This window comes from Phyllobates terribilis, unplaced genomic scaffold, assembly GCF_046119375.1.
Source record: "Phyllobates terribilis strain yellow unplaced genomic scaffold, ASM4611937v1 Scaffold_4__5_contigs__length_816908805, whole genome shotgun sequence".
In the NCBI taxonomy this organism is placed as follows: domain Eukaryota; kingdom Metazoa; phylum Chordata; class Amphibia; order Anura; family Dendrobatidae; genus Phyllobates; species Phyllobates terribilis.
The window spans coordinates 13,430,277-13,718,634 of NW_027362764.1; the positions used below are offsets into that span (position 1 = coordinate 13,430,277).

Below are 288,358 nucleotides of genomic sequence, written 5' to 3' on the forward strand. Positions count from 1 at the left end.
TGGCCATATAGGTAGGTATAGAGTTACATTTCTATCACCTGTATGTCCATAGTAGAGGTCAGATATCTCCCAGGGGGGACAGATTCCCATCAGACCTCTACTATGGCCATATAGGTAGGTATAGAGTTACATTCCTATCACCTGTATACCCATAGTAGAGGTCAGATATCTCCCAGGGGGGACAGACCCCCCATCAGACCTCTACTATGGCCATACAGGTAGGTATAGAGTTACATTTCTATCACCTGTATGTCCATAGTAGAGGTCAAATATCTCCCAGGGGGGACAGACTCCCATCAGACCTCTACTATGGCCATACAGGTAGGTATAGAGTTACATTCCTATCACCTGTATGCCCATAGTAGAGGTCAGATATCTCCAAGGGGGGACAGATTCCCATCAGACCTCTACTATGGCCATACAGGTAGGTATAGAGTTACATTCCTATCACCTGTATGTCCATAGTAGAGGTCAGATATCTCCCAGGGGGACAGAATCCCATCAGACCTCTACTATGGCCATACAGGTAGGTATAGAGTTACATTCCTATCACCTGTATGCCCATAGTAGAGGTCAGATATCTCCCAGGAGGGACAGATTCCAATCAGACCTCTACTATGGCCATACAGGTAGGTATAGAGTTACATTTCTATCACCTGTATGTCCATAGTAGAGGTCAGATATCACCCAGGGGGGACAGATTCCCATCAGACCTCTACTATGGCCATACAGGTAGGTATAGAGTTACATTTCTATCACCTGTATGTCCATAGTAGAGGTCAGATATCTCCCAGGGGGAACAGACTCCCATCAGACCTCTACTATGGCCATACAGGTAGGTACAGAGTTACATTTCTATCACCTGTATGCCCATAGTAGAGGTCAGATATCTCCCAGGAGGGACAGATTCCCATCAGACCTCTACTATGGCCATACAGGTAGGTATAGAGTTACATTTCTATCACCTGTATGGCCATAGTAGAGGTCAGATATCTCCCAGGGGGGACAGACTCCCATCAGACCTCTACTATGGGCCATACAGGTAGGTATAGAGTTACATTTCTATCACCTGTATGTCCATAGTAGAGGTCAGATATCTCCCAGGGGGGACAGATTCCCATCAGACCTCTACTATGGCCATACAGGTAGGTATAGAGTTACATTTCTATAACCTGTATGCACATAGTAGAGGTCAGATATCTCCCAGGGGGGACAGATTCCCATCAGACCTCTACTATGGCCATACAGGTAGGTATAGAGTTACATTTCTATTACCTGTATGCCCATAGTAGAGGTCAGATATCTCCCAGGAGGGACAGATTCCCATCAGACCTCTACTATGGCCATACAGGTAGGTATAGAGTTACATTTCTATCACCTGTATGCCCATAGTAGAGGTCAGATATCTCCCAGGGGGGACAGACTCCCATCAGACCTCTACTATGGCCATACAGGTAGGTATAGAGTTACATTTCTATCACCTGTATGCCCATAGTAGAGGTCAGATATCTCCCAGGGGGGACAGATTCCCATCAGACCTCTACTATGGCCATACAGGTAGTTATAGAGTTACATTTCTATCACCTGTATGCCCATAGTAGAGGTCAGATATCTCCCAGGAGGGACAGACTTCCATCAGACCTCTACTATGGCCATACAGGTAGGTATAGAGTTACATTTCTATCACCTGTATGTCCATAGTAGAGGTCAGATATCTCCCAGGGGGACAGACTCCCATCAGACCTCTACTATGGCCATACAGGTAGGTATAGAGTTACATTTCTATCACCTGTATGCCCATAGTAGAGGTCAGATATCTCCCAGGGGGACAGACTCCCATCAGACCTCTACTATGGACATACAGGTAGGTATAGAGTTACATTTCTATCACCTGTATGTCCATAGTAGAGGTCAGATATCTCCCAGGGGGACAGACTCCCATCAGATCTCTACTATGACCATACAGGTAGGTATAGAGTTACATTTCTATCACCTGTATGTCCATAGTAGAGGTCAGATATCTCCCAGGGGGGACAGATTCCCATCAGACCTCTACTATGGCCATACAGGTAGGTATAGAGTTACATTTCTATCACCTGTATGTCCATAGTAGAGGTCAGATATCTCCCAGGGGGGACAGATTCCCATCAGACCTCTACTATGGTCATACAGGTAGGTATAGAGTTACATTTCTATCACCTGTATGGCCATAGTAGAGGTCAGATATCTCCCAGGGGGGACAGATTCCCATCAGACCTCTACTATGGCCATACAGGTAGGTATAGAGTTACATTTCTATCACCTGTATGCCCATAGTAGAGGTCAGATATCTCCCAGGGGGGACAGATTCCCATCAGACCTCTACTATGGCCATACAGGTACGTATAGAGTTACATTTCTATCACCTGTATGTCCATAGTAGAGGTCAGTTATTACCCAGGGGGGACAGACTCCCATCAGACTTCTACTATGGCCATACAGGTAGGTATAGAGTTACATTTCTATCACCTGTATGCCCATAGTAGAGGTCAGATATCTCCAGGGGGGACAGATTCCCATCAGACCTCTACTATGGCCATACAGGTAGGTATAGAGTTACATTTCTATCACCTGTATGGCCATAGTAGAGGTCAGATATCTCCAGGGGGGACAGATTCCCATCAGACCTCTACTATGGCCATACAGGTAGGTATAGAGTTACATTTCTATCACCTGTATGCCCATAGTAGAGGTCAGATATCTCCCAGGGGGGACAGATTCCCATCAGACCTCTACTATGGCCATATAGGTAGGTATAGAGTTACATTTCTATCACCTGTATGCCCATAGTAGAGGTCAGATATCTCCCAGGGGGGACAGACTCCCATCAGACCTCTACTATGGACCATACAGGTAGGTATAGAGTTACATTTCTATCACCTGTATGCCCATAGTAGAGGTCAGATATCTCCCAGGGGGGACAGACTCCCATCAGACCTCTACTATGGACCATACAGGTAGGTATAGAGTTACATTTCTATCACCTGTATGCCCATAGTAGAGGTCAGATATCTCCCAGGGGGGACAGACTCCCATCAGACCTCTACTATGGCCATACAGGTAGGTATAGAGTTACTTTTCTATCACCTGTATGCCCATAGTAGAGGTCAGATATCTCCCAGGGGGGACAGACTCCCATCAGACCTCTACTATGGCCATACAGGTAGGTATAGAGTTACATTTCTATCACCTGTATGCCCATAGTAGAGGTCAGATATCTCCCAGGGGGGACAGATTCCCATCAGACCTCTACTATGGCCATACAGGTACGTATAGAGTTACATTTCTATCACCTGTATGTCCATAGTAGAGGTCAGATATTACCCAGGGGGGACAGACTCCCATCAGACCTCTACTATGGCCATACAGGTAGGTATAGAGTTACATTTCTATCACCTGTATGCCCATAGTAGAGGTCAGATATCTCCAGGGGGGACAGATTCCCATCAGACCTCTACTATGGCCATACAGGTAGGTATAGAGTTACATTTCTATCACCTGTATGGCCATAGTAGAGGTCAGATATCTCCAGGGGGGACAGATTCCCATCAGACCTCTACTATGGCCATACAGGTAGGTATAGAGTTACATTTCTATCACCTGTATGCCCATAGTAGAGGTCAGATATCTCCAGGGGGGACAGATTCCCATCAGACCTCTACTATGGCCATACAGGTAGGTATAGAGTTACTTTTCTATCACCTGTATGCCCATAGTAGAGGTCAGATATCTCCCAGGGGGGACAGATTCCCATCAGACCTCTACTATGGCCATACAGGTAGGTATAGAGTTACATTTCTATCACCTGTATGCCCATAGTAGAGGTCAGATATCTCCCAGGGGGGACAGACTCCCATCAGACCTCTACTATGGCCATACAGGTAGGTATAGAGTTACATTTCTATCACCTGTATGCCCATAGTAGAGGTCAGATATCTCCAGGGGGGACAGACTCCCATCAGACCTCTACTATGGCCATACAGGTAGGTATAGAGTTACATTTCTATCACCTGTATGTCCATAGTAGAGGTCAGATATCTCCCAGGAGGGACAGACCCCCCATCAGACCTCTACTATGGCCATACAGGTAGGTATAGAGTTACATTTCTATCACCTGTATGCCCATAGTAGAGGTCAGATATCTCCAGGGGGGACAGATTCCCATCAGACCTCTACTATGGCCATACAGGTAGGTATAGAGTTACATTTCTATCACCTGTATGTCCATAGTAGAGGTCAGATATCTCCCAGGGGGACAGACTCCCATCAGATCTCTACTATGACCATACAGGTAGGTATAGAGTTACATTTCTATCACCTGTATGTCCATAGTAGAGGTCAGATATCTCCCAGGGGGGACAGATTCCCATCAGACCTCTACTATGGCCATACAGGTAGGTATAGAGTTACATTTCTATCACCTGTATGTCCATAGTAGAGGTCAGATATCTCCCAGGGGGGACAGATTCCCATCAGACCTCTACTATGGTCATACAGGTAGGTATAGAGTTACATTTCTATCACCTGTATGGCCATAGTAGAGGTCAGATATCTCCCAGGGGGGACAGATTCCCATCAGACCTCTACTATGGCCATACAGGTAGGTATAGAGTTACATTTCTATCACCTGTATGCCCATAGTAGAGGTCAGATATCTCCCAGGGGGGACAGATTCCCATCAGACCTCTACTATGGCCATACAGGTACGTATAGAGTTACATTTCTATCACCTGTATGTCCATAGTAGAGGTCAGTTATTACCCAGGGGGGACAGACTCCCATCAGACTTCTACTATGGCCATACAGGTAGGTATAGAGTTACATTTCTATCACCTGTATGCCCATAGTAGAGGTCAGATATCTCCAGGGGGGACAGATTCCCATCAGACCTCTACTATGGCCATACAGGTAGGTATAGAGTTACATTTCTATCACCTGTATGGCCATAGTAGAGGTCAGATATCTCCAGGGGGGACAGATTCCCATCAGACCTCTACTATGGCCATACAGGTAGGTATAGAGTTACATTTCTATCACCTGTATGCCCATAGTAGAGGTCAGATATCTCCCAGGGGGGACAGATTCCCATCAGACCTCTACTATGGCCATATAGGTAGGTATAGAGTTACATTTCTATCACCTGTATGCCCATAGTAGAGGTCAGATATCTCCCAGGGGGGACAGACTCCCATCAGACCTCTACTATGGACCATACAGGTAGGTATAGAGTTACATTTCTATCACCTGTATGCCCATAGTAGAGGTCAGATATCTCCCAGGGGGGACAGACTCCCATCAGACCTCTACTATGGACCATACAGGTAGGTATAGAGTTACATTTCTATCACCTGTATGCCCATAGTAGAGGTCAGATATCTCCCAGGGGGGACAGACTCCCATCAGACCTCTACTATGGCCATACAGGTAGGTATAGAGTTACTTTTCTATCACCTGTATGCCCATAGTAGAGGTCAGATATCTCCCAGGGGGGACAGACTCCCATCAGACCTCTACTATGGCCATACAGGTAGGTATAGAGTTACATTTCTATCACCTGTATGCCCATAGTAGAGGTCAGATATCTCCCAGGGGGGACAGATTCCCATCAGACCTCTACTATGGCCATACAGGTACGTATAGAGTTACATTTCTATCACCTGTATGTCCATAGTAGAGGTCAGATATTACCCAGGGGGGACAGACTCCCATCAGACCTCTACTATGGCCATACAGGTAGGTATAGAGTTACATTTCTATCACCTGTATGCCCATAGTAGAGGTCAGATATCTCCAGGGGGGACAGATTCCCATCAGACCTCTACTATGGCCATACAGGTAGGTATAGAGTTACATTTCTATCACCTGTATGGCCATAGTAGAGGTCAGATATCTCCAGGGGGGACAGATTCCCATCAGACCTCTACTATGGCCATACAGGTAGGTATAGAGTTACATTTCTATCACCTGTATGCCCATAGTAGAGGTCAGATATCTCCAGGGGGGACAGATTCCCATCAGACCTCTACTATGGCCATACAGGTAGGTATAGAGTTACTTTTCTATCACCTGTATGCCCATAGTAGAGGTCAGATATCTCCCAGGGGGGACAGATTCCCATCAGACCTCTACTATGGCCATACAGGTAGGTATAGAGTTACATTTCTATCACCTGTATGCCCATAGTAGAGGTCAGATATCTCCCAGGGGGGACAGACTCCCATCAGACCTCTACTATGGCCATACAGGTAGGTATAGAGTTACATTTCTATCACCTGTATGCCCATAGTAGAGGTCAGATATCTCCAGGGGGGACAGACTCCCATCAGACCTCTACTATGGCCATACAGGTAGGTATAGAGTTACATTTCTATCACCTGTATGTCCATAGTAGAGGTCAGATATCTCCCAGGAGGGACAGACCCCCCATCAGACCTCTACTATGGCCATACAGGTAGGTATAGAGTTACATTTCTATCACCTGTATGCCCATAGTAGAGGTCAGATATCTCCAGGGGGGACAGATTCCCATCAGACCTCTACTATGGCCATACAGGTAGGTATAGAGTTACATTTCTATCACCTGTATGCCCATAGTAGAGGTCAGATATCTCCCAGGGGGGACAGATTCCCATCAGACCTCTACTATGGCCATACAGTTAGGTATAGAGTTACATTTCTATCACCTGTATGCCCATAGTAGAGGTCAGATATCTCCAGGGGGGACAGATTCCCATCAGACCTCTACTATGGCCATACAGGTAGGTATAGAGTTACATTTCTATCACCTGTATGGCCATAGTAGAGGTCAGATATCTCCAGGGGGGACAGATTCCCATCAGACCTCTACTATGGCCATACAGGTAGGTATAGAGTTACATTTCTATCACCTGTATGCCCATAGTAGAGGTCAGATATCTCCCAGGGGGGACAGATTCCCATCAGACCTCTACTATGGCCATACAGGTAGGTATAGAGTTACTTTTCTATCACCTGTATGCCCATAGTAGAGGTCAGATATCTCCAGGGGGGACAGACTCCCATCAGACCTCTACTATGGCCATACAGGTAGGTATAGAGTTACATTTCTATCACCTGTATGCCCATAGTAGAGGTCAGATATCTCCCAGGGGGGACAGATTCCCATCAGACCTCTACTATGGCCATACAGGTAGGTATAGAGTTACATTTCTATCACCTGTATGCCCATAGTAGAGGTCAGATATCTCCAGGGGGGACAGACTCCCATCAGACCTCTACTATGGCCATACAGGTAGGTATAGAGTTACATTTCTATCACCTGTATGCCCATAGTAGAGGTCAGATATCTCCAGGGGGGACAGATTCCCATCAGACCTCTACTATGGCCATACAGGTAGGTATAGAGTTACATTTCTATCACCTGTATGCCCATAGTAGAGGTCAGATATCTCCAGGGGGGACAGACTCCCATCAGACCTCTACTATGGCCATACAGGTAGGTATAGAGTTACATTTCTATCACCTGTATGCCCATAGTAGAGGTCAGATATCTCCCAGGGGGGACAGATTCCCATCAGACCTCTACTATGGCCATACAGGTAGGTATAGAGTTACATTTCTATCACCTGTATGCCCATAGTAGAGGTCAGATATCTCCAGGGGGGACAGATTCCCATCAGACCTCTACTATGGCCATACAGGTAGGTATAGAGTTACTTTTCTATCACCTGTATGCCCATAGTAGAGGTCAGATATCTCCAGGGGGGACAGACTCCCATCAGACCTCTACTATGGCCATACAGGTAGGTATAGAGTTACATTTCTATCACCTGTATGTCCATAGTAGAGGTCAGATATCTCCCAGGGGGGACAGACTCCCATCAGACCTCTACTATGGCCATACAGGTAGGTATAGAGTTACATTTCTATCACCTGTATGCCCATAGTAGAGGTCAGATATCTCCAGGGGGGATAGACTCCCATCAGACCTCTACTATGGCCATACAGGTAGGTATAGAGTTACTTTTCTATCACCTGTATGCCCATAGTAGAGGTCAGATATCTCCAGGGGGGACAGACTCCCATCAGACCTCTACTATGGCCATACAGGTAGGTATAGAGTTACATTTCTATCACCTGTATGCCCATAGTAGAGGTCAGATATCTCCCAGGGGGGACAGATTCCCATCAGACCTCTACTATGGGCCATACAGGTAGGTATAGAGTTACATTTCTATCACCTGTATGCCCATAGTAGAGGTCAGATATCTCCAGGGGGGACAGATTCCCATCAGACCTCTACTATGGCCATACAGGTAGGTATAGAGTTACATTTCTATCACCTGTATGCCCATAGTAGAGGTCAGATATCTCCCAGGAGGGACAGACTCCCATCAGACCTCTACTATGGGCCATACAGGTAGGTATAGAGTTACATTTCTATCACCTGTATGTCCATAGTAGAGGTCAGATATCTCCCAGGGGGGACAGACTCCCATCAGACTTCTACTATGGCCGTACAGGTAGGTATAGAGTTACATTTCTATCACCTGTATGCCCATAGTAGAGGTCAGATATCTCCCAGGGGGGACAGACTCCCATCAGACCTCTACTATGGCCATACAGGTAGGTATAGAGTTACATTTCTATCACCTGTATGTCCATAGTAGAGGTCAGATATCTCCCAGGGGGGACAGATTCCCATCAGACCTCTACTATGGCCATACAGGTAGGTATAGAGTTACATTTCTATCACCTGTATGTCCATAGTAGAGGTCAGATATCTCCCAGGGGGACAGACTCCCATCAGACCTCTACTATGGCCATACAGGTCGGTATAGAGTTACATTTCTATCACATGTATGCCCATAGTAGAGGTCAGATATCTCCCAGGGGGGACAGACTCCCATCAGACCTCTACTATGGCCATACAGGTAGGTATAGAGTTACTTTTCTATCACCTGTATGCCCATAGTAGAGGTCAGATATCTCCCAGGGGGGACAGACTCCCATCAGACCTCTACTATGGCCATACAGGTAGGTATAGAGTTACATTTCTATCACCTGTATGTCCATAGTAGAGGTCAGATATCTCCCAGGGGGACAGACTCCCATCAGACCTCTACTATGGCCATACAGGTAGGTATAGAGTTACATTTCTATCACCTGTATGTCCATAGTAGAGGTCAGATATCTCCCAGGGGGGACAGATTCCCATCATACCTCTACTATGGCCATACAGGTCGGTATAGAGTTACATTTCTATCACCTGTATGTCCATAGTAGAGGTCAGATATCTCCCAGGGGGGACAGATTCCCATCAGACCTCTACTATGGCCATACAGGTAGGTATAGAGTTACATTCCTATCACCTGTATACCCATAGTAGAGGTCAGATATCTCCCAGGGGGGACAGACCCCCCATCAGACCTCTACTATGGCCATACAGGTAGGTATAGAGTTACATTTCTATCACCTGTGTGTCCATAGTAGAGGTCAAATATCTCCCAGGGGGGACAGACTCCCATCAGACCTCTACTATGGCCATACAGGTAGGTATAGAGTTACATTCCTATCACCTGTATGCCCATAGTAGAGGTCAGATATCTCCAAGGGGGGACAGACTCCCATCAGACCTCTACTATGGCCATACAGGTAGGTATAGAGTTACATTCCTATCACCTGTATGCCCATAGTAGAGGTCAGATATCTCCAAGGGGGGCACAGACTCCCATCAGACCTCTACTATGGCCATACAGGTAGGTATAGAGTTACATTCCTATCACCTGTATGTCCATAGTAGAGGTCAGATATCTCCCAGGGGGACAGAATCCCATCAGACCTCTACTATGGCCATACAGGTAGGTACAGAGTTACATTTCTATCACCTGTATGCCCATAGTAGAGGTCAGATATCTCCCAGGAGGGACAGATTCCAATCAGACCTCTACTATGGCCATACAGGTAGGTATAGAGTTACATTTCTATCACCTGTATGTCCATAGTAGAGGTCAGATATCTCCCAGGGGGAACAGACTCCCATCAGACCTCTACTATGGCCATACAGGTAGGTACAGAGTTACATTTCTATCACCTGTATGCCCATAGTAGAGGTCAGATATCTCCCAGGAGGGACAGATTCCAATCATACCTCTACTATGGCCATACAGGTAGGTATAGAGTTACATTTCTATCACCTGTATGTCCATAGTAGAGGTCAGATATCTCCAGGGGGGACAGATTCCCATCAGACCTCTACTATGGCCATACAGGTAGGTATAGAGTTACATTTCTATCACCTGTATGCCCATAGTAGAGGTCAGATATCTCCCAGGGGGAACAGACTCCCATCAGACCTCTACTATGGCCATACAGGTAGGTATAGAGTTACATTTCTATCACCTGTATGCCCATAGTAGAGGTCAGATATCTCCCAGGGGGGTGACACATTCCCTTTAACCCCTTAAGGACCGAGCCACTTTGTAGGTTAATGACCGGGCCAATTTTTTCAATTCTGTCCACTGTCACTTTATGAGGTAATTACTCTGGAGCTTCAACGGATCCCCCTGATTCTGAGATTGTTTTTTCGTGACATATTGTACTTCATGATAGTGGTAAAATTTCTTCGATATCACTTGCGTTTATTTGGGAGAAAGAAAATGGAAATTTGGCGAAAATTTTGCAATTTTCAAAATTTGAATTGTTATGCCCTGAAATCAGAGAGATGTCACACAAAATAGTTAATAAATAACATTTCCCACATGTCTACTTTACATCAGCACAATTTTGGAACCAACATTTTTTTTTTTGTTAGGGAGCTATAAGGGTTAAAAGTTGACCAGCGATTTCTCATTTTTCCAACAAAATTTACAAAACCATTTTTTTAGGGACCACATCACATTTGAAGTCACTTTGAGGGGTCTATATGACAGAAAATACCCCAAAGTGACACCATTCTAAAAACTGCACCCCTCAAGGTGCTCAAAACAACATTCAAGAAGTTTATTAACCCTTCAGGTGCTTCACAGGAACTGAAGCAATGAGGAAGAAAAAAATTAACATTTAACTGTTTTTCACAAAATATTACATTTTGACCAAATTTTTTTTATTTTCACAAGCGTAACAGATAAAAATGGACCCCAAAATGTGTTGTGCAATTTCTCCTGAGCCCGCAGATACCCCATATGTGGCGGAGAAACCACTGTTTTGGCGCACGGCAGGGTTCGGAAGGGAAGGAGCGCCATTAGACTTTTTGAATTCAAAATTTGCTGGAATAATCAGCGGACGCCATGTTGCGTTTGGGGAGCCCCTGATGTGCCTAAACAGTGGAAACCCCCAACAAGTGACCACATTTTGGAAACTAGACCCCTCAATGAACTTATCTAGATGTGTGGTGAGCACTTTGAACCCCCAGGTGCTTCACAGAAGTTTATAACATACAGACGTGAAAGAAAAAAATCACAAAAATTTTCTTTTAGCCCCCAATTTTTTATTTTCACAAGGGTAACAGGACCTCTGATTTTGTTGTGCAATTTCTCCTATATGTAATTGGCAACTACTTTTGAGGCACAGTGCAAAGGTCAGAAAGGATAGAGTACCATATTATAGCGCAGATTTTACTGTTATGGTTTGAGGGTGCCATGATCTACTAGGAGATCCCCTGAGGTGCCAGAACAGCAGATTCCCCCATAAATGACCCCATTTTACAAACGACACCTCTCAATGAACTCATCTAGGAGTGCAGTGATCATACTGACACCAAGGCTATGTCACAGAATTTTATACCATTGGGCAGTGTGGAAAAAATAATTATATTTTTACCGCAAAAATTTTGTTTTAGCCCCAGATTTTACATTTTCACACTGGGATAATGGATAAAAATGGCACCAAAATTTGTCCCATAATTTCTGCTGAATGTGGCAATACCCGATACGTGGCTGTACAGTACTGCTTAGCCACACGGCGACACTCGAGAGGGACGGAGCGCTATTTGTCTGCTGGAGCGCAGATTTTCCTAGAGTAGTTTGCAGACTCCATATACAGAGCTCCTAAATGCTAGGAGAGCAGAATCCCCCCACAAGTGACCTCATTTTGGAAATAATACCCCTGCCAAACATGTGGACACTAGATGTGGTTTAGACACACAGAAGGGAGGGGGGATTTGAATTTGGGAGCGCAGAATTTGCTGAATTTCTTTTGGGGAGGGCGAGGAGCCATTTAGCTTTTCCAGAGCCTTTGTACTACCAGTAACGTGGAAGCCCCCTATATATCCATTAACACATGACAGACCTGAGTGGGGGCTTCTATGTGAAGCTTTTATTGGGAACATTTTACATAACATTTTAGATCACATTTATCCTGCGCTCTACACTGAGCACTTACTTTGGGGTTTCCATCTAAATCTCTGAATGACGTGATTCAGATGAAACCCCTGAGGGATCCATTCACTATAATGAGATGAGGCAGCAGAGTTACTCTGGACTCCGTCTGGCCTCTGTTCAGAGTTATCCTTCTTTTCAGAGGTGCAGAAAACTGTGGCTGACCGCGCTTTTATTTACGCCTAAAAAGATGGAATCATAGGTCAGACGGCATCCACAGTGCCTCCATCTGCCTCATTACAGGGAATCTTCCGTCAGCAGTTTCCGTCTGAATCACTTATTTAAGAGATTTACACGGAAACCCCAGTGTAAGCGCTCAGCGCAGAGCGCAGGATAAATGTGCGCCGAGCCTTACTGCGATCTTTGGGAGGCAGAATAAACAAATCTGCAGCAGGTGAAGAATTGGTTTTATATATTTTTTACGTCGTTCTCCATGCAGTATAAAAGTGATTAGACGACTTTATTCTTCGGCTCGGTGCGATTACAGCGATACCAGATTTATATCAGGCTTTTATGACTGACAGCTGTCACTTTTTTTGCAAAAACTAATGTTTGCATCTCCATATTTAGAGAGCTATAATTTTTCCATATTTCGGCCGACAGAGTCATGTGACAGCTTGTTTTTTGTGGGACGAGTTGACGTTTTTCTTGGTACCATTTTATGGCAAATCACATTTTTTAATCGCTTTCTATTCTGATTTTTGGGAGGCAGAATGAACAAAAAACAACAATTCAGGATTTTTTTTTTGTTGTTGTTGTTACTTGTGTGGTAAAATTGATAAGGCAGCTTTATTCTTCGGTTCAGTGCGTTTACAGCGGTACCACATTTATGTAATTTTTTTATGATTTTGCGCTTTTACATAATAAAACTTTTATAGAAAAAAGAATTATCTTTGCATCGCTTTATTCTGAGCGCTGTAACTTTTTAATTTTTCGGATGATGGAGCGGTATGGCGGCTTGATTTTTGCGGGACAAGATGACGTTTTCAGTGGTACCATTTTTATTTACATCCGTCTCAGGAGGCTAAGGATATGTGCACACGGTGCATTTTTGGTCCTTTTTTTCCATGCAGAAATGGATCAAAAAACACATTGTAATCTTTATTCCAGCATTTCCTATGGGAATTTGGAAGATCTGTGCACATGATCAGAATTTTCCTTACAGGATTTCATGTGCGTTTAAATAAGCATCAATTCTTTGTGCGGATTTGTCAGCATTTTTCCTATACAATGCATAGCAAATACGCAGGCAAAAACACACAAAAAACACATAAACACACAAAAAACACATGAAAAACGCACAGAATTTCTGCAGCGTTTTTGATGTTAAGAGGTGCAGAACCTTGCAGATATGCTGCAGAAATTTCTGCAAGCAAATACTGGCTGTGCACACATAGTCTAAGACCTCCAGAAGATGCCGATGCAAGGGAACCCCCTGATGTGAACAGGTAATTAAAGTGGATTATCTGATGGATCACAGACCAGGCGCTGCTGATAGAGGAATTTGGGACATGACAGATATATTACCAGTGGAGATAATGTATCACTTTTAGCCTCACTGTGACCAGAAAGGCAAACAGACAGCTTAAAGGGGTTGTGACTGCAGACTTCCGAATCCCCCCAGACACTGTGCACTCCGGGGATTCTCTGGTTTCAGATCCAGGACCGAAGGGTATGTATGCGTTACACATACTCCCAGCCAATGGCTGCAGCCTCTCTTCCATACACTTGTATGGAGTGAGGCCGCGCCCCGTCTAGTGAAGTGACGGCCAGTGGGCGTGGCCGACTAGAGGGTGCAGCCTCACGCCATACAAGTGTGTGGAAGAGAGGCTGCAGCTACTGGCTGGGAGTATGTGTAACGCATACATACCCTCCGGTTCTGGATCTGAAACCGGAGAATCCCCGGAGTGCACAGTGTCTGCGCTGGGGCGATTCATAAGTCTGCAGTCACACAGAGTGACACACAGAGTGACTGCAGACATATTTTTGACGTTGCGAAGAAGTAGCGAGCATAATGAATTGCCTTATGTTACTGGACAGTTGCCACAACACCTCCAAATTAATACCAGTCAGATGGACTATGCTATCCATGTCATGTTTCCGCTCTATGGATAAATACAATTGTGATAGAAAACATGACAGTAATATCTCCTGCCTGGGACCTCCAGGGGTGAAGATATTGTGTAAGTTGGAATCCCATCATTTTCTAAAGACCTAGCCACATCCAATGACCAGCCCTACTATAAGTTACTGGAGAGGAGGTATGTGAGCGTAACTTGTGTTAATAAAAGAAAATGTCAAACAATAATCATCGTCAGTCCTGGAAAACAAAGTGCGCTGTGTTTCTGTACCGTTATCCCCCAAAATGAAGAGTTCCCCTTCATAAGAGTCAGAGCCAATCCTGTGACATCAGATTTAGTACATTTCTTCTGTTTATCCCTTTTATTTTATGCAATTGTATATACTGTATTGTTTTGTCCATTTTGTATCATCTTTGTATATATTTTTTATAAACACTACCTACTTTTCGGATTAAATATATCAAATTTAATAATTCTTTTCTCTTCCTCTGTAAAAACGCACCCCTGAAGCCTGTAACGGGCGTCCAATTGGCCTGTATAAATCATTGGTGGTGGCAGCGAATAGTTCTTTTTGTTATTGTGGAGCTGGCAGTGACAGTACCGGGGTGTATACACAGTGGGGAAATATGTATTTGATTCTCTGCTGATTTTGCAAGTTTTCCCACCTGTAAAGAATGGAGAGGTCTGTAATTTTTATCACTGGTACACTTAAATTGTGAGAGACAGAATCTAAAAAAATCTAGAAAATCACATTGTATGATTTTTACATAATTAATTAATTTGCATTTTATTGTATAAAATAAGTATTTGATACAATAGAAAAACAGAACTTATTATTTGGTACAGAAACCTGTGTTACAATTACAGAGGTCAGAGGTTTCCGGTAGTTCTTGACCAGGTTTGCACACACTGCAGCAGGGATTTTGGCCCCCTCCTCCATACAGATCTTCTCCAGATCTTTCAGGTTTCGGGGCTGTCGCTTGGCAACATTGAGTTTCTGCTCCCTCCAAAGATTTTCTATTGGGTTCAGGTCTGGAGACTGGCTAGGACACTCCAGGACCTTGAAATGCTTCTTACGAAGCCACTCCTTAGCTGCGCTGGCTGTATGTTTCTGCTCATTGTCATGACCCAGCCACGATCCATCTTCAATGTTCTTACTGAGGGAAGGAGGCTGTTGGCCAAAATCTCACGATACATGACCCCATCCATCCTCCCTTCAATACGGTGCAGTCGTTCTGTCCACTTTTGCAAAAAGCACCCCCAAAATATGATGTTTCCCCCACCATGCTTCACGGTTGGGACTGTGTTCTTGGGGTTGTACTTATTCTTCTACTTCCTCCAAACACGGAGAGTAGAGTTGATAACAAAAAGTTCTATTTTAGTCTCATCTGACCACATGACCTTCTCCCATGCCTCCTCTGGATCATCCAGATGGTCATTGGTGAAGTTCAAATTGGCCTGGACATGTGCTGGCGTGAGCAGGGGGACCTTTCGTGCCCTGCAGGAGTTTAATCCATGACAGTGTAGTGTGTTACTAACGGTAATGTTTGAGACTGTGGTCCCAGCTCTCTTCAGGTCATTGACCAGATCCTCTCATGTAGTTGTGAGCAGATTCCTGACCTTTCTCAGAATCATCTTTACCCCACGAGGAGAGATCTTACCTGGAGCCCCTGACCGAGGAAGATTGGCAGTCATCTTGTGTTTCTTCCATTCTCTAATAATTGTGCCAACAGTTGTTGCCTTCTCACCAAGCTGCTTGCCTATTGTCCTGTAGTCCATCCCAGCCTTGTGCAATTTGGTCCCTGGTGTCCTTAGACAGCTCTTTGGTTTTGGCCATGGTGGAGAGGGTGGAGTGTGATTGTGTGGACAGGTGTCTTTTTATACAGGTAACAAGTTCAAACAGGTGCAATTAATACCGATAATGAGTGCAGAGTAGGAGGCTTCATGAAGAAAAACTAACAGGTCTGTGAGAGACAGAATTCTTGCTCGTTGGTCGGTGATCAAATACTTATTTCACACAATAAAATGCAAATTAATTATGTAAAAATAATACAATGTGATTTTCTGCTTTTTCTTTTTAGATTCTGTCTCTCACAGTAGTAGTGTACCTACGATAAAAATTGTACCTGTATATGTACCTAGCTGGTGGGTATATACTACTGTGTAAGCACCTGTGTATATACCTGTGTATGCTCGTACCTGGCGATGTATGTGTAGTTTGTATGCTCCGTCTGTATGTACTGATGTATATGCACCTGTATATCTAGGTTTTCCGGAGATGGGAAAATTGTTTGACAGAGATGAGAGAATCAATCTGAGGTAAACTGCATTTTTCTATCATTTTTTCAAAATTTGGATTTGCCCAAATCTAAATTTTTTTTCAATTCGCTTTACGGGAATCCAGCAAAATGGGGGTCAGCCACAATATTTATGTATTGTAGAGCAGCTGAAGAAGGGCTAAAGAATGAAACAATTCTCTATTCACTCCCCACCCACCGGTCTTTCCTCTGCAGCTCCCCAACTCGTCCTCGCTGACTTCTTACGGTTTATGTATTGGGGTTTGTAGAGACCCCAGAACACAATCAGGCAGATTCTATTAGAATCACATTCTCTAGCCAAATTCAAGTAAATCGGTGAAATTAAAATTCAGTCTCATCATTACTAAATACGAGTGTATGAGTGTGTGTATGTAGATTAGCTGTGTATGTATGAGTGTGTATGTAGAGTACTTGTGTATGTAGAATACTTGTGTATGTAGAGTACTTGTATATGTATTAGTGTGTGTATGTAGAGTACTTGTATATGTATGAGTGTGTGTATGTAGAGTATTTGTGTATGTATGAGTGTGTGTATGTAGAGTACTTGTGTATGTATGAGTGTGTGTATGTAGAGTACTTGTGTATGTATGAGTCTGTGTATGTAGAGTACTTGTTTATGTATGAGTGTGTGTATGTAGAGTACTTGTGAATGTATGAGTGTGTGCATGTAGAGTACTTGTGTATGTATGAGTGTGTGTATGTAGAGTACTTGTGCATGTATGTGTGTGTGTGTAGAGTACTTGTGTATGTATGTGTATGTAGAGTACTTGTGTATGTATGTATGTATGTGTATGTAGAGTACTTGTGTATGTATGTATGAGTGTGTGTATGTGGAGTACTTGTGTATATATGTATGAGTGTGTGTATGTAGAGTACTTGTATATGTATGAGTGTGCGCATGTAGAGTACTTGTGTATGTATGAGTGTGTGTATGTAGAGTACTTGTGTATGTATGTGTGTGTATGTAGAGCACTTGTGTATGTATGTATGTGTGTGTGTATGTAGAGTACTTGTGTATGTATGTATGAGTGTGTGTATGTGGAGTACTTGTGTATATATGTATTAGTGTGTGTATGTACAGTACTTGTGTCTATGTATGTATGAGTGTGTGTATGTAGAGTACTTGTGTATGTATGTGTGAGTGTGTGTACAGTACTTGTGTATGTTTGTATGTACAACACTTGTGTATGTATGAGTGTGTGTATGTACAGTAATTGTGTGTGTATGTATTGTACTTGTGTATGTAAGAGTGTGAGTATGTACAGTACTTGTGTATGTAGAGTACTTGTGTGTGTATGTAGAGTACTTGTGTATGTATGAGTGTGTGTATGTAGAGTACTTGTGTATGTATGTGTGTATGCACAGTACTTGTGTATGTATGTATGTGTGTGTATGTAGAGTACTTGTGTATGTGTGTGTCAGTATGGGTAGATGTATGTTATGTAAGGTTGTGTGTAAGGGCTTATATATAGTACGTGTGCATGTACCAGGATGTATGTACTTGTATAGATGCTGGTTTCTGTACGGCAGAATGTGTGTATATAAGTGTCCCGTATATCCGCCGGCGCCAGGAATGGTCACATCTCTGGGTCGCATATATTAGGACATGCTTTGCGAGCGTCTTTCTGCATGATAAATCCTTCCATTACTCGTCCATATCTCCCAGATACAGATTAGTACTTATGTTAATTCCTCGCATCGTCGTTAATTGGCCGCGTCCAGATCATCGCAGTCATCCACATGAAAGCGTCTCCTTCGGCCTCCTGTAAATGAGTTTTCTCTGAAGCCTCAAATATCAACTCTGACGACTTCCCCTCCAATTACTGATAGAATCTGGATATAGAAGTAATAGTAGAAATATTCAGGAATGGTGAGAACTGCGGAAAGTTCCCAAATTAATTACCAAAGACGGGACGAGGTGCAAACAATGGAGCTCGGGTCTAATGCCAACCAGGGGCCCCATGCCACCCTCCTCCTGGGAACATTTACACTTCTGCTGCTTTCCTCTTATCTCTCAGGATGATCGCGGGACCCCCGGTTATATTACCGTGGTGCATTATGGGAGGTGGACTCTTCACACTGAAACTTTAGTGCTCCAGTGCAGAATGGGCTGTGAACAAGCAGGGGCGCCATGACTATCCTAATATGCAACAGCTTTTTATTATATAAATACATAATTTTTTTTATATACTTTTTTTTTGCAATAATTTCATAAAACTTGTGGTTTGTGTAATATCACATTCTACCACAAGGTAGCGCAACATGAATACATGAAAGACTCGTACTGGTAATCTGAGATCTGACTCCATCACTGATTGTGCTGAATGTTCCCCTATAAGAGGCAAATAATACAGCACAAGGTATAGAAGAAATGAGGACATCCCATAATACGTAGGAGGTGGGTAACAGCGAGTGAATGTGCTCAGACGAGCAGGTGACACCTTCTGTGATCGGCAGCGATCAGCTTCCCACTGACTCTCAGAATATCAGACGATCAGAAGATGATCCACATCCAGAAAACAATTAGCAACTTTAGTGAGTATCTCCATTATAAAGCGTTCACCCCATCAGGATTGTAATATTTGTGACTTTTACCAATGAAGCATGAAAACGTCTCCAGCCCCCCTGCATCTTGCCTCCAGTGATTGTCTGCAGTGGTCACGTTCTGTCTGGGCAGCAGTATAGCAGACCGGATGGGGTCCAGTAAGAGAGTATGTATCTTTCTATGCGCTTGGCATTGCAGATGCCTTCTTGATCCTCTCACCTCTGTAGAATAGTTATATCCTTCTTCATTTAGGACCCAGCAGCAACCTCCACCTTCTGCTGCTGATTGACACACCCTTGCTTGGTAGTTAAAAACTCTCAGTTTCTCCAGAGAGGCGCCGGTGATAGTTCTATGTACCTCTGTGCAGTCTTGGAGTACTGGCAGCCGGTTAGTCCAGATTGTTGCAGTACACGCAGTGTCACCTGAGTGTCATGGGTGTGTCAGGTGTGACAGACAGTCGCTCTGGATCCGGCTGTAGAAGGTCACTACGCTTGGCATTGCAGATGCCTTCTTGATCCTCTCATCTCTGTAGTATAGTTATATCCTTCTTCCTTTAGGACTCAGCAGCAACCTCCACCTTCTGCTGCTGATTGACACACCCTTGCTTGGTAGTTAAAAACTCTCAGTTTCTCCAGAGAGGTGCTGGTGATAGTTCTATGTACCTCTGTGCAGTCTTGGAGTACTGGCAGCCGGTTAGTCCAGATTGTTGCAGTACACGCAGTGTCACCTGAGTGTCATGGGTGTGTCAGGTGTGACAGACAGTCGCTCTGGATCCGGCTGTAGAAGGTCACTACGCTTGGCATTGCAGATGCCTTCTTGATCCTCTCATCTCTGTAGTATAGTTATATCCTTCTTCCTTTAGGACTCAGCAGCAACCTCCACCTTCTGCTGCTGATTGACACACCCTTGCTTGGTAGTTAAAAACTCTCAGTTTCTCCAGAGAGGTGCTGGTGATAGTTCTATGTACCTCTGTGCAGTCTTGGAGTACTGGCAGCCAGTTAGTCTCATCTTTGGTGCCCTTGGAGGACAGGTGGCATTATCTCGTTGGTGTCTGCTTAGGCTAAGTTCACCCACTTTGTTTGTTTACCTTGTTATCTGTATTTTGTAGTGGGGCCTGACTAGTGCTCACCCCTCTCCCTCCCTCTCCCTATCTAGGGCCAAGCTCTAAAGATATACAGGTATTTGGTTCCTGCTCGGCGATAGGTGCAGAACCTATATAGGGATGATAGGGTAGGCAGGGTGATATTAGATCTGCCTAGGGGTCTGCCCAGTACCAATCCTCTAGTCCTAACCTAGGAGCTCGCTGCCAGTCCGGCCTCCTTTATACTGGTGCCCAGTACCAATCCTCTAGTCCTAACCTAGGAGCTCGCTGCCAGTCCGGCCTCCTATATACTGGTGCCCAGTACCAATCCTCTAGTCCTGAACTAGGAGCTCGCTGCCAGTCCGGCCTCCTATATACTGGTACCCAGTACCAATCCTCTAGTCCTAACCTAGGAGCTCGCTGCCAGTCCGGCCTCCGATATCCTGGTACCCAGTACCAATCCTCTAGTCCTAACCTAGGAGCTCGCTGCCAGTCCGGCCTCCTTTATACTGGTGCCAAGTACCAATCCTCTAGTCCTAACCTAGGAGCTCACTGCCAGTCCGGCCTTCTATATACTGGTGCCCAGTACCAATCCTCTAGCCCTAACCTAGGAGCTTGCTGCCAGTCCGGCCTCTTTTATACTGGTGCCCAGTACCAATCCTCTAGTCCTGAACTAGGAGCTCGCTGCCAGTCCGGCCTCCTTTATACTGGCGCCCAGTACCAATCCTCTAGTCCTGAAATAGGAGCTCGCTGCCAGTTTGGCCTCCTTTATACTGGTGTCCAGTATCAATCCTCTTGTCCTAACCTAGGAGCTCGCTGCCAGTTCGGCCTCCTATATACTGGTGTCCAGTACCAATCCTCTAGTCCTAACCTAGGAGCTCGCTGCCAGTCCGGCCTCCTATATACTGGTGCCCAGTACCAATCCTCTAGTCCTAACCTAGGAGCTTGCTGCCAGTCCGGCCTCTTTTATACTGGTGCCCAGTACCAATCCTCTAGTCCTGAACTAGGAGCTCGCTGCCAGTCCGGCCTCCTTTATACTGGCGCCCAGTACCAATCCTCTAGTCCTGAAATAGGAGCTCGCTGCCAGTTTGGCCTCCTTTATACTGGTGTCCAGTATCAATCCTCTTGTCCTAACCTAGGAGCTCGCTGCCAGTTCGGCCTCCTATATACTGGTGTCCAGTACCAATCCTCTAGTCCTAACCTAAGAGCTCGCTGCCAGTCCGGCCTCCTATATACTGGTGCCCAGTACCAATCCTCTAGTCCTAACCTAGGAGCTTGCTGCCAGTCCGGCCTCCTATATACTGGTGCCCAGTACCAATCCTCTAGTCCTAACCTAGGAGCTCGCTGCCAGTTCGGCCTCCTATATACTGGTGCCCAGAACCAATCCTCTAGTCCTAACCTAGGAGCTCGCTGCCAGTCCGACCTTCTATATACTGGTGCCCAGTACCAATCCTCTAGTCCTAACCTAGGAGCTCGCTGCCAGTCCGGCCTTCTATATACTGGTGTCCAGTACCAATCCTCTAGTCCTAACCTAGGAGCTCGCTGCCAGTCCGGCCTTCTATATACTGGTGCCCAGTACCAATCCTCTAGTCCTAACCTAGGAGCTCACTGCCAGTCCGGCCTCCTATATACTGGTGCCCAGTACCAATCCTCTAGTCCTAACCTAGGAGCTCGCTGCCAGTCCGGCCTTCTATATACTGGTGCCCAGTACCAATCCTCTAGTCCTAACCTAGGAGCTCGCTGCCAGTCCGGCCTTCTATATACTGGTGCCCAGTACCAGTCCTCTAGTCCTAACCTAGGAGCTCGCTGCCAGTCCGGCCTCCTATATACTGGTGCCCAGTACCAATCCTCTAGTCCTAACCTAGGAGCTCGCTGCCAGTTCGGCCTCCTATATACTGGTGCCCAGTACCAATCCTCTAGTCCTAACCTAGGAGCTCGCTGCCAGTCCGACCTTCTATATACTGGTGCCCAGTACCAATCCTCTAGTCCTAACCTAGGAGCTCGCTGCCAGTCCGGCCTTCTATATACTGGTGTCCAGTACCAATCCTCTAGTCCTAACCTAGGAGCTCGCTGCCAGTCCGGCCTTCTATATACTGGTGCCCAGTACCAATCCTCTAGTCCTGAACTAGGAGCTCACTGCCAGTCCGGCCTCCTATATACTGGTGCCCAGTACCAATCCTCTAGTCCTAACCTAGGAGCTCGCTGCCAGTCCGGCCTTCTATATACTGGTGCCCAGTACCAATCGTCTAGTCCTAACCTAGGAGCTCGCTGCCAGTCCGGCCTTCTATATACTGGTGCCCAGTACCAATCGTCTAGTCCTAACCTAGGAGCTCGCTGCCAGTCCGGCCTCCTATATCCTGGTACCAAGTACCAATCCTCTAGTCCTAACCTAGGAGCTCGCTGCCAGTCCGGCCTTCTATATACTGGTGCCCAGTACCAATCCTCTAGTCCTAACCTAGGAGCTCACTGCCAGTCCAGCCTTCTATATACTGGTGCCCAGTACCAATCCTCTAGTCCTAACCTAGGAGCTCGCTGCCAGTCCGGCCTTCTATATACTGGTGCCCAGTACCAATCGTCTAGTCCTAACCTAGGAGCTCGCTGCCAGTCCGGCCTCCTATATCCTGGTACCAAGTACCAATCCTCTAGTCCTAACCTAGGAGCTCGCTGCCAGTCCGGCCTTCTATATACTGGTGCCCAGTACCAATCCTCTAGTCCTAACCTAGGAGCTCACTGCCAGTCCAGCCTTCTATATACTGGTGCCCAGTACCAATCCTCTAGTCCTAACCTAGGAGCTCGCTGTCAGTCCGGCCTTTTATATACTGGTGCTCACAGGCTGTGATTTTGGATATCTTGACTGTACATTGAATGAGTCCAGTAGCAGAGTATACAGCTCCATAGAAGCACATTATATATATACAGTACAGACCAAAAGTTTGGACACACCTTCTCATTTAAAGATTTTTCTGTAATTTCATGACTTTGAAAATTGTACATTCACACTGAAGGCATCAAAACTATGAATTACCACATGTGGAATTATATACTTAACAAAAAAGTGTGAAACAACTGAAAATATGTCTTATATTCTAGGTTCTTCACAGTAGCCACCTTTTGCTTTGATGACTGCTCTGCACACTCTTGGCATTCTCTTGATGAGCTTCAAGACGTAGTCACCGGAAATGGTCTTCCAACAATCTTGAAGGAGTTCCCAGAGATGCTTAGCACTTGTTGGCCATTTTGCCTTCACTCTGCGGTCCAGCTCACCCCAAACCATCTCGATTGGGTTCAGGTCTGGTGACTGTGGAGGCCAGGTCATCTGGGGTAGCACCCCATCACTCTCCTTCTTGGTCAAATAGCCCTTACCCAGCCTGGAGGTGTGTTTGGGGTCATTGTCCTGTTGAAAAATAAATGATGGTCCAACTAAACGCAAACCGGATGGAATAGCATGCCACTGCAAGATGCTGTGGTAGCCATGCTGGTTCAGTATGCCTTCAATTTTGAATAAATCCCCAACAGTGTCACCAGCAAAGCCCCCCCACACCATCACACCTCCTCCTCCATGCTTCACGGTGGGAACCAGGCATGTAGAGTCCATCCGTTCACCTTTTCTGCGTCGCACAAAGACACGGTGGTTGGAACCTAAGATCTCAAATTTGGACTCATCAGACCAAAGCACAGATTTCCGCTGGTCTAATGTCCATTCCTTGTGTTCTTTAGCCCAAGCAAGTCTCTTCTGCTTGTTGCCTGTCCTTAGCAGTGGTTTCCTAGCAGCTATTTTACCATGAAGGCCTGCTGCACAAAGTCTCCTCTTAACAGTTGTTGTAGAGATGTGTCTGCTGCTAGAACTCTGTGCGGCATTGACCTGGTCTCTAATCTGAGCTGCTGTTAACCTGCGATTTCTGAGGCTGGTGATTCGGATAAACTTATCCTCAGAAGCAGAGGTGACTCTTGGTCTTCCTTTCCTGGGGCGGTCCTCATGTCAGCCAGTTTCTTTGTAGCTCTTGATGGTTTTTGCAACTGCACTTGGGGACACTTTCAAAGTTTGCCCAATTTTTCACACTGACTGACCTTCATTTCTTAAAGTAATGATGGCCACTCGTTTTTCTTTACTTAGCTGCTTTTTTCTTGCCATAATACAAATTCTAACAGTCTATTCAGTAGGACTATCAGCTGTGTATCCACCTGACTTCTGCACAACACAACTGATGGTTCCAACCCCATTTACAAGGCAAAAAATCCCACTTATTAAACCTGACAGGGCACACCTGTGAAGTGAAAACCATTTCCGGTGACTACCTCTTGAAGCTCATCAAGAGAATGCCAAGAGTGTGCAAAGCAGTCATCAAAGCAAAAGGTGGCTACTTTGAAGAACCTAGAATATAAGACATATTTTCAGTTGTTTCACACTTTTTTGTTAAGTATATAATTCCACATGTGTTAATTCATAGTTTTGATGCCTTCAGTGTGAATGTACAATTTTCAAAGTCATGAAAATACAGAAAAATCTTTAAATGAGAAGGTGTGTCCAAACTTTTGGTCTGTACTGTATAACAATGTATTTTTATGGTGCCTGTATATTGAGCTGAAGACAAATCTTTATCTTGTTCCTATCAATCAGGAGGAGCAGCTCACCTGTGCTGCGTCCAAAACGCTGCGTTCTACAATACAAGCACAGTGGAGGGGTTTATAGAAATCTCCCGCACACTCTGCTTCTGTTTGACGCTGCGTAATCTCACCGGCGGCGCGGGTTTACAAGCTGAAGCATGTCAGTTTCTGTTGAAGTGAAGCTGGTCTCCACATAGCTCAGGGAACACATGCAGATTTACCTGCGTGATTAGAAAGCAGCGCTTTGGACGCAGCAACAATACGCTGCGTCCAAACGCTGCTGTTCCTGATCGTGGGGACGTAGCCTAAAAGTAGTAAAAATAATAATAAGCAATTAAAAAACATGGCGATGGTCCTCCGCCCCCTGCTGCCACCGCTGCGCCCCCAATATGGCACCTGCCGGAGGGCTGTGGCCACCTTCCCTGAGCTCCGGTGCCACAGATCTGCACAGCTCGGCCATTATGCTCCTGTACTAATAGTAACAGGTAGATATCAGAGGTAGCATGTGACGCGCCCCCTGGGCCAGTGTTGTTGGGGATACCCGGAGCCGGATCAGATGGGGGTTGTAGTCTCCGAGTGGCTGTGACCCGGTCCGTGCCCAGGGTGTCAAGCTCAGTGTGTGGCAGTCCTTATGATGTTACTAGATGTTCTTTTGTGTCGACTACGCCACCCGTTGAATTGCGGTCAATACGGCCGCCGCTGCAGCAGGGTCCGCTGAGGCTGGTGATGTATGTGCAGCTCAGGTAGTATAACCCCCAACGGGAGGGGTATAGCCTCAGGGGGTCAGTTGCAGAGGATGGGGGTTGTGATGGTGCAGCGAGGATTGAAATGAGACTCAGAGTCGGGCTGTGCAGTTCAGGGTTTGTTTACTTACTGCAGTTGTTCTGGTCACTCCGGCCTTAAGTGACCACCCGAGCCGTGCTGCGTCCACCAGGTCCTGGACTCAGCCAACCCCCAGGTGATTCTGGAGCGTGGTCCTGAGCTCCCTTTCTGTCCTGTCCTCTTCTCTGGCCTTCCCCACCAGGGATCCACCTATGTCCGGCTCCCTCGGGCCTCTTGGTGGTAAACCCTTGTCTCTGGGTTCCCTGACCCTATTCCTGGTCTGCCTTCCGGGTGGATTTAGTGGGTGATCGTGGCAGATCGGTCCTGCCCACGACCTCCGGTTCCTGGCTAAGGTGTGCTGTAGCCTCTGCCAGCTTGGGATCCGGTACCCTGTTGCCAACTCTTCACCCTCTGGTCTAATTTGGGCTCTTGGAGTTCCTTCTTTCTCCCCCTCTGGGTCCTTCTTTCTCCTCTCTCTCCCTGGGCCTTGGAGCTGCTCTTCTCCTCTGCTCTGCTTCTCTGACTCAACTCTGACAGACTGACCTCACTCTGCAAAAGACCCTGTCCTAAGATGGTGCCCACCTTATATACTCCCTCTATGTGTGAGCTCAGGTGACCAGCACCCAATGAGCTCCTAGCACTACCCAGACTGCTCCCCCTATCTGCCCCTACACTACTGGGATGTTCCACCCCCCTCCCACTCCAGCCAGGAACAGACACTGTCGTACCTGCACATTTCTCTAGTGGGAGTACCATCGGTCTGTTCCTCGGAAATGGGATGTGTGTAGTGCATGCAGCCTACTGAGCTCAGTTCCACACTCCATCCTTACCCGGGAGTGGAATACCACACCTCTGGCTTGAGGTGTAATACCCCTGTAGCAGCCGAATCCTCAGGGTGCTACATTCCCCCCTGGTAAATCACAGCACGTCCTCGGGCTGTAAGATATAAACATCCACAAACATACAATTTTTTTCATAAACATAAACATAGAAAACATCATATATTATCAGCATAAACTTTTCATATAAAACTTATCATAAATAACACTCTTGTTCCTCCGGCCACGGTGCAACTTGTGACCGGGTAAAGTGCGACAGTCTCTTGAAGAAACACGGTTTCCTATAAAACCGGTAGGGGGCGCTTCAGGAAGCGCAACTATATACAAGGGAATTATGGCCGCTCTCAGTCCTCGGCCAGGTATTAGGAACTAGGGACACACGGGGTTAACAGTTCACTCTTGGCTGGTCCCAACGGGGACTATATTTTAACTAGAACAGTTCTTATACCCTGACGGGTAACTTTATACAGTCTCTCTCTACCGTACTTCAACGACGGCGTCCTCCTGCTCCTTCTTTAGATTCTTCAGACCCGTCCGGGTCCTCTTGCTCCTCCTCACACCGCAGCTCCTCCTCCGTCAGGCGATGCACATGGAGGGCGTAGGGTCCTTTGGCACACTTGTGCCGGGTGAAGGTGACCTCGTCCCCTACATACAGGTCACGACCTCTGTGTCCCTCCGGCAGATGGCTTTCTACGTCTCTGCGGGTTACAAAGACGTCGCCGGGGGTATGATGGTCTCTGATAAAGCCCCATCCGTGCTGCATGTTGAATTTTATCACAGTCCCGGTGGAAGGGGGACCATGAGCTGCACGGGGATTCCTCCTGGTCCGGCTCTTCTGCTCCGCGCTCCTTATCTGCGCTTGTTGTTCCCGGACCCGCCTCTCTCTCCGCTCCCTCTCGAAGACCTCGAGCTGCTGCCGGCAGCACTCTGCACGTTCTGCTGCGGCCGCCCGAGTCTCCTGAGTGAACCCCATGAGGTCTTCTCCGGTGGGGTCCCACTCGAACTGTGCCTCCTCCAGCGGGGGCGAGGTCCTCTTTACAGGCTTCGGAGCCGGAATCAGGGGCTCGTCTAGGGGTCTCTCTTTCCGGAGTCGGGGATGGTGAAACTCCGGTGGCCATATAAAGGGCTGCCCATCCGGGCACGTATGCTGGGCAAATAGATTTTCACCCAGGTGCGGCACTCTAGATGTTGAGGGCGCGTTGATGGTAGTGGCGCCCGGGTCGACCAGGCCTTGCGGCCAGGCTTGGGGCACCCTAAAGGCAAAGGGCACCGTAAGAACGGCGGCGCCCGTGGTTACTCGGCCCTGCGGCCAGGCCGGTGGCTCCGCGGAGGTAGGGGGCGCTGTTGGAATAGCGGCGCCCGGAGGTACTAGGCCTTGCGACCAGGCCGGTGGTATTTCCTGCTTGGCCACGCTCGAGGTCGAGGCGTGTGACGTCACAGGGGTCGCGGCCGCGGTTTCCGGTTGAGGCCTAGTCGGCGGCGGTGACGATGCAGCGACGGGCACGGCAGGGGGAATTTCGGGCTCTGCGACGGGGAGCTGGGGCAGGCACGCGGTTCCCCGGCTCGGGGTAGAGACGTCCCCTTTACCTGCCTCCGTCCGTTCAGCTCCCTTCTCGGCGCCGTCTCCTGCCTTCATTCCTCCTGCGCCATCCTCAGAGGCGGTCTGTCTCCTCGTCTCGGGTGGCGTGCTCCGCTGACGGGTTTCGGTCTGCTGGGCCATCTCTCGGCTCCACTCCGCCAACCTCTCTCGCTGCACCCGGGCCATCCTCCGTGCGAGGCCCTCCAGCGCGGTCTGTGCACACTCCCGGTCTCGGGGGAGCTGTGCTAGGATCTCCAGCAGGCCTTCTGGAGTGGCGACCTGCAACAGGCTCCTGACCACTGGGTCGGTGCTGCCTGACTCTCCCTCCATCTCCGGGTAGGCTCTCTCTGGACTCTCTTCCAGACGTCTTGTCTCCGGGTGCGCTCTCTCCAGACTGCTCCAGACGACACCCATCTTTGTTCTCTTCTTCTGTCTCCGCCCACATCGAGGGTGGTCCCGGGGCAACTTAGTGATTGTCAGTTCCAGGGGCAGTTCTCTTACGCTGATGGACACTTCCAGCATCACAGTCTCTGTTGGTGGGCGCGGTTTCCGCTTTTGGCGCCATTCTTCGACCTGGCCCACGATGGGAGGTGGCCTCTTGCCACCCTCTGGCACGCCCATAATGGCGTCCGCTCTTCCAAGGCGGGAAATCTTTGGAAATGGCGGGAATCGTCTCCCAGTGGCGGGAAACTCCATGGATGGCGGGAAAAAGCTGCAAATGGCGGACAACCGGCGGGAAACGACCTGTGATGGGGTCCGTTGGCGGGGACCCTCCGGAACCGGCAGGAGACTTCTTTTTGAGGTAACGGTGTACTTCTCTTCAGGCACGCAGTACCCGGTTGTTGCGGGCACGTAATCCTGCCGACTACGCCAAAGTTGACGCGCCCCCTGGGCCAGTGTTGTTGGGGATACCCGGAGCCGGATCAGATGGGGGTTGTAGTCTCCGAGTGGCTGTGACCCGGTCCGTGCCCAGGGTGTCAAGCTCAGTGTGTGGCAGTCCTTATGATGTTACTAGATGTTCTTTTGTGTCGACTACGCCACCCGTTGAATTGCGGTCAATACGGCCGCCGCTGCAGCAGGGTCCGCTGAGGCTGGTGATGTATGTGCAGCTCAGGTAGTATAACCCCCAACGGGAGGGGTATAGCCTCAGGGGGTCAGTTGCAGAGGATGGGGGTTGTGATGGTGCAGCGAGGATTGAAATGAGACTCAGAGTCGGGCTGTGCAGTTCAGGGTTTGTTTACTTACTGCAGTTGTTCTGGTCACTCCGGCCTTAAGTGACCACCCGAGCCGTGCTGCGTCCACCAGGTCCTGGACTCAGCCAACCCCCAGGTGATTCTGGAGCGTGGTCCTGAGCTCCCTTTCTGTCCTGTCCTCTTCTCTGGCCTTCCCCACCAGGGATCCACCTATGTCCGGCTCCCTCGGGCCTCTTGGTGGTAAACCCTTGTCTCTGGGTTCCCTGACCCTATTCCTGGTCTGCCTTCCGGGTGGATTTAGTGGGTGATCGTGGCAGATCGGTCCTGCCCACGACCTCCGGTTCCTGGCTAAGGTGTGCTGTAGCCTCTGCCAGCTTGGGATCCGGTACCCTGTTGCCAACTCTTCACCCTCTGGTCTAATTTGGGCTCTTGGAGTTCCTTCTTTCTCCCCCTCTGGGTCCTTCTTTCTCCTCTCTCTCCCTGGGCCTTGGAGCTGCTCTTCTCCTCTGCTCTGCTTCTCTGACTCAACTCTGACAGACTGACCTCACTCTGCAAAAGACCCTGTCCTAAGATGGTGCCCACCTTATATACTCCCTCTATGTGTGAGCTCAGGTGACCAGCACCCAATGAGCTCCTAGCACTACCCAGACTGCTCCCCCTATCTGCCCCTACACTACTGGGATGTTCCACCCCCCTCCCACTCCAGCCAGGAACAGACACTGTCGTACCTGCACATTTCTCTAGTGGGAGTACCATCGGTCTGTTCCTCGGAAATGGGATGTGTGTAGTGCATGCAGCCTACTGAGCTCAGTTCCACACTCCATCCTTACCCGGGAGTGGAATACCACACCTCTGGCTTGAGGTGTAATACCCCTGTAGCAGCCGAATCCTCAGGGTGCTACACATGTGCGAGACAATCGCTCGGCCGGTGCGGCCCGTCCATCATCACTCCTGATTTTCACCCAGATTTCCCAGAAACAGATGAAGCTAAGAATCGCTGTCTGAGCTGCGGCCTCCCGGCCTCCGCAGGTCACAGTCATTAGAGGCCACGTCTGATCTAATCTGTCAGGATGATGGGGGTTACACTGACAGATTTCATTATAAACGTCTTAGTGACAGGCTGCCAAGTCACCTGGCTCCCCGCCCGCCCGCCGCTCCGGGAGGAATGTGAGCGGTGCACCCTGGGACGCCACAACTTCCTTGTTTATGCTCTTAGATAATAAATTGTTTCAACTTGAAGCATTTAAGTAAAAGTCCTGCAGAAGAAGAACACCTGACCAGAGGGGAGGTGAGTCCAGTGTGTACAGTGCCGTATATATATGGCTCCTCCATAAACAGTATAGTATGTATAGTAGTCCTGTCAGTACTGTATATATAGGTCCTTTATATACAGTATAGTATATAGTAGTCCTGTGTATACAGTACACTACACATGGCTCCTCTATATACAGTATAGTATATAGTAGTCCTGTGTATACAGTACACTATATATGGCTCCTCTAGATACAGTATAGTATATAGTAGTCCTGTGTATACAGTACACTATATATTTGTTCTCTATATACAGTATAGTATATAGTAGTCCTGTGTATACAGTACACTATATATTTGTCCTCTATATACAGTATAGTATATAGTAGTCCTGTGTATACAGTACACTATATATTTGTCCTCTATGTACAGTATAGTATATATAGCAGTCCTGTGTATACACTATAGTATATAGCAATCCTGTGTGTATAGTATATAGAGTATATATGCGTCCTGTGTGTACAGTATAGTATATAGTAGTCCTGTGTATACAGTATATAGAGTATATATGGGTCCTGTGTATACAGTATAGTATATAGTAGTCCTGTGTATACAGTATATAGAGTATATATGGGTCCTGTGTATACAGTATAGTATATAGTAGTCCTGTGTATACAGTATAGTATATATGAGTCCCGTGTGTACAGTATATAGAGTATATATGCGTCCTGTGTGTACAGTATATAGAGTATATATGCGTCCTCTGTGTACAGTATATAGAGTATATATGGGTCCTCTATATACAGTATAGTATATATGAGTCCCGTGTATACAGTATATAGAGTATATATGCGTCCTCTGTGTACAGTATATAGAGTATATATGGGTCCTGTGTATACAGTATAGTATATATGGGTCCTGTGTATACAGTATATAGAGTATATATGCGTCCTCTGTGTACAGTATATAGAGTATATATGGGTCCTCTATATACAGTATAGTATATATGGGTCCTGTATATACAGTATAGTATATATGGGTCCTGTGTATACAGTATAGTATATATGAGTCCCGTGTATACAGTATATAGAGTATATATGCGTCTTCTGTGTACAGTATATAGAATATATATGGGTCCTGTGTATACAGTATAGTATATATGAGTCCCGTGTGTACAGTATATAGAGTATATATGTGTCCTCTGTGTACAGTATATAGAGTATATATGGGTCCTCTATATACAGTATAGTATATATGGGTCCTGTGTATGCAGTATAGTATATATGAGTCCCGTGTATACAGTATATAGAGTATATATGCGTCCTCTGTGTACAGTATATAGAGTATATATGGGTCCTCTATATACAGTATAGTATATATGAGTCCCGTGTGTACAGTATATAGAGTATATATGTGTCCTCTGTGTACAGTATATAGAGTATATATGGGTCCTGTGTATGCAGTATAGTATATATGAGTCCCGTGTATACAGTATATAGAGTATATATGCATCCTCTGTGTACAGTATATAGAGTATATATGGGTCCTGTGTATACAGTATAGTATATATGAGTCCCGTGTGTACAGTATATAGAGTATATATGGGTCCTCTATATACAGTATAGTATATAGTAGTCCTGTGTATACAGTATAGTATATATGAGTCCCGTGTGTACAGTATATAGAGTATATATGCGTCCTCTGTGTACAGTATAGTATATATGGGTCCTGTGTATACAGTATAGTATATATGAGTCCCGTGTGTACAGTATATAGAGTATATATGCGTCCTCTGTGTACAGTATAGTATATATGGGTCCTGTGTATACAGTATAGTATATATGAGTCCCGTGTGTACAGTATATAGAGTATATATGCGTCCTCTGTGTACAGTATAGTATATATGGGTCCTGTGTATACAGTATAGTATATATGAGTCCCGTGTGTACAGTATATAGAGTATATATGCGTCCTGTGTGTACAGTATATAGAGTATATATGGGTCCTGTGTGTACAGTATATAGAGTATATATGGGTCCCCTATATACAGTATAGTATATAGTAGTCCTGTGTATACAGTATAGTATATATGAGTTCCGTGTGTACAGTATATAGAGTATATATGCGTCCTGTGTGTACAGTATATAGAATATATATGCGTCCTCTGTGTACAGTATAGTATATATGGGTCCTGTGTATACAGTATAGTATATATGAGTCCCGTGTGTACAGTATATAGAGTATATATGCGTCCTCTGTGTACAGTATAGTATATATGGGTCCTGTGTATACAGTATAGTATATATGAGTCCCGTGTATAAAGTATATAGAGTATATATGCGTAATCTGTGTACAGTATATAGAGTATATATGGGTCTTCTGTATATAGTATAGTGTCAGGAACGGCACCGGCAGGATCACACAGTATCCCACCGCTGCCACCAATTTGTCAGGGAATACCCAACACACACAGTCAGGAACGGCACCTGGGAGATCTCGCAATATCTGACCGTGCCATCACGCTGTCCGTATTTCGTCCGGAGACGCGAGCACACGATCCAGACTACTCTTTACGGAGATAATGGTAAGCGACCAGTGAGAGTATGGCGCAACACCCTGGGTTCCACAGCCTGGAATCCGTGTTTAACGCCCTCCGTACGGTCACTGTCAGCTTCACGATAGCCCAATTATTAATACTCTCTGCCACCACCGGCCGAGTTTGAAATATAATACAGGCCTGGCCGGACGCCTGCGTTTTGGTAGCGTATATGGCTTCGGGGAAGGGAACGATTACAGAACAAAAGAAACAGAACTATTAAATTTTATATTTAATCCAAAAGGGAGGCAGTGTTTAGGAAAAATATATACATAAGGATGTTACAAAGGAAACATTAAAATACATATGCAGTTACATAAAATAAACAGGGTAAAAAGAAGACAACTTACTCTATACGATAGTGGAGACAATTCAATATAGATGGAGGAGGGGCTCCCCGGTTGGAATATGCTGTTATTGAACAGGACCCGTTGCTTATAATTCTTATTCCCCCCGGCAATGAGTGCTCCTGTCTACTCCATAGATTCTTTTATACCTAAGGTGAGATCTGGCCACACGCCCCTTGTGGTGACCTCATGTGGGCCAGTCTCCAGCCTGTACATTTTTATTAGAAACGCTAACTTCTGCGATAACTCATCGCCCGTTGATCGCAGAAGCTCGCAAACTACACCATTTTTTCCCTTATGATTTTATCTTTATTTTGATATCACACTTCGCATAGCTGCAGTCTACCATTCTCTTGTTTTTGCGCTGCAGCTCCCTGATTTTGGTTACAGCCCTGGAAAACTACCTACACATTCCTGGGCTGATTTGGTCACTACACATATGGGTCCCGTCACTGTCGGACCTATGGAACTCATAATATCTCATAATTCATATCAGAGTCATCATGTCTGCAAATTCCCCTTTGAAGCTCGGGAAGCAGGTTCAACAGTTATACGCAAATTAATGCAAGCCTGCATTTTAATTACCACCTGCGTCTTTCAGGGACAAGATGCTCGCTTCTTAACGAAGTTATAACACTCCTTGCCTGGCCTTGTTTGCATAAACTATTTACCAGGCGTGGACTAATTGGGGCTTTTGTGCTGAGCAGAAGGGGAATAAGGGAGGGGGGTGAACATCTATCTCAGGCAGATATGGACGAACATTTCCCTGATATTAATATTTTATAATATTCCTGACAGCTTCCCCTCTTTGAGGTGGCATAAGGGGTGATTTACAGATCGCCCCTTGAGCCCACCTCCTGGCCCACCCTTCCTGCTGATCCGACAAGCCGCAGATCCACTTGCCCACCAATCTGAGGATCCAGCTTTCCGATCAGCCTTACCGGTTTGGGATACATTTTCTCCACACGTCTGACAGGCTATGGGTACCTTCCTGCTATACTCCTGACAGACAGGGGGACACACCTTCCTCCTACCCTGCCTGGTTATGCGGCCTACCTTTTTACCTGCCATCTCTTTTACCTTGGGAGCTGTGCTCTCCAGGGGGGAGCTATGACCGGCCATGTCACAGTCCGTCGTGACACTGGTCGTCGGCACGGGACCACTTTCCCTATGATCCCCGTGTTTCTCCCCATCCTTCCACATCACCTCTGGAGCCGTGCTAGTCATGGGGCAGCTACCACTGACCATGTCACTATCTGGCATGACATTGGTCACCGGCACGGGACGACCTGCTTCATGGTGTCCGAGCCTGCTCCCCTTGCCCCTAGCACTTATACTGGCTCTCTTTAGGGGATCCTCAGCATCATCACCCTGCAGGGTGAGGCGGCTGAGTTCCCCTTTACCACAACACACACTTTTATTATATATGACATTGACATCTTTGACCGTGGCATTACATGACAGATGAGATCTGGGAGGGTTGTCAGGGATGTATCAAGCAACCAACCGTTCCAGATCAGTTCCCAATAGCACATTAGTGGGGAGATTCTCCGACACCCCCACTTCCCTTAATCCCCTCCCCGCACCCCAGTCCAGGAAAACTCGGGCCATCGGTATTGGACGGCGAACACCCCCAAACCCGGTGACAGTCAAGGTCTTCCCAGGATTGAGTTCCTCTGGTAACACAAACTCAGGGCGGATCAGGGTGCGTTCGGCACCAGTGTCCTTAAGGCCGACAGTGACAGTGTTGCCCACGGTAATGGGTTGTAAGTTCTCCCGGGCCCGGCCAACCGCCCCACCCACAAAAAGAATGGCTGCAGTAGGCCCTGGGGCCTTAGGTGAGGGGTTCATCTTCTGCCTCTCCAGGCAGACAAGGCTGATGTGACCCGTTTGGTCACAAGTATAGCACTTACGGGAGTCAAATGCAGGCTGGGTGCTGGAAGATGGGGCAGGACCCGCAGAGGGCCGGCTGGCTGGAACACTGGGGGTGGTCGTCGGCTTACCCCCTTTCCAGCTAGCGGCGGCTGACTTCCGCACCTCTGGGGTGCACGTTGGCCTCATAGGTATCCGCAATCTGGGCTGCTTTGGCGGCTTACTTTGGCTCCCGGTCAAGCACAAACTGTCTCACTTCCACTGGGCAAAGATGAAAAAACTGGTCCTTCACCATCAGATCCTTCAGGTCCTCGAAGGTGGTGACTGACAGTCCTCGGATCCACTGCTCAAAGTTAGTTCTGAGCCCGTCTACCACATCACTGTAGGTGTCATGTGGTCCACGTTGGAGGGCTCTGAACTTTTTCCGGTAAACCTCCGGAGTCAGCTGGTACTTTCTTATCAGGGTCTGCTTGACGGCCTCATAGTCTCCATCTTGCTCTCGAGGGAGGGAAGCGAACACCTCCAAGGCTTTTCCTCGGAGCCCTGGAGTTAAATATCTTGCCCACTGGTCCGTGGACAGCTGGTACTGCCTGCAGGCCTTTTCAAAGCCTCGCAGAAATGAGTCCAAGTCCCCATCCTTTTCCATCACAGGGAAGTGCTCAGGACGGGGTTTAAAGCAGCTGGCACTGTTGGACTCACGGGTCTGCATAGAGGATGACTCCTTCGGAATCCGGGCTAGCTCCAGCTGGTGTTGTTGGTCAGCTTGGCGCTCCTCATGGTCATCTTGGGCCTGGCACTCCGCTCGGTCAGCTTGTCGCTCAGCAGCCTCTCGGTCAGCTTGGGCCCGTTGCTCTGCTCGCTCCTGGAATTTCAGGATCAGCTGCAGTCGTCCATCACGATCATCTGTGGCGAGCTGCTCCAAGGCTATCTGCAGGTGGGGGTCCACACTACCCTGGTTGCGGGTATGGCTGGCAATCACAGGTGGGGCCCCTGCAGCAGCGCCATCCGGGCCTTGGCTGGCCGCCCCATCATCAGGGCTCTGCTGTCGGACAGGCTCTGCATCACCTTGCAACAGTTCAGCAATCATTTGGACCTTGGTTTTGCCCGTGGGTCAATCTGCCTCAGCTCACAGAGGGCAGTGATAGTGGTCTTCGTCTGCTGGTGATACTAGGGCTCTCCACGTGTAGCCATTATTGCCAAATAAAAGATAGGATAGAAAAACAAGAGAAGGGAGGGGATGCAACTGTTACACATACAGTAATGTCCCAGATAAAAAAATATTAAAACACTGAGTCTGATTTCTTAAAACTCTGCACAGAATTCTCGCAAGAACCGTGCAAGTTTTCAGTGACAGGAATGATTGCTCAATCCAGCCATTGATGTTCTGTAATATCCCACCACTGCCACCAATTTGTCAGGAACGGCACCGGCAGGATCACACAGTATCCCACCGCTGCCACCAATTTGTCAGGGAATACCCAACACACACAGTCAGGAAAGGCACCGGGGAGATCTCGCAATATCTCACCGTGCCGTCACGCTGTCCGTATTTCGTCCGGAGTCTCGAGCACACGATCCAGACTACTCTCTACGGAGGTATCGGTAAGCGACCAGTGAAAGTATGGCGCAACACCCTGGGTTCCACAGCCTGGAATCCGTGTTTAACGCCCTCCGTACGGTCACTGTCAGCTTCACGATAGCCCAATTATTAATACTCTCTGCCACCACCGGCCGAGTTTGAAATATAATACAGGCCTGGCCGGACGCCTGCGTTTTGGTAGCGTATATGGCTTCGGGGAAGGGAACGATTACAGAACAAAAGAAACAGAACTATTAAATTTTATATTTAATCCAAAACGGAGGCAGTGTTTAGGAAAAATATATACATAAGGATGTTACAAAGGAGACATTAAAATACATATGCAGTTACATAAAATAAACAGGGTAAAAAGAAGACAACTTACTCTATACGATCGTGGAGACGATTCAATATAGGTGGAGGAGGGGCTCTCCAGATGAAATATGCTGTTATTGAACAGGACCCGTTGCTTATAATTCTTATTCCCCCCTGGCAATGAGTGTTCCTGTCTTCTCCATAGATTCTTTTATACCTAAGGTGAGATCTGGCCACACGCCCCTTGTGGTGACATCATGTGGGCCAGTCTCCAGCCTGTACATTTTTATTAGAAAAGCTAACTTCTGCGATAACTCATCGCTCGTTGATCGCAGAAGCTCGCAAACTGCACCATTTTTTCCCTTATGATTTTATCTTTATTTTGATATCACACTTCGCATAGCTGCAGTCTGCCATTCTGGTGTTTTTGCGCTGTAACTCCCTGATTTTGGTTACAGCGCTGGAAAACTACCTACACATTCCTGGGCTGATTTGGTCACTACACATATGGGTCCCATCACTGTCGGACCTATGGAACTCATAATATCTCATAATTCATATCGGAGTCATCATGTCTGCAAATTCCCCTTTGAAGTTCGGGAAGCACCTTCAACAGTTATACGCAAATTAGTGCAAGCCTGCATTTTAATTACCTCCTGCGTCTTTCAGGGACAAGATGCTCGCTTCTTAACAAAGTTATAACACTCCTTGCCTGGCCTTGTTTGCATAAACTATCTACCAGGCGTGGACTAATTGGGGCTTTTGTGCTGAGCAGAAGGGGAATAAGGGAGGGGGGTGAACATCTATCTCAGGCAGATATGGACGAACATTTCCCTGATATTAATATTTTATAATATTCCTGACATATAGTATACAGTCCTGCTCATCGCTATTTGCCTCCATGAAGCTTCAGTACATAATGTGGAATCTCCTGAAAAAAATGAATCCAGTGAAACAATTTCTTTGTATCGTCTCGTGTTAAATACAAAAGAGAAAATGATAAACAGGAATTTATAACAAAAAACAATGGGAGGAAAAAATAGAAAAACCTAAAGCTGCAGTCACTGGTATCGGCACCTTTACATTAATGTAGTATGGAAACACATTTTGACTCGCCTGTGGTAAATCACAAGAGATTCACCTGTGATTGTTGGTGCCCATGGGACATGATTTAGCCAATGAATGATGACTTCAGTGTTTTAAAAAGGAATATGGCAGGCCCTGTTCCTTTGTCACAATGGTGAAGACAAAGGAGCTGTCTAAGGACATCAGAACTGCTATTATTAGCAAACACAAGACTGCCAAAGGGTATAAGGCCATCTCCAAAGACCTTGGTATCCCAGTTTCAACAGTGTGCAATGTTATTAAGAAGTTTTTCAAGCATGGAACCATCAAGAACCTCCCTGGAGGTGGGGGAAAGAGGAAAATTGACAAGAGATGTCTTCGAAGGTTGGTGTGAATGGTGGAGAAAACACCACGTCAAAGATCCAAAGACCTGAAGGCCAACGTGGAACAGTCTGGGGTCATGGTTTCAACAAGTACCTGTCACGGGTGTGTCGCCACGAAGATCGTCACGATTACACAGCCTGACTTCTCGCAGCTGACTTTTTGGTGCTTTGTGTTTTTCGGCAGTGAGGGAGTTAATTCTCTCTCTCTCTGTGCTAGACGAGGTCCAGCCTCGCCCAGCTGCAATCAATGCTGCTGTAGTGAGACTCCTTCAAATGCCTGCTGGTCTGTTAGGGAAGTGTCGGTGAAAGCATTTCATGCAGACTAACAGAGCGGATCGTGGTATTTGGAGTTTCAGAGATAAGTGTATTTGGAGTGTTTTTTCCCTTCCTCGCTTTATCATTTATCTCCTTTCCCGTTGGTGTTCCCTCTGTTGTAGTTGTGTAGTTTTTGTATGCAAGGTGGTTTTGGTTTTTCCCTTGTACTGTCTCGTTCGTCTAAGTACTGTGTGTGGGCATATTATTACTTGTCCCCTTTTGTTGTGATCGGGGTCCTTCTCAGGACTAGATTACTTAGGTGCAGGGATCCTCAGGAGGTAGGGGTTACGCTGGCGGCCTGGACCTCTGTACCTTTAACAGTACCTCCAGGTTGAGGGATTAGTCAGGGCCCCAGCTTAGGGTCAGCTTAGGCCCCCTACCTCCAGTATACAGAGACAGCGTGACATTTTCACCGACCACTTAGTTTTTCTCCAGCTACCATGGATCCAGTAGCCGGTCTAGCTCGGCAGTTGCAGAGTTTGTCCATGGAGCTGGCGGACGTTAGGTCCAAGGTTTTGTATCCTCAGGAGCAAGCCGGACCAGAACCTAAAGTAGCTCTCCCTGACAGGTTCACTGGGGGGCGGGACAAGTTTTTTGTTTTCCGGGAGGCATGCAAGTTGTACTTTCGGCTGCGGCCTCGGTCATCGGGGAGTGAAGAACAAAGGGTGGGAATTGTCATCTCGCTCCTGCAAGGGGACCCACAATCTTGGGCATTCTCTCTTCCCCCGGGCTCCCCGGCTCTCCAGTCAGTGGATAGGTTTTTCGCTGCTCTGGGACTCGTATATGATGACCCAGATCGGATCTCCCTTGCTGAGTCTAAGTTACGTAGGATCCAGCAGGGAGATCGTCCGGCGGAGGAATTCTGTTCGGAGTTCCGTAGGTGGGCCACGGACACCCAGTGGAATGACCCGGCTCTTAGGAGCCAGTTTTGTCAAGGTTTATCCGACAAATTACAGGATGTGTTGGCACAGTATGACTCTCCCGCGTCACTGGAAGCCGCTATGGCCCTTGCTATTCGTTGACAGACGGCTTCGGGAGAGGTGCGGGATAACTCTACCCCCTGTGATGACTCCACCTCCTACAAGGTCCCCTCATATGGTGGTTCCCCTGGTCAGTCCAGAGGAGCCTATGCAATTAGGAGGGACATCATTTCGGGGGAGGGGACCGGTGGTGCGCCATAAGACAGGAAGGTGTTTCTTCTGCGGGAGAAAGGGACATTTTATTGGGGGGTGTCCATCCCGTCCCTTGCAGAGTGAAGAGTCGTCGGAAAACTGTTGATCCCAGGTTGTGTGGTGGACGGCAATCTGGGAGTAGGTATTTCGTCCCTAGGTTCGTCTCAGTTTCTCGTACCGGCGGAGGTGGTGGTGGGTACGAGAACTGAGAGGATATCTGTTCTTCTGGATAGTGGGGCCGGGGCTAATCTGGTTGATGCTCGGTTTGCCCGGGTTCAAGGTATGCGATTGAGTGAGTTGGCTAAACCCATCCCCATATTCTCGATCGATGCCAGGCCTCTCGGTCAGGGAAGTTTTTTGCAAGCTGTGCATGACGTAAAACTTCAAGTGGGGGCGATACATAAAGAACTGTTGTCTTGCTACGTGTTGGAGGGTCTTCCCACTCCTATAGTGTTGGGCCTTCCTTGGTTAACTAAGCATAACCCGGTTATTAATTGGCAAACCAGAGAGATAAGCCAATGGAGTAAATTCTGTAATAAAAACTGCATGAACACGGTCATCGGTGCGGTTACTCCTTGGGTCTTACCTCCATTTCTGGCGGACTTTGAGGATGTATTCTCGGAGAAAGGGTGTCAGGAACTACCTCCTCATCGCGAGTATGACTGTTCTGTAAAACTGCTCCCTGAGGCCAAGTTACCTAAAGCTAGGTTGTATAACCTTTCTGGTCCTGAGAGGCAGGCCATGAAGGATTATATTTCAGAAAGTCTGGCTAAGGGGCATATTAGACCTTCATCTTCACCGGTGGCTGCGGGGTTCTTCTTTGTTAAGAAGAAAGATGGAGGCCTACGCCCTTGCCTGGATTTCCGTGAACTTAATCGGATTACGGTCCGAGATCCGTATCCGCTCCCACTTATTCCCGATCTCTTTAATCAGATCGTGGGCGCCAAATGGTTCTCTAAGTTGGATCTCAGGGGGGCGTACAATCTGATTAGGATGAAGGAGGGGGATGAGTGGAAGACGGCGTTTAACACTCCGGAGGGGCATTATGAGAACCTTGTCATGCCATTCGGTCTGACTAATGCCCCGGCGGTGTTCCAACACTTTGTTAATGACATTTTTCGCCTCCTGGTGGGACAGTTTGTTGTCATATATCTGGATGATATCTTAATTTACTCGCCGGATCTGGTGTCTCATCAGGAGCACGTTAGGCAGGTGTTACAGATCTTGCGGGATAATAAACTGTATGCCAAATGGGAAAAGTGTGTGTTCGCCGTACAGGAACTCCAGTTTTTAGGCTTCCTGGTTTCAGCGTCCGGTTTTCATATGGACCCTGGGAAAGTGCGGGCAGTTCTTGAGTGGGATCGGCCAGAGAATCTTAAGGCACTACAACGTTTCCTGGGGTTTGCTAATTATTACCGGAAGTTCATTCGTAATTTCTCGTCCATGGTTAAGCCTCTCACAGACATGACTAAAAAGGGGACGGATTTTTCTAGGTGGTCTGACAAGGCTTGTCAAGCATTCTCCTCCTTGAAAAAATGTTTTGCCTCGGCACCCATACTCATTCAACCTGATGCGTCACAGTCATTCATTGTAGAGGTAGACGCTTCCGAGGTAGGGGTGGGAGCAGTATTGTCACAAGGTTCGTCCCCTGGTAAGTGGCATCCGTGCGCCTTTTTCTCTAAAAAATTGTCGTCCGCTGAGAGGAATTACGATGTCGGCAATAGGGAACTCTTGGCCATTAAGTTAGCTTTGAGGAGTGGCGCCATTTTTTGGAGGGGGCAGTCCATCCGGTCACCGTCATCACCGATCACAAGAACCTGCTATATCTGGAGTCCGCGAAACGTCTGAATCCCAGACAAGCTAGGTGGTCATTGTTTTTTACCAGGTTTAATTTTGTCGTTACATATCGTCCTGGGTCAAAAAATGTAAAGGCGGATGCCTTATCTCGTAGTTTCCCTGGCGCCAGGAATACGGACGACCCGATTCCTATCCTTCAGGAGGGGGTGGTGGTTTCGGCAGTATGCTCTGAGCTGGAGGAGGAGGTATTGGAGGCTCAGGGGGACGCCCCTGTTGGACCTCCGGGGAGACTGTTTGTTCCAGATCAGTTGCGACAAAAGGTGATCGAGGCACACCATAACTCAGTTTTTGCAGGACACCCAGGGAGTAGAGCAACTGTGGATCTCCTCTCGCGTCGGTTTTGGTGGCCTAACTTACATAAGGAGGTGGTAACTTTTGTCGCGTCCTGTGGGGTTTGTGCGCGCTCTAAGACCTCACATACCCGTCCGTCTGGGGCCCTCTTACCTTTGAAGATCCCGGAGCGTCCTTGGACTCATCTGTCTATGGACTTTATTACGGACCTCCCTCCGTCTTCGGGTAAAACGGTCATACTCGTTGTAGTGGACAGGTTCAGCAAGATGGCACATTTTATCGCTCTTCCGGCTCTCCCTAATGCTAAAACTCTTGCGCAGGTGTTCATTGGGGAGATTGTGAGGCTTCACGGGGTACCCTCCGAGGTGGTGTCTGATCGGGGGTCTCAGTTTGTGTCCAAGTTCTGGAAGGCGTTTTGTGCACGGCGGGGGATGCATTTGTCGTTCTCATCGGCTTTTCATCCTCAGACCAATGGTCAGATGGAACGTATGAACCAGAGCTTGGAGACATATCTCCGGTGTTTTGTGTCAGAGAACCAGGAGGACTGGGCTTCTTTCTTACCTCTGGCAGAGTTTGCTCTTAATAATAGGCAGAGCGAGTCCACTGGTAAGTCCCCGTTTTTTGGGGCATATGGTTTTCACCCCCAGTTTTGTACTTTCAGTAGGGGGGGCTCTTCGGGGGTTCCTGAGGAGGAACGATTTTCCTCATCACTCGCTTCAGTATGGAGAGGGGTGCTGAAGAATCTGAATACTATGGGGAACCGATACAAACGTATGGCTGATAGGAGGAGAGTGTCTGGTCCGGACCTTAGTGTGAACGATCGGGTATGGTTGTCTACCAGGAATATAAAACTTAAGGTTCCCTCCTGGAAACTGGGTCCCAGGTTCATCGGGCCGTACAGAATCAGTTCTATTATTAATCCGGTGGCATTCCGTCTTGACCTCCCCCCTACGTTTAAAATTCACAACGTGTTCCACAGATCGTTGCTTAAGAGGTATGTGGCGCCAGTGGTACCGTCACCTTTACCTCCCCCTCCAGTGGTGGTCAAGGGTAACTTGGAGTTCCAGGTATCGAGGGTCATCGACTCACGCTTTAATCGCCGGTCCCTTCAGTACCTGGTTCATTGGAAAGGGTATGGTCCTGAGGAGAGGATGTGGGTTCCTGCGTCGGATATTAACGCAGACCGATTAGTTCGGGCCTTCCACACGACTCACCCGGATAAACCTGGCCCTGAGGGTCCGGAGGCCCCTCGTAGAAGGGGGGGTACTGTCACGGGTGTGTCGCCACGAAGATCGTCACGATTACACAGCCTGACTTCTCGCAGCTGACTTTTTGGTGCTTTGTGTTTTTCGGCAGTGAGGGAGTTAATTCTCTCTCTCTCTGTGCTAGACGAGGTCCAGCCTCGCCCAGCTGCAATCAATGCTGCTGTAGTGAGACTCCTTCAAATGCCTGCTGGTCTGTTAGGGAAGTGTCGGTGAAAGCATTTCATGCAGACTAACAGAGCGGATCCTGGTATTTGGAGTTTCAGAGATAAGTGTATTTGGAGTGTTTTTTCCCTTCCTCGCTTTATCATTTATCTCCTTTCCCGTTGGTGTTCCCTCTGTTGTAGTTGTGTAGTTTTTGTATGCAAGGTGGTTTTGGTTTTTCCCTTGTACTGTCTCGTTCGTCTAAGTACTGTGTGTGGGCATATTATTACTTGTCCCCTTTTGTTGTGATCGGGGTCCTTCTCAGGACTAGATTACTTAGGTGCAGGGATCCTCAGGAGGTAGGGGTTACGCTGGCGGCCTGGACCTCTGTACCTTTAACAGTACCTCCAGGTTGAGGGATTAGTCAGGGCCCCAGCTTAGGGTCAGCTTAGGCCCCCTACCTCCAGTATACAGAGACAGCGTGACAGTACCACATGCCGCACACTAAACCAAGCAGAGCTTTATGGGCGAAGGCCAAGGAAGAAACCATTGCTGAAGAAAAGACATAAAAAGGAACGACCGATCTTTGCCACAGAGTACCTTGACAAACCACAATTCTTCGGGGAAAATGTTCTGTGGACAGATGAAACAAAAATAGAGCTTTTGGGCAATGCAAAGCAAGAGTTTGTTTACAGACGGCGCAATGAAGTTTATAAGGAAAAGAACACCTTACCAACAGTTAAGCATGGTGGAGAATCCATAATGCCGTGGGGTTGCTTTGCTGCACATGATACTGGAGGCCTTGACCGTATCACAGGAATCATGAAATCAGAAAATTATCAAGAGATTTTAGAGTGAAATGTCCTACCCAGTGTAAGAAAACTTGGTTTGAGTCGAAGATCATGGGTCCTCCAGCGAGACAATGACCCAAAGCACACATCCAAAAGTACACAGGAATGGCTGAAAAAGAAACAATAGACTGTTTTAAAAAGGCCAATAATGAGTCCTGACCTCAATCCCATTGAAAATCTTTGGGGTGAGATGAAATCTGCCATTGGGAAAAAGAACCCCGAGAGCTCGAACAAACTGCAAAGGATGATGGGAGAAAACTCCAGCTGAGAAGTGTAAGAAGCTTATAGATGGCTACAAGAAACGTCTGGAGGCTGTCAGCAATGCCAAAGGGTGGGCAACCAAGTATTAATCAGGGGGGCAACCAAGTATTAATTAGGGGAGCAACAAAGTATTAATTAGGGGGGCAACTAAGTATTAATTAGGGGAGCAACTAAGTATTAATTAGGGGAGCAACAAAGTATTAATTAGGGGAGCAACAAAGTATTAATTAGGGGAGCAACAAAGTATTAATTAGCGGGGCCTTTATTGCTGCACATGCTGGTTATTCTGTTTCTTCTTGAAATTGCAACATGGAAGTTGAAAAACAATGTTTTATTGTTGTATTACTTTGGACCACTAATTAAAAAATCCTGAGGATATAACTTTGGTACATTTCCATTCATTTCTGAAGATATTGTCTATGAAAAAAATGAAGGGGTGCCAATAATGGTGAGCAGCGCTGTATATAGTGTATAGCAATCATGTGTATAGAGTATATATGAGTCTTGTGTGTACAGTACAGTATATATGGGTCCTCTGCATATAGTATATATGTCTTGTCTACACAGAATAGTATACATAGTATTGTATATATGAGTCAGATTATTCTTCAGTCCCAGCTTACTTGCTCTTGCTTCAGAGTCTTAGTAGTTAAAGATTAAGAAAATTCCTGCGCTCCACAAAGTGAATATGAGCGACATCCTCCCCCATGTCAGGGCAATCCAGGGCTGGGCAGATTATTTTACTATTTTAATTTATTTATTTATTTATACATCACATTTACTTATATTCTTTGCTTACTTTATTGCGATTTCTTTTTACTTTTTTTTTTTTTGTCAATGTGTAAAATTGATTGTATCCTACAGCTAAATTCTATGTGGACACCGTGTAGATCACCGCAGGCTTAGGCTAGGTTTTCCATAATTATGGGGCAGTATATCGGGGTAAGAAGCACATTAGGGTATATTTACCGCCAGGTCTGGGTATATACTGTGCCCCAAAACAATGAGGTATGGCTATAAATCCCGCACAAAGACTCCTCAGCATTTAGAACAGGGTAAACGTTGTTACTTTGTTGCGGTTTTGTTATCTTGTTGCCCTTTGCCTGTATAATGCTTCTCATGTAGACAATCTGCAGAAATAAACAGGAAGAATTATTCTCGTGGAAAGGACAATTTTTTTAATTCAGTTTTCTGCAGATATTTGGTGTATTGTGACACCTTTTAATGATCAGTCATTCTGATAAAGAACATAAAACACTGAAATGAGAGTCAGAGATTGTAACAGGCACCAGGATAATACCAATCACACAAGTAAGAAAAGGGTTATAATAAAAAGGAAATGTCTGAGAATGTTTGTAGACACTTGTACAGCTGCCATTGTTCTCCATGATCCTTCAAAGACGCCACAATCCTTGATATAGGGATATTTCCCATCCGTAAAGGTCACATTGAGGCTCGGATTAGTTAGAAAGTTGTTATCTGTGATCAGTGAAGTCTGCCGGGAAAACGCCGTGACCGACGCAGGCGATAATGTCACCAACTCACTGCCGAAAAACTACAAATCAAAATGCAAATAGCTGATAATGGAGAAAATCAGGGGTAACACCCAACCTGGGAAAAGACTGGGAACAGAAAGCTGTCAAAAATGACATCCAGAGCAACCTAAATGAATCCAACCCCTAAGACTCCACATTCTGCCCTGACATCAAAATAACAGGGACGGAAATCATCACCATAGACCTGTCATTCAGCAACAAACATATACACAGCGGCGACCAAAAGGGTGATGACTTCTGTCCGGTTGTGGTGACGCCATTTCCCTGGTGATGAATTGAACGTGCATGAAGCTGTCATCATACAAGACCTTCATTTTACCCACAATGCTTTTGAATACAGGTTTGGTTATTAAAATTAAAGAAAACTGACGGCCAGAAGTTTTGCATCTACTGTTTATTGATCACGACATGGGGAGTAATTCATTGCACAATGCCATAACTTAGATTTTGTAGCAGAACCTCTTGCTGTAATTCCTGCACCGCACGACGGGGCATTGAAGCCACTCGGGTATTCAAGACGTCTGGAGGGATCTTGCTCCATTTGGAAATCTGCAAACAATTCATCTTTATTGCTCTGGGTCCGGGGCCCCAACTCCTCGCCCTAACTCATCCCAGAGGTGCTCTATAGGGTGTAAATCAGGTGATTGGCTCGGCCATTGCAACAGGCAGACATTTTTCATTTCTAACCAATTCTTGACTACATCGGATGTCGCTTAGGATCATTGTCTTGCTGGAATCTCCATCCCCTGCCTACTTTGGTTTTACCATGTGGCAGCATTATATTCTCCAGTATATCCTTGTACATGGCAGCATTCATATTTCCATCAATCCTATGCAGAGGGTCAATGGCAGATACAGAAAAGCAACCCCAAACCATGACATTGCCTCCACCATGCTTCACTGTAGGTGTGTGGTACGTTTTCAAATTGGGCGGTATATATAGTGCTGCCATCACTACCAAACAGACTGACCTTGGATTCATCCGTCCACAACACCTTACACCAATCTGTCTCTTTCCATTGTTCTTTGGCAAACTCAAGTCGGACCTTCCGGTTCTTTGCAGAGATGAAAGGCTTCTTGACTGGACCTCGTGCATTCAGCCCTCCTGCTCTTAGCCGTCACCACAGTTTGGCGACTCACTTTGACCCCATATTCTTCCTTCATTTCGTGTGGAATCTGTGCAGCACTTCTATGGACGTCGGATACTGACTTTTCCTTGATAATGTGATCAGCTCTGGAGGACGTTCTCCGTTGTCGTCCACTTCTAGGTTTTTCAGCTGTTCCAGAACCTTCTTTTTCTTTCTTTAATGTATGAGACACTTGGCTCTGAGAAGAGGTGAATCCCATAGCTCCTCTTTATGGCTTCATGACATCTGGTGATACATTTGCCTTTGTCTTTGCCATGCTTTAACCTAATATACAATTGTGTCACAAATCATTATCCCCAAAAGTTTATTTCCCAATTGACTTTTCTTATTGACCGCCCTGGGCCACGAACCGGGTCACTGCCACCGTGACTACCCCAAAAAGGACGGGCCCGGCTACCGAGTACCCCACGGCCCCAGGGGGCACGTTAATACTGCTCCTATGTACAAGAATATAATGACTATTATACTAATTGCATTCATTTCGTCTTCCTCCTTGTGTTCTCGCACTTTCTTTTGCTAATATAAGACATGAAGATTACTTTTTATATATTTTTATATTCTCGCTTTCGGTAAATCATGGCCGGTGTTTCCCGTCACTGTGTTCTCAGCTATAACTTGTTCTTCCAGTGTTACCTGCAGTGAATATAATGATAGATTGTCTGCAGTTACCGGCATTGCTCTCATCCTGATTGTTGGTTTGCTGCCTCGTTGTTACAATGACACAGATGATCCTTTATTACATCTGTATTTTTTTTTTTTAAATAATTCATCAATCGCACACAATCTGATCTGAACGTGCACAGAAGCTAAGCGTCATTAATAGGAAATTTGGCAGTAAGTTCCTACATTACTTCATAGACAACACTGTGCAAAAGTTTTAGGAAGCAGCGTAAAAAATGATAAAGTCCAAATGCTTTCAAAAATAGAAAGATGAATAGTTTATTTTTATGAATTAACAAATTGTAAATTGAATGCCCGTCACCTCCATCATCAGTATCTGGTGACCGCCCGTCACCTCCATCATCAGTATCTGGTGACCGCCCGTCACCTCCATCATCAGTATCTGGTCACCGCCCGTCACCTCCATCATCAGTATCTGGTGACCGCCCGTCACCTCCATCATCAGTATCTGGTGACCACCCGTCACCTCCATCATCAGTATCTGGTGACCGCCCGTCACCTCCATCATCAGTATCTGGTGACCGCCCGTCGCCTCCATCATCAGTATCTGGTGACTGCCCATCGCCTCCATCATCAGTATCTTGTGACCGCCCGTCACCTCCATCATCAGTATCTGGTGACCGCCCGTCACCTCCATCATCAGTATCTGGTGACTGCCCATCGCCTCCATCATCAGTATCTTGTGACCGCCCGTCACCTCCATCATCAGTATCTGGTGACCGCCCGTCGCCTCCATCATCAGTATCTGGTGACTGCCCATCGCCTCCATCATCAGTATAATTTATATTCAATACTTATACACTTATCATGGAGTATCGTGGCAGGAGATTGGTCCAAACATCTTGGAGAACTGACCCCAGATCTTTTCTGTATGATTCTTGTGTGGATCCTTCTGTCAGTTCATGTGATCCCAGACAGACGGGATGATGGGAGATCAGGGACCTGTGGGGCCGGATCATCATCACCCCCAGTACTTCTCGTTCTTAATGACATTGGCTGGATGTTGGGGGTTGTCGTCTGACAGATTTTGGAGCCAATCAGATGCCTCTCTGTTAATACTGCATGATAGGAAAGTACATTACATTACTGATCCTGAGTTACCTCCTGTATTATACTCCAGAGCTGCACTCACTATGCTGCTGGTGCAGTCACTGTGTACATACATTACATTACTGATCCTGAGTTACCTCCTGTATTATACTCCAGAGCTGCGCTCACTATTCTGCTGGTGCAGTCACTGTGTACATACATTACATTACTGATCCTGAGCTCCATCCTGTATTATACTCCAAAGCTGCACTCACTATTCTGCTGGTGCAGTCACTGTGTACATACATTACATTACTGATCCTGAGTTACATCCTGTATTATACTCCAGAGCTGCACTCACTATTCTGCTGGTGCAGTCACTGTGTACATACATTACATTACTGATCCTGAGTTACCTTGTGTATTACACTCCAGAGCTGCACTCACTATTCTGCTGGTGCAGTCACTGTGTACATACATTACATTACTGATCCTGAGTTACCTCCTGTATTATACTCCAGAGCTGCACTCACTATTCTGCTGGTGCAGTCACTGTGTACATACATTACATTACTGATCCTGAGTTACATCCTGTATTATACTCCAGAGCTGCACTCACTATTCTGCTGGTGCAGTCACTGTGTACATACATTACATTACTGATCCGGAGTTACCTTGTGTATTACACTCCAGAGCTGCACTCACTATTCTGCTGGTGCAGTCACTGTGTACATACATTACATTACTGATCCTGAGTTACCTCCTGTATTATACCCCAGAGCTGCACTCACTATTCTGCTGGTGCAGTCACTGTGTACATACATTACATTACTGATCCTGAGTTACATCCTGTATTATACTCCAGAGCTGCACTCACTATTCTGCTGGTGCAGTCACTGTGTACATACATTACATTACTGATCCTGAGTTACCTTGTGTATTACACTCCAGAGCTGCACTCACTATTCTGCTGGTGCAGTCACTGTGTACATACATTACATTACTGATCCTGAGTTACCTCCTGTATTATACCCCAGAGCTGCACTCACTATTCTGCTGGTGCAGTCACTGTGTACATACATTACATTACTGATCCTGAGTTACATCCTGTATTATACTCCAGAGCTGCACTCACTATTCTGCTGCTGGTGCAGTCACTGTGTACATACATTACATTACTGATCCTGAGTAACCTCCTGTATTATACTCCAGAGCTGCACTCACTATGCTGCTGGTGCAGTCACTGTGTACATACATTACATTACTGATCCTGAGTTACATCCTGTATTATACTCCAGAGCTGCACTCACTATGCTGCTGGTGCAGTCACTGTGTACATACATTACATTACTGATCCTGAGTTACATCCTGTATTATACTCCAGAGCTGCACTCACTATTCTGCTGGTGCAGTCACTGTGTACATACGTTACATTACTGATCCTGAGTTACATCCTGTATTATACTCCAGAGCTGCACTCACTATTCTGCTGATGCATTCACTGTGTACATACATTACATTACTGATCCTGAGTTACATCCTGTATTATACTCCAGAGCTGCACTCACTATGCTGCTGGTGCAGTCACTGTGTACATACATTACATTACTGATCCTGAGTTACATCCTGTATTATACTCCAGAGCTGCACTCACTATTCTGCTGGTGCAGTCACTGTGTACATACATTACATTACTGATCCTGAGTTACATCCTGTATTATACTCCAGAGCTGCACTCACTATTCTGCTGGTGCAGTCACTGTGTACATACATTACATTACTGATCCTGAGTTACATCCTGTATTATACTCCAGAGCTGTACTCACTATTCTGCTGGTGAAGTCACTGTGTACATACATTACATTACTGATCCTGAGTTACCTCCTGTATTATACTCCAGAGCTGCACTCACTATTCTGCTGGTGCAGTCACTGTGCACATACATTACATCACTGATCCTGTACTGATCCTGAGTTACCTCCTGTATTATACCCCAGAGCTTCACTCACTATTCTGCTGGTGCAGTCACTGTGTACATACATTACATTACTGATCCTGAGTTACATCCTGTATTACACCCCAGAGCTGAACTCACTATTCTGCTGGTGCAGTCACTGTGTACATACATTACATTACTGATCCTGAGTTACATCCTGTATTATACTCCAGAGCTGCACTCACTATTCTGCTGGTGCAGTCACTGTGTACATACATTACATTACTGATCCTGAGTTACATCCTGTATTATACTCCAGAGCTGTACTCACTATTCTGCTGGTGAAGTCACTGTGTACATACATTACATTACTGATCCTGAGTTACCTCCTGTATTATACTCCAGAGCTGCACTCACTATTCTGCTGGTGCAGTCACTGTGCACATACATTGCATCACTGATCCTGTACTGATCCTGAGTTACCTCCTGTATTATACCCCAGAGCTTCACTCACTATTCTGCTGGTGCAGTCACTGTGTACATACATTACATTACTGATCCTGAGTTACATCCTGTATTACACCCAAGAGCTGAACTCACTATTCTGCTGGTGCAGTCACTGTGTACATACATTACATTACTGATCCTGAGTTACATCCTGTATTATACTCCAGAGCTGCACTCACTATTCTGCTGGTGCAGTCACTGTGTACATACATTACATTACTGATCCTGAGTTACATCCTGTATTATACTCCAGAGCTGTACTCACTATTCTGCTGGTGAAGTCACTGTGTACATACATTACATTACTGATCCTGAGTTACCTCCTGTATTATACTCCAGAGCTGCACTCACTATTCTGCTGGTGCAGTCACTGTGCACATACATTACATCACTGATCCTGTACTGATCCTGAGTTACCTCCTGTATTATACCCCAGAGCTTCACTCACTATTCTGCTGGTGCAGTCACTGTGTACATACATTACATTACTGATCCTGAGTTACATCCTGTATTACACCCCAGAGCTGAACTCACTATTCTGCTGGTGCAGTCACTGTGTACATACATTACATTACTGATCCTGAGTTACATCCTGTATTATACTCCAGAGCTGCACTCACTATTCTGCTGGTGCAGTCACTGTGTACATACATTACATTACTGATCCTGAGTTACATCCTGTATTATACTCCAGAGCTGTACTCACTATTCTGCTGGTGAAATCACTGTGTACATACATTACATTACTGATCCTGAGTTACCTCCTGTATTATACTCCAGAGCTGCACTCACTATTCTGCTGGTGCAGTCACTGTGCACATACATTGCATCACTGATCCTGTACTGATCCTGAGTTACCTCCTGTATTATACCCCAGAGCTTCACTCACTATTCTGCTGGTGCAGTCACTGTGTACATACATTACATTACTGATCCTGAGTTACATCCTGTATTACACCCAAGAGCTGAACTCACTATTCTGCTGGTGCAGTCACTGTGTACATACATTACATTACTGATCCTGAGTTACATCCTGTATTATACTCCAGAGCTGCACTCACTATTCTGCTGGTGCAGTCACTGTGTACATACATTACATTACTGATCCTGAGTTACATCCTGTATTATACTCCAGAGCTGCACTCACTATTCTGCTGGTGCAGTCACTGTGTACATACATTACATTACTGATCCTGAGTTACCTCCTGTATTATACCCCAGAGCTTCACTCACTATTCTGCTGGTGCAGTCACTGTGCACATACATTACATCACTGATCCTGAGTTACCTCCTGTATTATACCCCAGAGCTTCACTCACTATTCTGCTGGTGCAGTCACTGTGTACATACATTACATTACTGATCCTGAGTTACATCCTGTATTACACCCCAGAGCTGAACTCACTATTCTGCTGGTGCAGTCACTGTGTACATACATTACATTACTGATCCTGAGTTACATCCTGTATTATACTCCAGAGCTGCACTCACTATTCTGCTGGTGCAGTCACTGTGTACATACATTACATTACTGATCCTGAGTTACATCCTGTATTATACTCCAGAGCTGCACTCACTATTCTGCTGGTGCAGTCACTGTGTACATACATTACATTACTGATCCTGAGTTACCTCCTGTATTATACCCCAGAGCTTCACTCACTATTCTGCTGGTGCAGTCACTGTGTACATACATTACATTACTGATCCTGAGTTACATCCTGTATTACACCCCAGAGCTGAACTCACTATTCTGCTGGTGCAGTCACTGTGTACATACATTACATTACTGATCCTGAGTTACATCCTGTATTATACTCCAGAGCTGCACTCACTATTCTGCTGGTGCAGTCACTGTGTACATACATTACATTACTGATCCTGAGTTACATCCTGTATTATACTCCAGAGCTGCACTCACTATTCTGCTGGTGCAGTCACTGTGTACATACATTACATTACTGATCCTGAGTTACATCCTGTATTATACTCCAGAGCTGCACTCACTATTCTGCTGGTGCAGTCACTGTGTACATACATTACATTACTGATCCTGAGTTACCTCCTGTATTATACTCCAGAGCTGCACTCACTATTCTGCTGGTGCAGTCACTGTGTACATACATTACATTACTGATCCTGAGTTACATCCTGTATTATCCTCCAGAGCTGCACTCACTATTCTGCTGGTGCAGACACTGTGTACATACATTACATTACTGATCCTGAGTTACATCCTGTATTATACTCCAGAGCTGCACTCACTATTCTGCTGGTGCAGTCACTGTGTACATACATTACATTACTGATCCTGAGTTACCCCCTGTATTATACTCCGGAGCAGCACTCACTATAATGCTTGTGCAGTCACTGTGTACATGCATTACATTACTGATCCTGAGTTACCCCCTGTATTATACTCCGGAGCTGCACTCACTATTCTGCTTGTGCAGTCACTGTGTACATACATTACATTACTGATCCTGAGTTACCTCCTGTATTATACCCCAGAGCTTCACTCACTATTCTGCTGGTGCAGTCACTGTGTACATACATTACATTACTGATCCTGAGTTACATCCTGTATTATACCCCAGAGCTGCACTCACTATTCTGCTGGTGCAGTCACTGTGTACATACATTACATTACTGATCCTGAGTTACCCCCTGTATTATACTCCAGAGCAGCACTCACTATAATGCTTGTGCAGTCACTGTGTACATGCATTACATTACTGATCCTGAGTTACCCCCTGTATTATACTCCGGAGCTGCACTCACTATTCTGCTTGTGCAGTCACTGTGTACATACATTACATTACTGATCCTGAGTTACATCCTGTATTATACCCCAGAGCTGCACTCACTATTCTGCTGGTGCAGTCACTGTGTACATACATTACATTACTGATCCTGAGTTACATCCTATATTATACCCCAGAGCTGTACTCACTATTCTGCTGGTGCAGTCACTGTGTACATACATTACAGTTACATTACTGATCCTGAGATAAATCCTGTATTATACTCCAGAGCTGCACTCACTATTCTGCTGGTGCAGTCACTGTGTACTTACATTACATTACTGATCCTGAGTTACATCATGTATTATACTCCAGAGCTGCACTCACTATTCTGCTGGTGCAGTCACTGTGTACATACATTACATTACTAATCCGGAGTTACATCCTGTATTATACTCCAGAGCTGCACTCACTATTCTGCTGGTGCAGTCACTGTGTACATACATTACATTACTGATCCTGAGTTACATCCTGTATTATACTCCAGTGCTGCACTCACTATTCTGCTGGTGCAGTTACTGTGTACATACATTACATTACTGATCCTGAGTTACCTCCTGTATTATACTCCAGAGCTGCACTCACTATGCTGCTGGTGCAGTCACTGTGTACATACATTACATTACTGATCCTGAGTTACATCCTGTATTATACTCCAGAGCTGCACTCACTATTCTGCTGGTGCAGTCACTGTGTACATACATTACATTACTGATCCTGAGTTACCTCCTGTATTATACCCCAGAGCAGCACTCACTATTCTGCTGGTGCAGTCACTGTGCACATACATTACATCACTGATCCTGTACTGATCCTGAGTTACCTCCTGTATTATACCCCAGAGCTTCACTCACTATTCTGCTGGTGCAGTCACTGTGTACATACATTACATTACTGATCCTGAGTTACATCCTGTATTACACCCCAGAGCTGCACTCACTATTCTGCTGGTGCAGTCACTGTGTACATACATTACATTACTGATCCTGAGTTACATCCTGTATTATACTCCAGAGCTGCACTCACTATTCTGCTGGTGCAGTCACTGTGTACATACATTACATTACTGATCCTGAGTTACATCCTGTATTATCCTCCAGAGCTGCACTCACTATTCTGCTGGTGCAGAGACTGTGTACATACATTACATTACTGATCCTGAGTTACATCCTGTATTATACTCCAGAGCTGCACTCACTATTCTGCTGGTGCAGTCACTGTGTACATACATTATATTACTGATCCTGAGTTACCCCCTGTATTATACTCCGGAGCTGCACTCACTATTCTGCTGGTGCAGTCACTGTGCACATACATTACATCACTGATCCTGTACTGATCCTGAGTTACCTCCTGTATTATACCCCAGAGCTTCACTCACTATTCTGCTGGTGCAGTCACTGTGTACATACATTACATTACTGATCCTGAGTTACATCCTGTATTATACCCCAGAGCTGCACTCACTATTCTGCTGGTGCAGTCACTGTGTACATACATTACATTACTGATCCTGAGTTACATCCTGTATTATACCCCAGAGCTGCACTCACTATTCTGCTGGTGCAGTCACTGTGTACATACATTACAGTTACATTACTGATCCTGAGATAAATCCTGTATTATACTCCAGAGCTGCACTCACTATTCTGCTGGTGCAGTCACTGTGTACATACATTACATTACTGATCCTGAGTTACCTCCTGTATTATACCCCAGAGCAGCACTCACTATTCTGCTGGTGCAGTCACTGTGCACATACATTACATCACTGATCCTGTACTGATCCTGAGTTACCTCCTGTATTATACCCCAGAGCTTCACTCACTATTCTGCTGGTGCAGTCACTGTGTACATACATTATATTACTGATCCTGAGTTACATCCTGTATTACACCCCAGAGCTGCACTCACTATTCTGCTGGTGCAGTCACTGTGTACATACATTACATTACTGATCCTGAGTTACATCCTGTATTATACTCCAGAGCTGCACTCACTATTCTGCTGGTGCAGTCACTGTGTACATACATTACATTACTGATCCTGAGTTACATCCTGTATTATACTCCAGAGCTGCACTCACTATTCTGCTGGTGCAGTCACTGTGTACATACATTACATTATTGATCCTGAGTTACCTCCTGTATTATACCCCAGAGCTGCACTCACTATTCTGCTGGTGCAGTCACTGTGTACATACATTATATTACTGATCCTGAGTTACATCCTGTATTATACTCCAGAGCTGCACTCACTATTCTGCTGGTGCAGTCACTGTGTACATACATTACATTACTGATCCTGAGTTACCTCCTGTATTATACTCCAGAGCTGCACTCACTATTCTGCTGGTGCAGTCACTGTGTACATACATTACATTACTGATCCTGAGTTACATCCTGTATTATACTCCAGAGCTGCACTCACTATTCTGCTGGTGCAGTCACTGTGTACATACATTACATTATTGATCCTGAGTTACCTCCTGTATTATACCCCAGAGCAGCACTCACTATTCTGCTGGTGCAGTCACTGTGCACATACATTACATCACTGATCCTGTACTGATCCTGAGTTACCTCCTGTATTATACCCCAGAGCTTCACTCACTATTCTGCTGGTGCAGTCACTGTGTACATACATTACATTACTGATCCTGAGTTACATCCTGTATTATCCTCCAGAGCTGCACTCACTATTCTGCTGGTGCAGACACTGTGTACATACATTACATTACTGATCCTGAGTTACATCCTGTATTATACTCCAGAGCTGCACTCACTATTCTGCTGGTGCAGTCACTGTGTACATACATTATATTACTGATCCTGAGTTACATCCTGTATTATACTCCAGAGCTGCACTCACTATTCTGCTGGTGCAGTCACTGTGTACATACATTACATTACTGATCCTGAGTTACCCCCTGTATTATACTCCGGAGCTGCACTCACTATTCTGCTGGTGCAGTCACTGTGCACATACATTACATCACTGATCCTGTACTGATCCTGAGTTACCTCCTGTATTATACCCCAGAGCTTCACTCACTATTCTGCTGGTGCAGTCACTGTGTACATACATTACATTACTGATCCTGAGTTACATCCTGTATTATACCCCAGAGCTGCACTCACTATTCTGCTGGTGCAGTCACTGTGTACATACATTACATTACTGATCCTGAGTTACATCCTGTATTATACCCCAGAGCTGCACTCACTATTCTGCTGGTGCAGTCACTGTGTACATACATTACAGTTACATTACTGATCCTGAGATAAATCCTGTATTATACTCCAGAGCTGCACTCACTATTCTGCTGGTGCAGTCACTGTGTACTTACATTACATTACTGATCCTGAGTTACATCATGTATTATACTCCAGAGCTGCACTCACTATTCTGCTGGTGCAGTCACTGTGTACATACATTACATTACTGATCCTGAGTTACATCCTGTATTATACTCCAGAGCTGTACTCACTATTCTGCTGGTGCAGTCACTGTGTACATACATTACATTACTGATCCTGAGTTACCTCCTGTATTATACTCCAGAGCTGCACTCACTATGCTGCTGGTGCAGTCACTGTGTACATACATTACATTACTGATCCTGAGTTACATCCTGTATTATACTCCAGAGCTGCGCTCACTATTCTGCTGGTGCAGTCACTGTGTACATACATTACATTACTGATCCTGAGTTACATCCTGTATTATACTCCAGAGCTGCGCTCACTATGCTGCTGGTGCAGTCACTGTGTACATGCATTACATTACTGATCCTGAGTTACATCCTGTATTATACTCCAGAGCTGCACTCACTATTCTGCTGGTGCAGTCACTGTGTACATACATTACATTACTGATCCTGAGTTACATCCTGTATTATACTCCAGAGCTGCACTCACTATTCTGCTGGTGCAGACACTGTGCACATACATTACATTACTGATCCTGAGTTACCCCCTGTATTATACTCCAGAGCTGCACTCACTATTCTGCTGGTGCAGTCACTGTGTACATACATTACAATTACATTACTGATCCTGAGTTACATCCTGTATTATACTCCAGAGCTGTACTCACTATTCTGCTGGTGCAGTCACTGTGTACATACATTACATTACTGATCCTGAGTTACATCCTGTATTATACTCCAGAGCTGCACTCACTATTCTGCTGGTGCAGTCACTGTGTACATACATTACATTACTGATCCTGAGTTACATCCTGTATTATACTCCAGAGCTGCACTCACTATTCTGCTGGTGCAGTCACTGTGTACATACATTACATTATTGATCCTGAGTTACCTCCTGTATTATACCCCAGAGCTGCACTCACTATTCTGCTGGTGCAGTCACTGTGTACATACATTACATTACTGATCCTGAGTTACATCCTGTATTATACTCCAGAGCTGCACTCACTATTCTGCTGGTGCAGTCACTGTGTACATATATTACATTACTGATCCTGAGTTACATCCTGTATTATACCCCAGAGCTGCACTCACTATTCTGCTGGTGCAGTCACTGTGTACATATATTACATTACTGATCCTGAGTTACATCCTGTATTATACTCCAGAGCTGCACTCACTATTCTGCTGGTGCAGTCACTGTGTACATATATTACATTACTGATCCTGAGTTACATCCTGTATTATACCCCAGAGCTGCACTCACTATTCTGCTGGTGCAGTCACTGTGTACATATATTACATTACTGATCCTGAGTTACATCCTGTATTATACTCCAGAGCTGCACTCACTATTCTGCTGGTGCAGGCACTGTGTACATACATTAGATTACTGATCCTGAGTTACATCCTGTATTATACTCCAGAGCTGCACTCACTATTCTGCTGGTGCAGTCATTGTGTACATACATTACATTACTGATCCTGAGTTACCCCCTGTATTATACTCCAGAGCAGCACTCACTATAATGCTTGTGCAGTCACTGTGTACATACATTACATTACTGATGCTGAGTTACCCCCTGTATTATACTCCGGAGCTGCACTCACTATTCTGCTGGTGCAGTCACTGTGTACTTACATTACATTACTGATCCTGAGTTACATCATGTATTATACTCCAGAGCTGCACTCACTATTCTGCTGGTGCAGTCACTGTGTACTTACATTACATTACTGATCCTGAGTTACATCATGTATTATACTCCAGAGCTGCACTCACTATTCTGCTGGTGCAGTCACTGTGTACATACATTACAGTTACATTACTGATCCTGAGATAAATCCTGTATTATACTCCAGAGCTGCACTCACTATTCTGCTGGTGCAGTCACTGTGTTTATACATTACATTACTGATCCTGAGTTACATCCTGTATTATACTCCAGAGCTGCACTCACTATTCTGCTGGTGCAGTCACTGTGTACTTACATTACATTACTGATCCTGAGTTACATCCTGTATTATACTCCAGAGCTGCACTCACTATTCTGCTGGTGCAGTCACTGTGTACTTACATTACATTACTGATCCTGAGTTACATCATGTATTATACTCCAGAGCTGCACTCACTATTCTGCTGGTGCTGTCACTGTGTACATACATTACATTACTGATCCTGAGTTACATCCTGTATTATACTCCAGAGTTGCACTCACTATTCTGCTGGTGCAGTCACTGTGTACATACATTACATTACTGATCCTGAGTTACCTCCTGTATTATACTCCAGAGTTGCACTCACTATTCTGCTGGTGCAGTCACTGTGTACATACATTACATTACTGATCCTGAGTTACATCCTGTATTATCCTCCAGAGCTGCACTCACTATTCTGCTGGTGCAGTCACTGTGTACATACATTACATTACTGATCCTGAGTTACCTCCTGTATTATACTCCAGAGCTGCACTCACTATTCTGCTGGTGCAGTCACTGTGTACATACATTACATTACTGATCCTGAGTTACATCCTGTATTATACTCCAGAGCTGCACTCACTATTCTGCTGGTGCAGTCACTGTGTACATACATTACATTATTGATCCTGAGTTACCTCCTGTATTATACCCCAGAGCAGCACTCACTATTCTGCTGGTGCAGTCACTGTGCACATACATTACATCACTGATCCTGTACTGATCCTGAGTTACCTCCTGTATTATACCCCAGAGCTTCACTCACTATTCTGCTGGTGCAGTCACTGTGTACATACATTACATTACTGATCCTGAGTTACATCCTGTATTATACTCCAGAGCTGCACTCACTATTCTGCTGGTGCAGTCACTGTGTACATACATTATATTACTGATCCTGAGTTACATCCTGTATTATACTCCAGAGCTGCACTCACTATTCTGCTGGTGCAGTCACTGTGTACATACATTACATTACTGATCCTGAGTTACCCCCTGTATTATACTCCGGAGCTGCACTCACTATTCTGCTGGTGCAGTCACTGTGCACATACATTACATCACTGATCCTGTACTGATCCTGAGTTACCTCCTGTATTATACCCCAGAGCTTCACTCACTATTCTGCTGGTGCAGTCACTGTGTACATACATTACATTACTGATCCTGAGTTACATCCTGTATTATACCCCAGAGCTGCACTCACTATTCTGCTGGTGCAGTCACTGTGTACATACATTACATTACTGATCCTGAGTTACATCCTGTATTATACCCCAGAGCTGCACTCACTATTCTGCTGGTGCAGTCACTGTGTACATACATTACAGTTACATTACTGATCCTGAGATAAATCCTGTATTATACTCCAGAGCTGCACTCACTATTCTGCTGGTGCAGTCACTGTGTACTTACATTACATTACTGATCCTGAGTTACATCATGTATTATACTCCAGAGCTGCACTCACTATTCTGCTGGTGCAGTCACTGTGTACATACATTACATTACTGATCCTGAGTTACATCCTGTATTATACTCCAGAGCTGTACTCACTATTCTGCTGGTGCAGTCACTGTGTACATACATTACATTACTGATCCTGAGTTACCTCCTGTATTATACTCCAGAGCTGCACTCACTATGCTGCTGGTGCAGTCACTGTGTACATACATTACATTACTGATCCTGAGTTACATCCTGTATTATACTCCAGAGCTGCGCTCACTATTCTGCTGGTGCAGTCACTGTGTACATACATTACATTACTGATCCTGAGTTACCTCCTGTATTATACTCCAGAGCTGCACTCACTATGCTGCTGGTGCAGTCACTGTGTACATACATTACATTACTGATCCTGAGTTACATCCTGTATTATACTCCAGAGCTGCGCTCACTATGCTGCTGGTGCAGTCACTGTGTACATGCATTACATTACTGATCCTGAGTTACATCCTGTATTATACTCCAGAGCTGCACTCACTATTCTGCTGGTGCAGTCACTGTGTACATACATTACATTACTGATCCTGAGTTACATCCTGTATTATACTCCAGAGCTGCACTCACTATTCTGCTGGTGCAGACACTGTGCACATACATTACATTACTGATCCTGAGTTACCCCCTGTATTATACTCCAGAGCTGCACTCACTATTCTGCTGGTGCAGTCACTGTGTACATACATTACAATTACATTACTGATCCTGAGTTACATCCTGTATTATACTCCAGAGCTGCACTCACTATTCTGCTGGTGCAGTCACTGTGTACATACATTACATTACTGATCCTGAGTTACATCCTATATTATACTCCAGAGCTGCACTCACTATTCTGCTGGTGCAGTCACTGTGTACATACATTACATTACTGATCCTGAGTTACATCCTGTATTATACTCCAGAGCTGCACTCACTATTCTGCTGGTGCAGTCACTGTGTACATACATTACATTATTGATCCTGAGTTACCTCCTGTATTATACCCCAGAGCTGCACTCACTATTCTGCTGGTGCAGTCACTGTGTACATACATTACATTACTGATCCTGAGTTACATCCTGTATTATACTCCAGAGCTGCACTCACTATTCTGCTGGTGCAGTCACTGTGTACATATATTACATTACTGATCCTGAGTTACATCCTGTATTATACCCCAGAGCTGCACTCACTATTCTGCTGGTGCAGTCACTGTGTACATATATTACATTACTGATCCTGAGTTACATCCTGTATTATACTCCAGAGCTGCACTCACTATTCTGCTGGTGCAGTCACTGTGTACATATATTACATTACTGATCCTGAGTTACATCCTGTATTATACCCCAGAGCTGCACTCACTATTCTGCTGGTGCAGTCACTGTGTACATATATTACATTACTGATCCTGAGTTACATCCTGTATTATACTCCAGAGCTGCACTCACTATTCTGCTGGTGCAGGCACTGTGTACATACATTAGATTACTGATCCTGAGTTACATCCTGTATTATACTCCAGAGCTGCACTCACTATTCTGCTGGTGCAGTCATTGTGTACATACATTACATTACTGATCCTGAGTTACCCCCTGTATTATACTCCAGAGCAGCACTCACTATAATGCTTGTGCAGTCACTGTGTACATACATTACATTACTGATCCTGAGTTACCCCCTGTATTATACTCCGGAGCTGCACTCACTATTCTGCTGGTGCAGTCACTGTGTACTTACATTACATTACTGATCCTGAGTTACATCATGTATTATACTCCAGAGCTGCACTCACTATTCTGCTGGTGCAGTCACTGTGTGCATACATTACATTACTGATCCTGAGTTACATCCTGTATTATACCCCAGAGTTGCACTCACTATTCTGCTGGTGCAGTCACTGTGTACATACATTACAGTTACATTACTGATCCTGAGATAAATCCTGTATTATACTCCAGAGCTGCACTCACTATTCTGCTGGTGCAGTCACTGTGTTTATACATTACATTACTGATCCTGAGTTACATCCTGTATTATACTCCAGAGCTGCACTCACTATTCTGCTGGTGCAGTCACTGTGTACTTACATTACATTACTGATCCTGAGTTACATCCTGTATTATACTCCAGAGCTGCACTCACTATTTTGCTGGTGCAGTCACTGTGTACTTACATTACATTACTGATCCTGAGTTACATCATGTATTATACTCCAGAGCTGCACTCACTATTCTGCTGGTGCTGTCACTGTGTACATACATTACATTACTGATCCTGAGTTACATCCTGTATTATACTCCAGAGTTGCACTCACTATTCTGCTGGTGCAGTCACTCTGTACATATATTACATTACTGATCCTGAGTTACCTCCTGTATTATACTCCAGAGCTGCACTCACTATTCTGCTGGTGCAGTCACTGTGTATATACATTACATTACTGATCCTGAGTTACATCCTGTATTATACTCCAGAGTTGCACTCACTATTCTGCTGGTGCAGTCACTGTGTACATATATTACATTACTGATCCTGAGTTACATCCTGTATTATACTCCAGAGCTGCACTCACTATTCTGCTGGTGCAGTCACTGTGTACATACATTACATTACTGATCCTGAGTTACCTCCTGTATTATACTCCAGAGCTGCACTCACTATTCTGCTGGTGCAGTCACTGTGTACATACATTACATTACTGATCCTGAGTTACATCCTGTATTATACTCCAGAGTTGCACTCACTATTCTGCTGGTGCAGTCACTGTGTACATATATTACATTACTGATCCTGAGTTACATCCTGTATTATACTCCAGAGCTGCACTCACTATTCTGCTGGTGCAGTCACTGTGTACATACATTACATTACTGATCCTGAGTTTCATCCTGTATTATACTCCAGAGCTGCACTCACTATTCTGCTGGTGCAGTCACTGTGTACATACATTACATTACTGATCCTGAGTTACCTCCTGTATTATACTCCAGAGCTGCACTCACTATGCTGCTGGTGCAGTCACTGTGTACATACATTACATTACTGATCCTGAGTTACATCCTGTATTATACTCCAGAGCTGCACTCACTATTCTGCTGGTGCAGTCACTGTGTACATACATTACATTACTGATCCTGAGTTACATCCTGTATTATACTCCAGAGCTGCACTCACTATTCTGCTGGTGCAGTCATTGTGTACATACATTACTTTACTGATCCTGAGTTACATCCTGTATTATACTCCAGAGCTGCACTCACTATTCTGCTGGTGCAGACACTGTGTACATACATTACATTACTGATCCTGAGTTACCCCCTGTATTATACTCCAGAGCTGCACTCACTATTCTGCTGGTGCAGTCACTGTGTACATACATTACATTACTGATCCTGAGTTACCCCCTGTATTATACTCCGGAGCTGCACTCACTATTCTGCTGGTGCAGTCACTGTGTACATACATTACATTACTGATCCTGAGTTACATCCTGTATTATACTCCAGAGCTGCACTCACTATTCTGCTGGTGCAGTCGCTGTGTACATACATTACATTACTGATCCTGAGTTACATCCTGTATTATACTCCAGAGCTTCACTCACTATTCTGCTGGTGCAGTCACTGTGTACATACATTACATTACTGATCCTGAGTTACATCCTGTATTATACTCCAGAGCTGCGCTCATTATTCTGCTGGTGCAGTCACTGTGTACATATATTACATTACTGATCCTGAGTTACATCCTGTATTATACTCCAGAGCTGCACTCACTATTCTGCTGGTGCAGTCACTGTGTACATATATTACATTACTGATCCTGAGTTACATCCTGTATTATACCCCAGAGCTGCACTCACTATTCTGCTGGTGCAGTCAATGTGTACATATATTACATTACTGATCCTGAGTTACATCCTGTATTATACTCCAGAGCTGCACTCACTATTCTGCTGGTGCAGTCACTGTGTACATACATTACATTACTGATCCTGAGTTACATCCTGTATTATACTCCAGAGCTGCACTCACTATTCTGCTGGTGCAGTCACTGTGTACATACATTACATTACTGATCCTGAGTTACATCCTGTATTATACTCCAGAGCTGCACTCACTATTCTGCTGGTGCAGTCATTGTGTACATACATTACATTACTGATCCTGAGTTACCTCCTGTATTATACCCCAGAGCTTCACTCACTATTCTGCTTGTGCAGTCACTGTGTACATACATTACATTACTGATCCTGAGTTACATCCTGTATTATACTCCAGAGCTGCACTCACTATTCTGCTGGTGCAGTCACTGTGTACATATATTACATTACTGATCCTGAGTTACATCCTGTATTATACCCCAGAGCTGCACTCACTATTCTGCTGGTGCAGTCACTGTGTACATATATTACATTACTGATCCTGAGTTACATCCTGTATTATACTCCAGAGCTGCACTCACTATTCTGCTGGTGCAGTCACTGTGTACATATATTACATTACTGATCCTGAGTTACATCCTGTATTATACCCCAGAGCTGCACTCACTATTCTGCTGGTGCAGTCACTGTGTACATATATTACATTACTGATCCTGAGTTACATCCTGTATTATACTCCAGAGCTGCACTCACTATTCTGCTGGTGCAGGCACTGTGTACATACATTAGATTACTGATCCTGAGTTACATCCTGTATTATACTCCAGAGCTGCACTCACTATTCTGCTGGTGCAGTCATTGTGTACATACATTACATTACTGATCCTGAGTTACCCCCTGTATTATACTCCAGAGCAGCACTCACTATAATGCTTGTGCAGTCACTGTGTACATACATTACATTACTGATCCTGAGTTACCCCCTGTATTATACTCCGGAGCTGCACTCACTATTCTGCTGGTGCAGTCACTGTGTACTTACATTACATTACTGATCCTGAGTTACATCATGTATTATACTCCAGAGCTGCACTCACTATTCTGCTGGTGCAGTCACTGTGTACTTACATTACATTACTGATCCTGAGTTACATCATGTATTATACTCCAGAGCTGCACTCACTATTCTGCTGGTGCAGTCACTGTGTACATACATTACATTACTGATCCTGAGTTACATCCTGTATTATACCCCAGAGTTGCACTCACTATTCTGCTGGTGCAGTCACTGTGTACATACATTACAGTTACATTACTGATCCTGAGATAAATCCTGTATTATACTCCAGAGCTGCACTCACTATTCTGCTGGTGCAGTCACTGTGTTTATACATTACATTACTGATCCTGAGTTACATCCTGTATTATACTCCAGAGCTGCACTCACTATTCTGCTGGTGCAGTCACTGTGTACTTACATTACATTACTGATCCTGAGTTACATCCTGTATTATACTCCAGAGCTGCACTCACTATTTTGCTGGTGCAGTCACTGTGTACTTACATTACATTACTGATCCTGAGTTACATCATGTATTATACTCCAGAGCTGCACTCACTATTCTGCTGGTGCTGTCACTGTGTACTTACATTACATTACTGATCCTGAGTTACATCATGTATTATACTCCAGAGCTGCACTCACTATTCTGCTGGTGCTGTCACTGTGTACATACATTACATTACTGATCCTGAGTTACATCCTGTATTATACTCCAGAGTTGCACTCACTATTCTGCTGGTGCAGTCACTGTGTACATACATTACATTACTGATCCTGAGTTACCTCCTGTATTATACTCCAGAGTTGCACTCACTATTCTGCTGGTGCAGTCACTCTGTACATATATTACATTACTGATCCTGAGTTACCTCCTGTATTATACTCCAGAGCTGCACTCACTATTCTGCTGGTGCAGTCACTGTGTGCATACATTACATTACTGATCCTGAGTTACATCCTGTATTATACTCCAGAGTTGCACTCACTATTCTGCTGGTGCAGTCACTGTGTACATATATTACATTACTGATCCTGAGTTACATCCTGTATTATACTCCAGAGCTGCACTCACTATTCTGCTGGTGCAGTCACTGTGTACATACATTACATTACTGATCCTGAGTTACCTCCTGTATTATACTCCAGAGCTGCACTCACTATTCTGCTGGTGCAGTCACTGTGTACATATATTACATTACTGATCCTGAGTTACATCCTGTATTATACTCCAGAGCTGCACTCACTATTCTGCTGGTGCAGTCACTGTGTACATACATTACATTACTGATCCTGAGTTACCTCCTGTATTATACTCCAGAGCTGCACTCACTATTCTGCTGGTGCAGTCACTGTGTACATACATTACATTACTGATCCGGAGTTACATCCTGTATTATCCTCCAGAGCTGCACTCACTATTCTGCTGGTGCAGTCACTGTGTACATACATTACATTACTGATCCTGAGTTACATCCTGTATTATACTCCAGAGCTGCACTCACTATTCTGCTGGTGCAGTCACTGTGTACATACATTACATTACTGATCCTGAGTTACATCCTGTATTATCCTCCAGAGCTGCACTCACTATTCTGCTGGTGCAGTCACTGTGTACATATATTACATTACTGATCCTGAGTTACATCCTGTATTATACTCCAGAGCTGCACTCACTATTCTGCTGGTGCAGTCACTGTGTACATACATTACATTACTGATCCTGAGTTTCATCCTGTATTATACTCCAGAGCTGCACTCACTATTCTGCTGGTGCAGTCACTGTGTACATACATTACATTACTGATCCTGAGTTACCTCCTGTATTATACTCCAGAGCTGCACTCACTATGCTGCTGGTGCAGTCACTGTGTACATACATTACATTACTGATCCTGAGTTACATCCTGTATTATACTCCAGAGCTGCACTCACTATTCTGCTGGTGCAGTCACTGTGTACATACATTACATTACTGATCCTGAGTTACATCCTGTATTATACTCCAGAGCTGCACTCACTATTCTGCTGGTGCAGTCATTGTGTACATACATTACTTTACTGATCCTGAGTTACATCCTGTATTATACTCCAGAGCTGCACTCACTATTCTGCTGGTGCAGACACTGTGTACATACATTACATTACTGATCCTGAGTTACCCCCTGTATTATACTCCAGAGCTGCACTCACTATTCTGCTGGTGCAGTCACTGTGTACATACATTACATTACTGATCCTGAGTTACCCCCTGTATTATACTCCGGAGCTGCACTCACTATTCTGCTGGTGCAGTCACTGTGTACATACATTACATTACTGATCCTGAGTTACATCCTGTATTATACTCCAGAGCTGCACTCACTATTCTGCTGGTGCAGTCGCTGTGTACATACATTACATTACTGATCCTGAGTTACATCCTGTATTATACTCCAGAGCTTCACTCACTATTCTGCTGGTGCAGTCACTGTGTACATACATTACATTACTGATCCTGAGTTACATCCTGTATTATACTCCAGAGCTGCGCTCATTATTCTGCTGGTGCAGTCACTGTGTACATATATTACATTACTGATCCTGAGTTACATCCTGTATTATACTCCAGAGCTGCACTCACTATTCTGCTGGTGCAGTCACTGTGTACATATATTACATTACTGATCCTGAGTTACATCCTGTATTATACCCCAGAGCTGCACTCACTATTCTGCTGGTGCAGTCAATGTGTACATATATTACATTACTGATCCTGAGTTACATCCTGTATTATACTCCAGAGCTGCACTCACTATTCTGCTGGTGCAGTCACTGTGTACATACATTACATTACTGATCCTGAGTTACATCCTGTATTATACTCCAGAGCTGCACTCACTATTCTGCTGGTGCAGTCACTGTGTACATACATTACATTACTGATCCTGAGTTACATCCTGTATTATACTCCAGAGCTGCACTCACTATTCTGCTGGTGCAGTCATTGTGTACATACATTACATTACTGATCCTGAGTTACCTCCTGTATTATACCCCAGAGCTTCACTCACTATTCTGCTGGTGCAGTCACTGTGTACATACATTACATTACTGATCCTGAGTTACATCCTGTATTATACCCCAGAGCTGCACTCACTATTCTGCTTGTGCAGTCACTGTGTACATACATTACATTACTGATCCTGAGTTACATCCTGTATTATACTCCAGAGCTGCACTCACTATTCTGCTGGTGCAGTCACTGTGTACATACATTACATTACTGATCCTGAGTTACATCCTATATTATACTCCAGAGCTGTACTCACTATTCTGCTGGTGCAGTCACTGTGTACATACATTACATTACTGATCCTGAGTTACCTCCTGTATTATATCCCAGAGCTGCACTCACTATTCTGCTGGTGCAGTCACTGTGTACATACATTACATTACTGATGCTGAGGTACATCCTGTATTATACCCCAGAGCTGCACTCACTATTCTGCTGGTGCAGTCACTGTGTACGTACATTACATTACTGATCCTGAGTTTCATCCTGTATTATACTCCAGAGCTGCACTCACTATTCTGCTGGTGCAGTCACTGTGTACATACATTACATTACTGATCCTGAGTTACATCCTGTATTATACTCCAGAGCTGCACTCACTATTCTGCTGGTGTAGTCACTGTGTATATACATTACATTACTGATCCTGAGTTACATCTTGTATTATACTCCAGAGCTGCACTCACTATTCTGCTGGTGAAGTCACTGTGTACAAACATTACATTACTGATCCTGAGTTACATCCTGTATTATACTCCAGAGCAGCACTCACTATTCTGCTGGTGCAGTCACTGTGTACATACATTACATTACTGATCCTGAGTTACATCCTGTATTATATTCCAGAGCTGCACTCACTATTCTGATGGTGCAGTCACTGTGTACATACATTACATTACTGATCCTGAGTTACATACTGTATTATACTCCAGAGCTGCACTCACTATTCTGCTGGTGCAGTCACTGTGAACATACATCACATTACTGATCCTGAGTTACATCCTGTATTATGCTCCAGAGCTGCACTCACTATTCTGCTGGTGCAGTCACTGTGTACATACATTACATTACTGATCCTGAGTTACATCCTGTATTATACTCCAGAGCTGCACTCACTATTCTGCTGGTGCAGTCACTGTGCACATACATTACATTACTGATCCTGAGTTGCATCCTGTATTATACTCCAGAGCTGCACTCACTATTCTGCTGGTGCACTCACTGTGTACATACATTACATTACTGATCCTGAGTTACATCCTGTATTATACTCCAGAGCTGCACTCACTATTCTGCTGGTGCAGTCACTGTGTACATACATTACATTACTGATCCTGAGTTACATCCTGTATTATACTCCACAGCTGCACTCACTATTCTGCTGGTGCAGTCACTGTGTACATACATTACATTACTGATCCTGAGTTATATCCTGTATTATACTCCAGAGCTGCACTCACTATTCTGCTGGTGTAGTCACTGTGTACATACATTACAATACTGATCCTGAGTTACATCCTGTATTATACTCCAGAGCTGCACTCACTATTCTGCTGGTGCAGTCACTGTGTACATACATTACATTACTGATCCTGAGTTACATCCTGTATTATACCCCAGAGCTGCACTCACTATTCTGCTGGTGCAGTCACTGTGCACATACATTACATTACTGATCCTGAGTTACATCCTGTATTATACTCCAGAGCTGCACTCACTATTCTGCTGGTGCAGTCACTGTGTACATACATTACATTACTGATCCTGAGTTGTATCCTGTATTATACTCCAGAGCTGCACTCACTATTCTGCTGGTGCACTCACTGTGTACATACATTACATTACTGATCCTGAGTTACATTCTGTATTATACTCCACAGCTGCACTCACTATTCTGCTGGTGCAGTCACTGTGTACATACATTACATTACTGTTCCTGAGTTATATCCTGTATTATACTCCAGAGCTGCACTCACTATTCTGCTGGTGTAGTCACTGTGTACATACATTACATTACTGTTCCTGAGTTACATCCTGTATTATACTCCAGAGCTGCACTCACTATTCTGCTGGTGCAGTCACTGTGTACATACATTACATTACTGATCCTGGGTTACATCCTGTATTATCCTCCAGAGCTGCACTCACTATTCTGCTGGTGCAGTCACTGTGTACATACATTACATTACTGATCCTGAGTTACATCCTGTATTATACTCCAGAGCTGCACTCACTATTCTGCTGGTGCAGTCACTGTGTACATACATTACATTACTGATCCTGAGTTACATCCTGTATTATACTCCAGAGCTGCACTCACTATTCTGCTGGTGCAGTCACTGTGTACATACATTACATTACAGATCCTGAGTTACATCCTGTATTATACTCTAGAGCTGCACTCACGATTCTGCTGGTGCAGTCACTGTGTACATACACAACATTACTGATCCTGAGTTACATCCTGTATTATACTCCAGAGCTGCACTCACTATTCTGCTGGTACAGTCACTGTGTACATACATTACATTACTGATCCTGAGTTACATCCTGTATTATACTCCAGAGCTGCACTCACTATTCTGCTGGTGCAGTCACTGTGTACATACATTACATTACTGATCCTGTGTTACCTCCTGTATTATACTCCAGAGCTGCACTCACTATTCTGCTGGTGCAGTCACTGTGCACATACATTACATTACTGATCCTGAGTTGCATCCTGTATTATACTCCAGAGCTGCACTCACTATTCTGCTGGTGCACTCACTGTGTACATACATTATATTACTGATCCTGAGTTACATTCTGTATTATACTCCACAGCTGCACTCACTATTCTGCTGGTGCAGTCACTGTGTACATACATTACATTACTGATCCTGAGTTATATCCTGTATTATACTCCAGAGCTGCACTCACTATTCTGCTGGTGCAGTCACTGTGTACATACATTACATTACTGATCCTGAGTTACATCCTGTATTATACCCCAGAGCTGCACTCACTATTCTGCTGGTGCAGTCACTGTGTATATACATTACATTACTGATCCTGAGTTACATCCTGTATTATACTCCAGAGCTGCACTCACTATTCTGCTGGTGCAGTCACTGTGTACATACATTACATTACTGATCCTGAGTTACATCCTGTATTATACTCCAGAGCTGCACTCACTATTCTGCTGGTGTAGTCACTGTGTACATACATTACATTACTGATCCTGAGTTACATCCTGTATTATACCCCAGAGCTGCACTCACTATTCTGCTGGTGCAGTCACTGTGTATATACATTACATTACTGATCCTGAGTTACATCCTGTATTATACTCCAAAGCTGCGCTCACTATTCTGCTGGTGCAGTCACTGTGTACATACATTACATTACTGATCCTGAGTTACATCCTGTATTATACTCCAGAGCTGCACTCACTATTCTGCTGGTGCAGTCACTGTGTACATACATTACATTACTGATCCTGAGTTACATCCTGTATTATATTCCAGAGCTGCACTCACTATTCTGCTGGTGCAGTCACTGTGTACATACATTACATTACTGATCCTGAGTTACATCCAGTATTATACTCCAGAGCTGCACTCACTATTCTGCTGGTGCAGTCACTGTGTGCATACATTACATTACTGATCCTGAGTTACATCCTGTATTATATTCCAGAGCTGCACTCACTATTCTGCTGGTGCAGTCACTGTGTACATACATTACATTACTGATCCTGAGTTACCTCCTGTATTATACTCCAGAGCTGCACTCACTATTCTGCTGGTGCAGTCACTGTGTGCATACATTACATTACTGATCCTGAGTTACATCCTGTATTATACTCCAGAGCTGCACTCACTATTCTGCTGGTGCAGTCACTGTGTACATACATTACATTACTGATCCGGAGTTACATCCTGTATTATATTCCAAAGCTGCACTCACTATTCTGCTGGTGCAGTCACTGTGTACATACATTACATTACTGATCCTGAGTTACATCCTGTATTATACTCCAGAGCTGCACTCACTATTCTGCTGGTGCAGTCACTGTGTACATACATTACATTACTGATCCGGAGTTACATCCTGTATTATATTCCAGAGCTGCACTCACTATTCTGCTGGTGCAGTCACTGTGTACATACATTACATTACTGATCCGGAGTTACATCCTGTATTATATTCCAAAGCTGCACTCACTATTCTGCTGGTGCAGTCACTGTGTACATACATTACATTACTGATCCTGAGTTACATCCTGTATTATATTCCAGAGCTGCACTCACTATTCTGCTGGTGCACTCACTGTATACATACGTTACATTACTGATCCTGAGTTACATCCTGTATTATACCCCAGAGCTGCACTCACTATTCTGCTGGTGCAGTCACTGTGTACATACATTACATTACTGATCCGGAGTTACATCCTGTATTATATTCCAAAGCTGCACTCACTATTCTGCTGGTGCAGTCACTGTGTACATACATTACATTACTGATCCTGAGTTACATCCTGTATTATACCCCAGAGCTGCACTCACTATTCTGCTGGTGCAGTCACTGTGTACATACATTACATTACTGATCCTGAGTTACATCCTGTATTATATTCCAGAGCTGCACTCACTATTCTGCTGGTGCAGTCACTGTGTACATACATTACATTACTGATCCTGAGTTACATCCTGTATTATATTCCAGAGCTGCACTCCCTATTCTGCTGGTGCAGTCACTGTGTACATACATAACATTACTGATCCTGAGTTACATCCTGTATTATACTCCAGAGCTGCACTCACTATTCTGCTGGTGCAGTCACTGTGTAAATACATTACATTACTGATCCTGAGTTACCTCCTGTATTATCCTCCAGAGCTGCACTCACTATTCTGCTGGAGCAGTCAATGTGTACATACATTACATTACTGATCCTGAGTTACATCCTGTATTATACTCCAGATCTGCACTCACTATTCTGCTGGTGCAGTCACTGTGTACATACATTACTGATCCTGAGTTACATCCTGTATTATACTCCAGAGCTGCACTCACTATTCTGCTGGTGCAGTCACTGTGTACATACATTACATTACTGATCCTGAGTTACATCCTGTATTATACTCCAGAGCTGCACTCACTATTCTGCTGGTGCAGTCACTGTGCACATACATTACATTACTGATCCTGAGTTGCATCCTGTATTATACTCCAGAGCTGCACTCACTATTCTGTTGGTGCAGTCACTGTGTACATACATTACATTACTGATCCTGAGTTACATCCTGTATTATACTCCAGAGCTGCACTCACTATTCTGCTGGTGCAGTCACTGTGTACTTACATTACATTACTGATCCTGAGTTACATCCTGTATTATATCCCAGAGCTGCACTCACTATTCTGCTGGTGCAGTCACTGTGTACATACATTACTGATCCTGAGTTACATCCTGTATTATACCCCAGAGCTGCACTCAGTATTCTGCTGGTGCAGTCACTGTGTACATACATTACTGATCCCGAGTTACATCCTGTATTATACCCCAGAGCTGCACTCACTATTCTGCTGGTGCAGTCACTGTGTACATACATTACATTACTGATCCTGAGTTACATCCTGTATTATACTCCAGAGCTGCACTCACTATTCTGCTGGTGCAGTCACTGTGTACATACATTACATTACTGATCCTGAGTTACCTCCTGTATTATACCCCAGAGCTGCACTCACTATTCTGCTGGTGCAGTCACTGTGTACATACATTACATTACTGATCCTGAGTTACATCCTGTATTATACTCCAGAGCTGCACTCACTATTCTGCTGGTGCAGTCACTGTGTACATATATTACATTACTGATCCTGAGTTACATCCTGTATTATACTCCAGAGCTGCACTCACTATTCTGCTGGTGCAGTCACTGTGTACATACATTACATTACTGTTTCTGGACATTATCAGGAGATACTTTTTTCACACTGTCACAGATTTTGTAACCCAGCGTCCGGTCCCTGGAGACGGTTTCTTCATCGTCCGGTCCCTGGAGACGGTTTCTTCATCGCGCTGACGGTCAGTTGTTGTCACAATCGCTTCCTTTTTCCCATTTTGCGAAGACAAAAATTCTCATGTAAATATTTCTGAGAAGAGCAAAAAATTGAAGTCATCGATAAATCTCACCAGAATCTTCAAGACGTCTTCACCAGGGAAAAGGGTAAATTCTCTAATAACATTATCCTCTACATGCTAATATGGCGCATGCTGGTATAACCTGGGCATCTCCTGTATATAATTATATATGTACAGCTGGTATAACCTGTGCATCTCCTGCATATAATTATATATGTACAGCTGGTATAACCTGGGCATCTCCTGTATATAATTATATATGTACAGCTGGTATAACCTGTGCATCTCCTGCATATAATTATATATGTACAGCTGGTATAACCTGGGCATCGCCTGTATATAATTATATATGTACAGCTGGTATAACCTGGGCATCTCCTGTATATAATTATATATGTACAGCTGGTATAACCTGTGCATCTCCTGCATATAATTATATATGTACAGCTGGTATAACCTGGGCATCGCCTGTATATAATTTTATATGTACAGCTCGTATAACCTGGGCATCGCCTGTATATAATTTTATATGTACAGCTGGTATAACCTGGGCATCTCCTGTATACAATTATATATGTACAGCTGGTATAACCTGGGCATCGCCTGTATATAATTATATATGTACAGCTGGTATAACCTGGGCATCTCCTGTATATAATTATATATGTACAGCTGGTATAACCTGGGCATCGCCTGTATATAATTATATATGTACAGATGGAATAACCTGGGCATCTCCTGTATATAATTATATATGTACAGCTGGTATAACCTGGGCATCGCCTGTATATAATTATATATGTACAGCTCGTATAACCTGGGCATCGCCTGTATATAATTTTATATGTACAGCTGGTATAACCTGGGCATCTCCTGTATACAATTATATATGTACAGCTGGTATAACCTGGGCATCGCCTGTATATAATTATATATGTACAGCTGGTATAACCTGGGCATCTCCTGTATATAATTATATATGTACAGCTGGTATAACCTGGGCATCTCCTGTATATAATTATATATGTACAGCTGGTATAACCTGGGCATCGCCTGTATATAATTATATATGTACAGATGGAATAACCTGGGCATCTCCTGTATATAATTATATATGTACAGCTGGTATAACCTGGGCATCGCCTGTATATAATTATATATGTACAGCTCGTATAACCTGGGCATCGCCTGTATATAATTTTATATGTACAGCTGGTATAACCTGGGCATCGCCTGTATACAATTATATATGTACAGCTGGTATAACCTGGGCATCGCCTGTATATAATTATATATGTACAGCTGGTATAACCTGGGCATCTCCTGTATATAATTATATATGTACAGCTGGTATAACCTGGGCATCGCCTGTATATAATTATATATGTACAGATGGAATAACCTGGGCATCTCCTGTATATAATTATATATGTACAGCTGGTATAACCTGGGCATCGCCTGTATATAATTATATATGTACAGCTCGTATAACCTGGGCATCGCCTGTATATAATTTTATATGTACAGCTGGTATAACCTGGGCATCTCCTGTATACAATTATATATGTACAGCTGGTATAACCTGGGCATCGCCTGTATATAATTATATATGTACAGATGGAATAACCTGGGCATCTCCTGTATATAATTATATATGTACAGCCGGTATAACCTGGGCATCTCCTGTATATAATTATATATGTACAGCAGGTATAACCTGGGCATCTCCTGTATACAATTATATATGTACAGCTGGTATAACCTGGGCATCGCCTGTATATAATTATATATGTACAGCTGGTATAACCTGGGCATCTCCTGTATATAATTATATATGTACAGCAGGTATAACCTGGGCATCTCCTGTATACAATTATATATGTACAGCTGGTATAACCTGGGCATCTCCTGTATATAATTATATATGTACAGCTGGTATAACCTGGGCATCTCCTGTATATAATTATATATGTACAGCCGGTATAACATGGGCATCTCCTGTATATAATTATATATGTACAGCTGGTATAACCTGGGCATCTCCTGTATACAATTATATATGTACAGCTGGTATAACCTGGGCATCGGCTGTATATAATTATATATGTACAGCTCGTATAACCTGGGCATCGCCTGTATATAATTATATATGTACAGCTGGTATAACCTGGGCATCTCCTGTATATAATTATATATGTACAGCAGGTATAACCTGGGCATCTCCTGTATACAATTATATATGTACAGCTGGTATAACCTGGGCATCGCCTGTATATAATTATATATGTACAGCTGGTATAACCTGGGCATCTCCTGTATATAATTATATATGTACAGCAGGTATAACCTGGGCATCTCCTGTATACAATTATATATGTACAGCTGGTATAACCTGGGCATCGCCTGTATATAATTATAAATGTACAGCTGGTATAACCTGGGCATCGCCTGTATATAATTATAAATGTACAGCTGGTATAACCTGGGCATCTCCTGTATATAATTATATATGTACAGCTGGTATAACATGGGCATCTCCTGTATATAATTATATATGTACAGCTGGTATAACCTGGGCATCTCCTGTATATAATTATATATGTACAGCAGGTATAACCTGGGCATCTCCTGTATACAATTATATATGTACAGCTGGTATAACCTGGGCATCGCCTGTATATAATTATATATGTACAGCTGGTATAACCTGGGCATCTCCTGTATATAATTATATATGTACAGCTAGTATATCCTGGGCATCTCCTGTATATAATATATGTACAGCTGGTATAACCTGTGCATTTCCTGTATATAATTATATATGTACAGCTGGTATAACCTGGGCATCTCCTGTATATAATTATATATGTACAGCTGGTATAACCTGGACATTTCCAGTATATAATTATATATGTACAGATGGAATAACCTGGGCATCTCCTGTATATAATTATATATGTACAGCTGGTATAACCTGGGCATCTCCTGTATATAATTATATATGTACAGCTGGTATAACCTGGACATCTCCAGTATATAATTATATATGTACAGCTGGTATAACCTGGGCATCTCCTGTATATAATTATATATGTACAGCCGGTGTAACCTGGGTATCTCCTGTATATAATTATATATGTACAGCTGGTATAACCTGGGCATCTCCTGTATATAATATATGTACAGTCGGTATAACCTGGGAATCTCCTGTATATAATTATATATGTACAGCAGGTATAACCTGGGCATCTCCTGTATATAATTATATATGTACAGCTGGTATAACCTGGACATCTCCAGTATATAATTATATATGTACAGCTGGAATAACCTGGGCATCTCCTGTATATAATTATATATGTACAGCCGGTGTAACCTGGGTATCTCCTGTATATAATTAGATATGTACAGCTGGTATAACCTGGGCATCTCCTGTATATAATTATATATGTACAGCCGGTGTAACCTGGGCATCTCCTGTATATAATTATATATGTACAGCTGGTATAACCTGGACATCTCCTGTATATAATTATATATGTAAAGCTGGTATAACCTGGGCATCTCCTGTATATAATTAGATATGTACAGCTGGTATAACCTGGGCATCTCCTGTATATAATCATATATGTAGAGCCGGTATAATCTGGGCATCTCCTGTATATAATTATATATGTACAGCTGGTATAACCTGGGCATCTCCTGTATATAATTAGATATGTACAGCTGGTATAACCTGGGCATCTCCTGTATATAATCATATATGTAGAGCCAGTATAACATGGGCATCTCCTGTATATAATTATATATGTACAGCTGGTATAACCTGGGCATCTCCTGTATATAATTATATATGTACAGCTGGTATAACCTGGGTATCTCCTGTATACAATTATATATGTACAGCCGGTATAACCTGGACATCTCCTGTATACTATTATATATGTACAGCTGGTATAACCTGGGCATCGCCTGTATATAATTATATATGTACAGCTGGTATAACCTGATAACCTGGGCATCTCCTGTATATAATTAGATATGTACAGCCGGTATAACCTGGGCATCGCCTGTATATAATTATATATGTACAGCCGGTATAACCTGGGAATCTCCTGTACATAATTATATATGTACAGCTGGTATAACCTGTGCATCTCCTGCATATAATTATATATGTACAGCTGGTATAACCTGGGTATCTCCTGTATATAATTATATATGTACAGCTGGTATAACCTGGGCATCTCCTGTATATAATATATGTACAGTCGGTATAACCTGGGAATCTCCTGTATATAATTATATATGTACAGCAGGTATAACCTGGGCATCTCCTGTATATAATTAGATATGTACAGCTGGTATAACCTGGACATCTCCAGTATATAATTATATATGTACAGCTGGAATAACCTGGGAATCTCCTGTATATAATTATATATGTACAGCCGGTGTAACCTGGGTATCTCCTGTATATAATTAGATATGTACAGCTGGTATAACCTGGGCATCTCCTGTATATAATTATATATGTACAGCCGGTGTAACCTGGGCATCTCCTGTATATAATTATATATGTACAGCTGGTATAACCTGGACATCTCCTGTATATAATTATATATGTAAAGCTGGTATAACCTGGGCATCTCCTGTATATAATTAGATATGTACAGCTGGTATAACCTGGGCATCTCCTGTATATAATCATATATGTAGAGCCGGTATAATCTGGGCATCTCCTGTATATAATTATATATGTACAGCTGGTATAACCTGGGCATCTCCTGTATATAATTAGATATGTACAGCTGGTATAACCTGGGCATCTCCTGTATATAATCATATATGTAGAGCCAGTATAACATGGGCATCTCCTGTATATAATTATATATGTACAGCTGGTATAACCTGGGCATCTCCTGTATATAATTATATATGTACAGCTGGTATAACCTGGGTATCTCCTGTATACAATTATATATGTACAGCCGGTATAACCTGGACATCTCCTGTATACTATTATATATGTACAGCTGGTATAACCTGGGCATCGCCTGTATATAATTATATATGTACAGCTGGTATAACCTGGGCATCTCCAGTATATAATTAGATATGTACAGCCGGTATAACCTGGGCATCGCCTGTATATAATTATATATGTACAGCCGGTATAACCTGGGAATCTCCTGTACATAATTATATATGTACAGCTGGTATAACCTGTGCATCTCCTGCATATAATTATATATGTACAGCTGGTATAACCTGGGTATCTCCTGTATATAATTAGATATGTACAGCTGGTATAACCTGGGCATCTCCTTAATATAATTATATATGTACAGCTGGTATAACCTGGGCACCTCCTGTATATAATTATATATGTACATCTGCTATAACCTGGGCATCTCCTGTATACAATTATATATGTGCATCTGCTATAACCTGGGCATCTCCTGTATATAATTATATATGTACATCTGCTATAACCTGGGCATCTCCTGTATATAATTATATATGTACAGCTGGTATAACCTGGGCATCTCCTGTATATAATTATGTATGTGCAGCTGGTATAACCTGGGCATCTCCTGAATATAATTATATATATACAGCTGGTATAACCTGGGCATCTCCTGAATATAATTATATATATACAGCTGGTATAACCTGGTATCTCATGGATACACTTATATATGTACATCTGGTATAACATGGATTTATAATATATAATTATATATCTACAGCTGATATAACATAGGCATGTTCTGTATATAATTATATATATATAGCTTTTATATCCTGGGTATCTCCTATATATAATTATAAATGTACAGCTGGTATAACCTAGGCATCTCCTATATATAATTATTTATGTACCGCTGGTATAACCTGGGCATCTTTTGTATATAATTATATAACTACAGCTGGTATAACATAGGCATCTTTTGTATATAATTATATAAGTACAGCTGGTATAACATGGGCATCTCCTGGATATAATTAAATATGTACAGCTGGTATAACATAGGCATCTTTTGTATATAATTATATATGTACAGCTGGTATAACCTGGGTGTCTACTGTATATATTTCAATACAGTACACTTTACCTTTTCTGAAAGACCACAAAGGCGGCAACACAAGAGGCACCATTAACCAAACAACACCATGTAGACCAAGGAGATTTCCAAACAACACCTTGAAGACCAAGGAGATCTCCAAACAACACCTTGAAGACCAAGAAGATCTCCAAACAACACCATGAAGACCAAGGAGATCTCCAAACAACACCTTGAAGACCAAGGAGATCTCCAAACAACACCATGAAGGCCAAGGAGATCTCCAAACAACACCATGAAGACCAAGGAGATCTCCAAACAACACCATGAAGGCCAAGGAGATCTCCAAACAACACCATGAAGACCAAGGAGATCTCCAAACAACACCTCGAAGACCAAGGAGATCTCCAAACAACACCTTGAAGACCAAGGAGATCTCCAAACAACACCATGAAGACCAATGAGATCTCCAAACAAATCAGGTACAAGTTGTTGAGAAGTACAAGTCAGGGTTGGGTTATAAAAAAATCTCCCAATCTCTGATGATCCCAGGAGCTCCATCAAATCCCTTATCATCAAATGGAAAGAACATGGTACCACAACAAACCTGCCATGAGAGGGCGCCCACCAAAACTCTCAGCCCTGGCAAGGAAGGCATTAATCAGAGAGGCAGCACAGAGACCAAAGGTAACCCTAAAAGAGCTGCAGAGTTCCCAAGCAGCAGAGACTGAAGTACCTGTCCATATGACTACAGTAAGCTGTACACTCCATAGAGATGGCCTTTATGGATGAGTGGGCAAAAAAAAAGCCTTTACTTACACACAAAAATTGTAACGCTCGTTTCAAGTTTACCAAAAGACATGTGGGAGACTCCCCAAATGTATGGAGGAAGATGCTGTAATCAGATGAGACCAAAATTTAACCTTTTGGCCACAAAGGGAAACACTATGTCTGGTGCCAAATCAACTCAGCTCATCACCCCAAGAACACCATCCCCACAGTGAAACATGGTGGAGGCAGCATCATGCTGTGGGGATGTTTATCGGCAGCAGGGACAGGGAAAATGGTCCGAGTCGAGGGGAAGATGGATGGTGCGAAATACAGCGATATTCTTGAGCAAAATCTGTTTCCGTCTGTCAGTGATATGAGACTGGGACGAAGACAATGACCCAAAGCATACTGCTAAAGCAACACTCGAGTGGTGTAAGGGGAAACGTGGAAATGTTCTGGAGCGGCCGAGTCACAGCCCAGACCTGAATCCAATGGAGAATCTGTGACCAGACGTGAAGATCGCTGTTCACCAGAGGAAACCATCTCCTGTGAAGGAGCTGGAGAAGTTTTGCCTTGTGGATTGGGCAAAAATCCCAATGGCCAGATGTGGAAAGCTCACTTATCTTAAGTGAATTACAGCTGTAATTGTTGCAAAAGGAGGCTCCACAAAGTACTGACTTTAGGGGGGTGAATAGTTATGCACACTGGAGTTTTCAGTTATTTTGTCATATTTGTTGTTTGCTTCACAACAGAAAGAAAAACAAATGTTCCCAGTTGTCGGCACGTTCTTTACATGAACTGATACAAACCCTCAAAAAAACAGAAATTCCAGGTTGTGAGGCAGCAAAACACGAAAAATGCCAAGGGGGGGGGGGAGGGGGGTTAAATAACACTGTAATTATAAATGTGCACCTTGTACATCTTGGGAATCTCCTGTATATAATTATATGTGTATTAGTGACACGACGTCTTGTATTATATGATATTCAGCAAATGGTAAAGTACTGTATTAATATCATGAGCAGGAAATGAGGAATATAACAATACGCCGCCCCAATGGTCAATACTGGGGTTTTCCCAGACAGGTATATAATGCTTCATCACTGTTACTGATGGATCAGCATTGCTCTGGCACCTGGGTCGTTGGCTGACAACGAGATCTCAGCTGCGCAGTCCTTTTTTTTCAGGAACTTTTGGACGACCAGTGCTCTGGAGGAAAAATATTTGGACTGAATCACAGCATTACTAATAATCCAGAAGCCAGAGCACTAATGAGCAGTGGCAGCACAACATAGGAAGACACATTATCATGTATCTCTGTATACAGGGAGCTCCCCCTAGTGGTGACTGCAGACAGGATGTTATCATGTATCTCTGTATACAGGGAGCTCCCCCTAGTGGTGGCTGCAGACAGGATCTTATTGTGGCACCCCAGGGGTCTGGTTTCCACAGTAACAAGAAATGTTATGTCTGAGAGCAGGTGGGAGGTCTCTTGGTCAGGAATCTTATGCATGCCACACCTCCTGCCCAGTCCTGGGAGGGGAAGGACTTCCCCTATATAAACCTGGGGCTGAGGCAGGGTTAGAGAGTTCAGAGGGAGAGTGCAGCCAGGAGGGCTGACAGGGAGCTGTGGCTCCGGCTGGGCCCAGCTCCTGGGCCATGCCAGAAGTAGAGAAGAGAAGCAGCATAGGAAGAAACAACAGGAGCTCTGTGGGAGCAGTGCTACAAGGAGTCAGGGGCTGGCAGCTGCAGAGCTCGCCCTGACTGAGAAGATTTCTTACCGGACCCGGAGTCCGAGGCTGTGGGGACTAACTCCTACCCAGCAGCAGAATCCGTCAGGCAGGGGATTTCAGGTCCTCTGGCCAAGAAACCCGAAGGCACGGTCACACGCATGGGACCAGCACCGCCGTCATGGAGCGGAAGCTACTAGAAGGCCCCGAGTCACCGGCCATACGGGTGAGCACCACACGGTACACTCAGGGACGTGGGCTACTTATACCCGCCTCTAGCAAGGTAGCCGGAAGAGTACAGTCAGTTTGGGAGGCCTACAACTCCGCCTGGCCAGGGGAGATCCCATCTGCTCAAGGACTGACCAGGCCCCGATCGCTAGCCAGTACTCCGGGAGGGTCTATCTTTGTCACCAGTAAAGACCCTGAATCACACCGCAGCGTCTCTGAGTGATTCCTGCTACCCCCATCATCCACGTCGGCTGCCCTGAGGCCATACCCCTCCCGTTGGGGGTTATACCATCTACGCTGCACTATCCTACCACCGGCCTCAGCGGTCTGCCCTGCAGCGGCAGCTCCATAGCTGCATTCAACGGGTGGCGTAGTCGTCCTACATCTACCGCTGATACAGCGCCACTTAGTCTGACTCCCTGGGCACGGACCGGGTCACCGCCACGAGACTACAACCCTCAACAGATCCGGCTCCGGGTAAGCTCCCGCCTGCGCAACGCAGCGCGACACAGGCCCAGGGGCGCGTCAACTTTTGGCGTAGTCGGCAGGATTCCGTGCCCGCAACCACCGGGTACTGCGTGCCTGAAAAAAGAGACTTTTAAACTTACCATCGGTGAAGATTCCCGCCATCCGGCGCCATCTTCAGCCTTCTTCCCGCCATCGGTGAAGATTCCCGCCATCCGGCGCCATTTTCAGCCTTCTTCCCGCCTTCCGTGGAGTTTTCCCGCCGTTGGACGCCATCTTGAAGACGCCGCGCGGGAAGAAGAGGGGCGTGGACTCCGAAAGCGCGCGAGAACTGAAGCCCCGCCTCACGTCCGGACGTTGCGTAAGGTCCTGGAAGGAGCCCAGCAGACGCCGACGTCACAGGAGCGCGACGGAAGGTCCTCAACCCTGACGATCCACTGCGGAGCCGCGGCCCACGGAAGAGGATCATCGCAAGGTAGGCCACGGTCCACTAGGGGGGAGGAGGATGTTGGATACGGAGAGCTTCACTGCCACAGCCAGCGCCACCGCTGCTGCGGTCATGCCTTTCACCATGCCCTATATCCCGGGGGCAGCCTGGCTACCCCAGTACTCAGGGGAGTCACATACCCTGCATGACTTTAGAGAAAAGCTGGATAGCCTCTTCCAGGTGTATCCCCTCAAAGAGGAGCAAAAAGTGAGCATCCTGGTGGCCCAATTAACCGGGGCAGCCCAAAGGGGGGTAAAGTCCTGGCCACCTGGGAGGAGGACTGTCGCAGAGATACTAACCCAGCTAACCGAGGAGGAGCTGCAGTACTACCAATACGAGGAAAGCCAAGAGGACCCGGACGGGTCTGAGGACTACCCTCAGGAGGGAGCACAAAGAGGACATAGCTACTGAAGGGAAGTAGCGTGAATAAAGAGCTGTAAATAGTTACCCGTAAGGGTACAAGAACTGCTGGTAATTAAAATATGGTCCCCGTTGGGACTAGTGAATTGTTCCCGTGTGTCCCTATCCCTTACCAGGCTGAGGACTGTGAGCAGCCATTCCTTATCCCCACTGGCCGAGGACTGAGAGCGGCCATATCCTGTAAATAATTATGTGTTTCTAGTTATTTTTAGGAGTCCTTGGTGGATTTACCGGGAATCCTTGTACCATTGGTTGGAGCGTAACCCAGGAATGGACTAAAAGACTGTTAAGGACTCGGGGCAGGACAGACCCCTACCTGGTTACGTCTCCCTGTTTTGGTGAAATGGACACCTTTGTTTTCTTCAAAGACTGCACCCGGTTGCGGACACGCCGTAACCATCTTTATGTGTTTTTCTTATTGTATTATTATTGTTTATACCTTGTTATGTTTTTCTAAAAATATGTTTAGTCCCGGAGTACTAAATTTCACTAGGGGGGAATGTGGCACCCCAGGGGTCTGGTTTGCACAGTAACAAGCAATGTTATGTCTGAGAGCAGGTGGAAGGTCTCTTGGTCAGGAATCTTATGCATGCCACACCTCCTGCCCAGTCCTGGGAGGGGAAGAACTTCCCCTGTATAAACCTGGGGCTGAGGCAGGGTTAGAGAGTTCAGAGGGAGAGTGCAGCCAGGAGGGCTGACAGGGAGCTGTGGCTCCGGCTGGGCCCAGCTCCTGGGCCATGCCAGAAGTAGAGAAGAGAAGCAGCATAGGAAGAAACAACAGGAGCTCTGTGGGAGCAGTGCTACAAGGAGTCAGGGGCTGGCAGCTGCAGAGCTCGCCCTGACTAAGAAGATTTCTTACCGGACCCGGAGTCCGAGGCTGTGGGGACTAACTCCTACCCAGCAGCAGAATCCGTCAGGCAGGGGATTTCAGGTCCTCTGGCCAAGAAACCCGAAGGCACGGTCACACGCATGGGACCAGCACCGCCGTCATGGAGTGGAAGCTACTAGAAGGCCCCGAGTCACCGGCCATACGGGTGAGCACCACACGGTACACTCAGGGACGTGGGCTACTTATACCCGCCTCTAGCAAGGTAGCCAGAAGAGTACAGTCAGTTTGGGAGGCCTACAACTCCGCCTGGCCAGGGGAGATCCCATCTGCTCAAGGACTGACCAGGCCCCGATCGCTAGCCAGTACTCCGGGAGGGTCTATCTTTGTCACCAGTAAAGACCCTGAATCACACCGCAGCGTCTCTGAGTGATTCCTGCTACCCCCATCATCCACGTCGGGTGCCCTGAGGCCATACCCCTCCCGTTGGGGGTTATACCATCTACGCTGCACTATCCTACCACCGGCCTCAGCGGTCTGCCCTGCAGCGGCAGCTCCATAGCTGCATTCAACGGGTGGCGTAGTCGTCCTACATCTACCGCTGATACAGCGCCACTTAGTCTGACTCCCTGGGCACGGACCGGGTCACCGCCACGAGACTACAACCCTCAACAGATCCGGCTCCGGGTAAGCTCCCGCCTGCGCAACGCAGCGCGACACAGGCCCAGGGGCGCGTCATTATCATGTATCTCTGTATACAGGGAGCTCCCCCTAGTGGTGACTGCAGACAGAATCTTATCATGTATCTCTGTACACAGGGAGCTCCCCCTAGTGGAGGCTGCAGACAGAATCTTATCATGTATCTCTGTATACAGGGAGCTCCCCCTAGTGGTGACTGCAGACAGGATCTTATCATGTATCTCTGTATACAGGGAGCTCCCCCTAGTGGTGGCTGCAGACAGAATCTTATCATGTATCTCTGCATACAGGGAGCTCCCCCTAGTGGTGGCTACAGACAGGATCTTATCATGTATCTCTATATACAGGGAGCTCCCCCTAGTGGTGGCTGCAGACAGGATCTTATCATGTATCTCTGTATACAGGGAGCTCCCCCTAGTGGTGGCTGCAGACAGGATCTTATCCTGTATCTCTGTATACAGGGAGCTCCCCCTAGTGGTGGCTGCAGACAGAATCTTATGTATATCTGTATACAGGGAGCTCCCCCTAGTGGTGACTGCAGACAGAATCTTATCATGTATCTCTGTATACAGGGAGCTCCCCCTAGTGGTGGCTGCAGACAGAATCTTATGTATGTCTGTATGTATAAAGTCTTGCTAGTGCTTACTTTGTTACCGTTTTTTCTCTGTTCAACAGTGGATTCAAAGTTTTGCATCTTAGTGATGAATCTACGTTTCCCAGAAACCTATGTAATGAAATTAATCAGCCCAAATTATTTCACCTAAAAAAAAAACCTCTACACTTGGATCTTTATTTTCAACTTCTTTTCTTTGAAAAATCTTGGTGCAGGTTTCCCCCGCAGGTTAATAAATGATACATTGCAGCAACATACTTTTGCATTGCAGGAAGTGCTCGGATGCTCCCGGGATCTGTTGTAGGTCTGACAGAATGTCTGTTATTTGTAGAAGAATGGTCGATGTTTGCACCAGGGTCTCTTGTCACTTTTTGCATATGCTCCATTGTAGTTAAAGGATTTGTCCTGGCCCAGGTATCGATGACATATCCTTTGGGATAGGTTATAAATATCTTGTGGGGATCAGACACCCAGTACCACGATGAGCTGTGATTTACTCCGTGTAAGGGTTAATATCAGTCCATACAGTTTATCGTGCACATTGGTTGTTTTATTGTTTAATAAACAATGTTCAGATGATGATTTCGGGAGGAGTTTATAATGGGTCAGGAGGACAGAGGGGCTTTGTCTGGGATAGGCGTCCTTTGTGTCTTTGTCGCTGTGTGAGCCTCGGGGGATCTAATTTTGGGCGACAGTTATGAGCGCTCACTGCTATTTGTGTGAGCGGCTCAATATAGTCCTGGGGGGAGGGAGAAACTCTGAAGCTGCGAATACATAGCACCCAGTACAGCCGCATAACTCACATCAGTACATTATATATTACGGCTTTAATCGAAAGTCAAAAAAAATAGCATTCTAGAACTACAGTACAGAAATAGTGAGGCGTATAGATCTATAGTGACACTTATAGGTCTACAGTAGATTATATATGTATACATATATAGCTTTCTCGATTGTGAATGGAATTCTACAGCCACAGTGTAGACTGACACAGGGAAGTAAGGAGAATGGGCCGGCAGATGGGATAATATGGGTTGTATGATAATAGTGGTTATTGCACACTAACTTGAAGCTCCCGGGGCCCCATATGAAATGTGCAAAAGGGCCCCTCACACAGAACAGGTAACTGATAATGCTGCTGTCTCTGCACCCCTATAATAGTCCTATGATCATCCCTATAATGTTATGATCAAAGGGTCATATCCCTGACCCCAAACAAAGTTAGTTTAGGGGGGTAACTTGTTGATCTATGGGGGTCCGACTGCTGGAACCATCAATGATACCGAGAAAGGGGCTCTGGGACCAAGAAAATGGGTCACAAGGGTAGTGACGGTGGCATGCCCCCCTGCACCATTCAATGGAGAAAAATGAATACATCACAGAGCAACGACCTCAAGGTTGGTGGAGGTCCCAGGGGTCGGACCCCCAGCAATTAGCAATTATCCCCTATCCTGTGGCCATGGGACAAAAAAACCCCATTATTATATGTACAGTGATGGAAGGTTAGGGGATGTGGGGGTCTTTGGGATCTTCTTGCCCCTCTGTCTCCCTCCACAAGAACTGGGCAGGTGAGGAAACAAAGGGTCTTCAGTGACAGGCTGTGGCTCGGGGGGTCCCTCCAGTGGTGATAATTATGGGGTCCTTCTTCCACTTTTAGAGATGTGCCTGCCCCCTATAATTGTAGAAATGGTCTGATCTCTGTCTCTGGAGTCCACTCTGATCCTAAATACCTGAGATGAGACATTGTGTCAAGAGCTGAAACAGAGCCTAATTCACACTGGCCCTCAGGGGCCCCTCGCTGGCCATGGACGGCGGAAAGCCTCTGGCACACACAGGGTAAATGGCTGCCTGCCTGGGAGGAGGGAGTGACGTGGGGTGTGGGGTGTGCTGGGTGTGGGGTGTGCTGGGTGTGTGCAGCAGTGTGAACACTTTCTCCCTGTGTCACCGGCAGGAGCGGAGGGCGGTGAGGAGTCTGAGGACTGTTACCTTCTGTTACATTCTGTTACTTTGTATCAATATTTACAGCGCGAGGAGTAAACAGCGGAGACTGCGGGGAGCGGGGCAGCTCCGGGGGAGCGCGGGGAGGAGTGACGTCACAGGGGTGTAATACACAGGAGTCCACACGGTGTGATGTCATCAGCCGCTGGGCGGAGTCCAGATTATAGTGTATCCCCCAGGAGCAGTAGGACTCCCAACTGGCCAAGCAGACTACAACCCCCAACATTATGCTACACAATGAAAAGCTCCTCCCCCTCAGACGACTTGGCTCCTCCTCTCTGACCTACGAGGGTCGGGGTTCAATTCCTGCAGCTGTAAACTAACCAGAGTGCAAAACAGCATGGATGAGAGTTATAGTTATACAGGCTAGTGCTCTCTGTTATCAGACCTTACGGGAGAGAGGCGACTGCAGGACAGAAGACTACAATCTATTACTCCCTGTTATCAGCCATTCCTGGGGGAGTACAGTTTATTACTCCCTGTTATCAGCCATTCCTGGGGGAGTACAGTCTATTACTCCCTGTTATCAGACCTTGCTGTAGAGAGGTGACTGTAGGACAGAAGACTACAATCTATTACTCCCTGTTATCAGCCATTCCTGGGGGAGTACAGTCTATTACTCCCTGTTATCAGCCATTACTGGGGAGGCGGCTGTAGGACAGGGGAATATCATGTATTGCTCCCGGAGCCCTTGTTTTGCCGAGCGCTCCTGTGTTCTCTATGAGACGGCCGCTGGTTACCGTGTCGGCCGGTGTCTTGTCTCTGGGAGAATAATGGGATTTGCTGTCCTTATATTGGACATGCTTGATTGACATCTCTCCCGACCATCGGTCGCCCCCATACACATTAGACCATTAGCTGAACACATCGATATCGGCGGGTTCACCTGACATTAGTCTAATGTGTGCGGGGCTTTAAGGCTCAGTTCACATAAGCGTATACTTGGCCCAAGTTCTGTGTGTAAAGATACCTGACATCACACAGGCAGCACCTGGACCAACGTTATTCTATTGGGTTAAGATTTGCCTATTCATGTCTATGGGGCGCAAAAATAGTCAGATCCTCTACGGATCGACCATATAGCATCTGATGTTAGAGACACATTGCCATTATTAACATCAGTAAATGCTCGGTCTTGTAAATGTTATTCACTGCTGATATATGAGAGAAATCGTCCTTTTTTTTTTCTGGCGGAAAATGAGACAATTTTTTACATGTTTGTGTGAACTGAGTGCGACACTGATAGTAGCAGCTCCTCTTATATCGCTCCTGATAGTAGTAGCAGCTCCTCTTATATCGCTCCTGATAGTAGTAGCGGCTCCTCTTATATCGCTCCTGATAGTAGTAGCGGCTCCTCTTATATCGCTCCTGATAGTAGTAGCGGCTCCTCTTATATCGCTCCTGATAGTAGTAGCGGCTCCTTTTATATCGCTCCTGATAGTAGTAGCGGCTCCTCTTATATCGCTCCTGATAGTAGTAGCGGCTCCTCTTATATCGCTCCTGATAGTAGTAGCGGCTCCTCTTATATCGCTCCTGATAGTAGCAGTGGCTCCTCTTATATCGCTCATGATAGTAGTAGCGGCTCCTCTTATATCGTTCATCATAGTAGTAGCGGCTCCTCTTATATTGCTCCTGATAGTAGTAGCGGCTCCTCTTATATCGCTCCTGATAGTAGTAGCAGCTCCTCTTATATCGCTCCTGATAGTAGCAGCGGCTCCTCTTATATCGCTCATAATAGTAGTAGCGGCTCCTCTTATATCGTTCATCATAGTAGTATCGGCTCCTCTTATATTGCTCCTGATAGTAGTAGCGGCTCCTTTTATATCGCTCCTGATAGTAGTAGCGGCTCCTCTTATATCGCTCCTGATAGTAGTAGCGGCTCCTCTTATATCGCTCCTGATAGTAGTAGCTTCTCCTCTTATATCGCTCCTGATAGTAGTAGCGGCTCCTCTTATATCGCTCCTGATAGTAGTAGCGGCTCCTTTTATATCGCTCCTGATAGTAGTAGCGGCTCCTCTTATATCGCTCCTGATAGTAGTAGCGGCTCCTTTTATATCGCTCCTGATAGTAGTAGCGGCTCCTTTTATATCGCTCCTGATAGTAGTAGCGGCTCCTCTTATATCGCTCCTGATAGTAGTAGCGGCTCCTTTTATATCGCTCCTGATAATAGTAGCGGCTCCTCTTATATCGCTCCTGATAGTAGTAGCGGCTCCTCTTATATCGCTCCTGATAGTAGTAGCGGCTCCTTTTATATCGCTCCTGATAGTAGTAGCGGCTCCTCTTATATCGCTCCTGATAGTAGTAGCGGCTCCTCTTATATCGCTCCTGATAGTAGTAGCGGCTCCTCTTATATCGCTCCTGATAGTAGTAGCGGCTCCTTTTATATTGCTCCTGATAGTAATAGCGGCTCCTCTTATATCGCTCCTGATAGTAGTAGCGGCTCCTCTTATATCGCTCCTGATAGTAGTAGCGGCTCCTCTTATATCGCTCCTGATAGTAGCAGTGGCTCCTCTTATATCGCTCATGATAGTAGTAGCGGCTCCTCTTATATCGTTCATCATAGTAGTAGCGGCTCCTCTTATATTGCTCCTGATAGTAGTAGCGGCTCCTCTTATATCGCTCCTGATAGTAGTAGCGGCTCCTCTTATATCGCTCCTGATAGTAGCAGTGGCTCCTCTTATATCGCTCATAATAGTAGTAGCGGCTCCTCTTATATCGTTCATCATAGTAGTAGCGGCTCCTCTTATATTGCTCCTGATAGTAGTAGCGGCTCCTTTTATATCGCTCCTGATAGTAGTAGCGGCTCCTCTTATATCGCTCCTGATAGTAGTAGCGGCTCCTCTTATATCGCTCCTAATAGTAGTAGCGGCTCCTCTTTTATCGCTCCTGATAGTAGTAGCGGCTCCTTTTATATCGCTCCTGATAGTAGTAGCGGCTCCTCTTATATTGCTCCTGATAGTAGTAGCGGCTCCTTTTATATCGCTCCTGATAGTAGTAGCGGTTCCTCTTATATCGCTCCTGATAGTAGTAGCGGCTCCTCTTATATCGCTCCTGATAGTAGTAGCGGCTCCTTTTATATCGCTCCTGATAGTAGTAGCGGCTCCTCTTATATCGCTCCTGATAGTAGTAGCGGCTCCTCTTATATCGCTCCTGATAGTAGTAGCGGCTCCTTTTATATCGCTCCTGATAGTAGTAGCGGCTCCTCTTATATCGCTCCTGATAGTAGTAGCGGCTCCTCTTATATCGCTCCTGATAGTAGTAGCGGCTCCTCTTATATCGCTCCTGATAGTAGCAGTGGCTCCTCTTATATCGCTCATGATAGTAGTAGCGGCTCCTCTTATATCGTTCATCATAGTAGTAGCGGCTCCTCTTATATTGCTCCTGATAGTAGTAGCGGCTCCTCTTATATCGCTCCTGATAGTAGTAGCGGCTCCTCTTATATCGCTCCTGATAGTAGCAGCGGCTCCTCTTATATCGCTCATAATAGTAGTAGCGGCTCCTCTTATATCGTTCATCATAGTAGTATCGGCTCCTCTTATATTGCTCCTGATAGTAGTAGCGGCTCCTTTTATATCGCTCCTGATAGTAGTAGCGGCTCCTCTTATATCGCTCCTGATAGTAGTAGCGGCTCCTCTTATATCGCTCCTGATAGTAGTAGCTTCTCCTCTTATATCGCTCCTGATAGTAGTAGCGGCTCCTCTTATATCGCTCCTGATAGTAGTAGCGGCTCCTTTTATATCGCTCCTGATAGTAGTAGCGGCTCCTCTTATATCGCTCCTGATAGTAGTAGCGGCTCCTTTTATATCGCTCCTGATAGTAGTAGCGGCTCCTTTTATATCGCTCCTGATAGTAGTAGCGGCTCCTCTTATATCGCTCCTGATAGTAGTAGCGGCTCCTTTTATATCGCTCCTGATAATAGTAGCGGCTCCTCTTATATCGCTCCTGATAGTAGTAGCGGCTCCTCTTATATCGCTCCTGATAGTAGTAGCGGCTCCTTTTATATCGCTCCTGATAGTAGTAGCGGCTCCTCATATCGCTCCTGATAGTAGTAGCGGCTCCTCTTATATCGCTCCTGATAGTAGTAGCGGCTCCTCTTATATCGCTCCTGATAGTAGTAGCGGCTCCTTTTATATTGCTCCTGATAGTAATAGCGGCTCCTCTTATATCGCTCCTGATAGTAGTAGCGGCTCCTCTTATATCGCTCCTGATAGTAGTAGCGGCTCCTCTTATATCGCTCCTGATAGTAGCAGTGGCTCCTCTTATATCGCTCATGATAGTAGTAGCGGCTCCTCTTATATCGTTCATCATAGTAGTAGCGGCTCCTCTTATATTGCTCCTGATAGTAGTAGCGGCTCCTCTTATATCGCTCCTGATAGTAGTAGCGGCTCCTCTTATATCGCTCCTGATAGTAGCAGTGGCTCCTCTTATATCGCTCATAATAGTAGTAGCGGCTCCTCTTATATCGTTCATCATAGTAGTAGCGGCTCCTCTTATATTGCTCCTGATAGTAGTAGCGGCTCCTTTTATATCGCTCCTGATAGTAGTAGCGGCTCCTCTTATATCGCTCCTGATAGTAGTAGCGGCTCCTCTTATATCGCTCCTGATAGTAGTAGCGGCTCCTCTTATATCGCTCCTGATAGTAGTAGCGGCTCCTCTTTTATCGCTCCTGATAGTAGTAGCGGCTCCTTTTATATCGCTCCTGATAGTAGTAGCGGCTCCTCTTATATCGCTCCTGATAGTAGTAGCGGCTCCTTTTATATCGCTCCTGATAGTAGTAGCGGTTCCTCTTATATCGCTCCTGATAGTAGTAGCGGCTCCTCTTATATCGCTCCTGATAGTAGTAGCGGCTCCTTTTATATCGCTCCTGATAGTAGTAGCGGCTCCTCTTATATCGCTCCTGATAGTAGTAGCGGCTCCTCTTATATCGCTCCTGATAGTAGTAGCGGCTCCTTTTATATCGCTCCTGATAGTAGTAGCGGCTCCTCTTATATCGCTCCTGATAGTAGTAGCGGCTCCTCTTATATCGCTCCTGATAGTAGTAGCGGCTCCTCTTATATCGCTCCTGATAGTAGTAGCAGCTCCTTTTATATCGCTCCTGATAGTAGTAGCGGCTCCTCTTATATCGCTCCTGATAGTAGTAGCAGCTCCTTTTATATCGCTCCTGATAGTAGTAGCGGCTCCTCTTATATCGCTCCTGATAGTAGTAGCGGCTCCTCTTATATCGCTCCTGATAGTAGTAGCGGCTCCTCTTATATCGCTCCCATACTATTGAGGTCTGGGCTGTGACAGTTACTGGCCCTAACAATAACCAGCAATACTGTTGTTCATGCAGGATGTCCAGTTGTCACTTGGAACTACAAATCTCAGCTGGTTTTCTGTCACCAGCCCCAGATCTCAGCCCGCGGAGGGGGGGGGGGTCAGACAGTCGTTCATGTTGGCATTTTGGACGTGTTTTCTCTGCAGCGCTGTCACTTCCCCGCCCTGTCTGCAGTGATAGGTGCATGTTGTGGACGTCTCATCTGACAACTGCTGCCGCCACAAAAACGAGATCTGAGAGGCTGTGGTCGGGATGCTACAAATGGAAATCACGCTGGTTACACCTGACTCTGGATAAGTGACAGTCTGCTATGTGCACCCCGAACTATGCAGAATGGTCTGGATGCAACCAGAGGATGATGAGCTGGGGTCTCTGCCCAGAGCGATGGCTGATGACCGTCCATTTATGTTGGACTGGATGGCACAAGGACTGATAACCCCATACAGTCCGCACATTGCTGGCAGCATCTCTGCTGTACACATTATTGACTGCAATTGTTTTAGGGCTGCACAAACCAATCGGTCAATGCCCCAGGGTTTTACTTATTCATCAGAAGCGATGGAGAGACATAGGGAATAAATAGATAGATAGATAGATAGATAGATTGATATTTAAGAATGTTTGCAGTTATATCATGGGGGTGGAGGGAGATGCGTTTCCCCCACTTTCCTGAGTTTCCCCTCTAGTTCTTTAGTGATAGCTCGGATCTTGTAGGGATTTCCAACCTTTTTAAGTTGATAGCTTAAGCTCAGTATAGGGGATCGGGAAGGTTCAGACTCCCCCCGACCATCAGCTGTTTGATGGGTCGCAGCGCTGCTTACATCACCTTGCAGGATGGTTCACAATTACCTGCCACAATTTTTATCTGTCTGAAATAACAGCTATCTGGATAGCGCCACCTAGTGTAGATAGTTCCCCTCTAAACCAATGTCCTTTGAGCTGTGCAACAATATTATTATTATCCAGGCCAGAAACTCATCTGTAGTCATCTGTATCTGGGTACTTAGATTGCTTTTAAGGAGAGCAGCTATCAGTGGGATCGTCCCTCCAGAGCCGTCTATATGGGCACTCAGGTCATAAGAAGCTGAATTAAAATGACATCTTGATATCTGCGATCCAATATCTTATTCCAGACAAATCCGTATTTTTCTTAATATGTAAATTAGTAGTTAAGATCTATGGGCGGGACATAGATCTCCCTGAGAATCCGCTTCCAAAGCTTATTCTAAATGACAGGAGGGTGTTACCAGCAAGAGACAAGTAATGACTGACAGTCTGCTCTCCTGATCTACATGTCTCACACTGGTAACGTTCCCTGTCATTTACAGTAATCTTTGGAGACTTTGTCTCACGGAGATCTATGCCCCGCCCATAGATCTTAACAGCTAATTTTCACATAAGGAAAATATGGATTTCTCTGGAATAAGACATCGGATTGCAAATATCAATTTGTCATATTATTATTCCGTTTCTTATGAACTGGAGGACCTCAGGAGGGTTCATCCTACTGACAGATTGCCTTTAAGGAGATGTATTCTCCTGCCGCCAAATTCTGCTCTGCTCCTTCCCGCGGTGCAGCTGTCTGCAGATAGGATCCTGCCGTGGTGTCTATTCCTACCTAACACATATCAAAAGGGAGAAGTGAAATCTGATATAAAGCCACATAGTTAAAACACAATCACAGGAACACAGACAAATAGGATGGGGGAAAAAAACGGAATAAATGTGGGCTGGTAATAATAGCAAAAAATTAGTAGACGCCCCTGGAAGTAGGCACATGTACAAACCTCGCAACAGTAATACAGTCAAAGTGACGTGAGGTAGAAAAGCAGGGAGAAAAGGACCCAACTTGTGTTTCGCTTGCAAAGCTTCATCTGGTGGTCATTCTTCCTAGCTAAATTGCATGGTTCATTATAGGGTTGGAGTGTAGGCTCAATCAGTGCACACTCAATCAGTTATCCAAAAGTAGCCAGCCTATACCTACTCATAAATGGTACCTCTAAAGACAGAACATATAACCAAGTGACACCAAAATGCATCAAACTTCCTTAATGAGCCAAATCCTCTGTCTAATCTAATGCCCAATGTATCAAATATACCACAGATCTACTCACTAAGCTTGGAATAGACACCAATCACATGGAAACAGTAAAACCCACTGTCGGGGTCCGCTCTCTGACTGTCCCTTTTAGCTGTGACTTATGGTTTGGCTCCTGCAAGTCTGAGTTATAGTTTGTTGCATCTGGATCCAAGCCTCAATATTGTGGGTTCTCCATGCAGTTTGTAAATTCTTCTTAATTTGTAGGGCTCTATAGGACAGACACCAATATAGAAGCCAATATAGGCAACACAATAGACACCTATATACTGTAGATGCTAGTAAAGGTAGCAGTATAGATACCAGTACAGTTGGCAGTATAGATACCAGTACAGTCAGCAGTATAGATACCAGTACAGTTGTCAGTATAAATACCAGTACAGTTGGCAGTATAGATACCAGCACTGTTGGCAGTATAGATACCAGCACTGTTGGCAGTATAAATACCAGTACATTCGGCAATATAAATATTAATATAGTTGGCAGTATAGATACCAGTACAGTTGGCAGTATAGATACCAGTACAGTCAGCAGTATAGATACCAGTACAGTTGTCAGTATAAATACCAGTACAGTTGGCAGTATAGATACCAGCACTGTTGGCAGTATAGATACCAGCACTGTTGGCAGTATAAATACCAGTACATTCGGCAATATAAATATTAGTATAGTTGGCAGTATAGATACCAGTACAGTCGGCAGTATATACAGAAATTCAAACACCCTTATAGATACCAGTAAAGACCCCATATATAGACCACATATAGATACCAGTAGGGATGAGCGGATTCTCTTTCTATAGGTCACAGTTGCTTATATGTGGACCGGTTGCTTACTACATTCTCGTGGTCCTCCTCCCCCTTCCCCTTAAATCTCTAGTTTTCGGTATCACGTGTCTTGGTTGAGTTTGGCACTGGTTCCCGGGGAAGGTGTGGAGATAATTAAATTCCTGGTCTCAGACATGATCGTGCAGATCAGCACCTGTGGGTGCGGTGATGGGACTGATGCCAGCTGTATGGTTTATAGCTGTGTATGACCTCGGACCCCAGCACTTCATATGTGTAGATATTTATCATAAATAATGTAGCTATACTAATATACAAGGTCACATTATTCCTGCGCCTTATTATGTTATATAAGCTCATATTGAGGAGGGGTTATATAACAGTATGGTCACATTATAACGGGATCATAACATTATAGCGGGGTTACATTATAGCAGTATGGTGGTCACATTATTGCGGGGTCACATACAGAATAATGGACCCCACATAGTGCTCCATACAGTATAATGGCCCGACATAGTGCTCCATATAGAATAATGGCCCCACATAGTCCTCCATACAGTATAATGGGCCCCACATAGTCCTCCATACAGAAAAAATGGGTCCCACATAGTCCTCCATACAGAATAATGGCCCCACATAGTGCTTCATACAGTATAATGGCCCCACATAGTCTTCCATACGGCATTATGGGCCCCACATAGTCCTCCGTACAGTATAATGACCACACATAGTCCTCCGTACAGTATAATGGGCCCACATAGTCCTCCATACAGTATAATGGCCCCACATAGTCCTCCATACAGTATAATGGCTCCACATAGTCCTCCGTACAGTATAATGGGCCCACATAGTCCTCCATACAGTATAATGGGCCCACATAGTCGTCCAAACAGTATAATGGGCCCAGATAGTCCTCCATAGAGTATAATGGCCCCACATAGTGCTCCATACAGTATAATGGGCCCCACATAGTCCTCCATACAGAATAATAGGCCCCACATAGTCCTCCATACAGTATAATGGCCCCACATAGTCCTCCATACAGTATAATGGCACCACATAGTCCTCCATACAGTATAATGGCCCCACATAGTCCTCCATACAGTATAATGGCCCCACATAGTCCTCCATACTGTATAAAAGGCCTAAAGGGATAGGGAATTTTTAGAGTTCTGCTAATATTACACTAGATAGACCGTCAATATTTAATGCATTGTTTTTCACCTGTTTGTCACCTCCTGTCACTAGGACTACTCAGAGTGCAGTTCCCTTACGGGGGGGCGTCAGGTTCCGCTCACCCTCGATCCCTTGCTCTCCTCCTTCAGGAGAGGAACTGGCCATAGTTGGCTCCTAGTTTTCCTTGGGTGGCAACCTGGTCAGATGCTGGGCACAAGAATGGGTCTTCCTTGGCTTCAGCTAGGAGAGGCCACTACTCCCTGACCCTCACTGTCACCTTCTGGCTCAGGGGGACGCGGATCAGTTACTGGGGACCTTTTCTTCTGCCTACGATTTACCGCATACTAGTGCACTTTTATGTGTCACTGTCACTTTATTACTGCACTGAATATAATAAAAATCTTTACATAGGGAACGTAGAATAAGTGCTCTGATAAAGCAGATGAATTCACTGACACTGTACCTTATGCCGTCATTATCATTAGTTCTCTTGAGTGAATGTGCACTGTCTGTGATGAGCCGCCGGGGTTACGGATCTCATTGTATTTATTAGAGACATCACATTGATCGTCCTTTTATTCTCATTAGTGTCATTACTGGTTTTAGAAATCATCGTGTGGAATTTACACCCTATTTATCGTTTGTCTATTTTTTTTTTTACTGATTATTAATGTTGTATTCTGTGAGTCCTTGAAGTTTCAGTGAAGTGTCAGGTTATAGCAGAATCATATTACAGCACATTATAATGGGGTCATATATAATAATAATAATAATCTTTATTTTTATATAGCGCTAACATATTCCGCAGCGCTTTACATACATTATCGTCGCTGTCCCCATCGGGGCTCACAATCTAGATTCCCTATCAGTATGTCATTGCAGCAAGGTTATATTATAGCAGAGTGACGTTATAAAGGAGTAGGATATTATTATTATTATTATATATTATTATAACAGGGTCATAATCTGATGGGGTCATCATCTCCCGTCATTAATAATGTCAGACAAATGGGCTAACAATCAACATAATAGATGGTGAAATCCCATGAGACTGAAGCCACGCCCCCTGTGTGTGCAGTGATACATTGTATCTCTGGGACAATATTTACTGTATCATTTACAACAAACACTTCCTGTTTTAAAGATCAGATTAATCTTCTCTAATCCCCACTCCGCTACCTGGAGAATTAACTCTGCCATCTCCTTTCCCAATGTATAAAGTATGTGACCCCCTCATGAACAGTCATGTGTGTGCTAGTTTACTCTGCCATCTCCTTCCCAATGTATAAAGTTTGTGACCCCCTCATGAACCCCCAGTCATGTGTGTGTTAGTTTAGCAGGAAATCTCACTCTAAGTGGATGTTAGAGCGGCGGCTGCCATGTTTCCATTGTCACAATTGATGCTGAGAATTGCGCCTGCGCTCCATTTCGGACTATGGAAATGAGACAGCCAATCAGTATTTACTGATTAAATGGGCAGCTAAGGCTGCTATCTCCCCCATGCTATATAGTGCTGCACTGCTCTATTTTGGACATGGTGGTGACTCTGTCTTTCAGCTGCAGCCTGAAATTGTTGGAAACCAATCTCCTATATCGTCATGTGCTCAGGCTGCTTTCTTGATCCCCATGCTTTACACTGCAGCACTCTTCCATTGGGACTTTGCAAGCATCAGTGTCCTTAGATTAGTTTGGTGCATTGCTTTTGAGTCTGTAATTCACCTCCTGTTGCTTCTAAGGTGCAGACTGCTATTTCATCATTACCCCATGCTTTACACTGCAGCTCCTCCTGTGCAGTTTGACTGCATGTATCCTGCATCGAGGCCCCAGGATCTCTTTCAGTTTGATGAAATATTTTCAGTTCATGCAATAAAGGGACGGACGTACTATTTTTGAAATGATGAGTGATCTGGATTCTTAATGGTGGGGAAGTGGAGTGGACTGGAAGGAAATACCAGAAAGCAACAATCCACTACGTCATCTCCACGGTTATAGCCCTGCTACCACCACAGCACTGCTACACCATCACTGATAATACACAGGGAAAGCTGGGTCCTGTACTGCTGCCATTCCAGCATCCACACAGGCGGTCACCCAGCTTTCCTAGGGCCTCGAATGGTAAATCTGCCACATATAAGACCAGGACTACTGTATGTGTAGGCTAATAATCCCAAATATGCCCCTCAGGACTCCAGGAAAGCTGGGAACCACTGGCACGGGGCTATCAGGCTTATATCATAGATGGTATTGATGCATTGTTACACTGAGTAACATTATACACATGCTTGGGTACACTCTCGATCAGTGATGTGCTTGGCTACATGCTTGGGTACACTCTCGATCAGTGTTTTGCTCGGTTACATGCTTGGGTACACTCTCGATCAGTGATGTGCTCGGTTACATGCTTGGGTATACTCTCGATCAGTGTTTTGCTCGGTTACATGCTTGGGTACACTCTTGATCAGAGATGTGCTCGGTTACATGCTTGGGTACGCTCTCGATCAGTGATGTGCTCGGTTACATGCTTGGGTACACTCTCGATCAGTGTTTTGCTCGGTTACATGCTTGGGTACACTCTTGATCAATGTTTTGCTCGGTTACATGCTTGGGTACACTCTCGATCAGTGATGTGCTCGGTTACATGCTTGGGTACACTCTCGATCAGTGTTTTGCTCTGTTACATGCTTGGGTACATACTTGATCAGTGTTTTGCTCGGTTACATGCTTGGGTACACACTCGATCAGTGTTTTGTTTGAGTACGCTCTCGATCAGTTTTTGCTCGGTTACATGCTTGGGTACACTCGATCAGTGTTTTGCTCGGTTACATGCTTGGGTACACTCGATCAGTGTTTTGCTCGGTTACATGCTTGGGTACACTCGATCAGTGATTTGCTTGGCTACATGCTTGGGTACACTCTCGATCAGTGTTTTGCTCGGTTACATGCTTGGGTACACTCTCGATCAGTGATATGCTCGGTTACATGCTTGGGTACACTCTCGATCAGTGATGTGCTTGGCTACATGCTTGGGTATACAATCGATCAGTGTTTTGCTCGGTTACATGCTTGGGTACACTCTCGATCAGTGATGTGCTCGGTTACATGCTTGGGTACACTCTCGATCAGTGATGTGCTCGGTTACATGCTTGGGTACACTCTCGATCAGTGATGTGCTCGGTTACATGCTTGGGTACACTCTCGATCAGTGTTTTGCTCTGTTACATGCTTGGGTACATACTTGATCAGTGATGTGCTCGGTTACATGCTTGGGTACATACTTGATCAGTGTTTTGCTCGGTTACATGCTTGGGTACACTCAATCAGTGTTTTGCTCGGTTACATGCTTGGGTACACACTCGATCAGTGTTTTGTTTGAGTACGCTCTCGATCAGTTTTTGCTTGGTTACATGCTTGGGTACACTCGATCAGTGTTTTGCTCGGTTACATGCTTGGGTACACTCGATCAGTGTTTTGCTCGGTTACATGCTTGGGTACACTCGATCAGTGATTTGCTTGGCTACATGCTTGGGTACACAATCGATCAGTGTTTTGCTCGGTTACATGCTTGGGTATACTCTCGATCAGTGTTTTGCTCGGTTACATGCTTGGGTACACTCTCGATCAGTGATGTGCTCGGTTACATGCTTGGGTACACTCTCGATCAGTGATGTGCTCGGTTACATGCTTGGGTACACTCTCAATCAGTGTTTTGCTCGGTTACATGCTTGGGTACACTCTCGATCAGTGATTTGCTTGGTTACATGCTTGGGTACACTCTCGATCAGTGATGTGCTCGGTTACATGCTTGGGTACACTCTCGATCAGTGTTTTGCTCGGTTACATGCTTGGGTACACTCTCGATCAGTGATGTGCTCGGTTACATGCTTGGGTACACTCTCGATCAGTGTTTTGCTCGGTTACATGCTTGGGTACACTCTTGATCAGTGTTTTGCTCTGTTACATGCTTGGGTACACTCTCGATCAGTGTTTTGTTTGGGTACGCTCTCGATCAGTTTTTGCTCGGTTACATGCTTGGGTACACTCTCGATCAGTGATGTGCTTGGTTACATGCTTGGGTACACTCTCGATCAGTGTTTTGCTCTGTTACATGCTTGGGTACACTCTCGATCAGTGTTTTGTTTGGGTACGCTCTCGATCAGTTTTTGCTCGGTTACATGCTTGGGTACACTCTCGATCAGTGATGTGCTTGGTTACATGCTTGGGTACACTCTCGATCAGTGATTTGCTTGGTTACATGCTTGGGTACACTCTCGATCAGGGTTTTGCTCTGTTACATGCTTGGGTACACTCTCGATCAGTGTTTTGTTTGGGTACGCTCTCGATCAGTGTTTTGCTCGGTTACATGCTTGGGTACACACTCGATCAGTGTTTTGCTCGGTTACATGCTTGGGTATACTCTCGATCAGTGATGTGCTCGGTTACATGCTTGGGTACACTCTCGATCAGTGATGTGCTCGGTTACATGCTTGGGTACACACTCGATCAGCGTTTTGCTCGGTTACATGCTTGGGTACACTCTCGATCAGTGATGTGCTCGGTTACATGCTTGGGTATACTCTCGATCAGTGTTTTGCTCGGTTACATGCTTGGGTACACACTCGATCAGTGATGTGCTCGGTTACATGCTTGGGTATACTCTCGATCAGTGATGTGCTCGGTTACATGCTTGGGTACACTCTCGATCAGTGTTTTGCTCGGTTACATGCTTGGGTACACACTCGATCAGTGATGTGCTCGGTTACATGCTTGGGTATACTCTCGATCAGTGATGTGCTCGGTTACATGCTTGGGTACACTCTCGATCAGTGTTTTGCTCGGTTACATGCTTGGGTACACACTCGATCAGTGATGTGCTCGGTTACACGCTTGGGTATACTCTCGATCAGTGATGTGCTCGGTTACACGCTTGGGTACACTCTCGATCAGTGATATGCTCGGTTACATGCTTAGGTACACTCTCGATCAGTGTTTTGCTTGGTTACATGCTTGGGTACACTCTCGATCAGTGATGTGCTTGGCTACATGCTTGGGTACACTCTCGATCAGTGATATGCTCGGTTACATGCTTGGGTACACTCTCGATCAGTGTTTTGCTCGGTTACATGCTTGGGTACACTCTCGATCAGTGTTTTGCTCGGTTACATGCTTGGGTACGCTCTCGATCAGTGATGTGCTTGGTTACATGCTTGGGTATACTCTCGATCAGTGATGTGCTTGGTTACATGCTTGGGTACACTCTCGATCAGTGATGTGCTCGGTTACACGCTTGGGTACACTCTCGATCAGTGATGTGCTTGGTTACATGCTTGGGTATACTCTCTATCAGTGATGTGCTTGGTTACATGCTTGGGTACACTCTCGATCAGTGATGTGCTCGGTTACATGCTTGGGTACACTCTCGATCAGTGATGTGCTCGGTTACACGCTTGGGTACACTCTCGATCAGTGATATGCTCGGTTACATGCTTGGGTACACTCTCGATCAGTGTTTTGCTCGGTTACATGCTTGGGTACACTCTCGATCAGTGATGTGCTTGGTTACATGCTTGGGTACACTCTCGATCAGTGATGTGCTTGGCTACATGCTTGGGTACACTCGATCAGTGTTTTGCTCGGTTACATGCTTGGGTACACACTCGATCAGTGATGTGCTCGGTTACATGCTTGGGTATACTCTCGATCAGTGATGTGCTCGGTTACATGCTTGGGTACACTCTCGATCAGTGTTTTGCTCGGTTACATGCTTGGGTACACTCTCGATCAGTGATGTGCTCGGTTACATGCTTGGGTATACTCTCGATCAGTGTTTTGCTCGGTTACATGCTTGGGTACACACTCGATCAGTGATGTGCTCGGTTACATGCTTGGGTATACTCTCGATCAGTGATGTGCTCGGTTACATGCTTGGGTACACTCTCGATCAGTGTTTTGCTCGGTTACATGCTTGGGTACACACTCGATCAGTGATGTGCTCGGTTACACGCTTGGGTATACTCTCGATCAGTGATGTGCTCGGTTACACGCTTGGGTACACTCTCGATCAGTGATATGCTCGGTTACATGCTTAGGTACACTCTCGATCAGTGTTTTGCTTGGTTACATGCTTGGGTACACTCTCGATCAGTGATGTGCTTGGCTACATGCTTGGGTACACTCTCGATCAGTGATATGCTCGGTTACATGCTTGGGTACACTCTCGATCAGTGTTTTGCTCGGTTACATGCTTGGGTACACTCTCGATCAGTGTTTTGCTCGGTTACATGCTTGGGTACGCTCTCGATCAGTGATGTGCTTGGTTACATGCTTGGGTATACTCTCGATCAGTGATGTGCTTGGTTACATGCTTGGGTACACTCTCGATCAGTGATGTGCTCGGTTACACGCTTGGGTACACTCTCGATCAGTGATGTGCTTGGTTACATGCTTGGGTATACTCTCTATCAGTGATGTGCTTGGTTACATGCTTGGGTACACTCTCGATCAGTGATGTGCTCGGTTACATGCTTGGGTACACTCTCGATCAGTGATGTGCTCGGTTACACGCTTGGGTACACTCTCGATCAGTGATATGCTCGGTTACATGCTTGGGTACACTCTCGATCAGTGTTTTGCTCGGTTACATGCTTGGGTACACTCTCGATCAGTGATGTGCTTGGTTACATGCTTGGGTACACTCTCGATCAGTGATGTGCTTGGCTACATGCTTGGGTACACTCGATCAGTGTTTTGCTCGGTTACATGCTTGGGTACACTCTCGATCAGTGTTTTGCTCGGTTACATGCTTGGGTACACTCTCGATCAGTGTTTTGCTCGGTTACATGCTTGGGTACACTCTCGATCAGTGTTTTGCTCGGTTACATGCTTGGGTACACTCTCGATCAGTGTTTTGCTCGGTTACATGCTTGGGTACACTCTCGATCAGTGTTTTGCTCGGTTACATGCTTGGGTACACTCTTGATCAGTGTTTTGCTCGGCTACATGCTTGGGTACACTCTCGATCAGTGTTTTGCTCGGCTACATGCTTGGGTACACTCTCGATCAGTGTTTTGCTCGGTTACATGCTTGGGTACACTCTCGATCAGTGTTTTGCTCGGTTACATGCTTGGGTACACTCTCGATCAGTGATTTGCTCGGTTACATGCTTGGGTACACTCTCGATCAGTGTTTTGCTCGGCTACATGCTTGGGTACACTCTCGATCAGTGTTTTGCTCGGTTACATGCTTGGGTACACTCTCGATCAGTGTTTTGCTCGGTTACATGCTTGGGTACACTCTCGATCAGTGATTTGCTCGGTTACATGCTTGGGTACACTCGATCAGTGTTTTGCTCGGTTACATGCTTGGGTACTCTCTCGATCAGTGTTTTGCTCGGTTACATGCTTGGGTACACTCTCGATCAGTGTTTTGCTCGGTTACATGCTTGGGTACACTCTCGATCAGTGTTTTGCTCGGTTACATGCTTGGGTACACTCTCGATCAGTGTTTTGCTCGGTTACATGCTTGGGTACACTCTCGATCAGTGTTTTGCTCGGTTACATGCTTGGGTACACTCTTGATCAGTGTTTTGCTCGGCTACATGCTTGGGTACACTCTCGATCAGTGTTTTGCTCGGCTACATGCTTGGGTACACTCTCGATCAGTGTTTTGCTCGGTTACATGCTTGGGTACACTCTCGATCAGTGTTTTGCTCGGTTACATGCTTGGGTACACTCTCGATCAGTGATTTGCTCGGTTACATGCTTGGGTACACTCTCGATCAGTGTTTTGCTCGGTTATATACTTGGGTACACTCTCGATCAGTGTTTTGCTCGGTTACATACTTGGGTACACTCTCGATCAGTGTTTTGCTCGGTTACATGCTTGGGTACACTCTCGATCAGTGTTTTGCTCGGCTACATGCTTGGGTACACTCTCGATCAGTGTTTTGCTCGGCTACATGCTTGGGTACACTCTCGATCAGTGTTTTGCTCGGCTACATGCTTGGGTACACTCTCGATCAGTGTTTTGCTCGGCTACATGCTTGGGTACACTCTCGATCAGTGTTTTGCTCGGCTACATGCTTGGGTACACTCTCGATCAGTGTTTTGCTCGGTTACATGCTTGGGTACACTCTCGATCAGTGTTTTGCTCGGTTACATGCTTGGGTACACTCTCGATCAGTGATTTGCTCGGTTACATGCTTGGGTACACTCTCGATCAGTGATTTGCTCGGTTACATGCTTGGGTACACTCTCGATCAGTGTTTTGCTCGGTTACATGCTTGGGTACACTCTCGATCAGTGTTTTGCTCGGCTACATGCTTGGGTACACTCTCGATCAGTGTTTTGCTCGGCTACATGCTTGGGTACACTCTCGATCAGTGTTTTGCTCGGTTACATGCTTGGGTACACTCTCGATCAGTGTTTTGCTCGGTTACATGCTTGGGTACACTCTCGATCAGTGTTTTGCTCGGTTACATGCTTGGGTACACTCTCGATCAGTGATGTGCTCGGTTACATGCTTGGGTACACTCTCGATCAGTGTTTTGCTCGGTTACATACTTGGGTACATTCTCGATCAGTGTTTTGCTCGGTTACATGCTTGGGTACACTCTCGATCAGTGTTTTGCTCGGTTACATACTTGAGTACATTCTCGATCAGTGTTTTGCTCGGTTACATACTTGGGTACATTCTCGATCAGTGATGTGCTTGGTTACATGCTTGGGTACACTCTCGATCAGTGATGTGCTTGGCTACATGCTTGGGTACACTCTCGCTCAGTGTTTTGCTCGGTTACATGCTTGGGTGCACTCTCGATCAGTGATGTGCTTGGTTACATGCTTGGGTACGCTCTCGATCAGTTTTTGCTCGGTTACATGCTTGGGTACACTCTCGATCAGTGATGTGCTCGGTTACATGCTTGGGTACACTCTCGATCAGTGATGTGCTCGGTTACATGCTTGGGTACACTCTCGATCAGTGTTTTGCTCGGTTACATGCTTGGGTACATTCTCGATCAGTGTTTTGCTCGGTTACATGCTTGGGTACACTCTCGATCAGTGTTTTGCTCGGTTACATGCTTGGGTACACTCTCGATCAGCGATGTGCTCGGTTACATGCTTGGGTACACTCTCGATCAGTGATGTGCTCGGTTACATGCTTGGGTACACACTCGATCAGTGTTTTGTTTGGGTATGCTCTCGATCAGTTTTTGCTCGGTTACATGCTTGGGTACACTCGATCAGTGTTTTGCTCGGTTACATGCTTGAGTACACACTCGATCAGTGATGTGCTTGGTTACATGCTTGGGTACACTCTCGATCAGTGATGTGCTCGGTTACATGCTTGGGTACACTCTCGATCAGTGATGTGCTCGGTTACATGCTTGGGTACACTCTCGATCAGTGTTTTGCTCGGTTACATGCTTGGGTACATTCTCGATCAGTGTTTTGCTCGGTTACATACTTGGGTACATTCTCGATCAGTGATGTGCTTGGTTACATGCTTGGGTACACTCTCGATCAGTGATGTGCTCGGCTACATGCTTGGGTACACTCTCGCTGAGTGTTTTGCTCGGTTACATGCTTGGGTGCACTCTCGATCAGTGATATGCTTGGTTACATGTTTGGGTACACTCTCGATCAGTGTTTTGCTCGGTTACATGCTTGGGTACACTCTCGATCAGTGATGTGCTTGGCTACATGCTTAGGTACACTTTCGATCAGTGTTTTGCTCGGTTACATACTTGGGTACATTCTCGATCAGTGTTTTGCTCGGTTACATGCTTGGGTACACTCTTGATCAGTGATGTGCTTGGCTACATGCTTGGGTACACTCTCGATCAGTGTTTTGCTCGGTTACATGCTTGGGTACACTCTCGATCAGTGATGTGCTCGGTTACATGCTTGGGTACACTCTCGATCAGTGTTTTGCTCGGTTACATGCTTGGGTACACTCTCGATCAGTGATGTGCTCGGTTACATGCTTGGGTACACTCTCGATCAGTGATATGCTTGGTTACATGCTTGGGTACACTCTCGATCAGTGATGTGCTCGGTTACATGCTTGGGTACACTCTCGATCAGTGATGTGCTCGGTTACATGCTTGGGTACACTCTCGATCAGTGATGTGCTCGGTTACATGCTTGGGTACACTCTCGATCAGTGATGTGCTCGGTTACATGCTTGGGTACACTCTCGATCAGTGATGTGCTCGGTTAGATGCTTGGGTACACTCCAGTGTTTTGCTCGGTTACATGCTTGGGTACACTCTCGATCAGTGTTTTGCACGGTTACATGCTTGGGTACACTCTCGATCAGTCTTTTGCTCGGTTACATGCTTGGGTACACTCTCGATCAGTGATGTGCTCGGTTACATGCTTGGGTACACTCTCGATCAGTGTCTTGCTTGGGTACACTCTCGATCAGTGTTTTGCTCGGTTACATGCTTGGGTACACTCTCGATCAGTCTTTTGCTCGGTTACATGCTTGGGTACACTCTCGATCAGTGATGTGCTCGGTTACATGCTTGGGTACACTCTCGATCAGTCTTTTGCTCGGTTACATGCTTGGGTACACTCTCGATCAGTGATGTGCTCGGTTACATGCTTGGGTACACTCTCGATCAGTGTTTTGCTCGTTTACATGCTTGGGTACACTCTCGATCAGTGATGTGCTTGGCTACATGCTTGGGTACACTCTCGATCAGTGTTTTGCTCGGTTACATGCTTGGGTACACTCTCGATCAGTGATGTGCTCGGTTACATGCTTGGGTACACTTTCGATCAGTGTTTTGCTCGGTTACATGCTTGGGTACACTCTCGATCAGTGATGTGCTCGGTTACATGCTTGGGTACACTCTCGATCAGTGATGTGCTCGGTTACATGCTTGGGTACACTCTCGATCAGTGATGTGCTTGGCTACATGCTTGGGTACACTCTCGATCAGTGATGTGCTCGGTTACATGCTTGGGTACACTCTCGATCAGTGATGTGCTTGGCTACATGCTTGGGTACACTTTCGATCAATGTTTTGCTCGGTTACATGCTTGGGTACTCTCTCGATCAGTGATGTGCTCGGTTACATGCTTGGGTACACTCTCGATCAGTGATGTGCTCGGTTACATGCTTGGGTACACTCTCGATCAGTGATGTGCTTGGCTACATGCTTGGGTACACTCTCGATCAGTGTTTTGCTCTATTACATGCTTGGGTACACTCTTGATCAGTGATGTGTTCGGTTACATGCTTGGGTACACTCTCGATCAGTGATGTGCTCGGTTACATGCTTGGTACACTCTCGATCAGTGAGGTGCTTGGCTACATGCTTGGGTACACTCTCGATCAGTGTTTTGCTCGGTTACATGCTTGGGTACACTCTCGATCAGTGATATGCTCGGTTACATGCTTGGGTACACTCTCGATCAGTGATGTGCTCGGTTACATGCTTGGGTACACTCTCGATCAGTGATGTGCTCGGTTACATGCTTGGGTACACTCTCGATCAGTGTTTTGCTCGGTTACATGCTTGGGTACACACTCGATCAGTGTTTTGTTTGGTTACATGCTTGGGTACACTCTCGATCAGTGATGTGCTCGGTTACATGCTTGGGTAAACTCTCGATCAGTGATGTGCTCGGTTACATGCTTGGGTACACTCTCGATCAGTGATGTGCTCGGTTACATGCTTGGGTACGCTCTCGATCAGTTTTTGCTCGGTTACATGCTTGGGTACACTCGATCAGTGTTTTGCTCGGTTACATGTTTGGGTACACTCGATCAGTGATGTGCTTGGTTACATGCTTGGGTACACTCTCGATCAGTGATGTGCTCGGTTACATGCTTGGGTACACTCTCGATCAGTGTTTTGCTCGGTTACATGCTTGGGTACACTCTCGATCAGTCTTTTGCTCGGTTACATGCTTGGGTACACTCTCGATCAGTGATGTGCTTGGCTACATGCTTGGCTACACTTTCGATCAGTGTTTTGCTCGGTTACATGCTTGGGTACACTCTCGATCAGTGATGTGCTCGGTTACATGCTTGGGTACACTCTCGATCAGTGTTTTGCTCGGTTACATGCTTGGGTACACTCTCGATCAGTGATGTGCTTGGCTACATGCTTGGGTACACTCTCGATCAGTGTTTTGCTCGGTTAGATGCTTGGGTACACTCTCGATCAGTGATGTGCTTGGCTACATGCTTGGGTACACTTTCGATCAGTGTTTTGCTCGGTTACATGCTTGGGTACACTCTCGATCAGTGATGTGCTTGGCTACATGCTTGGGTACACTCTCGATCAGTGATGTGCTCGGTTACATGCTTGGGTACACTCTCGATCAGTGATGTGCTTGGCTACATGCTTGAGTACACTCTCGATCAGTGTTTTGCTCGGTTACATGCTTGGGTACACTCTCGATCAGTGATGTGCTCGGTTACATGCTTGGGTACACTCTCGATCAGTGTTTTGCTCGGTTACATGCTTGGGTACACTCTCGATCAGTGATGTGCTCGGTTACATGCTTGGGTACACAATCGATCAGTGATGTGCTCGGTTACATGCTTGGGTACACTCTCGATCAGTGTTTTGCTCGGTTACATGCTTGGGTACACACTCGATCAGTGTTTTGTTTGGGTACGCTCTCGATCAGTTTTTGCTCGGTTACATGCTTGGGTACACTCGATCAGTGTTTTGCTCGGTTACATGTTTGGGTACACTCGATCAGTGATGTGCTTGGTTACATGCTTGGGTACACTCTCGATCAGTGATGTGCTCGGTTACATGCTTGGGTACACACTCGATCAGTGATGTGCTTGGTTACATGCTTGGGTACACTCTCGATCAGTGATGTGCTCGGTTACATGCTTGGGTACACTCTCGATCAGTGATGTGCTCGGTTACATGCTTGGGTACACTCTCGATCAGTGATGTGCTCGGTTACATGCTTGGGTACATACTTGATCAGTGATGTGCTCGGTTACATGCTTGGGTACACTCTCGATCAGTGTTTTGCTCGGTTACATGCTTGGGTACACTCTCGATCAGTGATGTGCTCGGTTACATGCTTGGGTACACTCTCGATCAGTGATGTGCTCGGTTACATGCTTGGGTACACTCTCGATCAGTGATGTGCTCGGTTACATGCTTGGGTACATAATTGATCAGTGATGTGCTCGGTTACATGCTTGGGTACACTCTCGATCAGTGTTTTGCTCGGTTACATGCTTGGGTACACTCTCGATCAGTGATGTGCTCGGCTACATGCTTGGGTACACTCTCGATCAGTGATGTGCTCGGTTACATGCTTGGGTACACTCTCGATCAGTGTTTTGCTCGGATACATACTTGGGTACACTCTCGATCAGTGTTTTGCTCGGTTACATGCTTGGGTACATTCTCGATCAGTGTTTTGCTCGGTTACATGCTTGGGTGCACTCTCGATCAGTGATGTGCTCGGTTACATGCTTGGGTACACTCTCGATCAGTGTTTTGCTCGGTTACATGATTGGGTACACTCTCGATCAGTGTTTTGCTCGGTTACATGCTTGGGTACACTCTCGATCAGTGATGTGCTCGGTTACATGCTTGGGTACACTCTCGATCAGTGTTTTGCTCGGTTACATGCTTGGGTACACTCTCGATCAGTGTTTTGCTCGGTTACATGCTTGGGTACACTCTTGATCAGTGTTTTGCTCGTTTACATGCTTGGGTACACTCTCGATCAGTGTTTTGCTCGGTTACATGCTTGGGTACACTTTAGATCAGTGTTTTGCTCGGTTACATGCTTGGGTACACTTTCGATCAGTGTTTAGCTCGGTTACATGCTTGGGTACACTTTCGATCAGTGTTTTGCTCGGTTACATGCTTGGGTACACTCTCGATCAGTGTTTTGCTCGGTTACATGCTTGGGTACACTTTCGATCAGTGTTTTGCTCGGTTACATGCTTGGGTACACTCTTGATCAGTGTTTTGCTCGGTTACATACTTGGGTACATTCTCGATCAGTGTTTTGCTCGGTTACATGCTTGGGTACACTCTCGATCAGTGATGTGCTTGGCTACATGCTTGGGTACACTCTCGATCAGTGTTTTGCTCGGTTACATGCTTGGGTACACTCTCGATCAGTGATGTGCTTGGCTACATGCTTGGGTACACTCTCGATCAGTGTTTTGCTCGGTTACATGGTTGGGTACACTCTCGATCAGTGATGTGCTTGGCTACATGCTTGGGTACACTTTCGATCAGTGTTTTGCTCGGTTACATGCTTGGGTACACTCTCGATCAGTGATGTGCTCGGTTACATGCTTGGGTACACTCTCGATCAGTGATGTGCTCGGTTACATGCTTGGGTACACTCTTGATCAGTGATGTGCTTGGTTACATGCTTGGGTACACTCTCGATCAGTGATGTGCTCGGTTACATGCTTGGGTACACTCTTGATCAGTGATGTGCTCGGATACATGCTTGGGTACACTCTCGATCAGTGTTTTGCTCGGTTACATGCTTGGGTACTCTCTCGATCAGTGATGTGCTCGGTTACATGCTTGGGTACTCTCTCGATCAGTGATGTGCTCGGTTACATGCTTGGGTACACTCTCGATCAGCGATGTGCTCGGTTACATGCTTGGGTACACTCTCGATCAGTGTTTTGCTCGGTTACATGCTTGGGTACACTCTCGATCAGTGATGTGCTCGGTTACATGCTTGGGTACACTCTCGATCAGTGATGTGCTCGGTTACATGCTTGGGTACACTCTCGATCAGTGTTTTGCTCGGTTACATGCTTGGGTACACTCTCGATCAGTGATGTGCTCGGTTACGTGCTTGGGTACACTCTTGATCAGTGATGTGCTCGGTTACATACTTGGGTACACTCTCGATCAGTGATGTGCTCGGTTACATGCTTGGGTACACTCCAGTCTTTTGCTCGGTTACATGCTTGGGTACACTCTCGATCAGTGTTTTGCTCGGTTACATGCTTGGGTACACTCTCGATCAGTGATGTGCTTGGCTACATGCTTGGGTACACTCTCGATCAGTGTTTTGCTCGGTTACATGCTTGGGTACACTCTCGATCAGTGATGTGCTTGGCTACATGCTTGGGTACACTCTCGATCAGTGTTTTGCTCGGTTACATGCTTGGGTACACTCTCGATCAGTGATGTGCTCGGTTACATGCTTGGGTACACTCTCGATCAGTGATGTGCTCGGTTACATGCTTGGGTACACTCTCGATCAGTGATGTGCTCGGTTACATGCTTGGGTACACTCTCGATCAGTGTTTTGCTCGGTTACATGCTTGGGTACACTCTCGATCAGTGTTTTGCTCGGTTACATGCTTGGGTACACTCTCGATCAGTGATGTGCTCGGTTACATGCTTGTGTACACTCTCGATCAGTGATGTGCTTGGTTACATGCTTGGGTACACTCTCGATCAGTGTTTTGCTCGGTTACATGCTTGGGTACACTCTCGATCAGTGTTTTGCTCGGTTACATGCTTGGGGTACACTCTCGATCAGTGATGTGCTCGGTTACATGCTTGGGTACACTCTCGATCAGTGTTTTGCTCGGTTACATGCTTGGGTACACTCTCGATCAGTGTTTTGCTCGGTTACATGCTTGGGTACACTCTCGATCAGTGATGTGCTCGGTTACATGCTTGGGTACACTCTCGATCAGTGTTTTGCTCGGTTACATGCTTGGGTACACACTCGATCAGTGTTTTGTTTGGGTACGCTCTCGATCAGTTTTTGCTCGGTTACATGCTTGGGTACACTCGATCAGTGTTTTGCTCTGTTACATGTTTGGGTACACTCGATCAGTGATGTGCTTGGTTACATGCTTGGGTACACTCTCGATCAGTGATGTGCTCGGTTACATGCTTGGGTACACTCTCGATCAGTGATGTGCTCGGTTACATGCTTGGGTACACTCTCGATCAGTGATGTGCTCGGTTACATGCTTGGGTACACTCTCGATCAGTGTTTTGCTCGGTTACATACTCGGGTACATTCTCGATCAGTGTTTTGCTCGGTTACATGCTTGGGTACACTCTCGATCAGTGTTTTGCTCGGTTACATACTTGAGTACATTCTCGATCAGTGTTTTGCTCGGTTACATACTTGGGTACATTCTCGATCAGTGATGTGCTTGGTTACATGCTTGGGTACACTCTCGATCAGTGATGTGCTTGGCTACATGCTTGGGTACACTCTCCCTCAGTGTTTTGCTCGGTTACTTGCTTGGGTGCACTCTCGATCAGTGATATGCTTGGTTACATGCTTGGGTACACTCTCGATCAGTGTTTTGCTCGGTTACATGCTTGGGTACACTCTCGATCAGTGTTTTGCTCTTTTACATGCGTGGGTACACTCTCGATCAGTGATGTGCTCGGTTACATGATTGGGTACACTCTCGATCAGTGATATGCTTGGTTACATGCTTGGGTACACTCTCGATCAGTGTTTTGCTCGGTTACATGCTTGGGTACACTCTCGATCAGTGTTTTGCTCGGTTACATGATTGGGTACACTCTCGATCAGTGATGTGCTCGGTTACATGCTTGGGTACACTCTCGATCAGTGATGTGCTCGGTTACATGCTTGGGTACACTCTCGATCAGTGATGTGCTCGGTTACATGCTTGGGTACACTCTCGATCAGTGATGTGCTCGGTTACATGCTTGGGTACACTCTCGATCAGTGTTTTGCTCGGTTACATACTTGGGTACACTCTCGATCAGTGTTTTGCTCGGTTACATACTTGGGTACATTCTCGATCAGTGTTTTGCTCGGTTACATGCTTGGGTACACTCTCGATCAGTGTTTTGCTCGGTTACATACTTGGGTACATTCTCGATCAGTGTTTTGCTCGGTTACATGCTTGGGTACACTCTCAATCAGTGATGTGCTTGGCTACATGCTTGGGTACACTCTCGCTCAGTGTTTTGCTCGGTTACTTGCTTGGGTGCCCTCTCGATCAGTGATATGCTTGGTTACATGCTTGGGTACACTCTCGATCAGTGTTTTGCTCGGTTAAATGCTTGGGTACACTCTCGATCAGTGTTTTGCTCGGTTACATGCTTGGGTACACTCTCGCTCAGTGTTTTGCTCGGTTACATGCTTGGGTACACTCTCGATCAGTGATGTGCTCGGTTACATGCTTGGGTACACTCTCGATCAGTGATGTGCTCGGTTACATGCTTGGGTACACTCTCGATCAGTGATGTGCTCGGTTACATGCTTGGGTACACTCTCGATCAGTGATGTGCTCGGTTACATGCTTGGGTACACTCTCGATCAGTGATGTGCTCGGTTACATGCTTGGGTACACTCTCGATCAGTGATGTGCTCGGTTACATGCTTGGGTACACTCTCGATCAGTGATGTGCTCGGTTACATGCTTGGTTACACTTTCGATCAGTGATTTGCTTGGTTACATGCTTGGGTACACTCTCGATCAGTGTTTTGCTCGGTTACATGCTTGGGTACACTCTCGATCAGTGATGTGCTCGGTTACATGCTTGGATACACTCTCGATCAGTGTTTTGCTCGGTTACATGCTTGGGTACACTCTCGATCAGTGATGTGCTTGGTTACATGCTTGGGTACACTCTCGATCAGTGATGTGCTTGGCTACATGCTTGGGTACACTCTCGATCAGTGTTTTGCTCGGTTACTTGCTTGGGTGCACTCTCGATCAGTGATATGCTTGGTTACATGCTTGGGTACACTCTCGATCAGTGTTTTGCTCGGTTAAATGCTTGGGTACACTCTCGATCAGTGTTTTGCTCGGTTACATGCTTGGGTACACTCTCGCTCAGTGTTTTGCTCGGTTACATGCTTGGGTACACTCTCGATCAGTGATGTGCTCGGTTACATGCTTGGGTACACTCTCGATCAGTGATGTGCTCGGTTACATGCTTGGGTACACTCTCGATCAGTGATGTGCTCGGTTACATGCTTGGGTACACTCTCGATCAGTGATGTGCTCGGTTACATGCTTGGGTACACTCTCGATCAGTGATGTGCTCGGTTACATGCTTGGGTACACTCTCGATCAGTGATGTGCTCGGTTACATGCTTGGGTACACTCTCGATCAGTGATGTGCTTGGTTACATGCTTGGGTACACTCTCGATCAGTGATGTGCTCGGTTACATGCTTGGTTACACTTTCGATCAGTGATTTGCTTGGTTACATGCTTGGGTACACTCTCGATCAGTGTTTTGCTCGGTTACATGCTTGGGTACACTCTCGATCAGTGATGTGCTCGGTTACATGCTTGGATACACTCTCGATCAGTGTTTTGCTCGGTTACATGCTTGGGTACACTCTCGATCAGTGATGTGCTCGGTTACATGCTTGGGTACACTCTCGATCAGTGATGTGCTCGGTTACATGCTTGGGTACACTCTCGATCAGTGATGTGCTCGGTTACATGCTTGGGTACACTCTCGATCAGTGATGTGCTCGGTTACATGCTTGGGTACACTCTCGATCAGTGATGTGCTTGGTTACATGCTTGGGTACACTCTCGATCAGTGATGTGCTCGGTTACATGCTTGGTTACACTTTCGATCAGTGATTTGCTTGGTTACATGCTTGGGTACACTCTCGATCAGTGTTTTGCTCGGTTACATGCTTGGGTACACTCTCGATCAGTGATGTGCTCGGTTACATGCTTGGGTACACTCTCGATCAGTGATGTGCTTGTCTACATGCTTGGGTACACTTTCGATCAGTGTTTTGCTCGGTTACATGCTTGGGTACACTCTCGATCAGTGATGTGCTCGGTTACATGCTTGGGTACACTCTCGATCAGTGTTTTGCTCGGTTACATGCTTGGGTACACTCTCGATCAGTGATGTGCTCGGTTACATGCTTGGGTACACTCTCGCTCAGTGTTTTGCTCGGTTACATGCTTGGGTACACTCTCGATCAGTGATGTGCTCGGTTACATGCTTGGGTACACTCTCGATCAGTGATGTGCTCGGTTACATGCTTGGGTACACTCTCGATCAGTGATGTGCTCGGTTACATGCTTGGGTACACTCTCGATCAGTGATGTGCTCGGTTACATGCTTGGGTACACTCTCGATCAGTGATGTGCTCGGTTACATGCTTGGGTACACTCTCGATCAGTGTTTTGCTCGGTTACATGCTTGGGTACACTCTCGATCAGTGTTTTACTCGGTTACATGCTTGGGTACACTCTCGATCAGTGTTTTGCTCGGTTACATGCTTGGGTACACTCTCGAACAGTGTTTTGCTCGGTTACATGCTTGGGTACACTTTCGATCAGTCTTTTGCTCGGTTACATGCTTGGGTACACTCTCGATCAGTGATGTGCTCGGTTAAATGTTGTACACTCTCGATCAGTGTTTTGCTCGGTTACATGCTTGGGTACACTCTCGATCAGTGATGTGCTCGGTTACATGCTTGGGTATACTCTCGATCAGTGATGTGCTTGGTTACATGCTTGGGTACACTCTCGATCAGTGTTTTGCTCGGTTACATGCTTGGGTGCACTCTCGATCAGTGATATGCTTGGTTACATGCTTGGGTACACTCTCGATCAGTGTTTTGCTCGGTTACATGCTTGGGTACACTCTCGATCAGTGATGTGCTTGGCTACATGCTTGGGTACACTCTCGCTCAGTGTTTTGCTCGGTTACATGCTTGGGTACACTCTCGATCAGTGATGTGCTCGGTTACATGCTTGGGTACACTCTCGATCAGTGATGTGCTCGGTTACATGCTTGGGTACACTCTCGATCAGTGATGTGCTCGGTTACATGCTTGGGTACACTCTCGATCAGTGATGTGCTCGGTTACATGCTTGGGTACACTCTCGATCAGTGATGTGCTCGGTTACATGCTTGGGTACACTCTCGATCAGTGTTTTGCTCGGTTACATGCTTGGGTACACTCTCGATCAGTGTTTTGCTCGGTTACATGCTTGGGTACACTCTCGATCAGTGATGTGCTTGGTTACATGCTTGGGTACACTCTCGATCAGTGATGTGCTTGGTTACATGCTTGGGTACACTCTCGATCAGTGATGTGCTCGGTTACATGCTTGGGTACACTCTCGATCAGTGATGTGCTCGGTTACATGCTTGGGTACACACTCGATCAGTGTTTTGTTTGGGTACGCTCTCGATCAGTTTTTGCTCGGTTACATGCTTGGGTACACTCTCGATCAGTGATGTGCTCGGTTACATGCTTGGGTACATTCTCGATCAGTGATGTGCTTGGTTACATGCTTGGGTACACTCTCGATCAGTGATGTGCTTGGGTACATGCTTGGGTACACTCTCGCTCAGTGTTTTGCTCGGTTACATGCTTGGGTACACTCTCGATCAGTGATATGCTTGGTTACATGCTTGGGTACACTCTCGATCAGTGTTTTGCTCGGTTACATGCTTGGGTACACTCTCGATCAGTGATGTGCTCGGTTACATGCTTGGGTACACTCTCGATCAGTGATGTGCTCGGTTACATGCTTGGGTACACACTCGATCAGTGTTTTGTTTGGGTACGCTCTCGATCAGTTTTTGCTCGGTTACATGCTTGGGTACACTCTCGATCAGTGATGTGCTCGGTTACATGCTTGAGTACACTCTCGATCAGTGATGTGCTCGGTTACATGCTTGGGTACACTCTCGATCAGTGATGTGCTCGGTTACATGCTTGGGTACACTCTCGATCAGTGTTTTGCTCGGTTACATGCTTGGGTACACTCTCGATCAGTGATGTGCTCGGTTACATGCTTGGGTACACTCTCGATCAGTGATGTGCTCGGTTACATGCTTGGGTACACTCTCGATCAGTGATGTGCTCGGTTACATGCTTGGGTACACTTTCGATCAGTGTTTTGCTCGGTTACATGCTTGGGTACACTCTCGATCAGTGATGTGCTCGGTTACATGCTTGGGTATACTCTCGATCAGTTTTTGCTCGGTTACATGCTTGGGTACACTCTCGATCAGTGATGTGCTCGGTTACATGCTTGGGTACACTCTCGATCAGTGTTTTGCTCGGTTACATACTTGGGTACATTCTCGATCAGTGTTTTGCTCGGTTACATGCTTGGGTACACTCTCGATCAGTGTTTTGCTCGGTTACATACTTGGGTACATTCTCGATCAGTGTTTTGCTCGGTTACATACTTGGGTACATTCTCGATCAGTGATGTGCTTGGTTACATGCTTGGGTACACTCTCGATCAGTGATGTGCTTGGGTACATGCTTGGGTACACTCTCGCTCAGTGTTTTGCTCGGTTACATGCTTGGGTACACTCTCGATCAGTGATATGCTTGGTTACATGCTTGGGTACACTCTCGATCAGTGTTTTGCTCGGTTACATGCTTGGGTACACTCTCGATCAGTGTTTTGCTCTTTTACATGCGTGGGTACACTCTCGATCAGTGTTTTGCTCGGTTACATGATTGGGTACACTCTCGATCAGTGATGTGCTCGGTTACATGCTTGGGTACACTCTCGATCAGTGATGTGCTCGGTTACATGCTTGGGTACACTCTCGATCAGTGATGTGCTCGGTTACATGCTTGGGTACACTCTCGATCAGTGTTTTGCTCGGTTACATGCTTGGGTACACTCTCGATCAGTGATGTGCTCGGTTACATGCTTGGGTACACTCTCGATCAGTGATGTGCTCGGTTACATGCTTGGGTACACTCTTGATCAGTGTTTTGCTCGGTTACATACTTGGGTACACTCTCGATCAGTGTTTTGCTCGGTTACATACTTGGGTACATTCTCGATCAGTGTTTTGCTCGGTTACATGCTTGGGTACACTCTCGATCAGTGTTTTGCTCGGTTACATACTTGGGTACATTCTCGATCAGTGTTTTGCTCGGTTACATACTTGGGTACATTCTCGATCAGTGATGTGCTTGGTTACATGCTTGGGTACACTCTCGATCAGTGATGTGCTTGGCTACGTGCTTGGATACACTCTCGCTCAGTGTTTTGCTCGGTTACTTGCTTGGGTGCACTCTCGATCAGTGATATGCTTGGTTACATGCTTGGGTACACTCTCGATCAGTGTTTTGCTCGGTTAAATGCTTGGGTACACTCTCGATCAGTGTTTTGCTCGGTTACATGCTTGGGTACACTCTCGCTCAGTGTTTTGCTCGGTTACATGCTTGGGTACACTCTCGATCAGTGATGTGCTCGGTTACATGCTTGGGTACACTCTCGATCAGTGATGTGCTCGGTTACATGCTTGGGTACACTCTCGATCAGTGATGTGCTCGGTTACATGCTTGGGTACACTCTCGATCAGTGTTTTGCTCGGTTACATGCTTGGGTACACTCTCGATCAGTGTTTTGCTCGGTTACATGCTTGGGTACACTCTCGATCAGTGATGTGCTTGGTTACATGCTTGGGTACACTCTCGATTAGTGATGTGCTTGGTTACATGCTTGGGTACACTCTCGATCAGTGATGTGCTCGGTTACATGCTTGGGTACACTCTCGATCAGTGATGTGCTCGGTTACATGCTTGGGTACACACTCGATCAGTGTTTTGTTTGGGTACGCTCTCGATCAGTTTTTGCTCGGTTACATGCTTGGGTACACTCTTGATCAGTGATGTGCTCGGTTACATGCTTGGGTACATTCTCGATCAGTGATGTGCTTGGTTACATGCTTGGGTACACTCTCGATCAGTGATGTGCTTGGGTACATGCTTGGGTACACTCTCGCTCAGTGTTTTGCTCGGTTACATGCTTGGGTACACTCTCGATCAGTGATATGCTTGGTTACATGCTTGGGTACACTCTCGATCAGTGTTTTGCTCGGTTACATGCTTGGGTACACTCTCGATCAGTGATGTGCTCGGTTACATGCTTGGGTACACTCTCGATCAGTGATGTGCTCGGTTACATGCTTGGGTACACACTCGATCAGTGTTTTGTTTGGGTACGCTCTCGATCAGTTTTTGCTCGGTTACATGCTTAGGTACACTCTCGATCAGTGATGTGCTCGGTTACATGCTTGGGTACACTCTCGATCAGTGATGTGCTCGGTTACATGCTTGGGTACACTCTCGATCAGTGTTTTGCTCGGTTACATGCTTGGGTACACTCTCGATCAGTGATGTGCTCGGTTACATGCTTGGGTACACTCTCGATCAGTGATGTGCTCGGTTACATGCTTGGGTACACTCTCGATCAGTGATGTGCTCGGTTACATGCTTGGGTACACTTTCGATCAGTGTTTTGCTCGGTTACATGCTTGGGTACACTCTCGATCAGTGATGTGCTCGGTTACATGCTTGGGTATACTCTCGATCAGTTTTTGCTCGGTTACATGCTTGGGTACACTCTCGATCAGTGATGTGCTCGGTTACATGCTTGGGTACACTCTCGATCAGTGTTTTGCTCGGTTACATACTTGGGTACATTCTCGATCAGTGTTTTGCTCGGTTACATGCTTGGGTACACTCTCGATCAGTGTTTTGCTCGGTTACATACTTGGGTACATTCTCGATCAGTGTTTTGCTCGGTTACATACTTGGGTACATTCTCGATCAGTGATGTGCTTGGTTACATGCTTGGGTACACTCTCGATCAGTGATGTGCTTGGGTACATGCTTGGGTACACTCTCGCTCAGTGTTTTGCTCGGTTACATGCTTGGGTACACTCTCGATCAGTGATATGCTTGGTTACATGCTTGGGTACACTCTCGATCAGTGTTTTGCTCGGTTACATGCTTGGGTACACTCTCGATCAGTGTTTTGCTCTTTTACATGCGTGGGTACACTCTCGATCAGTGTTTTGCTCGGTTACATGATTGGGTACACTCTCGATCAGTGATGTGCTCGGTTACATGCTTGGGTACACTCTCGATCAGTGATGTGCTCGGTTACATGCTTGGGTACACTCTCGATCAGTGATGTGCTCGGTTACATGCTTGGGTACACTCTCGATCAGTGTTTTGCTCGGTTACATGCTTGGGTACACTCTCGATCAGTGATGTGCTCGGTTACATGCTTGGGTACACTCTCGATCAGTGATGTGCTCGGTTACATGCTTGGGTACACTCTCGATCAGTGTTTTGCTCGGTTACATACTTGGGTACACTCTCGATCAGTGTTTTGCTCGGTTACATACTTGGGTACATTCTCGATCAGTGTTTTGCTCGGTTACATGCTTGGGTACACTCTCGATCAGTGTTTTGCTCGGTTACATACTTGGGTACATTCTCGATCAGTGTTTTGCTCGGTTACATACTTGGGTACATTCTCGATCAGTGATGTGCTTGGTTACATGCTTGGGTACACTCTCGATCAGTGATGTGCTTGGCTACGTGCTTGGATACACTCTCGCTCAGTGTTTTGCTCGGTTACTTGCTTGGGTGCACTCTCGATCAGTGATATGCTTGGTTACATGCTTGGGTACACTCTCGATCAGTGTTTTGCTCGGTTAAATGCTTGGGTACACTCTCGATCAGTGTTTTGCTCGGTTACATGCTTGGGTACACTCTCGCTCAGTGTTTTGCTCGGTTACATGCTTGGGTACACTCTCGATCAGTGATGTGCTCGGTTACATGCTTGGGTACACTCTCGATCAGTGATGTGCTCGGTTACATGCTTGGGTACACTCTCGATCAGTGATGTGCTCGGTTACATGCTTGGGTACACTCTCGATCAGTGATGTGCTCGGTTACATGCTTGGGTACACTCTCGATCAGTGATGTGCTCGGTTACATGCTTGGGTACACTCTCGATCAGTGATGTGCTCGGTTACATGCTTGGGTACACTCTCGATCAGTGATGTGCTCGGTTACATGCTTGGTTACACTTTCGATCAGTGTTTTGCTCGGTTACATGCTTGGGTACACTCTCGATCAGTGTTTTGCTCGGTTACATGCTTGGGTACACTCTCGATCAGTGATGTGCTCGGTTACATGCTTGGGTACACTCTCGATCAGTGATATGCTCGGTTACATGCTTGGGTACACTCTCGATCAGTGATGTGCTTGGCTACATGCTTGGGTACACTTTCGATCAGTGTTTTGCTCGGTTACATGCTTGGGTACACTCTCGATCAGTGATGTGCTCGGTTACTTGGTTGGGTACACTCTCGATCAGTGTTTTGCTCGGTTACATGCTTGGGTACACTCTCGATCAGTGATGTGCTCGGTTACATGCTTGGGTACACTCTCGCTCAGTGTTTTGCTCGGTTACATGCTTGGGTACACTCTCGATCAGTGATGTGCTCGGTTATATGCTTGGGTACACTCTCGATCAGTGATGTGCTCGGTTACATGCTTGGGTACACTCTCGATCAGTGATGTGCTCGGTTACATGCTTGGGTACACTCTCGATCAGTGATGTGCTCGGTTACATGCTTGGGTACACTCTCGATCAGTGATGTGCTCGGTTACATGCTTGGGTACACTCTCGATCAGTGTTTTGCTCGGTTACATGCTTGGGTACACTCTCGATCAGTGTTTTACTCGGTTCCATGCTTGGGTACACTCTCGATCAGTGTTTTGCTCGGTTACATGCTTGGGTACACTCTCGATCAGTGTTTTGCTCGGTTACATGCTTGGGTACACTTTCGATCAGTGTTTTGCTCGGTTACATGCTTGGGTACACTCTCGATCAGTGATGTGCTCGGTTACATGTTTGGGTACACTCTCGATCAGTGTTTTGCTCGGTTACATGCTTGGGTACACTCTCGATCAGTGTTTTGCTCGGTTACATGCTTGGGTACACTCTCGATCAGTGTTTTGCTCGGTTACATGCTTGGGTGCACTCTCGATCAGTGATATGCTTGGTTACATGCTTGGGTACACTCTCGATCAGTGTTTTGCTCGGTTACATGCTTGGGTACACTCTCGATCAGTGATGTGCTTGGCTACATGCTTGGGTACACTCTCGCTCAGTGTTTTGCTCGGTTACATGCTTGGGTACACTCTCGATCAGTGATGTGCTTGGCTACATGCTTGGGTACACTCTCGATCAGTGATGTGCTCGGTTACATGCTTGGGTACACTCTCGATCAGTGATGTGCTCGGTTGCATGCTTGGGTACACTCTCGATCAGTGATGTGCTCGGTTACATGCTTGGGTACACTCCAGTCTTTTGCTCGGTTACATGCTTGGGTACACTCTCGATCAGTGTTTTGCTCGGTTACATGCTTGGGTGCACTCTCGATCAGTGATGTGCTTGGCTACATGCTTGGGTACACTCTCGATCAGTGTTTTGCTCGGTTACATGCTTGGGTACACTCTCGATCAGTGATGTGCTTGGCTACATGCTTGGGTACACTCTCGATCAGTGTTTTGCTCGGTTACATGCTTGGGTACACTCTCGATCAGTGATGTGCTCGGTTACATGCTTGGGTACACTCTCGATCAGTGATGTGCTCGGTTACATGCTTGGGTACACTCTCGATCAGTGATGTGCTCGGTTACATGCTTGGGTGCACTCTCGATCAGTGATGTGCTTGGCTACATGCTTGGGTACACTCTCGCTCAGTGTTTTGCTCGGTTACATGCTTGGGTGCACTCTCGATCAGTGATGTGCTTGGCTACATGCTTGGGTATACTCTCGATCAGTGATGTGCTCGGTTACATGCTTGGGTACTCTCTCGATCAGTGTTTTGCTCGGTTACATGCTTGGGTACACTCTCGATCAGTGATGTGCTCGGTTACATGCTTGGGTACACTCTCGATCAGTGTTTTGCTCGGTTACATGCTTGGGTACACTGTCGATCAGTGTTTTACTTGGTTACACGCTTGGGTACACTCTCGATCATTGTTTTGCTCGGTTACATGCTTGGGTACACTCTCGATCAGTGTTTTGCTCGGTTACATGCTTGGGTACACTCTCGATCAGTGTTTTGCTCGGTTACATGCTTGGATACACTCTCGATCAGTGATGTGCTCGGTTACATGCTTGGGTACACTCTCGATCAGTGATGTGCTTGGCTACATGCTTGGGTACACTCTCGATCAGTGTTTTGCTCGGTTACATGCTTGGATACACTCTCGATCAGTGATGTGCTCGGTTACATGCTTGGGTACACTCTCGATCAGTGATGTGCTTGGTTACATGCTTGGGTACACTCTCGATCAGTGTTTTGCTCGGTTACATGCTTGGGGTACACTCTCGATCAGTGATGTGCTCGGTTACATGCTTGGGTACACTCTCGATCAGTGTTTTGCTCGGTTACATGCTTGGGTACACTCTCGATCAGTGTTTTGCTCGGTTACATGCTTGGGTACACTCTCGATCAGTGATGTGCTTGGCTACATGCTTGGGTACACTCTCGATCAGTGTTTTGCTCGGTTACATGCTTGGGTACACTCTCGATCAGTGATGTGCTTGGCTACATGCTTGGGTACACTCTCGATCAGTGATGTGCTCGGTTACATGCTTGGGTACACTCTCGCTCAGTGTTTTGCTCGGTTACATGCTTGGGTACACTCTCGCTCAGTGTTTTGCTCAGTTACATGCTTGGGTACACTCTCGATCAGTGATGTGCTCGGTTACATGCTTGGGTACACTCTCGATCAGTGATATGCTTGGCTACATGCTTGGGTACACCCTCGATCAGTGTTTTGCTCGGTTACATGCTTGGGTACACTCTCGCTCAGTGTTTTGCTCGGTTACATGCTTGGGTGCACTCTCGATCAGTGATGTGCTTGGCTACATGCTTGGGTACACTCTTGATCAGTGTTTTGCTCGGTTACATGCTTGGGTACACTCTCGCTCAGTGTTTTGCTCGGTTACATGCTTGGGTGCACTCTCGATCAGTGTTTTGCTCGGTTACATGCTTGGGTATACTCTCGATCAGTGATGTGCTCGGTTACATGCTTGGGTGCTCTCTCGATCAGTGATGTGCTTGGCTACATGCTTGGGTACACTCTCGCTCAGTGTTTTGCTCGGTTACATGCTTGGGTGCACTCTCGATCAGTGTTTTGCTCGGTTACATGCTTGGGTTTACTCTCGATCAGTGTTTTGCTCGGTTACATGCTTGGGTACACTCTCGCTCAGTGATGTGCTCGGTTACATGCTTGGGTACACTCTCGATCAGTGATGTGCTCGGTTACATGCTTGGGTACACTCTCGATCAGTGATGTGCTCGGTTACATGCTTGGGTACACTCCAGTCTTTTGCTCGGTTACATGCTTGGGTACACTCTCGATCAGTGTTTTGCTCGGTTACATGCTTGGGTGCACTCTCGATCAGTGATGTGCTTGGCTACATGCTTGGGTACACTCTCGATCAGTGTTTTGCTCGGTTACATGCTTGGGTACACTCTCGATCAGTGATGTGCTTGGCTACATGCTTGGGTACACTCTCGATCAGTGTTTTGCTCGGTTACATGCTTGGGTACACTCTCGATCAGTGATGTGCTCGGTTACATGCTTGGGTACACTCTCGATCAGTGATGTGCTCGGTTACATGCTTGGGTACACTCTCGATCAGTGATGTGCTCGGTTACATGCTTGGGTGCACTCTCGATCAGTGATGTGCTTGGCTACATGCTTGGGTACACTCTCGCTCAGTGTTTTGCTCGGTTACATGCTTGGGTGCACTCTCGATCAGTGATGTGCTTGGCTACATGCTTGGGTATACTCTCGATCAGTGATGTGCTCGGTTACATGCTTGGGTACTCTCTCGATCAGTGTTTTGCTCGGTTACATGCTTGGGTACACTCTCGATCAGTGATGTGCTCGGTTACATGCTTGGGTACACTCTCGATCAGTGTTTTGCTCGGTTACATGCTTGGGTACACTGTCGATCAGTGTTTTACTTGGTTACACGCTTGGGTACACTCTCGATCAGTGTTTTGCTCGGTTACATGCTTGGGTACACTCTCGATCAGTGTTTTGCTCGGTTACATGCTTGGGTACACTCTCGATCAGTGTTTTGCTCGGTTACATGCTTGGATACACTCTCGATCAGTGATGTGCTCGGTTACATGCTTGGGTACACTCTCGCTCAGTGATGTGCTTGGCTACATGCTTGGGTACACTCTCGATCAGTGTTTTGCTCGGTTACATGCTTGGATACACTCTCGATCAGTGATGTGCTCGGTTACATGCTTGGGTACACTCTCGATCAGTGATGTGCTTGGTTACATGCTTGGGTACACTCTCGATCAGTGTTTTGCTCGGTTACATGCTTGGGGTACACTCTCGATCAGTGATGTGCTCGGTTACATGCTTGGGTACACTCTCGATCAGTGTTTTGCTCGGTTACATGCTTGGGTACACTCTCGATCAGTGTTTTGCTCGGTTACATGCTTGGGTACACTCTCGATCAGTGATGTGCTTGGCTACATGCTTGGGTACACTCTCGATCAGTGTTTTGCTCGGTTACATGCTTGGGTACACTCTCGATCAGTGATGTGCTTGGCTACATGCTTGGGTACACTCTCGATCAGTGATGTGCTCGGTTACATGCTTGGGTACACTCTCGCTCAGTGTTTTGCTCGGTTACATGCTTGGGTACACTCTCGCTCAGTGTTTTGCTCAGTTACATGCTTGGGTACACTCTCGATCAGTGATGTGCTCGGTTACATGCTTGGGTACACTCTCGATCAGTGATATGCTTGGCTACATGCTTGGGTACACCCTCGATCAGTGTTTTGCTCGGTTACATGCTTGGGTACACTCTCGCTCAGTGTTTTGCTCGGTTACATGCTTGGGTGCACTCTCGATCAGTGATGTGCTTGGCTACATGCTTGGGTACACTCTTGATCAGTGTTTTGCTCGGTTACATGCTTGGGTACACTCTCGCTCAGTGTTTTGCTCGGTTACATGCTTGGGTGCACTCTCGATCAGTGTTTTGCTCGGTTACATGCTTGGGTATACTCTCGATCAGTGATGTGCTCGGTTACATGCTTGGGTGCTCTCTCGATCAGTGATGTGCTTGGCTACATGCTTGGGTACACTCTCGCTCAGTGTTTTGCTCGGTTACATGCTTGGGTGCACTCTCGATCAGTGTTTTGCTCGGTTACATGCTTGGGTGCACTCTCGATCAGTGTTTTGCTCGGTTACATGCTTGGGTACACTCTCGCTCAGTGTTTTGCTCGGTTACATGCTTGGGTGCACTCTCGATCAGTGTTTTGCTCGGTTACATGCTTGGGTACACTCTCGCTCAGTGTTTTGCTCGGTTACATGCTTGGGTGCACTCTCGATCAGTGTTTTGCTCGGTTACATGCTTGGGTACACTCTCGCTCAGTGTTTTGCTCGGTTACATGCTTGGGTGCACTCTCGATCAGTGTTTTGCTCGGTTACATGCTTGGGTACACTCTCGATCAGTGATGTGCTCGGTTACATGCTTGGGTACACTCTCGATCAGTGATGTGCTTGGGTACATGCTTGGGTACACTCTCGATCAGTGTTTTGCTCGGTTACATGCTTGGGTACACTCTCGTTCAGTGTTTTACTCGGTTACATGCTTGGGTACACTCTCGTTCAGTGTTTTACTCGGTTACACGCTTGGGTACACTCTCGATCAGTGTTTTGCTCGGTTACATGCTTGGGTACACTCTCGATCAGTGTTTTGCTTAGTTACTCGCTCGGTTGATTCATTTCTCGGGATTCTTTGTTACTTTTGTGGCTGCAGATTATTCAGGACGCGGCTCCTGATCTTGTGTCTCTTCTTCTCCCTGTAGGTTGATGGATTTCTGACCCATGCTGGACTCCATGATCACAAGCCACCAGCCATGTCCCGGCCCAACAGGACCTCGCTACCAAGGCGGCTGGCCCGCCGCGACCCGAGTGGTGAGGGCATCAGGAGGCCGATGGATGAAGCCGCCATTAAGGTAATCAGACAGATCACCGGCTGGGAGAGGGTCCAGGATGCAGACCCCCAGAGAGGGAGCAGGATCCTCCAAGATACAGACCCCCAGAGAGGGAGCAGGATCCTCCAAGATACAGACCCCCATAGAGGGAGCAGGACCTCCAGGATACAGACCCCCATAGAGGGAGAATGACCCCCTCTAGGATACAGACCCCCATAGAGGGAGCAGGACCTCCTCCGTGATACAGACCCCCAGAGAGGGAGCAGGATCCTCCAGGCTACAGACCCCCAGAGAGGGAGCAGGATCCTCCAAGATACAGACCCCCATAGAGGGAGCAGGACCTCCAGGATACAAACCCCCATAGAGGGAGCATGACCCCCTCTAGGATACAGACCCCCATAGAGGAAGCAGGACCTCCTCCGCGATACAGACCCCCAGAGAGGGAGCAGGATCCTCCAAGATACAGACCCCCAGAGAGGGAGCAGGACGTCCTCCAGGATACAGACCCCCATAGAGGGAGCAGGACCTCCTCCGGGATAAAGACCCCCATAGAGGGAGCAGGACCTCCTCCGGGATAAAGACCCCCATAGAGGGAGCAGGACCTCCTCCAGGATACAGACCCCCATAGAGGGAGCAGGACCTCCTTCATGATACAGACCCCCATACAGGGAGCAGGATCCTCCAGGATATAGACCCCCATACAGAGAGCAGGATCCTTCAGGATACAGACCCCCAGAGAGGGAGCAGGACCTCCTCCAGGATACAGACCCCCAGAGATCAACAGCTCTGCTGCACTGCACTGCTCAGGATGTGCAGGGGAGGTTTTATCTCTAGTCACATCCAGAGCTGCATTCACACACATGATGTTACATGATTATAACAAGAAGCAGAAGTAACAATGTCCGTCCGTGTGATTACATTAATGATTCCGTATCCAGCTGAGCCGGGAAGAAGCTGATGTTCTAGGAAGCGACTGATTGCTGTTATTTATTCCACAGGGCGCAACCGAATATTAGAGAGGGGGCAACAATTCTGTCCGGACCATTTTGGGGGTTTTGTGTGAGATTATCTCCAATTTGCCTTTTTTTTCTCTTTTTTTTGTGTTGTTCCAAAACTCAGAAAGGAAATAAACCCGTGAATAAGAAAACCTGGGGGATTGTGATAAGTGTCTGGGAGAAATACTTCATTTCTGCCATGATTGTATATAGTATATAGATATATAATCATCATTGCTGTATAATGACAGATCCGTATAGAACAATGTGTCCCAGTTATTTCTGCTTCTCATTCACAGAAGTTGATCCTCACAGAAGCCGAGACGCTCCTGACACTGGAGGAGGACTTCTTCTCATCGCTGTCACAGATCAGCACCGTCCTCCTGAGCAGATTATTACAGGTCACAGGTGAGTGATAAGCCCCGCCCAAAGGTGAATGCTAAGCTCCGCCCCAATGTCAAAATCTATGATAGCCCAGGATTTACACCCCTTATACTGCAGCACCAGATCCTCATCTATCACTGCTGACAACCAGCCTGTAAACATCTGTGAGAGGTTGTCAGCCCCGCCCCCTGGTGATGACATCACTGATATAATGATGAGACCACACCCCTTATACTGCAGCACCAGCTCCTCATCTATCACTGCTGACAACCAGCCTGTATACATGTGTGAGGGGTTGTTAGCCCCGCCCCCTGGTGATGACATCACTGATATAATGATGAGACCACACCCCTTATACTGCAGCACCAGCTACTCATCTATCACTGCTGACAACCAGCCTGTATACATGTGTGAGGGGTTGTCAACCCCGCCCCCTGGTGATGACATCACTGATATAATGATGAGACCACACCCCTTATACTGCAGCACCAGCTCCTCATCTATCACTGCTGACAACCAGCCTGTATACATGTGTGAGGGGTTGTTAGCCCCGCCCCCTGGTGATGACATCACTGATATAATGATGAGACCACACCCCTTATACTGCAGCACCAGCTCCTCATCTATCACTGCTGACAGCCAGCCTGTATACATGTGTGAGGGGTTGTCAACCCCGCCCCCTGGTGATGACATCACTGATATAATGATGAGACCACACCCCTTATACTGCAGCACCAGCTCCTCATCTATCACTGCTGACAACCAGCCTGTATACATGTGTGAGGGGTTGTTAGCCCCGCCCCCTGGTGATGACATCACTGATATAATGATGAGACCACACCCCTTATACTGCAGCACCAGCTACTCATCTATCACTGCTGACAACCAGCCTGTATACATGTGTGAGAGGTTGTCAGCCCCGCCCTCTGGTGATGACATCACTGATATAATGATGAGACCACACCCCTTATACTCCAGCACCAGCTCCTCATCTATCACTGCTGACAACCAGCCTGTATACATGTGTGAGGGGTTGTCAGCCCCGCCCCCTGGTGATGACATCACTGATATAATGATGAGACCACACCCCTTATACTGCAGCACCAGCTCCTCATCTATCACTGCTGACAGCCAGCCTGTATACATGTGTGAGGGGTTGTCAACCCCGCCCCCTGGTGATGACATCACTGATATAATGATGAGACCACACCCCTTATACTGCAGCACCAGCTCCTCATCTATCACTGCTGACAACCAGCCTGTATACATGTGTGAGGGGTTGTTAGCCCCGCCCCCTGGTGATGACATCACTGATATAATGATGAGACCACACCCCTTATACTGCAGCACCAGCTACTCATCTATCACTGCTGACAACCAGCCTGTATACATGTGTGAGAGGTTGTCAGCCCCGCCCCCTGGTGATGACATCACTGATATAATGATGAGACCACACCCCTTATACTGCAGCTCCAGCTCCTCATCTATCACTGCTGACAACCAGCCTGTATACATGTGTGAGGGGTTGTTAGCCCCGCCCCCTGGTGATGACATCACTGATATAATGACATGAGACCACACCCCTTATACTGCAGCACCAGCTCCTCATCTATCACTGCTGACAACCAGCCTGTATACAGTGGTGGCCAAAAGTATTGGCACCCCTGCAATTCTGTCAGATAATACTCAGTTTCTTCCTGAAAATGATTGCAATCACAAATTCTTTGGTCTTATTCTCTTCATTTAATTTGTCTTCAATGAAAAAACACAAAAAGAATTGTCCTAAAGCCAAATTGGATATAATTCCACACCAAACCTAAAAAAGGGGGTGGACAAAAGTATTGGCACTGTTTGAAAAATCATGTGATGCTTCTCTAATTGGTGTAATTACCAGCACCTGTAACTTACCTGTGGCACCTAACAGGTGTTGGCAATAACTAAATCACACTTGCAGCCAGTTAACATGGATTAAAGTTGACTCAACCTCTGTCCTGTGTCCTTGTGTGACCACATTGAGCATGGAGAAAAGAAAGAAGACCAAAGAACTGTCTGAGGACTTGAGAAACCAAATTGTGAGGAAGCATGAGCAATCTCAAGCCTACAAGTCCATCTCCAAAGACCTGAATGTTCCTGTGTCTTCTGTGCGCAGTGTCATCAAGAAGTGTAAAGCCCATGGCACTGTGGCTAACCTCCCTAGATGTGGACGGAAAAGAAAAATTGACGAGAGATTTCAACGCAAGATTGTGCGGATGGTGGATAAAGAACCTCGACTAACATCCAAACAAGTTCAAGCTGCCCTGCAGTCCGAGGGTACAACAGTGTCAACCCGTACTATCCGTCGGAGTCTGAATGAAAAGGGACTGTACGGTAGGATACCCAGGAAGACCCCACTTCTTACCCCGAGACATAAAAAAGCCAGGCTGGAGTTTGCCAAAACTTACCTGAGAAAGCCTAAAACGTTTTAGAAGAATGTTCTCTGGTCAGATGAGACAAAAGTAGATGGGAAAAAGCATCAACATAGAGTGTACAGGAAAAAAAAGAGGCATTCAAAGAAAAGAACACGGTCCCTACAGTCAAACATGGCGGAGGTTCCCTGATGTTTTGGGGTTGCTTTGCTGCCTCTGGCACTGGACTGCTTGACCGTGTGCATGGCATTATGAAGTCTGAAGACCACCAACACATTTTGCAGCATAATGTAGGGCCCAGTGTGAGAAAGCTGGGTCTCCCTCAGAGGTCATGGGTCTTCCAGCAGGACAATGACCCAAAACACACTTCCAAAAGCACTATAAAATGGTTTGAGAGAAAGCACTGGAGACTTCTAAGGTGGCCAGCAATGAGTCCAGACCTGAATCCCATAGAACACCTGTGGAGAGATCTCAAAATGGCAGTTTGGAGAAGGCCCCCTTCAAATATCAGGGACCTGGAGCAGTTTGCCAAAGAAGAACGGTCTACAATTCCAGCAGAGCATTGTAAGAAACTCATTGATGGTTACCGGAAGCGGTTGTTCGCAGTTATTTTGGCTAAAGGTTGTGCAACCAAGTATTAGGCTGAGGGTGCCAATACTTTTGTCCGGCCCATTATTGGAGTTTTGTGTGAAATGATCAATGATTTGATTTTTGCTTCATTCTCTTTTGTGTTTTTTTCCTTGCAAGCAAATTAAATGAAGAGAATAATACCAAAGAATTTGTGATTGCAATCATTTTCAGGAAGAAACTGAGTATTATCTGACAGAATTGCAGGGGTGCCAATACTTTTGGCCACCACTGTACATGTGTGAGGGGTTGTCAGCACCGTCCCCAGGTGATGACATCACTGATATAATGATGAGACCACACCCCTTATACTGCAGCACCAGCTTCTCATCTATCACTGCTGACAACCAGCCTGTATACATGTGTGAGGGGTTGTCAGCCCCGCCCCCAGTGATGACATCACTGATATAATGATGAGACCACACCCCTTATACTGCAGCACCAGCTCCTCATCTATCACTGCTGACAACCAGCCTGTATACATGTGTGAGAGGTTGTCAGCCCCGCCCCCTGTTGATGACATCACTGATATAATGATGAGACCACACCCCTTATACTGCAGCACCAGCTCCTCATCTATCACTGCTGACAACCAGCCTGTATACATGTGTGAGAGGTTGTCAGCCCCGCCCCCTGGTGATGACATCACTGATATAATGATGAGACCACACCCCTTATACTGCAGCACCAGCTCCTCATCTATCACTGCTGACAACCAGCCTGTATACATGTGTGAGAGGTTGTCAGCCCCGCCCCTGGTGATGACATCACTGATATAATGATGAGACCACACCCCTTATACTGCAGCTCCAGCTCCTCATCTATCACTGCTGACAACCAGCCTGTATACATGTGTGAGAGGTTGTCAGCCCCGCCCACTGGTGATGACATCACTGCTTTAATGACAGGAGACCACACCCCATATACTGCAGAACCAGCTCCTCATCTATCACTGCTGACAACCAGCCTGTATACATGTGTGAGGGGTTGTCAGCCCCGCCCCCTGGTGATGACATCACTGATCAGCGCTCACTGTTCCGTTCTTTCTTCCAGATGTTCCGGACACTTTCGGGAGCGATGATCTGCAGCTGCGGCGGCGGCTCAGCGATCATTTCCACGCTGTCTGGGATGTGACTGCACGATGTTTCCAAACACTAAAAGAAACTTCCGGACATCAAACTGTGGATATCCAGGACCTCTACCTGCTGAGCGAGGAGAGTCCGATCCTACAGAGCTATACTCAGTGAGTACAAAGGCTCCAACCACCGAGCTACAGTGTATCTCACAGGGAAACCTGCCCACACTCACACAGGATAGGACTAGATACAGCAGGGAGGATCACACAGGATAGGATTAGATACAGCAGGGAGGATCAGACAGGATAGGATTAGATACAGCAGGGAGGATCACACATGATACCATTAGATACACGGCTCAGCAGGCGTATCACACATAATACCATTAGATACACGGCTCAGCAGGCGTATCACACATGATACCATTAGATACACGGCTCAGCAGGCGTATCACTCATGATACCATTAGATACACGGCTCAGCAGGCGTATCACACATAATGCCATTAGATACACGGCTCAGCAGGCGTATCACACATAATACCATTAGATACACGGCTCAGCAGGCGTATCACACATAATACCATTAGATACACGGCTCAGCAGGCGTATCACACATGATACCATTAGATACACGGCTCAGCAGGCGTATCACACATAATACCATTAGATACACGGCTCAGCAGGCGTATCACACATGATACCATTAGATACAAGGCTCAGCAGGCGTATCACACATGATACCATTAGATACACGGCTCAGCAGGCGTATCACACATAATACCATTAGATACACGGCTCAGCAGGCGTATCACTCATGATACCATTAGATACACGGCTCAGCAGGCGTATCACACATAATACCATTAGTTACACCGCTCAGCAGGCGTATCACACATGATACCATTAGATACACGGCTCAGCAGGCGTATCACTCATGATACCATTAGATACACGGCTCAGCAGGCGTATCACTCATGATACCATTAGATACACGGCTCAGCAGGCGTATCACACATAATACCATTAGATACACGGCTCAGCAGGCGTATCACACATAATACCATTAGATACACGGCTCAGCAGGCGTATCACTCATGATACCATTAGATACACGGCTCAGCAGGCGTATCACACATAATACCATTAGATACACGGCTCAGCAGGCGTATCACACATAATACCATTAGATACACGGCTCAGCAGGCGTATCACACATGATACCATTAGATACACCGCTCAGCAGGCGTATCACACATAATACCATTAGATACATGGCTCAGCAGGTGTATCACACAGGATAGGATTAGATACACGGCTCAGCAGGCGTATCACACATGATACCATTAGATACACGGCTCAGCAGGCGTATCACACATAATACCATTAGATACATGGCTCAGCAGGTGTATCACACAGGATAGGATTAGATACACGGCTCAGCAGGCGTATCACACATGATACCATTAGATACACGGCTCAGCAGGCATATCACACATAATACCATTAGATACACGGCTCAGCAGGCGTATCACACATAATACCATTAGATACACGGCTCAGCAGGCGTATCACACATGATACCATTAGATACACGGCTCAGCAGGCGTATCACACATAATACCATTAGATACACGGCTCAGCAGGTGTATCACACATAATACCATTAGATACACGGCTCAGCAGGCGTATCACACATGATACCATTAGATACACCGCTCAGCAGGTGTATCACACAGGATAGGATTAGATACACGGCTCAGCAGGCGTATCACACATGATACACCTGCTGAGCCGTGTATCTAATGGTATCATGTGTGATACGCCTGCTGAGCCGTGTATCTAATCCTATCCTGTGTGATACACCTGCTGAGCCGTGTATCTAATGGTATCACACAGGATAGGATTAGATACACGGCTCAGCAGGCGTATCACACATAATACCATTAGATACACGGCTCAGCAGGCGTATCACACATGATACCATTAGATACACGGCTCAGCAGGCGTATCACACATAATACCATTAGATACACGGCTCAGCAGGCGTATCACACATAATACCATTAGATACACGGCTCAGCAGGCGTATCACACATGATACCATTAGATACACGGCTCAGCAGGCGTATCACACATAATACCATTAGATACACGGCTCAGCAGGCGTATCACTCATGATACCATTAGATACACGGCTCAGCAGGCGTATCACACATAATACCATTAGATACACGGCTCAGCAGGCGTATCACACATGATACCATTAGATACACGGCTCAGCAGGCGTATCACACATGATACCATTAGATACACGGCTCAGCAGGCGTATCACACATAATACCATTAGATACACGGCTCAGCAGGCGTATCACACATAATACCATTAGATACACGGCTCAGCAGGCGTATCACACATAATACCATTAGATACACGGCTCAGCAGGCGTATCACACATGATACCATTAGATACACGGCTCAGCAGGCGTATCACTCATGATACCATTAGATACACGGCTCAGCAGGCGTATCACACATAATACCATTAGATACACGGCTCAGCAGGTGTATCACACATGATACCATTAGATACACGGCTCAGCAGGCGTATCACACATGATACCATTAGATACACCGCTCAGCAGGCGTATCACACATGATACCATTAGATACACGGCTCAGCAGGCGTATCACACATAATGCCATTAGATACACGGCTCAGCAGGCGTATCACACATAATACCATTAGATACACGGCTCAGCAGGCGTATCACTCATGATACCATTAGATACACGGCTCAGCAGGCGTATCACACATGATACCATTAGATACACCGCTCAGCAGGCGTATCACACATGATACCATTAGATACACCGCTCAGCAGGCGTATCACACATGATACCATTAGATACACGGCTCAGCAGGCGTATCACACATAATGCCATTAGATACACGGCTCAGCAGGCGTATCACTCATGATACCATTAGATACACGGCTCAGCAGGCGTATCACACATAATACCATTAGATACACGGCTCAGCAGGCGTATCACTCATGATACCATTAGATACACGGCTCAGCAGGCGTATCACACATGATACCATTAGATACACGGCTCAGCAGGCGTATCACACATAATACCATTAGATACACGGCTCAGCAGGCGTATCACACATAATACCATTAGATACACGGCTCAGCAGGTGTATCACACAGGATAGGATTAGATACACGGCTCAGCAGGCGTATCACATGATACCATTAGATACACGGCTCAGCAGGCGTATCACACATAATACCATTAGATACAAGGCTCAGCAGGCGTATCACACATGATACCATTAGATACACGGCTCAGCAGGCGTATCACACATAATACCATTAGATACACGGCTCAGCAGGCGTATCACACATAATACCATTAGATACACGGCTCAGCAGGCGTATCACACATAATACCATTAGATACACGGCTCAGCAGGCGTATCACACATAATACCATTAGATACACGGCTCAGCAGGCGTATCACACATAATACCATTAGATACACCGCTCAGCAGGCGTATCACACATAATACCATTAGATACACGGCTCAGCAGGCGTATCACACATAATACCATTAGATACACGGCTCAGCAGGCGTATCACACATGATACCATTAGATACATGGCTCAGCAGGTGTATCACACAGGATATGATTAGATACACGGCTCAGCAGGCGTATCACACATAATACCATTAGATACACGGCTCAGCAGGCGTATCACACATGATACCATTAGATACACGGCTCAACAGGCGTATCACACGTGATACCATTAGATACACGGCTCAGCAGGAGTATCACACATGATACCATTAGATACACCGCTCAGCAGGCGTATCACACATAATACCATTAGATACACGGCTCAGCAGGCGTATCACACATAATACCATTAGATACACGGCTCAGCAGGCGTATCACACATGATACCATTAGATACACGGCTCAGCAGGCGTATCACACATAATACCATTAGATACACGGCTCAGCAGGCGTATCACACATGATACCATTAGATACACGGCTCAGCAGGCGTATCACACATAATACCATTAGATACACGGCTCAGCAGGCGTATCACTCATGATACCATTAGATACACGGCTCAGCAGGCGTATCACACATAATACCATTAGATACACGGCTCAGCAGGCGTATCACACATGATACCATTAGATACACGGCTCAGCAGGCGTTATCACACATAATACCATTAGATACACGGCTCAGCAGGCGTATCACACATGATTCCATTAGATACACCGCTCAGCAGGCGTATCACACATGATACCATTAGATACACGGCTCAGCAGGCGTATCACACATAATACCATTAGATACACGGCTCAGCAGGCGTATCACTCATGATACCATTAGATACACGGCTCAGCAGGCGTATCACACATAATACCATTAGATACACGGCTCAGCAGGCGTATCACACATGATACCATTAGATACACGGCTCAGCAGGTGTATCACACAGGATAGGATTAGATACACGGCTCAGCAGGCGTATCACACATGATACCATTAGATACACGGCTCAGCAGGCGTATCACACATAATACCATTAGATACACGGCTCAGCAGGTGTATCACACAGGATAGGATTAGATACACGGCTCAGCAGGCGTATCACACATGATACCATTAGATACACGGCTCAGCAGGCGTATCACACATAATACCATTAGATACACGGCTCAGCAGGCGTATCACACATAATACCATTAGATACACGGCTCAGCAGGTGTATCACACAGGATAGGATTAGATACACGGCTCAGCAGGTGTATCACACATGATACCATTAGATACACGGCTCAGCAGGCGTATCACACATAATACCATTAGATACACGGCTCAGCAGGTGTATCACACAGGATAGGATTAGATACACGGCTCAGCAGGCGTATCACACATAATACCATTAGATACACGTCTCAGCAGGCGTATCACACATAATACCATTAGATACACGGCTCAGTAGGTGTATCACACAGGATAGGATTAGATACACGGCTCAGCAGGCGTATCACACATGATACCATTAGATACACGGCTCAGCAGGCGTATCACACATAATACTATTAGATACACGGCTCAGCAGGCGTATCACACATGATACCATTAGATACATGGCTCAGCAGGCGTATCACACATGATACCATTAGATACACGGCTCAGCAGGCGTATCACACATGATACCATTAGATACATGGCTCAGCAGGCGTATCACATGATACCATTAGATACACGGCTCAGCAGGCGTATCACACATGATACCATTAGATACACGGCTCAGCAGGCGTATCACACATGATACCATTAGATACATGGCTCAGCAGGCGTATCACACATGATACCATTAGATACACGGCTCAGCAGGCGTATCACACATAATACCATTAGATACACCGCTCAGCAGGCGTATCACACATAATACCATTAGATACACGGCTCAGCAGGCGTATCACACATGATACCATTAGATACACGGCTCAGCAGGCGTATCACACATAATACCATTAGATACACGGCTCAGCAGGCGTATCACACATAATACCATTAGATACACGGCTCAGCAGGCGTATCACACATAATACCATTAGATACACGGCTCAGCAGGCGTATCACACATAATACCATTAGATACACGGCTCAGCAGGCGTATCACACATAATACCATTAGATACACGGCTCAGCAGGCATATCACACATAATACCATTAGATACACGGCTCAGCAGGTGTATCACACAGGATAGGATTAGATACACGGCTCAGCAGGCGTATCACACATGATACCATTAGATACACGGCTCAGCAGGCGTATCACACATAATACCATTAGATACACGGCTCAGCAGGCGTATCACACATGATACCATTAGATACACGGCTCAGCAGGTGTATCACACAGGATAGGATTAGATACACGGCTCAGTAGGCGTATCACACATAATACCATTAGATACACGGCTCAGCAGGCGTATCACACATAATACCATTAGATACACGGCTCAGCAGGCGTATCACACATAATACCATTAGATACACGGCTCAGTAGGTGTATCACACAGGATAGGATTAGATACACGGCTCAGCAGGCGTATCACACATGATACCATTAGATACACGGCTCAGCAGGCGTATCACACAGGATAGGATTAGATACACGGCTCAGCAGGCGTATCACACATGATACCATTAGATACACGGCTCAGCAGGTGTATCACACAGGATAGGATTAGATACAAGGCTCAGCAGGTGTATCACACATGATACCATTAGATACACGGCTCAGCAGGCGTATCACACATAATACCATTAGATACACGGCTCAGCAGGTGTATCACACAGGATAGGATTAGATACACGGCCCAGCAGGTGTATCACACATGATACCATTAGATACACGGCTCAGCAGGCGTATCACACATAATACCATTAGATACACGGCTCAGCAGGTGTATCACACAGGATAGGATTAGATACACGGCTCAGCAGGCGTATCACACATAATACCATTAGATACACGTCTCAGCAGGCGTATCACACATAATACCATTAGATACACGGCTCAGTAGGTGTATCACACAGGATAGGATTAGATACACGGCTCAGCAGGCGTATCACACATGATACCATTAGATACACGGCTCAGCAGGCGTATCACACATAATACTATTAGATACACGGCTCAGCAGGCGTATCACACATGATACCATTAGATACACGGCTCAGCAGGCGTATCACACATGATACCATTAGATACACGGCTCAGCAGGCGTATCACACATGATACCATTAGATACACGGCTCAGCAGGCGTATCACACATGATACCATTAGATACATGCCTCAGCAGGCGTATCACACATAATACCATTAGATACACCGCTCAGCAGGCGTATCACACATAATACCATTAGATACACGGCTCAGCAGGCGTATCACACATGATACCATTAGATACACGGCTCAGCAGGCGTATCACACATAATACCATTAGATACACCGCTCAGCAGGCGTATCACACATAATACCATTAGATACACGGCTCAGCAGGCGTATCACTCATGATACCATTAGATACACGGCTCAGCAGGCGTATCACACATAATACCATTAGATACACGGCTCAGCAGGCGTATCACACATGATACCATTAGATACATGGCTCAGCAGGCGTATCACACATGATACCATTAGATACACGGCTCAGGAGGCGTATCACACATAATACCATTAGATACACGGCTCAGCAGGCGTATCACACATAATACCATTAGATACACGGCTCAGCAGGCGTATCACACATAATACCATTAGATACACGGCTCAGCAGGCGTATCACACATAATACCATTAGATACACGGCTCAGCAGGCGTATCACACATAATACCATTAGATACACGGCTCAGCAGGCGTATCACACATAATACCATTAGATACACGGCTCAGCAGGCGTATCACACATAATACCATTAGATACACGGCTCAGCAGGCGTATCACACATGATACCATTAGATACACGGCTCAGCAGGTGTATCACACAGGATAGGATTAGATACACAGCTCAGCAGGCGTATCACACATGATACCATTAGATACACAGCTCAGCAGGCGTATCACACATAATACCATTAGATACACGGCTCAGCAGGCGTATCACACATGATACCATTAGATACACGGCTCAGCAGGTGTATCACACAGGATAGGATTAGATACACGGCTCAGCAGGTGTATCACACATGATACCATTAGATACACGGCTCAGCAGGCGTATCACACATAATACCATTAGATACACGGCTCAGCAGGTGTATCACACAGGATAGGATTAGATACACGGCTCAGGAGGCGTATCACACATGATACCATTAGATACACGGCTCAGCAGGCGTATCACACATAATACTATTAGATACACGGCTCAGCAGGCGTATCACACATAATACCATTAGATACACGGCTCAGCAGGCGTATCACACATAATACTATTAGATACACGGCTCAGCAGGCGTATCACACATGATACCATTAGATACACGGCTCAGCAGGCGTATCACACATGATACCATTAGATACACGGCTCAGCAGGCGTATCACACATGATACCATTAGATACACGGCTCAGCAGGCGTATCACACATGATACCATTAGATACATGGCTCAGCAGGCGTATCACACATGATACCATTAGATACACGGCTCAGCAGGCGTATCACACATAATACCATTAGATACACCACTCAGCAGGCGTATCACACATAATACCATTAGATACACGGCTCAGCAGGCGTATCACACATAATACCATTAGATACACGGCTCAGCAGGCGTATCACACATAATACCATTAGATACAAGGCTCAGCAGGCGTATCACACATAATACCATTAGATACACGGCTCAGCAGGCGTATCACACATAATACCATTAGATACACGGCTCAGCAGGCGTATCACACATAATACCATTAGATACACGGCTCAGCAGGCGTATCACACATAATACCATTAGATACAAGGTTCAGCAGGCGTATCACACATAATACCATTAGATACAAGGCTCAGCAGGCGTATCACATATAATACCATTAGATACACGGCTCAGCAGGCATATCACACATAATACCATTAGATACACGGCTCAGCAGGCGTATCACACATAATACCATTAGATACACGGCTCAGCAGGCGTATCACACATGATACCATTAGATACACGGCTCAGCAGGCGTATCACATATAATACCATTAGATACACGGCTCAGCAGGCATATCACACATAATACCATTAGATACACGGCTCAGCAGGCGTATCACACATAATACCATTAGATACACGGCTCAGCAGGCGTATCACACATGATACCATTAGATACACGGCTCAGCAGGCGTATCACACATAATACCATTAGATACACGGCTCAGCAGGCGTATCTCACATGATACCATTAGATACACGGCTCAGCAGGCGTATCACACATAATACCATTAGATACACGGCTCAGCAGGCGTATCACACATAATACCATTAGATACACGGCTCAGCAGGCGTATCACACATAATACCATTAGATACACGGCTCAGCAGGCGTATCACACATAATACCATTAGATACACGGCTCAGCAGGCGTATCACACATAATACCATTAGATACACGGCTCAGCAGGCGTATCACACATAATACCATTAGATACACGGCTCAGCAGGCGTATCACACATAATACCATTAGATACACGGCTCAGCAGGCGTATCACACATAATATCATTAGATACACGGCTCAGCAGGCGTATCACACATAATATCATTAGATACACGGCTCAGCAGGCGTATCACACATGATACCATTAGATACACGGCTCAGCAGGCGTATCACACATGATACCATTAGATACACGGCTCAGCAGGCGTATCACACATAATACCATTAGATACACGGCTCAGCAGGCATATCACACATAATACCATTAGATACACGGCTCAGCAGGCGTATCACACATAATACCATTAGATACACGGCTCAGCAGGCGTATCACACATAATACCATTAGATACACGGCTCAGCAGGCGTATCACATATAATACCATTAGATACATGGCTCAGCAGGCGTATCACACATAATACCATTAGATACACGGCTCAGCAGGCGTATCACACATAATACCATTAGATACACGGCTCAGCAGGCGTATCACACATGATACCATTAGATACACGGCTCAGCAGGCGTATCACACATGATACCATTAGATACACGGCTCAGCAGGCGTATCACACATGATACCATTAGATACACGGCTCAGCAGGCGTATCACACATGATACCATTAGATACACGGCTCAGCAGGCATATCACACATAATACCATTAGATACACGGCTCAGCAGGCGTATCACACATAATACCATTAGATACACGGCTCAGCAGGCGTATCACACATAATACCATTAGATACACGGCTCAGCAGGCGTATCACACATAATACCATTAGATACACGGCTCAGCAGGCGTATCACATATAATACCATTAGATACATGGCTCAGCAGGCGTATCACACATAATACCATTAGATACACGGCTCAGCAGGCGTATCACACATGATACCATTAGATACACCGCTCAGCAGGCGTATCACACATAATACCATTAGATACACGGCTCAGCAGGCGTATCACACATAATACCATTAGATACACGGCTCAGCAGGCGTATCACACATAATACCATTAGATACACGGCTCAGCAGGCGTATCACACATAATACCATTAGATACACCGCTCAGCAGGCGTATCACACATAATACCATTAGATACACGGCTCAGCAGGCGTATCACACATAATACCATTAGATACACGGCTCAGCAGGCGTATCACACATAATACCATTAGATACACGGCTCAGCAGGCGTATCACACATAATACCATTAGATACACGGCTCAGCAGGCGTATCACACATAATACCATTAGATACACGGCTCAGCAGGCGTATCACACATGATACCATTAGATACACGGCTCAGCAGGCGTATCACACATAATACCATTAGATACACCGCTCAGCAGGCGTATCACACATAATACCATTAGATACACCGCTCAGCAGGCGTATCACACATAATACCATTAGATACACGGCTCAGCAGGCGTATCACACATAATACCATTAGATACACCGCTCAGCAGGCGTATCACACATAATACCATTAGATACACGGCTCAGCAGGCGTATCACACATAATACCATTAGATACACCGCTCAGCAGGCGTATCACACATAATACCATTAGATACACCGCTCAGCAGGCGTATCACACATAATACCATTAGATACACGGCTCAGCAGGCGTATCACACATGATACCATTAGATACACCGCTCAGCAGGCGTATCACACATAATACCATTAGATACACCGCTCAGCAGGCGTATCACACATAATACCATTAGATACACGGCTCAGCAGGCGTATCACACATAATACCATTAGATACACGGCTCAGCAGGCGTATCACACATAATACCATTAGATACACGGCTCAGCAGGCGTATCACACATGATTCCATTAGATACACCGCTCAGCAGGCGTATCACACATGATACCATTAGATACACGGCTCAGCAGGTGTATCACACATAATACCATTAGATACACGGCTCAGCAGGCGTATCACACATAATACCATTAGATACACGGCTCAGCAGGCGTATCACACATGATACCATTAGATACACGGCTCAGCAGGCGTATCACACATGATTCTATTAGATACACGGCTCAGCAGGTGTATCACACATGATACCATTAGATACACGGCTCAGCAGGTGTATCACACATAATACCATTAGATACACGGCTCAGCAGGCGTATCACTCATGATACCATTAGATACACGGCTCAGCAGGCGTATCACACATGATACCATTAGATACACGGCTCAGCAGGCGTATCACACATGATACCATTAGATACACGGCTCAGCAGGTGTATCACACATGATACCATTAGATACACGGCTCAGCAAGCGTATCACACATGATACCATTAGATACACGGCTCAGCAGGCGTATCACACATGATACCATTAGATACACGGCTCAGCAGGCGTATCACACATGATACCATTAGATACAAGGCTCAGCAGGCGTATCACACATAATACCATTAGATACACGGCTCAGCAGGCGTATCACTCATGATACCATTAGATACACGGCTCAGCAGGTGTATCACACATGATACCATTAGATACAAGGCTCAGCAGGCGTATCACACATAATACCATTAGATACACGGCTCAGCAGGCGTATCACACATGATACCATTAGATACAAGGCTCAGCAGGCGTATCACACATAATACCATTAGATACACGGCTCAGCAGGCGTATCACACATAATACCATTAGATACACGGCTCAGCAGGCGTATCACTCATGATACCATTAGATACACGGCTCAGCAGGCGTATCACACATAATACCATTAGATACACGGCTCAGCAGGCGTATCACACATAATACCATTAGATACACCGCTCAGCAGGCGTAGCACACATGATACCATTAGATACACGGCTCAGCAGGCGTATCACACATAATACCATTAGATACACGGCTCAGCAGGCGTATCACACATGATACCATTAGATACACGGCTCAGCAGGCGTATCACACATAATACCATTAGATACACGGCTCAGCAGGCGTATCACACATAATACCATTAGATACACGGCTCAGCAGGCGTATCACACATAATACCATTAGATACACGGCTCAGCAGGCGTATCACACATAATACCATTAGATACACCGCTCAGCAGGCGTATCACACATAATACCATTAGATACACCGCTCAGCAGGCGTATCACACGATTAGATACAGTGTCTGGCTCCGCTCACCTTTCGCCCACTTCCCTATATTCAGTGCTGCTGACTCGGGAGGATGGATGGGGTCATGTATCGGCCAACAACCTCCTTCCCTCAGTAAGAGCATTGAAGATGGGTCGTGGCTGGGTCTTCCACCATGACAATGACCCGAAACACACAGCCAGGGCAACTGAGGAGCGGCTCCGTAAGAAGCATTTCAGTGTCCTGGAGTGGCCTAGCCAGTCTCCACACCTGAACCCAATAGATAATCATTGGAGGGAGCAGAAACTCAATGTTGTCCAGTGACAGCCCCGAAACCTGAAAGATCTGGAGAAGATCTGTATGGAGGAGGGGGCCAAAATCCCTGCAGCAGTGTGTGCAAACCTGGTGAAGATCTTTACGGAGGAGGGGGCCAAAATCCCTGCCGCAGTGTGTGCAAACCTGGTCAAGAACTACCGGAAACCTCTGACCTCTGTAATTGTAACAAAGGTTTCTGGACCAAATATTAGGTTCTGTTTTTCTATTGTATCAAATACTTATTTAATGTAATAAAATGCAAATTAATTATGTAACAATCCTACAATGTGATTTTCTGGATTTTATTCTTAGATTCTGTCTCTCACGGGTGAAGTGACCGACGATAGAAATTACAGACCTCTCCATTCTTTATAAGGGGGAAAATGTGCAAAATCGACGATGTATCAAATACTTATTCTCCCCACTGTAGCTTCAGTCTTATCAGGATGCGCACAGCAGCACAGAGTATTTAGGACGGACAGGGTTTCCAACCAGTGTCTATAACCCTCCTCTTTCTTTCCTGCAGATATGTTGCTGCTTTTACAAATTTTCTGGTGATGAAAGGATTTGAAAAATCAGCCAAACAGTCAAGGTAAGAAAAGAGTCAGAGGAGGTTGAGACCATTGTGGCTCTGCAGGATGTTGAGGGTCGTTGTCCTTCTGGAAGATGAACCTACGCCCCGGTCTCAGGTCTCCTGCAGCCTCTAACAGGTTTTTCTCCAGTATTGTCCTATATTCAGCTCTATCCATCTTCCCATCACCTCTGAGCAGCTTGCCTGCCCCTGCTGAAGAAAAGCCTCCCCACAGCAGGATGCTGTCACCACCATGTGTGATGGTGGGGATGGTGTTTTCAGGGTGATGTGCAGTGTTAGTTTTCTGCCACACATAGAATTTTGCTTTTTAGCCTAAAAAATTTCTCCTTTGGTCTCATCTGACCAGAGCCCCTTCCTCCACTTACTCGCTGTGTCCCCTACATGGGACTTCTTATGGCTTTCACAAATGTCTTTCTTCTTGTCGCTCTTCCATAAAGGGCAGATTTGTGGAGTATATGGCTAATAGCCGTCCCGTGGACAGATTCTCCCCCCTGAGCTGTCTATCTGCAGCTCCTCCAGTGACCATAGACCCCTTGGCTTCTTCTCTCATTAGTACTCCCTTGCTTGGGATGGCAATTTAGGTGGACAGCCATGTCTTGGGAGGTTTGCAGTTGTGCCATACTTCTATTTTTGGATGATGGATTGATGCTCCGTGAGATGTTTAGAGCTTGGGATATTTTTTATAACCTAACCCTGCTTTACTCTTCTCCATGGCTTTATCCCTGACCTGTCTGGTGGGCTCCTTGATTTTCTGCTTTATCCCTGACCCGTCTGGTGGGCTCCTTGGTTTTCATGATGCTGTTTGATCCCTAATGTTCTCACATAAACCTCTGAGGCCTTCACAGAACAGCTGTAGTTATACTGAGAGCAGCAGACTACAGGGGTCTGAATACTTATGCACAGAACAATGTTCAGATTTATGGTTTTACAATATTTAGTACACCTCGTATCATTTCCTTTACACGTCACAGATACTCTTTACTTTGTGTCGGTGTCACGGAAAATCCTAATAAAAATACATTTACGTTTGTTGGTGTAACGTGAAAAATGTGGAAAAGTTCACGGGGTGTGAAGACTTTTTCAAGGCGCTGTGTTTACACTGTACAATCCTCCCTGCTGCTGATCCTGCACACGCTGTATCTTACAGCTCCGTCAGCGGTTGTCACCCGCTGTCACAGCTGCGTAGCTGGGTGACCATGACGGAGCCGGGTGGGTCACCGCACCCATTTTCCGCCCGGTCACCGCACCGCTCGCATACAGGAGGTTTCCCTCTTCCTTCTGTCCCGATTGCCGTGCAGGACTGGTGGCGAGCTGGGTGACTGCGGCCCCCTATGCAAAGCTGCAGTTTCACGGTGACCCCGTTTCTTCACAATGTGACATAATAGAAGTTTTCTGTTTCCTGCAGCAGCTACTGGAAGGGAAACAAGAAGCTGCTCCTGCAGCTGATCGGGGAGCAGGCGGAGACCCCCGTCCACCTGATGCTGCAGAGGGTCTTCATCCAGCCATTTACAAGTCACCTGCAGCAATATTCACTCCTGCTGTCCCGGCTGAACGGAGCATTCTTAAAGGTACAGCACCGTATGTAGAGGCAGGAGCTGAGTTACATCGAATCCTCTACTCCAGTCACATCCAGAGCTGCCAAATCATCTACTCCAGTCACATCCAGAGCTGCCAAATCCTCTACTCCAGTCACATCCAGAGCTGCCAAATCATCTACTCTAGTCACATCCAGAGCTGCCAAATCCTCTACTCCAGTCACATCCAGAGCTGCCAAATCCTCTACTCCAGTCACATCCAGAGCTGCCAAATCATCTACTCTAGTCACATCCAGAGCTGCCAAATCCTCTACTCCAATCACATCCAGAGCTGCCAAATACTCTATTCCGATCACATCCAGAGCTGCCAAATCCTCTACTCCAGTCACATCCAGAGCTGCCAAATCCTCTACTCCAATCACATCCAGAGCTGCCAAATCCTCTACTCCAATCACATCCAGAACTGCCAAATACTCTATTCCCATCACATCCAGAGCTGCCAAATCCTGTACTCCAATCATATCCAGAGCTGCCAAATCATCTACTCCAATCACATCCAGAGCTGCCAAATACTCTATTCCCATCACATCCAGAGCTGCCAAATCCTCTACTCCAATCACATCCAGAGCTGCCAAATCCTCTACTCCAATCACATCCAGAGCTGCCAAATCCTCTACTCCAATCACATCCAGAGCTGCCAAATCCTCTACTCCAATCACATCCAGAGCTGCCAAATCCTCTACTCCAATCACATCCAGAGCTGCCAAATCCTCTACTCCAATCATATCCAGAGCTGCTAATCATCTACTCCAATCATATCCAGAGCTGCATTCACTATGTATCTAATATGCTGTTCGCTGATACGATGTCTGAGTTACCACATGTCTTATACTCTAGTCACACTCAAAGCTTCAATCACAACTCTGTTTAATGCCCTCTTCTTTCTGAGCTACCAAGACCTAGACTCTGCCTTCTGCCCCCTGAGCAACATTATCCCTTATACTCTAGTCACTCCCAAACCTTACTGCCTGTCTCACAACTGCCTTCTGCTATGACAGAATTGCATGATATAGGATTATGTTTGCAGCTTTGGATGTCACCAGAGGAGGGGATGTAATGTAACGCAGACACAATATTGGGCAGCGAGCCGACGTGAGCGGCTTGTAGTCTGGTCATCAACAGGAAATCAGCAGAATTGTGAATGCTGCTCTGGGTGTGACTGTAGAAGTCACCAGAGAGACTGAGCCAGAAAGGAGCAGCAGAGCTGTGATTCCTGCAGCATGACACATCACAGGAAATGATTTATGACTGCAGCTCTGGATGTGACTGGAGTATAAAGCGTGATGTCACTCAGCAGTGTATGCAGATTAGTAGCAGTTTATGCCTTCAGGGGGTTTCCCGCTGCAGTTTATGCCTTCTGGGGGGGTTTCCCGCTGCAGTTTATGCCTTCTGGGGGGGTTTCCCGCTGCAGTTTATGCCTTCTGGGGGGTTTCTGCTGCAGTTTATGCCTTCGGGGGGTTTCCCGCTGCAGTTTATGCCTTCTGGGGAGGTTTCTGCTGCAGTTTATGCCTTCTGGGGGGGTTTCCTACTGCAGTTTATGCCTTCTGGGGGGGTTTCCTACTGCAGTTTATGCCTTCTGGGGGGGTTTCCCGCTGCAGTTTATGCCTTCTGGGGGGGTTTCCCGCTGCGGTGTATGCCTTCTGGGGGGGTTTCCCGCTGCAGTTTATGCCTTCTGGGGGGGTTTCCCGCTGCAGTTTATGCCTTCTGGGGGGTTTCTGCTGCAGTTTATGCCTTCTGGGGGGTTTCTGCTGCAGTTTATGCCTTCTGGGGGAGTTTCCTGCTGCAGTTTATGCCTTCTGGGGGGTTTCCCGCTGCAGTTTATGCCTTCTGGGGGGTTTCCCGCTGCAGTTTATGCCTTCTGGGGGGTTTCCCGCTGCAGTTTATGCCTTCTGGGGGGTTTCCCGCTGCAGTTTATGCCTTCTGGGGGGTTTCCGCTGCAGTTTATGCCTTCTGGGGGGGTTTCCTGCTGCAGTTTATGCCTTCTGGGGGGGTTTCCCGCTGCAGTTTATGCCTTCTGGGGAGGTTTCTGCTGCAGTTTATGCCTTCTGGGGGAGTTTCCCGCTGCAGTTTATGCCTTCTGGGGGGGTTTCCCGCTGCAGTTTATGCCTTCTGGGGGGGTTGCCCGCTGCAGTTTATGCCTTCTGGGGGGGTTTCTGCTGCAGTTTATGCCTTCTGGGGGAGTTTCCTGCTACAGTTTATGCCTTCTGGGGGGGTTTCCCGCTGCAGTTTATGCCTTCTGGGGGGGGTTTCCCACTGCAGTTTATGCCTTCTGGGGGGGGTTCCCGCTGCAGTTTATGCCTTCTGGGGGGGTTTCCCACTGCAGTTTATGCCTTCTGGGGGGTTTCCCACTGCAGTTTATGCCTTCTGGGGGGGTTTCCCACTGCAGTTTATGCCTTCTGGGGGGGTTTCCCGCTGCAGTTTATGCCTTCTGGGGGGGTTTCCCGCTGCAGTTTATGCCTTCTGGGGGGGTTTCCCGCTGCAGTTTATGCCTTCTGGGGGGGTTTCTGCTGCAGTTTATGCCTTCTGGGGGGGTTTCCCGCTGCAGTTTATGCCTTCTGGGGGGGTTTCCCGCTGCAGTTTATGCCTTCTGGGGGGGTTTCCCGCTGCAGTTTATGCCTTCTGGGGGGGTTTCTGCTGCAGTTTATGCCTTCGGGGGAGTTTCCTGCTGCAGTTTATGCCTTCTGGGGGAGTTTCCTGTTGCAGTTTATGCCTTCTGGGGGGTTTCCGCTGCGGTGTATGCCTTCTGGGGGGGTTTCCCGCTGCAGTTTATGCCTTCTGGGGGGGTTTCCCGCTGCAGTTTATGCCTTCTGGGGGGTTTCCGCTGCAGTTTATGCCTTCTGGGGAGGTTTCTGCTGCAGTTGATGCCTTCTGGGGGGGTTTCCGCTGCAGTTTATGCCTTCTGGGGGGGTTTCCCGCTGCAGTTTATGCCTTCTGGGGGGTTTTCGCTGCAGTTTATGCCTTCTGGGGAGGTTTCTGCTGCAGTTTATGCCTTCTGGGGGAGTTTCTTGCTGCAGTTTATGTCTTCTGGGCGGGGTTTCTGCTGCAGTTTATGCCTTCTGGGGGGTTGCCCGCAGCAGTTTATGCCTTCTGGGGGATTTCTGCTGTAGTTTATGCCTTTTGGGGGGTTTCCCGCTGCAGTTTATGCCTTTTGGGGGGTTTCCCGCTGCAGTTTATGCCTTCTGGGGGGGTTTCCCGCTGCAGTTTATGCCTTCTGGGGGGTTTCCGCTGCAGTTTATGCCTTCTGGGGAGGTTTCTGCTGCAGTTGATGCCTTCTGGGGGGGTTTCCGCTGCAGTTTATGCCTTCTGGGGGGGTTTCCCGCTGCAGTTTATGCCTTCTGGGGGGTTTTCGCTGCAGTTTATGCCTTCTGGGGAGGTTTCTGCTGCAGTTTATGCCTTCTGGGGGAGTTTCTTGCTGCAGTTTATGTCTTCTGGGCGGGGTTTCTGCTGCAGTTTATGCCTTCTGGGGGGTTGCCCGCAGCAGTTTATGCCTTCTGGGGGATTTCTGCTGTAGTTTATGCCTTTTGGGGGGTTTCCCGCTGCAGTTTATGCCTTTTGGGGGGTTTCCCGCTGCAGTTTATGCCTTCTGGGGGGATTTCCCGCTGCAGTTTATGCCTTCTGGGGGGCTTTCCGCTGCAGTTTATGCCTTCGGGGGGGGTTTCCGCTACAGCTTATGCATTCTGGGGGGTTTCGTGCTGCAGTTTATACCTTCTGGGGGGGTTTCCCGCTGCAGTTTATGCCTTCTGGGGGGGGTTCACGCTGCAGTTTATGCCTTCTGGGGGGGTTTGCCGCTGCAGTTTATGCCTTCTGGGGGGTTTCCCGCTGCAGTTTATGCCTTCTGGGGGGTTTCCCGCTGCAGTTTATCACATTGTCAGTGTTGGGGATGACCCTTTATCAGGCAGGAAACAAAAAGGGAAGAGAGAAAGCCACAGCGAGCGTCCGGATGATGGGACTTCTCCTTATTAATGACTGGCAGGGAGCGATGACCCCGGAGCTGCTGCCAATGGTGGAGGATGCGGACACAGATTGTAATGCTGATATAAGGTCACTAATAAACCTGCACAGTCCCAAACCCTGAAACACAGAACCAAAGTCCCATCAGTACCAGGGAATGCAGAAATACTGTACAGGGACCAGGACCGGGGAGAAGAGGACAGCTCCCCCTGCAGGGTACTCCTAGTGCAGCATGAGACCTGTCAGGTGACCACACACGGGCTGTACCGGCCTCTTATTATCTGCTCTCTCCCATACAGGACACGACTCTCATAGACTCCATCGCTGCATTTGGGAGATTACAGACATTTATCCGACAAGCGCTGGACGAGGCCGTGCAGACCAAAATGTTATGGAGCTCGGTGTCCAGCAAACTGGTGGTAGGTGGCGGAGCAGCCAGCCGGTAAACTATGTGTGTACTCTGAATGTGGTGTACGGTATGTGTGTACGGTATGTGTGTGGTGTACAGTGTGTACGGTATGTGTGTACTCTGTATGTGGTGTACGGTATGTGTGTACGGTATGTGTGTGGTGTACAGTGTGTACGGTATGTGTGTACTCTGTATGTGGTGTACGGTATGTGTGTACGGTATGTGTGTACGGTATGTGTGTGGTGTACAGTGTGTACGGTATGTGAGTACTCTGTATGTGGTGTACGGTATGTGTGTACGGTATGTGTGTGGTGTACAGTGTGTACGGTATGTGTGTACTCTGTATGTGGTGTACGGTATGTGTGTACGGTATGTGTGTACGGTATGTGTGTGGTGTACAGTGTGTACGGTATGTGTGTACTCTGTATGTGGTGTACGGTATGTGTGTACGGTATGTGTGTACGGTATGTGTGTGGTGTACAGTGTGTACGGTATGTGTGTACTCTGTATGTGGTGTACGGTATGTGTGTACGGTATGTGTGTGGTGTACAGTGTGTACGGTATGTGTGTACTCTGTATGTGGTGTACAGTGTGTACTCTGTATGTGTGTACGGTATGTGTGTACGGTATGTGTGTACGGTATGTGTGTGGTGTACAGTGTGTACGGTATGTGTGTACTCTGTATGTGGTGTACAGTGTGTACTCTGTATGTGTGTACGGTATGTGTGTACGGTATGTGTGTACTCTGTGTATCTGTTGTAGGGATCCCTCCGTCTAGTAGGCATTAGGCAGCGTTCACACAGGCAATGCAGTTTTTGGTCCAAACACGTGCAGTTTTATTGCTTTCCACAGGTTGCACAGCACCAAAACAGTCATAGACAAAAATCCCGGCCTTGTCAAGGTCCTAACTAAATAGCACAGACCCCGACTACTCATACACAGCTGAGCTAGTCCCAGCCCGGTCACTCCTACAGCTGCTGTCCATAGCAATCACTGATACTTGCAGTTCTCTGCACACGGCCGGTGCAGACTCTCCTCAGAGAGGGATTCTGGCCTGTGTCCCTCTCTTCAGCCCAAGACACATCCAGTCTGCTCTGCTCCCTACAACTGACTGACTAAGGAGAACAGCTAGCCTGGTTATATGCAGAGCTAGCCAGGTGAAAATAATTAGAGCCTGTAGAGCTAGGATTTAACCATAACCTACCTGACGATGCTACACTGTATACAGTGTGTGCACTGTGTGTATACGGTGTGTGCACTGTGTGTATACGGTGTGTGCACTGTGTGTATACGGTGTGTGCACTGTGTGTATACGGTGTGTGCACTGTGTGTATACGTTGTGTGCACTGTGTGTATACGGTGTGTGCACTGTGTGTATACGGTGTGTGCACTGTGTGTATATGTTGTGTGCACTGTGTGTATACGTTGTGGGCACTGTGTGTATACGGTGTGTGCACTGTGTGTATACATTGTGTGCACTGTGTGTATGTGGTGTGTATACGGTGTGCGCACTGTGTGTATACGGTGTGTGCACTGTGTGTATACGGTGTGCGCACTGTGTGTATACGGTGTGCGCACTGTGTGTATACGGTGTGCGCACTGTGTGTATACGGTGTGCGCACTGTGTGTATACGGTGTGTGCACTGTGTGTATACGGTGTGTGCACTGTGTGTGTATACGGTGTGTGTATACGGTGTGTGTATACTGTGTTTGCACTGTGTGTATATTCTGTATACGGTGTGTGTATACGGTGTGTGCACTGTGTGTATACGGTGTGTGTATACGGTGTGTGTATACGGTGTGTGTATACTGTGTTTGCACTGTGTGTATATTCTGTATACGGTGTGTGTATACGGTGTGTGCACTGTGTGTATACGGTGTGTGTATACGGTGTGTGCACTGTGTGTATGTGGTGTGTATACGGTGTGTGTATACGGTGTGTGCACTGTGTGTATACGGTGTGTGCACTGTGTGTATGTGGTGTGTGTATATGTTGTGTGCACTGTGTGTATACGGTGTGTGCACTGTGTGTATATTCTGTATACGGTGTGTGTATACGGTGTGTGCACTGTGTGTATACGGTGTGTGCACTGTGTGTATGTGGTGTGTATACGGTGTGTGTATACGGTGTGTGCACTGTGTGTATACGGTGTGTGCACTGTGTGTATGTGGTGTGTATACGGTGTGTGTATACGGTGTGTGCACTGTGTGTATGTGGTGTGTATACGGTGTGTGTATACGGTGTGTGCACTGTGTGTATGTGGTGTGTATACGGTGTGTGTATACGGTGTGTGCACTGTGTGTATACGGTGTGTGCACTGTGTGTATACGGTGTATGTATACGGTGTGTGTATACAGTGTATGTGCACTGTGTCTATACTCTTCGCCCCTTGTGTCGCTCCGCAGGTCGCTCTCTGCACTCCTGACCGCCGGCTACAAGAAGACAGTAAGCAGGTTCCGGTGACGGTGATGCCCGGCAGATACGACCGAGTCCTGCTCTTCAATGATCTGCTGGTTCTCCTGCAGGTAGCGCCACTGAGCGAGCACAAATACTGAAGAGCAGAAGGGTAACGATGTCCTGAGCTTCTGACTCTCCGGCTCCAGATCTCTCCATCCTCTGCTGCTGAGACCACCATCACCTCGTAGACCATCATCTCGGCCATCTCATACATACGTGTGACTTGCAGCTATTTAGCAGATGATTGGTTCTGCAGATTCTCCTCGTGTCTCTGCATCGTTACTGTTTTTGCTCCTAAAAATATACATTTTAATTTTTATTATTTTGTAAATCCTCTCGATCAGACTCGAGCACGTCTCCACCGACATCTGATCCCAGGTCTCTTCTGCACGTTCCCATAGTTGGTGTATACTGGTCGCCTCACTTGGGTATGGATACAGCTTTTTCTTCACCTCTACCCACAAGTGTTGGATTGGGGTTGAGTTCTGGGGACTGTGGGGGTCAATCCAGCTCCTCTACTTCTTTGTCATTGAACCATTTCTTCGCCAATCTCTACGTATGCTTCGGGTCGTTGTCCTGCTGGAACACTGTAGTCCTTTTCATAGTTCTCGAGGGTATGAAGTGAGACCACCATCAATCCTGGTCAAGTAGCCAATGCCTTTGGCTGTGAGACAATCCCACATCATCAGGCTTCCTCCACCGGACTTCACAGCTCCTTCACTTTCTCGATCCGTTAGCCCCTTTTCTCTTGTTTCTTCCAGACCCATTTGCCCCATCAGAGCCGTCTCATCGCCCCAAATCACCCGTCTCCAATCTTCTACCGTTCACTTTTCATTCTTTTTTGCAAACTCGAGCCGACGCTACTTATGACAATGTTGAAGTCCAGGCTTCTTCGCCTATTTTCGGGCCACCATTCCAGACCTGTGAAACGCGCGTCGCTCGGTGCTCACATGGACGTCTGTGATCTCACTATTACGAAGCTTACGAGCCTCCTCCACTGCCGTGTTTGTCGCCCAGAACTGATAGACCTTGTGATGAGACGACTTGTTGACCCCGATATTTTGCACCCGGACGTCCACCTCTTGGCTTCTGAATGGATGGACGGACTTCATTCCCTATTCTTCCATCTTTTCATGGCGCTCACATGATGCAGTTTGGCAATTTTCTTGGCCGATAGACCGCTACGGATGGGCTGGATGATGTGCTCTGGCTTTTCTTGGGAAATCTTCTTGGCGCCTCCTCGATTCACACCGGTGACCTCTCGCTTGGGAATCAACCTAATAACACACTGAGCTATTTGGGAATGTGGGAAGAGGTTGTGACTTGGCGTTTATAGGAACCACCAGGAGCAAAACAGTAACAATGTAACGACATGACGAGAATCTGCAGAACTAATCATCTGCTAAACAGTCACATTTATGTATGAGATAGAGAAGATGATGGTCGTCTCACGCTCAGCAGTAGTGGATGGAGAGATCTGGAGCCTGAAGGTCAGAACATTGTGACCCTTCCGCTCGTCACTGTATATATGGCCGTATATTATAATGTTTAGCCCCTGTTGTCACATCGTATCCTGCAGCCGGTGACTACCGATAGCGTCAGTGCCGCATCCCGCCCGGATCAGATAAATATGGATGTCGGGACGATCTAACAAGAGGGAATTACACATCAGTCTGTGCACAGTGCAGGAGTCAGGTGACACAGTATGGAGGACCCGTCACTCGCCAGCAATGTGTCACTTATTACCTGGTGTGAACGCCGCCGTTCTCCTGAATCCGGCGCTGTGTTTCTTTTCTTCCTGCTCCTCTCCGTTCCTGAGATTCGGCCTCCTCTTTCCTCGATATAAATCTGGTGGTCACATACAAACGGGCGTGATCCACAAGAACACGCCCACAGAGGAGCGTGAGGACCACGCCCCCTTGGTTAACAACATGAGATTTATATAAAATCAAGAGAGGGCCTTATCTCAGGAACGGAGAGGATCAGGAAGAAAAGTAACACCGCGCCGGATTCAGGAGAACAGCGGCGTTTACTCCAGGTATGAAGATGGCACAGGTATGAGAGGAGAGGGGTCCTTGATGAAGCCCCCTGAAGATTTTATCTGCTGTGTCGCTCCTATACAAACTGGGGGGGGCGCAGCCCACCGGAGAATCCACCGTTTCTCCGCTAGGCCAGTCTGAGCAGCTCCTGTACAGGCTGGGGAGCAGGGCCCACCAGAGGATCCACCGATTCTCTGCTAGGCCAGTCTCAGCAGCTCCTGTACAGGCTGGGGAGCAGGGCCCACCGGGGGATCCACCGATTCTCCGATAGGCCAGTCCGAGCCTGGCTATAACTAAGGCTGACTGGTGGCGCTGCCCTTTAAAAACAAGGCGCCACCTACTTGGCTGTACCCGGAATATAACACATAATAGTAAATCTGGCACAAATCACATGACGGCCGCTGAGGATTCTGGGTAAACACTTTTTTGTCTTTCCAGGGGAATGAACCTCATATCTGTGACCTGCAGACCGTCTGGGTGGACACCACAGTGAAGCAAAAATCAGATCCGAACAGGTAACGATTCTTAAAGGGACAGTACAGCTGCAGAAGGGCTCCTCTCACAACCTATCGCTCGCTGTTATCAGCCATTTCCGAGTCCGTCAGTCATCTTTGCAGTTGGGGCTTTACGTTCGGCCGTCTTCTAGTCATTATGTGTCTGTGCTGTCACATTGTGATGGGACTGACGCTCTCTCTCTGTTTCAGCCACGTCTTACGCATTGTGACGCCCGAAGAGGAGCTTTTCCTTTCGGCGAGGGAGCAGCCGCATCAGGTGACGCAGCGTCATGGGAACCTCGGCCCCCTCCTCATTACTCCCTGTGTCAGGGTCTCTGCCTGCTTCCAGTGTAGAGCAACAGCGCCTCCCGTCTGTTGGAATGTTACATTGTATCCAGAACTAAACTCAGAACTCCAGACTGATACATTGTAACAAACCATCAGCGCAGGGGAGAGGTTTGTCCTGTGAATTCGGATTTGTCTTCTCATCTATTCACATTTGTTACCATTTTATGACCGTTGCTTGCTGTCAGTGAATGGAGCCTTCATCATAGCTGGTCCTGCTCACAGCTGAGGTTTGTCGCTGTGTGTCAGTGGAGGTAACAGCTATTAACCAGCGGTCAGCACGCTGGACTGGTGTCCATTCACTGACTGCAATATGATTTCTAGCAGATGTTAGAGCCCTGTTCTCACTGGACGCCGCAGCTTTCCGGTCTGTGCTGTGGATGGAGCTTTATTCCTCTTAAAGGGGCAGCACGTAGTTTGGATGTTCCCTCGATCGTGTATCTCGTGGGTGTCCCGGTGATTGGACCCAGTGGATGGGAACGTGTCCCGCTCCTCCTGGTGCAGCCCCTTTAAGAGAGCGCTTGCGATTAGCGACCGGTCCCCTAACTGCTCCGTCCGCTCCTGCCCCAGGTGCTGTGGTCCTGGAAGGTGAAGCAGCTGATCCGGCAGAGTCTGGAGGGGGTCCGCGACTTCCCTCTATGGGGGAGAACAGGAGAAGCTGACGAGCCCCCGACGTCCCGGCTGTGTAGATACACGTACAGGAGCGAGGGCCGCTACAAGAACGCCGCCTACGAGGGAGACATGTCCTGGGGGAAGCCACACGGCAAGTGAGTGACCGGAGCGGGAGAGACCCCCGAAATCACAGAGCAAGATGGCTGACAACTAACATGGCCGCCAGTGCTGCTCCTGACTGGTTGTCACCCAGACTGCCGGCTCCAGCTCCAGAAGGAGGGAGATCGGCTGACAACCCGGGGGAGCAGCAATGGCGGCCACAGTGCTTGTCACTGTACGCCGAAATGTCAGAGACCATAGGTTATCTGGGAATCTCTGAAATAAAACAATTATAAAATGTTCTCCCCTCCCCCCACACAGGGGAACGATAAAGTGGCCGGACGGGCGCAACCACGTAGGAGATTTCAACTTCGGACAAGAAGACGGGTGAGATACTGCAAAATACGAGACATCCACAGTGCCCCCATAATAACAGCAACCTCCACAGTGCCCCCATAGCAACATCGACCTCCACAGTGCCTCCATAGCAACAGTGACCTCCACAGTGTCCCCATAGCAACAGCGACATCCACAGTGCTCCCATAATAACAGTGATATCCACAGTGCTCCCATAATAACAGTGACATCCACAGTGCCCCCATAATAACAGTGACATCCACAGTGCTCCCATAATAACAGTGATATCCACAGTGCCCCCATAATAACAGTGACATCCACAGTGCTCCCATAATAACAGCGACATCCACAGTGCTCCCATAATAACAGTGACATCCACAGTGCCCCATAATAACAGTGACATCCACAGTGCTCCCATAGCAACAGCGATATCCACAGTGCCCCCATAATAACAGTGATATCCACAGTGCCCCCATAGCAACAGCAACTTCCACAGTGCCCCCATAGCAACAGTGACCTCCACAGTGCCCCATAGCAAAAGTGACCTCCACAGTGCTCCCATAGCAACAGCAACCTACACAGTGCCCCCATAGCAACAGCGACCTCCACAGTGCCCCCATAGCAACAGCGACCTCCACAGTGCCCCCATAGCAACAGCGACATCCACAGTGCCCCAATAGCAACAGCGACGTCCACAGTACCCCCATAGCAACAGCGACATTCACAGTTCCCCCATAGCAACAGTGACGTTCACAGTTCCCCATAGCAACAGCGACGTCCACAGTTCCCCCCATAGCAACAGTGACGTCCACAGTTCCTCCCATAGCAACAGCGAAGTCCACAGTGCCCCCATAATAGCAGTGAGATCTGTGACTGAGCTCTGAGCTCCTCTCCCCTTTCTCTTCTCTCCTCTTCATTTTCTCTCTGTACTCTGTGTACTGTGTCTCTGTGACTGAGCTCTGAGCTCCTCTCCCCTTTCTCTTCTCTCCTCGTCATGTTTTCTCTGTACTCTGCGTACTGTGTCTCTGTGACTGAGCTCTGAGCTCCTCTCCCCTTTCTCTTCTCTCCTCATCATTCTCTCTCTGTACTGTGTCTCTGTGACTGAGCTCTGAGCTCCTCTCCCCTTTCTCTTCTCTCCTCGTCATGTTCTCTCTGTACTCTGTGTACTGTGTCTCTGTGACTGAGCTCCTCTCCGATTTTTCTTCTCTCCTCGTCATGTTCTCTCTGTACTCTGTGTACTGTGTCTCTGTGACTGAGCTCTGAGCTCCTCTCCCCTTTCTCTTCTCTCCTCATCATTCTCTCTCTGTACTGTGTCTCTGTGACTGAGCTCTGAGCTCCTCTCCCCTTTCTCTTCTCTGCTCTTCATTCTCTCTCTGTACCCTGTGTACTGTGTCTCTGTGACTGAGCTCCTCTCCTATTTTTCTTCTCTCCTCTTCATTCTCTCTCTGTACTCTGTGTACTGTGTCTCTGTGACTGAGCTCTGAGCTCCTCTCCCCTTTCTCTTCTCTCCTCATCATTCTCTCTCTGTACTCTGTGTACTGTGTCTGTGACTGAGCTCTGAGCTCCTCTCCCCTTTCTCTTCTCTCCTCATCATTCTCTCTCTGTACTCTGTGTACTGTGTCTGTGACTGAGCTCTGAGCTCCTCTCCCCTTTCTCTTCTCTGCTCTTCATTCTCTCTCTGTACTCTGTGTACTGTGTCTCTGTGACTGAGCTCTGAGCTCCTCTCCCCTTTCTCTTCTCTCCTCTTCATTCTCTCTCTGTACTCTGTGTACTGTGTCTCTGTGACTGAGCTCCTCTCCCCTTTCTCTTCTCTCCTCTTCATTCTCTCTCTGTACTCTGTGTACTGTGTCTCTGTGACTGAGCTCCTCTCCCCTTTCTCTTCTCTCCTCTTCATTCTCTCTCTGTACTCTGTGTACTGTGTCTCTGTGACTGAGCTCTGAGCTCCTCTCCCCTTTCTCTTCTCTTCTCGTCATTCTCTCTCTGTACTCTGTGTACTGTGTCTGTGACTGAGCTCTGAGCTCCTCTCCCCTTTCTCTTCTCTCCTCATCATTCTCTCTCTGTACTCTGTGTACTGTGTCTGTGACTGAGCTCTGAGCTCCTCTCCCCTTTCTCTTCTCTGCTCTTCATTCTCTTTCTGTACTCTGTGTACTGTGTCTGTGACTGAGCTCTGAGCTCCTCTCCCCTTTCTCTTCTCTGCTCTTCATTCTCTCTCTGTACTCTGTGTACTGTGTCTCTGTGACTGAGCTCTGAGATCCTCTCCCCTTTCTCTTCTCCCCTTGTCAGGTTCTCTCTGTACTCTATATACTGTGTCTCCGTGACTGATCTCTGAGCTCCTCTCCCCTTTCTCTTCTCTCCTCTTCATTCTCTCTCTGTACTCTGTGTACTGTGTCTGTGACTGAGCTCTGAGCTCCTCTCCCCTTTCTCTTCTCTGCTCTTCATTCTCTCTCTGTACTCTGCGTACTGTGTCTCTGTGACTGAGCTCTGAGCTCCTCTCCCTTTTCTCTTCTCTGCTCTTCATTCTCTCTCTGTACTCTGTGTACTGTGTCTCTGAGACTGAGCTCTGAGCTCCTCTCCCCTTTCTCTTCTCTCCTCGTCATGTTCTCTCTGTACTCTCTGAACTGTGTCTCTGTGACTGAGCTCTGAGTTTCTCTCTTCTGACTTTTCTCCTCTGTTATGATTGCCATTCACAGTCACACGGGTAAAGTACAAACCAAGGAGACAAATATCTGAACCTGACAGGTCCCTGCTCAGACTAGGTACAGCCCTTCTCTGACCCTGGTCTGTCCCTGCCTGACCGCGGAGGGTGGCACCCTAAGATGACGTAATGATGCCCCCACTCAATGGCGGCTTACCCTGAATGTCCTTAGCAGCTCCGAGGATCACTAGAGTCGCATTTCCCTAAGAAGTAAAGGAATCACACAGAAAACTACTGCAACTAATACAAACTACAGCAAAGTGAATGAATCCAACAAAGTATATCAACAGCAGGAAACACCATTAGGGGAAAGTATTTAAAGCTGCACCTGAAAGGTGATAGGACAGACAAACAGAGTAAATGAAAATCACCTTTGTTAAGCTAGACAGACTGCAGCCAGAATAGCAGAACCCAAACACCCAGAGAAGAGGTGTCTGCTGTGTTTCAGCAGAAAGAGAAGCCAACCACAGAACACAAACTCAAGGGATCGAATCCAGGAGCATGACACTCACCTCGTTCACTATCTGAATACTGTGTACTATGTCTCCCTCATTGCGCTCTGAGCTCCTCTCCTCTCCTCACACACACTCTCTGTATTCTGCGCTCTGATCTCCTATCTCTTCTCTCCTCACTATCTGTGTACTGTGTCTCTATGACTGTGCTCTGAGCTCCTCACTCACTATGTCTCTATGACTGTGCTCTGAGCTCCTCACTCACTATGTCTCTATGACTGTGCTCTGAGCTCCTCACTCACTATGTCTCTATGACTGTGCTCTGAGCTCCTCTCTTCTCTCCTCATTTCTGCTTAGACTTTTATAGTGACTATAAGTCAGCAACTTCTTACTGTCTTACCTGTAGCATGGAACGTGATTTGCCCAAGTTGAATTGAGAATTCTTTGGATCCACAAAGAAGATGAATTTCAAAAAAATTGCACCAAATATGATTCACCAAAGCTCTGCATTCCCCCAATGACATGGAGGGGCTCCTGGCGTTCTTGCCTTTTCGGGGTCCTACATCATCCTGTGTCTAAGTAATAGAAGCTCATTATATGTTATAATCTCTGACACAGATCTTCCGATTGTCTCACAGGTTTGGAATATGTCTGATCCCAGACTCCTCCAGCGACCGATATGACTGTTATAAATGTCACTGGAGGAATGGCGCCATGTACGGATATGGAATCTGTGAGTAAGTAAAACCAAAATGTGGAGTGTCACCAAATGGGGGATGATAATGAAGGCACCAAGTAGCGGATGGGGCCCTTGGTAAGGGATGGTGATGGAGCCCCAGGTGGAGGAGAGTGATGGAGCCCCAGGTGGGGGATAGTGATGGGGGTCCCAGGTGGAGGAGGATTATGGGGCCCCAGGTGGAGGAGGATGATGGGGCACCAGGTGGAGGAGGGTGATGGGGGTCCCAGGTGGGGGATAGTGATGGGGGTCCCAGGTGGGGGATAGTTATGGGGGTCCCAGGTGGGGGATAGTGATGGGGGTCCGAGGCATGCGATAGTGATGGGGGTCACAGGTGAGGGGTAGTGATGGGACCCAGGTTGGAGACAGTGATGGGGGTCACACGTGGAGGATATTGACGGCGTCCCAGGTGGCGGATAGTGATGGAATCACAGGTGGGGGATAGTGATGGTGGTCCAAGGCAGGGGATAGTGATGGGGTCACAGATGGGGGATAGTGATGGGGCCCAGCTAGCCTCTTGTGCTCTTCACATCTTGTTTCACCACATAATGAAGAGTTTGCTCCTACTAATAAGTTTTCTGTATCGATTCTTCTCCATATTCTGTTGTCAGTGAATGGAATCTTTCTTTTATTCGTCCAGAGCTTGAGTTTGATCAGATACTTCTCACAGCTGAGGGTTTGTTCTTGGGTCACTACTAGGCTCCTGAGGTGCAATCTGCCCGGGGGCCACCTCTGCATGGAGACTGAGCGTGCTCCGTATGGTGCGGGTGCATCACGCGCCTCGTCTGTATTTTCCAGGTACGCAGATGAGTCCGTGTATAAAGGTTATTTTAAGAATAACCTGCGGCACGGATTTGGCGTCTTAGAGAACCGGACGTCCTCCACGACCTCCTGGATGTACACCGGAAACTGGGAGAAGGACAAGAGGTCGGGATACGGAGTCTGGGAGACTTCAGACAAGTAAGTGACCACCTGGGCAGGAGGAGCATTATGTCTATCAATACAGTAAAATGTTTTCATCCTGAGCCTCCTGATTCACCAAGAAAATATTAGAACTGAGAAGGCTGAGAGGCCGAGTAGTGGAGGATGCACCAGCAGGGGGCGCTGGGACCCTCCCAGACAGTGTCTGAAGATAACAATGTATTGCTGTAGACCAAAGGAAAGCAATTGCTGCACTCTCCTGGTATCAGACGACCGACACAGAAGCTCCTGGAAAATTTTAATTATTTTTTTTTATTCTAGAAACCGAGAGCGGTTATAAAAATGAGCAGAATAATGACTGCAGCTCTGGAGGTGACTTGAGCGCACAGTGCGAAATGACATTACTGTTCTGTTTCTACAGCAGCGAGAGATATATCGGGATGTGGCAGGAGAACCAGAGACACGGCCTGGGGATCGTCCTTCTAAACACTGGCGCCTGCTATCAAGGGGGCTTCATCCACAATAAACTGGTGGTATGTACTCTGAGTCTAATGTGACCACACCCCACCCACAGCACATGATCCCTGCCCTGCTACTTCTCTATACAGGGAGCTCCCCCTAGTGGTGGCTGCAGACAGAATCTTATCATGTATCTCTGTATACAGGGAGCTCCCCCTAGTGGTGGCTGCAGACAGGATCTTATCATGTATCTCTGTATACAGGGAGCTCCCACTAGTGGTGGCTGCAGATAGGATCTTATCATGTATCTCTGTATACAGGGAGCTCCCCCTAGTGGTGGCTGCAGACAGATACTTATCATGTATCTCTGTATACAGGGAGCTCTCCCTAGTGGTGGCTGCAGATAGGATCTTATCATGTATCTCTGTATACAGGGAGCTCCCCCTAGTGGTGGCTGCAGATAGGATCTTATCATGTATCTCTGTATACAGGGAGCTCCCCCTAGTGGTGGCTGTATACAGAATCTTATCATTTATCTCTGCATACAGGGAGGTCCCCCTAGTGGTGGCTGCAGACAGGATCTTATCATGTATCTCTGTATACACGGAGCTCCCCCTAGTGGTGGCTACAGACAGATACTTATCATGTATCTCTGTATACAGGGAGCTCCCCCTAGTGGTGGCTGCAGACATAATCTTATCATGTATCTTTGTATACAGGGAGCTTCCCCTAGTGGTGGCTGCAGACAGGATCTTATCATGTATCTCTGTATACAGGGAGCTCCCCCTAGTGGTGGCTGCAGACAGGATCTTATCATGTATCTCTGTATACAGGGAGCTCCCCCTAGTGGTGGCTGCAGACAGGATCTTATCATGTATCTCTGTATACAGGGAGCTCCCCCTAGTGGTGGCTGCAGACAGGATCTTATCATCTATCTCTGTATACAGGGAGCTCCCCCTAGTGGTGGCTGCAGACAGGATCTTATCATGTATCTCTCTATACAGGGAGCTCCCCCTAGTGGTGGCTGCAGACAGGATCTTATCATGTATCTCTGTATACAGGGAGCTCCCCCTAGTGGTGGCTGCAGACAGGATCTTATCACGTATCTCTGTATACAGGGAGCTCCCCCTAGTGGTGGCTGCAGACAGGATCTTATCATCTATCTCTGTATACAGGGAGCTCCCCCTAGTGGTGGCTGCAGACAGAATCTTATCATGTATCTCTGTATACAGGGAGCTCCCCCTAGTGGTGTCTGCAGACAGGATCTTATCATGTATCTCTGTATACAGGGAGCTCCCCCTAGTGGTGGCTGCAGACAGGATCTTATCATGTATCTTTGTATACAGGGAGCTCCCCCTAGTGGTGGCTGCAAACAGGATATTATCATGTATCTCTGTATACAGGGAGCTCCCCCTAGTGGTGACTGCAGACAGGATCTTATCATGTATCTCTGTATAGAGGGAGCTCCCCCTAGTGGTGGCTGCAGACAGAATCTTATCATGTATCTCTGTATAGAGGGAGCTCCCCCTAGTGGTGGCTGCAGACAGAATCTTATCATGTATCTCTGTATACAGGGAGCCCCCCCTAGTGGTGGCTGCAGACAGAATCTTATCATGTATCTCTGTATACAGGGAGCTCCCCCTAGTGGTGGCTGCAGACAGAATCTTATCATGTATCTCTGCATACAGGGAGCTCCCCCTAGTGGTGGCTGCAGACAGAATCTTATCATGTATCTCTGTATAGAGGGAGCTCCCCCTAGTGGTGGCTGCAGACAGAATCTTATCATGTATCTCTGTATAGAGGGAGCTCCCCCTAGTGGTGGCTGCAGACAGAATCTTATCATGTATCTCTGTATACAGGGAGCTCCCCCTAGTGGTGGCTGCAGACAGAATCTTATCATGTATCTCTGTATAGAGGGAGCTCCCCCTAGTGGTGGCTGCAGACAGAATCTTATCATGTATCTCTGTATACAGGGAGCTCCCCCTAGTGGTGGCTGCAGACAGGATCTTATCATGTATCTCTGTATACAGGGAGCTCCCCCTAGTGGTGGCTGCAGACAGGATCTTATCATGTATCTCTGTATACAGGGAGCTCCCCCTAGTGGTGACTGCAGACAGAATCTTATCATGTATCTCTGTATACAGGGAGCTCCCCCTAGTGGTGACTGCAGACAGAATCTTATCATGAATCTCTGTATACAGGGAGCTCCCCCTAGTGGTGGCTGCAGACAGATACTTATCATGTATCTCTGTATACAGGGAGCTCCCCCTAGTGGTGGCTGCAGACAGTATCTTATCATGTATCTCTGTATACAGCGAGCTCCCCCTAGTGGTGGCTGCAGACAGGCTCTTATCATGTATCTCTGTATACAGGGAGCTCCCCCTAGTGGTGGCTGCAGACAGATACTTATCATGTATCTCGGTATACAGGGAGCTCCCCCTAGTGGTGGCTGCAGACAGTATCTTATCATGTATCTCTGTATACAGGGAGCTCCCCCTAGTGGTGGCTGCAGACAGTATCTTATCATGTATCGCTGTATTCAGGGAGCTCCCCCTAGTGGTGGCTGCAGACAGAATCTTATCATGTATCTCTGTATACAGGGAGCTCCCCCTAGTGGTGGCTGCAGACAGTATCTTATCATGTATCTCTGTATACAGGAATCTCCCCCTAGTGGTGGCTGCAGACAGAATCTTATCATGTATCTCTGTATACAGGGAGCTCCCCCTAGTGGTGGCTGCAGACAGAATCTTATCATGTATCTCTGTATACAGGGAGCTCCCCCTAGTGGTGGCTGCAGACAGAATCTTATCATGTATCTCTGTATACAGGGAGCTCCCACTAGTGGTGACTGAAGACAGAATCTTATCATGTATCTCTGTATACAGGGAGCTCCCCCTAGTGGTGGCTGCAGACAGAATCTTATCATGTATCTCTGTATACAGGGAGCTCCCCCTAGTGGTGGCTGCAGACAGAATCTTATCATGTATCTCTGTATACAGGGAGCTCCCCCTAGTGGTGGCTGCAGACAGTATCTTATCATGTATCTCTGTATACAGCGAGCTCCCCCTAGTGGTGGCTGCAGACAGGATCTTATCATGTATCTCTGTATACAGGGAGCTCCCCCTAGTGGTGGCTGCAGACAGATACTTATCATGTATCTCGGTATACAGGGAGCTCCCCCTAGTGGTGGCTGCAGACAGTATCTTATCATGTATCTCTGTATACAGGGAGCTCCCCCTAGTGGTGGCTGCAGACAGTATCTTATCATGTATCGCTGTATTCAGGGAGCTCCCCCTAGTGGTGGCTGCAGACAGAATCTTATCATGTATCTCTGTATACAGGGAGCTCCCCCTAGTGGTGGCTGCAGACAGTATCTTATCATGTATCTCTGTATACAGGAATCTCCCCCTAGTGGTGGCTGCAGACAGAATCTTATCATGTATCTCTGTATACAGGGAGCTCCCCCTAGTGGTGGCTGCAGACAGAATCTTATCATGTATCTCTGTATACAGGGAGCTCCCCCTAGTGGTGGCTGCAGACAGAATCTTATCATGTATCTCTGTATACAGGGAGCTCCCACTAGTGGTGACTGAAGACAGAATCTTATCATGTATCTCTGTATACAGGGAGCTCCCCCTAGTGGTGGCTGCAGACAGAATCTTATCATGTATCTCTGTATACAGGGAGCTCCCCCTAGTGGTGGCTGCAGACAGAATCTTATCATGTATCTCTGTATACAGGGAGCTCCCCCTAGTGGTGGCTGCAGACAGTATCTTATCATGTATCTCTGTATACAGGGAGCTCCCCCTAGTGGTGGCTGCAGACAGAATCTTATCATGTATCTCTGTATACAGGGAGCTCCCCCTAGTGGTGACTGCAGACAGAATCTTATCATGTATCTCTGTATACAGGGAGCTCCCCCTAGTGGTGGCTGCAGACAGAATCTTATCATGTATCTCTGTATACAGGGAGCTCCCCCTAGTGGTGGCTGCAGACAGAATCTTATCATGTATCTCTGTATACAGGGAGCTCCCCCTAGTGGTGGCTGCAGATAGGATCTTATCATGTATCTCTGTATACAGGGAGCTCCCCCTAGTGATGGCTGCAGACAGAATCTTATCATGTATCTCTGTATACAGGGAGCTCCCCCTAATGGTGGCTGCAGGCAGAATCTTATCATGTATCTCTGTATACAGGGAGCTCCCCCTAGTGGTGGCTGCAGACAGGATCTTATCATGTATCTCTGTAAACAGGGAGCTCCCCCTAGTGGTGATTGCAGACAGAATCTTATCATGTATCTCTGTATTCAGGGAGCTCCCCCTAGTGGTGGCTGCAGACAGAATCTTATCATGTATCTCTGTATACAGGGAGCTCCCCCTAGTGGTGGCTACAGACAGAATCTTATCATGTATCTCTGTAAACAGGGAGATCCCCTAGTGGTGGCTGCAGACAGGACCTAATCATGTATCTCTGCATACAGGGAGCTCCCCCTAGTGGTGATTGCAGACAGAATCTTATCATGTATCTCTGTATACAGGGAGCTCCCCCTAGTGGTGGCTGCAGACAGAATCTTGTCATCTATCTCTGTATACAGGGAGCTCCCCCTAGTGGTTGCTGCAGACAGGATCTTGTCATCTATCTCTGTATACAGGGAGCTCCCCCTAGTGGTGGCTGCAGACAGGATCTAATCATGTATCTCTGTATACAGGGAGCTCCCCCTAGTGGTGGCTGTAATCAAACAGAATCTTATCATGTATCTCTGTATACAGGGAGCTCCCCCTAGTGGTGGCTGCAGACAGGATCTTATCATGTATCTCTGTATACAGGGAGCTCCCCCTAGTGGTGGCTGTAATCAAACAGAATCTTATCATGTATCTCTGTATACAGGGAGCTCCTCCTAGTGGTGGATGCAGACAGAATCTTATCATGTATCTCTGTATACAGGGAACTCCCTCTAGTGGTGGTGGCAGACAGAATCTTATCATCTATCTCTGTATACAGGGAGCTCCCCCTAGTGGTGGCTGCAGACAGGATCTTATCATGTATATCTGTATACAGAGAGCTCCCCCTAGTGGTGGCTGCAGACAGGATCTTATCATGTATCTCTGTATACAGGGAGCTCCCCCTTGTGGTGACTGCAGACAGAATCTTATCATGTATCTCTGTATATAGGGAGCTCCCCCTATTGGTGGCTGCAGACAGAATCTTATCATGTATCTCTGTATACAGGGAGCTCCCCCTAGTGGTGGCTGCAGATAGGATATTATCATGTATCTCTGTATACAGGGAGCTCCCCCTAGTGGTGGCTGCAGACAGGATCTTATCATCTATCTCTGTAAACAGGGAGCTCCCCCTAGTGGTGATTGCAGACAGAATCTTATCATGTATCTCTGTATACAGGGAGCTCCCCCTAGTGGTGGCTGCAGACAGAATCTTGTCATCTATCTCTGTATACAGGGAGCTCCCCCTAGTGGTTGCTGCAGACAGGATCTTGTCATCTATCTCTGTATACAGGGAGCTCCCCCTAGTGGTGGCTGCAGACAGGATCTAATCATGTATCTCTGTATACAGGGAGCTCCCCCTAGTGGTGGCTGTAATCAAACAGAATCTTATCATGTATCTCTGTATACAGGGAGCTCCCCCTAGTGGTGGCTGCAGACAGGATCTTATCATGTATCTCTGTATACAGGGAGCTCCCCCTAGTGGTGGCTGTAATCAAACAGAATCTTATCATGTATCTCTGTATACAGGGAGCTCCTCCTAGTGGTGGATGCAGACAGAATCTTATCATGTATCTCTGTATACAGGGAACTCCCTCTAGTGGTGGTGGCAGACAGAATCTTATCATCTATCTCTGTATACAGGGAGCTCCCCCTAGTGGTGGCTGCAGACAGGATCTTATCATGTATATCTGTATACAGAGAGCTCCCCCTAGTGGTGGCTGCAGACAGGATCTTATCATGTATCTCTGTATACAGGGAGCTCCCCCTTGTGGTGACTGCAGACAGAATCTTATCATGTATCTCTGTATATAGGGAGCTCCCCCTATTGGTGGCTGCAGACAGAATCTTATCATGTATCTCTGTTTACAGGGAGCTCCCCCTAGTGGTGGCTGCAGATAGGATATTATCATGTATCTCTGTATACAGGGAGCTCCCCCTAGTGGTGGCTGCAGACAGGATCTTATCATCTATCTCTATATACAGGGAGCTTCCCCTAGTGGTGGCTGCAGACAGAATCTTATCATGTATCTCTGTATACAGGGAGCTCCCCCTAGTGGTGGCTGCAGACAGATACTTATCATGTATCTCTGTATACAGGGAGCTCCCCCTAGTGGTGGCTGCAGACAGTATCTTATCATGTATCTCTGTATACAGGGAGCTCCCCCTAGTGGTGGCTGCAGACAGAATCTTATCATCTATCTCTGTATACAGGGAGCTCCCCCTAGTGGTGACTGCAGACAGGATCTTATCATGTATCTCTGTATAGAGGGAGCTCCCCCTAGTGGTGGCTGCAGACAGAATCTTATCATGTATCTCTGTATAGAGGGAGCTCCCCCTAGTGGTGGCTGCAGACAGAATCTTATCATGTATCTCTGTATAGAGGGAGCTCCCCCTAGTGGTGGCTGCAGACAGAATCTTATCATGTATCTCTGTATAGAGGGAGCTCCCCCTAGTGGTGGCTGCAGACAGAATCTTATCATGTATCTCTGTATAGAGGGAGCTCCCCCTAGTGGTGACTGCAGACAGAATCTTATCATGTATCTCTGTATAGAGGGAGCTCCTCCTAGTGGTGGCTGCAGACAGAATCTTATCATGTATCTCTGTATACAGGGAGCTCCCCCTAGTGGTGGCTGCAGACAGGATCTTATCATGTATCTCTGTATACAGGGAGCTCCCCCTAGTGGTGGCTGCAGACAGGATCTTATCATGTATCTCTGTATACAGGGAGCTCCCCCTAGTGGTGGCTGCAGACAGATACTTATCATGTATCTCTGTATACAGGGAGCTCCCCCTAGTGGTGGCTGCAGACAGTATCTTATCATGTATCTCTGTATACAGGGAGCTCCCCCTAGTGGTGGCTGCAGACAGGATCTTATCATGTATCTCTGTATACAGGGAGCTCCCCCTAGTGGTGGCTGCAGACAGAATCTTATCATGTATCTCTGTATACAGGGAGACCCCCCTAGTGGTGGCTGCAGACAGGATCTTATCATGTATCTCTGTATACAGGGAGCTCCCCCTAGTGGTGGCTGCAGACAGTATCTTATCATGTATCTCTGTATACAGGGAGCTCCCCCTAGTGGTGGCTGCAGACAGTATCTTATCATGTATCGCTGTATTCAGGGAGCTCCCCCTAGTGGTGGCTGCAGACAGAATCTTATCATGTATCTTTGTATACAGGGAGCTCCCCCTAGTGGTGGCTGCAGACAGTATCTTATCATGTATCTCTGTATACAGGAATCTCCCCCTAGTGGTGGCTGCAGACAGAATCTTATCATGTATCTCTGTATACAGGGAGCTCCCCCTAGTGGTGGCTGCAGACAGAATCTTATCATGTATCTCTGTATACAGGGAGCTCCACCTAGTGGTGGCTGCAGACAGAATCTTATCATGTATCTCTGTATACAGGGAGCTCCCCCTAGTGGTGGCTGCAGACAGAATCTTATCATGTATCTCTGTATACAGGGAGCTCCCACTAGTGGTGACTGAAGACAGAATCTTATCATGTATCTCTGTATACAGGGAGCTCCCCCTAGTGGTGGCTGCAGACAGAATCTTATCATGTATCTCTGTATACAGGGAGCTTCCCCTAGTGGTGGCTGCAGACAGTATCTTATCATGTATCTCTGTATACAGGGAGCTCCCCCTAGTGGTGGCTGCAGACAGAATCTTATCATGTATCTCTGTATACAGGGAGCTCCCCCTAGTGGTGACTGCGGACAGAATCTTATCATGTATCTCTGTATACAGGGAGCTCCCCCTAGTGGTGGCTGCAGACAGAATCTTATAATGTATCTCTGTATACAGGGAGCTCCCCCTAGTGGTGGCTGCAGACAGAATCTTATCATGTATCTCTGTATACAGGGAGCTCCCCCTAGTGGTGGCTGCAGATAGGATCTTATCATGTATCTCTGTATACAGGGAGCTCCCCCTAGTGATGGCTGCAGACAGAATCTTATCATGTATCTCTGTATACAGGGAGCTCCCCCTAATGGTGGCTGCAGGCAGAATCTTATCATGTATCTCTGTATACAGGGAGCTCCCCCTAGTGGTGGCTGCAGACACGATCTTATCATGTATCTCTGTAAACAGGGAGCTCCCCCTAGTGGTGATTGCAGACAGAATCTTATCATGTATCTCTGGATTCAGGGAGCTCCCCCTAGTGGTGGCTGCAGACAGAATCTTATCATGTATCTCTGTATACAGGGAGCTCCCCCTAGTGGTGGCTACAGACAGAATCTTATCATGTATCTCTGTAAACAGGGAGCTCCCCTAGTGGTGGCTGCAGACAGGACCTAATCATGTATCTCTGCATACAGGGAGCTCCCCCTAGTGGTTGCTGCAGACAGGATCTTGTCATCTATCTCTGTATACAGGGAGCTCCCCCTAGTGGTGGCTGCAGACAGGATCTAATCATGTATCTCTGTATACAGGGAGCTCCCCCTAGTGGTGGCTGTAATCAAACAGAATCTTATCATGTATCTCTGTATACAGGGAGCTCCCCCTAGTGGTGGCTGTAGACAGGATCTTATCATGTATCTCTGTATACAGGGAGCTCCCCCTAGTGGTGGCTGTAATCAAACAGAATCTTATCATGTATCTCTGTATACAGGGAGCTCCCCCTAGTGGTGACTGCAGACAGGATCTTATCATGTATCTCTGTATAGAGGGAGCTCCCCCTAGTGGTGGCTGCAGACAGAATCTTATCATGTATCTCTGTATAGAGGGAGCTCCCCCTAGTGGTGGCTGCAGACAGAATCTTATCATGTATCTCTGTATACAGGGAGCTCCCCCTAGTGGTGGCTGCAGACAGAATCTTATCATATATCTCTGTATAGAGGGAGCTCCCCCTAGTGGTGGCTGCAGACAGAATCTTATCATGTATCTCTGTATAGAGGGAGCTCCCCCTAGTGGTGGCTGCAGACAGAATCTTATCATGTATCTCTGTATAGAGGGAGCTCCCCCTAGTGGTGACTGCAGACAGAATCTTATCATGTATCTCTGTATAGAGGGAGCTCCTCCTAGTGGTGGCTGCAGACAGAATCTTATCATGTATCTCTGTATACAGGGAGCTCCCCCTAGTGGTGGCTGCAGACAGGATCTTATCATGTATCTCTGTATACAGGGAGCTCCCCCTAGTGGTGGCTGCAGACAGGATCTTATCATGTATCTCTGTATACAGGGAGCTCCCCCTAGTGGTGGCTGCAGACAGATACTTATCATGTATCTCTGTATACAGGGAGCTCCCCCTAGTGGTGGCTGCAGACAGTATCTTATCATGTATCTCTGTATACAGGGAGCTCCCCCTAGTGGTGGCTGCAGACAGGATCTTATCATGTATCTCTGTATACAGGGAGCTCCCCCTAGTGGTGGCTGCAGACAGAATCTTATCATGTATCTCTGTATACAGGGAGATCCCCCTAGTGGTGGCTGCAGACAGGATCTTATCATGTATCTCTGTATACAGGGAGCTCCCCCTAGTGGTGGCTGCAGACAGTATCTTATCATGTATCTCTGTATACAGGGAGCTCCCCCTAGTGGTGGCTGCAGACAGTATCTTATCATGTATCGCTGTATTCAGGGAGCTCCCCCTAGTGGTGGCTGCAGACAGAATCTTATCATGTATCTCTGTATACAGGGAGCTCCCCCTAGTGGTGGCTGCAGACAGTATCTTATCATGTATCTCTGTATACAGGAATCTCCCCCTAGTGGTGGCTGCAGACAGAATCTTATCATGTATCTCTGTATACAGGGAGCTCCCCCTAGTGGTGGCTGCAGACAGAATCTTATCATGTATCTCTGTATACAGGGAGCTCCCCCTAGTGGTGGCTGCAGACAGAATCTTATCATGTATCTCTGTATACAGGGAGCTCCCCCTAGTGGTGGCTGCAGACAGAATCTTATCATGTATCTCTGTATACAGGGAGCTCCCCCTAGTGGTGGCTGCAGACAGTATCTTATCATGTATCTCTGTATACAGGGAGCTCCCCCTAGTGGTGGCTGCAGACAGAATCTTATCATGTATCTCTGTATACAGGGAGCTCCCCCTAGTGGTGACTGCGGACAGAATCTTATCATGTATCTCTGTATACAGGGAGCTCCCCCTAGTGGTGGCTGCAGACAGAATCTTATTATGTATCTCTGTATACAGGGAGCTCCCCCTAGTGGTGGCTGCAGACAGAATCTTATCATGTATCTCTGTATACAGGGAGCTCCCCCTAGTGGTGGCTGCAGATAGGATCTTATCATGTATCTCTGTATACAGGGAGCTCCCCCTAGTGATGGCTGCAGACAGAATCTTATCATGTATCTCTGTATACAGGGAGCTCCCCCTAATGGTGGCTGCAGGCAGAATCTTATCATGTATCTCTGTATACAGGGAGCTCCCCCTAGTGGTGGCTGCAGACACGATCTTATCATGTATCTCTGTAAACAGGGAGCTCCCCCTAGTGGTGATTGCAGACAGAATCTTATCATGTATCTCTGTATTCAGGGAGCTCCCCCTAGTGGTGGCTGCAGACAGAATCTTATCATGTATCTCTGTATACAGGGAGCACCCCCTAGTGGTGGCTACAGACAGAATCTTATCATGTATCTCTGTAAACAGGGAGCTCCCCTAGTGGTGGCTGCAGACAGGACCTAATCATGTATCTCTGCATACAGGGAGCTCCCCCTAGTGGTTGCTGCAGACAGGATCTTGTCATCTATCTCTGTATACAGGGAGCTCCCCCTAGTGGTGGCTGCAGACAGGATCTAATCATGTATCTCTGTATACAGGGAGCTCCCCCTAGTGGTGGCTGTAATCAAACAGAATCTTATCATGTATCTCTGTATACAGGGAGCTCCCCCTAGTGGTGGCTGCAGACAGGATCTTATCATGTATCTCTGTATACAGGGAGCTCCCCCTAGTGGTGGCTGTAATCAAACAGAATCTTATCATGTATCTCTGTATACAGGGAGCTCCCCCTAGTGGTGGATGCAGACAGAATCTTATCATGTATCTCTGTATACAGGGAACTCCCTCTAGTGGTGGTGGCAGACAGAATCTTATCATCTATCTCTGTATACAGGGAGCTCCCCCTAGTGGTGGCTGCAGACAGGATCTTATCATGTATATCTGTATACAGAGAGCTCCCCCTAGTGGTGGCTGCAGACAGGATCTTATCATGTATCTCTGTATACAGGGAGCTCCCCCTTGTGGTGACTGCAGACAGAATCTTATCATGTATCTCTGTATATAGGGAGCTCCCCCTAGTGGTGGCTGCAGACAGAATCTTATCATGTATCTCTGTATACAGGGAGCTCCCCCTAGTGGTGGCTGCAGATAGGATCTTATCATGTATCTCTGTATACAGGGAGCTCCCCCTAGTGGTGACTGCCGACAGAATCTTATCATGTATCTCTGTATACAGGGAGCTCCCCCTAGTGGTGGCTGCAGACAGAATCTTATCTTGTATGTCTGTATACAGGGAGCTCCCCCTAGTGGTGGCTGCAGACAGAATCTTATCATGTTTCTCTGTGTACAGGGAGCTCCCCCTAGTGGTGGCTGCAGATAGGATCTTATCATGTATCTCTGTGTACAGGGAGCTCCCCCTAGTGGTGGCTGCAGACAGAATCTGATCATGTATCTCTGTATACAGGGAGGTCCCCCTAATGGTGGCTGCAGGCAGAATCTTATTATGTATCTTTGTATACAGGGATCTCCCCCTAGTGGTGGCTGCAGACAGGATCTTATCATGTATCTCTGTAAACAGGGAGCTCCCCCTAGTGGTTACATGTATCTCTGTATACAGGGAGCTTCCCCTAGTGGTGGCTACAGACAGAATCTTATGTATCTCTGTATACAGGGAGCTCCCCCTAGTGGTGGCTGCAGACAGAATCTTATCAGGTATCTCTGTAAACAGGGAGCTCCCCCTAGTGGTGGCTGCAGACAGGATCTAATCATGTATCTCTGTATACAGGGAGCTCCCCCTAGTGGTTGCTGCAGACAGGATCTTATCATCTATCTCTGTATGCAGGGAGCTCCCCCTAGTGGTGGCTGCAGACAGGATCTAATCATGTATCTCTGTATACAGGGAGCTCCCCCTAGTGGTGGCTGTAATCAAACAGAATCTTATCATGTATCTCTGTATACAGGGAGCTCCCCCTAATGGTGGCTGCAGGCAGAATCTTATCATGTATCTCTGTATACAGGGAGCTCCCCCTAGTGGTGGCTGCAGACAGGATCTTATCATGTATCTCTGTAAACAGGGAGCTCCCCCTAGTGGTGGCTGCAGACAGGATCTTATCATGTATCTCTGTATACAGGGAGCTCCCCCTAGTGGTGGCTGCAGACAGGATTTAATCATGTATCTCTGTATACAGGGAGCTCCCCCTAGTGGTGGCTGTAATCAAACAGAATCTTATCATGTATCTCTGTATACAGGGAGCTCCCCCTAATGGTGGCTGCAGGCAGAATCTTATCATGTATCTCTGTATACAGGGAGCTCCCCCTAGTGGTGGCTGCAGACAGGATCTTATCATGTATCTCTGTAAACAGGGAGCTCCCCCTAGTGGTGGCTGCAGACAGGATCTTATCATGTATCTCTGTATACAGGGAGCTCCCCCTAGTGGTGGCTGCAGACAGGATCTTATCATGTATCTCTGTAAACAGGGAGCTCCCCCTAGTGGTGATTGCAGACAGATTCTTATCATGTATCTCTGTATACAGGGAGCTCCCCCTAGTGGTGGCTGCAGACAGGATTTTATCATGTATCTCTGTAAACAGGGAGCTCCCCCTAGTGGTGATTGCAGAAAGAATCTTATCATGTATCTCTGTATACAGGGAGCTCCCCCTAGTGGTGGCTGCAGACAGGATCTTATCATCTATCTCTGTATACAGGGAGCTCCCCCTAGTGGTGGCTGCAGACAGGATCTTATCATGTATCTCTGTATACAGAGAGCTCCCCCTAGTGGTGGCTGCAGACAGGATCTTATCATGTATCTCTGTATACAGGGAGCTCCCCCTAGTGGTGGCTGCAGACAGGATCTTATCATGTATCTCTGTATACAGGAAGCTCCCCCTAGTGGTGGCTGCAGACAGATACTTATCATGTATCTCTGTATACAGGGAGCTCCCCCTAGTGGTGGCTGCAGACAGTATCTTATCATGTATCTCTGTATAGAGGGAGCTTCCCCTAGTGGTGGCTGCAGACAGGATCTTATCATGTACAGTACAGACCAAAAGTTTGGACACACCTTCTCATTTAAAGATTTTTCTGTATTTTCATGACTTTGAAAATTGTACATTCACACTGAAGGCATCAAAACTATGAATTAACACATGTGGAATTATATACTTAACAAAAAAGTGTGAAACAACTGAAAATATGTCTTATATTTTAGGTTCTTCAAAGTAGGCACCTTTTGCTTTGATGACTGCTTTGCACACTCTTGGCATTCTCTTGATGAGCTTCAAGAGGTGGTCACCGGAAATGGTCTTCACTTTGCAGGTGTCCCCTTTCAGGTTTAATAAGTGGGATTTCTTGCCTTATAAATGGGGTTGGGACCATCAGTTGTGTTGTGCAGAAGTTAGGTGGATACACAGCTGATAGTCCTACTGAATAGACTGTTAGAATTTGTATTATGGCAAGAAAAAAGCAGCTAAGTAAAGAAAAAAGAGTGGCCATCATTACTTTAAGAAATGAAGGTCAGTTAGTCTGAAAAATTGGGCAAACTTTGAAAGTGTCCCCAAGTGCAGTTGCAAAAACCATCAAGCGCTACACAGAAACTGGCTCACATGAGGACCACCCCAGGAAAGGAAGACCAAGAGTCACCTCTACTTCTGAGGATAAGTTTATCTGAGTCACCCGTCTCAGAAATCGCAGGTTAGCAGCATCTCAGATTAGAGACCAGGTCAATGCCACACAGAGTTCTAGCAGCAGACACATCTCTACAACAACTGTTAAGAGGAGACTTTGTGCAGCAGGCCTTCTTGCTAAAATAGCTGCTAGGAAACCACTGCGAAGGACAGGCAACAAGCAGAAGAGACTTGTTTGCGCTAAAGAACACAAGGAATGGACATTAGACCAGTGGAAATCTGTGCTTTGGTCTGATGAGTCCAAATTTGAGATCTTTGGTTCCAACCACCGTGTCTTTGTGCGATGCAGAAAAGGTGAACGGATGGACTCTACATGCCTGGTTCCCACCGTGAAGCATGGAGGAGGAGGTGTGGTGGTGTGGGGGGGCTTTGCTGGTGACACTGTTGGGAATTTATTCAAAATTGAAGGCATACTGAACCAGCGTGGCTACCACAGCATCTTGCAGCGGCATGCTATTCCATCCGGTTTGCGTTTAGTTGGACCATAATTTATTTTTCAACAGGACAATGACCCCAAACACCTCCAGGCTGTGTAAGGGCTATTTGACCAAGAAGGAGAGTGATGGGGGGGCTACGCCAGATGACCTGGCCTCCACAGTCACCAGACCTGAACCTAATCGAAATGGTTTGGGGTGAGCTGGACCGCAGAGTGAAGGCAAAAGGACCAACAAGTGCTAAGCATCTCTGGGAACTCCTTCAAGATTGTTGGAAGACCATTTCCGGTGACTACCTCTTGAAGCTCATCAAGAGAATGCCAAGAGTGTGCAAAGCAGTCATCAAAGCAAAAGGGGGCTACTGTGAAGAACCTAGAATATAAGACATATTTTCCGTTGTTTCACACTTTTTTGTTAAGTATATAATTCCACATGTGGTAATTCATAGTTTTGATGCCTTCAGTGTGAATGTACAATTTTCATAGTCATGAAAATACAGAAAAATCTTTAAATGAGAAGGTGTGTCCAAACTTTTGGTCTATACTGTATCTCTGTATACAGGTAGCTCCCCCTAGTGGTGGCTGCAGACAGGATCTTATCATGTATCTCTCTATACAGGGAGCTCCCCCTAGTGGTGGCTGCAGACAGGATCTTATCATCTATCTCTGTATACAGGGAGCTCCCCCTAGTGGTGGCTGCAGACAGGATCTTATCATGTATCTCTGTATACAGGGAGCTCCCCCTAGTGGTGGCTGCAGACAGGATCTTATCATCTATCTCTGTATACAGGGAGCTCCCCCTAGTGGTGGCTGCACACAGAATCTTATTATGTATCTCTGTATACAGGGAGCTCCCCCTAGTGGTGGCTGCAGACAGGATCTTATCATGTATCTCTGTATACAGGGAGCTCCCCCTAGTGGTGGCTGCAGACAGGATCTTATCATGTATCTCTGTATACAGGGAGCTCCCCCTAGTGGTGGCTGCAGACAGGATCTTATCATGTATCTCTGTATACAGGGAGCTCCCCCTAGTGGTGGCTGCAGACAGGATCTTATCATCTATCTCTGTATACAGGGAGCTCCCCCTAGTGGTGGCTGCAGACAGAATCTTATTATGTATCTCTGTATACAGGGAGCTCCCCCTAGTGGTGGCTGCAGACAGGATCTTATCATGTATCTCTGTATACAGGGAGCTCCCACTAGTGGTGGCTGCAGACAGGATCTAATCATGTATCTCTGTATACAGGGAGCTCCCCCTAGTGGTGGCTGTAATCAAACAGAATCTTATCATGTATCTCTGTATACAGGGAGCTCCCCCTAATGGTGGCTGCAGGCAGAATCTTATCATGTATCTCTGTATACAGGGAGCTCCCCCTAGTGGTGGCTGCAGACAGGATCTTATCATGTATCTCTGTATACAGGGAGCTCCCACTAGTGGTGGCTGCAGACAGGATCTAATCATGTATCTCTGTATACAGGGAGCTCCCCCTAGTGGTGGCTGTAATCAAACAGAATCTTATCATGTATCTCTGTATACAGGGAGCTCCCCCTAATGGTGGCTGCAGGCGGAATCTTATCATGTATCTCTGTATACAGGGAGCTCCCCCTAGTGGTGGCTGCAGACAGTATCTTATCATGTATCTCTGTATACAGGGAGCTCCCCCTAGTGGTGGCTGCAGACAGGATCTTATCATGTATCTCTGTATACAGGGAGCTCCCCCTAGTGGTGGCTGCAGACAGATACTTATCATGTATCTCGGTATACAGGGAGCTCCCCCTAGTGGTGGCTGCAGACAGTATCTTATCATGTATCTCTGTATACAGGGAGCTCCCCCTAGTGGTGGCTGCAGACAGTATCTTATCATGTATCGCTGTATTCAGGGAGCTCCCCCTAGTGGTGGCTGCAGACAGAATCTTATCATGTATCTCTGTATACAGGGAGCTCCCCCTAGTGGTGGCTGCAGACAGTATCTTATCATGTATCTCTGTATACAGGAATCTCCCCCTAGTGGTGGCTGCAGACAGAATCTTATCATGTATCTCTGTATACAGGGAGCTCCCCCTAGTGGTGGCTGCAGACAGAATCTTATCATGTATCTCTGTATACAGGGAGCTCCCCCTAGTGGTGGCTGCAGACAGAATCTTATCATGTATCTCTGTATACAGGGAACTCCCTCTAGTGGTGGTGGCAGACAGAATCTTATCATCTATCTCTGTATACAGGGAGCTCCCCCTAGTGGTGGCTGCAGACAGAATCTTATCATGTATCTCTGTATACAGGGAGCTCCCCCTAGTGGTGGCTGCAGACAGAATCTTATCATGTATCTCTGTATACAGGGAGCTCCCCCTAGTGGTGGCTGCAGACAGAATCTTATCATGTATCTCTGTATACAGGGAGCTCCCCCTAGTGGTGACTGCAGACAGAATCTTATCATGTATCTCTGTATACAGGGAGCTCCCCCTAGTGGTGACTGCAGACAGAATCTTATCATGTATCTCTGTATACAGGGAGCTCCCCCTAGTGGTGGCTGCAGACAGGATCTTTTCATGTATCTCTGTATACAGGGAGCTCCCCCTAGTGGTGGCTGCAGACAGGATCTTATCATGTGTCTCTGTATACAGGGAGCTCCCCCTAGTGGTGGCTGCAGACAGAATCTTATCATCTATCTCTGTATACAGGGAGCTCCCCCTAGTGGTGACTGCAGACAGAACCTTATCATGTATCTCTGTATACAGAGAGCTCCCCCTAGTGGTGGCTGCAGATAGGATCTTATCATGTATCTCTGTATACAGGGAGCTCCCCCTAGTGGTGGCTGCAGATAGGATCTTATCATGTATCTCTGTATACAGGGAGTTCCCCCTAGTGGTGGCTGCAGATAGGATCTTATCATGTATCTCTGTATACAGGGAGCTCCCCCTAGTGATGGCTGCAGACAGAATCTTATCATGTATCTCTGTTTACAGGGAGCTCCCCCTAGTGGTGGCTGCAGACAGAATCTTATCATGTATCTCTGTATACAGGGAGCTCCCCTTAGTGGTGGCTGCAGATAGGATCTTATCATGTACCTCTGTATACAGGGAGCTCCCCCTATTGGTGGCTGTAATCAAACAGAATCTTATCATGTATCTCTGTAAACAGGGAGCTCCCCCTAGTGGTGGCTGCAGACAGGATCTTATCATGTATCTCTGTATACCGGGAGCTCCCCCTAGTGGTGGCTGCAGACAGGATCTTATCATGTATCTCTGTATTCAGGGAGCTCCCTCTAGTGGTGGCTGCAGAAAGAATCTTATCATGTATCTCTGTATACAGGGAGCTCCCCCTAGTGGTGGCTGCAGACATAATCTTATCATGTATCTCTGTATACAGGGAGCTCCCCCTAGTGGTGACTGCAGACAGAATCTAATCATGTATCTCTATATACAGGGAGCTCCCCCTAGTGGTGGCTGCAGACAGGATCTTATCATGTATCTCTGTATACAGGGAGCTCCCCCTAGTGGTGGCTGCAGACAGAATCTAATTATGTATCTCTGTATACAGGGAGCTCCCCCTAGTGGTGGCTGTAATCAAACAGAATCTAATCATGTATCTCTATATACAGGGAGCTCCCCCTAGTGGTGGCTGCAGACAGGATCTTATCATGTATCTCTGTATACAGGGAGCTCCCCCTAGTGGTGGCTGCAGATAGGATCTTATCATGTATCTCTGTATACAGGGAGCTCCTCCTAGTGGTGGCTGCAGACAGGATCTTATCATGTATCTCTGTATACAGGGAGCTCCCCCAGTGGTGGCTGCAGACATAATCTTATCATGTATCTCTGTATACAGGGAGCTCCCCCTAGTGGTGACTGCAGACAGAATATAATCATGTATCTCTGTATACAGGGAGCTCCCCCTAGTGGTGGCTGCAGACAGGATCTTACCATGTGTCTCTGTATACAGGGAGCTCCCCCTAGTGGTAACTGCAGACAGGATCTTATCATGTGTCTCTGTATACAGGGAGCTCCCCCTAGTGGTGGCTGCAGACAGGATCTTATCATGTATCTCTGTATACAGGGAGCTCCCCCTAGTGGTGGCTGCAGACAGGATCTTATCATCTATCTCTGTATACAGGGAGCTCCCCCTAGTGGTGACTGCAGACAGAATCTTATCATGTATCTCTGTATACAGGGAGCTCCCCCTAGTGGTGGCTGCAGACAGGATCTTTTCATGTATCTCTGTATACAGGGAGCTCCCCCTAGTGGTGGCTGCAGACAGGATCTTATCATGTGTCTCTGTATACAGGGAGCTCCCCCTAGTGGTGACTGCAGACAGAATCTTATCATCTATCTCTGTATACAGGGAGCTCCCCCTAGTGGTGACTGCAGACAGAACCTTATCATGTATCTCTGTATACAGAGAGCTCCCCCTAGTGGTGGCTGCAGACAGGATCTTATCATGTATCTCTGTATACAGGGAGCTTCCCCTAGTGGTGGCTGCAGACAGAATCTTTTCATGTATCTCTGTTTACAGGGAGCTCCCCCTAGTGGTGGCTGCAGACAGAATCTTATCATGTATCTCTGTATACAGGGAGCTCCCCTTAGTGGTGGCTGCAGATAGGATCTTATCATGTACCTCTGTATACAGGGAGCTCCCCCTATTGGTGGCTGTAATCAAACAGAATCTTATCATGTATCTCTGTAAACAGGGAGCTCCCCCTAGTGGTGGCTGCAGACAGGATCTTATCATGTATCTCTGTATACCGGGAGCTCCCCCTAGTGGTGGCTGCAGACAGGATCTTATCATGTATCTCTGTATTCAGGGAGCTCCCTCTAGTGGTGGCTGCAGAAAGAATCTTATCATGTATCTCTGTATACAGGGAGCTCCCCCTAGTGGTGGCTGCAGACATAATCTTATCATGTATCTCTGTATACAGGGAGCTCCCCCTAGTGGTGACTGCAGACAGAATCTAATCATGTATCTCTATATACAGGGAGCTCCCCCTAGTGGTGGCTGCAGACAGGATCTTATCATGTATCTCTGTATACAGGGAGCTCCCCCTAGTGGTGGCTGCAGACAGAATCTAATTATGTATCTCTGTATACAGGGAGCTCCCCCTAGTGGTGGCTGTAATCAAACAGAATCTAATCATGTATCTCTATATACAGGGAGCTCCCCCTAGTGGTGGCTGCAGACAGGATCTTATCATGTATCTCTGTATACAGGGAGCTCCCCCTAGTGGTGGCTGCAGATAGGATCTTATCATGTATCTCTGTATACAGGGAGCTCCTCCTAGTGGTGGCTGCAGACAGGATCTTATCATGTATCTCTGTATACAGGGAGCTCCCCCAGTGGTGGCTGCAGACATAATCTTATCATGTATCTCTGTATACAGGGAGCTCCCCCTAGTGGTGACTGCAGACAGAATATAATCATGTATCTCTGTATACAGGGAGCTCCCCCTAGTGGTGGCTGCAGACAGGATCTTACCATGTGTCTCTGTATACAGGGAGCTCCCCCTAGTGGTAACTGCAGACAGGATCTTATCATGTGTCTCTGTATACAGGGAGCTCCCCCTAGTGGTGGCTGCAGACAGGATCTTATCATGTATCTCTGTATACAGGGAGCTCCCCCTAGTGGTGGCTGCAGACAGGATCTTATCATCTATCTCTGTATACAGGGAGCTCCCCCTAGTGGTGACTGCAGACAGAATCTTATCATGTATCTCTGTATACAGGGAGCTCCCCCTAGTGGTGGCTGCAGACAGGATCTTTTCATGTATCTCTGTATACAGGGAGCTCCCCCTAGTGGTGGCTGCAGACAGGATCTTATCATGTGTCTCTGTATACAGGGAGCTCCCCCTAGTGGTGACTGCAGACAGAATCTTATCATCTATCTCTGTATACAGGGAGCTCCCCCTAGTGGTGACTGCAGACAGAACCTTATCATGTATCTCTGTATACAGAGAGCTCCCCCTAGTGGTGGCTGCAGACAGGATCTTATCATGTATCTCTGTATACAGGGAGCTTCCCCTAGTGGTGGCTGCAGACAGAATCTTTTCATGTATCTCTGTTTACAGGGAGCTCCCCCTAGTGGTGGCTGCAGACAGAATCTTATCACGTATCTCTGTATACAGGGAGCTCCCCTTAGTGGTGGCTGCAGATAGGATCTTATCATGTATCTCTGTATACAGGGAGCTCCCCCTATTGGTGGCTGCAATCAAACAGAATCTTATCATGTATCTCTGTAAACAGGGAGCTCCCCCTAGTGGTGGCTGCAGACAGGATCTTATCATGTATCTCTGTATACAGGGAACTCCTCCTAGTGGTGGCTGCAGACAGGATCTTATCATGTATCTCTGTATACAGGGAGCTCCCCCTAGTGGTGGCTGCAGACAGGATCTTATCATGTATCTCTGTATTCAGGGAGCTCCCTCTAGTGGTGGCTGCAGAAAGAATCTTATCATGTGTCTCTGTATACAGGGAGCTCCCCCTAGTGGTGGCTGCAGACATAATCTTATCATGTATCTCTGTATACAGAGAGCTCCCCCTAGTGGTGGCTGCAGACAGGATCTTATCATGTATCTCTGTATACAGGGAGCTCCCCCTAGTGGTGACTGCAGACAGGATCTTATCATGTATCTCTGTATACAGGGAGCTCCCCCTAGTGGTGGCTGCAGACAGGATCTTATCATGTATCTCTGTATACAGGGAGCTTCCCCTAGTGGTGGCTGCAGACAGAATCTTATCATGTATCTCTGTATACAGGGAGCTCCCCCTAGTGGTGACTGCAGACAGAATCTTATCATGTATCTCTGTATACAGGGAGCTCCCCCTAGTGGTGGCTGCAGACAGGATCTTTTCATGTATCTCTGTATACAGGGAGCTCCCCCTAGTGGTGGCCGCAGACAGGATCTTATCATGTGTCTCTGTATACAGGGAGCTCCCCCTAGTGGTGACTGCAGACAGAATCTTATCATCTATCTCTGTATACAGGGAGCTCCCCCTAGTGGTGACTGCAGACAGAACCTTATCATGTATCTCTGTATACAGAGAGCTCCCCCTAGTGGTGGCTGCAGACAGGATCTTATCATGTATCTCTGTATACAGGGAGCTTCCCCTAGTGGTGGCTGCAGACAGAATCTTTTCATGTATCTCTGTTTACAGGGAGCTCCCCCTAGTGGTGGCTGCAGACAGAATCTTATCATGTATCTCTGTATACAGGGAGCTCCCCTTAGTGGTGGCTGCAGATAGGATCTTATCATGTATCTCTGTATACAGGGAGCTCCCCCTATTGGTGGCTGTAATCAAACAGAATCTTATCATGTATCTCTGTAAACAGGGAGCTCCCCCTAGTGGTGGCTGCAGACAGGATCTTATCATGTATCTCTGTATACAGGGAACTCCTCCTAGTGGTGGCTGCAGACAGGATCTTATCATGTATCTCTGTATACAGGGAGCTCCCCCTAGTGGTGGCTGCAGACAGGATCTTATCATGTATCTCTGTATTCAGGGAGCTCCCTCTAGTGGTGGCTGCAGAAAGAATCTTATCATGTATCTCTGTATACAGGGAGCTCCCCCTAGTGGTGGCTGCAGACATAATCTTATCATGTATCTCTGTATACAGGGAGCTCCCCCTAGTGGTGACTGCAGACAGAATCTAATCATGTATCTCTATATACAGGGAGCTCCCCCTAGTGGTGGCTGCAGACAGGATCTTATCATGTATCTCTGTATACAGGGAGCTCCCCCTAGTGGTGGCTGCAGACAGAATCTAATCATGTATCTCTGTATACAGGGAGCTCCCCCTAGTGGTGGCTGTAATCAAACAGAATCTTATCATGTATCTCTGTATACAGGGAGCTCCCCCTAGTGGTGGCTGCAGATAGGATCTTATCATGTATCTCTGTATACAGGGAGCTCCTCCTAGTGGTGGCTGCAGACAGGATCGTATCATGTATCTCTGTATACAGGGAGCTCCCCCTAGTGGTGGCTGCAGACATAATCTTATCATGTATCTCTGTATACAGGGAGCTCCCCCTAGTGGTGACTGCAGACAGAATCTAATCATGTATCTCTGTATACAGGGAGCTCCCCCTAGTGGTGGCTGCAGACAGGATCTTATCATGTGTCTCTGTATACAGGGAGCTCCCCCTAGTGGTGGCTGCAGACAGGATCTTATCATGTATCTCTGTATACAGGGAGCTCCCCCTAGTGGTGGCTGCAGACAGGATCTTATCATCTATCTCTGTATACAGGGAGGTCCCCCTAGTGGTGACTGCAGACAGAATCTTATCATGTATCTCTGTATACAGGGAGCTCCCCCTAGTGGTGGCTGCAGACAGGATCTTATCATGTATCTCTGTATTCAGGGAGCTCCCTCTAGTGGTGGCTGCAAAAAAAATCTTATTATGTATCTCTGTATACAGGGAGCTCCCCCTAGTGGTGGCTGCAGACATAATCTTATCATGTATCTCTGTATACAGAGAGCTCCCCCTAGTGGTGGCTGCAGACAGGATCTTATCATGTATCTCTGTATACAGGGAGCTTCCCCTAGTGGTGGCTGCAGACAGAATCTTATCATGTATGTCTGTATACAGGGAGCTCCCCCTAGTGGTGACTGCAGACAGAATCTTATCATGTATCTCTGTATACAGGGAGCTCCCCCTAGTGGTGGCTGCAGACAGGATCTTTTCATGTATCTCTGTATACAGGGAGCTCCCCCTAGTGGTGGCTGCAGACAGGATCTTATCATGTGTCTCTGTATACAGGGAGCTCCCCCTAGTGGTGGCTGCAGACAGGATCTTATCATGTATCTCTGTATACAGGGAGCTCCCCCTAGTGGTGGCTGTAATCAAACAGAATCTTATCATGTATCTCTGTATACATGGAGCTCCCCCTAATGCTGGCTGCAGGCAGAATCTTATCATGTATCTCTGTATACAGGGAGCTCCCCCTAGTGGTGGCTGCAGACAGGATCTTATCATGTATCTCTGTAAACAGGGAGCTCCCCCTAGTGGTGGCTGCAGACAGGATCTTATCATGTATCTCTGTATACAGGGAGCTCCCCCTAGTGGTGGCTGCAAACAGATACTTATCATGTATCTCTGTATACAGGGAGCTCCCCCTAGTGGTGGCTGCAGACAGTATCTTATCATGTATCTCTGTATACAGGGAGCTCCCCCTAGTGGTGGCTGCAGACAGGATCTTATCATGTATCTCTGTATACAGGGAGCTCCCCCTAGTGGTGGCTGCAGACAGATACTTATCATGTATCTCGGTATACAGGGAGCTCCCCCTAGTGGTGGCTGCAGACAGTATCTTATCATGTATCTCTGTATACAGGGAGCTCCCCCTAGTGGTGGCTGCAGACAGTATCTTATCATGTATCGCTGTATTCAGGGAGCTCCCCCTAGTGGTGGCTGCAGACAGAATCTTATCATGTATCTCTGTATACAGGGAGCTCCCCCTAGTGGAGGCTGCAGACAGTATCTTATCATGTATCTCTGTATACAGGAATCTCCCCCTAGTGGTGGCTGCAGACAGAATCTTATCATGTATCTCTGTATACAGGGAGCTCCCCCTAGTGGTGGCTGCAGACAGAATCTTATCATGTATCTCTGTATACAGGGAGCTCCCCCTAGTGGTGGCTGCAGACAGAATCTTATCATGTATCTCTGTATACAGGGAACTCCCTCTAGTGGTGGTGGCAGACAGAATCTTATCATCTATCTCTGTATACAGGGAGCTCCCCCTAGTGGTGGCTGCAGACAGAATCTTATCATGTATCTCTGTATACAGGGAGCTCCCCCTAGTGGTGGCTGCAGACAGAATCTTATCATGTATCTCTGTATACAGGGAGCTCCCCCTAGTGGTGGCTGCAGACAGAATCTTATCATGTATCTCTGTATACAGGGAGCTCCCCCTAGTGGTGACTGCAGACAGAATCTTATCATGTATCTCTGTATACAGGGAGCTCCCCCTAGTGGTGACTGCAGACAGAATCTTATCATGTATCTCTGTATACAGGGAGCTCCCCCTAGTGGTGGCTGCAGACAGGATCTTTTCATGTATCTCTGTATACAGGGAGCTCCCCCTAGTGGTGGCTGCAGACAGGATCTTATCATGTGTCTCTGTATACAGGGAGCTCCCCCTAGTGGTGGCTGCAGACAGAATCTTATCATCTATCTCTGTATACAGGGAGCTCCCCCTAGTGGTGACTGCAGACAGAACCTTATCATGTATCTCTGTATACAGAGAGCTCCCCCTAGTGGTGGCTGCAGATAGGATCTTATCATGTATCTCTGTATACAGGGAGCTCCCCCTAGTGGTGGCTGCAGATAGGATCTTATCATGTATCTCTGTATACAGGGAGTTCCCCCTAGTGGTGGCTGCAGATAGGATCTTATCATGTATCTCTGTATACAGGGAGCTCCCCCTAGTGATGGCTGCAGACAGAATCTTATCATGTATCTCTGTTTACAGGGAGCTCCCCCTAGTGGTGGCTGCAGACAGAATCTTATCATGTATCTCTGTATACAGGGAGCTCCCCTTAGTGGTGGCTGCAGATAGGATCTTATCATGTACCTCTGTATACAGGGAGCTCCCCCTATTGGTGGCTGTAATCAAACAGAATCTTATCATGTATCTCTGTAAACAGGGAGCTCCCCCTAGTGGTGGCTGCAGACAGGATCTTATCATGTATCTCTGTATACCGGGAGCTCCCCCTAGTGGTGGCTGCAGACAGGATCTTATCATGTATCTCTGTATTCAGGGAGCTCCCTCTAGTGGTGGCTGCAGAAAGAATCTTATCATGTATCTCTGTATACAGGGAGCTCCCCCTAGTGGTGGCTGCAGACATAATCTTATCATGTATCTCTGTATACAGGGAGCTCCCCCTAGTGGTGACTGCAGATAGAATCTAATCATGTATCTCTATATACAGGGAGCTCCCCCTAGTGGTGGCTGCAGACAGGATCTTATCATGTATCTCTGTATACAGGGAGCTCCCCCTAGTGGTGGCTGCAGACAGAATCTAATTATGTATCTCTGTATACAGAGAGCTCCCCCTAGTGGTGGCTGTAATCAAACAGAATCTAATCATGTATCTCTATATACAGGGAGCTCCCCCTAGTGGTGGCTGCAGACAGGATCTTATCATGTATCTCTGTATACAGGGAGCTCCCCCTAGTGGTGGCTGCAGATAGGATCTTATCATGTATCTCTGTATACAGGGAGCTCCCCCTAGTGGTGGCTGCAGATAGGATCTTATCATGTATCTCTGTATACAGGGAGCTCCTCCTAGTGGTGGCTGCAGACAGGATCTTATCATGTATCTCTGTATACAGGGAGCTCCCCCAGTGGTGGCTGCAGACATAATCTTATCATGTATCTCTGTATACAGGGAGCTCCCCCTAGTGGTGACTGCAGACAGAATATAATCATGTATCTCTGTATACAGGGAGCTCCCCCTAGTGGTGGCTGCAGACAGGATCTTACCATGTGTCTCTGTATACAGGGAGCTCCCCCTAGTGGTAACTGCAGACAGGATCTTATCATGTGTCTCTGTATACAGGGAGCTCCCCCTAGTGGTGGCTGCAGACAGGATCTTATCATGTATCTCTGTATACAGGGAGCTCCCCCTAGTGGTGGCTGCAGACAGGATCTTATCATCTATCTCTGTATACAGGGAGCTCCCCCTAGTGGTGACTGCAGACAGAATCTTATCATGTATCTCTGTATACAGGGAGCTCCCCCTAGTGGTGGCTGCAGACAGGATCTTTTCATGTATCTCTGTATACAGGGAGCTCCCCCTAGTGGTGGCTGCAGACAGGATCTTATCATGTGTCTCTGTATACAGGGAGCTCCCCCTAGTGGTGACTGTAGACAGAATCTTATCATCTATCTCTGTATACAGGGAGCTCCCCCTAGTGGTGACTGCAGACAGAACCTTATCATGTATCTCTGTATACAGAGAGCTCCCCCTAGTGGTGGCTGCAGACAGGATCTTATCATGTATCTCTGTATACAGGGAGCTTCCCCTAGTGGTGGCTGCAGACAGAATCTTTTCATGTATCTCTGTTTACAGGGAGCTCCCCCTAGTGGTGGCTGCAGACAGAATCTTATCATGTATCTCTGTATACAGGGAGCTCCCCTTAGTGGTGGCTGCAGATAGGATCTTATCATGTATCTCTGTATACAGGGAGCTCCCCCTATTGGTGGCTGCAATCAAACAGAATCTTATCATGTATCTCTGTATACAGAGAGCTCCCCCTAGTGGTGGCTGCAGACAGGATCTTATCATGTATCTCTGTATACAGGGAACTCCTCCTAGTGGTGGCTGCAGACAGGATCTTATCATGTATCTCTGTATACAGGGAGCTCCCCCTAGTGGTGGCTGCAGACAGGATCTTATCATGTATCTCTGTATTCAGGGAGCTCCCTCTAGTGGTGGCTGCAGAAAGAATCTTATCATGTGTCTCTGTATACAGGGAGCTCCCCCTAGTGGTGGCTGCAGACATAATCTTATCATGTATCTCTGTATACAGAGAGCTCCCCCTAGTGGTGGCTGCAGACAGGATCTTATCATGTATCTCTGTATACAGGGAGCTCCCCCTAGTGGTGACTGCAGACAGGATCTTATCATGTATCTCTGTATACAGGGAGCTCCCCCTAGTGGTGGCTGCAGACAGGATCTTATCATGTATCTCTGTATACAGGGAGCTTCCCCTAGTGGTGGCTGCAGACAGAATCTTATCATGTATCTCTGTATACAGGGAGCTCCCCCTAGTGGTGACTGCAGACAGAATCTTATCATGTATCTCTGTATACAGGGAGCTCCCCCTAGTGGTGGCTGCAGACAGGATCTTTTCATGTATCTCTGTATACAGGGAGCTCCCCCTAGTGGTGGCCGCAGACAGGATCTTATCATGTGTCTCTGTATACAGGGAGCTCCCCCTAGTGGTGACTGCAGACAGAATCTTATCATCTATCTCTGTATACAGGGAGCTCCCCCTAGTGGTGACTGCAGACAGAACCTTATCATGTATCTCTGTATACAGAGAGCTCCCCCTAGTGGTGGCTGCAGACAGGATCTTATCATGTATCTCTGTATACAGGGAGCTTCCCCTAGTGGTGGCTGCAGACAGAATCTTTTCATGTATCTCTGTTTACAGGGAGCTCCCCCTAGTGGTGGCTGCAGACAGAATCTTATCATGTATCTCTGTATACAGGGAGCTCCCCTTAGTGGTGGCTGCAGATAGGATCTTATCATGTATCTCTGTATACAGGGAGCTCCCCCTATTGGTGGCTGTAATCAAACAGAATCTTATCATGTATCTCTGTAAACAGGGAGCTCCCCCTAGTGGTGGCTGCAGACAGGATCTTATCATGTATCTCTGTATACAGGGAACTCCTCCTAGTGGTGGCTGCAGACAGGATCTTATCATGTATCTCTGTATACAGGGAGCTCCCCCTAGTGGTGGCTGCAGACAGGATCTTATCATGTATCTCTGTATTCAGGGAGCTCCCTCTAGTGGTGGCTGCAGAAAGAATCTTATCATGTATCTCTGTATACAGGGAGCTCCCCCTAGTGGTGGCTGCAGACATAATCTTATCATGTATCTCTGTATACAGGGAGCTCCCCCTAGTGGTGACTGCAGACAGAATCTAATCATGTATCTCTATATACAGGGAGCTCCCCCTAGTGGTGGCTGCAGACAGGATCTTATCATGTATCTCTGTATACAGGGAGCTCCCCCTAGTGGTGGCTGCAGACAGAATCTAATCATGTATCTCTGTATACAGGGAGCTCCCCCTAGTGGTGGCTGTAATCAAACAGAATCTTATCATGTATCTCTGTATACAGGGAGCTCCCCCTAGTGGTGGCTGCAGATAGGATCTTATCATGTATCTCTGTATACAGGGAGCTCCTCCTAGTGGTGGCTGCAGACAGGATCGTATCATGTATCTCTGTATACAGGGAGCTCCCCCTAGTGGTGGCTGCAGACATAATCTTATCATGTATCTCTGTATACAGGGAGCTCCCCCTAGTGGTGACTGCAGACAGAATCTAATCATGTATCTCTGTATACAGGGAGCTCCCCCTAGTGGTGGCTGCAGACAGGATCTTATCATGTGTCTCTGTATACAGGGAGCTCCCCCTAGTGGTGGCTGCAGACAGGATCTTATCATGTATCTCTGTATACAGGGAGCTCCCCCTAGTGGTGGCTGCAGACAGGATCTTATCATCTATCTCTGTATACAGGGAGGTCCCCCTAGTGGTGACTGCAGACAGAATCTTATCATGTATCTCTGTATACAGAGAGATCCCCCTAGTGGTGGCTGCAGACAGGATCTTATCATGTATCTCTGTATACAGGGAACTCCTCCTAGTGGTGGCTGCAGACAGGATCTTATCATGTATCTCTGTATACAGGGAGCTCCCCCTAGTGGTGGCTGCAGACAGGATCTTATCATGTATCTCTGTATTCAGGGAGCTCCCTCTAGTGGTGGCTGCAGAAAGAATCTTATCATGTGTCTCTGTATACAGGGAGCTCCCCCTAGTGGTGGCTGCAGACATAATCTTATCATGTATCTCTGTATACAGAGAGCTCCCCCTAGTGGTGGCTGCAGACAGGATCTTATCATGTATCTCTGTATACAGGGAGCTCCCCCTAGTGGTGACTGCAGACAGGATCTTATCATGTATCTCTGTATACAGGGAGCTCCCCCTAGTGGTGGCTGCAGACAGGATCTTATCATGTATCTCTGTATACAGGGAGCTTCCCCTAGTGGTGGCTGCAGACAGAATCTTATCATGTATCTCTGTATACAGGGAGCTCCCCCTAGTGGTGACTGCAGACAGAATCTTATCATGTATCTCTGTATACAGGGAGCTCCCCCTAGTGGTGGCTGCAGACAGGATCTTTTCATGTATCTCTGTATACAGGGAGCTCCCCCTAGTGGTGGCCGCAGACAGGATCTTATCATGTGTCTCTGTATACAGGGAGCTCCCCCTAGTGGTGACTGCAGACAGAATCTTATCATCTATCTCTGTATACAGGGAGCTCCCCCTAGTGGTGACTGCAGACAGAACCTTATCATGTATCTCTGTATACAGAGAGCTCCCCCTAGTGGTGGCTGCAGACAGGATCTTATCATGTATCTCTGTATACAGGGAGCTTCCCCTAGTGGTGGCTGCAGACAGAATCTTTTCATGTATCTCTGTTTACAGGGAGCTCCCCCTAGTGGTGGCTGCAGACAGAATCTTATCATGTATCTCTGTATACAGGGAGCTCCCCTTAGTGGTGGCTGCAGATAGGATCTTATCATGTATCTCTGTATACAGGGAGCTCCCCCTATTGGTGGCTGTAATCAAACAGAATCTTATCATGTATCTCTGTAAACAGGGAGCTCCCCCTAGTGGTGGCTGCAGACAGGATCTTATCATGTATCTCTGTATACAGGGAACTCCTCCTAGTGGTGGCTGCAGACAGGATCTTATCATGTATCTCTGTATACAGGGAGCTCCCCCTAGTGGTGGCTGCAGACAGGATCTTATCATGTATCTCTGTATTCAGGGAGCTCCCTCTAGTGGTGGCTGCAGAAAGAATCTTATCATGTATCTCTGTATACAGGGAGCTCCCCCTAGTGGTGGCTGCAGACATAATCTTATCATGTATCTCTGTATACAGGGAGCTCCCCCTAGTGGTGACTGCAGACAGAATCTAATCATGTATCTCTATATACAGGGAGCTCCCCCTAGTGGTGGCTGCAGACAGGATCTTATCATGTATCTCTGTATACAGGGAGCTCCCCCTAGTGGTGGCTGCAGACAGAATCTAATCATGTATCTCTGTATACAGGGAGCTCCCCCTAGTGGTGGCTGTAATCAAACAGAATCTTATCATGTATCTCTGTATACAGGGAGCTCCCCCTAGTGGTGGCTGCAGATAGGATCTTATCATGTATCTCTGTATACAGGGAGCTCCTCCTAGTGGTGGCTGCAGACAGGATCGTATCATGTATCTCTGTATACAGGGAGCTCCCCCTAGTGGTGGCTGCAGACATAATCTTATCATGTATCTCTGTATACAGGGAGCTCCCCCTAGTGGTGACTGCAGACAGAATCTAATCATGTATCTCTGTATACAGGGAGCTCCCCCTAGTGGTGGCTGCAGACAGGATCTTATCATGTGTCTCTGTATACAGGGAGCTCCCCCTAGTGGTGGCTGCAGACAGGATCTTATCATGTATCTCTGTATTCAGGGAGCTCCCTCTAGTGGTGGCTGCAAAAAAAATCTTATTATGTATCTCTGTATACAGGGAGCTCCCCCTAGTGGTGGCTGCAGACATAATCTTATCATGTATCTCTGTATACAGAGAGCTCCCCCTAGTGGTGGCTGCAGACAGGATCTTATCATGTATCTCTGTATACAGGGAGCTTCCCCTAGTGGTGGCTGCAGACAGAATCTTATCATGTATGTCTGTATACAGGGAGCTCCCCCTAGTGGTGACTGCAGACAGAATCTTATCATGTATCTCTGTATACAGGGAGCTCCCCCTAGTGGTGGCTGCAGACAGGATCTTTTCATGTATCTCTGTATACAGGGAGCTCCCCCTAGTGGTGGCTGCAGACAGGATCTTATCATGTGTCTCTGTATACAGGGAGCTCCCCCTAGTGGTGGCTGCAGACAGGATCTTATCATGTATCTCTGTATACAGGGAGCTCCCCCTAGTGGTGGCTGCAGACAGAATCTTATCATGTATCTCTGTATACAGAGAGTTCCCCCTAGTGGTGACTGCAGACAGAATCTTATCATGTATCTCTGTATACAGGGAGCTCCCCCTAGTGGTGGCTGCAGACAGGATCTTATCATGTGTCTCTGTATACACGGAGCTCCCCCTAGTGGTGGCTGCAGACAGAATCTTATCATCTATCTCTGTATACAGGGAGCTCCCCCTAGTGGTGACTGCAGACAGAACCTTATCATGTATCTCTGTATACAGAGAGCTCCCCCTAGTGGTGGCTGCAGACAGGATCTTATCATGTATCTCTGTATACAGGGAGCTTCCCCTAGTGGTGGCTGCAGACAGAATCTTATCATGTATCTCTGTATACAGGGAGCTTCCCCTAGTGGTGGCTGCAGACAGAATCTTATCATGTATCTCTGTATACAGGGAGCTCCCCTTAGTGGTGACTGCAGACAGAATCTTATTATGTATCTCTGTATACAGGGAGCTCCCCCTAGTGGTGACTGCAGACAGAATCTTATCATGTATCTCTGTATACAGGGAGCTCCCCCTAGTGGTGGCTGCAGACAGAATCTTATCATGTATCTCTGTATACAGGGAGCTCCCCCTAGTGGTGGCTGCAGACAGAATCTTATCATGTATCTCTGTATACAGGGAGCTCCCCCTAGTGGTGGCTGCAGACAGAATCTTATCATGTATCTCTGTATACAGGGAGCTCCCCCTAGTGGTGGCTGCAGACAGAATCTTATCATGTATCTCTGTATACAGGGAGCTCCCCCTAGTGGTGGCTGCAGACAGAATCTTATCATGTATCTCTGTATACAGGGAGCTCCCCCTAGTGGTGGCTGCAGACAGAATCTTATCATGTATCTCTGTATACAGGGAGCTCCCCCTAGTGGTGGCTGCAGACAGAATCTTATCATGTATCTCTGTATACAGGGAGCTCCCCCTAGTGGTGGCTGCAGACAGGATCTTTTCATGATTACTATCATTTTTCCAGGGTCCCGGTGTTCTGATTACGGAGGATAACAACATGTACGAGGGTGAATTCACTGAGGAATGTTTTCTCTCTGGGAAGGTTGGTATGGCACATGGATGTCTTTCCTCTTTCCTTGCTTCCTATGATCCCTAGAGATAAACCCTATGGCTGCCACCTTTTTCCTCGTTAAGTATTTGGCTTTCTGTTCCTCAATCAGGAGCCTCAGGATGAACATAGCACGATGTTGTGTGCTTTGTCTGCTTCTCTGCTCATAGTACAATTTTAATACAATAACTTGTGTCTGGATTATTTATAGGGAAAGCTCACTTTCGCTAATGGATTCACCTTGGTGGGAACATTCAATAAAACTCCGCATAGCGGCCTGCAGACACAGGGGGTCCTCACCACGGCCAGCGGCTTCCAGGACGAGGTCCTGAAGAAAAAGTTGTGAGTAATAATCAGTAGGTGGAGAAATCGACATCAGCTGAAGGGCAATGAAAGCATTGGATAGAAAGCGATCCTGCGCTAAAGTATTACATATACAGTGCAATGAAATGGCGCCATCTAGTGGTCAAACCAAACACACACAAAGATCAGCATATTTCCCAGAGAGGACAGTGAAACTGCGTCATCTACTGGTCAGAAAAACTTCTCAGAAAGTCCAGGAAATATTGTGAAACAGCGCCATCTAGAGGTGAAATCAGCCACCAAAGAAAATTACATGGATAAGAATGAAGTGATTAACCAGAGTCAGCATGGGTTTGTAACTAACAAGTCATGTCAGACTAACTTAATTTCCTTCTATGACAGAATCACTGACTGGGTGGATCAGGGAAATGCTGTAGATATAGTATATCTTGACTTCAGCAAAGCATTTGACAAAGTATCTCACACCATCCTTATTGAAAAAATGACCAAGTATGCAATGGACCAGGCAACTGTTCGGTGGATTCATAACTGGCTTAGTGATCGGACTCAAAGGGTGGTTGTAAATGGCTTCACATCCAGCTGGATGAATGTCTCAAGTGGGATACCACAGGGCTCTGTCCTGGGACCTGTATTGTTCAACATCTTCATCAATGATTTAGATGAAGGAATTGAGGGTAAACTGATTAAATTTGCTGATGACACAAAGCTAGGAGGGATAGCTAATACTAGAGAAGAGAGAGAGAGGATTCAAAAAGACCTAAATAAACTGGAGCAGTGGGCAGCAACCAACAGAATGGTTTTTAACAGGGAAAAATGCAAAGTACTACATCTGGGCAATAAAAATGAAAAAAGCATATACAGAATGGGAGGAATAGAGCTAAGCAACAGTACATGTGAAAAAGACTTAGGTATACTAATAGATCATAGACTGAACATGAGTCAACAGTGTGATGCAGCAGCAAAAAAGGCAAATACAATTCTGGGATGTATTAACAGAAGCATACAGTCTAGATCACGTGAAGTCATTATCGGTCTTTACTCCTCTTTGGTCAGACCTCATCTGGAATACTGTGTACAGTTTTGGGCACCACATTTTAAAAAAGACATAGACAAACTGGAACAAGTTCAGAGAAGAGCGACCAGAATGGTGACTGGTCTGCAAACCATGTCCTATGAGGAACGGTTGCAGGATTTGGGAATGTTTAGCTTGCAAAAAAGAAGACTGAGAGGAGACTTAATAGCTGTCTACAAATATGTCAAGGGCTGTCACATTGTAGAAGGATCATCTTTATTCTCATTTGCACAAGGAAAGACTAGAAGCAATGGGATGAAACTAAATGGGAGGAGACACAGATTAGATATTAGAAAAAACTTTTTGACAGTTAGGGTGATTAATGAGTGGAACAGGCTGCCACGAGAGGTGGTGAGTTCCCCTTCAATGGACGTCTTCAAACAGAGGCTGGACAGACATCTGTCTGAGATGATCTAGTGAATCCTGCTTTGAGCAGGGGGTTGGACCAGATGACCCAGGAGGTCCCTTCCAACTCTACCATTCTATGATTCTATGATTCAAATGTGGAGATTATTATTACCCATAGACATCAATAAGACTCAGGGCTGTTATATGTCTGATACTCTTCCCTTGGAAAAAATGTGGCTGTCATAAATTTACCTGGAGGAGTGACGCGTCCACAGACATGGAATCTGCCATGGGAGGGGGCTGGGATTGGGGGCTGTGATTGGGGGCTGTAATTGGGCTCAGATGATATACAGGTTCTCGCATACTTTGTGTATTGTTTCCTTACATCTCTGTTGCTGTTAGTAAGTGGAAATCTTGTTCTACAAGCACAAAGGCTCAAGTTTGACAGCGCCGCCTAGTGGACAGAACAAACACACGCGAAAATCGCAAGAATATTTCCTATTGAGTTTTGGAAATTGCACTATTAAGTGATCAGGATTTATTATCTACATATTAAGAAGTGAAATGTCACCATCTAGTGGTTAGAAGAACAACTACACATGATAATACAACCTGCACCATCTAATGGCCAGATCAGTGGATATGAGCAAACTTTAATCAGACACCGCCATCTAGGGGTCAGATAAACCACACGTATATCTATTCCCATAAGCTTCAATAGAACAGCGCCATCTAGGGGTCAGATAAACCGCACGTATATCTATTTCCCATAAGCTTCAATAGAACAGCGCCATCTAGGGGTCAGATAAACCACACATATATCTATTTCCCATAAGCTTCAATAGGACAGCGCCATCTAGAGGTCCGATAAACCACACGTATATCTATTCCCATAAGCTTCAATAGAACAGCGCCATCTAGGGGTCAGATAAACCACGCTTATATCTATTCCCATAAGCTTCAATAGAACAGCGTCATCTAGGGGTCAGATAAACCACACGTATATCTATTCCCATAAGCTTCAATAGAACAGCGCTATCTAGGAGTCAGATAAACCACACATATATCTATTCCCATAAGCTTCAATAGAACAGCGCCATCTAGGGGTCAGATAAACCACACGTATATCTATTCCCATAAGCTTCAATAGAACAGCGCCATCTAGGGGTCAGATAAACCACACGTATATCTATTTCCCATAAGCTTCAATAGAACAGCGCCATCTAGGGGTCAGATAAACCACACGTATATCTATTCCCATAAGCTTCAATAGAACAGCGCCATCTAGGGGTCAGATAAACCACACGTATATCTATTTCCCATAAGCTTCAATAGAACAGCGCCATCTAGAGGTCTGATAAACCACGCGTATATCTATTCCCATAAGCTTCAATAGAACAGCGCCATCTAGGGGTCAGATAAACCACGCGTATATCTATTCCCATAAGCTTCAATAGAACAGCGCCATCTAGGGGTCAGATAAACCACACGTATATCTATTTCCCATAAGCTTCAATAGAACAGCGCCATCTAGGGGTCAGATAAACCACACGTATATCTATTCCCATAAGCTTCAATAGAACAGCGCCATCTAGGGGTCAGATAAACCACGCGTATATCTATTCCCATAAGCTTCAATAGAACAGCGCCATCTAGGGGTCAGATAAACCACGCGTATATCTATTCCCATAAGCTTCAATAGAACAGCGCCATTTAGGGGTCAGATAAACCACACGTATATCTATTCCCATAAGCTTCAATAGAACAGCGCCATCTAGGGGTCAGATAAACCACGCGTATATCTATTCCCATAAGCTTCAATAGAACAGCGCCATCTAGGGGTCAGATAAACCACACGTATATCTATTCCCATAAGCTTCAATAGAACAGCGCCATCTAGGGGTCAGATAAACCACACGTATATCTATTTCCCATAAGCTTCAATAGAACAGCGCCATCTAGGGGTCAGATAAACCACACGTATATCTATTCCCATAAGCTTCAATAGAACAGCGCCATCTAGGGGTCAGATAAACCACGCGTATATCTATTCCCATAAGCTTCAATAGAACAGCGCCATCTAGGGGTCAGATAAACCACGCGTATATCTATTTCCCATAAGCTTCAATAGAACAGCGCCATCTAGGGGTCAGATAAACCACACGTATATCTATTCCCATAAGCTTCAATAGAACAGCGCCATCTAGGGGTCAGATAAACCACGCGTATATCTATTCCCATAAGCTTCAATAGAACAGCGCCATCTAGGGGTCAGATAAACCACACGTATATCTATTTCCCATAAGCTTCAATAGAACAGCGCCATCTAGGGGTCAGATAAACCACACGTATATCTATTCCCATAAGCTTCAATAGAACAGCGCCATCTAGGGGTCAGATAAACCACGCGTATATCTATTCCCATAAGCTTCAATAGAACAGCGCCATCTAGGGGTCAGATAAACCACGCGTATATCTATTCCCATAAGCTTCAATAGAACAGCGCCATTTAGGGGTCAGATAAACCACACGTATATCTATTCCCATAAGCTTCAATAGAACAGCGCCATCTAGGGGTCAGATAAACCACGCATATATCTATTCCCATAAGCTTCAATAGAACAGCGCCATCTAGGGGTCAGATAAACCACGCGTATATCTATTCTCATAAGCTTCAATAGAACAGTGCCATCTAGGGGTCAGTTAAACCACGCGTATATCTATTCCCATAAGCTTCAATAGAACAGCGCCATCTAGGGGTCAGATAAACCACGCGTATATCTATTCCCATAAGCTTCAATAGAACAGCGCCATCTAGGGGTCAGATAAACCACACGTATATCTATTTCCCATAAGCTTCAATAGAACAGCGCCATCTAGGGGTCAGATAAACCACGCGTATATCTATTCCCATAAGCTTCAATAGAACAGCGCCATCTAGGGGTCAGATAACCACACGTATATCTATTTCCCATAAGCTTCAATAGAACAGCGCCATCTAGGGGTCAGATAAACCACACGTATATCTATTCCCATAAGCTTCAATAGAACAGCGCCATCTAGGGGTCAGATAAACCACGCGTATATCTATTCCCAGAAGCTTCAATAGAACAGCGCCATCTAGGGGTCAGATAAACCACGCGTATATCTATTCCCATAAGCTTCAATAGAACAGCGCCATTTAGGGGTCAGATAAACCACGCGTATATCTATTCCCATAAGCTTCAATAGAACAGCGCCATCTAGGGGTCAGATAAACCACGCGTATATCTATTCCCATAAGCTTCAATAGAACAGCGCCATCTAGAGGTCCGATAAACCACACGTATATCTATTTCCCATAAGCTTCAATAGAACAGCGCCATCTAGGGGTCAGATAAACCACACGTATATCTATTTCCCATAAGCTTCAATAGAACAGCGCCATCTAGGGGTCAGATTAAATGCACAGCTATCTATTACCCATAGACAGCATGGACACAGCGCCATCTAGGGGTCAGATTAAATGCACAGATATCTATTACCCATAGACAGCATGGACACAGCGCCATCTAGGGGTCAGATTAAATGCACAGATATCTATTACCCATAGACAGCATGGACACAGCACCATCTAGTGGTCTCTTTGAGAATACACATATAATCGCTCCTGTTTTTTCCGGATTTTCCGTTGCCCGTCACTCGCCTATAATTCCTGCGTTTCTTTCTCGCAGTCAGTTTGGCGCCGGCTCGTTCCCGGTGGAGGAGCGCTGGCAGGGAATATTCCAACAGTTCCAGAAATTCCTTGAATCTGGATGCAAAAGAGAAAGTGAGGAATCGTTCCTGGGTTTTCATGTCAAGTCCAGCAAGAAGCTGCAGAAGTCGCAGGAGTATCTGTACTGCCCGAGGTGAGCGGGCGCTGATGTGTCAGGGTGATGTCTGCATGCTGTGCTGTAATAAGAGGAGGTGCAAATACTTCTGCAACAGCCCCCCCCCCCCCCTCCAATATCTGGGGGAATCACATAGGAGAGGCACTGCAACATAGGTGGGCAGGGTACTCTCAATGCAAGACTACACACAGCAGCACAGAGGATGTCAGGCTATCAGTAAGGATCTTGTAGGCAGTACCACAGCAGCACAGAGGATGTCAGGCTATTACTTGTAGACAGTACCACAGCAGCACAGAGGATGTCAGGCTATCACTTGTAGACAGTACCACAGCAGCACAGAGGATGTCAGGCTATCACTTGTAGACAGTACCACAGCAGCACAGAGGATGTCAGGCTATCACTTGTAGACAGTACCACAGCAGCACAGAGGATGTCAGGCTATTACTTGTAGGCAGTACCACAGCAGCACAGAGGATGTCAGGCTATCACTTGTAGACAGTACCACAGCAGCACAGAGGATGTCAGGCTATCACTTGTAGACAGTACCACAGCAGCACAGAGGATGTCAGGCTATCACTTGTAGGCAGTACCACAGCAGCACAGAGGATGTCAGGCTATTACTTGTAGGCAGTACCACAGCAGCACAGAGGATGTCAGGCTATCACTTGTAGACAGTACCACAGCAGCACAGAGGATGTCAGGCTATCACTTGTAGACAGTACCACAGCAGCACAGAGGATGTCAGGCTATCAGTAAGAAACTTGTAAGCAGTACCACAGCAACACAGAGGATGTCAGGCTATCAGTAAGGATTTTGTAGGCAGTACCACAGCAGCACAGAGGATATCAGGCTATCAGTAATAAACTTGTAAGCAGTACCACAGCAACACAGAGGATGTCAGGCTATCAGTAAGGATTTTGTAGGCAGTACCACAGCAGCACAGAGGATGTCAGGCTATCAGTAAGGATTTTGTAGGCAGTACCACAGCAGCACAGAGGATGTCAGGCTATCAGTAATAAACTTGTAAGCAGTACCACAGCAACACAGAGGATGTCAGGCTATCAGTAAGGATCTTGTAGGCAGTACCACAGCAGCACAGAGGATGTCAGGCTATCAGTAAGGATTTTGTAGGCAGTACCACAGCAGCACAGAGGATATCAGGCTATCAGTAATAAACTTGTAAGCAGTACCACAGCAACACAGAGGATGTCAGGCTATCAGTAAGGATCTTGTAGGCAGTACCACAGCAGCACAGAGGATGTCAGGCTATCAGTAAGGATTTTGTAGGCAGTACCACAGCAACACAGAGGATGTCAGGCTATCAGTAAGGATCTTGTAGGCAGTACCACAGCAGCACAGAGGATGTCAGGCTATCAGTAAGGATTTTGTAGGCAGTACCACAGCAACACAGAGGATGTCAGGCTATCAGTAAGGATTTTGTAGGCAGTACCACAGCAGCACAGAGGATGTCAGGCTATCATTTGTAGACAGTACCACAGCAGCACAGAGGATGTCAGACTATCAGTAAGGATCTTGTAGGCAGTACCACAGCAGCACAGAGGATGTCAGACTATCAGTAAGGATCTTGTAGGCAGTACCACAGCAGCACAGAGGATGTCAGGCTATCATTTGTAGACAGTACCACAGCAGCACAGAGGATATCAGGCTATCAGTAAGGATCTTGTAGGCAGTACCACAGCAGCACAGAGGATGTCAGGCTATCAGTAAGGATCTTGTAGGCAGTACCACAGCAGCACAGAGGATGTCAGGCTGTCAGTAAGGATTTTGTAGGCAGTACCACAGCAGCACAGAGGATATCAGGCTAGCAGTAAAGATCTTGTAGACAGTACCACAGCAGCACAGAGGATGTCAGGCTATCAGTAAGGATCTTGTAGGCAGTACCACAGCAGCACAGAGGATGTCAGGCTATCAGTAAGGATCTTGTAGGCAGTACCACAGCTGCACAGAGAAGGTCAGGATATCAGTAAGGATCTTGTAGGCAGTACCACAGCAGCACAGAGGATGTCAGGCTATCATTTGTAGACAGTACCACAGCAGCACAGAGGATGTCAGGCTATCAGTAAGAATCTTGTAGGCAGTACCACAGCAGCACAGAGGATGTCAGGCTATCACTTGTAGACAGTACCACAGCAGCACAGAGGATATCAGGCTATCAGTAAGGATCTTGTAGACAGTACCACAGCAACACAGAAGATGTCAGGCTATTACTTGTAGGCAGTACCACAACAGCACAGAGGATGTCAGGCTATCACTTGTAGACAGTACCACAGCAGCACAGAGGATGTCAGGCTATCACTTGTAGACAGTACCACAGCAGCACAGAGGATGTCAGGCTATCACTTGTAGGCAGTACCACAGCAGCACAGAGGATGTCAGGCTATCAGTAAGAAACTTGTAGGCAGTACCACAGCAGTACAGAGGATGTCAGGCTATCAGTAAGAAACTTGTAGGCAGTACCACAGCAGCACAGAGGATGTCAGGCTATCAGTAAGAAACTTGTAGGCAGTACCACAGCAGCACAGAGGATGTCAGGCTATCACTTGTAGACAGTACCACAGCAGCACAGAGGATATCGGGCTATCAGTAAGGATCTTGTAGACAGTACCACAGCAACACAGAAGATGTCAGGCTATTACTTGTAGGCAGTACCACAGCAGCACAGAGGATGTCAGGCTATCACTTGTAGACAGTACCACAGCAGCACAGAGGATATCAGGCTATCAGTAAGGATCTTGTAGGCAGTACCACAGCAGCACAGAGGATGTCAGGCTATCACTTGTAGACAGTACCACAGCAGCACAGAGGATATCAGGCTATCAGTAAGGATCTTGTAGACAGTACCACAGCAACACAGAAGATGTCAGGCTATTACTTGTAGGCAGTACCACAGCAGCACAGAGGATGTCAGGCTATCACTTGTAGACAGTACCACAGCAGCACAGAGGATGTCAGGCTATCACTTGTAGACAGTACCACAGCAGCACAGAGGATGTCAGGCTATCACTTGTAGGCAGTACCACAGCAGTACAGAGGATGTCAGGCTATCAGTAATAAACTTGTAAGCAGTACCACAGCAACACAGAGGATGTCAGGCTATCAGTAAGGATCTTGTAGGCAGTACCACAGCAGCACAGAGGATGTCAGGCTATCAGTAATAAACTTGTAAGCAGTACCACAGCAACACAGAGGATGTCAGGCTATCAGTAAGGATCTTGTAGGCAGTACCACAGCAGCACAGAGGATGTCAGGCTATCAGTAAGGATCTTGTAGGCAGTACCACAGCAGCACAGAGGATGTCAGGCTATCATTTGTAGACAGTACCACAGCAGCACAGAGGATATCAGGCTGTCAGTAAGGATCTTGTAGGCAGTACCACAGCAGCACAGAGGATGTCAGGCTGTCAGTAAGGATCTTGTAGGCAGTACCACAGCAGCACAGAGGATGTCAGGCTATCAGTAAGGATTTTGTAGGCAGTACCACAGCAGCACAGAGGATATCAGGCTATCAGTAAGGATCTTGTAGACAGTACCACAGCAGCACAGAGGATATCAGGCTAGCAGTAAAGATCTTGTAGACAGTACCACAGCAGCACAGAGGATGTCAGGCTGTCAGTAAGGATTTTGTAGGCAGTACCACAGCAGCACAGAGGATATCAGGCTATCAGTAAGGATCTTGTAGGCAGTACCACAGCAGCACAGAGGATGTCAGGCTATCAGTAAGGATCTTGTAGGCAGTACCACAGCTGCACAGAGAAGGTCAGGATATCAGTAAGGATCTTGTAGGCAGTACCACAGCAGCACAGAGGATATCAGGCTATCAGTAAGAATCTTGTAGGCAGTACCACAGCAGCACAGAGGATGTCAGGCTATCAGTAAGGATCTTGTAGGCAGTACCACAGCAGCACAGAGGATGTCAGGCTATCAGTAAGGATCTTGTAGGCAGTACCACAGCAGCACAGAGGATGTCAGGCTATCAGTAAGGATCTTGTAGGCAGTACCACAGCAGCACAGAGGATGTCAGGCTATCAGTAAGGATCTTGTAGGCAGTACCACAGCAGCACAGAGGATGTCAGGCTATTACTTGTAGACAGTACCACAGCAGCACAGAGGATGTCAGGCTATCAGTAATAAACTTGTAAGCAGTACCACAGCAGCACAGAGGATATCAGGCTATCAGTAAGAATCTTGTAGGCAGTACCACAGCAGCACAGAGGATGTCAGGCTATTACTTGTAGACAGTACCACAGCAGCACAGAGGATGTCAGGCTATCAGTAAGAAACTTGTAGGCAGTATCACAGCAGCACAGAGGATGTCAGGCTATCAGTAATAAACTTGTAGGCAGTACCACAGCAGCACAGAGGATGTCAGGCTGTCAGTAAGGATCTTGTAGGCAGTACCACAGCAGCACAGAGGATGTCAGGCTATCAGTAAGGATCTTGTAGGCAGTACCACAGCAACACAGAGGATGTCAGGCTATCAGTAAGGATTTTGTAGGCAGTACCACAGCAGCACAGAGGATGTCAGGCTATCAGTAAGGATCTTGTAGGCAGTACCACAGCAGCACAGAGGATGTCAGGCTATCAGTAAGGATCTTGTAGGCAGTGCCACAGCAGCACAGAGGAGGTCAGGCTATCAGTAAGGATCTTGTAGGCAGTACTACAGCAGCACAGAGGATATCAGGCTATCAGTAAGGATCTTGTAGACAGTACCACAGCAGCACAGAGGATGTCAGGCTATCAGTAAGGATCTTGTAGGCAGTACCACAGCAGCACAGAGGATATCAGGCTATCAGTAAGGATCTTGTAGGCAGTACCACAGCAGCACAGAGGAGGTCAGGCTGTCAGTAAGGATTTTGTAGGCAGTACCACAGCAGCACAGAGGATGTCAGGCTGTCAGTAAGGATTTTGTAGGCAGTACCACAGCAGCACAGAGGATGTCAGGCTATCATTTGTAGACAGTACCACAGCAGCACAGAGGATGTCAGGCTATCAGTAAAAAACTTGTAGGCAGTACCACAGCTCCACAGAAGATGTCAGGCTATCATTTGTAGACAGTACCACAGCAGCACAGAGGATGTCAGGCTATCAGTAAGGATCTTGTAGGCAGTACCACAGCAGCACAGAGGATGTCAGGCTGTCAGTAAGGATTTTGTAGGCAGTACCACAGCAGCACAGAGGATGTCAGGCTATCAGTAAGGATCTTGTAGGCAGTACCACAGCAGCACAGAGGATATCAGGCTATCAGTAAGGATTTTGTAGGCAGTACCACAGCAGCACAGAGGATGTCAGGCTGTCAGTAAGGATTTTGTAGGCAGTACTACAGCAGCACAGAGGATGTCAGGCTGTCAGTAAGGATTTTGTAGGCAGTACCACAGCAGCACAGAGGATGTCAGGCTATCAGTAAAGATCTTGTAGACAGTACCACAGCAGCACAGAGGATGTCAGGCTGTCAGTAAGGATTTTGTAGGCAGTACCACAGCAGCACAGAGGATGTCAGGCTGTCAGTAAGGATTTTGTAGGCAGTACCACAGCAGCACAGAGGATATCAGGCTATCAGTAAGGATCTTGTAGGCAGTACCACAGCAGCACAGAGGATGTCAGGCTATCAGTAAGGATCTTGTAGGCAGTACCACAGCAGCACAGAGGAGGTCAGGCTATCAGTAAGGATCTTGTAGGCAGTACCACAGCAGCACAGAGGATATCAGGCTATCAGTAAGGATCTTGTAGGCAGTACCACAGCAGCACAGAGGATGTCAGGCTATCAGTAAGAATCTTGTAGGCAGTACCACAGAAGCACAGAGGATGTCAGGCTATCAGTAAGAATCTTGTAGGCAGTACCACAGCAGCACAGAGGATGTCAGGCTATCAGTAAGGATCTTGTAGGCAGTACCACAGCAGCGCAGAGGATGTCAGGCTATCAGTAAGGACCTTGTAGGCAGTACCACAGCAGCGCAGAGGATGTCAGGCTATCAGTAAGGATCTTGTAGGCAGTACCACAGCAGCGCAGAGGATGTCAGGCTGTCAGTAAGGATTTTGTAGGCAGTAACATAGCAGCACAGAGGATGTCAGGCCGTCAGTAAGGATCTTGTAGGCAGTACCACAGCAGCACAGAGGATGTCAGGCTATCAGTAAGGATTTTGTAGGCAGTACCACAGCAGCACAGAGGATATCAGGCTATCAGTAAGGATCTTGTAGGCAGTACCACAGCAGCACAGAGGATGTCAGGCTATCAGTAAGGATCTTGTAGGCAGTACCACAGCAGCACAGAGGATGTCAGGCTATCAGTAAGGATCTTGTAGGCAGTACCACAGCAGCACAGAGGATGTCAGGCTATCAGTAAGGATCTTGTAGGCAGTACCACAGCAGCGCAGAGGATGTCAGGCTATCAGTAAGAATCTTGTAGGCAGTACCACAGAAGCACAGAGGATGTCAGGCTATCAGTAAGAATCTTGTAGGCAGTACCACAGCAGCACAGAGGATGTCAGGCTATCAGTAAGGATCTTGTAGGCAGTACCACAGCAGCGCAGAGGATGTCAGGCTATCAGTAAGGACCTTGTAGGCAGTACCACAGCAGCGCAGAGGATGTCAGGCTATCAGTAAGGATCTTGTAGGCAGTACCACAGCAGCACAGAGGATGTCAGGCTGTCAGTAAGGATTTTGTAGGCAGTACCACAGCAGCACAGAGGATGTCAGGCTGTCAGTAAGGATTTTGTAGGCAGTAACATAGCAGCACAGAGGATGTCAGGCCGTCAGTAAGGATCTTGTAGGCAGTACCACAGCAGCACAGAGGATGTCAGGCTATCAGTAAGGATTTTGTAGGCAGTACCACAGCAGCACAGAGGATATCAGGCTATCAGTAAGGATCTTGTAGGCAGTACCACAGCAGCACAGAGGATGTCAGGCTATCAGTAAGGATCTTGTAGGCAGTACCACAGCAGCACAGAGGATATCAGGCTATCAGTAAGGATCTTGTAGGCAGTACCACAACAGCACAGAGGATGTCAGGCTATCAGTAAGGATCTTGTAGGCAGTACCACAGCAGCACAGAGGATGTCAGGCTATCAGTAAGGATCTTGTAGGCAGTACCACAGCAGCACAGAGGATGTCAGGCTATCAGTAAGGATTTTGTAGGCAGTACCACAGCAGCACAGAGGATATCAGGCTATCAGTAAGGATCTTGTAGGCAGTACCACAGCAGCACAGAGGATGTCAGGCTATTAGTAAGGATCTTGTAGGCAGTACCACAGCAGCACAGAGGATGTCAGGCTATCAGTAAGGATCTTGTAGGCAGTACCACAGCAGCACAGAGGATGTCAGACTATCAGTAAGGATCTTGTAGGCAGTACCACAACAGCACAGAGGATGTCAGGCTATCACTTGTAGGCAGTACCACAGCAGCACAGAGGATGTCAGGCTATGACTTGTAGGCAGTACCACAGCAGCACAGAGGATGTCAGGCTATCACTTGTAGGCAGTACCACAGCAGCACAGAGGATGTCAGGCTATCACTTGTAGGCAGTACCACAGCAGCACAGAGGATGTCAGGCTATCACTTGTAGGCAGTACCACAGCAGCACAGAGGATGTCAGGCTATCACTTGTAGGCAGTACCACAGCAGCACAGAGGATGTCAGGCTATCACTTGTAGGCAAAAAGATAAAAGAGTTTTAAAGCAGCTGTATAAAGAGGAGGCGAGATTAGATCGGCTTTTAAGCTGTTCACAGCTGTGCAGAGTGTTTCAGACCCAATATCCAAAACAATTTTGTGTCTGTTCTCAGGGACAGCGAGAAGGACTTGGGTGAGATTGAAGACGTCATGAAGGAGCTGAGTCTGGAGGCTGAATCCTTACAGAGGTTTCTGGAGAAGGTAAAACGCTGCCATCTGCTTAGGACATCATTGTGGAATTTAAAGGGACAGTCACATTACACCTAGATGTTTGGCCCTGAAAATATGGTGTCGTAATGTGCGCCCAAACCAATATGGCCCAATCAGCCCTCAGTCATCAGAATTGTTAGAATATTAGTGTCATTGTCATGAATGTGGGTGAGGATATTGTCAATGCAGGAGGGGTCTCGTTAATGTGGGTGTGGTTTCATGGACAGTGGGTGTGGCTCTTATAAATGTGGGCATGGCTTCCTCAAAAGTGGGTGTGACTCATGAATGTGGGTGTATTTCCTGAACAGTGGGTGTGGCTTATATTGCCCCCATTTCTCAGTGTTTGGATGGCACCATATCTCCCAACTTTTGAAGAAGAGAAACAGGGACAGGTAAAATTTTGCCCATACCTCCCGTCACACCTCAATCCACGCCCATTTACCATTTCTTTCTTACCTGGCAGGAGGAGATGTCAGAGGGGCGCTGGTAATGAGGGGCGTTCAGTTGACGGCCCTCATCCTCATTCCTGGTATGCATGACACCCCTCATCCCCAATCCTGGTATACATGGCCCTCTCATCCCCATTCCTGGTTTGCATGACACCCCTCACCCCCAATCCTGGTATGCATGACACCCCTCATCCCCATTCCTGGTATGCATGGCCCCCTCAACCCCAATCCTGGTATGCTTGGCCCCCTCAACCCCAATCCTGGTATGCATGGCCCTCTCATCCCTATCCTGGTATGCATGGCACTCCTCATCCCCAAACCTGGTATGCATGACACCCCTCATCCCCAATCCTGGTATGCATGGCACCCCATAACTCATCCTGGTATGCATGACACCCCTCATCCCCAATCCTGGTATGCATGACACCCCTCATACCCAATCCTGGTATGCATGGCACTCCTCATCCCCAATCCTGGTATGCATGGCACTCCTCATCCCCCAATCCTGGTATGCATGCCCCCCTCATCCCCAATCCTGGTATGCATGGCACCCCTCATCCCCAATCCTGGTATGCATGACACCCCTCATACCCAATCCTGGTATGTATGGCCCCTTCATCCCTATCCTGGTATGCATGGCACTCCTCATCCCCCAATCCTGGTATGCATGGCCCCCTCATCCCCAATCCTGGTATGCATGGCAAACCTCATCCCCAATCCTGGTATGCATGACACCCCTCATCCCCAATCCTGATATGTATAGCACTTCTCATCTCCAATCCTGGTATGCATGCCCCCCTCATCCCCAATCCTGGTATGCATGGCACCCCTCATCCCCAATCCTGGTATGCATGACACCCTTCATACCCAATCCTGGTATGTATGGCACCCCTTATCCCCAATCCTGGTATGCATGGCACCCCTCATCCCTATCCTGTTATGCATGGCACCCCTCATCCCCAATCCTGGTATGTATGGCACCCCTCATCCCCAATCCTGGTATGTATGGCACCCCTCATCCCCAATCCTGGTATGTATGGCACCCCTCATCCCCAATCCTGGTATGTATGGCACCCCTCATCCCTATCCTGGTAGGCATGGCATTCCTCATCCCCCAATCCTGGTATGCATGGCACCCTCATCCCTGAATCCTGGTATGCATGGTTCCCTCATCCCCAATCCTGGTATGCATGGCCCCCTCATCCCCAATCCTGGTATGCATGGCACCCCTCACCTCCAGTGCTGATATACATGACCCCCCATCACTGCACACTTGAAAAAAATAAACAATTCTACTTACCTGCCTTCCTCCCCCCTGCTCCAGTGCTGCGTCCTGTCTGCCACCAGCTCATGTCAGCATCTGAGCAGCGCATGACGTCACTGCCATGCGTCCTCAGATGCTGAGGTGAGCTGCGGGGATATTCACTCCTCTCCACGCCGGGACTATGGGGGTGGACAGGAGTGAATAGTTCTCCTTATTAGCGCACACAGCAGCGGCCGTGCTCCTGCTGCGGCTCCGCTATCCTCTGTGCCTGCTACTAAAGAGAATGTTTACTCAATCTTCTCCACGCCCATGGGAGTGGAGAAGAGTGAATATTCATTCTCTCTAATAGCAGGCAAAGAGGATCGCGGAGCTTCAGTAGGAAGCCAGTGGCTCTGATTGACAGTGGGCGTGGAGAGGAGTGAATATTCATTCTCTCTAATAGTGGGCACACAGGATCGCGGAGCTGCAGTAGAAAGCCAGCGGCTGTGATTGACAGTGGGCGTGGAGAGGAGTGAATATTCATTCTCTTTAGCAGAGGGCACACGTGGTAGCTGCTGCTGCCGGCTACTACCTGTGCCTGCTGCTCCACCACCGCAACCCGCTCCACCACCCTCCACAGCTGGAAGAACAGCTGAGCCATGACGGGACGTGGGACTGAGCCCTTAAAGAGGGACAGTCCCGCGGAAACCGGGACGTTGGGAGCTACGTGGTACATCTAGTGCTATGTGCCCATTGCATGCTGTTCTATTTCAGGCCTTTAACACTTCCCACCACCCCCTGAAGAAGGTGATGAAGCTGCTGCTGCTGGTCTTCCAGGCCACGTACTCGGGGCTCGGAGCCAACCTCCATCTTCTGAGCATGGCGCAGGAGGAGATCAAGTACTATGCAAAGAAGCTCTGGGAGTTCTTCAGGTGCCTCCTCTCTATTCCCTAAACACTAATCACATTATTGCAGACGAGTCCACAAGCTGAAGTTACATATGTAGGGTGTCCGGTGAAATAACAATGATATTATCCCTGGTGTCCGGTGTAATAATAATGATATTATCCCTGGTGTCCGGTGAAATAACAATGATATTATCCCTGGTGTCCGGTGAAATAACAATGATATTATCCCTGGTGTCTGGTGTAATAATAATGATATTATCCCTGGTGTCCGGTGTAATAACAATGATATTATCCCTGGTGTCCGGTGTAATAACAATGATATTATCCCCGGTGTAATAATAATGATATTATCCCCGGTGTCCTGTGTAATAATAATGATATTATTCCCGGTGTCCGGTGTAATAATAATGATATTATCCCTGGTGTCCGGTGTAATAATAATGATATTATCCCTCGTGTCTGGTGTAATAATAATGATATTATCCCTGGTGTCCGTTGTAATAATAATGATATTATCCCTGGTGTCCGGTGTAATAATAATGATATTATCCCTGGTGTCTGGTGTAATAATAATGATATTATCCCTGGTGTCCTGTGTAATAATAATGATATTATCCCTGGTGTCTGGTGTAATAATAATGATATTATCCCTGGTGTCCGGTGTAATAATAATGATATTATCCCTGGTGTCCGGTGTAATAATAATGATATTATCCCTGGTGTCCGGTGTAATAATACTGATATTATCCCTGGTGTCCGGTGTAATAATACTGATATTATCCCTGGTGTCCGGTGTAATAATACTGATATTATCCCTGGTGTCCGGTGTAATAATACTGATATTATCCCTGGTGTCCGGTGGAATAATAATGATATTATCCCTGGTGTCCGGTGGAATAATAATGATATTATCCCTGGTGTCCGGTGTAATAATAATGATATTATCCCTGGTGTCCCGTGTAATAGTAATGATATTATCCCTGGTGTCCCGTGTAATAGTAATGATATTATCCCTGGTGTCCGGTGTAATAGTAATGATATTATCCCTGGTGTCCGGTGTAATAGTAATGATATTATCCCTGGTGTCCAGTGTAATAATAATGATATTATCCCTGGTGTCCGGTGTAATAATAATGATATTATCCCTGGTGTCCGGTGGGTTAATGTCATTATTCCTAATTCTCCTCTTTTCTATCTTTAGAGTTTTACTCGCTATGAAAGCTGATAAAAGCGTCCGCTCGCTGCCGGAGGCGCCGGACGACGATGAAATGAGGTGAAGATTCACATTTTCTTTTCTTTGTTGCTTTTGTGAAGGATCTGTACTAAACATTAATAATAAACTCAGATTCTCCAGGAAAGTTTCCATCAGTCGGCACCAGAATCATCAAAATCAGCAACTCAGATAATCCACAGCGACATCTGAGATCACTGGAAGCCGCACAACCATCTGATAATCCGGAATCACTCATAATCTGACTCATTGATGCTGGATTACAGGAATTAGGCCAGGGATGGAGTGTTAATTGTGTTATTTTTTTATTATTTTCAGCGAGGACCTGAACCCCTCCACACTCATCCTCCCGGCCATTCTCCCGCGCTTCCACGCCGACCTCTTCATGCTGTACATGCTGTACCGACAGCAAGAGGACGCCCTCTACTGGCAGGGGATCGTGCGCCTGGGTCATCTGACAGACACCAAACTGCTGGAGTTTCTGGATGTACAGAAGTGAGTACATGGGAGAAAATGGGCCCCAAAACAGGAGGGCAGAGGGGCCCCAAAAGAGGAGATCAGAGGGGCAAGGAAACTGGAGATCAGAGGGGCAAGGAAACTGGAGATCAGAGGGGCAAGGAAACTGGAGATCAGAGGGGCAAGGAAACTGGAGATCAGAGGGGCAAGGAAACTGGAGAACAGAGGGGTAAGGAAACTGGAGATCAGAGGGGTAAGGAAACTGGAGATCAGAGGGGTAAGGAAACTGGAGATCAGAGGGGCAAGGAAACTGGAGATCAGGGGGGCAAGGAAACTGGAGAATAGAGGGGCAAGGAAACTGGAGAATAGAGGGGCAAGGAAACTGGAGAACAGAGGGGCAAGGAAACTGGAGAACATAAAGGCAAGGAAACTGGAGAACAGAGAGGCAAGGAAACTGGAGATCAGAGGGGCAAGGAAACTGGAGAATAGAGGGGCAAGGAAACTGGAGATCAGAGGGGCAAGGAAACTGGAGATCAGAGGGGCAAGGAAACTGGAGATCAGAGGGGCAAGGAAACTGGAGATCAGAGGTGCAAGGAAACTGGAGATCAGAGGGGCAAGGAAACTGGAGAGCAGAGGGGCAAGGAAACTGGAGAGCAGAGGGGTAAGGAAACTGGAGATCAGAGGGGCAAGGAAACTGGAGATCAGAGGGGCAAGGAAACTGGAGATTAGAGGGGCAAGGAAACTGGAGATCAGAGGGGCAAGGAAACTGGAGATCAGAGGGGCAAGGAAACTGGAGATCATGGGGGCAAGGAAACTGAAGATCATGGGGGCAAGGAAACTGAAGATCATGGGGGCAAGGAAACTGGAGATCAGAGGGGCAAGGAAACTGGAGATCAGAGGGGCAAGGAAACTGGAGATCAGAGGGGCATGGAAACTGGAGATCAGAGGGGCAAGGAAACTGGAGATCAGAGGGGCAAGGAAACTGGAGATCAGAGGGGCAAGGAAACTGGAGATCAGAGGGGCAAGGAAACTGGAGATCAGAGGGGCAAGGAAACTGGAGATCAGAGGGGCATGCGCTCCACACTGCCCCTTCCTGTCCATACTGGGCCCCCTCTTCATACTGTCCTTTCACACTGTGTCCTCCTTATAGGGTCAAGTCTCTATACTGTGCCCCTCACCAGATCCTCCCTCCTTGGCATACTGACCCCCCATGCTATCGTCTGACACTATTCAGTCTCTAGTCTGTGCCCACTCATACTTTTCTTCCCCATACTATTTCCTCACACTGTTTCCCTCTATAGTCTCCTCACATGTTTCCCACTCCCTCCTCACACTGTCTTCTCTCACATCCCCCCTGCTAACCATAATGTCTCCTAACATATTTACCTGCTCTCCATACTGCCTCCTCACACATGCCCCCAACTTTCCTGTGCCTGCACACATCCCATCACCCTCGCTTCCCATACTGCGTCCGCAAACATTCTCTCCCTTGCTCCTCATACTGTGTCCGCCGCATATATTCCCTCCCTTGCTCCTCATACTGTGTTCGCACCCATCCCCCCACTCACCATACTGTGTCTGTACCCATCCCCCACTCACCATACTGTGTCTGTACCCATCCCCCACTCACCATACTGTGTCTGTACCCATCCCCCACTCACCATACTGTGTCTGTACCCATCCCCCACTCACCATACTGTGTTTGCATCCATCCCACCACTCACCATACTGTGTCTGTGCCCATCCCACCACTCACCATACTGTGTTTATACCCATCCCCCACTCACCATACTGTGTCTGTACCCATCCCCCACTCATGTGTCTGTACCCACCCCCCCACTCACCATACTGTGTCTGTACTCACCCCCCATTTACCATACTGTGTCTGTACTCACCCCCCAACCCAACATACTGTGTCTGTACCCATCCCCCCACTCACTATACTGTGTCTGTACCCATCCACCCACTCACTATACTGTGTCTGTATCCAACCACCCACTCATTCTGTGTCTGTACCCATCCCCCACTCACCGTACTGTGTCTGTAAACACCCCCCACCCCACTCACCATACTGTCTGTACCCACTCCCCACTCACCAAACTGTGTCTGTACCCACCCCACACTCACCATACTGTCTGTACCTATCCCACCACTCATCATACTGTGCCTGTACCCACCCCCCCATTCACCATACTGTGTCTGTACCCATCCCCCCACTCATCATACTGTGTCTGTACCCATCCCACCACTCATCATACTGTGTCTGTACTCACCCCCCCATTCACCATACTGTGTCTGTACTCACCCCCCCATTCACCATACTGTGTCTGTACCCATCCCACCACTCACCATACTGTGTCTGTACCCATCCCCCCCACTCACCATACTGTGTCTGTACCCATCCCCACACTCACCATACTGTGTCTGTACCCATCTCCCCACTCACCATACTGTGTCTGTACACACCCCCCCCACTCACCATAATGTGTCTTTACCCACCCCCCCACTCACCATACTGAGTCTGTACCCATCCCACCACTCACCATACTGTGTTTGCACCCATCCCACCACTCACCATAATGTGTCTTTACCCACCCCCCCACCATACTGTGTTTGCACCCATCCCACCACTCACCATACTGTGTTTGCACCCATCCTACCACTCACCATACTGTGTTTGTATCCACCCCCCCACTGACCATACTGTGTCTGTACCCAACCACCCACTTATCATTCTGTGTCTGTACCCATCCCACCACTCACCACACTGTGTCTGTACCCACTCCCCCACTCACCATACTGTCTTTGCACCCATCCCCTCAAAGTGTTTCCTCATACATGACCCCCTCATCTTCCGTCTTGCTCCTCTTTCTTTGTCCTCAAATTTCTCCCGATCCCATACTGTGTCCGCACCCCTCTCCCTTCCTTGCTCCCCAACCTGTCTCCTCAAATCTTCCGCACCCTCGTTACACTAAATCTTTGGTGTCTTCAGCTCCTCTGGAGCACTTACCACCAATGTTGTTTGCGCTTCTGCGGTGCGGACGAATGATGGCAGCAGCGAGATCACATGACCTGATCACGCTGCTGACGTCGCCTGGAAAAGGCGGTCAGGGCTTCAATTGTGCACGCGCCTGTCTGAAACACGCGAGTGCAATTGATCACTGGGAGCCGGCGCGCTGCACCTTCTCTCAGCTTGACAGCCAGCTCGGCGAATGGCTGACAGCCAGCTCGGAGAATGGCTGGCAGCCAGCTCGGAGAATGGCTGGCAGCCAGCTCGGAGAATGGCTGGCAGCCAGCTCGGAGAATGGCTGGCAGCCAGCTCGGAGAATGGCTGGCAGCCAGCTCGGAGAATGGCTGGCAGCCAGCTCGGAGAATGGCTGACCCCCAGTCCGGGTGGCGGCAAAATGCTGCCACCAGCGAGACACCTCGGATTGCCGCATCAGGCCGGGGCAGATGCTACCCCCCCAGATACACCTCTGCATTACATATCTGGCCCCAAATACTTACATTCCTATATTAGGGAGAACTGAGGCATCTGTACCCCCTCTACACCCTATAATGATGGGCTGGTATGTCTGACGGTTATATCAGTACTGGAGCATTATAAGAAAGGCTGATATCAGTCTTCTTTTATTGCTGTTTCTTCTTCTCCATTAGGCAGTTGTGGCCCCTGAAGGATGTGAAGCTCACGGCCAATCAGGTAAGAGATAACAGCGGCCCTTCGTATTTCTTGCATGGTATTTGGAGTTTGTGTGTGAATTTTTGGGGTTCAGGGGATTGTAGAGGATGTGGTAGGTGTAGGGACAAAAGGGCTCGTTGTGTGATTTGTGATGGTGTGAATTGTGGTCTCCATTGTGCGTCAGCAGCTGCTTGTCAAGGGTTTTACCATCATAGAGAGGAGAAATGAGGCCCAAATACCGACTGTAGGGGCTTATATAGTCATCCCTCCTAAGAATCAGAGTGTGTGGTGGCATAGCAGTGTACTCCATATCAGTACCCTCCATACCCACATACAGGTAGGTCCAGAAATATTTGGACAGTGACACAAGTTTTGGCATTTTAGCCATTTACCAAAACATATTCCAGATCCAGTTCTATAATCAATCTGGGATTAAAGGGACGACTCTCTGCTTTTAATCTGAGGGGATTCACTTCCTGATTGGGGGAAAGGTTTAGGAATTACAGCTCATTAATATGTAGCTGCCTCTCAATTATCTCAAAAGCTCTTTACTAGGCGGCATGGGCTTAATAATCCATCGATAATCCATCATCAATTGTGCAAGTAAAAGGTCTGGAGCTGATTCCAGGTGTGGCATGTGCAATTTGGAAGCTGATGCTGTGAACCCACAACGTTCAGTGAAAGGAGCTCTCAGTGAAAGACAAACTGACCATAATTAGACTGAAAAAAAAAAGAAGAAATCCATCAGAGAGAGGAGACATGTTAGGAGCGGCCAAATTAACAGTTTGATACATTCTGTAAAAAAAAAAAAAAGACCACCCTGGTAAGCTCGGGAACTCAAAAAGGCCTGGACGTTCCGAAAGACAACAGTGGTGGGTGATCACAGAATCCTTTCCATGGAGAAGAAAAAACTCTTCACAATATCCCCCCAAGTGAAGTACACTCTCCAGGACGTTGGAGTCTCAGTATCTAAGTCCACCATAAAGAGGAGACTTCATATAATAATGAGGGGTCACCACAAGGTGCAAATCATTAATCAGCCGGAAAATAGAAAGGCCGGATTAGACTTTACCAAAAACATCTAAAGAAGCCGCCAGGGATTGGAAAAGCAAAACACAGATCAACCTACACCGGAATGATGGAAGAAGAAAGTCTGGAGACGGCTTGGAGCGGCTCCTGGTCCTCGGCACATCCTGTGTAACACATGGTGGAGGCGGTGTGATGGCGCGGGCATGCATGGCGTCCAATGGCATTGGGTCACTAGTGGTTACTGATGATGTGACTGAAGACAGAAGCAGCCGGATAAATCCAGTATTTACAGGGCGAGACTGTCTGCTCAGATTCACACAAATGCAGCAAGATTGAGTGGACGACGCTTCACAGGACAGACGGACAATGACCCAAAACATCCTGCGAAAGCAAAGAAGAGGAATATTCTGCAATGGCCGAGTCCTCACCGGATCTCAGCCCATCGAGCCTCATTTCACAGGATAAAGACAAAACTGACGACAGGAAGAGCCACAAACAAGCGAGAACTGAAGTCACTGCAGTAAAGACGGCAAACCCACACACCGGAGGAGACCAGCGATGGTGATGTCCATGGCCTCCAGACTTCAGGCTGTCATTACCACAAAGCCTCACATCGGAGGAGACCAGCGATGGTGATGTCCATGGCCTCCAGACTTCAGGCCGTCATTACCACAAAGCCTCACACCGGAGGAGACCAGCGATGGTGATGTCCATGGCCTCCAGACTTCAGGCCGTCATTACCACAAAGCCTCACACCAGAGGAGACCAGCGATGGTGATGTCCATGGCCTCCAGATTTCAGGCTGTCATTACCACAAAGCCTCACACCGGAGGAGACCAGCGATGGTGATGTCCATGGCCTCCAGACTTCAGGCCGTCATTGCTGCAAAGCCTCACAACGGAGGACACCAGCGATGGTGACGTCCATGGCCTCCAGACTTCAGGCCGTCATTACCACAAAGCCTCACACCGGAGGAGACCAGCGATGGTGATGTTCATGGCCTCCAGACTTCAGGCCGTCATTACCACAAAGCCTCACACTGGAGGAGACCAGCGATGGTGATGTCCATGGCCTCCAGACTTCAGGCCGTCATTACCACAAAGCCTCACACCGGAGGAGACCAGCGATGGTGATGTCCATGGCCTCCAGACTTCAGGCCGTCATTGCTGCAAAGCCTCACACCGGAGGAGACCAGTGATTGTGATGACCATGGCCTCCATTGCTGCAAAGAATTCTCCACAAAGAGTAAAACATAGACATTTTATTTATGGGAAAGTGAATTTGTCCAATAACTTCTGAGCCCCTGAAATGAGGAAGATTTGTAGTAAAATGGCTGCAATTCTTAAACGTTTCACAGGAGATTTTTGTTCAACCCCTTTAATTAGACCTGAAAATCTCCACTTCAATTATATCTCACTCGATTCATTTTAAATCCAAAATAGCTAAATTGTGGACTGCAGAGCTGAAATCACGAAGATTCGTCACTGGCCAAAGATTTCTGGACCTAACTATGTCTGTAAATTATTATTCTACCATACAGCCTGCAAAATAGTGCTGCAGATGGCCCAATGCATGTACAGTCGTGGCCAAAAGTTGTGAGATGGACACAGATTTTGGTTTTCACATTTTTCGCTCTTTTATTCTGCTGTTTCCATAGTTACTGACGGACAACTAGAAACATTCCATAAGTGATTTAATTTCTTAAAGTCCATGAAGTTTGTGTGACTCCTCAATATTCCCAGCGCTGCCCCCTTATTCTCCAGACTTCTTCTGCCCCCTTATTCTCCAGACTTCTGCCCCCTTATTCTCCAGACTTCTGCCCCCTTATTCTCCAGACTTCTGCCCGCTTATTCTCCAGACTTCTGCCCGCTTATTCTCCAGACTTCTGCCCGCTTATTCTCCAGACTTCTGCCCCTTATTCTCCAGACTTCTGCCCCTTATTCTCCACACTCCTGCCCCTTATTCTCCACACTCCTGCCCCTTATTCTCCAGACTTCTGCCCCTTATTCTCCACACTTCTGCCTCTTATTCTCCACACTTCTGCCCTTTATTCTCCACACTTCTGCCCTTTATTCTCCACACTTCTGCCCCTTATTCTCCACACTTCTGCCCCCTTATTCTCCACACTTCTGCCCCCTTATTCTCCACACTTCTGCCCCTTATTCTCCACACTTCTGCCCCTTATTCTCCACACTTCTGCCCCTTATTCTCCACACTTCTGCCCCTTATTCTCCACACTTCTGCCCTTTATTCTCCACACTTCTGCCCTTTATTCTCCACACTTCTGCACCTTATTCTCCACACTTCTGCCCCCTTATTCTCCACACTTCTGCCCCTTATTCTCCACACTTCTGCCCTTTATTCTCCACACTTCTGCCCTTTATTCTCCACACTTCTGCCCCTTATTCTCCACACTTCTGCCCCTTATTCTCCACACTTCTGCCCCTTATTCTCCACACTTCTGCCCCTTATTCTCCACACTTCTGCCCCTTATTCTCCACACTTCTGCCCCCCTTATTCTCCACACTTCTGTCCCCTTATTCTCCACACTTCTGCCCCCTTATTCTCCACACTTCTGCCCCTTATTCTCCACACTTCTGCCCTTTATTCTCCACACTTCTGCCCCCTTATTCTCCACACTTCTGCCCCCTTATTCTCCACACTTCTGCCCTTTATTCTCCACACTTCTGCCCCCTTATTCTCCACACTTCTGCCCCTTATTCTCCACACTTATGCCCCTTATTCTCCACACTTCTGCCCCCTTATTCTCCACACTTCTGCCCCCTTATTCTCCACACTTCTGCCCCCTTATTCTCCACACTTCTGCCCCCTTATTCTCCACACTTCTGCCCCCTTATTCTCCACACTTCTGCCCTTTATTCTCCACACTTCTGCCCTTTATTCTCCACACTTCTGCCCCTTATTCTCCACACTTCTGCCCCTTATTCTCCACACTTCTGCCCCTTATTCTCCACACTTCTGCCCCTTATTCTCCACACTTCTGCCCCTTATTCTCCACACTTCTGCCCCTTATTCTCCACACTTCTGCCCCTTATTCTCCACACTTCTGCCCCTTATTCTCCACACTTCTGCCCCCTTATTCTCCACACTTCTGCCTCTTATTCTCCACACTTCTGCCTCTTATTCTCCACACTTCTGCCCTTTATTCTCCACACTTCTGCCCTTTATTCTCCACACTTCTGCCCCTTATTCTCCACACTTCTGCCCTTTATTCTCCACACTTCTGCCCTTTATTCTCCACACTTCTGCCCCTTATTCTCCACACTTCTGCCCCTTATTCTCCACACTTCTGCCCCTTATTCTCCACACTTCTGCCCCTTATTCTCCACACTTCTGCCCTTTATTCTCCACACTTCTGCACCTTATTCTCCACACTTCTGCCCCCTTATTCTCCACACTTCTGCCCTTTATTCTCCACACTTCTGCCCTTTATTCTCCACACTTCTGCCCCTTATTCTCCACACTTCTGCCCTTTATTCTCCACACTTCTGCCCCTTATTCTCCACACTTCTGCCCCTTATTCTCCACACTTCTGCCCCTTATTCTCCACACTTCTGCCCCTTATTCTCCACACTTCTGCCCCCTTATTCTCCACACTTCTGTCCCCTTATTCTCCACACTTCTGCCCCCTTATTCTCCACACTTCTGCCCCTTATTCTCCACACTTCTGCCCCTTATTTCCACACTTCTGCCCCTTATTTCCCACACTTCTGCCCTTTATTCTCCACACTTCTGCCCCTTATTCTCCACACTTCTGCCCCCTTATTCTCCACACTTCTGCCCCCTTATTCTCCAGACTTCTGCCCCTTATTCTCCAGACTTCTGCCCCCTTATTCTCCACACTTCTGCCCCTTATTCTCCACACTTCTGCCCCCTTATTCTCCACACTTCTGCCCCTTATTCTCCACACTTCTGCCCCTTATTCTCCACACTTCTGCCCCTTATTCTCCACACTTCTGCCCCCTTATTCTCCACACTTCTGCCCCCTTATTCTCCACACTTCTGCCCCTTATTCTCCACACTTCTGCCCTTTATTCTCCACACTTCTGCCCCTTATTCTCCACACTTCTGCCCCTTATTCTCCACACTTCTGCCCCTTATTCTCTACACTCCTGCCCCCTTATTCTCCAGACTCCTACCCCTTATTCTCCAGACTCCTACCCCTTATTCTCCACACTTCTGCCCCTTATTCTCCACACTTCTGCCCCCTTATTCTCCACACTTCTGCCCCCTTATTCTCCACACTTCTGCCCCCTTATTCTCCACACTTCTGCCCCCTTATTCTCCACACTTCTGCCCCCTTATTCTCCACACTTCTGCCCCCTTATTCTCCACACTTCTGCCCCCTTATTCTCCACACTTCTACCCCCTTATTCTCCACACTCCTGCCCCTTATTCTCCACACTCCTGCCCCCTTATTCTCCACACTTCTGCCCCCTTATTCTCCACACTTCTGCCCCTTTATTCTCCACACTTCTGCCTCCTTATTCTCCACACTTCTGCCCCCTTATTCTCCACACTTCTGCCCCTTATTCTCCACACTTCTGCCCCCTTATTCTCCACACTTCTGCCCCCTTATTCTCCACACTTCTGCCCCCTTATTCTCCACACTTCTGCCTCCTTATTCTCCACACTTCTGCCCCCTTATTCTCCACACTTCTGCCCCCTTATTCTCCACACTTCTGCCTCCTTATTCTCCACACTTCTGCCCCTTATTCTCCACACTTCTGCCCCTTATTCTCCACACTCCTGCCCCTTATTCTCAACACTACTGCCCCCTTATTCTCCAGACTTCTTCCCCTTATTCTCCACACTTCTGCCCTTCCCTCGGCAACTGGATATCTATTCTGGGCAGATCCTGACTGATGGCCGGTGGCCATTGGCCGCCCGTTCTTGTCTCATCACAGTTCAGAGGTTATCAGAGGGTCTTCATCAGAGAAAATAACTTAGCCCCAATAACTTCCTGCAAACTTACATAAATAAGTTATTTTTTTCTGATGAAGCCTCTAAGTCTATTTGGGACATCTGGAAGTCTTATTGTCAAGACAAGAGAAAGTGACTCTGCCATGAGGCCTGTGTCTGCTGACAGTAAAACCTCCTGAGACCCTTCATGTGTGGGGGCTTCTCATCCATGGAGGGGGTCACTCACAATGTGTGGGGGCTTCTCATCCATGGAGGGGATCACTCACAATGTGCGGGGGCTTCCCATACATGGAGTGGGTCACTCACAATGTGTGGGGGCTTCTCATCCATGGAGGGGGTCACTCACAATGTGTGGGGGCTTTTCTTCCATGGAGGGGATCACTCACAATGTGTGGGGGCTTCTCATCCATGGAGGGGATTACTCACATTGTGCGGGGGCTTCTTATCCATGGAGGGGATCACTCACAATGTGTGGGGGCTTCTCATCCATGGAGGGGATCACTCACAATGTGTGGGGGCTTCTCATCCATGGAGGGAGTCACTCACAATGTGCGGGGGCTTCTCATCCATGGAGGGGGTCACTCACAATGTTTGGGGGCTTCTCTTCCATGCAGGGGTCATTCACAATGCGCGGGGGCTTCTCATCCATGCAGGGGGTCACTGACAATGTGCGGGGGCTTCTCATCCATGGAGGGGATCACTCACAATGTGTGGGAGCTTCTTATCCATGAAGGGGATCACTCACAATGTGTGGGGGCTTCTCAGGGCAGAAGACTGGAGAATAAGGGGCAGCGCTGGGAATATTGAGGCTTTACAGAAACTTAATGAATTTGTCAATAAAATGTAACAACTGATGGAATGTTTATAATTGTCCGTCAGTAACCATAGAAACAGACGAATACAAGTGCGATAAACACTGAAGAGGCAAAATGTGAAAATGTGTCAGAACTTTTGACCACAACTGTAATATATTCACACTGAGCTGAAAGTTTCCCAAGGGTGCAAGACAGCAACACCAGAGCCTAATATTGCCTATAAGGTGACAATAATACCCTTGTAACTGTGTAGCCATACAGCCCCCAATAGTGCCGTGCTGCGCACACAATCCTGCCCATCACAGGGCAGCACTCATCTCTTCCAGGGTGGGCTTGGGTCCTGAGTGTCCACACTTATGACCTTGTGACCCCCTCTTACCCCTCACGCTCTGTGTCCTCCACCCTTTGGAAGTTCTCCTCCTCGAGCTGCATGTGCTGCCTCCTTGGTACTTACCCCCTCGTGTATGATGCTGCCCCCCGACCTCACGGCATGTCCCTCTTGCTTGTTACCACAACAATTCAGTAAAAAAAATTGCCCCCGGTTCTCCCCCAGACCCGGACTCTGCCGCTGCCCAGGAACCCAGCGCAGCCCACACCCTACCCAAGGACAAAGGTGAGATGTAGGGTCACATGACGGGGGCACTAACTATATCAAAACCCGACTCCGCACTCCTTCCAACCTTTCCCAATATGAAGAGTTAGAGTAACACTAGTCACTTCTCATGGACTAGCCGTGAAGCAGAGTTGTCAAGAAGTCCCAGGTCAAAAGCCATAGGACGGCTGAGCTGTCACTCACAGCACTGTCAGCTCGACACACACCTGCTATCTATAGGGCGGCTGAGCTGTCACTCACAGCACTGACAGCCTGACACACTCCTGCTATCCATAGGGCGGCTGAGCTGTCACTCACAGCACTGACAGCCCGATACGCTCCTGCTATCCATAGGGCAGCTGAGCTGTCACTCACAGCACTGACAGCCCGATACGCTCCGGCTATCCATAGGACGGCTGAGCTGTCACTCACAGCACTGACAGCCCGAAACGCCCCTGCTATCCATAGGGCAGCTGAGCTGTCACTCACAGCACTGACAGCCTGACACACTCCTGCTATGCATAGGACGGCTGAGCTGTCACTCACAGCACTGACAGCCCGAAACGCCCCTGCTATCCATAGGGCAGCTGAGCTGTCACTCACAGCACTGACAGCCCGATACGCTCCGGCTATCCATAGGACGGCTGAGCTGTCACTCACAGCACTGACAGCCCGAAACGCCCCTGCTATCCATAGGGCAGCTGAGCTGTCACTCACAGCACTGACAGCCTGACACACTCCTGCTATCCATAGGACGGCTGAGCTGTCACTCACAGCACTGACAGCCCGATACGCTCCTGCTATCCATAGGACGGCTGAGCTGTCACTCACAGCACTGACAGCCCGATACGCTCCTGCTATCCATAGGGCGGCTGAGCTGTCACTCACAGCGTCCCTAGGACACAGCGACTGGCGGGATCGTGACAGTTAGTGAAGTATAGACCCCTGTATGCAGCACCTGGAGATCTGCCTCAGTCTTACTGGAGTTGTATCCAAAGTTTCAAGCCCTTGTGTGCAAGTTACATGAGATCCTCCAGACACTGCCAGAGCTGCGGTCACAATTTGACTGTTTTCTTCTATTATTTTTATTTTGTTGCACTATTCTGAAACGCTCCATCACTTTCTACTAACTGTTAAAACCTGCAGCTTTCAAGATGGTAACTGCAGCTCTGGAGGTGACTGGAGGATAAGACATGATGTGATAGCAGAATTGAGACTGCAGCTCTGGAGGTGACTGGAGGATAATACACTATGTAATAGCAAAATAGGGACAGCAGCACTGAAGGTGACTAGAGTATAAGACATGATATAATAGCAGAATAGTGACTACAGCTCTGCAGGTGACTGAAAGATAAGACACGATGTAACAGCTGAATAGTGACTGCAGCTCTGGAGGATAAGACATTATATAAGTGCAGACGCAGAATGGTGTCTGCAGCTTTGGAGGTGACTGTTGTATAAAACATGATATAACAGCAAAATAATGACTCCAGCTCTGGAGGTGACTGAAGGATAAGACACGATGTAACAGCAGAATAGTGACTGCAGCTCTGGAGGTGACTGGAGGATGAGAAAAGATTTAACAGCAGAATAGTGAGTGCAGCTCTGGAGGTGACTGGAGGATAAGACATGATGTAACAGAAGAATAGTGACTGCAGCTCTGGAGGTGACTGGAGGATGAGAAAAGATGTAACAGCAGAATAGTGAGTGCAGCTCTGGAGGTGACTGGAGGATAAGACACGATGTAACAGTAGAATAGTGAGTGCAGCTCTGGAGGTGACTGGAGGATAAGACATGATGTAACAGAAGAATAGTGACTGCAGCTCTGGAGGTGACTGGAGGATAAGACTCGATGTAACAGCAGAATAGTGACTGCAGCTCTGGAGGTGACTGGAGTATAAGAGATGATGTAACAGCAGAATAGTGACTGCAGCTCTGGATGTGACTGGAGGATAAGACATGATGTAACAGCAGAATAGTAAGTGCAGCTCTGGAGGTGACTGGAGGATAAGACATGATGTAACAGAAGAATAGTGACTGCAGCTCTGGAGGTGACTGGAGGATGAGAAAAGATGTAACAGCAGAATAGTGAGTGCAGCTCTGGAGGTGACTGGAGGATAAGACACGATGTAACAGTAGAATAGTGAGTGCAGCTCTGGAGGTGACTGGAGGATAAGACATGATGTAACAGAAGAATAGTGACTGCAGCTCTGGAGGATAAGACTCGATGTAACAGCAGAATAGTGACTGCAGCTCTGGAGGTGACTGGAGGATAAGAGATGATGTAACAGCAGAATAGTGACTGCAGCTCTGGATGTGACTGGAGGATAAGACATGATGTAACAGCAGAATAGTGACTGCAGCTCTGGAGGTGACTGGAGTATAAGAGATGATGTAACAGCAGAATAGTGACTGCAGCTCTGGATGTGACTGGAGGATAAGACATGATGTAACAGCAGAATAGTGACTGCAGCTCTGGAGGTGACTGGAGGATAAGACATGATGTAAGAGCAGAATAGTGACTGCAGCTCTGGAGGTGAGTGGAGGATGAGACACAATGTAACAGCAGAATAGTGACTGCAGCTCTGGAGGTGACTGGAGTATAAGAGATGATGTAACAGCAGAATAGTGACTGCAGCTCTGGAGGTGACTGGAGGATAAGACATGATGTAACAGTTGAAATGTGAGTGCAGCTCTGGAGGTGAGTGGAGGATGAGACACAATGTAACAGCTGAATAGTGACTGCAGCTCTGGAGGTGAGTGGAGGATGAGACACAATGTAACAGCAGAATAGCGACTGCAGCTCTGGAGGTGACTGGAGGATAAGACACAATGTAACAGCTGAATAGTGAGTGCAGCTCTGGAGGTGAGTGGAGGATGAGACGCAATGTAACAGCAGAATAGTGACCGCAGCTCTGGAGGTGACTGGTGTCTCATGATGTGGAGGTTTGCAGTGAGTCTTCCTTGTTGTCGGAGAAGATTTAGTGATTTATCCCATTTCTATTTTCAGAGATATTCCATCGTGAGACACAAATGTTTCCAGTCTGCGACCGAGTGTCTGCAGAAGATCATGTAAGTCCTACAGCAAACTCAGGGTTAATATGAGCCGTAGTCAGGGGGGATCCTGTGGATGATGGGGATCATCTCCCCAGCTACAGATTCCTGTGTGTTACATTGTGACCTCATGTATCTGCTGAGCTGTCACATCCTTCACAATGCAGAAAACCAGAACGTTCTCAGCGCCCTGTGTATAGAGAGAATGGAAAATTAAAGGGGATCTCCACCTGAAATGTGTCTGTGGCAAAAATCTCATTAGTATGCCCACACGTTATACAGAGCCGCGGTGCGTGTCCTCAGTGACCGCTCCACCATCGACTACTGAAGACCTGAGGGGTCTGACAATCCGGTTACACCGGCCACACTGCCTGACAACCCCCAATAAGCGCAGTCAGTTTATGAGGTCTGGAGATGAAACCTTGACGTTTTTCTTGTTAAATTTGTTTCTCAGCTCAACGGTCGACCCGAAGGAGAAGCTGGACATCATCCTGAAGACGTATCTGGAGATCGAGAAGACAGTGTCCCGGGTGGTCAGTAAAGACTACAAGCTTCCCATGGACGACCTGCTGCCCCTGCTGATATATGTGGTGTCCCGAGCAGGGTGAGGAGTGTAGAAGTCATACAGTACCTTGTGATACCTTGTGATACATTGTTTCTATACTGACTTCATGTTACTGTAGCACAATGAGTTTGGATACTCGATGTCAATGTTGGATAACTCATTTTCCGCATGGGCAGGTAGGACACCGGGAGGTTATGGGGGGATCACCCTATTAGAAAGGTTGTCCCTAAGGGTAAATATCCTGAACCCCACTTGTGATTCATCATGTTAAATTACAAGATTATAATTATAATATACTAGATGGTGGCCCGATTCTAATGCATCGGGTATTCTAGAATAGGTATGCGGCCGACCGGGCGCAATCAGCAGAGCGGTGTTTACATTTTGCGTCAAAATCGCTGATTGGTCGCGTTCGGCAACCGCGACCAATCAGCAAAGCGGTGTTTAAATTTAGCAGCAATATTGGTGATTGGTCGTGGGCGGTGGCCGCGACCAATCAGCGAACCGTGTTAGTGAGGACTGGAGAGCGTGTTTAAATTTGGCACCAAAATCGCTGATTAGTCACGACCAATCAGCAGAGCGGTGTTTAAATTTGGCGCCAATACTGCTGATTGGTCGAGGCCGCCGGCCGCGACCAATCAGCGATTTTAGCGCAAAATTTAAACAACGCTCTGCTGATTGGTCGCGGCCGTCAGCCGCGACTAATCAGCGACTTTAGGGCCAAATTTAAATCCCACTCTGCATTACTCTGCTGATTGGTCGCGGCCGCCGGCCTCGACCAATCAGCAGAGCGTTGTTTAAATTTGGCGCCAATCTCTCTGATTGGACGCGTCTGGCGTCCGCGACCAATGAGCAGAGCGTTGTTTAAATTTGGCGCCAAGCTCGCTGATTGGTCGCGGCTGGCGTCCGCGACCAATTAGCACAGCAGTGTTTAAATGTCGCGGCAAGATCGGTGATTGGTCGCGGCCGCTATTTAAATGAGGCGCCCAAATCGGCGATTGGTCGCAGGCAGCGGCTGCGACCAATCAGCAGAGCGGTGTTTAACTTTAGCGCCAAGATCACTGATTGGTCTCGTGCGGAGAGCGCGACCAATCAGCGAATCGAATTGGTGAGGAGCGGGGAGCGGAATCGTATTAGTGAGGACCGGGGAGCGCCGCAGCCTGTGCGGATACTTCCACTGCGAGAAGCCTGGAGATGAGCGACTGCTCGCAGCAGAAGTATCCCGACCCCCAGCGCCGCTCCCCGGTCCTCCCTTCACACCCTAGCCGCTGATGTCCCCACAGTATCAGCATGGTGTTACAAATCGCTGATTGGTCGCTGGCGGTGCCCGCGACCAATCACCGATTTGGGCGCCAAATTTAAATATCGGACGCGACCAATCACCGATCTTGGCTCCACATTTAAACACCGCTGTGCTGATTAGTCGCGGCCGATATTTGAATTTGGCGCCCAAATCGGTGATTGGTCGCGGGCACCGCCAGCGAACAATCAGCGATTTTTAACACAAATGTCCAGACCTTTGTAACACCATGCAGATACTGTGGGGACATCAGCGGCTAGGGTGTGAAGGGAGGACCGGGGAGCGGCGCTGCGGGTCGGGATACTTCTGCTCCGAGCGCCCGCTCATGTCCCGGCTTCTCCCAGTGGAAGTAGCCGCACAGGCTGCGGCGCTCCCCGCTCCTCACCAATACGATTCGCTGATTGGTCGCGCTCTCCGCACGAGACCAATCAGTGATCTTGGCGCTAAAGTTAAACACCGCTGTGCTGATTGGTCGCCGACGCTGTGCGCGACCAATCACCGATTTGGGCGGCACATTTAAATAGCGTCTGCGACCAATCAGTACAGCGGTGTTTAAATGTGGAGCCAAGATCGGTGATTGGTCGCGGCCGATATTTAAATTTGGCGCCGAAATCGGTGATTGGTCGCGGGCAGCGCCAGCGACCAATCTGCGTTTTTTAACACAAATGTCCGGACCTTTGTAACACCATGCGGATACTGTGGGGACATCAGCAGCTAACGTGTGAAGGGAGGACCGGGGAGCGGCGCTGCGGGTCCGGATACTTCTGCTGCGAGCGCCCGCTCATGTCCCGGGTTCTCGGAGCGCAAGTATCCGCACAGGCAGCGCCGCTGACATCCATGCGGCTAGGGTGTGAAGGGAGGAACGGGGAGCGCCGCTGACATCCATGCGGCTAGGGTGTGAAGGGAGGAACGGGGAGCGCCGCTGACATCCATGCGGCTAGGGTGTGAAGGGAGGAACGGGGAGCGCCGCTGACATCCATGCGGCTAGGGTGTGAAGGGAGGACCGGGGAGCGGCGCTGCGGGTCCAATTGGTCGCGGCCGCTATTTAAATGTGCCGCACAAATCGTTGATTGGTCGCGGACGCTGCCCGCGACCAATCACCGATTTGGGCGCCAAATTTAAATATCGGCCGCGACCAATCAGCGCAGTGGTGTTTAAATGTGGAGCCAAGATCGGTGATTGGTTGCGGGCAGCGCCGGGGTCCTTCTGCTGATACCGGCCGGGAGATCAGCGCCTCGCGGCGCTCATCTCCCGGCTGCATCGCCGCTGAGCTCCGTCCCGCAGATGAGCCGCTAACGGCCGCCATCTTTTTTCAGAAATCCCGCGGCGCTGATTGGCCGCTGCCGGACCAATGAGCGACGCGGGATTTCCTGGACACACAGACAGACAGACAGACAGACGGGATAAGACGATTATATATATAGATTGTTATATAGCTGACGGCTCAATGTTTGTGAGTCACTCGCCAAATATTCAGCATGACATCACGCAACCAAAGAGTTAAATGGGTTTTACCAGTTCAGGAAGTATATGCCATAAATGCTTCATAGGGATGGATCTCTGTCTAGCAGGAGAATAATCCATGGTAATATGCCAAACATTTTTAAAACAGAAAGACAGCTTTACATGATACAGTTCTTTTTCTCTGCAGCCACCACTAGGGGGAGCTCCCTGTATACAGAGATACATGATAAGATTCTGTCTGCAGCCACCACTAGGGGGAGCTCCCTGTATACAGAGATAGATGATAAGATCCTGTCTGCAGCCACCACTAGGGGGAGCTCCCTGTATACAGAGATACATGATAAGATCCTGTCTGCAGCCACCACTAGGGGGAGCTCCCTGTATACAGAGATACATGATAAGATTCTGTCTGCAGCCACCACTAGGGGGAGCTCCCTGTATACAGAGATAGATGATAAGATCCTGTCTGCAGCCACCACTAGGGGGAGCTCCCTGTATACAGAGATACATGATAAGATCCTGTCTGCAGCCACCACTAGGGGGAGCTCCCTGTATACAGAGATACAGGATAAGATTCTGTCTGCAGCCACCACTAGGGGGAGCTCCCTGTATACAGAGATAGATGATAAGATCCTGTCTGCAGCCACCACTAGGGGGAGCTCCCTGTATACAGAGATACATGATACGATTCTGTCTGTAGACACCACTAGGGGGAGCTCCCTGTATACAGAGATAGATGATAAGATCCTGTCTGCAGCCACCACTAGGGGGAGCTCCCTGTATACAGAGATACATGATAAGATTCTGTCTGCAGCCACCACTAGGGGGAGCTCCCTGTATACAGAGATAGATGATAAGATTCTGTCTGCAGCCACCACTAGGGGGAGCTCCCTGTATACAGAGATAGATGATAAGATCCTATCTGCAGCCACCACTAGTGGGAGCTCCCTGTATACAGAGATACATGATAAGATTCTGTCTGCAGCCACCACTAGGGGGAGCTCCCTGTATACAGAGATACATGATACGATTCTGTCTGCAGCCACCACTAGGGGGAGCTCCCTGTATACAGAGATACATGATACGATTCTGTGATTTTGATTAGCTGGGAATGATCACATGACATAATTAGTAACACAGAGCAGCTGATAATGTTTGGGCTTTTTCCTTCTCCAGTATACAGCACTTAGGAGCAGAAATCCACTTTATTCAAGACCTGATGGATCCCAGTAACCGAGGAGGAATTAATGACTTTCTGCTGACAGCTCTGGAGGTTTGTAACGAATCATGAGATATATGAAGTGCTCAGAATAGGAAGGAAAATCATCTACAGCAAATTCTACACAAAGATAATTTATTATGGACAGTATATCAGTGATGTCATCACCAGGGGGCGGGGCTGACAACCCCTCACACATGTATACAGGCTGGTTGTCAGCAGTGATAGATGAGGAGCTGGTGCTGCAGTATAAGGGGTGTGGTCTCATCATTATATCAGTGATGTCATCACCAGGAGGCGGGGCTGACAACCCCTCACACATGTATACAGGCTGGTTGTCAGCAGTGATAGATGAGGAGCTGGTGCTGCAGTATAATGGGTGTGGTCTCATGTCATTATATCAGTGATGTCATCACCAGGGGGCGGGGCTGACAACCCCTCACACATGTATACAGGCTGGTTGTCAGCAGTGATAGATGAGGAGCTGGTGCTGCAGTATAAGGGGCGTGGTCTCATCATATCAGTGATGTCATCACCAGGGGGCGGGGCTGACAACCTCTCACACATGTATACAGGCTGGTTGTCAGCAGTGATAGATGAGGAGCTGGTGATGCAGTATAAGGGGTGTGGTCTCATCATTATATCAGTGATGTCATCAGGGGGCGGGGCTGACAACCTCTCACACATGTATACAGGCTGGTTGTCAGCAGTGATAGATGAGGAGCTGGTGCTGCAGTATAAGGGGTGTGGTCTCATCATTATATCAGTGATGTCATCACCAGGAGGCGGGGCTGACAACCCCTCACACATGTATACAGGCTGGTTGTCAGCAGTGATAGATGAGGAGCTGGGGCTGCAGTATAAGGGGTGTGGTCTCATCATTATATCAGTGATGTCATCACCAGGGGGCGGGGCTGACAACCTCTCACACATGTATACAGGCTGGTTGTCAGCAGTGATAGATGAGGAGCTGGTGCTGCAGTATAAGGGGTGTGGTCTCATCATTATATCAGTGATGTCATCAGGGGGCGGGGCTGACAACCCCTCACACATGTATACAGGCTGGTTGTCAGCAGTGATAGATGAGGAGCTGGTGCTGCAGTATAAGGGGTGTGGTCTCATCATTATATCAGTGATGTCATCAGGGGGCGGGGCTGACAACCCCTCACACATGTATACAGGCTGGTTGTCAGCAGTGATAGATGAGTTGCTGGTGCTGCAGTATAATGGGTGTGGTCTCATGTCATTATATCAGTGATGTCATCACCAGGAGGCGGGGCTGTCAACCTCTCACACATGTATACAGGCTGGTTGTCAGCAGTGATAGATGAGGAGCTGGTGCTGGAGTATAAGGGGTGTGGTCTCATCATTATATCAGTGATGTCATCACCAGGGGGCGGGGCTGACAACCTCTCACACATGTATACAGGCTGGTTGTCAGCAGTGATAGATGAGGAGCTGGTGCTGCAGTATAAGGGGTGTGGTCTCATCATTATATCAGTGATGTCATCACCAGGGGGCGGGGCTGACAACCCCTCACACATGTATACAGGCTGGTTGTCAGCAGTGATAGATGAGGAGCTGGTGCTGCAGTATAAGGGGTGTGGTCTCATCATTATATCAGTGATGTCATCACCAGGAGGCGGGGCTGACAACCCCTCACACATGTATACAGGCTGGTTGTCAGCAGTGATAGATGAGGAGCTGGTGCTGGAGTATAAGGGGCGTGGTCTCATCATTATATCAGTGATGTCATCACCAGGGGGCGGGGCTGACAACCCCTCACACATGTATACAGGCTGGTTGTCAGCAGTGATAGATGAGGAGCTGGTGCTGCAGTATAATGGGTGTGGTCTCATGTCATTATATCAGTGATGTCATCACCAGGAGGCGGGGCTGACAACCCCTCACACATGTATACAGGCTGGTTGTCAGCAGTGATAGATGAGGAGCTGGTGCTGGAGTATAAGGGGCGTGGTCTCATCATTATATCAGTGATGTCATCACCAGGGGGCGGGGCTGACAACCCCTCACACATGTATACAGGCTGGTTGTCAGCAGTGATAGATGAGGAGCTGGTGCTGGAGTATAAGGGGCGTGGTCTCATCATTATATCAGTGATGTCATCACCAGGGGGCGGGGCTGACAACCCCTCACACATGTATACAGGCTGGTTGTCAGCAGTGATAGATGAGGAGCTGGTGCTGCAGTATAAGGGGTGTGGTCTCATCATTATATCAGTGATGTCATCAGGGGGCGGGGCTGACAACCCCTCACACATGTATACAGGCTGGTTGTCAGCAGTGATAGATGAGGAGCTGGTGCTGCAGTATAAGGGGTGTGGTCTCATCATTATATCAGTGATGTCATCACCAGGAGGCGGGGCTGACAACCCCTCACACATGTATACAGGCTGGTTGTCAGCAGTGATAGATGAGGAGCTGGGGCTGCAGTATAAGGGGTGTGGTCTCATCATTATATCAGTGATGTCATCACCAGGGGGCGGGGCTGACAACCTCTCACACATGTATACAGGCTGGTTGTCAGCAGTGATAGATGAGGAGCTGGTGCTGCAGTATAAGGGGTGTGGTCTCATCATTATATCAGTGATGTCATCAGGGGGCGGGGCTGACAACCCCTCACACATGTATACAGGCTGGTTGTCAGCAGTGATAGATGAGGAGCTGGTGCTGCAGTATAAGGGGTGTGGTCTCATCATTATATCAGTGATGTCATCAGGGGGCGGGGCTGACAACCCCTCACACATGTATACAGGCTGGTTGTCAGCAGTGATAGATGAGTTGCTGGTGCTGCAGTATAATGGGTGTGGTCTCATGTCATTATATCAGTGATGTCATCACCAGGAGGCGGGGCTGTCAACCTCTCACACATGTATACAGGCTGGTTGTCAGCAGTGATAGATGAGGAGCTGGTGCTGGAGTATAAGGGGTGTGGTCTCATCATTATATCAGTGATGTCATCACCAGGGGGCGGGGCTGACAACCTCTCACACATGTATACAGGCTGGTTGTCAGCAGTGATAGATGAGGAGCTGGTGCTGCAGTATAAGGGGTGTGGTCTCATCATTATATCAGTGATGTCATCACCAGGGGGCGGGGCTGACAACCCCTCACACATGTATACAGGCTGGTTGTCAGCAGTGATAGATGAGGAGCTGGTGCTGCAGTATAAGGGGTGTGGTCTCATCATTATATCAGTGATGTCATCACCAGGGGGCGGGGTTGACAACCTCTCACACATGTATACAGGCTGGTTGTCAGCAGTGATAGATGAGGAGCTGGTGCTGCAGTATAAGGGGTGTGGTCTCATCATTATATCAGTGATGTCATCACCAGGGGGCGGGGTTTACAACCTCTCACACACGTATACAGGCAGGTTGTCAGCAGTGATAGATGAGGAGCTGGTGCTGCAGTATAAGGGGTGTGGTCTCATCATTATATCAGTGATGTCATCACCAGGGGGCGGGGCTGACAACCCCTCACACATGTATACAGGCTGGTTGTCAGCAGTGATAGATGAGGAGCTGGTGCTGCAGTATAAGGGGTGTGGTCTCATCATTATATCAGTGATGTAATCAGGGGGCGGGGCTGACAACCCCTCACACATGTATACAGGCTGGTTGTCAGCAGTGATAGATGAGGAGCTGGTGCTGCAGTATAAGGGGTGTGGTCTCATCATTATATCAGTGATGTCATCACCAGGGGGCGGGGCTGACAACCTCTCACACATGTATACAGGCTGACTGTCAGCAGTGATAGATGAGGAGCTGGTGCTGCAGTATAAGGGGTGTGGTCTCATCATTATATCAGTGATGTCATCAGGGGGCGGGGCTGACAACCCCTCACACATGTATACAGGCTGGTTGTCAGCAGTGATAGATGAGGAGCTGGTGCTGCAGTATAATGGGTGTGGTCTCATCATTATATCAGTGATGTCATCACTGGGGGCGGGGCTGACAACCTCTCACACATGTATACAGGCTGGTTGTCAGCAGTGATAGATGAGGAGCTGGTGCTGCAGTATAAGGGGTGTGGTCTCATCATTATATCAGTGATGTCATCACCAGGGGGCGGGGCTGACAACCCCTCACACATGTATACAGGCTGGTTGTCAGCAGTGATAGATGAGAGGCTGGTGCTGCAGTATAAGGGGTGTGGTCTCATCATTATATCAGTGATGTCATCACTAGGGGACGGGGCTGACAACCCCTCACACATGTATACAGGCTGGTTGTCAGCAGTGATAGATGAGGAGCTGGTGCTGCAGTATAAGGGGTGTGGTCTCATCATTATATCAGTGATGTCATCACCAGGGGGCGGGGTTGACAACCTCTCACACACGTATACAGGCAGGTTGTCAGCAGTGATAGATGAGGAGCTGGTGCTGCAGTATAAGGGGTGTGGTCTCATCATTATATCAGTGATGTCATCACCAGGGGGCGGGGCTGACAACCCCTCACACATGTATACAGGCTGGTTGTCAGCAGTGATAGATGAGGAGCTGGTGCTGCAGTATAAGGGGTGTGGTCTCATCATTATATCAGTGATGTAATTAGGGGGCGGGGCTGACAACCCCTCACACATGTATACAGGCTGGTTGTCAGCAGTGATAGATGAGGAGCTGGTGCTGCAGTATAAGGGGTGTGGTCTCATCATTATATCAGTGATGTCATCACCAGGGGGCGGGGCTGACAACCTCTCACACATGTATACAGGCTGACTGTCAGCAGTGATAGATGAGGAGCTGGTGCTGCAGTATAAGGGGTGTGGTCTCATCATTATATCAGTGATGTCATCAGGGGGCGGGGCTGACAACCCCTCACACATGTATACAGGCTGGTTGTCAGCAGTGATAGATGAGGAGCTGGTGCTGCAGTATAATGGGTGTGGTCTCATCATTATATCAGTGATGTCATCACTGGGGGCGGGGCTGACAACCTCTCACACATGTATACAGGCTGGTTGTCAGCAGTGATAGATGAGAGGCTGGTGCTGCAGTATAAGGGGTGTGGTCTCATCATTATATCAGTGATGTCATCACTAGGGGACGGGGCTGACAACCCCTCACACATGTATACAGGCTGGTTGTCAGCAGTGATAGATGAGGAGCTGGTGCTGCAGTATAAGGGGGTGGTCTCATCATTATATCAGTGATGTCATCACCAGGGGGCGGGGCTGACAACCCCTCACACATGTATACAGGCTGGTTGTCAGCAGTGATAGATGAGGAGCTGGTGCTACAGTGTAAGGGGCGTGGTCTCATCATTATATCAGTGATGTCATCACCAGGGGGCGGGGCTGACAACCTCTCACACATGTATACAGGCTGGTTGTCAGCAGTGATAGATGAGGAGCTGGTGCTACAGTGTAAGGGGCGTGGTCTCATCATTATATCAGTGATGTCATCACTGGGGGCGGGGCTGACAACACCTCACACATGTATACAGGCTGGTTGTCAGCAGTGATAGATGAGGAGCTGGTGCTACAGTGTAAGGGGCGTGGTCTCATCATTATATCAGTGATGTCATCACTGGGGGCGGGGCTGACAACCCCTCACACATGTATACAGGCTGGTTGTCAGCAGTGATAGATGAGGAGCTGGTGCTGCAGTATAAGGGGGTGGTCTCATCATTATATCAGTGATGTCATCACCAGGGGGCGGGGCTGACAACCTCTCACACATGTATACAGGCTGGTTGTCAGCAGTGATAGATGAGGAGCTGGTGCTACAGTGTAAGGGGCGTGGTCTCATCATTATATCAGTGATGTCATCACTGGGGGCGGGGCTGACAACCCCTCACACATGTATACAGGCTGGTTGTCAGCAGTGATAGATGAGGAGCTGGTGCTGCAGTATAAGGGGTGTGGTCTCATCATTATATCAGTGATGTCATCACTGGGGGCGGGGCTGACAACCCCTCACACATGTATACAGGCTGGTTGTCAGCAGTGATAGATGAGGAGCTGGTGCTGCAGTATAAGGGGTGTGGTCTCATCATTATATCAGTGATGTCATCACTGGGGGCGGGGCTGACAACCCCTCACACATGTATACAGGCTGGTTGTCAGCAGTGATAGATGAGGAGCTGGTGCTGCAGTATAAGGGGTGTGGTCTCATCATTATATCAGTGATGTCATCACCAGGGGGCGGGGCTGACAACCTCTCACACATGTATACAGGCTGGTTGTCAGCAGTGATAGATGAGGAGCTGGTGCTGCAGTATAAGGGGTGTGGTCTCCTGTCATTATATCAGTGATGTCATCACTGGGGGCGGGGCTATGGCACCTCGGGGGTGGACACATAATTGCACTCTGTTTCTCTCCGCAGTCTTGTTATGAGCACATTCAGAGAGACGAGGTTCGACTTTTCAAATGAAGACAGATTTGCTCTTGTTACACCATAAAATGCACAAATTAATGAAAAAACCACGGATCAGAAGCCGCAGAGACTCGTCCTTCCTCCGCCCACTTATATCTGTGCTCCTCCCTCTTGTATTAGATCATTCGGGATGTGTCCGGATATTCCTTCCTGTCTGCTCAGAGTACTGTCATTTCTTATATATATTTCATAGATAAAACTGGTGCAGAAAAAACTATAGAAAATGCAGAGAGTATATCAGTCGTCCAATAGAATAGTCCAAGAGACCTGAAGGCTTCTCCAGCACCACCTGCTGAGAATGGAGCAAAATCTCACATTTTCAGCTCCATCTGCTGGCCAAAAGTGGAATAATAACATAGCTCTGCATCACCACCTGCTGGCCAGGAAAAGAACTGCAAGTTTAAGCGATTTTAAAAAAACGAGAGGATGCCTGACCAAACATTCAGCCAGTATAGAAACACAGGAATATATGATATTGCCAGAGATGTCACTACAACTACTGATTTATTTATTTTTTTGCGTTGGCCGACATTGTTGTGAATATTCTATCATTGTAAAAGAAGTCGAGAATGAAATGTTATCACAATCACCTTTATTTAAAGGGACGGAGATTCACTGTCGCGCTTCTTGTTGCATTTCCTGGGGTTCTGCTGTGTGCGGGGAGATGTCGTGACTGTGTGGACAGTGGCGGCTGAGTGTGTAGGTGATATAGAGATTATTTATTACAGGTATATATTTATATAGTCTTAGGTGTCTATATGTAAATAGGAGCAGGTAACCTCTCACACTACACGGAGCGTCGGCTGCAAATATGTAAAAGGACTTTAATAATAGGTGATCTGTAAAGGGTTAAGCTGTAAAAATGTAATTTTTTTAATTAAAGATTTAATTGGTTCCCTTTGAGTATCGCTGTGACCTGTGTGCGGTCGATCTGTGCGAATCATTAATTACCTGATTGAGATTTTACTACAGTGGTAAAAATGATGTGCCGAAACATTGTAACAACTGACACAGCTCCGAACAGTCATATTAACACCATTATTATATCATGACACCTACAGCCAGACAAATAAAAACACCACCTTGGACATGGCTCCCTTAAAGGCCATCGAGGGGTTTCTCGTACCTCGTGAGGAACCAGAGGTCACAGGTGAAAACTAAGGAGAACCAAAATAAAAGGAACAAGTAACCTCCCAGAAACAGTGGTAAAAGCAAAAAGCTGCTGGGAAGGTAAGCAAACAGACTCACTGCAGGAATGCAACCGGAGTTTACCAAGCAAGGTAAATCCCTTAGCTGAAGGTCTAGAACTCCTGAACACACATCCACCAAGAGGTATAGCCAGCAAGGAAGTACCGTGAAGGGTGATCATATAAAACACCACTCAGAATGTGACAGGGCAGACCAAAACCAGAAATTGGAATCACCTGGAGAGAAGCAAATCAAGAAGGAGGAACAAAGACAATTGGAACCATCAGCACTTGGTCGGGAAAGAAAGGGTAAAGGCCTCAGCAGACAGGTGAACCGACCAAGCAGCAGCAAGTCACCGAATAGAATCCCCAAACCGAGCCATGACAATACCCTACAGCAAGTAAATAGTAATAGTACATGTAAATAACACAGGATTTAGTTAACACTATTTTGTTCAATAAAGCATAAAAGCTATCCCACCACGCCAAGGTGTACCCAACGGGACTGTTATAGCTGTCTCTAGTATTAAAATGAACTAATTTAGAGTTGACTAAGCACCCTATGTTATTTACATGTGCTATTACTAGTTATAGATGCAACAAAAGAAATCCTTTTAAAATATAACCTTTATTGTATATATTATTAAAATGCCATAAAGTGCTTAGTGCCCATATAGTGTAAGTTTGAATCACAAAAACGTGAATATAAAATTGAAATGCTCAAGGTACAAACTAGTTGAACCTGGATATGCAAGGTATCAGCCCAATCGTACCGTTATAAAGATAGATTAGCATCTACCATGATAAGGGCTCCCATGGATAACCTCATAATATCTATAATTTGGTCAAAAAAAAGTTATTTATTACTAAAGGTTCTTGGCTTCTATGTATAAAAAAATTAATCCAAAGCCCTTATAAAGAGCCTATGCTTGCCACTGTTAACGTCAGCAGTGAAACCCGCTGCAATCACTAATTTACATCACAAAAGACTCAGGTGATCATACGTTACCACTAGTGATGAGTGAGCATGCTCGCCACTGCTCGGTACTCGCCCGAGCTTCTCAGTACTCGAGATGCTCGGAGCTCGCTGAGTACTTTCGAGATGCTCGGGTGGGAGCTCGGGTCCCCGTCCTGCATGTTTGGCGCTATTTAGAGCACCAATCATGCAGGGATTGTCTGCCACTCACTGTAATGTCACAGCCATGGTGGTTGTGGCATTACAGTGATTGCCCAAATCGATGGGAACAGTGCTCACAGTGAAACATGAAAAGCCGGCAATTCAGCAGCGGCATAGACCTGTACCCGACAATTTATAACAGAAAGAATAGAGCATCACACATAGATTAGATAGAAACATGTCAGTCACATATATAAGAAGTACAGTGACAGTGTTGCTTACTGTACTTGTCATTTAGTGTTAAAATAAAGGATTTATTTAAAAAAAATAATAGTGTTTTCATGCACCGTCTCTTTAAAAAAGCCGGCCGGCAATTCAGCAGCGGTACCCGACAATTTAGAACAGAAAGAATAGAGAATCACAAATAGATTAGATAGATAGAAACATGTCAGTCACATATATAAGAAGTACAGTGACAGTGTTGATTACTGTACTTGTCATTTAGTGTTAAAATAAAGGATTTATTAAAAAAAAAATTGGCGTGGGGTTCCCCGTAATTTTAGTCTCTAGCGGAGGTTAAGCAGACGGCTGGGGCAGATGTTTGAAGCCTGGGAAGGGGGTAATACCCACGGAGCTTCCCAGGCTACTAATATCAGCCCCCAGCTGAATACCTAGCCTTTACAAGCTATTAAAATGGGGGACCCAAAAAAAAATGACGTGGGGTCCCCCCTATTTTAATAGCTAGCAAAGGCTAGGCAGACAGCTGGGGGCTGATATTAATAGCCCAGGAAGGGTGCCATGAATATTGGCCCCCTCCCAGGCTAGAAACACCAGCCGTCAGCCGCCCCAGAAATGGCGCATCCATAGGATGCGCCAATTCTGGCACTTAGCCTCGCTCTTCCCACTGCCCTGTAGCGGTGGCAGTGGGGTAATAGGGCTGGGGTTGATGTCAGCTTATAATGCCAGCTGACATCAAGCCCAGGTTAGTAATGGAGAGGCGTCTATAAGACACCCCCATTACTAACCCCATAGTCAAAGAAAAAAAACCACAAACACCCAGAATAAAGTCCTTTAATTGAAATAAACACACAATTCTTTATTGTTCTAAATTAAACCATACTTACCATCACACCCATTCCAGCTGAAGCCAACGATCTCCTGCAATAAAAGAAAAATAATAAAGCAACCTCATCCTTACCTTTCCATGGTTCCCAGGACGGCTCCAGCTCTGCTACATCGAGATGACAGGCTGGACCGCAGCAGAACGCTGCCATCCAACTTGCCATGCCGCAGACACTGAGAAGCGCAGGCTTGCTTGCGCTCCTCAGTGTCTGGCTGTGATGGCATAAAGATGAGCCGAGGTCATGTCCAATGAACTCAGCTCACCTCATGTACGTCACTGACAGCGTGGGAGAATTCTCCTGCGCATGCGGTGCCGGCAAATGACATCACCGCTTGAGCAGGAGAATTCTCCCACGCTGGGATGGCATTGAGATGGCAGGCTGGATGGCAGCTGAGCGCTGCCATCCAGCTTGTCATCCTTCAGAAACCCTGCAGAGCACAAGAATTTTTTAAAGTGTACCCCCTGTCTGAGGAGCAGAAAGTCAGCATCCTCATAGGTCAGCTAATCGGTGCAGCCCAGAGAGAGGTGAAGTCCTGGCCGGGCAGAGACAAAGGCACTGTCAAGGAAATACTGGCCCGGTTGAAGGATACCTTTGACACCCGCACCGCAGCAGAAATTAAGATGAAGTTCTACGGGTGCAAACAAAGGATGCGGGACAGTGTACGGGACTATGCTCTAAACCTGCAGGAGGCGCCGCAGGCCATCAAACAGGTAGACCCCGACAGTGTGCATGATGAGGACAGATTGCTAACTGAGCAGTTTATTGAGGGGCTCTTGTCCAGAAGGAGATCAGAGCCCTGATGAAAAGACAACAGGTAGAGCTGTCTGGTGGAGAAGTCGGCAGTGTCAGGATGAGTGACCCGTTCCCCATTGCAATGCCCTCTAGGAGTGAAATGTTAATATGGTGTCGGGCAGAAATAGGTCTCAGGGGTCAAGATTATCAGGCCCTGGTGGGACCCGTGTACTCTGACAGTAGGCCCACCATCTTGACAGCCAGGGGGGTAGTCGATGTCCGCAAAGGGAGAGTACCGATACGCATCCTGAATTGTGGGGAGAAAGAGGTCCATTTACCCCAGTATGCTACCCTTGCTAAGCTGTTCACTGTCAGTAACAACACAATAAAGACAGTGGAACCCTTGCCTCCATCCAAACCGGCGGAGAATAACGGATCCAAGGGGCAGATGGAGGATTGGTGTCAGAAGCTACAAGTGGGCACTGACTCCACCCCTTTGCACCAAAAGCATGGAGTATACCGGGTGGTCCAAGAGTATGAACGAGTCTTCAGCAAACACCCACTAGACTTTGGGCAAGTAAAAGGGGTCCAACATCATATCCCCACGGGAGATCATTCGTCCACTAAAGAGAGGTACCGGCCTGTACCCCCAGCTCACTATCAATGTGCCAAAGGAATGTTATGGGAGATGGAGGAGGCTGGGGTGATCAGAGATAGTTGTAGCCCCTGGGCCGCTCCATTAGTTCTCGTTAGGAAGAAGGATGGTACAATGAGGATGTGTGTTGATTACAGGCAGATTAACCGCATTACACATAAGGACGCCTACCCATTACCCAGAATTGAGGAGTCACTAGTTGCATTAAGATCTGCTAATTATTTCTCTACTTTGGATCTCACCAGTGGGTACGGGCAGGTTCCTGTGGCAGAGGCGGACCGAGAAAAGACCGCGTTTACAACACCGATGGGCTTCAGCGAGTTCAACTGCATGCCATTCGGGCTCTGCAACGCCCCAGGAACCTTCCAGCGGTTAATGGAGTGCTGCCTAGGACACAAAAACTTTGAAACCGTCCTGCTGTACCTAGATGATGTAATTGTCTACTCAAAGACATATGAAGACCACCTAGAGCACCTGGCCGAGGTGCTCGAAGCCCTATCTGGTTTTGGCCTGAAGGTAAAGCCGTCCAAGTGCCACCTGTTGAAGCCCAAGGTGCAGTACCTAGGCCATGGGGTAAGCTCTGAAGGTGTAGCGCCAGACCCTGAAAAAGTCACCGTGATCAAGGACTGGCCAAGACCCTCCACTATTAAGGAAGTGCGGCAGTTCCTCGGGCTGGTAGGCTACTACAGGAGATTTATCAAGGGTTTCACCAAGATAGCAGCACCCATGCAGGACCTCCTAATAGGCCAGTCCAAGAAGACCAAGAGCCCGAAACCTCCATTCAGATGGGGTAAACCAGAAGACGAATCCTTCACCTGACTGAAAATGGCTCTCACCGGAGACGAAGTTCTGGCCTACTCCAACTATGGCTAACCCTTTATACATCATACAGATGCCAGCAATGTGGGATTGGGAGCGGTGCTGTCCCAGGTAAAGCAAGGCCGAGAGCGAGTGATGTCTGCCACAGTGGCATTGCCTCCCTCACAAGAGGTGATGCCATGCCTGGAAGCAAGTTGGGGTCCCCTAATCAGGTTTTACTAAGCATGCAACACTTTCCTGGCTCCAGACCAGCAAGGGGAGATCCTCCCCTTAGCAACTGGGATCTGGAGGCGGGGTTAGTTAGACTTAGTGTGGGGAGTTGAAGTGAGGACGTCGAGGAGAGAGGAGCTGGGGACTGGAGCTGCGCGGCAGTTCACCCCAGAGAGGAGTGCAGAAGAACCGGACACCGGAGTCCGAGGTTGTGGGGCACTGAAGGCCCAGCAGCAGAAACCGGAGGGCAGGAGACTACAGGTCTCCTGGCCCCATCAGACGTCCGGAGGCTCAGCAGCACCGCAGGGTCCAGCACCGCCACGTGGGAGCGACGCACCAGCAAGTCCCGAGCTGCCTGCCATACGAGTGAGCACAAAGACGTTGCACTCAGGGACGAGGGCCGCAGCACAGCTATACGCAGCAGAGCCAAAGAGTTTAGTGGAAAGGGAAGGTCTCCAACTTCACCTGGCAAGGAGGATTCTTTACTTGCTTCCAGCCTGCCCGGACTTCTACTTCTAGCCAGTACCCTAGTCCCGGCTTGTCTAATCACCGCCAGTAAAGATAAGAGGAAACCGCCATTAAGTTGTGGAATGATTATTACTGCGCCATCAACCCCTGCACTACAACGCCCAGCATAACCCATAACATCTACAACATCTCTACACTGCCCTGGAGCTAAGCTGTACCTGTGGAGAGCCACACCAGCTTTGCTGCAGTAACATCAGCTCCAGGGGACCTGCTCCGCAGCGGCGGCTCCACATAGCCGCATACCACACAAACTTTATACAATCACTATAAATCCCCTATCAATAACCCCTTTTTATTGACTGCCCTGGGTCACCGCCACTGTGACATCTCCCCCAGCATCTCCCGGCCCGGCACCGAGTACCCCACGGCCCAGGGGGCGCGTCACTAGCATCTCCCTGGTGCATAGTGTTTATGTGGTTGGCAATTGGAGTATCTCTCTTATTTCTAATATCTCGTAGATGTTCTAATACTCTCTTCTTCAGTTCTCTCCGTGTCTTTCCTAATTATTCAAGGTTCCATGTACAAGTGGCCTTGTATATCACTCCCTTAGAACGGCAATTTATCAGTTGTCTGATGTAAAAATCCCTTCCTTTCAGATAACTTCTGAATTTTGCTCCTTGGGTAATGGCGTTACATGCCTTACAGTTATTACATCGAAAGCATCCAGATACTCCTCGATCCACCCATGTGGGAGCTACCTCAGTCTGAAAGTGGCTATGGACAAGACGCTCCCTTAGGGACCTACCTTTGCGGTATGTGATTTGTGGATGTGGGGCTAATCTATCTCCAATATCTTCATCCATAAGAAGGATCCCCCAATGTTTCTGAAAAATCTGTTTCACCTGTTAAGATCTATTACAATAACGTGTTATAAACCTGATCGTCGTCTCTTCCTTTTGTTTAGGTTTGGGGGCCAATAAATCACCCCTACCTTTAGCCAGGGATTCTCTGTAGGTGCCATTAAGGACTTTTTTAGGATACCCTCTGACAAGGAATCTATTTCTAAGGTCCAGCGCTTGCCTTTCATAGTTATTAATATCAGAGCAATTTCTCCTAAGCCTCAGGAATTGACCCTTTGGAATACCTCTCTTGAGGGGGACCGGATGATTACTTTCCCACCTCAAGAGAGAGTTGGTGGCTGTCAGTTTTCTATAGGTTTCAGTGTTCAATTCACCGTTTATTTCTTTGCGAATGAGAACGTCCAAGAACGGTAATTCTGTCCTACTGACCTCAGATGTAAAGGTCAGTCCAATGGGATTATCATTAAGTCCTGTGACAAATTCACGAAAGCCCTCCGGTGAACCATTCCAAATGACGAATACGTGGTCGATATATCTTAGCCACGTAACGACATTATCAACTGAGTCCAAATCACTGAAGATGACGGTTTCCTCCCACCAGCCCAGGAGCAAGTTAGCATAAGAGGGGGCACATGGGCTCCCCATTGCTGTACCCCTGAACTGGTGGAAGTACTCTCCGTCGAAGGTGAAGACTTTATTGTTAAGACAAAATTCCAAGAGTTTCAAAATAAACTCATTGTGTAAAGTATATTCTCTGCCCCTAGATCTGAGGTAATATTCCACAGCTTTTAAACCACATTCATGGGGGATCGAGGAGTATAAGGCCTCTACGTCCACACTGCCCAGAATCATGCCTGGCTCAAGCACAACACCTTCAAGTTTCCTTAGGAGGTCCGCTGTGTCACGCACATACTGTAGGAGTTCAAAGCCACCACATATGGTCTCCAAATTTTATCCACATAAATGCCCACTTTATGGGTGAGACTATTTATACCAGACACAATGGGTCTTGCTTTTAAAAGGTGTAAGACCCTTGTGGATTTTAGGGAGACTGTAGAAAGTAGCTGTTGTTGGATGGAGTGGAACCAAATACTCCCTTTCATTTTTGTCAATCACTTTATTAACGAATCCTTCCTGCACCAAATCCCTCAGCTTTTTATGTAGGGACTTAGATGGATTGTGAGATAATCTCTGATAACCGTTCCCCTGTTCAAGTAATCCCGAACACATAGTGCGGTAATGATCCGCATCCAAAACAACTAAATTTCCGCCTTTGTCGGACGGTTTTATCACGATACTTTTATCTTTTTCCAACTTCAACAAACACCCCATCCCTATCCTAGATAAATTGTGGCAGTTATCATTTCCACTTAGTCCCGGATCCATCAGATCTTTCGACACCAAATTTAAAAATACATCAATAGAGCAAACATCACTAGAAGAAGGTGGCATTTTTTGGACTCCTGTTTTTTAAGTCACCCAAATTATGTAAGAGTCTAACATCCTCCAACAAATCATCGGCAATACATAGGTCTCTACTGCTTTTTTTTTTTGCTTTCTTTTATGAAATGTTTTTTCCATTTCAAATTGCAAATAAACAGATGTAAATCTTTCACCGCTTCAAAGGCATCAAAGTCCGTGAGAGAGCTTACTAAAATCTATAAGGATCAAATAGCATCATGGTGGGAGGTGCAATCGCTTGGAAATTACATCAAGGCAGGTATCGTACCCAGACACCTGCGGATTGCCCTCTCACCGGGATATCGATACAAGAGCTCAACTCTGGTGGCTAAGTGGGAAAGGGAGGCCAGTGAAAGTTCCATCAGGTTTATGAGGATACTGTTGGAAGAGGAGAAATTAACTTTATCATCGCTTAACGAGTCTCTTAAAGAGGTAACAAAAAAATTCTCCTCAGAGCCAGATTTTGTACAGAAAGAATTGAGCTTACAAAATACTAATCGAGAGATTTCAGTTTCACCTCAAGGAACAAAAACACAAATTTTTCAGTAAAGATTTGGCAGAGTTTAAAGATAATAAGGCCTACACATTTCCAGTAATTAGGAACACCAGGACCTGTGACACTGACCCCTCCTCCTCCGAAACTGAGGCATCAGAGACAGAAGGAAAAAGTAAGAACTATAAGGGTAGAGGTAGGGGATTTAATCAAGGGAGGGGCTCCAATAAGAGGTCACCACAGAGGAGTAATTTTTTAGACCTACAATATCCTCTCAGAAGTAGGTTCAACAACCCCAATTAGAATCGCAGATCATTAATTTATCTAAGAGACATCTGTCAGAGGACGAAATGTGCGTCCTTAGTAAAGGTCTATTTTTTGTCCCTACCATGGACTTTGATGCCTTTGAAGCGGTGAAAGATTTACATCTGTTTATTTGCAATTTGAAATGGAAAAAAACATTTCATAAAAGGAAGCAAAAAAAGCAGTAGAGACCTATGTATTGCCGATGATTTGTTGGAGGATGTTAGACTCTTACATAATTTGGGTGACTTAAAAAACAGGAGTCCAAAAAATGCCACCTTCTTCTAGTGATGTTTGCTCTATTGATGTATTTTTAAATTTGGTGTCGAAAGATCTGATGGATCCGGGACTAAGTGGAAATGATAACTGCCACAATTTATCTAGGATAGGGATGGGGTGTTTGTTGAAGTTGGAAAAAGATAAAAGTATCGTGATAAAACCGTCCGACAAAGGCGGAAATTTAGTTGTTTTGGATGCGGATCATTACCGCACTATGTGTTCGGGATTACTTGAACAGGGGAACGGTTATCAGAGATTATCTCACAATCCATCTAAGTCCCTACATAAAAAGCTGAGGGATTTGGTGCAGGAAGGATTCGTTAATAAAGTGATTGACAAAAATGAAAGGGAGTATTTGGTTCCACTCCATCCAACAACAGCTACTTTCTACAGTCTCCCTAAAATCCACAAGGGTCTTACACCTTTTAAAAGCAAGACCCATTGTGTCTGGTATAAATAGTCTCACCCATAAAGTGGGCATTTATGTGGATAAAATTTGGAGACCATATGTGGTGGCTTTGAACTCCTACAGTATGTGCGTGACACAGCGGACCTCCTAAGGAAACTTGAAGGTGTTGTGCTTGAGCCAGGCATGATTCTGGGCAGTGTGGACGTAGAGGCCTTATACTCCTCGATCCCCCATGAATGTGGTTTAAAAGCTGTGGAATATTACCTCAGATCTAGGGGCAGAGAATATACTTTACACAATGAGTTTATTTTGAAACTCTTGGAATTTTGCCTTAACAATAAAGTCTTCACCTTCGACGGAGAGTACTTCCACCAGTTCAGGGGTACAGCAATGGGGAGCCCATGTGCCCCCTCTTATGCTAACTTGCTCCTGGGCTGGTGGAAGGAAACCGTCATCTTCAGTGATTTGGACTCAGTTGATAATGTCGTTACGTGGCTAAGATATATCGACGACATTTTCGTCATTTGGAATGGTTCACCGGAGGGCTTTCGTGAATTTGTCACAGGACTTAATGATAATCCCATTGGACTGACCTTTACATCTGAGGTCAGTAGGACAGAATTACCGTTCTTGGACGTTCTCATTCGCAAAGAAATAAACGGTGAATTGAACACTGAAACCTATAGAAAACTGACAGCCACCAACTCTCTCTTGAGGTGGGAAAGTAATCATCCGGTCCCCCTCAAGAGAGGTATTCCAAAGGGTCAATTCCTGAGGCTTAGGAGAAATTGCTCTGATATTAATAACTATGAAAGACAAGCGCTGGACCTTAGAAATAGATTCCTTGTCAGAGGGTATCCTAAAAAAAGTCCTTAATGGCGCCTACAGAGAATCCCTGGCTAAAGATAGGGGTGATTTATTGGCCTCCAAACCTAAACAAAAGGAAGAGACGACGATCAGGTTTATAACACGTTATTGTAATAGATCTTATCAGGTGAAACAGATTTTTCAGAAACATTGGGGGATCCTTCTTATGGATGAAGATATTGGAGATAGATTAGCCCCACATCCACAAATCACATACCGCAAAGGTAGGTCCCTAAGGGAGCGTCTTGTCCATAGCCACTTTCAGACTGAGGTAGCTCCCACATGGCTGGATCGAGGATTATCTGGATGCTTTCGATGTAATAGCTGTAAGGCATGTAACGCCATTACCCAAGGAGCAAAATTCAGAAGTTATGTGAAAGGAAGGGATTTTTACATCAGACAACTGATAAATTGCCGTTCTAAGGGAGTGATATACAAGGCCACTTGTACATGGAACCTTGAATACGTAGGAAAGACACGGAGAGAACTGAAGAAGAGAGTATTAGAACATCTACGAGATATTAGAAATAAGAGAGATACTCCAATTGCCAACCACATAAACACTATGCACCAGGGAGATGCTAGTGACGCGCCCCCTGGGCCGTGGGGTACTCGGTGCCGGGCCGGGAGATGCTAGCGTGATCACATTTATGGGCATTGAGAAAGTCTTACCATCAGTAGGAGGAGGAAATTGGGATTTACACATATTGCAAAAGGAGACCCGATGGATCTTCACCCTGGGTACAACTACTCCTAATGGTTTGAATGAAGTTCTATCCTTTGCCCCATTCCTTCCAATGTAGGGACAGAATAGAGTTAGATAGTCAGGGACAGCCTCCGTAGAGTGGGGGCACCATTTGCGTAGGTTCAACAGGGTGCCAACCCCCACGTAGGTAGGGATAGCAGACTAGTTATACTGCAGCTGTCGTTAGGGACCCCATTGTCTTTTCTTTTCTTCCATTTTTGGGAGGTCCGCTGTGAAGGCAATATTAAGCACTAATTATAATAGACCATTATGTCCCCTATGTCATTAATCCCATCTGCATTTACGTACAGGTAATGGTATATATCCATAGGGTTTTTGCTATTGAGACGAGAACCCTTCTTTTTCTTATATATCCTGAGGTCTGATGTTTTGAGATATAAACTTTGAGAAGGCTATACATGTCCGTTTAGGCAATAAGGTATTTTAGTTTCTGGAGCTGAATTAAGCCTTAATATGCCATGAATATGGGGTACTCCCTATAAGGGTTAACCTTTTTGAGCATAGGATGTGCGGAAATTCCTTTTTCTCCCCTATCCGTACATCTTAACCCATTCAATATGGCTGCTGGACCGCATTAAGGGAGGGGTTTATGCGCTCCAGCACAAAAAAGATGGATGCTGGACCCCGTGACCGGAAGTGACGCATGCGGTCCAGCACCATTATTGTTGGCGTTCCACAGCTATGGGAACGCATGACGATGCTTCCGGATGCCGGGCATTCTGGGACCGGAAGTACGTCACGGCGTGCACCGCAAATGTGAATAAGCGCGGTATGTGTACATATAAGAAGCATTGAAACGTGGCACATTTGGCTGGAGGCATTAGCATGGAATCAAAGAACTAATGCGGGATCTACTATATTTAGGAAGGATTGAAACGCGACGGGATGTTCCATGGATCAGCTCATCACCCTTAATAAATGGGGAATAAAAAAGGCCCCGGGTGAGATTATTCCAGTATTCATGAGGATGCAATGCCTGGATGGTAATAAGAGGCTCCTCATATATCTGGTTAAATTGATAGAGCTATACATGCTTGCTATATTGGTGGTAACGTATCATAACCTGAGTCTTTTGTGATGTAAATTAGTGATTGCTGCGGGTTTCACAGCTACTAACATGCTATTACTAGTTAGTTAGTTAGTTATTTACTTGCTGCAGGGTATACTGTAGGCTCATTCTGTTCTTTATTTTTTGGTATTGTTTGTGAAATGGTCACAGTGTGAACGTGCTCTTACACTCTGTACATGTACCAAGCTTATAGTCCAGCTCATTTATTTGGTTTTGCTGTAATCGTTTGTACTCCGCACAAATAGGAGCGTCAGCCCCTTTCAGAGCTTAGTGTTTCATCAGTTTGGCTTCCCATGGATGGGTGTCTCAGTTGGGCCCGGTCTTGCTCTTCCCTTATTCACATTGATATTATTTGACACAATGTTAGGTTTTAATAGTAGAGACAGGTTAGGACCATCTCGTTGGGTACACTTTGTCGTGGTGGGATGGCTACTATGCTTTTTTGATCAAAATAGCATTAATTAAGCCCCCTATGTTATTTACAAGAACTATTACTATTTACTTGCTGTAGGGTATATGCTCATTTATATTTTTTTCTTGAATTTTGTTTGGATTGCTACATGTGTACAAGATCAAAACCAGTGGCATAACTAGAGTCCAATGGGCCCTGGTGCAAAATTTGGAACCCCCCCCCACCCCGGCCACGCATGTTGGTCAGATGTATGGGCTTGTGAAGTGTTCTAATTCCTATAAGGACATATGAGTTGCCTCCAACTCCCTCATTATGTAGTAATGTCATCCTGGGCCCCTTCCAGGTAAATATATGTACCCCATCCTGGTATATGTTCCCCCATCCGGTTATATGTTCCCCCATCCTGGTATATGTTCCCCCATCCTGGAATATGTTCCCCAATCCTGGCATATCTTCCCCCATCCTGGTATATGCTCCCCATCCTGGCATATGTATATGTTCCCCCATTCTGGCATATGTTCCTTCATTCTGGTCCATGTCCCTCCATCCTGGTATATGTTCCCCCATCCTCGTATATGTTCCCCCATCCTGGATTATTCCCCCCATCCTGACATATTTCCTGGGCCCCTTCCAGGTAAATATATGTACCCCATCCTGATATATGTTCCCCCATCCTGGCATATGTTCCCCCATCGTGGTATATGCTCCTCATCCTGGTATATGTTCCCCCATACTTGTATATCTTCCCCCATCCTGGCATATATTCCCCCATCCTGGCATACTTTCCCCCATCCTGGCATACGTTCCCCCATCCTGGCATACGTTCCCCCATCCTGGCATACGTTCCCCCATCCTGGCATACGTTCCCCCATCCTGGCATACGTTCCCCCATCCTGGCATATGTTCCCCCATCCTGGCATGTGTATATGTTCCCCCATCCTGGCATATGTTCGTCATTCTGGCATATGTTCCTTCATGCTGGTCCATGTCCCTCCATCCTGGTATATGTTCCCCCATCCTGGTTTATTCACTCCATCCTGACATATGTACATCTTGCCACATGTATGCAATCCTTGAACAGCCGGTCGTGGGTGCATACTGCTGCGCAAGATATGAGCACGTTGTGCATTTGGAAGCCCAGGTACTGGATCTAAATGAGCAGCTGGCAACACTGAGATCCATTGACGATATGGAAAGGAGTCTGCTGCTCACTGAGCAGCAGCTCACTGGGGTAGATGTGGGGGAGGGTGGTAGTAGGGAGCTGCAGGACAGTAAGGCTGCTAGCTGGGTGGCAGTTAGAAGGGGGGGTAGAGGGAAGAGTGCCAGGGAGGCTAGTCCTGATCTGGCACACCCCAATAAGTTTGCAAAGTTGGCAGATGATGGGGGTGTCAGTACAGGGGTAGCACTGCTGCCCGCAAGGCACGTCCCCTGAAAGCCGGAGGAATGTCAGCTCCAGTAAGGGGGGAAATAGGAGAGCAGGGCAGGCCAGGCAGGTGCTGGTAGTGGGGGACTCAATTATTAGAGGAACAGATAGGGCAATCTGTCACAAAAACAGGGATCATCGAACAGTGTGCTGCCTACCTGGCGCTCGAGTCAGGCACATCGCTGATCAGGTTGACAGATTACAAAGTTAGAGGTAGATGGAAGGTCTTTAAAGATGATTTCAGGGAATTAGGCTGCAAGCTTAAAGCAAGGACCTCCAAGGTGGTATTCTCTGAAATACTGCCTGTACCATGTGCCACGCCAGATAGGCAATGGGAGATTAGGGAGATAAATAAGTGGCTCAGAAATTGGTGTAGGAAGGAGGGGTTTGGGTTCCTGGAAAACTGGGCCGACTTCTCAGTTGGCTATAGGTTCTATGCTAGGGACGGGCTGCACCTCAATGGGGAGGGTACAGCTGTGCTGGGGGAGAAAATGGCTAGAAGGTTGGAGGAGTGTTTAAACTAGGGATTGGGGGGGGAGGGTATTCATTTTATAGGTGGGGAAGATAGTGCAGATAGTGACCTGGGCACAAATAAAGAAATTGGGGGTGGGGTTAGAACAGTCAATATAGTAGGAAGGAATAGAGGTACAGAGAGATACATAAAATGCATGTACACTAATGCCAGAAGCCTCACCAACAAAATGGAGGAATTAGAATTAATTTTGTTGGAAAATAATGATGACATGGTGGGGATATCTGAGACGTGGCTGGACGAGAGCCATGACTGGGCAGTTAATTTACAGGGCTATAGTCTGTTCAGAAATGACCGTACAAACAAGCGAGGGGGGGGGTGTTTATATGTAAAATCATCCTTAAAACCCATCTTGCGTGAGAATATATGTGAATCTAATGAAAATGTAGAGTCCCTGTGGGTGAAGATAAGGGGAGGGGGAACAAATAATAAGTTACTGATAGGGGTTTGTTATAAGTCTCCAAAAATAAGATGGAAGTAGCGTAGAATATCCTCATAAAGCAAATAGCTGAAGCAGCGACTCAAGGAGAAGTCATTATTATGGGGGACTTCAACTACCCTGAAAAACATTGGGGGACAGAAACATGTAGTTCAAGCAAAGGTAATAGGTTTTTGACAACTATGAGAGACAATTACCTTTCACAACTGGTTCAGGACCCAACAAGAAGGGGGGCACTGCAAGACCTAATATTAACCAACAGGCCAGACCGCATATCAAATATACGAGTTGGGGGTCACTTGGGTAATAGTGATCACAAAATAATATGTTTTCATGTATCCTTTAATAAGATGTGTAGTAGAGGGGTTACAAGGACACTAAACTTCAGGAAGGCAAATTTCCAATGGTTGAGAGATGATCTTAGTGCAATAAACTGGGACGATATCCTGAGACATAAACCTACTCAAAGCAAATGGGAGACATTTATTAACATCCTGAATAGGAGCTGTGTACAATATATACCCTATGGGAATAAACATGCTAGAAATAGGAGGAAACCACTATGGCTAAATAGAGCTGTAAGGGGTGCAATAAGTGACAAAAAGAAAGCATTTAGAGAACTAAAGCAAGTAGGTAGTGATGAGGCATTAAATAAATATAGAAAATTACATCAATTCTGTAAAATCCAAATCAAGGCAGCAAAGATTGAGACAGAGAGAATCATTGCCAGAGAACGTAAAAATAATCCCAAAATATTCTTTAACTACATAAATAGTAAAAAACTAAAAAATGATAGTGTTAGCCCCCTTAAAAATAGTCTGGGTGAAATGGTGGATGAGGATGAGGAAAAAGCCAATATGCTAAATGATTTTTTTTCAACCGTATTTACACAAGAAAATCGCATGACAGAAAACATGATCAGTGATAACAAAAATTCTCCATTAAATGTCACTTGCTTAACCCAGCAGGAAGTACGGCGGCGTCTAAAAATCACTAAAGTTGACAAATCCCCGGGCCCGGATGGGATACACCCGCGAGTACTGCAGGAATTAAGTAACGTCATAGATAGACCATTATTTTTAATCTTTAAAGATTCCATAATAACAGGGTCTGTACCACAGGACTGGCGTATAGCAAATGTGGTGCCAATATTCAAAAAGGGGACAAAAACTGAACTTGGAAATTATAGGCCGGTAAGCTTAACCTCTACTGTGGGTAAAATCCTGGAGGGTTTCCTAAGAGATGCTATACTAGAGTATCTGAAGAAGAATAACCTCATGGCCCAATATCAACATGGGTTTACAAGGGACCGTTCCTGTCAAACTAATCTGATCAGTTTTTATGAGGAGGCAAGTTCTGGATTGGACCAAGGAAATGCAGTGGATGTTGTGTATATGGACTTTTCAAAAGCTTTTGATACGGTTCCACACAAAAGGTTGATACATAAAATGAGAACAATGGGGATAGGGGAAAATATATGTATGTGGGTTAAGAATTGGCTCAGTGATAGGAAACAAAGGGTGGTTATTAATGGAAAACACTCAGACTGGGTCTCAGTTAACAGTGGGGTACCACAGGGGTCAGTATTGGGCCCCCTTCTTTTTAACATTTATTAATGACCTTGTAGGGGGCATACAGAGTAATATTTCGATATTTGCAGATGACACTAAACTCTGCAGGGTAATCAGTACAGAGGAGGACAATTTTATATTACAGGAGGATCTATGTAAACTAGAAGCTGATAAATGGCAAATGAGCTTTAATGGGGATTAATGTAAGGTAATGCACTTGGGCAGAGGAAATAAAATGTATAATTATATGCTTAATTGTAAAACACTGGGCAAAACTGTAACTGAAAAAGACCTGGGTGTATTGGTGGACGACAAGCTCACGTTTAGTGGCCAGTGTCAGGCAGCTGCAGCAAAGGCAAATAAAATAATGTTATGCATTAAAAGAGGCATAGATGCTCATGAGGAGAAGATAATTTTACCTCTATACAAGTCACTAGTGCGACCACACTTAGAATACTGTGTTCAGTTCTGGTCTCCGGTGTATAAGAAAGACATAGCTGAACTAGAGCGGGCGCAGAGAAGAGCGACCAAGGTTATTAGAGGACTGGGGGGTCTGCAATACCAAGACAGGTTATTAGAGGACTGGGGGGTCTGCAATACCCAGACAGGTTATTAGAGGACTGGGGGGTCTGCAATACCAAGACAGGGTATTAGAGGACTGGGGGTCTGCAATACCCAGACAGGTTATTAGAGGACTGGGGGGTCTGCAATACCAAGACAGGTTATTAGAGGACTGGGGGGTCTGCAATACCAAGACAGGTTATTAGAGGACTGGGGGGTCTGCAATACCAAGACAGGTTATTAGAGGACTGGGGGGTCTGCAATACCAAGACAGGTTATTAGAGGACTGGGGGGTCTGCAATACCAAGACAGGTTATTAGAGGACTGGGGGGTCTGCAATACCAAGACAGGTTATTAGAGGACTGGGGGGTCTGCAATACCAAGACAGGTTATTAGAGGACTGGGGGGTCTGCAATACCAAGACAGGTTATTAGAGGACTGGGGGGTCTGCAATACCAAGACAGGTTATTAGAGGACTGGGGGGTCTGCAATACCAAGACAGGTTATTAGAGGACTGGGGGGTCTGCAATACCAAGACAGGTTATTAGAGGACTGGGGGGTCTGCAATACCAAGACAGGTTATTAGAGGACTGGGGGGTCTGCAATACCAAGACAGGTTATTAGAGGACTGGGGGGTCTGCAATACCAAGACAGGTTATTAGAGGACTGGGGGTCTGCAATACCAAGACAGGTTATTAGAGGACTGGGGGGTCTGCAATACCAAGACAGGTTATTAGAGGACTGGGGGTCTGCAATACCAAGACAGGTTATTACACTTAGGGTTATTTACTGTGGAAAAAAGAAGGCTTAGGGGTGATCTTATTACTATGTACAAGTATATGAGGGGACAGTACAGAGACCTTTCTACTGATCTTTTTACTCTGAGGCCTGAGACGGGGACAAGGAGGCATCTTCTACGTCTGGAGGAAAGAAGGTTTAATCATAATCACAGACGGGGATTCTTTACTGTAAGAGCAGTGAGACTATGGAGCTCTCTGCCGCATGATGGTGTAATGAGGGATTCACTACTAACATTTAAGAAGGGCCTGGATGTATAATATTACAGGTTATATATACTAGATTCCTTGATAGGGCGTTGATCCAGGGAACTAGTCTGATTGTCGTATGGAGTCGGGAAGGAATTTTTTTCCCCAATGTGGAGCTTAGTGTTTGCCACATGGGTTTTTTTTGCCTTCATCTGGACCAACATGTTATGCTATGAGGTGAACTAGATGGATTTAGTCTTCCTTCAACCTTAAAAACTATGTTACTGTGTTACTATATGTCCTGGGCCCCTTCCAGGTAAATATATGTACTCCATCCTGGTATATGTTCCCCCATCCTGGTATACGTTTCCCCAACCTGCCATATGTCCCCCCATCCTGGCATATGTTCTCCCATCCTGGTATATGTTCCCCCATCCTAGCATATGTTCCCCCATCCTAGTATACGTTCCCCCAACCTGGCATATGCTCCCCCATACTGGTATATGTTCCCCCATCCTGGTATATGTTCCCCCATCCTGGCATATGTTCCCCCATTCTGGTATATGTTCCCCCTTCCTGGTATATGTTCCCCCACCCTGGCATATGTTTTCCCCCATCCTGGTATACTTCCCCCCCAACCTGGCATATGTTCCCCCATCCTGGCATATGTTCCCCATCTTGGCATATGTTCCCCAATCCTGGTATATGTTCCCCAATCCTGGTATATGTTCCCCCATCCTGGCATATGTTCCCCATCCTGGTATATATTCCCCCATCCTGGTATATGTTCCCCAATCCTGGCATATGTTCCCCCATCCTGGTATATGTTCCCCAATCCTGGTATATGTTCCCCCATCCTGGAATATGTTCCCCCATCCTGGAATATGTTCCCCCATCCTGGAATATGTTCCCCCATCCTGGAATATGTTCCCCCATCCTGGTATATGTTCCCCCATCCTGGTATATGTTCCTCCATCCTGGCATATCTTCCCCCATCCTGGAATATCTTCCCCCATCCTGGAATATGTTCCCCCATCCTGGTATATGTTCCTCCATCCTGGCATATGTTCCCCCATCCTGGTATATGTTCCCCATCCTGGCATATGTCCCCCCATCCTGGAATATCCTCCCCCATCCTGGAATATGTTCCCCCATCCTGGAATATGTTCCCCCATCCTGGCATATGTTCCCCCATCCTGGCATATGTTCCCCCATCCTGGTATATGTTCCCCATCCTGGAATATCTTCCCCCATCCTGGAATATCTTCCCCCATCCTGGAATATCTTCCCCCATCCTGAAATATGTTCCCCCATCCTGGCATATGTTCCCCCATCCTGGTAAATGTTCCCCAATCCTGGCATACCTTCCCCTATCCTGGCATATGTTCCCCATCCTGGTATATGTTCCCCCATCCTGGAATATGTTCCCCATCCTGGAATATCTTCCCCCATCCTGGAATATCTTCCCCCATCCTGGAATATCTTCCCCCATCCTGGAATATCTTCCCCCATCCTGAAATATGTTCCCCCATCCTGGCATATGTTCCCCCATCCTGGCATATGTTCCCCAATCCTGGCATACCTTCCCCTATCCTGGCATATGTTCCCCATCCTGGTATATGTTCCCCCATCCTGGAATATGTTCCCCATCCTGGCATACCTTCCCCTGTCTGCTGAGCCATGTATCTAATCCTACCTTTTGTGATACTGTCTGCTGAGCTGTGTATCTAATCCTATCCTGTGTGATACTGTCTGCTGAGCCGTGTATTTAATCCTATCCTGTGTGATACTGTATGCTGAGCCGTGTATCTAATCCTATCCTGTGTGATACTGTCTGCTGAGCCGTGTATCTAATCCTCTCCTGTGTGATACTGTCTGCTGAGCTGTGTATCCAATCCCCTCCTGTGTGATACTGCCTGCTGAGCTGAGTATCTGATCCTATCATGAGAGATACTGTATGCTGAGCTGTGTATCCAATCCTCTCCTGTGTGATACTGTCTGCTGAGCTGTATCCAATCCTCTCCTGTATGATACTGTCTGCTGAGCTGTGTATCCAATCCTCTCCTGTGTGATACTGTCTGCTGAGCTGTGTATCTAATCCTATCCTGTGTGATACTGTATGCTGAGCCGTGTATCTAATCCTATCCTGTGTGATACTGTCTGCTGAGCTGTGTATCTAATCCTATCCCGTGTGATACTGTATGCTGAGCCGTGTATCTAATCCTATCCTGTGTGATACTGTCTGCTGAGCCGTGTATCTAATCCTCTCCTGTGTGATACTGTCTGCTGAGCTGTGTATCTAATCCTCTCCTGTGTGATACTGTCTGCTGAGCTGTGTATCTAATCCTATCCCGTGTGATACTGTCTGCTGAGCCGTGTATTTAATCCTATCCTGTGTGATACTGTATGCTGAGCCGTGTATCTAATCCTCTCCTGTGTGATACTGTCTGCTGAGCTGTGTATCCAATCCTCTCCTGTGTGATACTGTCTGCTGAGCTGTATCCAATCCTCTCCTGTATGATACTGTCTGCTGAGCTGTGTATCCAATCCTCTCCTGTATGATACTGTCGGCTGAGCTGTGTATCCAATCCTCTTCTGTTTGATACTGTCTGCTGAGCTGAGTATCTGATCCTATCATGTGTGATACTGTCTGCTGAGCTGTGTATTTGATCCTATCCATGCTGAACTGTCCCAGAGGTGAGAGCTATGTTCTCTGAGATACAGCTGAACACAATGGAGGAGCTGTCGGCTCTCTGCTCCACCATTCTGTCGGCTCCCTGCTCCACCGTTCTGTCGGCTCCCTGCTCCACTGTTCTATTGGCTCCCTGCTTCACCGTTCTGTCGGCTACCTGCTCCCTGTTCTGTCGGCTTCCTGCTCCACCGTCCTGTCGGCTCCCTGCTCCACCGCTCTGTCGGCTCCCTGCTCCCCCGCTCTGTCGGCTCCCTGCTCCCTCGCTCTGTCGGCTCCCTGCTCCCCCGCTGTCGGCTCCCTGCTCCACCGTTCTGTCAACTTCCTGCTCCCCCGCTCTGTCGGCTCTCTGCTCCCCTGTCCTGTCGCCTCCCTGTTCCCCCGTCCTGTCGCCTCCCTGTTCCCCCGTCCTGTCGGCTCCCTGCTCCACCGTCCTGTCGGCTCCCTGCTCCACCGTCCTGTCGGCTCCCTGCTCCACCATCCTGTCGGCTCCCTGCTCAACTGTCCTGTCGGCGCCCTGCTCCATCGTCCTGTCGGCTTCCTGCTCCACCATCCTGTCGGCTCCCTGCTCCCCCGCTCTGTCGTCTCCCTGCTCCATCGTCGTGTCGGCTCCCTGCTCCACCGTTCCGTCGGCTCCCTGCTCCACCGTTCCGTCGACTCCCTGCTCCACTGTTCTGTTGGCTCCTTGCTCCCCCGTTCTGTTGGCTCACTGCTCCCCCACTCTGTTGACTCCCTGCTTCCCCATTCTGTCGACTCCCTGCTCCACCGCTCTGTCGGCACCCTGCTCCCCGGCTCTGTCGACTTCTTGCTCCCTCGCTCTGTCGGCTCCCTGCTCCACCGTCTTGTCGGCTTCCTGCTCCACCGTCTTGTCGGCTTCCTGCTCCATCGTCTTGTCGGCTCCCTGCTCCATCGTTCTGTCGGCTCCCTGCTCCCCTGCTCTGTCGGCTCCCTGCTCCCCTGCTCCCTGCTCCCCTGCTCTGTCGGCTCTCTGCTCCCGTTTTGTCGGCTCTCTGCACCCCTGTTTTGTCGGCTCCCTGCTCCGCCATCCTGTCGGCTCCCTGCTCCCCCATCCTGTCGGCTTTCTGCTCTCTCGTCCTGTCGGCTCCCTGCTCCACCACAATGTCGGCTCCCTGCTTCCCTGTCCTGTCGGCTCCCTGCTTCCTCATCCTGTCGGCTCCCCGCTCCATTGTCCTGTGGGTTCCCTGCTCTGTCGGCTCCCTGCTCCCCTGGCTCCCTGCTCCCCTTCCTGTCGGCTCCCGGCTCCACTGTCCTGTCGGCTCCCTGCTCCACCGTCCTGTTGGCTCCCTGCTTCCACATCCTGTCAGCTTCCTGCTCCACTGTTCTGTCAGCTCCATTAGTCTGTCGGCTCCCTGCTTCCCCATCCTGTTGGCTTTTGGTTCCCCATCCTGTCGGCTCCCTGCTTCCCCGTCCTGTCGGCTCCCTGATCCATCGTCTTGTCGGCTCCCTGCTCCATCGTCTTGTCGGCTCCCTGCTCCATCTTCTTGTCGGCTCCCTGCTCCACCGCTCTGTCAGCTCCCTGCTCCACCGCTCTGTCGGTTCCCTGCTCCCCCATTCTATTGGCTCCCTGCTCCCCCTCTCTGTTGGCTCCCTGCTCCCCCATCCTGTTGGCTCCCTGCTCTGTCGGCTCCCTGCTCCCCTGGCTCCCTGTCCTGTCGGCTCCCTGCTCCACCATCCTGGCGGCTCCCTGATCCACCGTCCTGTCGGCTCCCTGCTTCCACGTCCTGTCGGCTTCCTGCTCCACTGTTCTGTCGGCTCCATTAGTCTGTCGGCTCCCTGCTTCCCCATCCTGTTGGCTTTTGGTTCTCTGTCCTGTCGGCTCCCTGCTTCCCTGTCCTGTCGGCTCCCTGCTCCATTGTCTTGTCGGCTTCCTGCTCCATCGTCTTGTCGGCTCCCTGCTCCATCGTCCAGTCGGCTTCCTGCTCTACCGTCCAGTCGGCTCCCTGCTCCACCATTCCGTTGGCTCCCTGCTCCATTGGCCCCCTTTCCCCCGCCCTGCCGGCTCCCTGCCCCCCCCGCTCCGTCGGCTCTCTGCCCCCCCGTTCTGTCGGCTCTCTGCCCCCCCATTCTGTCGGCTCCCTGCTCCCCCGTTCTGTCGGCTCCCTGCTCCACCGTCCTGTCGGCTCCCTGCTCCCTCGCTCTGTCGGCTCCCTGCTCCATCGTCGTGTCGGCTCCCTGCTCCACCGTTCTGTCGGCTCCCTGCTCCATCGTTCCGTCGGCTCCATTTCACCCGCTCCGCCGGCTCCCTGCTCTCCCGCTCTGTCGGCTCCCTGCTCCACCGCTCTGTCAGCTCCCTGCTCCCCCGCTCTGTTGGCTCCCTGCTCCCCTATCCTGTTGGCTCCCTGCTCCCCTATCCTGTTGGCTCCCTGCTCCCCCATCCTGTGGGTTCCCTGCTCTGTCGGCTCCCTGCTCCCCTGGCTCCCTGCTCCCCGTCCTGTCGGCTCCCTGCTCCACTGTCCTGTCGGCTCCCTGCTCCACCGTCCTGTCAGCTCCATTAGTCTGTCGGCTCCCTGCTTCCCCATCCTGTTGGCTTTTGGTTCCCCATCCTGTCGGCTCCCTGATCCATCGTCTTGTCGGCTCCCTGCTCCATCGTCTTGTCGGCTCCCTGCTCCATCGTCTTGTCGGCTCCCTGCTCCATCTTCTTGTCGGCTCCCTGCTCCATCGTCCTGTCGGCTTCCTGCTCTACCGTCCAGTCGGCTCCCTGCTCCACCGCTCCGTTGGCTCCCTGATCCACCGCTCTGTCGGCTCCCTGCTCCCCCGCTCTGTCGGCTCCCTGCTCCGCCATTCTGTTGGCTCCCTGCTCCCCCTCTCTGTTGGCTCCCTGCTCCCTCATCCTGTTGGCTCCCTGCTCTGTCGGCTCCCTGCTCCCCTGCTCCCTGTCCTGTCGGCTACCTGATCCACCGTCCTGTCGGCTCCCTGCTTCCATGTCCTGTCGGCTTCCTGCTCCACTGTTCTGTTGGCTCCATTAGTCTGTCGGCTCCCTGCTTCCCCATCCTGTTGGCTTTTGGTTCTCTGTCCTGTCGGCTCCCTGCTTCCCCGTCCTGTCGGCTCCCTGCTCCATTGTCTTGTCGGCTTCCTGCTCCATCTTCTTGTCGGCTCCCTGCTCCATCGTCCTATTGGCTTCCTGCTCTACCGTCCAGTCGGCTCCCTGCTCCACCATTCCGTTGGCTCCCTGCTCCATTGGCCCCCTTTCCCCCGCCCCGCCGGCTCCCTGTTCCCCCGCTCCGTCAGCTCTCTGCCCCCCCGTTCTGTCGGCTCCCTGCTCCTCCGTTCTGTCGGCTCCCTGCTCCCTCGCTCTGTCGGTTCCCTGCTCCCTCGCTCTGTCGGCTCCCTACTCCCCCGCTCCGTCAGCTCTCTGCTCCCCCGTTCTGTCGGCTCCCTGCTCCCCCGTTCTGTCGGCTCCCTGCTCCCCCGTTCTGTCGGCTCCCTGCTCCCCCGCTCTGTCGACTCCCTGCTCCCTCGCTCTGTCGGCTCCCTGCTCCATCGTCGTGTCGGCGCCCTGCTCCACCGTTCTGTCGGCTCCCTGCTCCATCGTTCCGTCGGCTCCATTTCCCCCGCTCCGCCGGCTCCCTGCTCCCCCGCTGGCTCCCTGCTCCCCCGGCTCTCTATGCTCCCCCGGCTCTCTATGCTCCCCCGTTCTGTCAGCTCCCTGCTCCCCCTTTCTGTCGACTCCCTGATCTCCCGTTCTGTCGGCTCTCTGCTCACCCATCCTGTTGGCTCCCTGCTCCACCTTTCTGTCAGGGCAGAGGCTGAGGACCTGCAAGGCAATCAGGTCGTGTGACAGACTTTTGTGTATGAGGGGCACTGGTCTTGGGCTGCTCCGCAGTGAGGGGGCACAATATGACGCACACACGAGGGTGGAGACAACAGAGGGAGGAGTCTAAAACAGATGTAGAGAAGTATACATACATTGGCTGCAGCTGAAGACAAGGGGAGAAACAGAGAGGTGATGATATACGAGGGGTTTATACTATCCTGAAAAGACGCAGGTGAGGCTCTGAGGTCTCCTACAACAGTATCTACACCCTTCAAAGCTCTTTAATGCAAACACAGCCCTGCAATGTCACAATGACCTCAGCATACACAAGTAGTGTAGCAGGGCCATGTATTGTCAAACTCAATCTGACAAGTGCCACGCTCCTATCAAAGCGTATCAAAGAGTGTTCTTCCTCCTTCTCCTCCCCCTCCTCCTCCCCCTCCTCCTCCTTCCCCTCCTCCTTCCCCTCCTCCTCCCCCTCCTCCTCCCCCTCCTTCCCCTCCTCCTCCTCCCCCTCCTCCTCCTCGTCCTCCTTCCCTATCAGGCCCTCTATTGTATCTTATTCAGGATTTTATATGTTATCTGAGTATCTTGTAGTGCTGGTTTGTTAGGTAATGCCTGCATGTGTTGCTTCTGTCTACCGCCGCAAAACATGCTACCGCAGGGACTCGAGCATATTAGCAGAGCACAAGATACTGGGATAACACCCGAGCATGCTGGGATCACACCTTATCCGACCACTCTCGCTCAGCACTAGTTGCCAGGTGCTGCTGCCATGTTAGTCATTCAATGAAGCTCAGCCTGAGGTTGGGCTCCATGGAAGTGTCACAATCAAGGTGCCGGACGTTATTGCAGCACGCTCACTTTGTAGTTCGCGGTGACTGTAATGTCTCTTATCCGACCACGCTCACTCAGCACTACTGGCAACCGAACAGCAACCTGCAACTGCGTCACAGGGGGCAGAAGGGAACAGGTGACTGCATGCACCGGCCATCGTGCTATCTAAATGCCGCTGTCAGTGATTGACAAGAGCACTTAAATACTCAAAACAGCAGCAATCAAGGCGAGCTCTGATCACTGCTGTTACACAGCCGACATCTGCCCTGTATGGAGCAGGCTCAGCTCCTGAACCCGCTCCATACAAGCACATCCCAATGGTGACAGTAATGACAAGGTTAGCAAATGTCACTTCTCTGTTCCTAAATGTGGAAAGACAAATGGAATTCCCTAACAGATGTGAAAGAGAGCTAATAGATTTAGTGAAGGTGCCTCAATGTTATTACACACCACAATGCACAGTTACATACACGCATCTTACAAAAATACATATTATTCCAGACACGCAGACGAGCACAAACTCATCAGTACATGAATACATCATCGGAACCACCATCAATTGTAATGTCAGGTCAGACCCATATATCTTTGTATTGCATAAACTTACAACTCCCAGTATGTAACTAACAATAGAGATACTGGGAGTTGTTATCAGTCATCATCAGACTGCGGACCATACAGGAACCACAGTACTGATGAGACGCAGGCAGGATCACAGATGGACATTTACATCCAGGGATCTTACCTGAGACGTCTTCTCTGATTAGAGTCGTTCTCTTTCCTCTTTCTGTTCTTCCTCTTGTCCAGTCTCCATGATGACTTTTCTCATCCACAGCCGTCTCTGCAGACTTCCATCTTCTCCGGTCTTCTGCAGCACATCCCGACACGATGCCCTTAAAGATGGCGGTGTCATTATAATGCTCCTGAATAACAATATCTACACTGAGCCCCTGAATAAACCTAACTCTTACAATGCATGTGTGTACAGTGTGTGTGTATATGCCTGCATGTGTGTACAGTGTGTGTGTATATGCCTGCATGTGTGTACAGTGTGTGTATATGCCTGCATGTGTGTACAGTGTGTGTATATGCCTGCATGTGTGTACAGTGTGTGTATATGTCTGCATGTGTGTACAGTGTGTGTGTATATGCCTACATGTGTGTACAGTGTGTGTGTATATGCCTGCATGTGTGTACAGTGTGTGTATATGCCTGCATGTGTGTACAGTGTGTGTATATGCCTGCATGTGTGTACAGTGTGTGTATATGTCTGCATGTGTGTACAGTGTGTGTGTATATGCCTACATGTGTGTACAGTGTGTGTGTATATGCCTGCATGTGTGTACAGTGTGTGTATATGCCTGCATGTGTGTACAGTGTGTGTATATGCCTGCATGTGTGTACAGTGTGTGTATATGCCTGCATGTGTGTACAGTGTGTGTATATGCCTGCATGTGTGTACAGTGTGTGTATATGTCTGCATGTGTGTACAGTGTGTGTGTATATGCCTGCATGTGTGTACAGTGTGTGTATATGCCTACATGTGTGTACAGTGTGTGTATATGCCTGCATGTGTGTACAGTGTGTGTATATGCCTGCATGTGTGTACAGTGTGTGTATATGCCTGCATGTGTGTACAGTGTGTGTGTATATGCCTGCATGTGTGTACAGTGTGTGTATATGCCTACATGTGTGTACAGTGTGTGTATATGCCTGCATGTGTGTACAGTGTGTGTATATGCCTGCATGTGTGTACAGTGTGTGTATATGCCTGCATGTGTGTACAGTGTGTGTGTATATGCCTGCATGTGTGTACAGTGTGTGTATATGCCTGTGTGTCTGCATTTCTGTGTGTGCTTGCCTGCGTGTGTGTACGTGTCCCCATTTCTGTGAGTATGTGTATCTGTGTGTATATTAGGGCTCTTTCACATGTCCTGATATTTACGGGACTGAAGATATCCGTGTCCACCTGTGTGTCATCCGTGTGACACGTATTGGCGCTTGGGAATCAGTGTACGGTTAGCGCTGTTCCCAAGAGCCGGGTGCTGAGCGCTGCCCTCATCATAGATCCCTGCAGGCGCTGTGATCAGCAGCAGCGGGGTCAATGATGAGAGTAGTAGTCTACTCCCGCCGTGTCCAACTGTAAAAATAGGAATAAAATAAAAAAATCCTTATACTCACCTCTCCTAAGCGTCACCAGCTGTAATCCGTGCGAGCGCTCACGTTGAGGAGAAGGACTCCTGCAACGAGTGGGCCCTGGAGTGTGCGCTCAACAAGGGGTGCCCTGTCAATCACTGAGCGCAGCCCTGGGAGGGATCTATGATGAGGGCAGCGCTCAGCACCCGGCTCTTGGGAACAGCGCTAACCGTACACTGATTCCCAAGCGCCAATACGTGTCACACGGATGACACACAGGTGGACACGGATATCTCCAGTCCCGTAAATATCAGGACATGTGAAAGAGCCCTAATATACACAAGCAGATACACATACAGAAATGGGGACACGTACACACACGCAGGCAAGCACACACAGAAATGCAGACACGCAGGGAAGCACGCACACACGTGTGAAGACACATATACACACGTAGACATGCAGGCACTCAAATACATACACACAAACACACATGCAGGCATATACACACACACTGTACACACATGCAGGCATATACACACACACACGCAGTGTGTGGAGATGATGGGTGTGATGGTGCTTGTGGTGCAGGACGTTCCAGTACCGTTAGTGCTGGCGTGGTAAGAAACACATATACAAGGTGTTGCAGTCCAGGTTCTTTACTCACAGTTCTTATTATCCAGACCACGTCTGCAGGTAACGGCTGCCCGATTCGTACTGTGCTCACCAGGAGAGGGGCTCGGCCAACTCCCAGGTCTCTTTGGAGCGCTTCACAGGACCCCCTTTGTGTGTCCTTTCTCTGGCCTTTCATACCCCACCAGTGACCACGCTTCTGTACAGCTGCCTCGGGCCTTGGCGGGCAAACGTTGGCCTCCGTTTCCCTGACCCTATGTGGTGCCTTCCTAGCGGGTGTAGCGAGGTGCTGCGCCACATAAAATGTCACAGCCTCCGGTTTCTAGCTGAGGGTAGTTCCCCGCCTCCACTAGCTTCAGGGAACGGTCTCCCCCTTTGGCCTGATCCCTCCACTCAGGTAGATTCGGGTGTGCAGTGGCGACTGGCCGGTCTGCACCCCTGGGGCCCCTCCGTTCCTTGTTCCTGGAGCCTCCTCCGCTCCTCTTTCTTCCTTCTCCTTCCTCCAGGCTCCGGCCTCCGGACAGGGCCTGCCTGTGGAGCAGAGCCCATGCAGCAGCTCTGCTCCCTGTCTCCTTCTCTCACTCTGAGCACACATCTAAGTTGGCTCCTCCCTTTTATATCTCTCTCTCCTGTGCACCCAGGAACTGCTTCCTCCCTCCTATGCACTACAGGGTTCCCCTTCCTCGGTGCTCCCTCCCCCACTCCAGCCAGGGACAGGGACTGTCGTGCCCATCTTAGGGGCATATCGGTCGCCCTGCCCCCCCGGTAATGTGGTGTAATGCATGCAGGTTTCGGGGGTCCTGATCCACACTCCATCCTTACCTGGCAGTGGGATATCACACCTCTGTAGCAACCGAACCCTCGGGGTGCTACATACACACACACAGGCATATACACACACACAGACATATACACACACAGGCATATACACACACAGGCATATATACACACACAGGCATATACACACACAGGCATATACACACACAGGCATATACACACACAGGCATATACACACACACAGGCATATACACACACAGGCATATACACACACAGGCATATACACACACAGGCATATATACACACAGGCATATACACACACAGGCATATACACACACACAGGCATATACACACACAGGCATATACACACACAGGCATATATACACACAGGCATATACACACACAGGCATATACACACACACAGGCATATACACACACAGGCATATACACACACAGGCATATACACACACACAGGCATATACACACACACAGGCATATACACACACAGGCATATACACACACAGGCATATATACACACAGGCATATACACACACAGGCATATACACACACAGGCATATACACACACAGGCATATACACACAGGCATATACACACACACAGACATATACACACACACTGGCATACACACACACAGGCATATACACACACAGGCATATACACACACACAGGCATATACACACACACAGGCATATACACACACAGGCATATATACACACAGGCATATACACACACAGGCATATACACACACACAGGCATATACACACACAGGCATATACACACACAGGCATATACACACACACAGGCATATACACACACAGGCATATACACACACAGGCATATATACACACAGGCATATACACACACAGGCATATACACACACACAGGCATATACACACACACTGGCATATACACACACACAGGCATATACACACACAGGCATATACACACACACAGGCATATACACACAGGCATATACACACACACAGGCATATACACACACAGGCATATATACACACAGGCATATACACACACAGGCATATACACACACACAGGCATATACACACACACAGGCATATACACACACACAGGCATATACACACACAGGCATATACACACACACAGGCATATACACACACACAGGCATATACACACACAGGCATATACACACACACAGGCATATACACACACAGGCATATACACACACACAGGCATATACACACGCAGGCATATACACACACAGGCATATACACACACAGGCATATACACACAGGCATATACACACAGGCATATACACACAGGCATATACACATACAGGCATATACACAGGCATATACACACACAGGCATATACACACACAGGCATATACACACACACAGGCATATACACACACAGGCATATACACACACACAGGCATATACACACGCACAGGCATATACACACACAGGCATATACACACACAGGCATATACACACACAGGCATATACACACGCACAGGCATATACACACACAGGCATATACACACACAGGCATATACACACGCACAGGCATATACACACACAGACATATACACACAGGCATATACACACACAGACATATACACACACACAGGCATATACACACACAGGCATATACACACACAGACATATACACACACAGGCATATATACACACACACATATACACACATACGCATATACACACACAGGCATATATACACACACAGGCATATACACACAGGCATATACATACACACAGGCATATACACACACACAGGCATATACACACACAGACATATACACACACAGACATATACACACACGCAGGCATATACACACACGCAGGCATATACACACACAGGCATATACACACACAGGCATATACACACACAGGCATATATACACACACAGGCATATACACACACACAGACATATACACACAGGCATATACACACACATAGAGGCATATTCAGACACAGGCATATACACACACAGGCATATACACACACAGGCATATACACACACAGGCATATGCACACACAGGCATATACACACACAGACATATACACACACAGGCATATACACACACAGGCATATACACACACACAGACATATACACACACAGGCATATACACACACATAGAGGCATATTCACACACAGGCATATACACACACAGGCATATACACACACAGGCATATACATACACACAGGCATATATACACACACACGCATATACACACACAGGCATATACACACACACAGACATATACACACGCAGGCATATACACACACAGACATATACACACACAGACATATACACACACAGGCATATACACACACAGACATATACACACACAGGCATATACATACACACAGGCATATATACACACACACACACACGCATATACACACACAGGCATATACACACACACAGACATATACACACACAGGCATATACACACACATAGAGGCATATTCACACACAGGCATATACACACACAGGCATATACACACACACAGGCATATACACACACACAGACATATACGCACATAGGCATATACACACACACAGGCATATACACACACACAGGCATATACACACACACAGACATATACGCACACAGGCATATACACACACAGGCATATACACACACAGGCATATACACACACACACTGGCATATACACACACACAGGCATATACACACACACAGGCATATACACACACACAGGCATATACACACACACAGGCATATACACACACACAGGCATATACACACACACAGACATATACACACACAGACATATACACACACAGGCATATACACACACAGGCATATACACACACAGGCATATACACACGCACAGGCATATACACACACAGACATATACACACACAGGCATATACACACACAGGCATATACACACGCACAGGCATATACACACACAGACATATACACACAGGCATATACACACACAGACATATACATACAGGCATATACACACACAAACATATACACACACAGGCATATATACATACACACATATACACACATACGCATATACACACACAGGCATATACACACACAGGCATATATACACACACAGGCATATATACACACACAGGCATATACACACAGGCATATACATACACACAGGCATATACACACACACAGGCATATACACACACAGACATATACACACACAGGCATATACACACACAGGCATATACACACACAGACATATACACACACGCAGGCATATACACACACAGGCATATACACACACAGGCATATACATACACACAGGCATATATACACACACACACACGCATATACACACACACAGACATATACACACGCAGGCATATACACACACAGACATATACACACACAGGCATATACACACACAGGCATATACACACAGGCATATATACACACACACACACAGGCATATACACACACACAGACATATACACACACAGGCATATACACACACACAGGCATATATACACACACAGGCATATACACACACAGGCATATACACACACAGGCATATACACACACACAGACATATACACACACAGACATATACACACGCAGGCATATACACACACACAGGCATATACACACAGGCATATATACACACACACACACGCAGATACACACACAGGCATATACACACACACACGCATATACACACACAGGCATATACACACACACAGACATATACACACAGGCATATACACACACATAGAGGCATATTCACACACAGGCATATACACACATACAGGCATATACACACACACAGGCATATACACACACAGACATATACACACACACAGGCATATACACACACAGACATATACACACACACAGGCATATACACACACACAGACATATACACACACAGACATATACACACACACAGGCATATACACACACACAGACATATACACACAGGCATATATACACACACACAGGCATATACACACACACAGGCATATACACACACACAGACATATACGCACACAGGCATATACACACACACAGGCATATACACACACAGGCATATACACACACAGGCATATGCACACACACACACATATACACACACACAGGCATATACACACACACAGGCATATACACACACAGACATATACACACACACAGACATACACACACAGGCATATACACACAGGCATATACACACACAGACATATACATACACACAGGCATATACACACACAAACATATACACACACAGGCATATATACACACACACATATACACACATACGCATATACACACACAGGCATATACACACACAGGCATATATACACACACAGGCATATATACACACACAGGCATATACACACAGGCATATACATACACACAGGCATATATACACACACAGACATATACACACACGCAGGCATATACACACACAGGCATATATACACACACATATACACACATACGCATATACACACACAGGCATATACACACACAGGCATATATACACACACAGGCATATATACACACACAGGCATATACACACAGGCATATACATACACACAGGCATATACACACACACAGACATATACACACACGCAGGCATATACACACACAGGCATATACACACACAGGCATATACATACACACAGGCATATATACACACACACACACACGCATATACACACACACAGACATATACACACGCAGGCATATACACACACAGACATATACACACACAGGCATATACACACAGGCATATATACACACACACACACAGGCATATACACACACACAGACATATACACACACAGGCATATACACACACACAGGCATATATACACACACAGGCATATACACACACAGGCATATACACACACACAGACATATACACACACAGACATATACACACGCACAGGCATATACACACACACAGGCATATACACACACATAGAGGCATATTCACACACAGGCATATACACACACACAGGCATATACACACACACAGACATATACACACACAGACATATACACACACACAGGCATATACACACACACAGGCATATACACACACACAGGCATATACACACACACAGACATATACACACACAGACATATACACACACAGGCATATACACACACAGGCATATACACACACACAGGCATATACACACACACAGGCATATACACACACACAGGCATATACACACACACAGGCATATACACACACACAGACATATACACACACAGGCATATACACACACACAGGCATATACACACAGGCATATATACACACACACACACGCATATACACACACAGGCATATACACACACACGCATATACACACACAGGCATATACACACACACAGACATATACACACACACAGAGGCATATACACACACATAGAGGCATATTCACACACAGGCATATACACACACACAGGCATATACACACACAGGCATATACACACACACAGACATATACACACACACAGGCATATACACACACACAGGCATATACACACACACAGACATATACACACACACAGACATATACACACACACAGGCATATACACACACACAGGCATATACACACACACAGGCATATACACACACAGGCATATACACACACACAGACATATACACACACACAGACATATACACACACACAGGCATATACACACACACAGACATATACACACACACAGGCATATACACACACACAGGCATATACACACACACAGGCATATACACACACACAGACATATACACACACACAGACATAGACACACACACAGGCATATACACACACACAGACATATACACACACACAGGCATATACACACACAGGCATATACACACACACACAGACATATACACACACAGGCATATACACACACAGACATATACACAGACAGGCATATACACACACACAGGCATATACACACACACAGGCATATACACACACAGGCATATACACACACAGGCATATACACACACACAGGCATATTCACACACACAGGCATATACACACACAACAGGCATATACACACACACAGGCATATTCACACACAGGCATATACACACACACAGGCATATACACACACACAGGCATATACACACACACAGACATATACACACACACAGGCATATACACACACAGGCATATACACACACACAGGCATATACACACACAGGCATATACACACACAGGCATATACACACACAGGCATATACACACACATAGAGGCATATTCACACACAGGCATATACACACACAGGCATATACACACACAGGCATATACACACACAGGCATATACACACACAGGCATATTCACACACACAGGCATATACACACACACAGGCATATACACACACAGGCATATACACACACAGGCATATACACACACACAGGCATATTCACACACACAGGCATATACACACACACAGGCATATACACACACAGGCATATACACACACACAGGCATATTCACACACACAGGCATATACACACACACAGGCATATACACACACACAGGCATATACACACACACAGACATATACACACACAGGCATATTCACACACACAGGCATATACACACACACAGGCATATACACACACACAGACATATACACACACAGGCATATATACACACACAGGCATATTCACACACAGGCATATACACACACACAGGCATATACACACACACAGGCATATACACACACACAGACATATACACACACACAGGCATATACACACACAGGCATATACACACACACAGGCATATACACACACAGGCATATACACACACAGGCATATACACACACAGGCATATACACACACACAGGCATATTCACACACACAGGCATATACACACACACAGGCATATACACACACACAGGCATATTCACACACAGGCATATACACACACACAGGCATATACACACACACAGACATATACATACACAGGCATATACACACACAGGCACATACACACAGGCATATACACACACACAGGCATATACACACACACAGGCATATACACACACAGGCATATACACACACACAGGCATATACACACACACAGGCATATACACACACAGGCATATTCACACACACAGGCATATACACACACAGGCATATACACACACACAGGCATATACACACACACAGGCATATTCACACACACAGGCATATACACACACACAGGCATATACACACACAGGCATATACACACACAGGCATATACACACACACAGGCATATTCACACACACAGGCATATACACACACACAGGCATATACACACACAGGCATATTCACACACAGGCATATACACACACACAGGCATATACACACACACAGGCATATTCACACACAGGCATATACACACACACAGGCATATACACACACACAGACATATACACACACAGGCATATACACACACACAGACATATACACACACAGGCATATACACACAGGCATATACACACACACATAGAGGCATATTCACACACACAGACATATACACACACACAGGCATATACACACACAGGCATATACACACACACAGGCATATACACACACACAGGCATATACACACACACAGGCATATAAACACACAGGCATATTCACACACACAGGCATATACACACACAGGCATATACACACACACAGGCATATACACACATACAGGCATATTCACACACAGGCATATACACACACACAGGCATATACACACACACAGACATATACACACACACAGGCATATACACACGCAGGCATATTCACACACAGGCATATACACACACACAGGCATATACACACTCACAGGCATATACACACACACAGGCATATACACACACACAGGCATATACACACACACAGGCATATTCACACACACAGGCATATACACACACACAGGCATATACACACATACAGGCATATTCACACACAGGCATATACACACACACAGGCATATACACACACACAGACATATACACACACACAGGCATATACACACACATAGAGGCATATTCACACACAGGCATATACACACACATAGAGGCATATTCACACACAGGCATACACACACACAGGCATATACACACACACAGGCATATTCACACACAGGCATATACACACACACAGGCATATACACACACACAGACATATACACACACACAGGCATATACACACACACAGACATATACACACAGGCATATACACACACAGGCATATACACACACACATAGAGGCATATTCACACACACAGACATATACACACACACAGGCATATACACACACAGGCATATACACACACACAGGCATATACACACACACAGGCATATACACACACAGGCATATTCACACACACAGGCATATACACACACACAGGCATATACGCACACACAGGCATATACACACACACAGGCATATACACACAGGCATATACACACACACAGGCATATACACACATACAGGCATATACACACACAGGCATATTCACACACACAGGCATATACACACACAGGCATATTCACACACACAGGCATATACGCACACACAGGCATATACACACACACAGGCATATACACACAGGCATATACACACACACAGGCATATACACACATACAGGCATATTCACACACACAGGCATATACACACACACAGGCATATACGCACACACAGGCATATACACACACACAGGCATATACACACAGGCATATACACACACACAGGCATATACACACACACAGGCATATACACACACACAGGCATATTCACACACACAGGCATATTCACACACACAGGCATATACACACATACAGGCATATACACACACAGGCATATACACACACACAGGCATATACACACAGGCATATACACACACACAGGCATATACACACATACAGGCATATTCACACACAGGCATATACACACACACAGGCATATACACACACACACAGACATATACACACACACAGGCATATACACACACATAGAGGCATATTCACACACAGGCATATACACACACATAGAGGCATATTCACACACAGGCATATACACACACAGGCATATACACACACAGGCATATACACACACACAGGCATATACACACATACAGGCATATTCACACACACAGGCATATTCACACACACAGGCATATACACACACACAGGCATATACACACACACAGACATATACACACACACAGGCATATACACACACACAGGCATATACACACACACAGACATATACACACACAGGCATATACACACACACAGGCATATTCACACACATAGAGGCATATTCACACACATAGAGGCATATTCACACACATAGAGGCATATTCACACACAGGCATATGACTCACCCATAAAAACGTTGTTGAATATTTGACTCTTGACATGAAATTGAAGCAGTGAGAGCTGTAGGCCCGCAGCCTTGTTTCCGATTCCAGGTCAGGTTGGAGCGTTGAACTGTAGAGGACGGTCACCGTCCATATATCCAGCCCCGGAGCCGGTATAAAAAAGCCCAGAGTCAGAGCAGGAGAGAAGGGAGTGGTGCGCCGGTGCCACCACCTGGTCGGGAGCCGGTATTACTACAGAAGAGCAGGCCAGGGCAGATATGGAGCCGGGATGGGACCGTATCAGAAGCCCAGGAGCAGGGAGAGCAGAGCGAGACGTCGGGTTCGGTGGCGTCGATGTATCATAGGAGAACAGCCCCGGAGCAGAGAGAAAGCACTGCAGAGCGCGGCCGCGGCGTATCAGAGGTCAGAAGAGAGCGGCGTCAGCGTCACCTGACACCACAGCACAGTCTGCCAGCCAGCGGGAAAGCAGAGCGCGGTGCGTGTCACCGCCCAGAAAGAATCCGTCCTCTCAGTGGCTGAGACTCACGTGGTAAGTATGCTGCATGCACGTCACTGCAGGCCCGCTGTCACCAATGAATGTGCCGTGCGCGACGCTATATTTGCTTCAGCCGCGCTTTTAAAGTGCCCCTGCCACCAATTTTCTCACTCTCATATCGGGGCCCACCGGGAAATTTCCCAATTTCCCGCCAGGCCAGACCGACCCTGCGTGGTACAGAGGGAAGAGGACCCTGCCCTTGGGGGCTTACATTCTAGTTTTATATCCCTAGCAGATTACTTACTCTCATTTCATAGTGTGAATCTCATTTTATATGAGTTTATGTAGCACCCTGAGGATTCGGCTGCTACAGGGGTATTGCACCTCAACCCAGAGGTGTGATATTCCACTCCCGGGTAAGGATGGAGTGTGGACCTGAGCTCAGTTAGCTGCATGCACTACACACATCCCATTTCCGGGGAACAGACCGACGGTACTCCCACCAGTTTATGTGCAGGTACGACAGTGTCTGTTCCTGGCTGGAGTGGGAGGGGGGTGGAACATCCCAGTAGTGTAGGGGCAGATAGGGGGAGCAGCCTGGGTAAAGCTAGGAGCTCATTGGGTGCTGGTCACCTGAGCTCACACATAGAGGGAGTATATAAGGTGGGCACCATCTTAGATCAGGGTCAGTCTGTGAGACGTCAGTCTTTTGTAGAGGTTTGGTCAGTCTGAGAGAGCCTGAGAAGCAGAGAGAGAGGAGAAAGAAGGACCCAGAAGGGGGAGAAGAGGGAACTCCAAGAACCCAAAATTAGATCAGAGGGTGAAGAGTTGGCAACAGGGTACCGGATCCCAAGCTGGTGGAGGCTACAGCACACCTTAGCCAGAGACCGGAGGTCGTGGGCAGGATCTGCCACGACCACCCACTAAATCCACCCGGAAGGCAAACTAAGAATAGGGTCAGGGAACCCAGAGACAAGGGTTCACCAACAAGAGGCCCGAGGGAGCCGGACTTAGGTGGATCCCTGGTGGGGAAGGCCAGAGAGAAGGACAAGTCAGAAAGGGAGCTCAGGACCACGCTCCAGAATCACCTGGGGGTTGGCCGAGTCCAAGACCTGGTGGACGCAGCACGGCTTGGGCGGTCACTTAAGGCCAGAGTGACCACAAGAACAGCAGTAAGTAAAAACCCTGAACTGCACAGCCCGGCTCGGAGTCTTCTTAACATCCACACTGCACCACCACTACCACCATCCTCTACACCTGACCCCCTGAGGCTATACCCCTCCCGTTGGGGGTTATACTACCAGAGCTGCACAAGCACCACCAGCCTCAGCGGACCCTGCTGCAGCGGCGGCCATAGTGACCGCAATACAACGGGTGGCGTAGTCGACACAAAGAACACTAATAACATCTGTAAAGACTGCCACACACTGAGCTTGACACCCTGGGCACGGACCGGGTCACCGCCACTCGGAGACTACAACCCCCATCTGATCCGGCTCCGGGTATTCCCCCAAACAACACTGGCCCAGGGGGCGCGTCATTTATATCCCCAACATTTTATTCTGGGCAAGTTATAACGAGCCCAAGTATAATAATGTGTATTTTATACTGTTTGTAAAAAAAAAGTGTCTCTCCCCCCTGTGTTTGACAGCGTCCCTCTTCACATCACTAACACACGTCCTGATCATGAAGCCACAACACATAATAATATACAGAACGGTTTATATTAAATAACATACAGCAATACAATGATTTTACAATTATTACTGATTAATATACAAATAAAGTATTTCATAATACATACTATGACAGATATTTTACATTTATTACAGCATAATATAAAAAGTATTACGTGCACATGCAGCAAATTGCATTTAAAGTTTTATCAATTACCAAACACTTAGCACATTTATAAATCATTACCAAAGCCATGTAACTATACAGCAAACTGCATTTAATAATACACAGTACAGACCAAAAGTTTGGACACACCTTCTCATTTAAAGATTTTTCTGTATTTTCATGACTATGAAAATTGTACATTCACACTGAAGGCATCAAAACTATGAATTACCACATGTGGAATTATATACTTAACAAAAAAGTGTGAAACAACTGAAAATATGTCTTATATTCTAGGTTCTTCAAAGTAGCCACCTTTTGCTTTGATGACTGCTTTGCGCATCTCAGAATAATTCAGTCACAGAACAAGAATTCTTACAGAATAATATAAAAAGTATTACAATTGTAGTAAAATACACCATTACAAAGACAGAATAATACAGATTACACTGTGCGCCGCTGCAAGCTGTCTAGTAGCTGCATTACCCACAACTGTAGATCGGCAGCATAAATACAGTATATCCCAACCCCGAGCTGAACGCCTCCTGTTGTTCCGGACACGACTCTGTGTTGTATTATGTGCCAAATCCACTATGTTAGATCCCGGTATTACAGATCCTTTGAAAATAAATTTGCTTTTGTCATTCCAGGATGTAACATTTTTGTTCTGCCGTAATCTGTTTACTAAAAATTTCTTCTTTTTACATGGGTGATTTACATGGCTTACAATTTCAGTGGCCGCTTGGTTTTTATCAGGGTCTGAATTTGGTAGTTGTTGGTGACCGGTTTCAGGAGTGCTAATATCAGGTTTGTGCAAAAAATGAGTTTCAATATTATGCAACAAGTGTATTAAGAGTATTCATTTTTTGTTCAGCGGTCATGAGACAGGTCACGCCGACGTCAGAGGTCGCGTGACCTGTCACATGACTGCTGATGTCATGGAAGGTCCTTTTTACATTACCGGTACCCGCCACGGAGCCAGCATTGACGTCGGGAGCAGAGTGGGGGCCATCGGAAGGTGAGGATAAGGTTATTTTTATTTTAATTCTTTTTTTACTTACAGGTACTATGGTACCTGGGTCTGGATGAAAGTCTCCTCTTCTCCAGACCCGGGTACCATCTGCACAGTACTCAACTACCGCCGCATCCCTTGCACCCTGCCATGCAAAATGGGAAATTACCTCTGCCAGACCAAGGTAAGTTCTGTAAAGAAACCGTGGAATTTATCAACGTCTGAATGCATCATAGTGAGGAGTTTGGCTAGGAGGAAAGAACAGAGATCATTCCCTTCCCCACCACATGGAGGACTAAAATTACGGGAGAAAAGGTAGTCTGAGCGATCCAAACAACTTCAAGAAGAACCTGGGGCCAGGTCAACTCCCTGACTCCTTTCCAGAAGACATTGATGCCGTGAAAGCCAAGGTCTCTTCCACCCAACCAACATTCTACCCTTTGAGGCTCCTAGAAGATATACAGTGGGTACGGAAAGTATTCAGACCTCTTTAAATTTTTCACTCTTTGTTTCATTGCAGCCATTTGCTAAATTTTAAAAAGTTCATTTTTTTCTCATGAAAGTCCACTCTGCACCCCATCTTGACTGAAAAAAAACCCAGAAATGTAGAAATGTTTGCAAATATATTAAAAAAGAAAAACTGAAATATCACATGGTCATAAGTATTCTGGAATAGTTTTTCATCCAGGATATCTCTGTTCTTGGACGCATTCATGTTTCCTTCAATTGCAACCAGTCGTCCTGTCCCTGCAGCTGAAAAACACCCCCATAGCATGATGCTGCCACCACCATGTTTCACTGCTGGGACTGTATTGGGCAGGTGATGAGCAGTGCCTGGTTTTCTCCACACATACCACTTAGAATTATCACCAAAAAGTTCTATCTTCGTCTCATCAGACCAAAGAATCTTATTTCTCATAGTCTTGGAGTCCTTCATGTGTTTTTGAGCAAACTCTATGCGGGCTTTCATATGTCTGGCACTGAGGAGAGGCTTCCGTCGGGCCACTCTGCCATAAAGGCCTGAATGGGGGAGGGCTGCAGTGATAGTTGACTTTGTGGAACTATTCTTTTGTAACCTTGGCCAGATCTGTGCCTTGCCACAATTCTGTCTCTGAGCTCCTTGGGCAGTTCCTTTGAGCTCATGATTCTCATTTGGTCTGACATGCACTGTGAGCTGTGAGGTCTTATATAGACAGGTGTGCACCTTTCCAAATCAAGTCCTATCAGTTTAATTAAACACAGCTGGACTCCAATGAAGGAGTAGAACCATCTCAAGGAGGAGCACAAGGAGATGGACAGCATGTGACTTAAATATGAGTGTCTGAGCAAAGGGTCTGAATGGTTATGACCATGTGATATTTCAGTTTTTCTTTTTTAATAAATTTGCAAAAATTTCTACCTTTCTGATTTTTTTCAGTGAATATGGGGTGCAGAGTGGACTTTAATGAGAAAAAAATGAACTTTTTAGAATTTAGCAAATGGCTGCAATGAAACAAAGCGTGAAAAATTTAAAGGGGTCTGAATACTTTCCGTACCCACTGTACGAGTGACACAGAATCCACACTGTGGGTCTCGTACCACATATGAAAAGATGATAATGGGGTAATAAATTCAGTCAGATATACCTGAAAAAACAAGAGGAACTCCATCTACCAATGCGCTGAATCTCAGTGTTAGACAAACCAGCCTGGGCCGCTTCTGTAGCAGCTCCAATCCTAAAGGAGTGGGTACCAAATTCCTTAATAGGAAGATCCAAGGACAACAAGCGTTTCTGGAAAGGGGTTGGAATTGAAATAACATCAGAGGAGACCCATCCTCATGGGAGAAAAAAAAAGTCACGAGAACGCCCAACAGATAAATAATTGTTAACAAGATTCAAAGGACAAATTGGACCAGGAATGGCAAAAAGGGGAACCCATGAACCAATACCAACGGATTGATTTTTCATTTTCCAATACAGATACGAAGACCTCCTTCCCAAGTGGAGACATCATCATGTTGGAGGACTCCCGAAGTATGCTTTGACGAGGAAACTAATTTGTAGAGCACCAAAAATGTGAGGCCAAATGCGGCAGAAAAAAGAGCAGACTCGAAAGCAGATGGACAGGCGGCAGGGTGCAATGAATTAAACGAGTAAACAAACTAAAGGAGATAGGCCGTCTGTTCTCCTGACGAATGTGCACCCCTTTCCAAGCACTCATGGCCTGCTGAATGATAAAAACCTTGGTAACAGTAGTCCAACCAAGACAAAAGACGAAAGTAAAAAGCCAAACCAGATAGGCGGGTCTGAGCAAGTGCCCATGATACATTCACGCTTTGAAGGTGAAGTAACTATTCGATGGTAACCTACAAAAGAGTGTTATCGGATGACTCTATAGATCTATCCCTACTAAATTATACCACTCGCTCCACGGTTACCATCGGATGACGCTATTGATCTATCCCTACTAAATTATACCACTCACTCCACGCCATGTAGACGGGGCTATCGAACATCTAACCAGGTCAATCAATACCCCTACACCACTTGACACATGGGGGATGGGCATGGGTGCCCCTCTACTGTGGCCATGTTACACATTCCCAAAATTTCTGCCAATTGAAATGAGAAAGAATTAGCAATGACATTATTTGTACCCGAATGTGGTGAGCTCGAAACCAGATGTTGAAATTTAAACATTTAATACTAAGAACCTGATTATTTTAATAACTGGAGGGAACGAGGATGACAGGTGATTTATGGAGTGTACAACGCTCATATTTTCAGTCCAAAACAAATTTGTTTGCCCTGAAAAACGAACCCCAGATGGAAATGACCATAACGATGGGAAATAACGCTAACAATGTAAGGTTTTTAACCCAGCCTACGGGGTGCAAAGATTCCAGCCAACGTTCTGCACACGATTGATCTAAAAAAAGAAATGAACATCGAAACCCGAGGACCCGGCGGCATCGGAAAAAAGGTGGAGGGGGGTATCCTTATTAATCAGTTCCGGGAACTAAAAACAAGCTTGATACCTCTGGTTGGAAGGGACAAACGTCTGGAAAAAATTCTCCTCATGGGCATCACCCGCCAAGCAAAGGTGAGAAATCCCAACAAGAACTGAATCTGACGTAGTGTTACTTTGCGGACTGAACAAAACCTTCAATTAGGGACAATAAGTTTGAAATTTTATCAGGGGAAGATGAAAAAAACATGGCAGCAGAATTTATCTCAATCCTTAAAAAGGATAGGACGAAAGTTTTCTCACTGGATAAAGGAACACCGAAATGTGACATGGAAAACGAAAGGTCCCACAAAAAGAAAATCATCAAGATAATGGATAACTGAGGAGAAACTGATTTTATACTTAACTACCCACTCTAGAAAAGGACCGAATAATTCAATGAAAATGGACCTATTATTCTCTCCAGGGAAACCTCCTTCTGCACTTTTTCTGTAAGGATTAGCGGAATTCAGGTTGGCAGAAAATGTCGTTTGTCTACTGAAAGTGAAGAGGATGAAGAAACAATAGATAAAAACCCAAAACGTAATTGGGCTCCCGCTTCCTTATTGGGGTAAAGGTTGAGCCATGGCCCCATCGCAGTTACGCTCACTGGGATCCTTAGGCTCTGGTTGATTGGAGGATATTGTTGGCAATTTTGTTTTTGCGACTTTCGGTTTACGCTTAAAAGGTCTATCCGTAAGTCGGCGTTCTTTATCAACCATATGCTGGTCAGGAGACACGAGGGACAAAATGTCGACATAATTGTTAGCCCAAATTTTGCTAATGGTTTCTTCATCTAAATGGAACATGAGGTGGGAAATACCGTGTATGCTAGTGCGAGAGGATCTTTTTGAAGATTTTGATTTAACAAAAGGGGGTTAACTAAACTTTTTTGGCCAGGGGTGAAATTGGTACCCTGATTCAAAAGTGCTTTAAGGGCTAGAAGTACTCCTGCATCATCCCCCCAAATCCCCGAATACTAGTACTCACCGATACGTTGTGAAACTGACTGAACGGGATGAGCCGGAACAGTCTGCAAAGGAACGGCTACGTCTTCGGAATGAGCATGGACTGAAGAGATTCCAGGAGATCTGTGATGATGCCTGGTCCTATGACATGAACTCTTACGTGTGCTCACGGAAGCATTGGACGACTCATCCGAGGACAATGGCGATCGCCAGCATGATGATCTGGATTGACGACTACGTC

The 288,358-nt window shown here is 47.1% G+C and overlaps 1 protein-coding gene across 4 annotated transcripts; it reads left to right on the forward strand.

The window, feature by feature from the left end:
* Positions 1 to 30,598: 30,598 nt before the first annotated feature.
* Positions 30,599 to 242,714, forward strand: ALS2CL (ALS2 C-terminal like). 4 transcript variants are annotated; one of them, XM_073677157.1, is made up of 28 exons: positions 30,599 to 30,746; positions 130,081 to 130,230; positions 131,504 to 131,612; positions 135,674 to 135,863; positions 148,969 to 149,034; positions 150,440 to 150,602; positions 154,880 to 154,999; positions 157,396 to 157,515; positions 159,925 to 160,001; positions 160,191 to 160,257; positions 160,896 to 161,092; positions 161,358 to 161,423; positions 165,179 to 165,277; positions 166,075 to 166,236; positions 166,619 to 166,730; positions 198,903 to 198,980; positions 199,198 to 199,328; positions 204,444 to 204,617; positions 212,397 to 212,484; positions 214,960 to 215,117; positions 216,295 to 216,366; positions 216,643 to 216,819; positions 220,438 to 220,480; positions 227,801 to 227,860; positions 230,850 to 230,911; positions 231,348 to 231,497; positions 235,399 to 235,495; positions 241,790 to 242,714. In XM_073677157.1, exons 2-28 carry the CDS (start codon positions 130,132 to 130,134, stop codon positions 241,835 to 241,837), a joined length of 2,985 nt encoding a protein of 994 aa, XP_073533258.1. In that variant the 5' UTR covers positions 30,599 to 30,746; positions 130,081 to 130,131; the 3' UTR covers positions 241,838 to 242,714. The 4 variants fall into 4 exon arrangements, with proteins under 4 accessions (XP_073533258.1, XP_073533260.1, XP_073533261.1 ...); XM_073677159.1 differs by having other exon boundaries at positions 150,443 to 150,602; XM_073677158.1 differs by lacking the exon at positions 30,599 to 30,746 and adding an exon at positions 89,917 to 89,994.
* Positions 242,715 to 288,358: the final 45,644 nt, after the last annotated feature.

Excerpts from the sequence above, each read along its gene's own strand:
- ALS2CL (XM_073677157.1), top strand. The coding sequence starts at position 130,132 with ATGTCCCGGCCCAACAGGACCTCGCTACCAAGGCGGCTGGCCCGCCGC. Across the intron at positions 160,258-160,895 it reads CGAGGGAGCAGCCGCATCAG|GTGCTGTGGTCCTGGAAGGT; the intron begins GTGACGCAGCGT and ends CTCCTGCCCCAG. Across the intron at positions 216,820-220,437 it reads GAGTTTCTGGATGTACAGAA|GCAGTTGTGGCCCCTGAAGG; the intron begins GTGAGTACATGG and ends CTTCTCCATTAG.